Source organism: Lynx rufus, unplaced genomic scaffold, assembly GCF_022079265.1.
Source record: "Lynx rufus isolate CCGP_SWC_20201006 ecotype Redwood Valley unplaced genomic scaffold, mLynRuf1.p SCAF_14, whole genome shotgun sequence".
Classification (NCBI taxonomy): Eukaryota; Metazoa; Chordata; class Mammalia; order Carnivora; family Felidae; genus Lynx; species Lynx rufus.
The window spans coordinates 16,033,638-16,321,995 of NW_025814828.1; the positions used below are offsets into that span (position 1 = coordinate 16,033,638).

The following is a 288,358-nucleotide window of genomic DNA, read 5'->3' on the forward strand; positions in this document are numbered from 1 at the left end:
ATAGTAACCAAAGACTGCAAGTGAAAGAAATGACAAATAGAAAATATAAAGACGTGCATGTTCAATTTTATACGGTCCTGGATACCAAGTGAAAAGCAGCAGACACTGCTCTAGGTGCATTACACATATGGACACATAATCAACCCTTCCACCAATTCTGCCGGTACTCTTCTTATCATCCCAATCTTACATGTGAGGAGCCTGAAACTCCTACAAGTGAGAGAAGGTGCCCATGGTCACTTGCAGGTAAAGGGCAACGTGAAGGGTGGGGGAAAAGGCCTCCTGACCCCAAGGCCCAAGCTCTTCACTCTCCATCACACTGCCTAAATACCTGGCAGCTGGGGGGAAGAGAGGACCCAGTCCAATATTCTCCAAATTCTTGGTTCTCTCTGTACCTAAGAAGCTTGTGTCTTAATGCATCTGTAGTGAGACTTAAGATTTTGTCCTTTTCTGAGTAGGAAGAAATAAGCAAGGATAAAAAAAAAAAAAATGACAGTTTAAGGTAAATCAACAACACAACATGGTGTGTAAAAGTTCATGGGAGTCCAAACAGTATAAATGAAACTTCTTGCTAAGCAGGATAAAGATCTAAGCATTTCCTACCAACACAAATCTTTTTAATCATTATGACAGGTAAACATAAAGAACTCACTTTCATTCTGATACTTTAACTGTAAAGTTATAGTTAATATTGTATATTTTAAAATCTGTAAACAACAGAAATAAAGTATAAATCCACCTAGGTATTTTTATTTCAAACATGCTTTTACCTATTTGATTACTCAGTTGCTCTGAAGTCAATACTGACAGCAGTTTCTATCTACTAAAGATGTTATTCACCATCCTATAATTTAATATTTACACAAGATACATGAGATTAAGTTAAACTACAAGTCACAAGTTTTGTAACCAACTATATTCACAGCCATGATTATTCTGTAGATGTGGTGAGTAAACCAATGGCCAATCCTTAATAAAATACAAGAGTTTTCATCATGCATAGTTCACAGGCACCTTAAAAGGTGGCCTCTTAAGAGGCTGGATGTTCAAAAAAGATTCAACAGTCAAGCAATTAAATCCTGGCAAATCTTTTTTCACACAAATGCTTGGTTTGGTTATTGAGCCATTTTAGTAATACAACTTATTTGTGCTCTAACTGGAAGTAGAATAAACACTGCATGAAAAATGCAAGCCCATAAAATTCATTAGTAATACCTAATACCCTCTTAGCAGGAAGAATCATTATTCTTGGATTTCAAACATTTTATTTTCTTTTAGGGCATACCCTATAGCATTGTGTTATGGGAATCAAGGAGTATAACCAAAAAACACAAAACACAAACCAAAAACCAACCAAACAAAAAAACTCAACAACATACATACAGATGCTAAAAAACTAAGGACCACTCCCATTCCTCATTTGAAATAAATCAGTAAATCTATACAAATATCACATTAAAGACAAGTTAGTAAAACACTTCTGCCAAGCAGTGTTGCATATGACCTACAACTTTACCAACCACTTAATAATCATTAGGGTATGAGATTTTCCAGGATGCAATGGCACTAGATTGAGCTGTTATTACCTAGGCAAGGAAAAAAAAAAATCACTAAAAAAAAACACATGAATGGGGGCCATAGTTGTAATTCAAGAAACTTGAGACAAATCATATTTGCTAGAGGAGGTAAGCAGAAAAAATGTGAGTTGTACCATCCCTACCATGAACTACCACAGAGGCAGAGTTACTACATTCTTGGTAAAATAACACAGAAGGATCTATATATACCACAAATTTAGCAAAACACTTTTTTGTACAGAGGCCTAAATATCTTTGGAAGTTTAGGTTTTGATGAAGACAATCACTAAGTCAATTCTTCAAGGCTAGTTTCTTTAAGTATTAAAAACCAGCCCATGGTCTCAGATGCATTCCATCTGGGTAAGTGTTCAGAACTCCAAAGAATAAGAAACATGAATCGCAACTATCCACTCATTTGTATTCTTTGATTTAATGTTTTCTAGTACCTCAGATTTTGATTCCAGTGCTTGCACACTTAGGAATAAGCATGAGATTGGAGAAGATACGCTTATTTTTTTGAAGCCACATGAAGGTTTCTCTCCCTTGGTAGAACTTTTCATCATTGAAAACATCTCTGGAGACCAGGAGAATAAACGTTTCACAGCCTAAATGATGGATCTCTTCTTGTGAAGTTGCAGAAGATTTCAATGTAGCTAGCCAATAAATAGCCCAGCTCTTAATTTCATCTTAGTCAAGTTGAGAACAAAAAAACTAAATAAGAGAAAATCCAAATTCCCAATAATATACAAGCAAAACAAATCTTTACACACAATAAAATACATCCTAAACACAAAGTAAGGGTATAATATACTCTGCAGCATGACATTGTCTTTATTGTATTTCTCAGCTGTAGCTCTTCCATTCAGAAATGAGAAACCATCTTTTCAATAAATTGTTATTCGCTCCCTTTTTTTTTTTTTTTTTACCAGCTTAGGGATGGTTTGAAAAAAGCTTAATTATACAGTTGTTAGGAAATTAAATTTTCATTTATACATACTTTAAGTGTTTACAAAGCACTCAAAATTGCAGCTTATGTATATGACTTCTGAAATAAAATGACACTTTTAACAATAGTTTTGTTCTTTAAAAATTTTCTACATACATGCACATGATCAAAACAATCTTTTCTTGTTTGGGAAATTTCCTAAGCATAGTAAGAAAAAAAAATGGACAACTATAGCAATATTTCAATGTTAAGATGACTAGGTGCCACCTACTGTTTGATTCCTGTAACTACTAACCTTACAAATTAAAAACTGCTATTAAAACCCAGGTCCTAAAACCTGCATTTTGTAAATGCTTTTTTGTTGATATGTTTATAGTGGCAAAATAAGGTTATGAAAGAACATAAGTGATATCAAAATTAGTACAAAAATAGCCACATGCTACTTAAATATGAAAAACTGACCTAATCATTTTTTAATTCAAATGCAGATTTCTGCCTCTTTTAAATTGTATCAAAATCTCAAGGGAACATCTAAGTAACTGGAATATACAGAAAGTCAATGTACGGTCAACAGGCTAGTCAAAGTTAGGGCTTAATCATGATCGATAATGAATGTACGGTAAATGGTTTATTTGGAACATTCATTTACTAACTGGAAGTGGTCAAAGCAGGAAAGGCAGTAATGCATTTTTCTCCTCTTTTTAAAAAATAGTAGATGTGGTCTTTTACCTATAAGCTCCAATACATCAAAAGAACAAAGGGGGCTTAACATTTCATGTAAGAGAATTCGGCATTACCGGTTTTTCAAGAAATACCTTAGAAACAAATCAGTCTGCCTTAACAAATTGCACTCATGCTAATAAATTTTAATCTTCTTTAACAGGTCACAGCCAAAATCCAAATTGTTGGAACAATCCTCAGAGAAATTGGAATGTAAAATGTTGAATTCAATTTAGATCTGGAAGGGAAAAGAACATCAGATCAAATTAAAGAATTCTTATATTCCAGAAGTCTACCACATAAGGGAGCCCTGCACCCCCTAAGGATATCTTTGAAGAGGAAATTCTCTACACCAGGTTTTTCTCAATTATAGTTTGCTGCCAGTAAATCTTTACAACTTCCTTCAGAATGTTATGCTATACAAGATGTTTTTAAAAAAAATTTTTTTAAACGTGTATTTATTTTTGATAGAGACAGAGTGTGAGCAGGGTAGGGACAGAGAGAGAGACAGAATGTGAAGCAGGCTCCAGGCTCTGAGCTGTCAGCACCGAGCCCGACGTGGGGCTCGAACCCACAAACTGCGAGATCATGACCTGAGTTAAGTCGGATGCTTAACCAACTGAGCCACCCAGGCACCCCGTATACAAAATATTTTTAATAATATTCTTTTTTTTTTCTTTCAACGTTTTTTTTTTTTATTTTATTTTTGGGACAGAGAGAGACAGAGCATGAACGGGGGAGGGGCAGAGAGAGAGGGAGACACAGAATCGGAAACAGGCTCCAGGCTCTGAGCAGTTAGCACAGAGCCCGACGCGGGGCTCGAACTCCCGGACCGCGAGATCGTGACCTGGCTGAAGTCGGACGCTTAACCGACTGCGCCACCCAGGCGCCCCAATAATATTAATAAAGTTTACTGTCTCTCTTTTGTGCTGGTGATGAGAGATTTTTTTTTATTCTGGGGGGGAGCAGATATGCAGGAGTACTATTTCTTTCTTTTAATGTTTATTTATTTTTGAGAGACAGCATGAGCGGGGAAGGGGCAGAGAGAGAGAGAGAGAGAGGGAAACACAGAATCCGAAGCAGGCTCCAGGCTCTGGGCTGTCAGTGCAGAGCCTGATGCGGGGCTTGAACCTACAAACCATGGGATCATGACCTGAGATGAAGTCAGGAGTTTAACTGACTCAGCCACCCAGGCACCCCTAGGAATGTTATTTAAGGTACAAGTGTGACAGTTAGCAAATTCTCTCAATCTGGTTATAGGAAAGAAGGCTAGCATACCTATATACCATCTGGAGAAATGTCTTGGAAAAATAGGGTTCTCAGGTGATAAAAAAGGCAACCCTTGCCTTTGCAAATGGTTCAGGGAAACTCCAATTCCTTTAGTATCCACTGTCTTTAGCATCTCTTTCCCTGCCGGACTAGAGTCCAGTTCCAAGGAATCACTGGCATAGATTCAGAAATTTTTTTCTTAGAAAGTCTTCACCTTGTTTACTAGATCCTCATCCTAACACCTCTGTGTATGTGGTTTCATATTCAAATGTGTTCTCTGCTTAGGTTAATTTCCAAAAATGCCTTCTACCCCAGCTCTAAAAATGTTTATATCACCCCTTAATTTACAACACAATTCCATGTCAGGTTCTTGTATATAATCATTAAATAATATCAATAAATCAATAATAATCATTAAATAATAAATAACATAATAATTAAATCTACTATCAAAGTATCATTAACAATTTAGTCACTAGAATTCTCCGGCTCAGGATCTCCAAAGGGAAGAACATTGAAAAAAAGTATGATGTATTTATATAAAAATTCATAAACACATATACACATTGAAGATATGTACTCAAATTTTAATTCACCACGAGCATTCGTAATGGTCTGAAGACGCATCAAAATATAAGATAGATCAATGGACAAATAAAGATAAGAGATATGGGATAAATCAACTATAGGAAAATGTTAATTACAGAATCTTGCTAGTGGGTACCACTTGTGATGCCTAACTCAGACTTCCCCAAGACCAGCCTTTGTAGTTCTGAAAGGCTCCGGTAATTCTGTTGCAGTCTTAGTCAGCAACTAACTTTTACTGTTAGCAAAACAGTACATTCTCCTCAAATACACCAACTACAAACCAAGAGTTTGCCAACAGTGCATATCCAACGGATAAAATAGTGTACTGACAAATGGTCTCAATTTTAACAAGACTTTTAATATATGTTGTAATTCCAATGCTTCATATCAAGCTGTTCAAACAAGATTCTTCTTTTAACATACTAGTATTTCAATTGAGTAGGCATGTTTCTTTGAGAAGATCTTGTATTTCTTTCAACTGTCTCCTAAATTTCATAATAGCTATCTCTTTAAACACTCAAACAAGTTATGACTGCAATGCCTAGCATTCAGGTTGCCAAAGAAGATATTGATCTTTTCTGGAAGAAATGGTGAAAAAGATTATAAGAATCCTCAAAGTATAAACAGTTTGACTAACTGTCTGATAAATAATGAGCATTTTAATTCATGGACAAATCTTGAAATATATCCTAAGTATTCAACATTCTTAGATTAAACAAAGATAGGACAAAGAGCTGGTTTCTCTGTAGATAATTCAGAAACAAAAGTTGAAAAATGTAAGGTGCATCTACTTACATCATCAATGTCTTCATCATCGTCTCCAATGTCATCGAACTGAATTTCGTCATCATCTCCAGGACCAAATGTATCCGTTTCATTGATTTTAGCTAAAGAAACAATAACAAATGCATTCATATAACCAAGATGATATTAAAATGAGTAACTGTCCACTAAAAGAAGTGGTCTGTTGGGGTGCCTAGGTGGCTCAGTCAGTTGAGCGTCCAACTTCGGCTCAGGTCATGATCTCACAGCTTGTGGGTTCGAGTCCCACATCGGGCTCTGTGCTGACAGCTCAGAGCCTGGAGCGTGCTTTGGATTCTGTGTCTCCCTCTCTCTCTCTGCCCCTCCCCCGCTCATGCTCTGTCTCTCTCTCCCAAAAATAAATAAACACTAAAAAAAATTAAAAAAAAAAAAAAAAGGAAAAAGAAGTGGTCTGTTGAATTATGAAGAGAGACTCTTAGGAGTCAAACTTAAATTTTAAGTTTTGTTATAAGAAAGATCCTCCTAACTTCTACCTAACAGCCCTACTATATAGAATTTTATACAACAAAATCTCAAGGTCACTGCTAAGCCAAGATGGAAAGTATGAGTTCTAATTTTGTTTGCAGAGATTTTTTTTTTAAGTCAGCTTTATGCCCAGTGCGGAGCCCAATGCAGGGCTCGAACTCACGCCTGTGAGACCAAGACCTAAGCCAAGATTAAGAGTTGGACACTCAGCCAACTGAGCCACCTAGGCACCTCTAACAAAGGTATTTTTAATTCAGGGGGCACCTGTGTGGCGCAGTCAGTTAAGCATCCGGCTCTTGATTTCAGCTCAAGTCATACTGTCACAGTTTATGAGATCGAGCCCACAGAGGGCTCCATGCTGACAGTGCGGAGCCTGCTTGGGTTTCTCTCTTCCCCTCCCCTGCTTGCTCATCCACTCTCTCAAAAATAAGCAAACATTAAAAAAAAAATCCAATTCAGGGGCACTTGGGTGGCTCAGTCAGTAAGCGTCTGACTCAATTTCAGCTCAGCTCATGATCTCATGGTTTGTGAACTCAAGTCCCATGTCAGATTCTCTCTCTCCTCCTCTCTGCCCCTCCTCTGCTTTCTTTCTCAAAATAAATGTTAAAATTTCTTTTCTAATTTAATACTTGACAAATGTATTAGTTTCAAGTGCACAACACAGTTGATTTGACAATTATATACACTATGGTATGCTCACCACGACAAGTATAGTTATGTTCTGTCACCAAAGTTATTACATAATTGACTATATTCCCTATGCTACTTTTCATCTTACTTTAGAACTAGAAGTTTGTACTTCTTAATCCTCTTCACCTATTTCGCCTATTCCCCCAACCCCCCAGCAACCACTAGTTTGTTCTCTATATTTAGTAGTCTGTTTCCCTTGTTTGTTCATTTAATTTTCACATTCCAACGCTGCACAAAAGTTCCTTTTTCTCCCCATCTTCGCCAACACTTGTTATTTCGTCTTTTTGATACTAGCCACCCTGACTGGTATGAGGGGATATCTCACTGTGGTTTTGATTTGCATTTCCCTGATGATAAGGATGCTGAGCATCCTTTCATGTCTATTGGCCATTTGTACGTCTTCTGTGTAAAGTGTTTATTCAGAAAAAAAAAGTTATTGAAGAAATAAAGTGTTTATTCAGTTCCTCTGCCCATTTTTAATGGATTATTTGGGGGGTGTTTGGGGTGTTAAATGGTAGAAGTTCTTTATGTATTTTGGATATTAACCCTTTATCAGACGTATCATTTGCAAGTATCTTCTCCCATTCAATAGGTTGTCTCTTTGTTTTGTTGGTTTCCATTGCCATGCAAAGCTTTTTAGTTTGATGTAGTCCCGACTATTTATTTTACAAAGGTATTTTTAGTAAGGCAGGCTTCAGTCACACAAATTCTAAAGCCATTACAACTTACAACTATGCTTCAAAAAAAAGGTCAGAGCACAGGCTAACAATTTACCACTCACCAAACAGATTCACCAATCAGAAAATTTAGTCAAATCATGATTACCCCTAAGCAAGAAAATGAACCAGGACGTGCTAGTCCTATTCCCAGACATACTAGATTGAAAATGTCAAGTATAGAATTTCAGCAGAATTTTCATGCTTAAGTAAAATCATATTGTTTTTCTAATAATCTCCAACAGAGATAAAACAAACACAAAAAACAACACACAACGAAACAAAAACACCAAGTGAAAAATGTAGCCTTACAATATAGTATGTAAAGTACACTGCCCCTTTGGTGGGGTTATGAGGGACTTATTTTTGTTCAAGTTTCCCACATGAGAATGCGTAACTTTTTATTGGTGACAATGTTGGTTTTAAAAAATCCAAAGGAATCCTATGATACCTAGGATAAGAACTGAAAACTGACTTTGTAAAAAACAACAACAGTAGCTAATTACAATCACTGCTTCGTATTTAAAGTAGATGAATACTAACAATCTCTTGAGAAGGTTATTGTGAAATAAATACTGTAACAGTATTATTCTTTGGATTGGTATTATGCAAACGTTCAGAGTTTATAAAGTCTACACCAGGAGTGTAGTTATTAGGGATATAAGTTACTTTTTTTCTTAATGTATCCAGTATTATGAAGTATAAGCATGCATACTTAAATCATGCAAGCACTGAAGTAATATGCAAAATCCACAAAATTCTAACAAAATTTCTTCACCTAGTAACACCAAATATTAACACCATATGACAGGTTAATAAAACAACTCAGACATACCATGCTCTGGAAGCTCGCCATACGCCTTTAGACTTCTAGCTTCATCTGCATTGTATTTTAAGATTACATCAGCTTTATTATCCTGAAAGAGACAAGTAACTTTTAGAACTGATTATGCCAAAATATTATTTCATAAATTACTTTCAAACTGGATAAAAAATTAAATCTCACATCTTTATAAACTTTTTTCACATTTCAGTTTCCTCCTTCCCAGTGTACTTGTTGTGAAGAGCACAGGATCATGTATGGAATTGCTGAATGACTATATTATTAATTATACTGGAATTAAAATTTTAATTCAGTATTAAAACAAAAATATAAAATAATACTTTTCTCCTACTCTCTAAAAAACATGCAGAACTGTGCCAACCCAATCTTTTTACAGGATGCTTAAACAGGCTAATTAAAAAACTGAGACTGTTGTAATGACCTAAGGAAATTAATATACCTTTCCTTGAATCAATGGTTCTTAGAATATGAACTGATTAGAATCTCCAGTGGAGCTTTTACATCTCCAGAAAACAGATTAGTAGATGTGGAATGAAGCTCAAGAATTTGTATTTTCGGGGCGCCTGGGTGGCACAGTCGGTTAAGCGTCCGACTTCAGCCAGGTCACGATCTCGCGGTCCGTGAGTTCGAGCCCCGCGTCGGGCTCTGGGCTGATGGCTCAGAGCCTGGAGCCTGTTTCCGATTCTGTGTCTCCCTCTCTCTCTGCCCCTCCCCCGTTCATGCTCTGTCTGTCTCTGTCCCAAGGGTAAATAAACGTTGAAAAAAAAAAAAATTAAAAAAAAAAAAAAAAAAGAATTTGTATTTTCTAAAGCTCTTCAAGTGTTTCTGATGCAAATATATCAACACCTGCGGGGGACAAGCTTAGGAATCCCCCGGGCTTACACCAATGGGTTAATAAGGCATAAAGAAATACAAAGTCAATAAAATGCTCACACCCGAGTTTGGGTAAACCAGATTGGCACTCCAAGAATAGGGGGGGTGCAAAGGTCCACAAAACAGGGAGGGGGTGCTGAGCCCCCCAAAACAGAAAGAGGCAAAGGCCTGAAATAGAAACGGTGCAAAGGTGCCCAATACATAGGAATAACAAGATATTTAGGGTGAAAGCACCCCAAATTTAGTACTATAGCAGAAAACTGCTTTCATAGGAGAACAGGGCCAGGTTAGGTAAATTGGTGAATTGAACCGTGGACAGCTGCACCTCAGGCAAAGCAGCCCAGAGCTGACATGGTTAACAAAAAGAAAAGGTGTCTTGTTAACCCTGAGGTTATTCCCCTTCCTTCTCATCCCCTAGGCCAGCAAAGATAAACAGGTGCGGAGGCGGCTCCTGTCTGCTGTTAACAACCATCTACCCATCTGCCCCGTGCCTGGATTTTGTTTTGTATTGACCCCAAACCCCAAACATCGTATATCTTCAAAATCCCCTTTCCCCCTCACGTCAAGTTAATGTTCCTAGTTTCTTTGTCTCCTTGTACATGCCCATCACGTTTGCAAGCCTTATGATCTAAATAAATATGGGGCAAGGACCCTTATTTGGGGCTTTTGTCTTTTTCGCGGACATTAGCCATCTCTTTTAATCCTGCGTCTGCTCTTTTGCTAGTCTAAAAGAGAACTTTAGACCTAGAGTCTACGACAAACACCTACTGCCTTAGAATGTTCACACTTTCCCATTTGAAAAGAATCTTAGTTAAGGAAAAAGTGTTCAAGTTTATCATTTCAACTTCTAAAGGTTCTTTGAACCTAAAAGTAGGTCCAAATGGCTACAAAAATGATCAGTGATGCAAGGGCAGTGTGATTCAAACCAGCACTTCTTCAGCTGTGTATAGAAGCTCAGAGGGAATGGGGCGCCTGGGTGGCGCAGTCGGTTAAGCGTCCGACTTCAGCCAGGTCACGATCTCGCGGCCCGTGAGTTCGAGCCCCGCGTCGGGCTCTGGGCTGATGGCTCAGAGCCTGGAGCCTGTTTCCGATTCTGTGTCTCCCTCTCTCTCTGCCCCTCCCCTGTTCATGCTCTGTCTCTCTCTGTCCCCCCAAAAATAAATAAACGTTGAAAAAAAAAAATTTAAAAGAAGCTCAGAGGGAAATTGTTAAAAGGCATATTCTGATTTAGGAGGACTGGGGTGGGGTCCAAAACCCTGCATTTCTAACAAGTTCCCAAAAGCCACTGATGCTACTGGTTCCCCGACCACCCTTTTAAGTGGCAGGGGCAGACAGGTGGCTTGTGGGAGATTAAGAATCAGAAAAGTTGGTCTTGACTGTCATTTTATAGTCAGAATGTTACATCTTTCTGAACCTTGGTTTCCTCATCTGTCAAAGAGAGAATTATTCTTCCTACTTCTGGGGTTATTTTCAAATCAAAAGAAAATGGACATTAAAATGGTATTAACTGGGGTGCTTGGGTGGCTCAGTTGGATAAGTGTCTCTTGATTTCGGCTCAGGTTGAGATCTCACAGTTTGTGGGATCGAGCCCCGTATTAGGTTCTGTGCTAATAGCGCACAGCCTACTTGGGATTCTCTTTCTGCCCCTTCCCTGCTAGCATGCACATGTGCTCTCTCGCTCTCAAAACAAATAAACATTAAAAAAATTTTTTTAAATATGTAAAAAAAATAAAATGGTATTAATTAAAGCAGGATTTTCCAACCTCAGCACTATTGATATTTTAGGCTGGATAATTCTTTGTTGTAGGGGCTGTTCTGTGCAATGGAGGATGTTTAGCATCTACTATATGCCAAGAGTACGGTCTCCCTCCCCTTGGCCAGCAAGTTGTAACAAGAAATGTCTCCAGGCAGTGCCAAATGTTCCCCGGAGGAAACAAATTCACTCACGGTTGAGAACCACTGATTTATAATAAAGATTTTAATTCTTTATTCTGGAATATATATTTTAAAAAATTAAAGTACGATCAAGGTTATAAGAATAGAAACATCACTCACAACATGATTAAATACATGGTGATGAGTTCTAACAGGTGGAAACCAAATGGATTGCACAGACCCACAATGAGCAGTCTCCAGGTTGAGATCATGAAGGGCAACTATCATTTTCTCTCCTAAGTGCTCATCCAAATTTAGAGCACACACTTCTATCATGGTTTGTACTGTAATTACTTGTGTGCCTTATTCTCTTCACTACCAAGCCATAAGTATTTTTGGGGATGGGAGTTTGACTCATTCAGCTATATACACTACAGCAGCAGTTTCCATATTTTGATTTCAGTATGTACGCATTAAAAAAAAAAAAAAAAGAAAGAAAGAAAAGAAAAACTGGCATGTGAGGCCCACCCTAAGATTACATTTTTACTTTAACAAATAAGAACACGAACAACACCACAACTATATAACATCATTCATTCCAATAAAGGGAACTTTTTAAATATCAAAAAGGGAAAAAGGACCATTTATAGCTTGATGGAAAATTCACACTGCCTATTATTTTTTCCACAGTGAAAATGTGGACTCCAGAGACTGGCCATTTGGGAACCATGATGACTAGTGTACTAGGCACAATATTGAAAACATAACTAGCCCTTAAGAAATGTTTGTCAACACAACAGTCAAGAGCATGAAGAGGTGGAACTGGGCAAAAACAGTCATGACTTAAGTTCTAAGAATTAATGGCTCATAAATACAATCAAGTGAATGATGAAAAAAATTATTATTATTTTTTACCTGGTAGTCTCGGAGACCAACCAATATAATGTCTGAGGTATTTATCCAAACCTAAGAAAGAAAAGTCACTGTATGTTACATTTAAAAATATAGAATCAAAGCAACACTCGGTCAGTCTTTCCATAAAATACTATTCACCCAACTGTGGGTGAAGTACCTAGATTCAGAATTAGGAAAAAAAAAAAAAAAAAAATCCAAAAAACTTTATTAAGCAGGTGAGCATGTTTCAAATCTGTAATTTGGAATGTTAAAACACACACACACAGAATGATCTTATTTAACTAAATGAGTTCATTAATTCCAGAAGAATGATTAGAAATTTAGTAATTTGTAATAGTGAATTACTCCAGGTGGTTAATTATCTATCCATTATATGTGAGAATATAAAGTTAGAAATGTGTTTTCTCCTTCCCTCTCTTCCTTCCACCAGCCCACATACACAAAGCTGGCAAACCTCCCTAAAATAACCCATAGAATCAGAGTCAGAGGGACTTTTACCCAACTTGACTAATAAATTGGCCTTAACACCCACTATGATGGGAAATTAATTACTTTCCAAAGAAGCCCATCCAGCATCACAATTCCAGAAATTTAGTATCACCATAACTTAATGTAATTCATATTGAAATTTTCTTAACATGTTTTACAAGGATTTCCCCCACCCTCAAATCAGAATCCATACACGGGCCACCTACCCCATTTAACCATTAGGTCTCTTTAATCTCCATTCAACTGGAATAGTTCTTACCTTCAGCCCTCTTGCCGCTGCTGCCCATTTCCCCCAACTTTAAGGTCACTAACCTTGTAGTAAGGGTCTGGACATTTGTTTTACAGTCTCCCTTAATTTGGATTTGTTGGTTGATTCTTCATGACTAGGTTCAGGTTAAACATTTTGGGCCTAACAACACAGGTGACGTAAATGAGTCTTTAAATGGAATCCGTATAAAGTTATCATCATGGAGTTTGCTGTTTTGATTTATCATAGTGTCTCACTGTTCTACTGAAATCTTTGAGTAATTTACAAAAATGAGGTCCTTGACCCATAAAAACTATAGAGCCATTTCCCCCCATTAATCATAATTTTAAAGTAAAACAAATCTCCACACCTACCTTTTTCCTCAATTTCCCTCTGATGTGACATAACCTCTTTACACCATCAAAACACATGGCTTCTAATCGTCCATTTCCCAACATTTTGATTACTTGAGCATATTCTTGGGGGAGAGAAAAGAAAAGTGTATGGGATACTGTTCAACTTTTCATACAACAGCAACTTAAAAATCCACATAAAATGAACGAGAACACAGGGGCACCTGGGTGGCTCAGTCGGTTGAGCGTCCAACTTTGGCTTAGGTCATGATCTCACAGTCCGTGGGTTCAAGCCCCGTGTTGGACACTGTGCTAACAGAGCCTGGAGCCTGCTTTGGATTCTGGGTCTCCCTCCCTCTCTGCCCCTCCCCTGCTCCCGTTCTCTCTCTCAAAAATAAATAAAACATTAAAAAAATTAAAAAAAATTGGACTAGAACACATAGGTATATTGGTTAGGAATAAATGTGTAGTAAAATAAATACAAGGGAGTGATAAACCAACCCAATGGCAGAACCAGAATCTAGATTCCATAATGCCATTTCTATGGTAAACTGTCTTTACTATCAGAAATGCTTTAATTATCTACTGATTTTGAGTAAGTAGAATGACTCTGGTCTTCTAAACTGTATGCTTTACTTTTTAAAGTTTTATTTATTTAAGTAATCTCTACATCCCACATGGGCCTCAAACTCATGACCAAAATCAAGAGTCACAGGTTCTTTGGACTGAGCCAGTCAGGCACCCCTTAACTGTATGCTTTACTTTTGGAGATCAAGGTGGCGTGTCCCAAAATGTACATCACACCCCATCAATCTCTCACACTGGGATCCTCTCCCAATTTTGGATCTCCTTTCCCTCAAAACCTTCAGAAGCTAATCCCAACATAATTTTTGGTATATGTGACACATAAAAAGTAGCTTTAACGTTAGTAATGTCTTTGTGAAATTAGATTTCATTATTAGGGATTATTCTAAAGTTTTTGTGAAGCCAGAAAGATACTTAGGCAAAATGCCAAACTTTTAATCAAAACCTTCCCAAAAGGAAACCCAGGAAGTCACGCAGTTTTACTGCCACTTGGAACTGAGGGGATGATGAGCATTCATTAGCTTGCAAAGGGGCCTTGACTAGGGGGCAAGGGAGGGTATTGCTTCAGAACCTTGAGCTTACTCAAGATGTGCATTAAGACTGACTCCCACAGAGAATATCCACTGATTTGTAAATACACTGAGACTTAACTTTGAAAGGCTCAACTGTAGGGCTGACACGCTGAAGTGAGTTGCTCAGACTACAGTGAACCTAGAGCCTCAACATGGTAGGCCAACTCAAAGGCAGTCTGTCTTCCAAAGTGGGGAAAATGAAAAAGTGATGGTCACAGTAAAATCAACTATTAATGCAGGGAAGAATGAGAAAGGCTAAGAAACTGAAATGTCTTTTAGCCATAATATGTGTTTCATTTTTAATGGCTTATATATACACAGCCATGAACAAATTCATCAAAGTTCTATAAAAGGATAATCGAATAAAGTTCTTTGTTAAAATATGCTGGAAATTATTGCAGTAACTGGACAACTTCAAAAATACATTATATACTACATATATAATGTATTCATGCTAAATTATCTGAGCGTGATAATTCTATTGTAATTATGTAAGAGAATATACTTAAACACAATAAGGTAAAAGTATCATGAAGCCTGCAACTAACTTTAAAATGGTTCAGGAAGGGGCGCCTGGGTGGCGCAGTCGGTTAAGCGTCCGACTTCAGCCAGGTCACGATCTCACGGTCCGTGAGTTCGAGCCCCGCGTCAGGCTCTGGGCTGATGGCTCGGAGTCTGGAGCCTGTTTCCGATTCTGTCTCCCTCTCTCTCTGCCCCTCCCCCGTTCGTGCTCTGTCTCTCTCTGTCCCAAAAATAAATAAAAACGTTGAAAAAAAAAATTAAAAAAAAAAAATAAAATGGTTCAGGAAATACACACACATGAAGGGTTTAAGGGAGTTCATTGCATTAATACTGCAATTTTTCCGAAGCAGCTTTTGAAGTTGCTCAAGGGTTGTGGGGCACCTGGGTGGCTCAGTCAGTTAAGCATCTGACTCTTGATTTTGGCTCAGGTAATGATGTCATGGTTTGTGATACTGAGCCCTGCATGGGGCTCTGAACTGACAACACAGAGCCTACTTGGGATTCTCTCTTTTCCCTCTCTCTGCCCCTCCCCTGGCTCGTGCTTTCTCCTCTCAAAATAAATAAACATTAAAAAAAAAAAAAAGGAAGAAAGAAATTGCTCAAAAATATGGGAAACCAGTGTTATGTATCTTAGTTTGGAAAGGTCAATTGTTTGGTTTTATTGTATTCTGTTTTCTGAAATTATATGCTAATAGTACTGGAGAAATGAGGCCAAGGCCTCTAACTCATCCCTTAAAAATCCACTGTCCAATGAAAATACTATGTAGCACCATTTACTGGGTGGCTCAGTCAGTTAAATGTCTGACTCTTGATCTCAGGGTTGTGAATTTAAGCTCCGCGTTGGGACTCCATGCTGGGAATGGAGCCTACTTAAGAAAAAAAAAAATCTACGAAATCATGGAATTGTTAACTATAGCTTTTGAGGCTTAGATCTTTTTGAACTGTACAATTCTTTATTAGTTATGAATATTCATGCAAAACAATGAAACCTAGAGGTTTATAAAAATACTACCAATAGGGGTGCCTGGGTGGCTCAGTCTGTTGAGTGTCGGACTTCAGCTCAGGTCATGATCTCACAGCTTGTGAGTTCAAGTTCCGCGTCAGGCTCTGTGCTGACAGCTCAGAGCCTGGAGCCTCCTTTGGATTCTGTGTCTCCCTTTCTCTCTGCCCCTAACCCACTCGCATTCTGTCTCTGTCTCTCTCAAAAATAAATAAACATTAAAAAAAAATTTTTTTTTTTTTCAAAATGCCACCAATCAACACACACTGAGCATACCAAGAATTGATTACTAAAAGAAGGGCTCTAGAGAGGTGGGGGGGGGGTGAGAAATGGAGAACAAAGAGCAACACATGATTTTATTGCTCAGGATTACAAAGTTATATCTTTTATGTTTAGAAACTGAAAATTCCCTATTTTAAAAAAGAAAACTCTTACTAAAAAAACCCCTCACTTATAGAAACGCTTACCCTGTCCATCTTCTTTAAACACCAGCTCTCTCTTTTCAGATTCATTCTCATTCTTACCTCTGCGTCTATTTTTACCTCCTTTACCTAATGGTTTTAAAGAAAGAAAAAGACATTAATTATTTGCAAAATAGGAAAGAAACTAAATGACTCACAACACGCTTTTAAAAAATCACTTACATTTAAAAATTCACTTAATGTGGTCACACAATCATATTAAATTTACAATCTCCGATCATACTAAACACACACATAGCATTACTCCCCTACCCTTCTTGGAAATTCCTTTTGGGTTATTTCTTTCATAAACTACAAACTGCAAGCAGATATTATATAAAAGTACATAGATCCCTGAGGACATCTGCATTCAATGACCAAAATTCCTAGATCATAATGACCACTGGTTGAGCACACTGCTCAATGAACCCCTCCCACAGGTGCCCACAAAGGCCAGGGTGGGAGATATTATAATGAGTTACTGATAGATTTCTAAATAAATAAATAAATAAATAAATAAATAAATAAATAAATAGTCCCCCACCCCTTTTACCAGACTTCCCCACGAAAGGTCTGAGTTCAATTAGGATGACTGGAGGTGAGGGGGTCAAGTTACAGCTCCTGGAATGGGATATACTGATTTTGTTGTGGAGGGAGAACAACTCTGGCTACCTTCAGAATTTGAATTCTACCTTATAGCTGTAGCAAAGATTCAATGAGCCAAGTATTTGAAGTTAAAAAAGCAAGTTACTACTGCCTGAACTTGGAAGCAACCAAGATGTCCTTCAGTAGGCAAATGGATAAACTGTGGTACATCTACACAATGGAATGTTTTCAGGGCAGTGAAATTATTATTCTGTATGATAGTGTAATGGTGGATACATGTCACTATACATATGCCAAAACTCACGCAATATACAGCATAAGGAATGAACCTTAATGTTAATGTAATCTATGGACTTGGCTGGGCTGGTTGGGAGAAATCAAAGGCCAGATCCTACTAATACATATACTGGCTCATGTTAACAACATGCTGGGGGGGAATATGAGAATTCTACTTTCTGTTCATTTCTCTACAAATGTAAAACTGCTCTAAAAACAAAGTCCATTAAAAAACAGGGGCATATGGGTGGCTCAGTCAGTTGAGCATCAACTCTTGATTTTGGCTCAGGTCATGATACCAGTGATGAGGGAAACAAAGGCAAGAAAAATGTAGTTTAAATTAAATCCCCTTACAGCTTACAGCCCACTCTGATAGATACCAGAGACCTGCAGCATGTAACATTCCACAAGGAGTTTATGGCTGCCTTAATGTCGATAAATGTTTACATGATATGAAACACCCAAAGCAACTGGAGCGCCTGAATGGCTCAGTTGAGCGTCTGATTAGCATCCAACTTCGGCTCAGATCATGATCTCCAGGTTCATAGGTTAAAGCCCCACATAGGGCTCTGTGCAAACAGCTCAGAGACTGAGCCTGCTTCGAATTTTGTGTCTTCCTCTCTCTCTGCCCCTTCCCAAGTCACACTCTGTCTTTCTCTCTCAAAAATAAACAAACATTAAAAAAAAAAAAACAACCCAAAACTAAATGCAACCTTATCTTGACAATAGCTAAATCTTCAGGGTTCTATAAGATTCTGCTTTCAGCATACAGAAATTCCTTAGAAACTATCTCTATCCCCCCGCCCACTGCCTCCACAAACTTAAAAGTGTATCATCAGTCGCTCCTCACAATCCCAGTACAGCTCTTTCTGCCCACGGATCCTGTCCCCTGTGTTATAATAAAATCACCTTTTTGCACAAAGACATCTGAAGAATTCTTTCTTAGCCGTTTGCTCATGAACCCCACTTCAAATTTCATCACTAAGGTTGTGGGATCGTGCTGAGAATGAAGCCTGCTTAAGATTCTCTCTTCTCTGCCCCTCTCCCTTGCTTTCAAGCAAGCGCACTCTCTAAAACAGGGATGAAATCAGCAAAATCCAGACAGTGGGGGCAAAGGAAGACAATTTGTTTTCCTCACTAGATACCTTATGGGGGAGAGGGGGGAGAATCAGATAGATGGGGAACTTAAAGATTTTTTAACAGACTTAAAAGACATTATCTACCAATAGCAAGGTGTAGACCAAATCTGGATCCTGATTTGGTGTGGATGGTGCTGGTGCAAGTTTAGTTGTGAATTGTGTCTGGGGCCAGGAGGTAACTACCTAAATGTATATTATACTAGTATACTTTTGTACATATGTATATATTCAAAATTCTTCAAAATGTAAATTTAAAAATGAATACAAGGTGAAGAAGAGTAGAAGGCTACCACTGGTGTAAAAAAAGAAAAATGCATATTCATATTTGCTTGTATATACATAAAATACTTCTGGAAAGGCATATGCAAAAAACTTAACAATGACCGCCTGTGAGAAGAACTGTTTGGCAACAGGACATGTTCTAGAAAGAGACTGCACTTTTCACATTTTGAAATTTGAATTGTGAATGTATTTACTATTCAAAAATTTAAAAAAAAAAAATACTTCAACCAAAAGCAGAGGTATATGATCCTTTAGGTGGGAAAACTGGTAAAAGGTTACTGTCCTTATTACAGGTACCAAGAAGCAGGCCTAACCTAGCCATAAAGAAGAGACAAACAGGAACAATATTTCTGAGATGGAAACAAGAGAATTATGACCAGATGTAGAGGGAGGGAAAAGCAAAGGATGAATGGAGCTTTCACAAAAAACTTCTCAGGATCTCAGACTACGTAAAATGAGGGAGTTAGAACAGAAGATGTAAACACCTCCACCTTGCTTCTACCATTTAGAATTCTAGATTCTTCTGTCTCCTGATATCCTTAAAAAAAACCCGTAATTCTCCCTCTCCCTTTGTTTTTCATACTTTCAATGATGACAATACCGATCATTTCCCGACTCTCTTTTTTTCTTAGAGGGCCACTTGCACTATTTTTTTTTTAAAAGTTTACATATTTTGAGAGAGAGAGAAAGAGACAATCCCAAGCAGGCTCCATGGGGCTCACCTGGGGCTCAAACCCATGAACTGTGAGATCATGACCTGGGCCGAAATCAAGAGTCGGATGCTAAACCAACTGAGCCACCCAGGTGCGCCACCACTTGCACTATTCTGGATCTTTACCAGCCCCCACCCCACATAATGCCTATTCCTCTGGAGCTTCATTAATTCCAAAGTCCCACCATCTGCTAGCCCACTTTCTAAGGAAATTAAATTTTCTCTTACCTATCACTTCTATGCTAATTTTGTATCTCAGCCCTCTACTTCAACTAAGCATTGGTTTCATATTTACAATGGGTCCAGTGAATGGGCTACTGTCATCTCAAGCTCAAGATTTTATTCAAAACTCAGTTTTTCTTTACAAAGCTGGTCCTTAATCAACACTCCCGTTTCTGTTAGTGGTAACATGATCACCTTATGGAACATAAATCTCTCAACCTATAAACAAGCCAGCCTACCTCTCAATACTTCCCTTCCACTATCTTATACTTCAATCCAAGCAGATTTCTCACTGTCCCAGTAACTTACCCTTAAGTTACTATGTCCAAACTATGCCTATGAGACAGGTACTATTTTGTCTTTATTTCACAAGAGATGATAGTCTTCGAAAGGTTAAGTGACTTATCCAAGGCGATATCACATGAAGTGAGATCTGGGATTTGAAGTGAGCAGTATGTCCCCACTTAACTATACTCTTAACCACTATATGATAAAGTCACCCATTTACTTGTCATAATCACCCTATGAAGTAATAACATTTATCCCCAGTTTACCAGGGAGTTCACTGAAGATCAGACAATTAACTCATTTATTATTTCAGGGTGTGTGGGTGAAGAGACTCAAACCTGACCTTTTTGTTCCTGACCCTCATATTAGGGTCCCTCTCCACAGCATTTTGTTCCCATTCCAGAACCTACTAAACCACATTGATGGCCATTTTCAAAAGGTAGGAGAAAGGCTGTAAGTGGTAGTGATACTAAAGAACTCATGGAAAGAACCTGGAAGCAGCAAAAGGTTCATAGTCCAAACAAAATAATGAATGTGCACCTGGCCACTGCAAAGACAGACACATTAACTTCTAGAATCCAGTGCACTTAATGAGTCCTAGGGGCAGTCTCATAATGCTTTGTGCTACTGTCAGGTGGACCTCTATATCCTGACCCACCCAGAGTCCTTAGAGTTCAGTATGTGAGGCATTCTTCAGGGAAACCCAAACTGCTTTCCTAGGAGGAGTAAAGTTATCTCTGGCTTCAAGCCATTAATCATTCAAGCCAGATCTTCAAACTAGAGTGAAAGCTCCTTTAGGGCAAGGATCTTACTGGCTTTGTTTACTGAGTTATTATATACAGAGCTGGGCAATTCTTTGAATGAATCCGTCAAGGGTAGTCTATACATTCCTAAAGGAGGGGCAATTTTAAAATTAAAGGCAGTAACTTCCTCAAAGTGTGGGAGCACCTTACCCCAAATGGTCGTCATGAGTGGATCAAAGGATACTCTTTTTTTCTGAGGTAATAAGCTAAAAGAATCTAGAGGATTCTAGAGGAAATAAGCTGGTAACAATCAGTCCAAAGCAAAACTCATTCAACACACAGTTCATGGCAATTTATATCCTTGTGAAATCACCACCAAGATTATATTCAGAAGACTTCTGGCTCTTCCAATAAAGAAAAACAAACAAACAAAAAAACCCCATGAATTTATTTCTACATTAGTAAACCTCATCTTATAAAATCCAGGGGTCTTGGAAAGCACTGTTCCTCTAAGGTAACAGATTGGTTTTACATGTAATGGAATGATAAACACCAAATTCAGAAAGGCGGTTACCTCCAGAAACAGGAAGGAAGACAGGGGAAGAGACAAAGGGTTTTAACTGATCCTGTGTTTTAGTTTCTCAAGTTCAGAATAATGGATTCCCAGGTGTTCACTATATTGTTATATTTTTCGTACGCTTCAAATATTATTTATAAAGAATGATCTATTGCTTGCCAATTCATCAGAACTAACCATACCCTGATCACTCCCCTCTCTATTTTACTGCCATGTAATGGAATACAACTTTTTTTTTTTTAATTTTTTTTAACGTTTTATTTATTTTTGAGACAGGGAGAGACAGAGCATGAACAGGGGAGGGTCAGAGAGAGGGAGACACAGAATCCGAAACAGGCTCCAGGCTCTGAGCGGTCAGCACAGAGCCCGACGCGGGGCTCGAATTCACGGACTGTGAAATCATGACCTGAGCCGAAGTCGGCCGCTTAACCGACTGAGCCACCCATGCGCCCCAATGGAATACAACTTTAAAGGAGGCTAGTGAATTAGATGTGATTTAATGTATAAGTTTAGTGCAGAAGTCCTGTTCCCGTAGAACCTATTATTATTCATCCGAGAGTGAAGTCAACAAAAGGAAGGTGACTTAATCCAACAAGTATTTATTGAGCATCTACTAAGTGTCAAGTGCTAGCAATTCAATGTGATTAAGACAGATACCATTACTGTCTATTATAGCTTACAATCTAGTGAGGGAATTGGAAGCCTCCTCACTAGAAATAAAAGGTAGAATAAGATACTTACTGAGGTGATCCAATTACCATCTAAGAGGAAATAAGACATTAGACAGGTTACCCCAGAAAAATTAACAGTAAAATGCTACAAAAAGGGTCTGCAAGCTACATTTTGAGATAACCACACCAAATCTTGCACAGAACTGCAAGCAAGTACCCCAAGGGATAAAATGAGTAGCCACAGAGACAAAGAGGAAATCAGGTAGAATCCCTGGAGCCGTCTGTGAAGTAGAAAAGAGAACAGAAGTAGGCCTGGATCCAGGCAAGGGTCTGAAGGATTAATAACCAAAGGAAACTTCCCGTGGGTTGTGTAATACGCTCCTCTCCTGAGGGAAACACAATGATTTCCCTGTTTCTACTGGCACAATTTCCTTGGAGAAATTATAAAGATACTTAAAAAGACAGAAGTCTCCTGAAGTCTAAAAAAGGGGATAATTTCTTTAAGACTCTTCCGCTTTTAGGTAGATTAGGCCTTCCATTTTAGAAATTCCAAATAAACGTCTTCAAGACTGATAATTTGTGGACGTTTAGCCTCAGAATGGAGAAAACTTAAAGGTCTTTACTCCTAATACAATATATACAAGATCTGAAGCAAAAATAAGAAAACCTGGTTAAATATGAAAGTGTTCCAAAAAAAAAAAAAAAGGTAAACGCCGTAAAGGGATGGGGAAGAGTAAATCTCTAGACATGAACCCTAAATATGTAAATACGCATTAAGATTTCATTCACTGTGAAAAAGGGAGAAGGAGTAGTCTCAAAAACACTCAACTATTCATTAAGAAACCCATGCAGGAGTACCTGATCACTAAAGCAGGCATTACTCTTTCAAAGTTAAGAACTGCTTCCAGGGCTTAACTCTCGTTGCCCAGGAAGTCCAAAGGCTCCCATTTGTGAAACCCTGGCCGCCCGGGAGAGGTCTCCCCACGGGTCCATAAAGCGCCGCGGTCAGTCTGGCGCGAATCGGGAGCAAAAGCCCACATTCTCCCGCAGGAGGCCCTACAAAAATGGCGTCGGCTCCACCCCAATGTGACCAAACTGGTACACAAGAGTAACTTCTCAGCTCCTTTCCCAAGCCCCAAACCGCGTGTGGATCGTCCAGCCGCCTGCAGGAAGAGAGGAGTGTAAGGTCACTGCGGCCTGGGCAATACGGGGCGCCGCGGACAGGACCGGGCCGACCGGAGTCGTGGTCCCGGGGTCCAAGGCAGCATTACCTTTATTCTTGGGCATGGCGGTGACGGCGGCCTCCCGGCGTTTCCGACTCCTATCCGAGTGGTGGTGGTGGTGGCGGCGGCAGCAGCGACTCTTCCGAGGGGCCCCAAGGGCGACGCGTGGGACCGCGCGGTACCAAACAGGCAAGCGAGGCCGGGTCGCGTGCGCGGGAGAGTCTCGCAACCGACTTCTTCCGAGATCCGCCTGCGCCCACGCTCAGCCGCAGCAAATGGCGTCGCGACTGCTTGCGTCACTTTTCCCCGCCTCCCAACGCCGGCTGGCCCGCCCCCACCTCTCCGGCCCTATGGCGCAGGCGTGGCCGACTGACCCCCATTGTTAGGGCGGAGGGTGACGCGCTTTTGAAGCGTTCGCTGTAGTTCGCAGAAACACGCAGGGGGCGGGGCCATGAGCGGGGAGGAGAAGGAGTCACGGAGGGAGTGGGCGGGGCCCAGGCGTCAGAGTAAAGGACGGATTCAGTTAGCGCCCGCTGCTGGCTGACATCAGACCTCCCTGCTGCTTTGTGACAAACCCGTGTCTCTGGGTTTGAGCTGCTGACTCATTAACTAATCTCACAGCTAGTTTTAACTTGGCCCTTTCACCCGCCCGACCAGGTCTGGGGCCTGAGGGGAAGGGCAAGGCTTTCCTGTCATTCCCATTACCGAGGCATAATATCTGCATGACACTTGTTATTTATAAATATCTGTCTTCCCTACCTCACTGTAGGCAGAGACTACATCTGTTGCTTACTATTCCCACCAGTTAGCAGAATGTCTGCCACACACTGGGTGCTCAATATACACAAGAAGGGAGGGAGGGGAGAAGACAAACTCAGTGTTATGGGCTGAAATGTGCCCTCCCAAATTTCATATGTTGAATTCTTAGCCCCGAACACCTCAGAATGTGACTATTTGGAAGTAGGGTCTTTAAAGAGGTAATTAAGTTGAAATGAATTCATTAAGGTGGGCCCGAATGCAATATTGACTGGTGTCTGTATAAGAAAAGGAAATTAGGGGCACCTGGGTGGTCTGGCTGTTCATGGGTTCAAGCTCTGAGCTGACACTGGGGAGCCTGCTTGGGATTCTTTCTCTCTCTCTCTCTCTCTCTCTCTCTCAAAATAAATAAATAAACTTAAAAAAAAAGAAGAGGAGGAGGAGATTAGGACACAGGCACAGAGGGGAACACCATGTGAATGAGAAGGTCAACAAGCCAAGGAGAGGAGCCTCAGAAGAAACCAAAAGTGCAGACCTCTTCATCTCAGACATCTAGCCTCTAACACTGTGAGAAAATAAGTTTTTGCTGTTTAAGGCATATTCAGTTTGTGGTATTCTGTTATAGTAATCCCAGCCAACTAATACAGCTGACTATGCAGGACATATAGCTTCACTATAAAGTAAACTTATTTTAGGGGCACCTGGGTGGCTCAGTCAGTTAAGTATCTGACTCTTGATTCTGGCCCAGGTCATGAGCTTGAGCCCCACATCGGGCTCTGTGTGCTGACTGTGGAAAGCCTGCTTAGGATTCTCTCTCTCTCCTTCTCTCTGGCTGCCCACCCCCCCTCCTGCTTATGTGCGTGTGCTCTCTCAAAATAAATAACTTAAAAAAATAAAGTAAATTTATTTCAAATAAATCACCTTTATTTCAAAAAAATTTCTAACGTTTATTTATTTTTATGAGAGAGGGAGAGAGAGAGAGAGAGAGAGTGAGAAAGAGAACAAGCAGGGGAGGGGCAGAGAGAGAGGAGACACAGAATCTGAAGCAGGCTCCAGGCACCGAGCTGTCAGCACAGAGCCCGATGAAGGGCTCAAACTCACAACCCATGAGATCATGACCTGAGCCGAAGTCGGATGCCTAACCAACTGAACCACCCAGGCATCCCTAAATAAGTCACCTTTCTGCAAACGTTAGGGTTTCAGCATTATCTCTCTAGGGAAATGGACATACCTCAGTGACAGAGAAATGAAGTCTAATTGTTGAAAACGGTGGTTCTATACCGGGAACATTTGACAATGTCTGAAGTATTTCTAGTTGTCACAACTGGGGAATGCTGCTGCTGCTGGCACCTAGTGGACAGAGGCCAGGAATGCTAGTAAACGTCCTGCAGTGCACAGTACAGGCCCCCCACCCCCAAACACAGCATAGCCCAAAATACTAATAGAGCTGAGGATGAGAAACCAATGACATACATTTCTTACAGGGAAACTAAAAGACGATGGGCACTTAAAGTTCTGGGTTTCTCTTTCCATTTGCAATATTTTGCAATATTCACAATTGAGGATGAAGGGTATCTATGAAATTTATTTAAATTTTGCTTCAAGGCCAAATGATTATGGACTTGGGCTTTGAAGTCAGAGCTGGGTTCAAATGCAACTTTGCAGCAATTTATTACTCTATGACTATGGACAAATTACTTAACCAATTTATAAGTCTCAGTGTCTCAGCTGTAAATTGGGTATAGGAATAGTACTTACCATATTGGGTTGCTGTGGGAATTAAATTGATATAATGTATCAATTTAGCAGTTGTGCCTAGCACATGGTAAGGAATCAGACTCCAAAGTATCTGAAAGTTCAAATATTTAAAAACCAAAAGTCCCTGCCAATTACTCAGTATAAAACCCCAAAGGAGAGAAAAAAATCAGGCTTCATTTTTCCATTATAGGATGGTTCCCATATTTGACTAATCATCAGAATCACTTGAAAAGAGGTTAGACATAGGGACATCATAGGGGGAAACAGGTACTGAGCAGAGGACAAAGACCCTGAGTAGGAGCATGTTTGGCATATTCAAGAAGGCCAGTGTGGCTAGAACACAGTAAGCCAGGGGGAGTTGGGGCAGATGAAATCAGAGCGGGAAGGAGACCAGATCACTTGTTATAATCCTCAGTAGGTTTTGAACAGATCATTTCAGCTTCTTTACTAAGAATAGACTATAGGGGTGCCTGGGTGGATCAGTCAGTTAGACTTCAGCTCAGGTCATGATCTCATGGCTTGTGGGTTCAAGCCCCTTGTTGGGCTCTGTGCTGACAGCTCAGAGCCTGGAGCTTGCTTCGGATTGTATGTCTCCTGTCTCTCTGCCCCTCCCCTGCTCATGCTTTGTCTCTCTCTCTCAAAAATAAATAAAACATTAACAAAAAAGAAGAACAGACTGTAGAGGGGCAAGGGAAGAAATACACCATGCAGGATACTACTGCAATTGCCTTGGACTAGGGTATAAGGTTTCTTTGTGACATGATGAGAATGTTCCAAAATTACATTATGATAATGGTTACACAACTCTGTAAAAATATTAAAAAACAATAAATTATACTCTTTAAATGGGTGAACTTTATGGTATTTAATTATATCAATAAAGCTGTTTAAAAAACAAAAGAACTGGGGGTGCCTGGGTGGCTCAGTCAGTTAAGTGTCCGACTTCAGCTCAGGTCATGATCTCACAGTTTGTGAGATGGAGCCCCGTGTTGGGCTCTGTGCTGACAGCTCAGAGCCTGGAGCCTGCTTCAGATTCTGTGTCTCCTTCTCTCTCTGCCCCTCCCCCACCTGTGCTCTGTCTCTCTCTGTCTCTCAAAAATAAATAAATGTAAAAAAAAATTAAAAAACAAAAGAACTGGGAAAATGGATCTGACCAAGGAGAAATGAAAGAATTGACAAATGGTACTGAGAGCTTAGTTGAGATCAGAAAACATAAACTTGCAGTGGTAGCAATTTGCAAATTTTTTTTTTTCCCAACAATACCAGTTACTGCTCAAGTACAGTATAAAAACAAGGATGTAAGGAAGTTCAGGATGCTTCTGAGGTAGAAATTCACGTGACCAACTATAGGGCAATGAGGTTCAGCCTGGTAGTAGAGGAAAAAAAGAATTAGGATTCAGGGTAGGGTCGTGGGGAGAAGCCAAAGGTATAAAATTCAAATTCCTTAATATGACTTATTATTTCTTTTTTTAAAAATTTATTTCTATTTTTTAATGTTTATTTTTGAGAGAGAGAGAGAGAGAGAGAGAGAGAGAGAGAGACATATTTTGAGTGGGCGAGGGGCAGAGAGAGAGAGGAAGACAGAATCCGAAGCAGGATCCAGGCCCTGAGTTGTCAGCACAGAGCCTGATGTGGGGCTCGAACTCATGAACCGCAAGATCATAATCTGAGCCAAAATCAAGAGTCTTAACATTTAACCTACTAAGCCATCCAGGCACCCCTGTAACATACTATTTCTAATGATTTGGCTCCTATCTCTTGAACTTTATATCTTCCTTATGTTTTAAATTCCATTCATACAGAACTTTTTATTTTCTTGACTGTCTCTTACTCTCTCTGTACATTCCATTCTACCCCTTCCTTCCCCTTTTATGTTGCAGCATAATCATTGTTCTCTTAGAAGGTCTGCCCTGATCCTTAGGCAACTCTGCTATATACCCCTATAGCACCCTGCACTTCCTTCACCTAATTTTGCTAGTGTCAGTCAATTCTATTATTTTAGGGTGGAGTAACAAAATTTCCAGATCTACAAAGCTGCAGAAGAGTGACCATGGCAAAAACTGCTGCTCCATGCTGGCTTTTCTGAGGAGCCACATGTTTCTCTAGATAACCTTGGTAGGCTGGCTAATGGACCCCAAAGATCTCCATGTCCTGATCCCTGGAAACTGAATATGTTATCCTACAATGGTAAAAGGAATTAAGGTTGCAGATGCAATTAATGTTGCTAGTCAGTTGACCTTGAGATGGGGAGATTATTCTGGATTAACTGAGGGGGTCAATCACATGAGTCCTTAAAAGTGAAGAAAAGGCAGAAGAGAGGAGTCAGAGAGATTCATGTGAAGATGACTCCACCCACTGTTGCTAGTTTTGAAGATGGAGGAAGGGGGCTACAAGGCAAGGAAGGCAGGTGGCCTTAAAAAACTGGAAAAGGCAAGGAAACAATTCTCCCCTGGAGCCTCCAGAAAGGAATTTGGCCTGTCCAACACCTTGGTGTTAGCCCAGTGAGACCCATATTTGACTTCTGACCTACAGAACTGGAAGATAATAAATTTGCATTGTTTTAAGCCACTATGTTTGTGGTGATTTGTTACAGCAGCAGAAAACAAATACAGTAACATTCCCATGTTGCCTCTGTATAATGCCAAGTAGACCTTGAAGCTCTCCATCTTAACATAACTCCCTAAATTAATCCAAGTGGATAGTCCCTAAACTGTGTTTGGGGCTCTACTATGTCTTCCTCCAAATGCATATGTTGAAGCCCTTACCCCCTGTACCTTGGAGTTAAGCTCTTTAAAGAGGTAACTGAGTTAAAATGAGGCTGTTAGGGTGAGGCCTTGATGCAATATGACTGGTGTGCCTATAAGAGGAAGAGACACCAGGAGTGGGATGACCACGTGAAGAGGCAGAAGGGGATAGCCATCTGCAAGCCAAGAAGAGGCCTCAGGAGAACCCAACCCTGTTGGCACCCTGATCTTGGACTTCCAGACTCCAGAACTGTGAGAAAATAAATTTCTGTTGTTGAAGCCACCCAGTCTGTGGTATTTTGTTATGGGAACCTGAGCTACTAATAAATACACCATCATAATATTAAAAAAAAAATACTAAAAATGTCACCTGGGAAGGAAAGGGCTGACTGTAGGCCTATAACCTATTCCCTACCAGGATTCAATGGCCTCAATCAAATTTCCTTTTATACGTGCCAATGATATTTACTAGCAGAAAGAAAATGAAGAGTCCTTATCTCTAAAATGCCTTTAGTAAGATACATTTGGTCTATAGAGATGGCTCATTGTAAAACATTTATGGATTTATGAAGCATGGTTGGCTGGAGAATGGAGGCTCATCATTTGTGCAATTAGGAATTAAAAAAAAGATGTTGCAAAACCAAATGATTTAAGCAATGTCTCCACATACATTGCTCAGAAGGAAACTTGTCCTTTAACTCTGAATCCAAAATGCACCATAATGAGAAAGAAAAAGGGTATTTTGGAGCTCAGTCTGATAATCTTGGACTTCTCCAAGAAAAGCTTGTTTCATCTGTGCCTGGTGATCACTCTGTATGCTTTGAATCATTACTCAAGTTTGGCATTGGGTAAGATCTATGACTTAGGAGTCTGATGTGATACTCTTTGGGCTAACCAAGACTTTGCATACAAAAATTATTTTGCACTTATTAACTCAGAAACATTCCTGTTTTGAGTTCTGTCAGTCCAATATGGACTGATACTATACTTTGGATAGAATTTGGCAATATGAAGGATTATCATATAATTGAAATAACCTGATAAATGACATACATGCATTTATTTGAAACTTTATTATATAAATTTTCATTTCTTTTAAAGATTACAAAACCTGTTCTGTGACAGGAATACAAGCAATATTGTTCCAGGATTATTCATGGATACATCTGAAAGAGCTTAGATTACACATTAATAGTATGATTTGAAAACTTCCCAGATTAAACTCTTAAGTAAAACAATTTAAAGTATTCAGTGATATTTAATCCTTTACAAGCATTTCATAATTATGGCAGCAGGTGCCAAGCATCTGATGTGATTTGACCACCAATAAAAGGTACAACACATAGGAACTCATGATAAGGTACCTTGGGCTTCTGGCATGCCTCACTAGAGAGAAACTAGTATAAAGTAAGATCATGTATAATAGTAGAAAAATACTTGTGATTTTTTTTCTTTTTAAAAACTGTTTAAGTAGATGCCCACCCCATTCCCACCCAAGGCCAGAAATGCAAAATAATTACAACCCTTAGGCGTATACCTTCCCTTTTGCTCAGGGTAAGAGTTAAGATAAACCTAATACATGTACATAATTTTAAGAATTAAAACCTCATCACCCACAATTAATAAGGATGCTAAGGAATGGCAATTATATATATATATATATATATATATATATATATATATATATATATATGGCTTTAGATGGTAAACTACACTTAGAGAAACATAAACCAAAACCTTTATCCTTATGCCCTTGCTTTGTATTTAAAAGTTCTACTTTAAATACTTGTTTGAAAAACTCAGTATACAGTTCATTCAGTACTATAGTGATAATAGGAGTAAAGATTTTCACTTCCATTAGATAATGAACTAATCTACTTAGACTATTACAGAGACTTCTCCTCTCACATACGTTTACATATTTTGTATTCAAATGGTACATGCTCTCAAGAGGTTTTCTTGAGGTCTGCATCTCTGAATTTAGTCTCTAAATTTTCCTTTCCACTTATCTCTATTCAATGTCATATATTTTGCTAGTTGCTCTGAGAGAAGTCATGGACATTTAAACAGCTTATCATGCACTTCAAGGTTATATGGCAAAATAATGAGGAAAGTGCCTTAAGAGGTAGGAAGTAGACTCTCATCCCAACCCTTGGTATGCCCTGTTATGAACAGTTAAAAGACTAGAATCAAAGTGGTAAATGTGAGACTGATAGTAACACAAGGCTTAAGAAAATTAAGTCGACTTAATTACCAGAATTCTTTGAGAACACTCAGTCACATTGGAACCAGTTACAAGTCACCTGACCACAAAAAATACAGCAGTGTCAGAAGTACATAAAGCACACTGTAGATACAAATTTTTCTTGGCCATCCATATTTAGGTACTATAATTCTGTAGATTCTTCACTAGAAAAAGTGGTTAAACGTGGCTCTGCAGAATACCACAGTCGCAAGAAAGCAAATCTCATTCCTTCATTAATTGGTCTCCACCAATGGTCACTTGGGGAAACCAGCAAGATATAAGCAATCTGGAGGTGAAGAGAGGACTATTTTCACTAATTGAAATATAAATACTGAGTTAAGTCAACTTATCTGTGAATTAACTAAAACTCAAAGTATACATCTAGTTTGTGAGTCAAAGGAGTTGAAGCTTTTGGAGGGACAGAACTCTAGGACTAGAATTGGAACCTCTTGGTTTAAGCACCACGGGTCAACCATGGAACCCGTTGCATTTGTTAATCACTGAAAACAGACCTTTTCTAACCCTTCACATTCCTGAGATATCTGTCCTAATGCCTTCATAAATCTCACAAACACTTGATACTACCATGAGAATTTTCTCTATAAAATACGGTAAAGCGAGCTGAAAAATGTTCATTTATAAAGGCCAGCAAGTAGAGAATTTCAAAGCCATGTTGAGATATATATTGCTGACTTCCATAGTGATTAAGTACATCTGTACCAAGGCTCCCAAATCTTGAATGCTTTTCTGCTCTCATCCCAGGCTGGACCCCTCAGCCCCTTTCCAACCCAACCCATTCTGCCTACTCATGAAGCCGTTGCACCCCACTCCCCTTATAAGTCTTTCCTGTACTGAGGGTGCAGTGCACAGCAAACAGGCTAGCCCCACCTCCCATAATGTGTCCTGGCCCCAACAGCAACGACTTCTTAAAATTAGGTGAGAAACGGTTGATTCAAACCCATACTTTGCAGCCCCGGGCATGTGAAATGTGAATCTCTACTGCATACACATCACACCACTCACTAAATGGCTTTTCCCACACATTAACCTTGCAGCATCTTGATTCTGTGCATTGGCAAAATCACTACATTTTTGGATTTCTGGGGTTGCATGTGAATGAACAAATCCGCATCAAAACTGTTAAAGTTAAGGAAGGGTCTATGATTATACTTAGAAAAAGGCATCTCTATAAATTAGAAGGAGCTGAAATGAGTTACATAAAAAATTAAAAGGACAAAACTTACCTTAATTTAACATCATCACTTGAAAGAGAAGATATAAAACTCATGGTAGTGTAATCCATATTTTTCAGCGTGTGCTTGGCAAAGTTAAATGCAATCTTCAATTCTAGGTATTATTTTGGATTATAAGGTAAGAGGGGGGTTGTAAAAGTGGCCTGATAGTTTCGTTCCTTCTTTCACACTGAAATATCTTTAAGACTGAACTTAAACCTTTCTGGGAGAAGCCCTGGTAACCAGCAAAACTAACTGGTGAAGGGCCCAGAAGAAGTGGACTCAGAAATTAATGAAAAGGTAAACCCGGTGCAAGCACTACATTTAGAGCACAATTGTTGGCCAACTCGCCTGTTTTAAGTCAAAGGCAATAGGAAACCCAGGACCACAGATGAAATAAATTAAGGTTATGAACTGCATTTTAGGCAAAAGCCTTCACTTTTGTGAACATATGACTTGATTTTCTCCAATAAAACTGGCAGCTGGAGTAGGCAAAGAAAGCAATATCTTTGAGAGCAATCAATTTGGCATTCATATACCAGTAGAGTAAATGTCCTAAGAACTATATATATATGATTTGAACAAGTATGCTCCTGGTTGGGTGATAATATGAAGGGAAGGCAGCATGGTGTTACGAGGGTAAAAAACCAAACGAGAAGTCTTTGCTTTGGGTCTTAGGTTCTTTACATGCAACATGAGAAAGCTGGACTAGATAATTTATAAGGGTTTACACATTTACTTCTGGTTCTAAGATTATGATCGACAAAACACCTAAGCAATTATGGAATTGCAACAGTGTCCAAAATTTGCAAGTGTATCTTTTTTCTGTCCAGAGTTACATTAACATTTTAAAAGTGACAAGAATTTGGGATGGTCATAGTTTGAAATACTGAATAGAGAGAGAGAGGAAAAAAAAAGGTTTCTTTCCAGGCAATGGGAAGCAGCTTTTGATAGTTAGCATTTGTATACTCAAAAATTAAAAAAAAACAACACTTTCTCTTACTAGATCTTCTGATATCCTTCCTCCTATATGTTTTTTATTTAGAAGATAAACTTACATTTGATTTCGATGTGATAATCATTTTGTGTCACTTAAGCAAAATTAACATTACAGACTTTCCCTTTCTCTTTAGTTGCACAGAGGAGAAATTAAGAAATGATAAGTGGCTTCCAAGACATTTAACTAAAGTATGCTTTCTTGGCTTTGTACTTTCAAGAGAAGATTTAAAGCTTCAGGCAGGAAAAAAAAAACTTCTGATGTAAATGGCTTAGTACATGACTATGATCCGTTGGGTACATTTCTGATAAGGCTAAGCTAAATCACTTTCTCTTTGTTCATGTTTTTAATGTTATAAATTGATGTATGGTAGATAGCTTGACCAAAATACAGGTAATAATGGATACAAAAGTTTCCTTAATTAAATGAAACTGTGAAAACTACCCAGATTAGATGTAGATAATGAATACTGTAATCAAAGCAGACCCCGTGACCACTATGAAAGCTGATCAGTTCTGAAGTTAAAGGAAAAATTATAGGGCTATAAATCATCAGAAGGAATTCAGAAAACACTCAATGGTGAACATTCACTTAGCCTACCTTAGCTATGATTTCAGGTGAGAACAGATATTGTTTGATCAAGAATGTTTTATTCCCTCGAATAAGAAAGTTTAAATCCAATTTCATATAGAGGCTGGTGGCCTTTATTACATTCAAATTAGTGTTTAATATAGAGCATTGTAATGGGACAGAACTCATTATGATTTACCTTTTTTTCCAAAAAAAGCATACTTTTCTTGCAGGTATACAAGAACATGTATCCTGTTATTCATAAGCGAAATTCTGCAACTTGATCTATTTAAACATGAAAGATCCAATGGGACTTGAATGACCTGTTGCTAAATTTTCCTTTGCCAATCTCTTCACCATAACTCTTAAAGGCCTGATGTATACTGGCAAAATCCCAAATTATATGCCAAATACTAAATATGGATACTATTCAAGATTAAAAGTGCAAGAACTACTTCCTCAACTAAGGAAAAAAGAACCCTAAGGAGTTGCAACGTATATGGACTAACTTCATAGTTGTACTCTTGATGTCATGCCACACACATGTGATAACTTTCTCTACCATAACAGCTCTCTAGGTTAGTCTGACAAAGCACCTGACTTTAAGAAACAAACAAATGAACGAACCAGTGAAACAGACATGGGGAAAGATATGTACATTTTGGAAGTATTACATTCAACAGCTGTTCCACAATCTGGCCATTTTTAGGGCTGTCCAACAATACTGTTAATCCAGGTGAACTATTTAACCAGATTTAATAGTCAATTGATTAATAATAATAGATTCCAAGTTAAACAAAGCATGTATACATTAAAGAAAGCAGTACAGAAATGTACTGTATATGAACTGTTTACAAAAACATACAAAATGTTGGATGGCACAAGGGATACAGTGCTAATAGAAACGGATTGTTTAAGCTAAGTGCTTAACATAAACTGTCCATCCCTATAACTAACAAAGAATATTTCAGGGACATGAAATATTTCCTATAAAAATAATGCTATATGGTGTAGAGTACTTTATTCAGTGTATTTTTAGGTGGTATTCATATGTTCATTATTCTCGTTGATTCAGTGAATATGTCTTCATCATGTTTCCATTTTCATTTCATCCGAAGCTCCAGGAAAATCTAACTTGCTAACAATCATTTAAAGCGAGAAGAGACGGAAGCAGGAGCAGCAGCAGGAGCAGCAGCATTATGGGTACCAGCTGGGACAGTGTGTGCTTGCAGGTGTCTCTCAGATATGTGCTACCTGTCGCCAGAACTTGTGCTATCAGCTTACACCATGGTACCAAATATCTCACTGAGGTCACTTCACAGGGCTGTGGAGGTGATTTTTTTAATACCTCTCCGCTGAGCAAGAGTAGAACGGCCTACTGGTTCCAAAACCGGTGACTGATTACGGTTTAAAGCAGAATACGTAGCTGCCATGGCACCCTGAAAACAGGAAAGATAGGTCACAACACAAACGACAATGGGTAGTCACATGTACACAGAATATGAAATTGAGATTCCCCCCTCCCTATTTTCTTCATATGAAAATTTATACAGATTTAATAGGGCTCATAATGAAAACAACCACCCTGGTCAAACCCTCTGATTTACCTAAAGTTGAAGATGCAAATGTGGGTGCCTGAAATTATGGATGAGAAAGGACAGGGATGGTCTTATAACAAGCAGTCCTCACTTTTCTCAGGACTATTCAACTTGTTGTTTCTTTGCAATCCTTTAATGTGAGAGGTAGCAAAGCATGCTCTTTGGAACCTGTATTTTGCCACCACTGGTGACCTTAAAGTTTGTTTTGTGTTTTGCATAAGAAAGTAAAGTATAGAAAAAAATTAGGAAATGCTTAAGCTTATCTGAATGATAAATTCAGAAGTCATTCTCTTTTAAGATTTTTTTTAACATTTATTTTATTTTTGAGAGACAGAGACAGAGCACAAGCAGGAGAGGGGCAGAAGGAGAGGGAGACACAGAATCCGAAGCAGGCTCCAGGCTCTGAGCTGTCTGTCAGCACAGAGCCTAATGCGGGGCTTGAACTCATGAACCGTGAGATCATGACCTGAGCCGAAGTCAGACGCTTAACTGACTGAGCCACCCAGGCAACCCAGAAGTCATTCTTTTTTTTTTAAATTTTTTTTTTTCAACGTTTTTATTTATTTTTGGGACAGAGAGAGACAGAGCATGAACGGGGGAGGGGCAGAGAGAGAGGGAGACACAGAATCCGAAGCAGGCTCCAGGCTCTGAGCCATCAGCCCAGAGCCTGACGCGGGGCTCGAACTCACGGACCGCGAGATCGTGACCTGGCTGAAGTCGGATGCTTAACCGACTGCGCCACCCAGGCGCCCCCAGAAGTCATTCTTAAACTAGTTTTTTTTTTTTTAAATTTTTAAAAAATGTTTTTGTTTATTTTTGAGACAGAGAGAGACAGAGCACGAGCAGGGGAGGGGCAGAGAGAGAGGGGGACACAGAATCCAAAGCAGGCTCCAGGCTCTGAGCTGTCAGCACAGAGCCTGATGTGGGGCTCGAACTCACCGACTGTGCCACCCAGGCTCCCCTTAAACCAGTTTTATTGTGATATTTTGGTGTGTCTTGACTTTTCCTTTTCTTTTTTAACGTTTATTTATTATTGAGAGACAGAGAGACAGAGCATGAGCAGGGGAGGGGAAGAGAGAGGAGGAGACAGAATCCAAAACAGGCTCCAGGCTCTGAGCTGTCAGCACGGAGCCCGACGCGGGGCTCGAATTCACAAACCATGAGATTGTGACCTGAGCTGAAGTCGGACGCTCAACCGACTGAGCCACCCAGGCACCGCGACTTTTTCTTTTCTAAAGCACTCACTATAAGGGAACTCCATTCGAGAAATGGAAACAGGATGAGGGAAAGGGAAAGGTGGTGCGGGCATGGAGAGGGCGGCTCAAAGTCTTCTGCAGAACATGTGGAAAAGAGTGCCTGAATAGGGACACTCACCTTGACTAGATGGGGCGCGTCCTGTCTATTTAGTTGGTATTGCGGCAGTTGGTCCCAGTGGACAATCCAAGGATGCCTGAGCACGAGGGCAGCTGTCAGTCTCTGATGAGGGTCCACATGAAGCATCTTTGACACCAGGTCCTGGGATGGGAAGAATAATAATAAGACAAATTTAAATCTTTCTGTTTGTTTTTCTATAGCCCTTGACACTGGTCAGCATTCTTCCTTAGCTTCTATGACACTATTTTTTCCTGGTACCTAACCTTTGGGCTCAAAGCAATTTGGTCAACATGATAATTTCTTAAAAAAAGAAAACAAAGAAACAAACAAACAAAAGCAAAAACCTAAGTCTCTGTTTTCTCTTCCCTTAGTTAACAGTAATTTTGGTGCATTACAAAGAGTAAATTTACCACATTTATGTATCTTGAAGTACTTTGGCTCTTTTTTTCATCTAGATATTCTGATTTTTCTATACCTTTGTAAGTTTATTTCTAAGTAATTTTTAGCTACAGACTTTTTTTGTGCTGCTGGTAATAATGAAAAACAGAATGTAACTGCCCAATAATATAAATTTAATTAGAGGGCTCCAAATGCCCCCTACAAAAGATTAGAGTTTTTTTTTTTTTTTAAATAGGATCCATGTTCAATGCAGGGCTTGAACTCACGACCCTGAGATCAAGAACTGAGCCAACTGAGCCAACTACCAACTGAGCCAGCCAGGGGCCCCAGATTGGAGTTATTTTTATTTTTTCCCACTTCATAAGCAACTTATAGGCATTATAAAAAAAAAATTAAGAACTACAGAGAAGCAAAAGAACATGAAGAACTCCCAGAATCCCATTCTTCAACAAGAGACAAATGCTATCTATCCAAATGCTTTCCTATGCTGAGGTATAGATCCATATAATTGCTAGTTTTATACTTTCAAAAATACCACAGTTACGATTTATAAAAGCCATCTCCAACTTGATTTTTCATTCCGAATGTATCTACTAAGTATCCACTGAAGGCCAGGTATCCTGCTAGGCATTGGGTATTTAGCAATGAATAAGATAAAATGAACTCTAACCTCATGAAGCTTTCAGCCCTGTGAGGGAGAGACAAAGAATCAATTACAAAGCAAACAGTAAGTTCTTGGATGGGATGAATAAAGAGGTACAGTTGAACACAAAGAGATGCTTAACCTGAACAGGGTGCTGTGGCTTTGGAGTGACTTCCTTAGAGGAATGTGAGACCTGAAGGATGAGCAGGAGATGGATTAGAGAAGAGGGCGGTGGTGGGGGGGGGGGGGACAGAGCAATTCAAGTAGGCAGAGCCGAGTGTATTTAGAGGAGAGCCCTCAGGGATAGGAGAACATGCCACAGTTAAGGAACTGAAAGGAACCGCAATGTGGCTGTAACAAAATCTGCAAAGGAGACCGTGGCAGCAGATAAAGTGATAAAGGTGAGAAGGGACCAGACCCTGAAGGTCCTTGTAAGCTACATTAGCAAAGGTGCACTTTTTCCGGAGGTAAGAAATCATTTAAAGCAAAGGAGTAATACAGTCATGTTTGTACTTTAGAGAGATTATGCTCACTAAATGTGAACGAAAATGGATTGCAGGGTACAAGCCTGGAGACTCCAATGTGAGACCGGTGAGAGTTGATGGCTTCAGGGCAGTATAAGAAATGGAGAAATATGGATGGAACTGAGGTACTCAGAAAAAACAACAGAACCCGGTGGCTGACTGGATATTGGGAATCGAGATGTTATTCTAAGGATTCCTCTGCTATTAGATACTACCAGTTTCTTATTTTTAGTTTTCATTAACAGCTAAGAGCGGGAATAAGTTACTGAACAGAATTAGAAATAAAAGGTGAAACAACCAGTAACTCCCCTTCCAAATTCTTAAAGTGCGAAAATGTTCTTCAAGTACATAAAAGATTGCAAAACTGCTGAGGGACACAACAAAACTCTACTATAACTTTAATCAGACCTGTGCATTAAGCAGTGCACTTGGGCCAAGTCACTGAGAACCACTTCTCTTCCTCCTGTTCTGTTACCCTTCAATGGCTATTCCTCCTAAGCTTTCTCATTAAATGGTGGTGGCTCCCTTGAATTCCTTCCATAGCTCTCATCACTCTGCTCAGATAAGCTCCTTTGTGCTCATGGCTGTAGCTACTCCAGATGATGACAACTTCCAACTCCACAGTCCACCCAAGACCTCTACTTCTTCCTAAAATCTACATCCATATAGCCAGGTGCTTGATGGACACACATCTCTTAATTATAGATCACAGTCACATTTCAAATTCTTAATTTCCAAATCTGTAGTCATCACTCCTCTCAAAACTACTTTTGCATTCCACATCTTGGTGAAGCGACACCACTACCCTGCTCGTTTGCCTGACGTGGAAATAAGGACTACAATGCTTGCTATCTGCTTCTCCCTTGCTTCTTATGTCCAATTAACCACCGAATCTATTCTGCCTGCTAAATTTCTCTTCCATTTGGCTCAAATCCTGCTACTACTGCTCTAGTGTAGGTCTTCATCATTCATGACCTGAACTACTGCAAAACCTTACAAGTAAAGTCCCTAATATTAGGTCAGTGAGGAATGAATGAAATAATGTAGGCAAAAGTACTAGCATAGTTCTTGGCACATAAATGCCCAGTAAATGGTCCTGTTCTTCTCAAAGCCACATATGAAACATATGGCCCATATGACTGATGACATTCACATGTGCAATGTACTCTTGAGGTGACATATCAGATTGATAGAACCCTCCTTCTTCCCAATATTGTGGGTATTCAATTATCACATTATACTTGCAAATTCAAGTCTTTTAAAAAAATTTTTTTTATGTTTATTTATTTTTGATAGAGAGAGGGAGAGCGCAAGCGGGGGAGCGGCAGAGAGAGAGGGAGTCACGGAATCTGAAGCAGGCCCCAGGCTCTGAGCTGTCAGCACAGAGCCCAACATGGGGCTCAAACTCACCAATCATGAGATCATGACATGAGTGAAGTCGGACGCTTAAGTGACTGAGCCGCTTAGGCGCCCCAACAAACTCAAGTTTTAACTGGACAAATTAGCAAAAGTTGTTAGTAATAATGTAACATTTATAAGAAAGGCTGTGACTTAGATCCCATTTTTATCTCATCCTCACTTTTCTTTTTCTTTCACCCAAAACAGCATACTGGCATGCAAGTCAATGAGAACGAAATTATCAAAATTAGAGCAAGGTGAGGTTATCTCTAGAATTTATTTAAAAAGCAGGCAGTGGGTAAGCTCTGATACTTCATATGGTGACATTACTTGATATGCCTCACAATTGATCATGGCAATTTGTGGTAGACTCCATGGATAAGAATTACCCCACCAGAGAATAAACTTAAACAAGGAAAATTTTCAGGGCGCCTGGGTGGCTCAGTTGGTTGAGTCGGTTGAATCAAGACTCAGTCTTGATTTTGTCTCAGGTCATGATCTCATGGTTTGTGAGATCGAGCCCTGTGCTGGGCTCTGTTCTGACAGCACAGCCTGCTTGGGATTCTCTCTCTCCCTTTCCCCCTGCCCCTCCCCTGCTCGCTCTCTCTCAATAATAAACATTTTAAAAAAAGAAAATGTGATCATGAAAATGCTTAAGATTTTTCAACACTTCTCCAATACCTAGAATAGACCCCAAATCCTGAGCATAATCTACAAAGCCTTTCATAATCTGGGTTCATCAGCTACCTTCTCACGTGTACCCTGTACTAGTCCCATCAAACCGTGCACAGCAACCTGGAGGCGTTCTGCCATGCTCAGGCTGTCGTGACCACAAATAGCATGTGCTGCTCTCTCAGCCTGGGATGGAATACATCCTTCTGCTCCCTAAAGCTGCCAAGAAAGTCCCTTCACTGCTTCTGGAAAGCTTTCCTGGAAATCTTTCTGACTGAGCACCATCTGTGAACTTCTTCAACATAAAAAAAATGTACCACTGTAACAGCACACGTGACACTGTACTGTATACTTGGGGCCATCTCCCAACTAGACTGTGAGATTCCTGAGATCAGGAATTCTATCTCAGTCACATCTTTTATCCCTGGACTTTCACTTATTAAGTAGGTTGTAGGTGCTCAATACATGGAAGAAAAAGAAATCCCAGAAAAATGAATCATCTGGTTTAAGAAATGTTATGGCTAATAAAAGGGAAAGGATACCAGGTCATTTTAAATCAGTTATAAAGCCAAATGTTATCTATATAGACATTAAATTGGCTAACATAGGCTTCATCTCTAGGCCAAAAGTATCAATCGACATTTGTTACATGCCCTATTTACTTACACAATCATCTCACCTCAGGCTTCCACCTCTAAGAGAAACCAGCAAGCACTTTTACCAGTAATTATCTTCTTTATCTCCTCTATGTTTTTCTTCCTTGGAAGTGGAAAACTCTGCTCTTCTTTTTTTTAGGTTTTTTAAAATGTTTATTTATTTTTGAGAGAGAGAGACAGAGCACAGGTTGGGGAGGGGCAGAGAGAGGGAAGGAGACACAAAATCTGAGGCAGGCTCCAGGCTCTGAGCTGTCAGCACAGAGCCCGACGTAGGGCTCTAACTCACGGACCTTGAGATCATGACCTGAGCTGATGTTGGAAGCCTAACTGACTGAGCCACTCAGGCGCCCCTCTTTTTCTTTTTAGTTTTTAAATTTTTTGCTCTTCTTTTTAAAAGAGCATTTTCTACGACTAAAGTGGAAGTAGAGCAGAATTGGAAAGCAAGTCAGCCAGAGGATGGCAGATCTTTCAGGGACAAAGGCTTTTCAAGTGGATTTCAAACAGATACTATAAAACTATACTACTGTTTACTGTGAAGAAGAGGAGACCCCTTTCTACATAATATGGACCAAAAAGAGAACATGGTATAGTCTATTCTAGGGAACAAGGGCTTTGGAATCAACTGTTTAATTTGAAGCACCCACATGTAGCTGGTGGGTAACCAAAAACAAATTCACACCAAAATTCTGGGCCTTGGTTTCCTTCTGTGAAATGGAGATACTAACGCCTATTTTACAGGGTTTGTTAAGAAGATTAAATGGGATAATTTAGGAGAAGTGCAGTGTGAGGCACAGAATAGACACACAAATCATGAAGACAACCACCATTATTATTCATTATGTTTGTAAGTAAGAAGTAGTTTTAGATATATAGATAATAACAAAGCCAAACCAATACCTCTGGGAAACAAATTAATTGGTCCATTTGTGAGTTCAAGTTATTTGGTAACATCACTTCAAAATACTACTTCATAAACAAAAGTTTTTAACTGGCATTATTTTTTCTCACTAGGGATTATGAAAAATTATTTTCTCAAAAGTTTATTATAGGAAGCTATACTTGCCTTTGCTGTGTCTGAAACAGAATTCCAGTAACCACCACTGAGTGAGAATTTCCCGCTGCCTATCCGTGCCAATATTTCCTCTGGTGTATCATCAGGGCCATTTGCAAATGGAGTGTAACTATTTTATAATAAAATTAAAATGTTAATGAATAAAATTTCTTTTTGGTTGGTAATCTTCACATTTCTTTGCAGTATCCAAGAGTACTCTGAGTAATTTAATGTAATACTTCACTGAAATCTCCAAAAGTGAAAAACATCAACATCACGAAGCTTCATAAAGCGCCAGTTCAAGGTATAAGCTATGAACTATTAATTAGACTTAATATATTATAAAATAAATATTTTAAGATATGACATATAAGAATAAAATATTTAAAGTAGTGTATATTTATGACATAAGAATACAAAAAAGGCATGGAAAAAAGTCAAGGTAAGACCTTAAGACATTAGTAAATGGTACATTATAGAAAATCATCAATGATACAGTTATAAATATATATTTACAAATCCACACACACATACAGGATTGTATTATTAGGTAATAGGAGAAAACATGAAAAGAAGGATATTATAACGCAGAAATGAAAGAAATAAAACTAGATAATTTGAAGAAAATATTGATGAATAAATGCTTGCAAAATATGGTCCACTCACCCAGTAAGCATTGTATAGAGGAGGACACCAAGACTCCATATATCACAAGCAGCATCATAGCCTTGTCGTTTTAAAACCTAGAAAAAATAACAATTAGTATTAATACACCACTGTTTACTTTAGAGATGTGAATAGGCCATGAACTACACTGTATCTTCTAAATCAGTGTATTTAAGAAAAACCTCAACAGAACATGATTAGCAAACAAGGCAATAATATATTAACCCTATTCCAAAACATTCTATGACTAATATTTCATATATATGTAAAATTTCATTTTGGTATTTGAATTAGCATTTATTGAGTGCTGCTGTAGCATAGAGAGAACTATAAAATAAATTGAAGCTAAGTTTCTTTCCTTCCCATCCCCACTCCCCTCTAAGTTTCTTATTTAAATGAATATATATTTAGTTTGTATAAGGCTGCAAAACTGGTTACATAAAACCATACTTTTAAGAACACATATGAAAGTACAAATGATACAGTGCAAAATTATACTTCTACATATATAAAATGATTCACTTGAGCATTTAGTAGTCACCAACTATTCCTAGGAATGAACAGTGATAAACACAAAACACTCTGGTTTCCTTAAGAAAATCAGAATATGGCAGGGGAAATAAATAAATAAATAAATAAATAAATAAATAAATAAAGTTAATAATCCAATGTGGTAAGTATTTTTTTGGCTGATTTTTTTTAATGTTTATTTATTTTGAGAGAGAGAGAGCAAGCAGGGGAGGGGCAGAGAGAGACAGGAATAGAGAATCCCAAGAGGCTCCACGCTCAGCATTGGGCCCAATGCGGGGCTTGATCTCATGACTGAAAAATCACCACCTGAGCCAGAATCAAGAGTTGCACTTTGACAACGTGGTATTATAACAAAATTATATTTAAAGTGGTCTGAGTATAAAGATGAGGAAAAAATTCATTCTTGAAATGTGGAGAGAAGGAAGGCTAGAGGGCAGCCTGCTTGTACTGGGCCTATAAGTAAGAATTCAGGAGGCAAAGGGAGGAGGTTGGGGAGGACCGAGACACTCAAAGGGCAGAGGCAAGCGAGCAGAGCATGCTTAAGGAGAGGCAAGGATTCAGTGTGGCCAGATCTCTAGGTAGGGTACACTGGAGAGAATGAAAGGCTTTTACATGTATCTTGTTAAGGAATTAAAATATTTTTCCTGTAGGCAATCAGTTGTCACTGAAGCATTAAACAGGGAAATAAAATAAGTAGATGTGTACACCAAAAGGATAACTCAAGGTATAAAGGAAATGCTGATAAGAAGACAGAGTGGAAAAAAGGCCAAATGACAGGAAACAATTTGTATCAAACCAAGTGAAAGGCTGTGAGGAACCACACCAAGGCAGGACATGGATAGAAAGAGATGTAAAGATAAAAGAGGAACAACTTAGTTCAGATGAGATGTACAGGGTAAAGGATAAGAGGTCTAAAATATTTAGGAATCAGAATGGAAAGGGTTTGATGACCCACTGGATATAGAGAAATGATGGGGAAGGAGGATTTTAGGAGGGCTTCCAAGTTTTAACCTGGATGACTAAGTGGTGAGTAGGAGACAAAGAGTTAAAAGCTCAAGTCTAAAGAGAGTTTAATTATGGAAGATTTCCTGAAAAAGATGAATTCAGAGGCCTTGAAACAAAAAACATCCAATGTGCCAAGGCAAAACAGCTACATGGTGATTTCAAGAAGCAGATTGATTGTCTGAAGCAGAAAACACTGATGGGGAAAAATGAGATGGCTAGATGAAGTGACTATGCTTGGATATGTGTCAGATGCTGTGGGTATGTAGACAAACAAGCAGAGAGTCTGTCCCTCGTTAGCTCTAGTACCACCAGAACAGGTGCAAGGAGTCTTTTTAAAAGTATTGTTTTATAACTCAAAGTAAGAAAATTACAAAAAGTTTGGTAAATATAATGCAACCATTCTAACACTACCAACTATTATCATTTTTTGTGAAATATATAATGGTAAATGCACAGACTTTGCAGCCATATTGCTGGGGCTCAAATCTCGACCTGACCTCAAACAAATTCTGTAACCTTTCACTGTGCACCTGGTTTCCTATAAGAATTGAGTGAAAGTACTTACTTCACAAAGTTATAATTAGAAGGAATTATTACATGTAAACCCTATGTTGTGAGGATGAAATCAGTTAATACATGTGACTGGCACATAACCCCTATGTTAGGGTTGACTATCTTTTTTTAACTTTATTTATTTGTTTTGAGAGAGACAGAGAGAGCATGAGTGGGGGAGGGGCATAGAGAGCGGGAGAGAGAGAATCTCAAGCAGACTCCACGCTATCAGCATGGAGGCCAATGTGGGGCTCAAACCCAAGAACCGTGAGATCACGACCTGAGCTGAAACCAAGAGTCAGATGCTTAACCAAGTGAGCTACCCAGGTGCCTCGGTTAACTATTATTTTTTCTTATCTAGTTCATAGTTATGTGTTTTTACACAATGATAATAAAAAGACAAGAAATCTTGAGGGCAAAGCAGTGGATTTTAGATTTGCTACAACGGGGAACAGAAATTTCTTAGGAAAAGAAGCAACTTGATCAAAGTAGGGCTTGAAAAAGACTTCAGTAACACTGCAGCTCTTCTGTGGAATGATCAGAGATCGAGAAAGGGAGCAAGGTGAAATTAGGCCATGGCAGTCATTTGGGGTGTGGTGAAGGAAGCAGGGCCTAGGATGGCAGTTTTGTGAACAGAAGAACCTCAAACTGGTTTTTGAGGATAACAGAGATGATACCTAGTTATGTAGCTAAAGACAAGAAGAGACCATGATGTTTTAGCCTCAGAAATACAGGAAGATGGTGTCAAAACCAGTAAATTAAAAAGGATATTAGGAAAGGATGAGAATAAGCTACTTTCCATTTAATTCCATGCGCTGACAAGCACAAAAGTGTTAGTGACAGTAGACCACTACAGATGAGTGATTATGTAGAAAGAAGTTAGGGCAAGAAAAGGACTAAGTAGTAGGGGACTGAGGACAGGATGAACTACCATCAGAAGAAAAAGAGCTGACATTTTATTTTATTTTATTTATTTTTTTTTTTTTTAATTTTTTTTTTCAACGTTTATTTATTTTTGGGACAGAGAGAGACAGAGCATGAACGGGGGAGGGGCAGAGAGAGAGGGAGACACAGAATCGGAAACAGGCTCCAGGCTCCGAGCCATCAGCCCAGAGCCTGACGCGGGGCTCGAACTCACGGACCGCGAGATCGTGACCTGGCTGAAGTCGGACGCTTAACCGAGTGCGCCACCCAGGCGCCCCGCTGACATTTTATTTTAATTATTTGTTCAGTAAGTCTTCAATTAAACAACTATTAACTACTCCATATTAAACACAGCAAATGAGTTTTTATTTATTTATTTTTTTTTTAAATTTTTTTTTTCAACGTTTTTTTATTTATTTTTGGGACAGAGAGAGACAGAGCATGAACGGGGGAGGGGCAGACAGAGAGGGAGACACAGAATCGGAAGCAGGCTCCAGGCTCTGAGCCATCAGCCCAGAGCCTGACGCGGGGCTCGAACTCACGGACCGCGAGATCGTGACCTGGCTGAAGTCGGACGCCCAACCGACTGCGCCACCCAGGCGCCCCAGCAAATGAGTTTTTAAATATACTGAAATACTGGAAGCAAATAATTTCACAATTACCTCTGGTGCAACAAAATTTGCAGTATAACAAGGAGTCATGAGAAGACCGTTTTCTGCTCTTAGCTGTTTGGCAAAGCCAAAATCACAAATTCGAATAGATTCTGGATTGCCAGATTCATCCACGTAAAGAATGTTGCTAGGTTTCAAGTCTCTGTGAACCACCTAATTGAAATACAAATTAAAGAGGTACATTAACAATACAACAACACATTTCCATGATGGAAAATTCTTTATTCACAAACTGTCAAGCAATGTACTTAACAAGAGGATGTGAGTGCTGACCTTCAAATGATCTCAACATTATAAAAGGCTGATAATGTAAGCATAACTCTCTAATACAGAACCAGGGCAAGGAAAGAAGGAAGAAAAAATAGTATGTACTTTCCTCCTCTTTGTCCATTGAGTACGTAGGTTAGGTTAAGGTAAAATGCAAATAGCAGTAATATCTGCCCCTAGGTTATTCATTTATTCAACAAATATTTATTGAATGCCTATCATGTGCCAGGGTATTATATAAGAAGCTCCAGATACCATATTAAACAAGACCTGTAAGATCCTTGCCTTTCCATGCTAGGAGCTTGCACGGTAGTGAGGAAGGCAGAGAATAAACAGGTGAGAGATGTGTCTCTAGAGGAGGTAACATCTGGTCCAAACAAGCTGGAACAGTGGGGGACAGTCATTCTAAGGAGAGGGAACAGCATGTATAATGGATGTATACAACAAACAAGTGCTGACAGGCTCAATGGAACAGGCACTGGGTTTAGGGGTAAAAAGGAAAAAAAAATCCAGACTTTAAGTACTGCCTATTTAATATCCAAGTGACAACGTCACACATACTAAAAGATATTGTTCCTTTAGATTTTTGTAATATTTCTCCCCCTTTAGTTACCTACTTGAGTACTTCTTTCACATAAACCTTGACATTCCTTATTAGACTTCTATGTTTCTTCTACCACTAAATTCTGAGTCTAGATTCTAATCAATCACCTCAGTTTTAGTTTCTAACATTGAGAACATTACTTCTCCAGATCATCTGAGTAACTAATTACTGCTGAAGCAATGGAAAAGAATATAGAAGACTTAGATGACTGCAAAGTCATCAATTCTCCAGTGACTATGGAGTCCCACTAATTCTTAGCTAGTATACTAGGCAAATCTTGACCAGCTAGAAATCAAGAAGCTCTAGAATGAAAGTGACACTTCCCACTTGTTAGCTTCTAGGAGCAAAGACAAACAAAATGAGAATAACATATTGAAAATAAACTCCTTAAGTAGTCTCTTAATTTCCTTGTATTTATTTAAAAAAATTTTTTTTATGTTTACTCATTTTTGAAAGACAGAGAGGCAGAGCACAAGCAGGGGTGGGGCGGAGAGAGAGGGGACACAGAATCTGAAGCAGGCTCCAGGCTCTGGGCTGTCAGCACAGAGCCCGACGCGTGGCTCGAACTCACGAACTGTGAGATCATGACCGGAGCCGAAGTCGGATGCTCAACCGACTGAGCCACCCAGGCGCCCCACGTATTTATTTATTTTTTAATGTTTATTTATTTTTGAGAGAAAGTGCAAGCGGGGCAGGGGCAGAGAGAGACATGTGGAGAGAAGATCCGAAGTGGGCCCTGCACTGATAGCCGCGAGCCCAATGTGGGGCTCAAACTCACAAACCAGGACATCGTGACATGAGCCGAAGTCGGACGCTCAAACAACTAAGTCACCAAGGTGCCCCTCTTAATTTCTTTTTATAAGTGAATACAACCCATGATTCTATGGTTGTGCTTCTAAACTTGCAATGGATCTAATTCTCAAGAGCACAGAGTGGCCTAGCAAAAATGGTGATACGTCTTCCTGGTCAGAAGACCTCACTCACTTTTTGTTGGGAAGCATAAGAACTTAATATAAACAAGTCAGGATTTCAAAGTAGCACTTCAACCTTGGTGGGAGAAATTTTAGTAAATGAAGAACAGCAAATAATTAAGCTAATAGTACTTTCCATTAATGCATAAAGTAACTTCTACCTTTGTAATTTTAGTTCAAACATTCAGAAAGAATAGGTAAAAAAAAAAGAAAAGGTGAAAGTGTGTGTGTGTGTGTGTGTATGTATATATATGTATGTATGTGTGTGCATGTGTGTATTTGTATATATAAAATGTTAAAAAGACTTACCCCTTGTGCATGAAGATATTCAACAGTTTTGGTTATAGTAAAGAGGACAGCACTGGCCTCTCTTTCGGAGAAAAATTTCTGTCTAAGAATTTTATCCAGCAATTCACCCCCTTTCATAAGTTCTGTCACTACATACACGTATTTTCCATCATCATATACCTGTAAGATTTAACACCAAAATGTCAAAAATTATTTGAGGCTTTACATGTGCTCAGAACAAAGTCTATAGTCAAGGAAATTTTTATTTATCACAACTGATGGAATTTGCAAGCCATTTTATACATGCAAGAATATTAAAACAGGAATTGATTAGATTGAATGTCAGAAAACTAATCTGCAACTTCCTTCTGTGAAACCTAAGTCATGGCAATCAAAGTAACGATGGGCATCGTATATGAAGGGGTACTGAACTGTTGCTCTCAGGTTTGTTTCTCTTGATCTTTCTATCGATGACAGTGGGGACTATGATTTTCCTGGAACTTCTGCAACTGCAGAACTTCTATATTTACATAAACAGTACAATGAATCAATTCTGGTTTTGATTAAACTGAAATACAAGCTGTGGCACAAATTAAGTAGGAAGATCAAGTAGCAGAAAGATATTCCATCTAACCACACAGAAGCATACAAGTTTCCTCCCAATGCAGAAATAGAAAGCTCATTGTAATTTTGGATTTGTACTTCAGGCAATCCCAAACTGAGATAGCCTCTTTATTAAGCTTCAGTTTCTTTTATTCCCCGTCACCACCGGGTTACTGCACACCTTTATTTAGCTCCGTAAGAGGTAGTGGGTGCTGGGGCCCCAAATATGTAGAAAACAAGGTACCTGTCCTCAATGTTTTTATTCTAGTAGGGAGAAATAGACATAGAAATAAGTTTAAAAAAATGTTGGAGATGCTGTGATAAAAGCAGGGAAAATTTTAGAGACCTTGGAATTTGAAATCAAAGAAGGAGGAAAGATGTAAAAACCAGTAACAGCTTAGGGAGTTTCCAAGTCAAGGAAGAAAGAATTTTCTGTATTTCCTTTTTTATTTAGTTGGTCAGATTCTTGGAGGTTTTGGTAATTAAAGAGTCACTTAAGATATGTAGCTTCACATTTTAATGGGACTAAGTTAACATTCTTCTTCTAACAATGAGCAGTGATAAATTAATCTCAGGAAACTGGAGTTTTGGTTAGGAAAAAGGAAGAGTAAACTTTGGAATTCACAAAATCTCAGAGGTGAAAGGCAAAAGGTACCTTAGAAATTCTCTGGCTTAGTTGGCCATGTGACATATCAGGTCTATGACACCCAGATATGGCCTTTGAGCCTATGTGAGCACCATCAGCAAGAGAAGGTTTAATGCTGCCTGGGGAGTTCACACCCTTTGCCAACAGCTCTGGTATGATAAAACCACAGGCAGAAAGGAAAGGATACCTCACTTGTCTAGGGTGTGGCGATCCGAAGAACAGACCTCCTGGAGGAAGTAATGTTTTAGCAAAGTTTTAGAGGAACGGTGGTTAGCCAGGCAAAGAAGGGAAGTGGTACTGTTCATTGAGGAAATCATAAATTCAGACAGAGCAGCATGAGAAAAGGAGGAAAGCTGAAAGATGTGTACATACTAGAGCATGGTTAGAGCATGGGGTATGAGAGGAAGTGTGAAAACTACTGCAGACAGAGGAAGGCAAGGACTGGAGGTGAGTGGGGGTATGAGATGTAGGTAGGCAAGTAACATATCTGAGTGTTTGCTTTCTCAGGCAGTACTGTGGAAGAGAGTTTGGGGAATCCATAGAGTCTGAGACTAGTTAATCCCTAATACTAATTAATATCCATATGTTCCAGTAAATATAGGTATTAAAAGCAATGTCAGTAACATTTTTCTTCTTAAAGCAAAAATACAAAAATTAACTACATAAACATATTTTTCTTTATAGCTGAAATTATGCTACATATGTTGTACTCCAGTCAATTTTTTTAAAACTTACGATATCGAGTTCTTTGTCTACCACATGATATTTGAAAACATTCCCAGAGCGAGTTAGACAACTGATTCAAATGATCGGAGTTAAAGAATTTACTACTTACATCCTTTAGAGTAATGATGTTTGGATGCTGTCCATAACGAAGAAGTATTTCAATTTCTTCTGTTGGGTCTCTCTTGCTTTTATCAATAATCTAAGAGGCAGGTATTTATCATAAAATCTCATGAACTATACAGTCACAAACCTTAAGTATTAAAGCTACAGATCTTAAGTATTATCTTATATAAATACTAGACATATGAGCCATTTATCAACCAGTCTTATTTAAGTCCCTGGCCACACTGTCTAATCAAAATTTGAAAGCCAGTCTAAGTTTAGAACTTACTAAATACTCAAAGGCCTCAAGAAAAGGTACCAAGAACATCTCTTTCTTCCATCCTTGAATGTCTTAAGCCCTTGTAAATGTAGTCAACTTTTAACCCCTATCAATACAGAAAATTAAGGAAAAGATGTATATATAATACTACCACTAGCCATCTGTTTACTAAATTACCTTTACTTCCTTTAATAAAATGCTTCAGTGGAAGAACCCATTAGTTGTAAGCTACTTATAAAGAATTAATTAAGAGTTAAGTGGAACAAGCTCATTTTTGAAGCTAGGCAGAAAGCTAAGCAGAAAACCACACCTAGAATTTTACTTGGCTAAAGTTAAGTGTAATTATTATAATAAAGCCCTTTAAAATACTAATGTAGCTTTCCAATCCTTTTATGTCAGCTGTTTCTTAAAAATACATCTCTTAAAGTTTTAATCTGTTAAAGTAATATTATATATATATTTTTTAAATTTTTTTAACGTTTATTTATTTTTGAGACAGAGCATGAACGGGGGAGGGTCAGAGAGAGGGAGACACAGAATCTGAAACAGGCTCCAGGCTCTGAGCTGTCAGCACAGAGCCCGACGCGGGGCTCGAACTCACGGACCGTGAGATCGTGACCTGAGCCGAAGTCGGCCGCTCAACTGACTGAGCCACCCAGGTGCCCCAGTAATATTATATTTTTAAAAGGATAACACGCTTTGCTTTCATTTTGTCCAGAGGGTAGTCTGAAACAAATTTTGTGACCTACATATTTTCGATTTAGGCTTAGTAATTAATGTACACAATAAATAACTCCAACGCTCCAGCAATCTAGGAAAGAGTTTGCAACTCACAGTGTGAGCCAAATCTGCTATCAGAAGTAAATTTAGTTGTAAAACAGTTCCGTATGTGAAGAACAAGGAATACAAACATAGGTGTACACTGTAATCAAATGCAAATGACAGTGTGGAATTAGGCAAATGGATGATTAAGAAGAAGGTATATTGAATAGACATGCAAATTCAAGGGAGATGAGTCTTCTGAAGACGAGAACACACTGGAAGGTGTTATTCCTAGCAACAATCTCTTTTATCCGTTAATCTGAGCAGAGCTTACATTTCATTCATACTTTTGCTTGCAGATCTTTGATTTGTAGTAATTTCAGTAGAATGAATTTATGCTGGAATTTGTTTTATGAATCTAATTTAAGTCACAAGACTCCACAAATAGCTTGGAGATATTCTCAAGGTTTTGGTATACTGCTCCTGGTTTCTGTAATTCAAAGGGGGCCTCAGGGCATTTCTACTTTTTTCTGATGTGTTTATGGAGACAAGATACATCCTTAAACTGCCTACCATGTACATTACTCACCTTATCTCCTTTCATGTAAGCAATCAGAAAATTTCTATGTACTCTAGATTTCACTATGAGCAAAGAGTAGAAGAGCAAATTAAAATGCCTTTTTATGGTTCATCCTTACACTGTACAGAAGGCCAGACACTGATGACTTTTAAAGCAATTACATCCAAGTTTAGAATAGTAGTAACAATTTTTTTTGTGTATGTGTGTCTTCCCAGCTACTTGCTATGCATATATAAAAGACATTTATTTTATTTTTACACAATGAAATCATGGTAGATCTGTATGATAGATGGATGTACAGAAGTAATAACAATTAATGCTACTCCCCTACTAACTAAACATTAATAGATCACTAAACACTTATAGATCATTTCTAAGGTTCAAAATAAGCTGAAAGCTTTAGACATTAAATTGTTTGCAATGGGAGAGCAGAGACTACCATCCCAAGAAGTGAAAAGGCAGAAACCTGAATACAGTATTTTTTCACTTTCAACTAAAGGTTTGTAATTCAAACTTTATCATAGAGCCATGTGCTTTGGTTTTTGACTTAGAAAATTCTTACTGTCTTGACCCTTGATGAAATTAAAACAGCTAATGATAACAAATTTTATAATGGTGGTGCATATTCTTTTATTGGTGCACAGATCCTTTTAAATGTGAAGGACAGTATGAACACTTTTTGCCAGAAAAATGTAAACATAAAAAATTTGGCATACAATCTTGAGGAATTCCCTGACTCTTAGACCACAAAATTGGGGACTTTTTAGAGTAAAAGAGTGTTACTAAAAATCAGGTGTAAACGATACTGTCTTGAGCAAACTGTAGGTATGTGCTTACCTTTAGTTTACAGGTGAATCCATGGTTCCAGATTAAGGGCCCTGAAGGTTGCAGATATTTCAGTTTACCATACCCCCCCCCTTTTTTAAATAAGAAAAAGCACATTTACCAAAGAAGAGTGTAATTTTTAAGTGGTACGGACATGCATGAATAAGAACTGTTAGAGATGCATTTTAAACCTAAAAATATTTACCTTCACTGCAAACTCCATGTTTGTAGCTTTATGTATGCATCTCTTGCAAACAGAGTAGGAGCCAACGCCAATATCTTCTTTTACTTCATATCCATCAGTAAACTGAATACTGTTTCTGTGCAACTGCTACAAACACAATTATAGGTTGACAAAGAGTTTTATAGTGACTATGGTATAATTCATAATAGTGGAATATGTTACTCGGTATGCATTGTTGATATTAACAATAAATATAAATGAGTATCGGCAAAAATAAAAATGAATCTTTACAGCATTTATTCTTCCACAACTGTGTATTTTAGCAGTGTCTACCATAAAATGTACAGCAAAAAATAGGCTAAAAAACTTGTGTTAAAAAGAAAAAACTGAGTACGTACAACAGAAAACACAGAGTTATTGATAAGGAGCTGAAAGCCTTGCCTGTGATTGAGCCCTATTCCACTCCCCAGCCAACGCTAGGTCCCTGAAGTACTTTTGCAAATAGGGAGCAGTGTGAAGCCTCCGGTACGGAAGAAAAGATTTAGGAGGATTCAGAATGAGAACATCTGGATGCTTGTCTCAGATGCACCTCTTGCAGGCTATGTAACCCTGAACGTGTGTTTTTTCAGAGAGCAATGGTGAGGATTAAACAAAATATTTGAAGGTGATACCTGTTATTGTCATTGGGGACTATCAGTAGCCATGCCCTCTGTTCTCTACCCTCAAGTCGGAGCTTCAATAGACCTTCTGCTAGAGAAGCTGTTAATGGGTTAAGGACTAAATAACATGGGGTAGGATGGTGGCTAGCAAATGAGCGCTTTCATAAGTACGCTGAGGGAAGTTGTGCTGCTCTTGGCTATACTGAAGGGAGAGCATCCCCTGCCACATCTGGTGTCTACGTGCTTTGTATAGGTTAAAATTTGAATTCTGTAGAATATATGTTTGTGACTTCTATGTTAGGTAGAGAAGTTATAACTTATAAACTTCCTATACATCACATGCTTGTTACAGTACAAGGGACAGACTATTTCAACCATGAATTTTATTTAAAAACCAGTGCTTAAAATGGTTTTCTCGAAAGTGGAAAGCAAGATGACTAACCCAGGAAAGAAACGTTAGAGCAAAAGCAACTTCATCATGGAGCAAACTCAAGCACTAATTAGTACCCTAAAAAACAATCAATGATTCAAAAGACATATCTAGCTCCCTCTATGATTAGGAAGATGAATTACATTTATCTTTCCATGATACTAGGATGGGAAGGAATAAATCTAATGGTTTATACTATTTGTGTTCCTCGAATAACATTTAATTTACTAGTCCAGTCTCCTGTTACAAACACACAGACATCTAGAAACCTGCTTCTGTGGCTTTTACCTCCTTCTCCAACTCTGATACACAGATGGGATAATGAGGAAGGGCACACCCTAAGGTAGTACCTACAACCATTTCTTCCTAATAGCAATGGGGATTCCCAATGAACAAGGAAACAAAACACGGAAAACATAAGACTGAAGTTCACTCTTATTTCTTATACATTTCTATGGCAGAAGTTGGCAAACTATAGCCTCTGGGCCAAATCTGTTTCACTGCCAGTTTTTTTTCACTGCCAGTTTTTATAAATAAAGTTTTATTGGCACACAGCCATGCTCATTCACTTAGCTACTGGTCTATGGCTGCTTTTGTGTTACAATGGCAGATATGAGTGGTTGTGACAGAGATCATGTAGCCTACAAAGCCCCGAACATTTAACTGGCCCTTTAGAAAGCAAGTCTGCTGAACCCTGTTCTAAGCTATCAGGGAACCAGGAGACCTCAGTTCATCATAGCTGACCTGACAGAGTCAGAAGATGAAACAAACTAGGCCTGATAAACATTTTTTCTTGATAAACAGGAAAGGGTGGAGACAAGATGGTGATATATGTCTCAACTCTCTTAGAATTCCCCTTTTAAGTCAGACAGATATCCAGAATTTTAGTGCATGCCATCTTTTTAAAAGCAAATGAAAGGAATTTCTAAAAGCAATGTCAATGGTATAAAATTTATTTTAAGCTGCCCACTTAAAATCAGATCAAATACAATCATCCACACAGTGAACTCTATCTTACAACATTTCAAACTTTAAATTACTTATACATTCACTCACCTGCACAATTGAATGCACACCAACTGTCTGCATAGCTTGGCTTTCATCATCTGAGGTGATAGCAACAAAACTAAACCCCCGAAAAAGCTGATGTGCATTAGCACTGGGTGGAATGCCAGGTGAGTCTGAAAAGAATAATACATTACTGAGAAGGTAATACTTGAAAGGTAATTAAGGGAATAACTGTTGACAGTATGGCCTTTCTCACTAATTCTGGAATTTTACTTCTTAGACACCCAGTGCTTCCAGGATAACTCAGTAAAATCAGCCCTGTCCTGATGGCTTATGGGTATCAGAGCTCTAACATCCTAGTTCTTCTGAGCCCAGAAAATAGCTAATTCGTTGAAGAATATAATAAATCGATGAATTACTGGGCTAATGTTATTGTAAATTAGCAATGATCCATAGAATTTTCTGTAGTGATGTACATTTTCTTTATCTGTGCTGTCCAATATGGCAGCCCCCAGCCACATGCAGCTCCTGAGCATTTGAAATGTGGTTAGTGTGACTGAGAAACAAAATCTTAAATTCAGTGTTATGGCTCCTGGTCATGTGGAGATACATGTTCATCTACAGATAATTTAGGAGAAAGGAATTTAGGCCAGTAATCTTAATACACAATATCAGAATCTGGAAATCTAAACTACAAGTTAAAAATTACTGTATTTAGGGGCGCCTGGCTGGCTCAGTTGGTTGGGCGTCTGACTTCGGCCCAGGTCATGATCTCACAGTTCGTGGGTTCGAGCCCCGCGTCGGGCTCTGTGCTGACAGCTCAGAGCCTGGAGCCTGCTTTGAATTCTGTGTCCCCCTCTCTCTGTGCCCCTTCCCTACTCACGCTCTGTCTCTATCTCTCAAAAATAAACATTGAAAAAAATTACTATATTTATATATATATATATTTAAGGATCAAAAGTAATATTGAGGAAAATCATGGCATGTAGTCCTTAAACTGTACCTTATGACATGACATATATTGTTATTCAAATTATTTATGTGGAATCTACTGGCATTAACAAAAACAGAAAACTACTTTTAAAATATAGTTAATAGTTACTATAAAAATAAAATCATAACAAAGGTACTACTCATAAATGTAAAGACACAATTAAGCATACTAATATTTATAATCATATTATAAAGGCTAAGGGCAAAAACCAAATAGGCAAATCTACTTAAACATCAACTCTGCATAAAGTTCTTTTTTAACATCAGCTTCATAGTATCAGCAATAAATACTGTTTAGTGAATTTTAAATCAAGGTGACAGTATTCTACTGAAGACTTTTGCTAACTACCTGGGCAGAATACAATATAGAATTGTGCTATTCTGAGATCTTTCCTCTATCAGGACAAATTGTAATGAGAAAGCAAAGTAAAACATTACCATCTATCACCAATTCAATGCATATCACTGTTTATGTTTTTGATAAAATTGTGCTGATGTATTAATTCAAATTTCTAAGACTGTCTTATAAAAATAATAAACATCCATCAATGCTTAACACAAATTATGAGGATACTGACTGGAAAGTTTTTTTTTTTAATTTATTTAAATTTATTTTTTTAAATTAATTTTATTTTTTAAAATTTACATCCAAATTAGCATATAGTGCAACAATGATTTCAGGAGTAGATTCCTTAATGTCCCTTACTCATTTAGCCCATCCCCACTCCCACAACCCCTCCAGTAACCCTCTGTTCTCCATATTTACGAGTCTCTTATGTTTTGTCCCCCTCCCTGTTTTTATATTATTCTTGCTTCCCTTATGTTCATCTGTTTTATATCTTAAAGTCCTCATATGAGTGAAGTCATATGATATTTGTCTTTCTCTGACTAATTTCGCTTAGCATAATATCCTCCAGTTCCATCCACGTAGTTGCAAATGACAAGATTTCATTCCTTTTGATTGCTTAGTAATACTCCATCATATGTATATATACCACATCTTCTTTATCCATTCATCCATTGATGGATATTTGGGCTCTTTCCATACTTTGGCTATTGTTGATGGTGCTGCTATAAACACAGGGGTGAATGTGTCCCTTTGAAACAGCACACCTGAATCCCTTGGATAAATGCCTATAGTGCAATTGCTGGGTCGTAGGACAGTCCTATTTTTAATTTTTTGAGGAAACTCCATACTGTTTTCCAGAGTGGCTGCACCAGCTTGGATTCCCACTGACTGGAAAGTTTTATAGCAAGGTTTGAATGATGTGCTCTATGGAAAATACATACAAGCACACTTTTTATTTATTTGCTTGTCAGTGATAAACCTGGGGTCTGGTACACCTAAATGAGGGAGTATTAGAGTGCAAAACATACCCTTATGTGTATACACACACTAATAAATATAGATTACCATTTCAAAGATAATTTCTCTGTAATAGTCACTGTTGATGCAATTTTAGGATAAGGCATGACACAGGATATGAAGCATTTTTAAAAATGTTTATTTATTTTTGAGAGATAGAAAGAGAGCATGCACAAGCAGGGGATGGGAAGAGAGAGAGGGAGACACAGAATCCCAAGCAGGCTCCATGCTGTCAGCACACAGCCTGACGTAGGGCTGGAACTCACGAACCATGGGATCATGACCTGAGCTGAAATCAAGAGTCAGAAGCTCAACCAACTGAGCCACCAGGTGCTCCTGAATTACTTTGAAATGATGACACCTCATACAAAGTTTAAGCTATGTTTTGGATTTAAACTTTACAAGTACTTGCAGAATTGTACTTAATATTAGAGTTTTAAAGAGCACTATCTATACTGAATAGTGTTTTAAGTAGAAACAGCTACAGGTAAATAAACACACAACCAAATAATTTTTTCACATAAATAGTATCAAAGTTTAAGGCACAACATAATTTGCTAAAAGATTTTTTTAACTTTGAGAGAGAGAGGGAGGGAGAGAATCTTACACAGGCTCCATGCTCAGTACAGAACTTGATGTGAGGCTCGATCCCACAACCCTGGGATCATGACTTGAGCCTAAATCAAGAGTTGGATGCTCAACTGATTGAGTCACCCAGGTGCCCCCATAGTTTGTTATAAGGTTCAACATGGATCTTAACTGCTATAAAATGCTGTAAAGGATTTTCGAATTATCTAGTTACCTTAGCAGGCATATGGTAGGAAGGGGAGGTATGAGGATAGCATAAAGACTTATATATCTATATATAGTCTTACATTTGGGTTTTCACATTTTCTCCTTACCTTTGGGAGTTTTTGCAGTAAACTCAGGATCAAAATAGAAAGTATCTTCAGGTCTGCCAGTTGCAGGTTTAAAAGGTGGATGAATTTCTCTTCTGTACAGTTTCTAGAGGAAAAAGGAGAGACTTAGATATGCGTTAATTATAAAAAAATTCAAGCACATTTTCATTCTATACTTACATTCCAGTCTATTGTTGAGAAAAATGAGTGTCTTTTAATTTCCTCAACTCCATCTGGTCCTGCACCTATCAAAAATTAAATGGTTTAGAATTTTTGATTAAATATTTTTATTTCAAGGAGGAATATATAGTTTATTTAGACTTTGCTTTTAATATTTGCCCTAATATGTCATAATTACACATTAAAAACAAATATCCACCCCCCCCCCCGCCAAAAAATCCCAAATACCAACAAACACAAAAAAGAAACTAATTACAATTTTTACCTAATCTGTTTGCAGGATTTCGTTTGAAAAGCATTCGCAAAAGACTCTGGGCTTCAGGACTCAAAAACTGTGGCATCCCAAGTTTGGCTCTAAATAATAAATCCACATAACAACATTTTATTTTCTGGAAGTATCTGTATTTCATTTTTAAAACTTTTAAACTAGTCTTTTCATTTTAAGATAATTGTGGGTTTACACTAAGTTGTAAGAAATAATACAGATAGATCCTGTGTACCCTTTCCCCAATGGTAATGTCTTTCAAAACTAGAGTATACTATCACAACCAGAATACTGACACTAATGCAATCAACCTATCTCATTTAGATGTCTCCAGCTTTAACCGCTGGAGTTTGTTTGTGTGTGTACATGGAAATTCAGTTCTTTGCCATTATATTATAGGTATAGGTCCCTGTATCCACCACCACAGTAAAGATAATGAACAATTCATCACTACCAGGATACCTCACACTGTCCCCTTATAACCATACTGGCCTCCCTCCCTCTCCAATTCCTAACCTCTGGCAATCATGAATCTATTCTAAATTTCTATAATTTTGTCATTTTAAGAATGTTATGTAAGTGGAATCATAAAGCGTGTAATTTTTTCACTCAGCATAAATTTCCTGAGATTCATCCAAGTTGTTGCATGTATGAATAAATCATTCCTTTTAGTTGTTGAGTAGTATTCCATGGCATGGATGGACCACAGTGCGTTTATCCGTTTACCTGTTGAAGGGCTCTTGGACTGTATCTAGTTTTGGATTACTACAAATAAAGATGCTATGAACTTTCGTATATAGACTTTTGTGTGAACACTTAATAGAATTTTAGTCCATAATCTTCTAATAAACTTTTCCATTTTTTCTGATTTTTGCAAAAAGCACTACTGTGAGAGTAAAATGATCTGAGTCTTAGTTCCTGCCCTGTTACTAAGAACTTTGTGACCTTGTGAAAAGACAATCCCTTTGGGTCTGTTACCACTCCCTCATAAGCAAAGGGTTGACCGTTACATCAATGGCTCTCTACTGTAGCCTTGGAATCTTTTTTCAAAAGGAATTTAAGAAATCCACTATTTTTAAAATTTTTTATTTTTAATGTTCATTTATTTTTGAGAGAGAGAGAGACAGAGCGTCAGCAGGGGAAGGTCACAGAGAGGGAGACACAGAACCTGAAGCAGGCTCCAGGTTCTGAGCTGTCAGCACAGAGCCTGATGTGGGGCTTGAAACCACAAGACATGAGATCATGACCTGAGCCGAAGTTGGACACTTAACTGACTGAGCCACTCAGGCACCCCAAAAACCCACTATTCAAAACTGCTAAAAGAAATGTGCTTCATATGCCTATTTTTTCCTCCCATTCCCTTTAATAGCCCCACAAGGAAGAGCAGCTGGTGGGAAAGGGGTCTGTGGAACACCTAAGAGTCTGTGGCACATAGTCTGAAAACCACCAGCCTGAATGAGCTTGAGGGTCAGTTTCAGCTCTAATATATAATTTTATTCTTTTTCCTAACCTACAAATTAAGGCAACTACTGATCCCGTAAGTATGAAAATAATAACAGAGCTGGGGAAATGGCTAGCGGAGAAATTTCTACTTCAGAAATAGAGCCATTTATTATTGAGTTGTTATTGCACTACTATGTGCCAGATATTGCCCAGTGCTGAGGAAATAGAGATAAAGATAGGCCCCCAGAGTCAGCAAGGAAGACGGAGACAGATAACCCTAGTGCATTAAGAGAAAACTTCAGAAGGACATATGGAAAGACTGCTAAGGGAACAGCAGGGGATATCTAATTTAACATGAGAGACTATGAAAGGCCTTAAATGCAGTTTAAAAGTTGAGAATTTATTCATTTGGCCAGTGTCCCCCTAACATTTTACTAAATAACATTAATCTTTCTAGAGCTCAGCAACGACAATAAAAATATTTCATGATCTAATGAATTTGTGGAATACTATCTATTTTACTCCCTGTTGGAGACACAGAATAAAATACATTGTATATAAAAGGCTGAAAAATCGAAAGTAAGGAAATCATTATTTTTCTAAACATTTGTTTCCAGTATGTCTTTTTCAGAGAATACCTATTCACATCTTGTAGAATTAGGGCTCTACCAAACAAATCTGGAAAATACTGCCATATTAGGTAATAGGTATATAGCAGAGGTTTCTTTCTTTTAATTGAAAAAATTTTTTTAAAGTTTATTTATTTCTGAGAGAGAGAGCGAGCGAGCGAGCAAGTGAGCATGAGCTGGGGAGGGGCAGAGAGAGAGGGAGACACCAGAATCCGAAGCAGGATCCAGGCTCTGAGCTCTGAGCACATGGGGCTCGAACTCGTGAACTGTGAGATCATGACCTGAGCCAAAGTTGGACACCCAACCGAATGAGTCACCCAGGCGCCCCGTAGAGGTCTTTTTTTTTTTTTTTTAAAGTTTATTTATTTTGAGAGAGATAGAGGGAACGTGAGCCAGGGAGAGGAGCAGAGAGAAAGGGAGAGAGAGAATCCCAGGTAGGCTCTGCACTTGCAGCACAGAGCCTGATGCAGGGCTTGAACCCAAGAACCATGAGATCACGACCTGAGCTGAGACCAAGAGCAGGACACTTAACCAACTGAGCCACCCAGATGCCCTTAGCAGAGGTCTTTAAACAGTGGACTAACGTGACCAAATTTATTTCCAAGAAGGTAACTGCAAAGGTAGTAGTATAGAGTGATCTGGAGTAGAAAGCAGTGGTAGGTTGTAGGCATTCTATTTAGGAGCTTGACCCAAAGTGTAGGTAAGAGACCACCATGGTCTGAGAACCATAAGCAGTGCAATGCAAAGGAAAAGCTGGGACACTGAAATATTTCTAAGAGCAAATTTGATGAATACCTGCATGTACAAGAGAAGGGAAGAAATCAAGAATGATTCCAGGTTTCTGGCTCGGGAACTGAAAATACAACAAGAAGAAAAGAACAGCAAACAGATAAATTTAATCATGTGTTTTCATGTTTTGGGAGAGCCATGCAGGTGAGGACATGCAAATACAGGTCTGATGTCTGGTTAAGAAAGAATAATTTGAGAGTAATTAAAATGCTGAGAGTAGTTACAGAAAAGACTGAGGTCAGCCAGGAAAATGAGCACAGAAGGGAAGAAAAGTCTATCAAAGATGAAACCCTAGGAAACGAGAACATTTAAGCAGTGGTCAGAAAAAGAACAATTTGGGCATTAAAAATAATGAATGCAATTATTTGTAATTGCTGCATCATCCTGATTATTAAATCCCAGGGGTTCATTATAGTAAAGTAAGAAAAAGTCAAAGCTAACATAAAAGTCAACTCACTGGACACCATCCCCACTGGAGGTAACCAGGGCTCTGATAACTGGAAATAATTAAGAAAACAATCAAACACTTATTCTGCCTTTCTTGTTTGAGCCTTATTTCAAGGTATTTCAACAGCCCTACCTGATGAGAGAAAGTTCACGGTTTTGGAAAATATCAGCTAATAAATGAAGAAAGAATAAAAGTAATAGAAAAGCACAATTTTGGAATCCCTACTAAAATTGTTATTTCAAGTAATGATTACCAATGTTTGAAACCACTAGATGAAAGCCTGCCAGGGAATGTTGCATAGAGGGATCAGGTGTAATCATGGGAACTCATCACTTAAAGTTGGGCAACCAGGTGTTGTAACCCTTCTGATGTGATGCAACAGAATGCAGCATGAGCTATGAAATAATCTTGCCAAAAAAAAAGTTTAACCAGAAATGGAATAAAGGAACAAGTTCAACAATATTATAGGGAGAATAAAACAATTTCAATACTCCTAGGAAAAAACTAATTGTTGTGTAACCATGTTAACAAGAGAGCCACAAAAACTGGCTTTAAATTCATTCAATTGAGCAAAATCAACTTGCCCAGGTAAACAGTTTTTTTGTTTTTGTTTTTTGTTTTTTTTTTGTTTTTTTTTTTTTTGCAAATCAACCAATCAGTAACTGCTGTCCATCTGTGAAAATCAGACAAAAAAGAAGGGACTCCAACAACCACACCTGAGTGCAAACTGATCAACAGTCCCACCCAAGTAACCACTCTTACAGATGATGTCGACCCATTTATGGCCCTGAAAATCTGCCAGTTCTTGAGCTCCACCCTTCCCCAAAATCCTCTGTAACAACAGTGGTCTGTGCTGCTTAGGCATGCTATTAGATCAGCATCACTCTTCCTTACTAGAGTAAGCAACAGTATCAGCTTTATGCTTTTTATTTCATATACTGAGAGGTTGTCTTTTGACAAGATAAATACAGAAAGTGGAATTCTATAAAACTGTATTGGTTTCTTCTACAAGTAAACGGTAGGGGGAAAAAAACAAGGGTAGACTGTTCTAGAAGAATGGAAGCTTAAGAAATACAACCAAATGAAATGTTCAGATGTGATTTGGGGCTGTAAAGACAAAGTTCTGGAGAAAATCTGAAAAATCAGGTTATGAATTGGTATTAGTGGATATCTTACCAATGTTTTGTTAGGTGTGGTTATGAATGAAAGAAAACATCCTCACTTTTTAGCAATGCACACTTAAGTGGGTGACAAACGATATGTCTGGAATGCTTAAAATATTTCAGTGAAGAAGAAAAAGAAAAAAGCAATAAATGAAGCAAATGTGGCAAAATCTGATGACTGTTGAATGTAGGTGCCTGGTATTTGTGTGTTCACTGTATTATTTCTATTTTTGCAAATTACATTAGATAGTTTTCATAATTAAGCAGAGAAAAGCAGGCAGAGAGGAATGGTCAAGCAAGAGATCAAAAGAGGAACTGTTAAGGAAGTAGGAGAAGCAGGTGAGAAGAGGAAAACCTAAATGGGGAGGAAGGTGCCAACAGTGTCAAATTCTCCTCAGAGAGACTTTTTTTTAAAATATGAAATTTAGGGGCGCCTGGGTGGCGCAGTCGGTTAAGCGTCCGACTTCAGCCAGGTCACGATCTCGCGGTCCGTGAGTTCGAGCCCCGCGTCGGGCTCTGAGCTGATAGCTCAGAGCCTGGAGCCTGTTTCCGATTCTGTGTCTCCCTCTCTCTCTGCCCCTCGCCCGTTCATGCTCTGTCTCTCTCTGTCCCAAAAATAAATAAACGTTGAAAAAAAAAATTAAAATATGAAATTTATTGTCCAATTGGTTTCCATACAACACCCAGTGCTCATCCCAGCAGGTGCCCTCCTGAATGCTCATCACCCACTTTCCCCTCCCTCCAACCCCCCATCAATCCTCAGTTTATTCTGTTTTTAAGAGTCTCTTATGGTTTGGCTCCCTCCCTCTCTAACCTCTTTTTTTTTTCTTCCCCTCCCCCATGGTCTTCTGTTAAGTTTCTCAGGATCCACATTCAGAGAGACTTTTCTTAACTGCCTCACCTAAATTGGCTCCTGCCCCTGCCCCTTCCCTCACACTTAAGAAATATTCTGGTTTATTATCCCTATTGCTATTACTTTCTGAAATATATTAATATTAATTCCTTGTCTCCCCAACTAGAATGCAAACTCTGTGAGACCAGAGATCTTCTCAGTCTTGTTAACACTGCATCCTAAGTATATGTAGCAAGACCTCAATCATCTGTTGAATGAATTGTGTGAACAAATGGTACAGAGAGTTGCCTTTCTAACAATCTGCCACTGATTTAAGCAACCAGATCACTGGTGACCATAACAAGAGGAGTTGCAATAGAATGGTGGAAATGAACGACAAACAGGGTGTGGAATAAAAGCAGCCAAAAAATGGTAACAGAAAGCACAGACTACTCTTTACAGAGGCTCTGTGTTGAAAGGATGCAGGAAGATGGTGCAAAAACATGAAAGGAAGGCCAGGTCAAGAAAAGGGTTGATTTTTCCCAACACTAGAGTATGTTGGTCAGCTGAAAGGAAGGGGCCGAAATAGATGGAGTGATGAAGGTTTAGTGAACATTCATTTATATAGCAAACATTTTTTTTACCTTTTTTATTGTGAAAAATAACATAAAGTGTAAAACAAACAAACCAACCCTGCACAACCCCAACACCAAAGTATACAGTTCAATGATCTACCACAAAGTGAATAGTCAACTGGCCAAAAAATAGAACATTGCCAGAACTTCTCATCCAATGTAACCACTTTTCTTATTTTGCCTTCCCTGTTGCCATCTGAATACGGACCTTAAAAAACTGTAGTTTGTCTGCTTTTAAAACTTTATATACAGAATCATATAGTATTTATTTTTTGGTGTCTGAACTGTCCTTGCTCAAAATTCTTGCACAATTTACCCAAATTGTTGCATATAACTATGATTTGTTCATTTTTGGCACCCTGGGACCAAAGGCCTCAGCCTGTTTTGGTATGGCTTTTGAGCTAAGAATGGTTTTTACATTTTTAAAAAATGTATATTTATTTTTGAGAGAGACAGACACAGTGCGAGCAGGGGAGGGGCAGAGAGAGAGGGAGACACAGAATCCGAAGCAGGCTCCAGGCTCTGAACTATCAGCACAGAGCCTGATGTGGGGCTCGAACTCACGAACTGAGATCATGACCTGAGCCGAAATTGGATGCTTAATCAACTGAGCCACCCAGGTACCCCTTTACATTTTTAAAGTGTTGGAAACAAACAACAAACAGTGAGAATATATGACACTGTGTGTGGCCTGTAAAGCTAAAACATTTACAGAGTTTAACAACCCCTGCTGTATTCCATTGTATGAATATGTCATAATTTATCAATCCATTCTACTGCTAATGGCCAGTTCCCACTTTTCAGCTATTACAAATAATGCTGCTATGAACATCTTTGTACTACTTTCTTGATGTGCAAGTACCTTGATGCATGTAAAATGAGTGCACCCTGAGGATTGGGATTATTGGATGAGGGTGTATATATACATTTGGCTTTAGAAAATAATGCCAAAAACTGCTTTCCAAAGTGGTTATAGGAGTATTTATATTCCTTCCAACTATGGATCAAAGTTGCCACTACTCCACATCCTGTCAGCACTTTATATTGTCAGTCTTTTTACTGTTAGTCATTCGGGTGGGTGTGCAGGTGTAGCTCGTTGTGGTTGTGATCTGCATTTTCTGATTAATGATGGTGAGCAACTTTTTATAAGTTTATTGGCCAGTGAATATCCTCTCTTGAAGTCCTTATGTCTCCTACCCATGTTTCTACTGGGCTATCTTTTTCTTATTGATTAACTGGAGTTCTTCATATATTCTGGATACAAGCCCTCTGTTGGTTATGTGTCTCACATGTCTTCTACTCTCCAAATGGAATCAATGTGAAGTTATCAGTTTTAATGTAATAATAATTTATCAATTTTTTCTTTTATGGCTAGTGTTTTTTGGGTCCGAAGACTATTTTTCCAACCCAAAAATCATGAAGATACCCTCCTATACTCTCTTCTAGAATCCTTTTTGTCTTTTTACACATATATATAAAATATATGTATATTTGTGGCTCACTTTGGCAGCACATATACTAAAATAAATGTATATTTGTAATATTCTTGGAAAGGATTTTTGTGTGTGGTGTGAGGTAGGGATTTTGTTTTTATCTTTTTCTATATGAATAACAATTTTTCTCGCATAATTTATTTAAAAAGGCTGTTCTTGGAGCACCTGGGCGGCTCAGTCAGTTAAGCATCTGACTTCAGCTCAGGTCATGATCTCACAGTTCATGAGTTTGAGCCCCACATTGGGCTCTGTGCTGACAGCTCAGAGCCTGGAGCCTGCTTCAGATTCTGTGTCTCCCTCTCTCTCTCTCTGCCACCCTCCCCCCACCACTCATGCTCTGTCTCTCTCTCAAAAATAAATAAAAACATTAAAAAAAATAAAAAGGCTGTTCTTCTCCTATAATTTCCAATGGTCATAAATCGTGTCTATATATGTATAGGTCTGTCATCTGACTCTCATTTTATTGTGCAAGTCTATTTTTTATACTTCTTTAGTGACATATTGTCCTAATTACATTTATAGTAAGATTGGATATTTGGTAAAGCAATTCTTCTTATCTTGATCTCTTTAGGAGTGTTTCAGCTTTTCTTGGTCCTTTGTATTATGTGTTATCATATTAGAATCAGTTTATCAAATTTCACACAAAAACTTCTTAAAATTTAAATTTGATTTGCACTGAGGCTAGAGTTATGCTGTTCAATATGGTAGCCACTAGCAGCAACAAACAGCCACCAAGGACTTGAAATATGGTCAGCCCAAATTCTAAGTGTAAAATGCACACTGAAGAAAATAAAATGTACACTGAATTTCAAATAAGTATGAAAAAAAATAATGTATCGTATTGCATTAATCATGTTTTTGTAGTTTTTTTGTTTATTTATTTTTGAGAGAGAGAGAGAGAGAGAGAGACAGGGTGAGCAGGCGAGGGGCAGAGAGAAGGGAGACACAGAATCTGAAGCAGGTTCAAGGCTCCGAGCTGTCAGCATAGATCCCCACACAGGGTTCAAACCCACAAACCGCGGGATCATGACCTGAGCTGAATGCAGAAGCTCAACTGACTGAGTCACCCTGGTGCCCCCTATCATTTTTTTTAATGTTAATTACATGTTGAAATGATAATATCTCGGACATATTGGTTAAATAGAATATATTACAATTAATTTTACTTTTTTTTTACTCTTTCAATGTTGCCACTAAAAAATTTACAATTATGTATGTAGCTCACATTACATTTCTATTGGATGATGCTGATCTATACAAACCCACATCTTTACAACACTAGGTCTGTCATAATGTGAATACAGTACAACTTTCCAAGTTATTTTGGTCTTTAAAATTTTCTTTAAAATACAATCTTCCAGTTTTCTGCATGGAGTTCTTGCATAACTTTTGCTACATTTATCTAGGTATTTGAGATTTTTAAAATACTATTGTAAATACTATCTTTTTAAAAAAATTTATTTTCTGTTGCTAGTATACAGACTTGAAATAGATCTTATTTACTGACCTTTTATCCAACAACTTTGCTAAACTCTTATTAATTCCAAGAATGTATATGAAGATTTGGATTTTCTATGGACACAATCATGTTGCCTAAATAATGACAATTTTATCTCTTCTTTTTAAATCTTAAACCTTACTTCTTTTACTTGCCTTACTGTAGTTGCTAGTACCTCCAGGACAATGTGAACGGAAGTGGAATAATGGATGTCCTTGTCATATTCAAAATCTCAAAGGTAAAGCTTCCAATATTTTAGCGTTAACATGAGGATTATATGAGTACTCGTTTGGAGGGTGTAAACCAGAGACCTGGGCCCCTGGAGTTTTTGCTTGGGGCAGGGATCTTGTCTCTGGCTATATTTGGTGGGGGGCATGAATAAAGGCCACAGGCTCCAAACATGTATGTGGCAAAAAAATAAAAAGGTAAGTTGAGTACTCTAAATCTATGGGGCTTGTTCATATTTCAAACGTTGTATCGATGAATTTCTTAGGTATTTCTTATAGTATAGCCAACACTCTAAAATTTCATTTTTTAGTTTGAAGCATTTATTTTTAAATCTCACCAAAACATATCCACTAAAGAGTACTTACTTAAGAATCATAGTCATTGTTTCTTTTCGATCTTTTCCTTGGAAAGGTAGTGTACCAGTGAGCATTTCAAACTACAAAAGGCAATATCATTAAAGGTATTAGTCAATAAGTATAAAATCTCAAGGCCAGAAAGTAAAAAAGCATCATCGTAATTACAACCAAATCTTGTAAAATTGCTATGTAATAAAACAAATGATTTATAGTTCTACTATATTTATTACTGACCTCAAAAACACCCCAAACCTTACCATTAACACACCAAAAGACCACCAGTCTGCACTCTGAGTATGACCTCGACGATTAACTACTTCTGGAGCCATATATTCCACAGTTCCACAAAAAGAGTATGCCTTCTTTTCATGGTCAATAGACTCTTTACTTAGGCCAAAATCTGCCAAAATAAATATTGAATTCATAAATATCCTACAATAACTTCCCCACTTAAAGTTTAAACTCTGAGTGCCAATATTTACCTTAACTATTACAAAATTCTAATCCAACTTTTCAAACAACGTGCTACTCAATATTTGTACCATGATCAACTTAAAAGAAATTATATACAGTAGAGGAGAATATTTTAATAAAATTAGGATTTTTACCTGTTAACTTGATGTGACCTTCTTCATCAAGAAGTATGCTGAAACAAAGTCAGAAAATCTTTTCAAACCACTAGATAGAGATTTATGGAAGCTAGGATGGAAATTACTGTGTTAAGCACTAGATTACTACATTATTCTAAAATATTTAGACTGTGAATAAAGCAAAGATAAAACAGGAGACATAGTTTTTAGATGCACATATGTAACAAATCCCAAAGGCAAAGTCTTACATATGTGTATTAAGTACACCTAAAAGCTATTAGAAAAAGAATCAAAACCTATATATATTCTTTCCAATTTCTAGTTGCTTTCCTTTTTTTTTTAAATGTTTATTTTTGAGAGAGAGGGAGAGAGAGAGAGAGAGACTGAATGCAAGCAGGGGAGGGGCAGAGAGAGAGGGAGACACAGAATCTGAAGCAGACTCCAGGCTCTGAGCTGTTACCACAGAGCCTGACATGGGGCTCGAACTCACAACTGTGGGATCCAACCTGAGCAGAAGTTGGATACTTAACTGACTGAGCCACCCAGGTGCCCCTCTAGTTGCTCTTTCTAATGCCATTCTTCAGAAGTAGCCTAATGCTTGCACAATAGACAGATAATCCACATATTTGAGTCAACTGCATTAAAGGTGTAATTTTCTTGGTCATATTTTAGGCATCTGACTCAATCATTCTTTCCTAGCTTTTCCATCCAATCCTGTTCTTTTTTTAAATTAAATTTTATTTTTTAAAGTTTATTTATTTTGAGAGAGAGAAAAAAAGTACGAGTAGGGGGAGGGTCAGAGAGAGAATCCTAAGAAAACTCTGCAGCACAGAGCCCAATGTGTAGCTTGAAACCACAGACCGTGATATCATGACCTAAGCCGAAGTCAGACACTTAACGACTGAGCCACCCAGGTGTCCCCATCCAATCGTCTTAATACACCTTCCTTACACTCCTGGTTTTTCACTGACCTATCCCTTCACTGTATACACTCTCCAGTGTTTTCTCTCTTTCTCAGTAAACTGTGAGCTCCTAGAGGGTTTTACCTTATTCATCTTGTAGCGCAGTGCCTGGTAGAGCAGAGACAAATAAGAAATGTACGTTGAATGCATGGGGCCAGTCTACAATGGGTCAATAAGGCATGCCAAATAGTTTGGGCTTCTTCTCAAGTGCACTAACATAAAAGGTTTATATGCGTGGAGGGTAAGGATAATCAGATCTTCATTTTTATAAAACAATTTGGAGGGGAAAATAAAGGGTATCTGGTGATCTCTTAGATATGGACCATGATAAAGGACATATAGAGAAGACACTCAGGTTTCTGGCTTTAACAGATACTTCAGTGGAGAGTAACATCATTAATTAAGGAGCTATAAGAAGGGGTAAGTACTAAGCTGTAAGCCAATAATTCTATTTCTGGATAGGTATTTTAGCATACTGACTTGAAAGGCCAAGTAATAAACTGTTTCACTTATATTCAAAGCTATTCCATAACATAGGCATTTCCTTACTTTTAATTCTAACTAAAAATATGTGAAAGCCAAATTTTGCTGTAATATAATTTTACTGTGTCAAAAAAACTACTAACCCTATGTCATTAATTCAACTATGATTATAATAAACTTTACAACTGAGGATAATTCATTAGGGACATATTTTTCATGTCTCTTTCATAAGGGATTTAATATGAAAAAAATAAAAATCTTGATTATTCTTGATTACAAAGCAGACCAACCATTTAAGGAATATAAAGGGAATTATTAGGTATGGTGGAAACCTCCTTCCTTCTGTCCAATAAATACATAAAAGACAGTTCTAAAAACAAAACAAACTTCAAATCATTCTTAGTAATTTTGAGAAAAAAAGAAAACATGGCTAAAAGAACATTACTTATGCCTTCTATAGCAAATTCATTCTCTTAAGATAACCATGCCCACCCTTTATCTTTGAAAGAAAAATATAGTTATATTAATAGGGAAAGTTCCCTTTCAACTACTAATAATCATTTTTAGCCATATTTATTATAATAGAGTTCTGGTTTAAATAGAATCTGGAAAATCCTTTACAGTGCATAAAACAGTCTAAAAACTGAAATGTCTTCCAAGTTCTATATGATGGTATATATTTGGATTATTTAACAACTAAATGTTATTTCAATTAAAAGCGTCATCTAGACATTTATATGAAAGATCTCACTTCTTACATACATTTGCTCTTATTCAACCTTTAAGAAGGGCTGATGTTCTATACATAATTTTATTACCAATGCTACTCCAATGGTCTACAGTAAATACATTCAATTAAAGGACATAAAACAAGGGGCACCTGGGTGGCTCAGTTAGTTAAGCATCTGACTTCAGCTCAAGTCATGATCTCACAGTTTGTGGGTTCAAGCCCGGCGTCAGGCTCTGTACTGATAGCTCAGAGCCTGGAGCCTGCTTCGAATTCTGTGTCTCCCTCTCTCTCTCTCTGCCCCTCCCCTACTCTCACGCAGTCTCTGTCTCAAAAATAACTAAATATCAAAAAAAAATTGAAAAAGGATATAAAACACTAACACATATTTTTATTACAAATGTTTAATCATGTTTATAGTAATTTTTTTTCTTCTAAGGACTATATGCCTGAATATTTATTCTCACCAGAAATTATATTTTATGTCATGATAGTTAGAAATGCGTAAAATAATGTGAAAAGCTCAGTAATTATCTGGGGAGTAACAATGGAACCAATATGAAACTTATCCAAAACCAAAATATATGAAAAACAAAGGTAAAATGTGAAAGTGTAACAGTTTCTAAATGATCATGTAATAGGATTCCAAAGGAGCATTTCCTCTGTTTCCTGTTTAAATATATAATTTAAACATTGTATGTAATGTTTTAATGTAAGTAGTATCTAAATTCTTGATAAAGATGATGGTTGTACAATTCTGAATATACTAAAAACCACTGAACCATACATTTTAAATGGATGTTTTGTATGGTAAGTGAATTAAATGTCCTAAAAAATAAAGACTCTTATTTATATCTTTAAAAAGGAAAAAAAAAACTTTCTTGCTCAAAGCAGTAGATAGTAAACACCAGCTAATTAAAACACAGAAGCGTGTGAAATTTAATATCAGCTTCTTGATAGCTGCTACTACAAAAACAATGGGAAATTTGCTCAACTCACACTTAAAATTTGAAATTATGTGGAAAAGGAATAAATGGTATTTGGAGGAAAGCATTAGCTCTATGCCATCCTTCATACCAAAAAATTTCCAGATGTAGTTAAAAGTAAAAAAAGAAACCATAAAATTAGAAGAAAAGTATCAGATTATGGGATTGGAAAAAGCTTTATAAGAATAAAAGTCATGGAAGAGATCACAAAAGATTGATCTGAGGAAAAAAAATACTTGTGTAGGTAAAAATACAAAGTTAAAATTAAAAAACAAACTAGAAAAATCTATTTGCAATATATGTCAAATGGTTAAATTCTTAATTTGTAAAGCTCTCTTACAAATCAAAAGGAAAAAAACAATACTCCAAAAAATAAATGAACAAAGGCCATGAACAGAATAGTCACACAAAAATACAAACTGCCAGGGACACCTGGGTGGTTTAGGCGGTTAAGCATCCGACTCTTGGTTTTGGCTCAGGTCATGATCTCACAGTTTGTGAGTTCTGGCCCCATGTTGGGCTCTGTGCTGACAGCATGGAGCCTGCTTGGGACTTCTCTCTCCCTCTCTCTCTGCCTCTACCTGGCTTGCTGTCTCTTGCTCTCTCTCAATAAACAAACAAACAAACAAACATAAAAAAATACAAATTGCCAACAAACATATGAACATGGATTTCAACTTCATTAGAAATAAAAAATGCAAATGAAAGCAAGATAACAATAACAGAGATTATGATTGACAGATTTTTAAAAGTATGAGAATATATAGTGTTAGCAGAAATGTGAAGCACAGGCGTTCTAGCACAATTCTTGTGGTAGTTCTATGAAGTAATTTTATTTTTTATTACCTCCTAAATAATCACATTACATTGTATTTGACTTAGTAGCATAATTCCTTACTTTTCTGGTTTTAAGTCTCTATAGATTATTCCCAGGCTATGTAGATGGTCTAAAGCAAGTGCAAGTTCGGCCAAGTAGAATTTGACATCTTCTTCTGTGAACATCACCTAAAATAAAATAATAATTTTTCTGTCTTTATTTTCTTTCTGTGTCTGTAGTTTTTATTTAAAATTCCATCCTAGAGTTCAAATATTCAAAAATTATAAATATGCTAATCACATGTAGTTTTATCCACAATTTACTTATGAAAGGAATTTGCAAAAATTATTGAATCAGTTGACTAATCACTTTCTAAATGCTAAATGTGCACTGTGGGAGAAATAATTTTACATTTTGTTAAGTAACAACTATATTCAGATTGTGACACTACTGCCCCACCACAGTAACATCTTAGAAATGAAAAATGATCTTTAAAATGTATGCTGAATTTCCACTACTAATCGTTTAAGGATATCTTGATATATTATTGCTTCTGAAAAACTATAACTGAAAGAAGCAGGACAAAAGACAAAGAATTTATTAAAGTCCTACTTTCAGAACAACTTCAAAAAGGAGGAAAAGAACTCTTTTTGGCTCTAATTCCTTAATATAAGAATCTTGTGCCACTAGAGAAAATACAATAAACACAATATTGAAATATAACAAAGCTTTAGTTAAAACAGTATACATATAGATAGATTAAAAACAGAGATTAATTATATACCTCTTTGGATAAGCGTGTAAACAAATCTCCTCCCCTGAGAAAATCCAAAATAAGATACAACTTCCCTTCAGTTTGAAAAGCTGAATGAAGAAATGAAAATTTGTTTAATCTACCAGGTTTTTTTTTGGCTTATATTAGGTCAACTCATTCACAAATGAATATCATTTTTAAGCAAATTAATGATTATATCACAGATCTAAAGAGATTTTTATTTAGAAGATAACCAATGATTTTTAGTTTCCATGTGGAAATGTTAAATGTAGTGTTTCTTATTATGGAACCACTAGAACATTTGTTACATTTTCTTCAGGCAATAGTCTCTCAGGAATATAATAGTTTTAAAACATGTGATTAATAAGAAAAATTCCCAACATGGTCACTTTACCATGAAACAACAACAACAACAACAAAAACATGTCACTTAAGTGCAGAAAAAATGTGGGTTGGTTAGCTTTAATCACACATAATAAGAATCATCACAACTTTACCCACTGAGAAAAAGCACATATACCTTTGGGGAAAAGAAAGGTGATAAAAGCTTCAGGATGTGACATTAGGGATTTTTTTCTTCCTTTTAAGAGAAGTTGGGTTGGGCTAACACATATGGACTACAAAATGCTGATACACTGTTATTAATTATTATAATAAAAAACAATGATTATTATTACCTATTCCTATGGCTACCACTCAGAAACATAAGTATAAATGCAATAAAAGCCTCTAAAGTTTAAGAAGTAATAGCTTAATTTCCATGACTTTATTTATCTATTAAACACATATAAATCTACACAAGCAAATATATACATTAATACATCTGAATGCACTCAGGGAGTGAGGCATTAGGTGGAGGAATGAGGCTGCAGGTGGTTCACAACTTACCATAATGCAACTTGACAATAAAAGGATGATTAACTTCTACCAAGATATCACGCTCCATTTTTGTCCGAACACGGTCTCGAACTACAAAATATTGCACATATGGCTATACTACAATAGCTTTCAGAGACAATCCTTAAGACAAAATCTCTTTGGGGACTATTTTAAATAAAATTTTGCTAAAATGTGAATCTACATTTTTATATATGCCAATAAAGCTATTTATACATACAAATAAAACATGACTCTTGAAGTTTTAAAATTAATATATTGTTTACTAAATTACACAACCAGAAGAAATTGTTTGTATTTAAAAATCTGTGCTTTAACTTAAAAAAAAATACAGATAACATATCAGATGTTGAATCAGACGTTGGCTTTAAGATCAAATTTACAAACATTTTAATCTAAGTTATGAAAATGGCCAAAAAGGAGTAACTTTTGAAAAACAAGGCATCCCAATGAAATATTAAAACATACACACAAAAACGGAATAGGTTTCACTACCCCTACCAACCTTATCAACCAAACAAGCATTCATTAAGCATCTATAAAATGTGGCAGACATGGTGAAGGATGAATGAATATACCGAAAAAGGTCTATTTTGAGTTAAGGAAGAGAAGGAGAGGGAGAAGAAATAATGTAGTGCAGCTGAAAGGGCGAAGGCTTTCTGGAGTTACAAAAAATATCTCGATTTAGATCTGTGTAATACAGAGCAAGTTACCTACTTAAACTCTGAGTCTCAGTTATCTCTCATAGATAAAACAGGGATAACACCACTGTACCTTTGGGGGCTGTGTGACCATTTGAGATAAGGTTTGTACATCCCAGAGCCTGGTACATAGGAGATACTCAATTAAATGGTAGCTATCGCACCATGAATACGGTAAAGGGATAAAATGAGTTATTACCGGGAATAAGGAGTACAGGAATTCAGAGAAGGGAGAGATGAGTTTTACTTGCACGGGAAAGCTAGAGGGAAGAGGTGGATTTAGGAACTTTTAGAGTGGAACGTAGATGGGTGGGAAGGATCAGGCCTAAAGAAGAAAAGTCCAGGTATGGAGTACCAGTGCAAGTGAGAACATGGAGGCATGAGTGAAGAAAAGAAAGCAACCAAATCAGTATGGAAATTGGGGAGGTGAAATTGGGAAGACCCAGATTCTCGATAATTTGGAATGGCATGATAAATTTACGTTTGATCCTGTAGGCAAAGCTCTCTTTTACCAACCAAACATTTCCTGAGTAAATTTTGTGTGTCAGGCACTGGGAGATACAAATACAAACAAAATCATCTTCAAGAAGCTCATAATCTGGTGGGAATGACAGATGAGCAAAAAAAAAAAATTTGAATACATTCTGGTAAGTATTCTGTGTTGGCAGCTCAAGGGATTTGAGAGGTGAAAATAATCATTCATTAAAATTTTAATTTTTTTCTGTTGCATAATAAGGATAAATCATAAATAACTTTTATTTTTCAGGCCAGAATGACTGAATGGTTGTGTCAGATATTAAGCAGAAAGAATGGGAAAGAGAATCTTTTGTGGGGGGAAAGAAGGGACAGAAAGATGAGTTGACGGGTTTTTTTTTTTTTTTCAATTTAAAGTGACTGCAGATATTTAAAACACAGAAATAAGACCTCTGGAAAAAATAAACAAAGAAGCTAACACAAAATCCTATGTTTCCCATTCTACCAATTTTCCACTTCCAACTGGGAGATTTTGGTGCCAGTGACTGGAAATGGGCAAACCAAGTATAGAAACCAATTACTCTTGATACCTATAAAGCTTTGTCTTTTAAATGACTTGTCCAGCTGGTGTATCAAATTCAGTATCAATCTCTGATTTCATTATCTGTCCTATCACAACAACTCTGGTGTCTTCTAATATTTATGTGAATGAGGTTCATCACCTAGGACTGCTGATAATTCTGCTCCAGTCTAGCCCACATCTGTGTTTTTTCTATTGCTACCCATATGATCTTGGATTCAGTTCCTATTACCTTAAAAGGTAGATTCCAAATTCCTACCTCTTTCAATAATTATACAAACATTACAAATCTTATCATTTAAAACTCACCTCTCTGTTCAGTAAGCAGCAAAAACATCCACCAACATACTTACTGTATATCTCTCTTCTATTATTCTACCACAATGAAAAGAACAATCATTTGGGAGTCAAGAGCTACAGTTTTTAGTGGCTCTGCTAACAACTGAATTACCTTAGTCAAATCCTCACACTCCTTGGGGACTTCCTGCTTCCTTCTCTATAAAATGAGAGGCTAGAGGGACCCCTGGGTGGCTCAGTTGGGTAAGCATCCAACTCTTGGTTTCAGCTCAGGTCATGATCTCACAGTTCATGAGTTTGAGCCCTGTGTTGGGGTCTGCACTGTCAGTGTGGAGCCTGCTTGGGACTCTCTCTCTCCCCCCCCTCTCTGCTCCTCCCCTGTTCTCTCTTTCTCTCAAAATAAATAAACTTATAAAATAAAATGAAATGCTAGAACAAGATGATTTTCAATTATGATTATCTTGTGAGGTGGTTTCCTTACATGTAACACTGATGAGACCTTGTTTAGTTGAAAATGAGCAGTGAGATATTGTCACTAAAGGATTCCTTCATTTTGTCTGAGGTAGGACTGTTTAATAATTCTAATCTGGTTTCTTTTACTTATGTAAAGACCTATTGACAAATACAAATCATCCTACAATCAGGAGTTCTGATGAGGATATACTGCTTTAGAAAAAGGCATGTTTTATATTGGTAAACTCTAAACCCTGAAGTAGAATTTGTTAATAATGACTCATGCTGGCAAAGCAACTACGTTCCTCTGAAATAATTTTTCTCATATAGTAGTTATTAGGTTTTAAATCCTCCTTGACTTGAACATGAGAGTGAACAAGAAGAAATGGTGTTTATGTTTCCAGGATTATATATTAAGAAACTGTTGAAGCAATGGTTTACAAAACTTTTAGGCCCACAGACTACTGTAAGGACAAAAGTCCCCACAAACTCAACCTCACACTACTGACTTCTATTTGACCCCACTTATTGAATTAATAGGAACTCTGAAATGGAAACAAAGAGACTTCTGCTTAAATATAGATGTTTTATTTTCTACTTTCTTACAAACCCCCAGTGAAATTACGTTAATGGAACAATTATGCATAAACTCGTAAGGACAAAGAACAGGAGAGGAAGCAAGAGCAGAAGTAGGTAAGAGAAAGCTAAAAGCTAAGACTAAGGGAATGAAGCCAAGGAGAAAAAAGCAAATTCTTGCCAGAGAACCCTTTCCAATTGGTTATTTGGTACTTCACTCTTAAATGAGAAAAAGTTAGCAAAGGACCCGTAGGCATTTGAAGAAAGGCTCTAAAGATGAAAAACAGCTCTCAAAATAAATAGAAAGAAAAAGGAATATGGTGAAACAGAGACAATGTAAAGAACACAAGAAAACTTAAAAATCACCCTTGTCATTTATATCCACCAAGAGAGCAAAAATCATATGGCACCCATGAAAAAGAAGCTTTAAAAGGGATAGGGGGAAAGGAACCATTATCTTCAATAAACTACAAAGAAAAAAAGTGTAGAAGAACTCACAGATTAAAAGACTTAAAAGAGATTATCGACCAACTACAAAATATAGATCTTATATAGATCCCGATTCAAACATACTGCAAAAAGAAAAATGAATCATAACAATAGTCATAATTGGAAATGTGAATACCGACTGGATATCTGTATATTAGATTTTTAGGTATAATGTTAGAGTTGTATCATTTCTTTTAAGAGTTTTTATCTTTTAGAGATACATACTAAAATATTTATGGAAAAAATTGTACAATGTCTGGGATGTGCTCCAAAGTATCAAAAGAGGGGGAGGGGAAGAACACAGATGCAAAAAAAAAAAAAAAAATTGTGAACTGGGAAATGCTGAAGCAGCAAGGAGGGTATATGGGTGTTCTCTATATTCTTTGGTTTCTTTCTTCTTTTAAATTTTTTTAATGTTTATTTTTGAGAGAGAGAGAGTGAGAGACAGAAAGAGAGAGAGAATGAGCGGGAGAAAGGCAGAGAGAATGGGAGAGAGGATCTGAGGCAGGCTGTGTGCTGACAGACCAACACGGGGCTCGAACTCATGAACCGTGAGATCATGACCTGAGTTGAACTCGGATGCTTAACCAACGGAGCCACCCAAGGTGCCCAATTCTTTAGTTTCTTTCTCTAAATGTTTGACACTTTCTTTCTTTTTAAAAAAATTTTTAATGTTTATTTATTTTTGAGAGAGAGAGACAGAGACAGTGAGCGAGTGGGGGAGGAGCAGAGAGAGAGGGAGACACAGAATCTGAAGCAGGCTCCAGGCTCTGAGCTGTAAGCACAGAGGCCGACCTGGGGCTTGAAATCACAAACCGTGAGATCATGACCTGAGCCGAAGTCAGATGCTTAACCGACTGAGCCACCCAAGTGCCCTGATACTTTCTGTGAGAAAAAGTTTTAAAAAATGGAATAGAGAACACGGAAAATCTAGGAAATTAAAAACGGTGGTCGAGGGGCACTTGGGTTGCTCGGTTGGTTAAGCATCCAACTCTTTATTTCAGCTCAGGCCATGATCTCATGGTTCGTGGAATCGAGCCCCACATCAGGCTCTGCACTGACAGTGTGTAGCCTGCTTGGAATTCTCTCTCTCCCTCTCCCCCATTCCCTCTCTCTCTCTCTCAAAATAAACAAACAAACAAACAAACAAAAATGATGGTAGAAACAAAAAGGTCAATAGAAAGGTTGAAAGACAGTTGATAATATTTCCTAGGATATAGGGGGAAAAGGACAAAACTGGAAAACAGGAGGGAAAAACAAAATTAAGAAATGATCCAGGAGGTCCAACATATTTGAAGAGAAGCTGTTACAAAATGGGGAAGTAATGACAAAACACTCTGCCAAAACTGAAGAAATGAGTTTCTAGAATGGAAGAGGCCACCCCATACCTGGTATGATGAATTTTAAAAGTCCACACTAAAGAAATACCACTGTACAAGTTCCAGAACACCAGGGATAAAGTATAGAGTGATTCTAAAGACTTCCAAAGAGGAAAAGCTGCTTATGCACAAAGGACTGAAGTCAGAATTGCAATAAGCAATAAACTTCATAACTGCAACACAGGGAACTGGAAGACAATGGAAACAATGCCTTCAAATATCGGAGGGAAAATTACTTCTCACCTAGAATTTTACACTCAGCCAAATTATAAATTAAGCGAGGGGCAGAATAAAGACATTTTAAGACATTCAAGGTCACAGAAAAATTAGAATCCATTCACCCTTTCTGAGGTAGCTACTAGAAGATATGTTGCACCCAGACTGGAAAGTAAACTGAGAAAAAGGTAGAAACAGAATTTAGAAAATGAGATCTAATACAGCAAAGATGTGAAGGAAAAGTGACTCCACTATACTATTTGGCTCAGTGAGGAACAGTATGTACGTACATACATATGTATGTATGTATGTATGTATGTACGTATGTATGTATGTATTTATGTAAATTTAGTTGTTTATTTTTGAGGGGGGGTGGAGGGACAGAAAGAGAGGGAGAGGGAAGATCCCAAGCAGGCTCCACGCAGTCAATGCAAAGCCTGACGTGGTGTTCAAACTCACAAACCATGAGATCAAGACCAAAGCAGAAACCAAGAGTCATATACTTAATTGACTGAACCATGCAGGTACTCCAAGAAGTTTTTATAAACCTGCAATAATGAAAACATTACTGGGAAGACATGAAATGGGGAATTGTGTGTGGGTGATAGTATGAGAGAACTAAATCCTAATCTTCCATGTTACAAAGTCAATAAATTATAATATCACCAAATGAAAACAATCAAAGAATTGCAATAAAGAATACTGAATGTGGAGGTAAATGGCAGAAGAAGCAGTTGAGTAGATAGACGAAAGTCACTGTCTCTGAGGGTCAACAATTGGATGGGAGGGGTTGGTAAAGCTCTGCTATTTTATAAGATTCTATACATAAATTACTTTGATAAAAATAAAAATTGAGTTTAAGAATACATTAAAAATTATCTGACAGTTTACAATTCCAATATGTCAGATATTTTCACTTTTCTATGGTTTCTTCTATAGCTCATATGCATATAATTTTACATACTTGTGGTAGCCAAATTTGTTACAATTGTTTACTTTCATATTTTCATTAAGTTCATTTTGGGGATTATATTTGAAATATTTCCTTTAAATAATATTCTATTAAATTATATGCTATATTAAAATATTCCTCCATTTTTCAATGTTTGTGTGATTTCTAAATTATAAACATTATAAATTAATGTTGCTGTAAGAACTGTCAAGTACATGAATTCTTTCTTTGAGATTATTTCCTGAGGTTAATTTAGCAGCAATAATGGCTCTTTGTATTTACTGCAAAACCACTTTCCAATTTATGTTGCCATCATATGAAATAACTCATTAAAATTTTTTTTTTAACATTTATTCATTTTTGAGAGACAGAGAGAAACAGAGGGTGAATGGGAGAGGGGCAGAGAGAGAGGAAGGCACAGAATCCAAAGCAGGCTCCAGGCTCTGAGCTGTCAGCACTGAGACCGACTGGGGAGCCCAAACCTACACACCATGAGATCACGACCTGAAGACACTTAACCGACTGAGCCACCCGGGGACCCCAATATCCAATTTTTTACATGTATTTCTTTATTAGCAAAATGAACATTTTTCCAAAGATTATTTTATCCCCCTGCATAAAACTTATCCTGAAATCCTTTAGGTAGAGGTTGTAATGTTACCTTTTAGGAACTCCTATTAATTGTTCCTTTTACATTTATTAGTTGGGATTCTACTATAAGGAAGAGCCTTCCCTTTCTCCATATTACTTAATATATGGATCAATTCATGGATTTTATACTATCACTATCATGGATTTTTGCAATGTTCAAATTGTCCTAGATTTGGCTGTAGGGGTCCTTTATTGATTCTTCATATTATTATTTTGTAATATTTGAAGTGAATAATTTCATGATTTCCTATTTATACTACTTTTCATTTTATGAAAAGCTAAAATTTTTGAAGTGTCAATTTATTTGAGATTTGTAATTTGCTCAATATCTCTTCACAAGTTTCTTAGATGTGTTAATTTGTAAAATCCACTTAGATTGTTCAGTTAGATTGCTATATTTTTTATGACATAGAGTTTAAGAGAAGACTAATTTTTTTCCAGGTTGCTCAGGAATATTTCGAACAAAACTTATGAAATCATTATTTCTCAATGTTCTGTATACCTGGTTTGTCATACAGCACAGCAAGTACTCAATATTTTTATAAATACATTAAAATTTAATATGTAATACTTTTTTCATTCCAATTCACATTCAATCAGTGTTTACTGAGGGCGTAAAATATGCCACTTTCCTTTTTTAATTTTTTATTTTTTTCCCTTTTTTAAATATATAATACTTTTGTGATGTTTTATTCTGATTTGTATGCCTATATTATTCCCCCCAATAACATAGTGAATTATTACTGTTTTAAATAAGCTTTAAACCTGAGAGAGCTTATTCCTTTCCTATTCTTCTTTTTTCAAATATTTTTTGAGGTGTATGCTTTGTGTCAAATGAAATTAAAAAAATTTTTTTTAAATGTTTATTTATTTTTGAGAGAGAGAGAGACAAAGCATGAACGGGGGAGGGTCAGAGAGAGAGGGAGACACAGAATCCGAAGCAGGCTCCAGGCTCTGAGCTGTCAGCACAGAGCCCGATGCAGGGCTCGAACCCACGGACCGTGAGATCATGACCGTGAGATCATAAGCCAAAGTCAGACGCTTAACCAACTGAGCCACCCAGGCGCCCCTCAAATGAAATTTTAAATATTTAAAAGAAAATTCAATTGGAATCTTGAGGATATGGAGCTAACTGGATGGATGGCTAGATGAATACTGGGATTCTTAACAACAGTTGGCCTTCTGTAAAAGGAACTGGGCATTTATTTTCCTTCCTGATATCTTTTAGATTTTTCAGTTTCATAGTTTATGTATGTTATGCACAACACAGATCCTGTTAAACATATGAAACCTACTTTTGTTGTTTTTGTGAATGAACTCTCTTATGTAAGTTCCACCTATGGAGTTTTTTAAAAATTAATTTTGAGAAAGAGGGGGGAATGAATGAGTGGGAAAGGGGCAGAGAGAGAATCCCATGCTGACAGCGTGGAGCCCAACACAGGGCTTGATCTCACAAACTGTGAGATCATGACCTCAGTTGAAATCAAGAGCCGGACACTTAACCAACTGAGCCACCCAGGCGCCCCTCCACCTATGCAGTTTTATAACATGGAATTCCTAAGCATAAAGTTATAGAAGTACTGATATAAAGGAGGGCACTGAGGATAAAATTTAATTTCCTGGTCCTAGCAAGAATCAACTATGTAGTGTTCCAGGAGTAGAGACTGGATAGGAAAGAAAATACATTCAGGAAGGGAGCAAGAGAAAGGAAGCAAAGGATGTTTATAGAAAAATGTGGAATTTCTTAGAATAATGATATCCAGAGTGGGTGACTAGCTGGGAAGAATAACATCAGAAATAATAAATGATCATCACAGATATTCCTTTCAGAATATTCTAAAATCTTTAAAATTACATGTAAATTGAAGAAGAAAAAAATGATGTTGGGAATCAATACAAAAACAACTGGAGGTTATGTGGTAAAATAACCAATACTACTACATAAAAGGAAGATGTAAATATTTTAAGAACTATGTGTAATTTCCTCTAAATGACTATTTACCTGTAAGAGTCAAATCCTACATAAGATTGTTCAAAATCTGAGGCTTAGTATAAAAATTTACTTGGAGACCAAGATGATAAAGTCCTTAAAATAAACGGTATTTTGCATCCAGTAAATCAGTAAGTTTTCAAAACATTAAAATAATGACATTAATTTGAAGATGAATCAAACCCAGTTTGAATCTTCTCAACTTCTACTTGCATAAGCCCAAGGTGAATTTACGATACTTTTATAATATGGCAACTCCCATTCTCACTAGCCATATGATTCCTAGCCCAGTAGGAAAAATTCACTAAAAGAAAGTCTAAATTTAAAGACAGTAATAGGAACAGATTCAGAATGTAAGTAACTGGCCTAGGAGTCACTGGAGATCTACTGAGACCTTTCAGTCTGTTTACACTACACAAACGTTATAAATAGTCGCAGCACTTACCTTTCAAGGTGGCCTTCTTCAATACTTTCATGGCATAAAGCTGTCTAGCATCAGAGCCTGAGATTTTTTTGACTAAGAAAACCTGTATTTAAATGAGAGAAAGAAAGTTTGACAAAGTATCACAAATGACACCACTGTTAAAAATGAGACCCTTTCTATAATACAGTTTATTATTAGAAAGATTCTAATACACTGTAGAGGCCGATTTTCCTTATGTATCAATTATAAGTACAATGAGTTGTAACAGCTGGCTATAACTTGAGGTGTCAACATAAGTGAATACATTGTTTTCTTTCTTTTTGTTGTTTGCCAATTCTCGAAAAGCATGTCACATATAAGACACAAATAAACATTTTTAAGCTATGTCATAATTAGATAAAAGCCTAACTTGTTTGAAGTATAACACAGGTGGTCATTGCTCTGCTTTTAACAAAACAAAAATTCTTCTGATTCCATAAAAATTGTCACACAGTTGTTCCCCTTGACCACAATTTTCTGTTGATACAATTATTCATTGATGATTGGTCTTTTCTATGTATGAAAACTACACATAAATTTCTCATTGCTGGGCAGAACAACTTAAAACAGTTACATTGAAGAAGGCTATTCACAAATATTTTTTTAAATTTTGATTATTTATCTTTATTTATTTTTGAGAGAGAGAGAGAGAGAGAGAGAGACAGAGTGTGAGCAGGGGAGGAGCAGAGAGAGAGAGGGAGACACAGAATCTGAAGAGGCTCCAGGCTCTGAGCTGTCAGCACAGAGCCTGATGCCGTGCTCGAACTCATGAAATGTGAGATCATGACCTGAGCCAAAGTCGGCGCTTAACCGACTGAGCCACCAATGCGCCCCGTTGACTGTTATTTATTTAATATTCTAGTTTTAAATTCTTTTTTAAAAATATAATTTATTGTCAAATTGGCTTACATACAACACCCAGTGCTCATCCTAACAAGTGCCCTCCTCAATGCTTATCACCCATTTTCCCTCTTCCCACCCCACCGTCCACCCTCAGTTTGTTCTCTATATTTGTTTCTTGTATTCACAAATATTTAATGTGACTTAAGCCAGAACCCCACCTTTCAAAAATCAAATTATCACATATATCTAAATATGCAAAACATAGTTCCTAGGTATGTTACTGAGCTTCTTGGCTTTCCAAATATTTTTAGCTGCTTTCAAAATACAGTGTGAAATTTATGCAAAATGAATAAAGTCTGCTGTAGATAATTCATGGTTGTGCTATAACATGGCTAATACAAGACTACCTATAAATCTCTTCTATTCATTTTGATCATTAGGCTTGTGATCTTTTTTTAAAAAGTTTTTATTTAAATTCCATTTAAATAAAATGGGCACCTGGGTGGCTCAGTCACTTGAGTACCTGACACTGGCTCATGTAATGATTTCATGGTTCGTGGGTTCAAGCCCCATGTCAGGCTTTGAGCTGTTAGTGCAGAGCCTGCTTCAGATCCTCTGTCTCCCTCTCTCTTTGCCTCTCCCCCAGTCGCGAGCTCTCTCGTGCTCTCTCTCTCTCAAAAAAATTAAATAAACATTAAAAAATTCCAGTTAGTTAACATACAGGGTAATATTAATTTCAGGTGTACCACATAGTGATTGATGATCTTTTTCATGAAATCTTTACACATACTTGCTAAATGGACCTGAATTCCAACTCTTTTTTCTACCTAGCAGTGTTATTGAGCTGCCACAGATGGGAAGAGAAGCAATTATAATCAACAATTAACTTTAAGGTCAGCTCTCAATTATATGCACTAGCATGCCAGGTTATTAGCACAAAATTAAAAAAAATACTACATTCAACTGATTCTAGGGCAAGGCAGAGTTCCTCACTTTGAGAAATTGTGCTAAAGGTGATTGGCAATGACCTCAAGCCTAGTAAAGAGCACCACAACTTGCACAGAAACCCTGATGCATTGGAGGTTCCTCTCCCCAAACCAAACCCCCCATCCTATCCCCCTCTGTGATGCTCCACTCTTTAGCTCCTTGTAGCCAGTTAGCACGGAGCCAAACTAGGGAGAAAAAAAGCATTCTTAATCAGGTTCCTAAGATGGAATGACATTCAAATGTTAAAGGTAAGCAACGATTATTAGTATTTTTGAACAGAAATAAATTTTAATTAGGTGGAGATAATTAGGATTTTTCTAATATTTATTCTTAAGATTCTCTAACCAAGCTTCTTTGTGCCACCGTACAAGAAAAATTCTCCCTGTGGATTGCAAGCTTTCTTCACCCTTCTTTGAAAGTACTTTACCACATCGGCTGCCTGGGTGGCTCAGTTGGATAGCCATCTGACTTCAGCTCAGGTCATGATCTCATGGTTCATGAGTTTAAGAACCACATCACGTTCTCTGCTGTCAGATTATCTATGTCCCTCTCTCTCTGCCTCTCCCCTATGCTTTCTCTCAAAAATAAAATCATTTAAAAAAAAGATTACCTTAATACTTTCAGCATATGTTAGTTTGCAAAGGACCTTCACAAGCATTTGTAATACATCATCATGATAATTTTGGGAGGCAGGAGGACTGAGCAATGCCTATTTATAACTGCCCAAGCTAGGGCTTAGCGAGGTTAAATAATTTGACTAGTGTCACAGTGGATGTATTGGAACGAGAACCAGGCCAGCCACCCAGCTCTGTGCTCCTGCTTAGGGCACTATTAATGTTCCCTCTGGCAGGTTACCAGTCAATGTAGCAGGAGCAGCAGCGGTCCCAGATGCCATCAGATCTTCCCCCACCAGAGCATTTGTGACCTTTCGAACTCCCCCATGAAGCTATTCTAAGCTCTGACAGGTCATTCCTGTTTCCTTGGCTTACGCTGACTTTTTAGGATGAGTAAGAAAGGAGACGCTGTATTTTTAATGTTTGCTATTTATAGTAAGGTATTTAAATTACTTTTAAAGAAATAAAGGGAGATGCATGCTAACTTCTGGCAACTTAAATACTCTATTCCTTGAAAATCTAATGTATAGAAAGGAACCCATATATTTGGGTTTATCTGTAATGCATTGCAGGATAATACAACTCCACAGCAGATATTATGTGCATGGCCTTATATTATTTAATTCTCACGACTAACCTATGAGGTCAGGACTATTATTTACTCATTGCTTTTTTCCAGAATTATATGATAGGTACTGTGTTGCCAGCTCAATGCTGAGACATGTTACAAAGCATGTCCCCTGCACTCATGGAATGAATATATAAGAGACAGCCAATAAACAACTACACAAATGAAAAGCTGCAATTGTGGTGAGTGCTGTGAAGATGAGGTATAAGATGTTCTGACAGGGTAAAATAGAGGAATATGACCTAGTCAGAATGGCAGAGAAGACCTCTTTGAGATCATAAGCATGAGAGGAGTTAACAAGATGAGGAGGGGGTGGGAGTGGAGTGGAGTGTTGCGTGCAGAGGGAAGTGCATGTGCAAAGGCTTTCTAGTGGGATGGAGCCTGGTGCATAAGGACTGAAAAAGGTGGACAGTGTGGCCAGAACACAGGTAGTGAAAAATACATAAAGTGATGCTGCTGAGGTAGCTAGACACCACAAAAAGGGGCTCCTCAGATATCTTAAGAATATGTCTTTATCCTAAAGACAAAGGGAGGCTACTAAAGTATAAGATTAGCTCTTGTTGGCTGTTATGTAAATAGTGGCTTGAGAAAAGAATAAATTTGGGAAGCCCCAGTTAGGAGCCTCCTTCAATAAGCCAGGGAGAAATGGTGGTTCCATAGACTTGAGGAGTGGCAGTGGAGAAGGACAGGATAGACAAGATTTGAGAAATCATTACTAAATCAATAGGACTTACTGACAGATTAGATTGGTGGGTGGGTGGCAAGAGGAAAGGGTAGGCAGTAGAAGGATATGTCAAAAATGACTCCCTAGTTTTTGGCTTAACTGGATACCATTCATAGCTGCAGAGAAAAATGAAACAGGGCAGGTTTGGGGGGGGCAGGGGAAAATCATGAGTTTGGTCTTAGACATGTTGAGTTTAAAATGCCTTGGAGACACGTTAAGAGAAAAAAATATGCAGCTGTCCAGAGTTCAGAGCTTAGAGGCATGATCTAGATTGGAGATAGAAATCTGTTAAGACAGCTGTATATGTGTTATAATTAAGATAGTGGGTATAGAGAAAATAATTAGTAGGGAGTGTAGAGTGAGGAGAAGGAAGCCTAGAATGGAACCTTGAGGAATTTCAATACTTAATGACTGACTGGGAGGAAAATGAGGCTCTAAGAGGTTAAATAACTTGCTCAAGAACATGAAGCAAGTTAGGCAGAAGGAAAAAAAAATCGGATCCAAGTCTGACTGACCTATAGGGCCCAAACTTGCAACCATTATGTTATTCTGCCTACTTAACCTAGATGTGAATTAAAAGCATCACTTTGGGGGGGGGGGGTTGAAAGAGGTTAACAGCTGTAATAAATTACCTATATTAACCAAGAATTGCTAAAGACTCCCTCTAAAATACACAAGGAAGCTCAAGTGTTGTTTTGAAGTTTGCAAAGCACATTATCTTCAAATGTCTCCTCACAGGGAGGTGGTAAGGAAGCACTGCAATGTGCAAGTTGAATGCAATCTCAGAATTTTCCTATCACTGAGAAACGGATTAGCAGAAGAATGAAGATATTGCATTTTGCGGAACAATTTTAGTTGGTGGGTTTGGGAAACATTTTTTGATAGTAAAGACAAACCTGGACATCACTGAATACAATGCAACCTTTGTATTCATTTTAAATTTATTTTATTTTTATATTTAAAATTAAAAAAAAATATTCACAGGTCAGGGGGAAGATGGCGGCGTAGGAGGACGCTGGGCTCACCGCGCGTCCTGCTGATCACTTAGATTCCACCTACACCTGCCTAAATAACCCAGAAAACCGCCAGAGGATTAGCAGAACAGAGTCACCGGACCCAAGCGCAGACGAGAGGCCCACGGAAGAGGGTAGGAAGGGCGGCGAGGCGGTGCGCGCTCCACGGACTGGCGGGAGGGAGCCGGGGCGGAGGGGCGGCTCGCCGGCCAAGCAGAGCCCCCGAGTCCGGCTTGCAAAAGCGGAGGGGCCTGACGGACTGTGTTCCGACAGCAAGCGCGACTTAGCGTCTGGGAGGTCATAAGTTAACAGCTCTGCTCAGAAAGCGGGAAGGCTGGAGGACAAAGGGAGGGTGAGCTGCGGAGCCCCCGGACGACAGAGCTCAGTTTGGCGGGGAACAAAGGCGCTCGCCAGCGCCATCTCCCCCGCCCATCCCCCAGCCAAAATCCCAAAGGGAACCGGCTCCGGCCAGGGAAATTGCTCGCTCCGCGCAACACCCAACTCTGTGCTTCTGCGGAGCCAAACCTCCGGCAGCGATCTGACTCCCTCCGGCTGCCACAGGGCCCCTCCTGAAGTGGATCACCTAAGGAGAAGCGAGCTAAGCCTGCCCCCCCTGCCGCCGTGCACCTTGCCTTCCCACCCCAGCTAATACGCCAGATCCCCAGCATCACAAGCCTGGCAGTGTGCAAGTAGCCCAGACGGGCCACGCCACCCCACAGTGAATCCCGCCCCTAGGAGAGGGGAAGAGAAGGCACACACCAGTCTGACTGTGGCCCCAGCGGTGGGCTGGGGGCAGACATCAGGTCGGACTGCGGCCCCGCCCACCAACTCCAGTTATACACCACAGCACAGGGGAAGTGCCCTGCAGGCCCTCACCACACCAGGGACTATCCAAAATGACCAAGCGGAAGAATTCCCCTCAGAAGAATCTCCAGGAAATAACAACAGCTAATGAGCTGATCAAAAAGGATTTAAATAATATAACAGAAAGTGAATTTAGAATAATAGTCATAAAATTAATCGCTGGGCTGGAAAACAGCATACAGGACAGCAGAGAATCTCTTGCTACAGACATCAGGGGACTAAGGAACAGTCACGAGGAGCTGAAAAACGCTTTAAAGGAAATGGAAAACAAAATGCAAACCACCACGGCTCGGATGGAAGAGGCAGAGGAGAGAATAGGTGAACTAGAAGATAAAGTTATGGAAAAAGAGGAAGCTGAGAAAAAGAGAGATAAAAAAATCCAGGAGTATGAGGGGAAAATCAGAGAACTAAGTGATACACTAAAAAGAAATAATATACGCATAATTGGTATCCCAGAGGAGGAAGAGAGAGGGAAAGGTGCTGAAGGGGTACTTGAAGAAATAATAGCTGAGAACTTCCCTGAACTGGGGAAGGAAAAAGGCATTGAAATCCAAGAGGCACAGAGAACTCCCTTCAGACGTAACTTGAATCGATCTTCTGCACGACATATCATAGTGAAACTGGCAAAATACAAGGATAAAGAGAAAATTCTGAAAGCAGCAAGGGGTAAACGTGCCCTCACATATAAAGGGAGACCTATAAGACTCGTGACTGATCTCTCTTTTGAAACTTGGCAGGCCAGAAAGAATTGGCACGAGATTTTCAGGGTGCTAGACAGCAAAAATATGCAGCCAAGAATCCTTTATCCAGCAAGTCTGTCATTTAGAATAGAAGGAGAGATAAAGGTCTTCCCAAACAAACAAAAACTGAAGGAATTTGTCACCACTAAACCAGCCCTACAAGAGATCCTAAGGGGGACCCTGTGAGACAAAGTACCAGAGACATCACTACAAGCATAAATCATACAGACATCACAATGACTCTAAACCCGTATCTTTCTATAATAACACTGAATGTAGATGGATTAAATGCACCAACCAAAAGACATAGGGTATCAGAATGGATAAAAAAACAAGACCCATCTATTTGCTGTCTACAAGAGACTCATTTTAGACCTGAGGACACCTTTAGATTCAGAGTGAGGGGATGGAGAACTATTTATCATGCTACCGGAAGCCAGAAGAAAGCTGGAGTAGCCATACTTATATCAGACAAACTAGACTTTAAATTAAAGGCTGTAACAAGAGATGAAGAAGGACATTATATAATAGTTACAGGATCTATCCATCAGGAAGAGCTAACAATTATAAATGTCTATGCGCCGAATACCGGAGCCCCCAAATATATAAAACAATTACTCATAAACAGAAGCAACCTTATTGATAAGAATGTGGTAATTGCTGGGGACTTTAACACCCCACTTACAGAAATGGATAGATCATCTAGACACACGGTCAATAAAGAAACAAGGGCCCTGAATGAGACACTGGATCAGATGGACTTGACAGATCTATTTAGAACTCTGCATCCCAAAGCAACAGAATATACTTTCTTCTCGAGTGCACATGGAACATTCTCCAAGATAGATCATATACTGGGTCACAAAACAGCCCTTCATAAGTTTACAAGAATTGAAATTATACCATGCATACTTTCAGACCACAATGCTATGAAGCTTGAAATCAACCACAGGAAAAAGTCTGGAAAACCTCCAAAAGCATGGAGGTTAAAGAACACCCTACTAACGAATGAGTGGGTCAACCAGGCAATTAGAGAAGAAATCAAAAAATATATGGAAACAAACGAAAATGAAAATACAACAATCCAAACGCTTTGGGACGCAGCGAAGGCAGTCCTGAGAGGAAAATACATTGCAATCCAGGCCTATCTCAAGAAACAAGAAAAATCCCAAATACAAAATCTAACAGCACACCTAAAGGAAATAGAAGCAGAACAGCAAAGGCAGCCTAAACCCAGCAGAAGAAGAGAAATAATAAAGATCAGAGCAGAAATAAACAATATAGAATCTAAAAAAACTGTAGAGCAGATCAACGAAACCAAGAGTTGGTTTTCTGAAAAAATAAACAAAATTGACAAACCTCTAGCCAGGCTTCTCAAAAAGAAAAGGGAGATGACCCAAATAGATAAAATCATGAATGAAAATGGAATTATTACAACCAATCCCTCAGAGATACAAACAATTATCAGGGAATACTATGAAAAATTATATGCCAACAAATTGGACAACCTGGAAGAAATGGACAAATTCCTGAACACCCACACTCTTCCAAAACTCAATCAGGAGGAAATAGAAAGCTTGAACAGACCCACAACCAGCGAAGAAATTGAATCGGTTATCAAAAATCTCCCAACAAATAAGAGTCCAGGACCAGATGGCTTCCCAGGGAAGTTCTACCCGACGTTTAAAGCAGAGATAATACCTATCCTTCTCAAGCTATTCCAAGAAATAGAAAGGGAAGGAAAACTTCCAGACTCATTCTATGAAGCCAGTATTACTTTGATTCCTAAACCAGACAGAGACCCAGTAAAAAAAGAGAACTACAGGCCAATATCCCTGATGAATATGGATGCAAAAATTCTCAATAAGATACTAGCAAATCGAATTCAACAGCATATAAAAAGAATTATTCACCATGATCAAGTGGGATTCATTCCTGGGATGCAGGGCTGGTTCAACATTCGCAAATCAATCAACGTGATACATCACATTAACAAAAAAAAAGAGAAGAACCATATGATCCTGTCAATCGATGCAGAAAAGGCCTTTGACAAAATCCAGCACCCTTTCTTAATAAAAACCCTAGAGAAAGTCGGGATAGAAGGAACATACTTAAAGATCATAAAAGCCATTTATGAAAAGCCCACAGCTAACATCATCCTCAACGGGGAAAAACTGAGAGCTTTTTCCCTGAGATCAGGAACACGACAGGGATGCCCACTCTCACCGTTGTTGTTTAACATAGTGCTGGAAGTTCTAGCATCAGCAATCAGACAACAAAAGGAAATCAAAGGCATCAAAATTGGCAAAGATGAAGTCAAGCTTTCGCTTTTTGCAGATGACATGATATTATACATGGAAAATCCGATAGACTCCACCAAAAGTCTGCTAGAACTGATACATGAATTCAGCAAAGTGGCAGGATACAAAATCAATGTACAGAAATCAGTTGCATTCTTATACACTAACAATGAAGCAACAGAAAGACAAATAAAGAAAGTGATCCCATTCACAATTGCACCAAGAAGCATAAAATACCTAGGAATAAATCTAACCAAAGATGTAAAGGATCTGTATGCTGAAAACTATAGAAAGCTTATGAAGGTAATTGAAGAAGATTTAAAGAAATGGAAAGACATTCCCTGCTCATGGATTGGAAAAATAAATATTGTCAAAATGTCAATACTACCCAAAGCTATCTACACATTCAATGCAATCCCAATCAAAATTGCACCAGCATTCTTCTCGAAACTAGAACAAGCAATCCTAAAATTCATATGGAACCACAAAAGGCCCCGAATAGCCAAAGGAATTTTGAAGAAGAAGACCAAAGCAGGAGGCATCACAATCCCAGACTTCAGCCTCTACTACAAAGCTGTCATCATCAAGACAGCATGGTATTGGCACAAAAACAGACACACAGACCAATGGAATAGAATAGAAACCCCAGAACTAGACCCACAAACATATGGCCAACTCATCTTTGACAAAGCAGGAAAGAACATCCAATGGAAAAAAGACAGCCTCTTTAACAAATGGTGCTGGGAGAACTGGACAGCAACATGCAGAAGGTTGAAACTAGACCACTTTCTCACACCATTTACAAAAATAAACTCAAAATGGATAAAGGACCTAAATGTGAGACAGGAAACCATCAGAACCTTAGAGGAGAAAGCAGGAAAAGACCTCTCTGACCTCAGCCGTAGCAATCTCTTACTCGACACATCCCCAAAGGCAAGGGAATTAAAAGCAAAAGTGAATTACTGGGACCTTATGAAGATAAAAAGCTTCTGCACAGCCAAGGAAACAACCAACAAAACTAAAAGGCAACCAACGGAATGGGAAAAGATATTGGCAAATGACATATCGGACAAAGGGCTAGTATCTAAAATCTATAAAGAGCTCACACCCGAGAAACAAATAACCCAGTGAAGAAATGGGCAGAAAACATGAATAGACACTTCTCTAAAGAAGACATCCAGATGGCCAACAGGCACATGAAAAGATGTTCAGCGTCGCTCCTTATCAGGGAAATACAAATCAAAACCATACTCAGGTATCACCTCACGCCAGTCAGAGTGGCCAAAATGAACAAATCAGGAGACTATAGATGCTGGAGAGGATGTGGAGAAACGGGAACCCTCTTGCACTGTTGGTGGGAATGCAAATTGGTGCAGCCGCTCTGGAAAGCAGTGTGGAGGTTCCTCAGAAAATTAAAAATAGACCTACCCTATGACCCAGCAATAGCACTGCTAGGAATCTACCCAAGGGATACAGGAGTACTGATGCATAGGGGCACTTGTACCCCAATGTTCATAGCAGCACTCTCAACAATAGCCAAATTATGGAAAGAGCCTAAATGTCCATCAACTGATGAATGGATAAAGAAATTGTGGTTTATATACACAATGGAATACTACGTGGCAATGAGAAAAAATGAAATACGGCCTTTTGTAGCAACGTGGATGGAACTGGAGAGTGTGATGCTAAGTGAAATAAGCCATACAGAGAAAGACAGATACCATATGGTTTCACTCTTATGTGGATCCTGAGAAACTTAACAGGAACCCATGGGGGAGGGGAGGGAAAAAAAAAAAAAAAAAAAAAAGGACGTTAGAGTGGGAGAGAGCCAAAGCATAAGAGACTGTTAAAAACTGAGAACAAACTGAGGGTTGATGGGGGGTGGGAGGGAGGGGCGGGTGGGTGATGGGTATTGAGGAGGGCACCTTTTGGGATGAGCACTGGGTGTTGTATGGAAACCAATTTGTCAATAAACTTCATATAAAAAAAAAAAATAAAAAAAATATTCATTTATTTTTGAGAGAGAGAGAGAGAGAGTGAGTGAGCACATGCAGTAGGCTCAAACTCACGAACCGTGAGATCATGATCTGAGCCCAAGTCAGCGGCTTAACTGACTGAGCCACCCAGGTGCCCCAATATTCATTTTAAAGACAAGATGTAAGTCCCCAAAATTTCATGACTCATATTGGCAATCCCCACCCTAATTCCTTAGAAGTATTCATCTACTTTCTACGGGTATTAGGGATAGTCTGGAGGGAAAACTGAGACATATTGTGATAATTTATCTGCAAGAGCACCTTCCAATTCTACATGAGGACTCAAAAAGAGTATCATAAAGTGTACAAAGGGAATATTTTTCGATTTTTAATCATTTGCAAAGTGCAATTAAGAGAGGTCACATGTTCTTTTTAAAAAAATTTTTTTATGTTTATTTACATTTGAGAGAGAGAGAGAGAGAAAGAGAGAGAGTGACAGTGCACGAGAAGGGGAGGGGCAGAAAGAGAGGAGACAGAATCTGAAGCAGGCCCCAGGCTCTGAGCTGTGAGCACAGATGTGGGGCTCCAACTCATGAGCCAGGAGATCATGACCTGAACCAAAGTCAGCTGCGCAATCGACTGAGCCACCCAGGCGCCCCTTAGAGAGGTCACATGTTCTTGAAGATAAAATGAATATGAAGTGAATACTGCCAATTTACAAACATTTCCAGTGTACTTTTCAATGACTTTATTCACTTTCCAACACTTACTGATAGTGAGAAATGTAAGAACATAGAAACACTGCTTGTAGGGAGATCAGTATTTCATAAAATAGTTCCATTCCCCATCTGTACTAAATACACATGAATTCCCCCCAAAAAACTTTTTAAAAACACACACTCATGACTTACCTTTCCAAATGATCCCTGTCCCAATACTTTTAAAAGTTCAAATTGGGAAGGATCTGCCTTTTCATGTCCTTCCTTTACATGATGTGTGATTGCAATTTCTTTGATACTGCCTTCTTCCTGTTGATGCAAATATAAAGAAAGAAAAGAGAGTCAGAGATACTTTCTCCAGCTAAAAGTTAAGAAATATAAATTTAACATATCATATTAGAAATCGTCAAATTATTATTTTTTTAAGGAAGCTTTATGCCCAACATGGAGCTTGAACTCATGACCCTGAGATCAAGAATCACATGCTCTACCCACAACGTACTTTCAACTTAAATGTAAGAGAGAATAATAGCAGCCCACTGCATAGACCAATTTAACTTCTACTTGACATTAGCACTGAGTATTTCCAACTCTTCATTCTTCCTACTGGAGACAATTAGAACAAATAGTTTCATGGGGTGAGTGCAGAGGGTGTAAAGAAGTCTGAAAACAGATTGGAGTAATCTGCTGTGCTTTGACATGTGCTTGTATTTGGTAGAACCAATGTTACACACACACACACACACACACACACACACACACACACACACACACACTTTTTGGGAGATGAGTTGAAAAATATTCCAAGGCAAACATAGAGATTTCTATCCTCAGCAGGGCCATTTGAATCAGTATGCTGAAGTTTATTCTGTTGGAAATATGTTAAGATACGTTCTGTTTCTAGGACTACTTGAGATCTGACAGTGGAGAAAGGAATAGCTCTAAAACACAAAACCCAAAAAGATTTACCATTTGGACAGAGGATTAGACACAGGAAAAAAAAAGTACTATTTAGCATAATGAACAGTGGAAGGTCTTGGGATTAAGAAGATTTTTAATTTTTTTAATGTTTATTTATTTTTGAGAGAGACAGAGACAGAATGCAAGTGGGTTAGGGGCAGAGAGAGAGGGAGACACAGAATCTGAAGTGGGCTCCAGGCTCTGAGCTGTCAGCACAGAGCCTGACAAGGGGCCCGAACTCACGAGCTGTGAGATCATGACTTGAGCCGAAGTCAGATGCTCAGCCGAGCCACCCAGGTGCCCCGGGGTTAAGAAGATTTTTAAAGACAGTGGATGCTTCAGTGTATCTGAGCGAAAGTATCAGAAAGGAGAGAAAGGTTGAAAATACATCCAAGTATACACAGAATTTCAGTTACTTATTCACTCTGGGATTAGCAGATTAAGTATACCTTATTTAATCAAGACATGTACTATATGTTACAGCCAAAAACTACAGTAAGACAAAACTCAGACTGTCAAAGACTGTTTTTACTTCTTTTTTTTTGGCCTATGATGTTATTTTTCTGAGTGCCTAAGTATTATTAGTAGAATCTAAATGTGCTGTACACAAATAATTCATTATTTTTATTATTCTTGTTTTACATAAATGTTTGAACTCAATTAACACTGAGACAGAATGTTGGCTATATATGGAATTCAAAGATTTCTGAAAAAGAATATTAGGTATCCTAATGTGGCAGGTTTTGAAAATGAATAGTAAAAGGAAGAAAAGCTCCTATAATAGGTCAAAAAATACATCCAGGCCCAGCATTTTACTCTGTAAGACACAAGTTTGTAGGCTGTGCTACAGTGAGGCAGCTTAATCATGTTGGACTCTCTCAGAACTTTGGCAACAATAAAACAATCTCCTAATATGGTTTAGTCCTTTATTTTGTAATTTCACATGCACTACCCCCTGTACTTCTCACAAACATCTTGTGTAGTAGGTATTAGGGTAGGATCAAGCATTACCTGACTCTGAGACTCTGCCCCATTCCTGGGCACCCCTTCTCTGCAAATGACACTGGTGTACAAGGGCTCAAGAACGATAGCTATTTGTAGCTATATTAGCAAAGGCAGGAAGCAAATTACTAAATTCTTTTAAGAAAACTTTCAGGGGCGCCTGGGTGGCGCAGTCGGTTAAGCGTCCGACTTCAGCCAGGTCACGATCTCGCGGTCCGTGATTCGAGCCCCGCGTCGGGCTCTGGGCTGATGGCTCAGAGCCTGGAGCCTGTTTCCGATTCTGTGTCTCCCTCTCTCTCTGCCCCTCCCCTGTTCATGCTCTGTCTCTCTCTGTCCCAAAAATAAATAAACGTTGAAAAAAAAAATTTTAAGAAAACTTTCAAAGAACAGTGCATACATGGAATTAAGTAAGATTTGGATTAAAATCCAGCAAATATTTATTAAGCACTTACCATGTACCAACTCTGGGTTAGGTACTTTTTCACATTTTTATCTTATGCTTCATGACAAATCTCTAACTACATATCAATGTTAGAGTTGATAATAACAGGGTGGAGTATACCTCAGAGCAAGCAAAAACATCTCCGAATTCTCTACAGACTCCCCCATTCCCCACTAGAAATTTGACAGACCTTTTAAAGGTCAAATGGTTTGAATATAGTCTGAAGTTTAAAGAGATTAAGTAAAGAACATAAGCCAGTAACTGGTAGACTTATGGCTCAATTCCAGGTTCTGACTTCTAGTGACTTCTAAAACAAGGCTTTTAGCATTATTCCACACTGAGAATGTCATAGGCTTCTGGTGGTTCCCCATCCAAGATCAATGGCAGGAACATACAGACTTATTCCCTTGATCTTTGTAACTGGTCTGTATCTCTTGGGTCATTTAGCTAAAGTGATTAGAGAAATGTCTCAGAACCTTTGGTAGCATATCCTTACCAACAAAAAATAATTTTTTTAAATTAAATTAGCATATACCCAATATTTGTACACCTATCGGCTTATAAATTATATATACTTTTGTATTGCTAAATTATATACCTTATGCATGGATTGAAACTATAAACAAGTTCTCCTTTTCTGTAACCCAAAGTGCTGTCACATCACATTTTAAAGACTAGTGGATTACAGACTTAAGAGGCCAAGTTCATGGGTTGGATTCCAGTAATGTGCCAGTTAGCCTCCTATGGAAAAAATCATCCGTTCAAGAGCCCAATGGGAATCTAACAGCCATTTTTGCCCTTAAATCATGAGGCTGTGAAGAACTATACTCTACAAGGTTCTATATGTCTTACCAGTTTTCTTTCTTGGGTAAGTGGGATTTAATTTTAGGTTGCAATATTGTTTCATCTTTTATTTCATAACAAATACTATAGTTGTGTGTCACAATGATGCAACACAGGGAAGGCATCACTTAGTTAAAATGTTTTGCATTTTGTAGCAGGCATATAGAATCAAGCCTTACTTTCATAGTGAGAGCTACAATCAGGTCATGGATATCAAAATAAACAGCAGTAACTATTTTCTTTTATTTAAGAAAGATTTCATCTTTGATGACTACCCTTCCTTTCCTCTCTTGTCAAACAAGTTACCAAAAACCATGGAATCTCCCTTTGATCCTTTCATTCAACATACACTAAAATATCTACCATGTATCAAACATGGTAATGGAAATATCCTTTCTTTTCTTTTTCTTTCCTTTTTTTTCTTTCTTCCCTCTCCCTCTCCCTCCCTCTCTTTCTTTCTTTCTTTCTTTCGTTCGTTTGTTCGTTCGTTCTTCCATTTCCAACAGCACCACTCAGGTACAATCCTTCATTACCTTTCCTGTGGAAAATTGAAACTAGCTTGGTTACTCAGAATGCTCCTTTGTGCCACTGCCAGTCCAATTTATCCTCCTGACAAATTCGTTTTCTAAAAGGAGACAGCTTCAGTCATATGACCAGATGGCTCAAACACTCTTCTGAGTTTTCCCAAATTAAATGCACTGCTTCACCTTGGAATTTGAGGCCCTCTACAATACGGCTGCAACTTAGTTTTCTGGTATTTTCTCCCAACATTGCCTTACATGTAACCTTTCATCAACCTGGGTTATTTCCTGTTCCTTAAACGTGTTTTTAAAATTAAAGTAATATGTGCACACAAATGACAAATCAAATAGTGACAGAATACCTTATGATGAAAAGCAAGTCTCCTTTCACCCTCATACCTAGGCCTTTAAACAAAAGTTAGTTCTTTCTGCACTTACTTTCATAATTCCTTGGTTGATTAACTTTAAGACAATGCCTGCTGATTTTAAAAAAATTTAATGTTTACTTATTTTTGAGACAGAGAGAGACAGAGCGCGAGTGGGAGAGGGACAGAGAAAGAGGGAAACACAGAATCTGAAACAGGCTCCAGGCTCCAAGCTGTCAATACAGAGCCTGACATGGGGCTCAAACCACGAACCTGAGCCAAAGTCAGACACTTAACCGACTGAGCCACCCAGGTGCCCCAAGACAATGCCTGCTGATTTAAAAATTAGATGATTCACTTATATCCTTTTATCATCTTTCTCTCCACTGTTTGATAATTATATTACTTCTACATAAACTTTTCTTTTTTTAATGTTTATTTATTTATTTTGAGAGAGAGTGCCTGAGCAGGGGAGGGGCAGAGAGAGAGGGAGAGAAAGAATCCCATGCAGTCTCCAAGCTGTCAGTGCAGACCCGACACAGGGGCTCCATCTCACAAACCCTGAGATCATGACCTGAGCCAAAATCAAGAGTTGGACTGAGCCACCCAGGTGCCCCAAACTTATGTTTTCTCTTAGTTTTGGATAGAATCCTAACTCCTCACTTTGTAAAAGGAGGCTAATTAGTGCCTGTACATTTTTTTCTCTCAAGCTTCCCCAATCTGCTGCTGATCGTATTTTTACATTTTTATTAATATTAAGAAAATTAACATTCTCTGCTATAACCACAGCCAAGTCCTTCACGTTGTCTCCACAGCCTGATTTTAAAAGCAGAAGGCTTATAAGCCAGCATCCACATATATTTTCATGACAATATATTGTTTAAATGTAGGCTAGAAAGTACATTTAAATTTCCTTTTATATGGGCCTGTAACAGTGACTTCCAAAACAATCTGAGGGGACTTAAAAAACCACCATTTCATCAATTGCTTAAATTCATGATACATTTTACTTTGAGTTCTATTGGGACCATGAATTTTTTGCATTTTTTTTTCCCTGTTTGTAACAGCAGCAGCCCCCACCCCCACCCCATCATTCTGGGGGGAGGGAAAGGTTAATCTGACCATTAGTCTTAATTTCTCCTTAACCCTTTACCATACTTCCCATTCTTCTGAGAGCACTCTCTTACTCTCCCATCAGAAATGGTTGTTCTCTAGGCCTTGCTGCGCAGCTATTACCTCCGGATATCTCTTCAGTGCTTTTCTGGTCGAATCCACTATTCTCAGTTTCCCATGTCTTTCTCTTTCTTAGATTACTCCCTTGTAACTTCCTAAGAAAGGTGATGTAGAAAAAAAACTTTCTGAAGCTTGCACATCTGAAGATATCTTTATTTTGTCTTCACATTTGTATAATTTGGCTTTGTACCAAATTCTAGAATAAAAACAATCTGGCCTCAGAACATTGACAACAATGATCCAATGCCCTCTAACAGCCAGGACTGCTACTGAAATGGGTGATGTTAGCCGGATACACATTTTTGGGAAGGTGAACTGGTTTTCTTTCCAGAAGCTTTTTTTTTTTATTTCTTTTTTACATTTATTTATTTTTGAAAGACAGAGACAGACAGAGCACAAGCAGGGGAGGGGCAGAGAGAGAAGGAGACACAGAATCCAAAGCAGGTTCCAGGCTCTTAGCTGTCAGCACAGAGCCCGATGTGGGGCTCAAACTCACGAACAGCAAGATCATGACCTGAGCCAAAGTCAGACGCTTAACTGAGTGAGCCACCCAGGCGCCCCTCTTTCCAGAAGCTTTAAGAATTTTCGCTGTCCTTGTACTTCTGAAATTCCTCATTAGTGAGATAAATATGGGTCTTCTTTCCTTCCGAATGTTAGATGGTTAGTGAGACTTTATAATCTAAAGACCTGAATTTTTTGCCTCTGGGGGAAATCTAACATTTCTTTGATAATTTCCTTCCATCCATTTTTCAGGGTTTGTCTTTTTTCAACTCCTCTATTTAGTTGGGTATTGTATGTCTGGGATTGAATCCTGTATGCCACTTATCTTTTCTCTCCTATTTTCTGAGACACTTCCTTGATTTTATTTTCCCACCCTCATACTGAATTTCTTATTCTGGCAAATCTTATTTTATTTTGTTTTTAAAGAGAGAGGGAGCATGAGTGGGGGACAGGGAGAGAGGGAGAGAGAGAGAGAGAGAGAGAGAGAGAGAGAGAGAGAGAGAGAGAACCTTAAGTAGGGTCTGCACTCAGTGCAGAGCACCACATGGGGCTTGATCCCACAACCCTGGGTTCATGACGAGCCCAAACCAAGAGTCTGAGGCTCAACCAACTGAGCCACTCGGATGCCCCCAGCAAGTCTTGTTTTAAAATAAATTTGCAAGTGCTCCTTTTCTCAATGTTTCTTAAAAAAAAAATAGCAACTTTGGGCGACTACGTGGCTCAGTCCGTTAAGCATCCGACTTCAGCTCAGGTCATGATCTCGCGGTTTGTGAGTTGGAGCCCTGCGCGCATTCTGTGCTGCCAGCTCAGAGCCTGGAGCCTGCTTCCGATTCTGTTTCCCTCTCTCTCTGCCCCTCCCCCACTCGCTCTCTCTCTCAAAAATAAATAAAAAGTTAAAAAATTTTAAAAAAATAGCAACTTCCTCCACTCCCTACCCTCTTCCCCCAAAATGGATGTAATCATTCCAAACCTCTTTGAGGATATAAACTAGAATTTCAAAAGTCTTTTCTAAATTGGTGCTAGGGAAGTACAAAAAAGTGTTCTTGGGTGTGGAGACAAAAGATCAAGGCCTATGGCCCAAGTTCTGAAAATCTGTCACTGTTTTATCTTCAACACATGTTTTTGTTCCATGTTTAAATTTTTACTAGTTACATTAGCACGCTATTTTCTATCTACTTTTATGTATATGTAGTCATAGTAGTATAAGAGGTAAAACATCCTTGGTTGGTATCTCAATGTCTAGCCTGTGCTTAATGTCACCCGTGTTACCAAGTTATGGGACCATGAGTATTTTAGAAATGAATTTGAGGTTCACCTAGGACGTAATATTAATAATGTTTGGGCAATCTTGGACAACAGGTAAAAAAGCAAACATGTGCTCTTCTAGCTCATACCTAGAATCCAATGAGATGGATGCAGAGAGGAATATCAAATTTGTGAAGTCAGGACTGACATTTGCATGTGAAAAACATATCTTGTCAATAAATCACCTGTTACTGAAATAAATCTGTCACATGAAAACATAGAACTACAGTTTGACAGTTTATAAAATTGTGTTTTTGCCTGTAAGTACACAGAAAGCAACTATAATTTTATGAAATAAGAATGTTGCCAATGAAGTAGAGCACATATTTAACTTATATCCATTATTACTCTGTGAGGTTCACATATTTATACATTTTCTAGTACAAGTGTATTTTCTGCCCATTCATCATCACAAAAAAACTTACTTTGTGTATTTTCAAAAGTTATAGTAAATTCTGTATTTTTATTTTTACAAAGTCTATGTTTATTTTGTAAGTAAAGTTCTAGTTGTAGGCAAAACTGTGAGGCTGGCAGCTGTTCTATACCACAATCCTGTATCATTTGTCTATACTATCACTTTCGGATATTTGCCACCCCCAACCTAGGTGTTCAATACCTTCAAGCTATGTATGGGAACTCGTTTGTCCATTTAAACATTTCTTTCCTGAGTACCTAATACATGCCAAGCACTCTTCTAGGTCTCCAAGATATACAATAAATGAAACAGACCAAAATCTCTGGTGTTTTGGGGAGAAACCAAACAATAATAATAGGTATATTCATGTTAGAACATGATAAATATCATAGACAAAAGATATTAAGTTGGGTAAGAGGGATCAGAAGTGCAGAGATGAAAAGGACAGCTTCCAATTTTAAATAAAATCATCCGTGTAGGTTTTATTGAAAAGGTGCTATGTTAGTAAAGACCAAAAGGATGTGATGGAGTCAACCATTTGGGGAAAGAGCATTTCAGGCAACAGACAAGCCAGTGCAGAGGTCAGTGTGGGAGCACACATGGGAACCAGTGTTTGCATAAGAGAATGCAAAAGAGAAGAAGAAAATAGGTCGAAGAGGGAACTAAAATTCAGGAGGCTCTGTTGCTTCTGCTTCTTTCTGATTGGTTCAAATGGAAATGTTTCTGATCTATGACAGACTCTCTTAGAAGGCAACTCAGATCATGAGCCAGGTAGTGTGCTAGGTGTTACAGATACTAAGATGAAGAATAGTGGGGCGCCTGGGTGGCTCATTCGGTTAGGCATCTGACTTTGGCTCAGGTCACCTCGCAGTTCGTGAGTTTGAGCCCCGTGTCAGGCTCTGTGTTGACAGCTCAGAGCCTGGAGCCTGCTTCCGATTGTGTGTCTTCCTCTCTCTCTCTGCCCCTCCCCCACTCATGCTCTGTCTCCCTCTGTCTCAGAAATAAACATTAAAAAAAGTTTTAATATCATCACTGATGACCGAAACTATGATACATCAAGAAATTAACAAATTCACTGTTCTATTTATACTGTGATTAATACCCACATCCAATAGTGAAATAAACAGAAACAGTTTCTCAGGTGTGACAGACTTTGGTTAACAAAAATTCACTCTTTGTGTAGCAAAGAAAGACAGTAATTTGATCAAGAAAATGTGCCTATAGGGGTGCCTGGGTGGCTCAGTCAGTTGAGCGGCTGACTTCGGCTCAGGTCATAATCTCACAGTTCGTGGGTTCCAGCCCTGGGTCAGGCTCTGTGCTGACAGCTCAGAGCCTGGAGTCTGCTTCCGATTCTGTGTCTCCCTCTCTCTCTGCCCCTCCCCCACTCTCACTTTGTCTCACTCTCTCAAAAATAAATAAAATGTAATAAAAAAAATTTAACAAGAATAGTATCTTCCCTCTAGGAATTGACCTAGGGATTCCAAGATTTATTATTGGATAAATACTTGTTGAGATATGACCCCTGATAGAAAAAGCAAGGCCAGTTCAGCTAAAAAATATATAATTTTAGGAATTCTGCAAAGAATGTCATTTTAGACATCACAGAAAAATGGCAGAAGAAAATTTATGGACAGGTAGATCTTATGGTGTTTCTCCAATCACACAGAAAGCCACCCTGTTTGTTTCCCAGGACTACCAAGAGGTCCATAGGTTCCTTACTAAATGACCCTTAAAGTTCACCCTTTAATGGGGAAAAAAATTAACTTAGCGTTTCCTTTTTAAGTTGAGAGGGAAAAGATACAAGTTTGTTCTTAAAATGTAAAAGGATTAAAGAAAAGGAACAGAAAGTGATGTTATTTGAGTTATAGAAAACCTAATATTGTAACATACTGCCATTAAGTAAACAAACTGGGTGATATTAATTGATTTTAAAGAATGATTCAACATTTGGCATTATGCCCTGACTTGTATACATAATTTCCTTTTTCCTGCCCTCCCGTGAGTCAGGAAGTGTGTTCTTAAGGCATTTGTATTTTCTAAATTGTTTTGAATGTCAGAAAATATGGTTGAAACTTGAAGTAAACTATTTAAATGTTTCTTGGTAAAAACTAATGAATAAATCTTTTCTAACCATGAATAGTAACCAGTTTTTGGCCTAACATAAAGAAGACCTTACAAATGAAAAATGTATACTTCATTTGCCTCTTAAATGTAACTCAAAATCAAAGTATTAATCTCTATATAGATACAAGGTTCTATAATGTACTGTATTTTTTAATTTAAAAAATGTATGTTAATTTTTAGATGATCAAGATACATAAAAACTATTTGGCTGTGACATAATTAGGCTGGTTATTGAAGCCATGGTGAAAGCCATATTTTAATATATTCCAGATTACAATTTGACCAAATCCAATTCACCTTTTTTCTAATGGATTATAAATATGCTCAGCATTTTTCAGTTAACCACAGTTTCTAAGAGAGTATTCCAAGCCAGCTTCTTACATTTGTTTGAGAAAACAGCATTGCTGTTTTCCAGACTAACTCTCCTAATCACTGCCGCAGAGAGCACAATTTTCTCCTAATCGGGAATCCCAATCAACAAATTTAATTCTCTTTAAAGAGCAGCAGGATAGCACAATTCTCATGGCAAAATATCAAGTTAATTTGGCAGAATTTTAGATGACATAAAATGCAAATTATCATTTGTTAAGCACATTTCAACAAAGTAATGCTTTGAAAACTCTGCCTACTCTAAGTCAGATAAAATTACTCAAAGTCACTTAAATATAGTTGATAAAAAACTTCAAAATTTTAAAAGAACCAATTTCAACAAAAGTCTGAATTTAAGGTCTTGATTCTTTAAAATAAGACATTCTCCTACCCATTAAAATATTGCTTACATTATAGTAATCTCCTATTAGTAAGTTCACAATTTTTTTCATGTCTAGTTTAATACTGAAAGTTACCATCATCATAAAAAATTATACCATATAAAATTACCATCACTAGCAAAGTAAATATTACTCTACCAGTAAAAGCTAATGCAAAAATAAGTTTACAAAATATACAGAGTTGAAATGTATAATACACATGACTGGCTTACTTTTGGCAAACAGCCTACAAAAACTGGTTTTGAATTTTGAAGAGCTTCTTAAAAGAACATATAAAATGAAATTATTGTTTAATTAGTATAACTATACTTAGCTCCAACTAAAACATTTTAGTCTTTAAAGAAGTTGAACAAAGCTTACCTGTATAGAGCGAACACGAAAAGACAAAAATTTAAACATGGCTACGAAACCATGATGGTGATACAAGAATTTCTGACCGTAAAACTTAGGTTAGAAAGGGAAGGCCAAGCCCCTGCAAAGTTTTCTCCTACCAGCTGTTCCGGCAATTAGAAAATTTCCTGTCAGGCGGGTCCTGAAATGCTAGAAAAAGAGGCCTGACAATTTTCCTGTGGTAAAAGAAAGGAGAAACGTAATGGCGAGGGCACTAATGTAGCTGATAGGTAGGGAGGCCAGAACAGGAAACCAAAACAGATTTGCTGATAGCAAAATCCTGTTGAAATGTTCTTAACTCCTGGTTCCCAGCAATCTAGACAATTTTCACAATCAGTGAGATGAACATTATTTCATTTCAAAATCCTGAGAAATTCTAGTATTTCTTAACTACATGACTCTTCAAAAGCAAATGAAACTAGTCAGCACTATTAAAGTCATAAAAGTCATTGATGCACATGTGAAATTTTATCCTTTGTAATGTTTACACACACACTCCAAAGGGTAGTCTCAAGACTATTTTAAGGTTATATATAGACAAGTCATGGGTGTTCTCTGTCAGTGAGGAATTGTTTCATAACTATGGGAAGAAAATGACCACTTGTTGATTGCAAGCAACTTTTTGATTGTGATATAAGGACAAATTTTTTCAGTTTTAAATGAAAGTAAATTACATTTAAATTCACATTGGTTATAGACATCAATTATCAGCCAGGTTAAAGCCTTTTAGGTCCATGGCTAAAAATCCTAGTTGATAAAATCTAAATTAAAAAAAAAAAGTCTAATCCCTGGGTTATTAGTGAGCAAAAAGAACACTTACTGAATGAGCCAAACTGGAAAAGGAGAGGTCAAGTTACCAGACAATCCTTTACTCCATTTCATCCTCTAATAGTCTCCAGAAGTTTTTCTAAGGTATTTTTATTTTGGAAAATATTTTGTAAGTATGCCAAGAGTCAGAATATGATCACTGACATAGTGGCATTTAAACAAAACTCAAGGGCAGAAACATCGAGAGCTGTGGGAAAATGCTCTACCTGATGTACATTAACCGATGTGGAACCAACAAAAACATCACGACCTAGATGAACTGAATAAAATAGCTGCATTTTCAAAACCCAAAGAGTCTCTAGAAAACCCCAAAAATGATCAGCTAGTTTTCTGGATGAAGGAACCATGGTCAAGGCAGGCACATACTTGATGATATATCTATAATGGGAGCTCAGTTCAGTACTCCTTTACTGAGCAAACATTAGAGTGTCCATTGGGTGCTTACAGGTGCCATATGGCTCTTCCTGTCAGATCACAATTTTGCAGCTATGTTCTATAAATGTTGCTGCTAAATTTAATTTTTATGGCAATATTTTACAAATGACATAATCGAAGTTAAAGAATAAAAAAATTGCTCAATTTAAAAAATTATTCTATATAATACATTAGAATCAACTGGGAGGGGTGCCTGGGTGGCTCAGTCGGTTGAGTATCCGACTCCTGATTTCAGCTCAGGTCATGATCCCAGGGTTGTGGGATCAAGCCCCGTGTTGGGCTCCATGCTGAGCATGGAGCCTACTTGGGATTCTCTGTCTCCCTCTGCCTCTCTCTCTTGCTCGCATGTGCTCTCTAAACCACCTCCCCCCCAAAAAAAACAAACCAAAAAACAAAAAAACAAAACCAGAAAAATCTTTAGAATCAACTGGGACCCAGATAAACGTCCAAGATAAAATTCTGAATTCTGCTAGGAGATTGTGCTGTCCTCTTGATTAAAAATGCATGCCTGAATTTTTCACCAATCTTAAGGAAAGCACTTAAGATTGATTTTCCATCAGAACATGAACCTGCCCATCTCCAGAAGGAATTATTTAAGTCTCATTACAATGCTACAAAAGGGCAGCAAGGTTAGGACAACCACCTAACATAAAACTGCAGTCTAAACATGAGGTGTCTCTTAAGACTGCCAAGAAGGGGCGCCTGGGTGGCGCAGTCGGCTAAGCGTCGGACTTCAGCCAGGTCACGATCTTGCGGTCCGTGAGTTCGAGCCCCGCGTCAGGCTCTGGGCTGATGATGGCTTGGAGCCTGGAGCCTGTTTCCGATTCTGTGTCTCCCTCTCTCTCTGCCCCTCCCCCGTTCATGCTCTGTCTCTCTCTGTCCCAAAAATAAATAAACGTTGAAAAAAAAAATTAAAAAAAAAAAAAAAAAAAAAAAAGACTGCCAAGGAGCAGCAAACAAACAGCATGGTTAATGCACAACTGATTAAGACGTACAAAACAAAATAGGAGTGTCTCTATACAGCAGTCATCAACTTTATTCAAGTAATACTTAAGGAACAACCAAATAACCTTTTTGGAATTTAAAGGATTAGTGTGAATTGGCTTTAATGACTACTGATGCTCAGGTTAACAGTCACATTTTGCTGTGTGCTGTGCTTTTTAATATCAGCACTAAGAAAATGACGCAGTATTTCAAATACCGAAACCTAAAATAAGTTTTCCTGAGTTGAAATAATACCTTAATTAAAACAGTGTGGTACTGCTATGTAAAAGATAAACAGGGCGAGAAAAAGAGTAAAAGAATAAACTTGACACTTTACATCTGAGGGAGGGAGATATTAGGACAGTTGGTTATTTGGGAAATGGAGAAGCCATAGAGGAAAATATTGATACAGATTTGATTATAATATTCAAAAACTTATCTACATCACAAGGTACCACAAATAAAGTTACAAGACTAGTTCAGGTGATTAGAATCCCTTATAATTATATTACGACTCATCACAGAGCAACTGCTTTATATGGGTGTTAGCTATTTCCTAACCAAAAATGAAAGCTCTTAGGCCCTTTGGTACACTGCTTAGGGCACTGATTACTGTTTAAGTCCATGCCACTGCCCCTGCCAGATTGTTCTTCAGAACAGGCACCATACTTACTTTTGTATCTCCATAGCAAAGAGCATATAGTAGGAATTCAAATAAAGCCTGCCTGAGTAAGAAGCATATGCTGAAATCTGAAATGGACACTACTTGTGTGGTTGTGTGCATGAAACTAGATATTATTGTTTATGTTTATCCTGCCTCTTTTAACTTTACTTAAATTTGTTATTAAAATTTCGGCTAGTTTTTCTTTATTCTTTTATCTTACTGGTTTTAATGTTTTCCTTATTATTTAAAAAAGTAAATTTTATTATAAAAAGTATGCATGTCCATTACAGAAAACTTAAATAATGAACAAGAAGGAGAAAAACAAAAGAAAAAAACCACAATTTTATTTGGTGCTTTTCTTTCCAGTTTTTTTTCTGTATACACACACGCATACACTTGAATCCTACTATATGCATGTATCCCTTTTTTCTATAAAGGGCTGGACGGTAAATGCTTTTTAACTTTGTAGGCCATATGTTCTCTGTCAACTCTGCTACAGTATACTCTGTATACTGAGGCTTAGCATACAGCCAGAATACTCTTTTAAAATTTATTTATTTATTTATTTATTTAGTTAGTTAGTTAGTTAGTTATTGAGGGGGGTGGGTAGGGCAGAGAGATAGAGAATCCCAAGTAGGCTCCACACTGTCAGTGCAAAGCCTGATGTGGGGCTTGAACTCACGAACTGCGAGATCATGACCTGGGCTGAAATCAAGTGCCACCACTTAACTGACTGAGCCACTCAGGCGTCCCACAGCCAGAATAATCTTAAAACAGAAATCAGACTGGGTCATGCCCCTGCCTCAAATTCTTCAATGGCTTCCCATCACAGAACAAGACTCCAATTTCTCAGTCTATGGACTGTAAAGCAAGCACTAATAAACACTACTTCATCCTGACTTGGGAATATACTCCCTAAATCATTCAGATATGATGTCAATATTTGGTTTTAGACAGTGTTTTATTATGTTAAGGTCAGACTTTCTCTTTACTAAAACAGGCATGAATAGTCTATTTTATAAAATGTCTTCTTATCTATTAATATAATCACTTAGTGTATCTCCTTTGACCTAAAGATTTGATAATGCAGATCAACAAATGTCCTACGGTCTGTATTTCTGAGAAAAATCCATTATTTTAATATATGTATTTGATTTATAATTTATTTTATTTTATTTTTGATGTTTTATTTATTTTTGAGAGAGAGAGAGGAGCAGAGAGTGAGGGGGACAGAGGATCCAAAGCAGGCTGTGTGCTGATAGCAGCAAGCCTGATGTGGGGCTTGAACTCACAAACCATGAGATCATGACCCGAGCCAAAGTCAGACGCTTAACTGACTGAGCCATACAGGAGCCCGTGATTTGTAAATTTTTAAAAGGATTTTTGCATCTATACTCATAAGTTAAATTGGCACAATTTCCTTTTGTGTGTTAATTTTCATTTTTAGGGCCTTGTTAACTTTACAAAATAAACTAGAAGGCAATGCAAATTTTTCCTATGCTTTGGGACAATTTAAAAACCACAATTTAAATGATCTATTTCTTAAAATTTTCAAAGATTTCTCCAGGAAATCATAGGCACCGTAGTTGGGAGGCACAGAGTTTAATAGCTTAAATTTCTTCCTTGCTATTGGTATATTAAGCTTTCTATACCTTTGTAAATGATACCATCTAGATTTTCCTAGAAAAGCACATATTTCAGCAAGACTTTTGTATTAGTATATAGTTACACTTAGTATTCTGTTTTCAAAATTAAACTTATGGAAAATTTCAAGCATATCCAAAACTAGACAGAATAGCATAAGAAACGCTCATGTCCCCAGCACTCAGCTGTAACAATGACCAACTCACCGCCAATCTAGCTGCATACACTCACTTCACCCTACTCCCATAATTAATTATTTTGAAGCAAATCCCAGACATTATATCACTTCACCTATAAATATTTCTGTTGTTACGATGTTAGAAACTCTTTCCTATCTATGATTATATTGTGTTTTGCTTTCTGAATGTTGTATATCTGCCTTTTATCTCACCTCCTGTTTTCTCCTTCACTGATTTTGGAATCTGTATTTAGTTCCTTCCTCTGACTTTCTGTAAGTTCACTTTGTAGTTATTTTTCTAGCTTCTTTCACTGAATCCTTAGATCCTTTATTTGAATTCTCATTTATTAATAAATTTTTCTTTCAAATATATTCCTAACAATATCATTTAAGATACTGTATTCTAAGCACTGTGGTTACATGAAATTATTTGTTAATTCTTACCACACTGAGATAAGTACTATTATCCATACTAGAGATGAAATAACTGAGGCATAAAGAGAAGTTAAGGAAGCTGCTACCCAAGTTCACACTTTCTTGAAAGTGGGAAGGGCTGTGATGTTGGTGGGAGCATAACCAGGCAAGTCTATCTGGGGAAGGAGCACGTATTACGTACGGCCAGTGGCTGACTTAGGACACAAACCAGGAGGTACTAAAACTTGTGATAAGACCTAGAAGAAAGAGCTCAGTAGAGGGTCCATAGCAGAGTTTCTGAATGCTTTTCTACACCATACATTATATTCGTCTGGAAAAACACCAACCCTGGCCAAACCCAATCATCAACCATTTTCATAACTCCACGACAGCTGAACCATGCTGGGGAAAAATCAACCCCTACGACAGCAACTGAAAATGAACATATTTTCTAAAATGAGTTCTTTAAAAACAAAACAAAAAAGATAAAAATAAAAAATAAAAATAAAATGATTTATTTGGATACAATTTTTTGTATGGACAAATTTTTCAAACCCTGAAAGGTTTAATATCTAAGGTTTTCCACTTAAGTACAGAAGAGTTACTCTCTAGCACACATCCATCAGTAGATAATGTTACAAAGTGCTAAAGTTCTAAGGTTTTAAATCAGAGATAGGAAATATCACGAACCCGAACCAGATCGTAGTGACTTCCAGAGCACTGAGAGGGGTTCCTTCTAAGATCCTGTCTCAATGGAAAGCATGCTGTGTTCCACTTGCAACATCTCCCATGAGTATGGAGAGAGCGCAAGGGGGCAGCTGCACCAACGCCCGAGGTAAGAATACTGCAGTAAGCAGGGATACATCCTACGTGGTACTGCTCATCAACTAATCCACACGTGTTTTTGTGTTGTTTTCTTCATGTAGGTACAGAGGTTACGACTTTGAATATATGACAGTATTTCAGATTGACTTAATAAACCATTTATACTTAAGCAGAACTTAATCAAATCAGTTTTCTCTCTTTCCAATTGTGGATTAGATCACTCAAATTGAAAAAAAAAAATGTGTAGACTCCAGCAAAGGAGAAGCAATTTTGGATCAGAGGTCCCATATGAGGTAGGCAAACCATGAAAAAAAGGGGGGATATTTTATTTTTTTAAAAGCTCTTAGGGGTGGATGAAAGGGACACTAGGGAGTGAAAAAATAGCCCTGAAAGAAAGCCAAAAATGTAGCAAAGGGAAACCTTACATACTTGGAAATTTTGCCTATTGTACACATACTCCATTTAATGCCACCATGCAGGCTAATTATAATGCTATTTATCTCAGAAATATTTTCCTAACTGATATATACTTACATGTACTAGAGTGTATTTTTCCCATGCTCTGAGTGCTAAAATATACTCTCAGCCAATGAGTTAGAACAACACACAATACTCTACACAATTAGTAAGTGTCGTTAATATACCACTCCACAAATGTTCCCTGCCAATGAGCACTCTATTGTACTTGCCTGTGTTGAGTGGGTTTTTCACTGTCTATTGTCTACTCTGCTAGTTTCCCTTTCTATAGATTATTTTGTGTTTGACCCATGGTGACTGCAAGAGGTGTGCAAGTTATATGCTGGACTTGTGGCTATGAGTATCACTTTGGATGTTCAAATGCAAGTTTTAAGGCAGCATGAGGGAAACTTCAAGGAAATGGAGGAAATCAGCAGACAACTGGGAACTGGTAAAATTCCCTGGATACTATGAAGGCCATTATACACATTACTGCAGCCTCAGGGTTGCTATATGAACCAAAGCTAGAGCATCATGTGGAAATTGGAAGAAACTACTGCTAAAGGTCTATCATGACTTCAGGAGATGTTAAAAGAATAGGGAGAATTTCAGGGTGCTGCCTGTGTCCTTCATAGGGGTACTACTCCTTAACCTGGCATTTAAGGTCATCTATGAACTATCTTCCCTGTATCTTATTAAGGCATTTTTATCACTATTGCTTCTAACAAGCTTTCTCCAATTAAAAAAAAATTTTTTAATGTTTAGTTTTGAGAGAGAGAGAGAGAGAGAGACAGAGGGAGAAGAGAGGGCAAGCGAGCTTGAGTCAGGGAGGGGCAGAGAGAGAGGGAGACACAGAATTTGAAGCAGGCTCCAGGCTCTGAGCTGTCAGCACAGAGCCTGATGCAGGGCTCGAACTAGTGAACCATGAGATCATGACCTGAGCCAAAGTCGGATGCACGACTGACTGAGCCACCCAGGTACCCCCAAGCTTTCTCCAATTCTTGACAATCATGCAAGGGACTATGATACAAAAGCTACAAAGACTGAGTTGATAAATACAGTGTTTAAGACTATAGTCATATAATATTATGAAGCTGATGTCGTAAGTAATTAATGTATTCACAGTCACTGGAAATAAATAAGAGAAATGGAAGGGTCAAAGGACCAAGTTAAGAGAAAAGTAACCCATTTCATATTTTTTTTCTGAGGCCAGGCCTATTGTCAGCCACAAAATTACTGTTCCTAAGAGGCATACTTTATCTCTGGTGAAGTCTGAAAGAGTAGGATCACACTCTGGAAGGAAGAAGACAGAAAAATGAACACTTACTGGGTTCCTACTTTGTGCTAGGCACTTAATTATCTCCTTTAATTCTGAAGCCTCAGAAGAACATTTGCCTGGTACTGCAAGAACCATTAAGATAATTACTTCCCTACTAAGCAAGAAAATGTTTTAATGATGGTTCCAGGATGACTGTAGAGACTTAATCAAGACTCCCTATTTCTTCAGCATGGATCATGAAGAGCATGGACTCCTCTAGCCAGCTGAGAAAAGATGGAAAATTCTGGAGTCCAGGAAGATATCTTGGCTTGATATACTACATAGCACTCTACCTTCTGCTATGAAGGTAGTCTCTCCCCAGCTCCACCAGAATAAAGGCTAAAAATAATCAAGTGTCCAGCAGGGGGTGCGGAGAACAAAAGACACTGGCTAGAACAAGTTAACTGGTGAGAAATTCAACAAGTTATACGTAAATATGGATTAATATGCAAACATTCCTGTTATATTCCAGTATGAATCAATTTAATTGGATAAATTTTCTTACATTTTATGATACATGGAGGAAATAAAAGTTTTTACTTCAGGTGAGTAAAGACAGGAAAGGATTGAACCTTTTAAAAGTAAAAATAAAGGAAAAGAGTACTGAAATTCCAGAAGATGGAAGAGAAGTGGATCTACGATATGGGAAGAAGGCAGAGTGCAGGACAAAGAACAAAGGGAAGAGAGAAGAGATGAGGTGGGAAGAAGGGAAACAATCCAGCTAGAATGAAATGGCTCTACCACAAACAGAAACCAGTAGACATGTTCAAGAGACAACACAAGGGCAGCTCCATATATCAAGAGGGTCTGAGTGGAAGTATTTTGTTTAGGAGAAATTTGGCTTACTTTTATGATTATCATTTTAGTCAAACTGATGTAGCTACCTCTCACATTCCCCTCCCCACTTTTGGCTTTTGTTTACTCCATTTTCCCATGAGAATGCCTTCACTCAAATATTGACATTTACTTCTAAAAACCTATACCAAAATTTTATGTCTTCTGTGAATTACCTAATTACATCAGTTATACTAATTTTATTTTAAATTCTAGTCAACTTAAATTTTTATCAATGGTTAAATGGTCAAATAGTGCTGCAAGGCTTATATGACAAACAGCAGTACTTAGTGCTTCTGGTACCCTTCCAGCTCTTTTCACTGCTCCCTCTGGTATTTATCTCTAATCAACAACATAAGAAACAACAGGCGTTGGCGAGGAGAAAGGGTAACCCTCTGCACTACTGGTGGGAATGCAAACTGGTGCAACCACTCTAGGAAACAGTACAGGGGTTCCTCAAAAAGTTAAAAATGGAACTACCTTACTACCCAGCAATCACACTAGGTATTTACCCGAAGAATACAAAAGTACTGATTCAAAGGGTTTCATGCACCCTAATGTTTACAGCAGCATTATTTATAATAGTCAAATTATGGAAAGAGCCCAAGTGTCCATCAACTGATGAGTGGATAAAGAAGATGTGGTATGTGTACACACACACACACACACACACACACACACACAGGAATATTACTCAGCCATAAAAAGGAATGAAATCTTGCTGTTTACAACAACATAGATGGAGCTAGAGAGTATTATGTTAAGTGAAATAAGTCCATCAGAGAAAAACAAATATGATTTCACTCATAGTGGAATTTAAGAAAGAAAACAAATAAACAAAGGAGAAATAAATGAAAGGCAAACCAGGAAACAGACTCTTAACTATGGAGAACTGATGGTTACCAGAGGGGAGGTGGGCAGGTGGATGGGTGAGACAGGTGATGGGGATTAAGGAGTGTACTTGTTGTGATGAGCAACTGGTAATGTATGGAAGTGCTGAATCACTATATTGTACAGCTGAAACTAATATTATACTGTGTTAACTGGAATTTAAATAAAAACTTAAGAAAAAGAATAACCTTATATTACTTCCTTTTGACTCATCAATTTCAGATATTATCTTCAGACATTCTATTCTATGATGACTTAACATTCACATTGCAAGGTATGGTTAAGTCAATATTTAGCTTTTATAATTATTATGACTATGCAAACATTGTTCACTGCTAAGAAATATACTCCAGTTATATTTCTTGTGTACAACTTCTGTTTTCTTCTTAAGTTTGAAGTTGGTTTGTTTTAGAATTTGCTTTCTTGGTGCCTATCTCAAATTCTTCTCACTTTGCCTCTTAAGTGAATTTTCAATACTCCAACCTATTGGATAATTCATCACTTCTATTTTTTTTCCCTAGGAGACAGCCTTCCTGGAATCATCTGTCTGCTTCAATCTGGACTGAGTACTCTCTAAGCCTACAGAATGAACCAGTCTTCTGAAGCACCCTTTATTCATCACAATGGGAAGGAACTGTCTTCATTGTGCTTATAAATGTTGGATCCTTTGTTGCCTGAATCACATGTCTTTTTCTTAGTTAACAACCATCTAGTGTTGGCAAAGCCATTTTCCAGTAACTTCTTAAAAATAGGTATATGTCTGAAAATATCCTGGTTGAAAATCATTTTCACTAAGCATTTCAAAGGCATTATTCCTTGCCTTCTAACTCAATGTTGAAATGTTTCATATCATTCTTATATCCAGTCCTTTATATATATTTAAAAAATCTCTAAATGGGGCGCCTGGGTGGCTCAGTCGGTTGAGCTTCTGACTTCAGCTCAGGTCATGATCTCGCGGTCTGTGAGTTCGAGCCCCGCGTTGGGCTCTGTGCTGACAGCTTAGAGCCTGGAGCCTGCTTCGGATTCTGTGTCTCCCTCTCTCTCTGACCCTCCCCCATCCATGCTCTGACTCCCTCTGTCTCAAAAATAAAATAAACATTAAAAAAATGTAAAAAATATCTAAAAGCTTGTCTTAGTCCATTTGGGCTGCTGTAACAGAATACCATACACTGAGTCACTTATGCTAAACAACAGAGATTTATGTCAGAGTTTTGGAGGCTTGGAAGTCCATATCCAAACTGTCAGCAGAATCAGTGTCTGGTAAGAATCTGTTTCTTCATTCATAGACAGTCATTTTCTTGCTGTGTCTTCACATGGCAGAAGGGGCAGGCAAGTTCTCTGGTGTCTCTCTCTCGTTTTTTAATGTTTGTTTTTGAGAGAGAGAGAGAGAGAGAGAGAGAGAAAGGGAGGGGGGGGAGAGAGGGAGAGGGAGAGGGAGAGAGAGAGAGAGAGAGAGAGAGAGAGAGAGAGAGAGAGATAAAGAATCCAAAGCAGGCTCCAGGCTCCACACAGAGCCTGACACAGGGCCCAAACTCACAAACTGTGAGATCATGACCTGAGCTGAAGGCGGAAGCTTAAGTCAGAAGCTTAATGGACTGAGCCACCCAGGAGTGTCTGTGGGTCTCTTTTATAATGGCACTAATCCCATTCACGAGGCATTTGCCCTCATGACCTAACTACCTCCTACAGGCCCCACCTCCAAAAACCATTACGTTGGGGATTAAGCTCCAACATATAAATTTTGGGGGGACACATTCAGTCCATAGCAAAACTTCCAGGGTTGTTGATCACTGGTGTTTGAGAATTCACAATAATGATTCTTCTTGAGAGTAGGTATTCTTGTCTGTTTGTTTTTATTAATAGGCTTTCGGCATGCTGTTTAAATCCAGAGACTCACAGTCCTCATGTTGGGGGAATTTTTTTTTTAATCTAAGAGAATGATTATCACTGTATCATCATGGAAGAAAAAAATACTAATTTGAATGTGTCACACCACTGACTTTAACAAACATTTTGATTTTAGAGATATTAAAATGTGGGGGACAAGTATCTTTATCTAATTTCTTCCTTTCCATTTCCCTGTTGTCTCTTTCCGGAATTCTTATTAGGCAGATGTTAGATTGCTTCTTTTTCTTTTTGTCTCCTATTTTCTATCTCTTTCTCTTATTCTCTTTTTTGGGAGATTTCCTTAACATTAGCTTCTAAATATTATACTAAAATGTAAGATATCCCTATCCCATTTTTTTTTTAAAGAGAGAGAAAGAGTGGGGAGAGGGAGAGAGAGTATCTTAAGCAGAACACAGAGCCCGACATGGGGCTCAGTGTTATGACCCTGATATCGTGACCTGAGCCAAAATCAATAGTTGAGCCCTTAACCAAGTGAGCCACTCATGCACCCCCCCACCCCATTTTTAATTCTAAGAATTTATTCTTTTTCTGATTATATAAAAACAGCATCCTACTCTTATTTTAGGATTATCAATTTTGTCTCTTAACACTCAAAAGATAGTAATTTGACTTTTCTTTTTCCTTTTTTCTACATTGTTCCTTCAAGAGCTTATTCTTTCATTTAGAAGCCTTCCTCAAATGTCTAGTGATACTTGGCTTTTTAGTCATATTTAAAAGTGAGGCACTAGGGAGTAGACCAGATGTCCTGGAGCTTGTCAACTGTCAGGCATTTTTGTAGGTTAGTTGGCCAAGCACGCAGCCTTTACATTAAAGATCTAAATGTCACTATCTGAAGGACTTTTATGAAAGACCATTCAATTTCTTCAGGAAAGAAGACTTTACTTTTCTGCCTGAAGATATGGTCCTGGTTGGTGTAATGGGTAAGGGAAGGGGGGCATAACACCATTTAGTAGTAGGTTCTCACTTGATCTCCCTGTTTCTAGCCCAGTGCCTCACCCCACTTCCTACTATACTTTGGGTTCTGTTAAGTCTGGAGCCACTGTGATTCATTTTTCTCTATAAAATATCTTCTATCTCTTCCAGGGGTAGGAGAGGGAAGAGAATGGAGGCTGTTTATATTGACATTCAACCAATCTCTGCTTTCAGCCTCATGGCATTCTTCCACTTTCCATGGTACCTGACAACCTCATTCTTGAGCTCTTCTGGGGCTGTGAGGGCAATAAATAAGGCATACTTCCTGCCCCTATAGCCCTCTAAAAGCACTTAGGTCCTTTAACTTAGGTCCTCTTGTTCTGACTCTTTTTCTGCTTCTCATATTTATATGTTGTGGTTCAAATTACAGAAGTCTTCTAACTTCAAAGACCATGTTTCTGTTTCTTATTCTCCTTGCTATTTTGTGTGATTATTTACCAGAAGAGAAGAGGACAAAAACAACTTTATTTTTCCATTTAAAGACTTAAAAGTTTCCCTTAAATGCCTGTATGCCTCCAACAGCCTAGCAGAGTTCTTGGTACCCAGCAGAAACTCACTAAGTACTTGGCTAATGAACGATTAGAAGTAGTCAGAGTACAGACTAAACAGCTATAACAAAAAGACCCCAAAATACAATGGCTCAAACAAGGTAAGTGCCTATTTTTTTTCTCATGGAGCAGTCCACAGGTAAGAGGGTAAATTAGGGTGAAGAGGTGTCACAAGACCATTAGGTCAATAAAGGACCCAGGCTAATTCTCTCTTGTTACTCTCCATCTATCCTATGGTCTTATTGTGGTCAAAACTGGCTATTCATCATATTCTACATTCTACATTAAAAGGGGCCAATCAACCTACAAGAAAGCCCACCAGTTGAAAAGCTCCCATTGATATAATTATTAATCACAGTTTCTATGGGCCAAGAATCTGGGCTAATGAACATGTAAGCTTGGATGCAGAACCTTTTTCAGTCAAAGTTCAGATGAGAATCTAGCCCTGGCCAACTCCTTCACTGCAATCTGTGAGACTCTGAACCAAGGGTTCAGAGAACCAAGGACCCAGTTAAGCTGGGTCTCCCAGATTTATGACCCATAGAAACTGTGAGATAAGAAAAGTATGTTGTTTTAAGATACTAAATCCAGGGTAATTTGTTATGCATCAAACACATAACTAATGCAAGATCTCCATTTTTGCTATTTAAATTATCAGGAATTGACAAAATGAAAACTTTTAATTGTACATTAAAGGCGAATACAATTTAAAAGTATAAGGCTAATATATATATATTTTTTTTTTTTAATTTTTTTTTCAACGTTTATTTTTATTTTTGGGACAGAGAGAGACAGAGCATGAACGGGGGAGGGCCAGAGAGAGAGGGAGACACAGAATCGGAAACAGGCTCTAGGCTCTGAGCCATCAGCCCAGAGCCCGACGCGGGGCTCGAACTCACGGACCGCGAGATCGTGACCTGGCTGAAGTCGGACGCTTAACCGACTGCGCCACCCAGGCGCCCCAAGGCTAATATATATTTTGACAATCTTTTGGATTTAATACCATTAAAGAACTAGTAAATATTAGGCTTTTGTCTTATACTCAATACTAATTCCTATAATCTGGAATGATCTGCTAAACAACTTGATCCACACTGCTAGTAATATTTTAGTCCCGCATTTTTCCAACCCTATCTCTAAAATGCGATGTTCTTCCAGATGTAAATGTTACTAATGTTCTGAGGGAAAGTATAAGCCATACAATATCACAATGGAAAATGGTTTTAAACTAGAGAGAATAAAAAATTTGAAGGTTTTCCTTCCAAAGAAAGTGTTACATAAGGAAAAATAGGTAACTGGTGGCAGAAAAATCAATATTAACACTTACTATTTGCTTTTATGTTTGCTTAAATGCTAATAAATATATACTACAGATGAATGAAGTAGAATGCCTCAAATAGCTTGGGAGGTGTAGAAATCCAGACTAACTGTGAAGGTACCCTCAGGCACAGGTCCCAGGCACAGGCCTGGGACCCTGTGTTAGCTAACACTTAGTTTATGCATTCATTTAATTAACAAGCACTTATTGAACACCTACTGGGTACTGGATTTAAAACAAGGAATAAATCAGACACAGTCAATGCCTCATGCAGCTCACAGTTCACTAGGGAATAAGTAAATAAGTAATGGGATCTAATGTGGTATTGCCATTTAGGGTATACTCACAGGTTGCTATGGAAGCACAAAGGAAAAACACTTAGCTCAAGGCAGAAATGGAAATGGTAGTTCTGTCAGGAAGATACCTCAGTTGAAGGGATATCAAACTTGGACCTGAAGGATAACTGGGAATTAACTGGAGGGAGGTGCTAAGGGAAAAGAAATCTGGGAGAGGGACTATCACCCATGAAGGCCCAAAAGCAAAAGAGAACCTGATACACTGGAGTGAGTACACTTTCAGGAGAGGGCAGAGGAATGTGGCTGACACAGAGAAGTACACAAAGGCCTTATTATACAGGGCCTGATAGGTCACACTGTAGTGTTTGGACTTTATTTAAAGGAAGCACAAAACTACTGATGATTTTAAGAGGAGTACAATGATCTTACTCTTTCATAAGTGACAAAATGTTTATGACAATTTGCATGATTTCTGAAAACTTTCCCAAGATGTTAAAAAGCATAAAAAACATAAAACATTTTTATATACTAGCAATAACTGGATGGAAGACAGCAGAAAAGAAATCCCACTTATAATATAACAAAAACTATAAAATACCCACAAATTATCTTAATAGATTAATGTATAGGACTATAAGAAACCATAAAATTTTGATAAAGGATATAAAAGAATATCAGAGTAAATGTTCTTGGGAAGTGAAGACTCAACATTATTAAAATAATTTTCTTCATGTTAATCAGAAAATTTAATGGAATTTTGATAAAAATCCCAATAACCTTTTCAGGAGTACTTGATAAATTGATTGCAAAGTTCATCTGGAAGATGTATAAGACCACAATTCTGAAAAGTAAAAAGGTGGGAGGGCTTGCCTTGCCACATAAAAAAAACATAGTAAAAGTACAGTAATTGAAAATGTATGTGAGACATTCAGGGATGCTATGAAGTGAACTGTGTCCTCCAAAAAGGTATGTTCCATTTCTAATCCCAAGGACCTATGAATGTGATCTTATTTGAAAATAAGGTCTTTGTAGATTTAATAATGTTAAGATGAGGTCATAATGGAGTAAGATGGGCCCTAATCCAATGACTAGTACCCTTATGTGAAGAAGGCAATTTGGACATGGAGACTTATAGGGAAAACACCATGTGACAACAGAAGTAGAGATTGGAGTAAAGTGTCCAAGGAGCACCAAGGACTGCTGACAGGCACCAGAAACTGGAAAAGTCAAGGAAAGATCCTCTCCCAAAGCCTTCAGAGAGCATTACTCTGTCAACACCTTGGTTTTGGACTTCTAGTCTTCTTGACTGTATGAGAAGAGAATAAATTTCTGTTATTTCAAGCCACCCAGTTTGTGGTACTTTGTCAGGGCAGCCCTAGGAAACTAATACATGGAGTACATGGCAATTTTATATATGATAAAAGAGGAATCTTGAATGAGTGAGCTGTATAGATTTTATTTGTTCAGTAAGTAGAGGTTAGGACAAAAGGCTATTTGGAAAGAAAAGTGAGATTTCTACATCATAATGGGAACTAAAATTCCAAGTAGACCACAGACCTAAATGTAAAACACAAAACCACAGGTGGCAGATGAAAATGTAAGAGGATATTTTTATCACCTTGGGGCTGGGAAGGATCTTCTAACTGAAATATAAAACCCAGAAGTCAAATCTGACCATTTAAAAATGAAAACTTCTGTACACATACAATGAAAGACCACGTAATAAGTGTTAAATAGGGAGAAAACATTTGCAAGAGACATTATAGACATGGAGCTAATATCCAGAATGTATTTGATCACATAGACCATGAGGAGATAATAAGCAACACAAAAGAAAGTTGGTGAAACACAAAAATACAAAGGCCAGTAATACATGGATACTCAACTTCACTAATAATCAAATGAGATGCAAACTGAAATGAGAAAGTATTATTTATTTAAAATGGCTTGAATGAAAAATAATGTCTAATAATATCCAGGGTTGAATAGGATATGCTTGAACAGATACTCTCATACACTGACACTTTTACAACCTTTTTGGTTTGGACAGCAATTTGGCAATGTCTATTGAAATTTAGATGTTCATACCCATTGTTCTAGCACATCCTTCTCTAAAACTATATCCTACTGAAACACAAGTTCCCAAAAATAAATAGGAGGAAAATTATATTAAGTCTAGGACATGCATAAAATAGAATATCATGCAACAATTTAAAAAGAGGCAGATTGGGGCGCCTGGTTGGCTCAATCAGTTAAGCGTCCAACTCTTGGTTTTGGTTCAGGTCATAACCTCATGGTTTCCTGGGTTCAAGCCTTGTGTTGGGCTCTGCGCTGGCAGCATGGAGCCTGCTTGGAATTCTCTGTCTCCCTCTCTCTCTGCCCCTCCCCACTCGTACTATCGCTGTCTCAAAATAAACAAACTTAAAAAATAAAAAAGGCAGATCTACATGAATTGTCATAAAAAGATGTTCAAGACTTAGTAGGTGAAAAGAACAGTTGGAGAGTATATATATTTTGTAAGTATCAGTAATAATGATCTTATGTATGGAATAAAAAGATAATAACTGAACTTCTAACAATGAGTCTCTTACAGGCAGGGAATTTATTAATTCATTCATGTAATATTTAATGAGTGTCTATTATGTCCCAGTCACTGGTCTAGGTGCTGGGGACTTAGGAGTAAATAAAAAAACAAGATGAGGAAGGGGTGAACGTTTATCTTCTACATTAACTATTTCTTTCTTAAAAAATGTTTACTTATTTTGAGAGAGAGAGAGAGAGCGAGCGAGAGAGCAAGGGCCAGTGAGCGAGTGAGGGAGGGAGGGAGGTAAGGGCAGAGAGAGAGAATCCCAAACAGGCTCCACACTGTCAGCTCTAAGGCTCATACGGGGCTCAAACTCAACGAAACCTGAGCCGAAATCAAGAGTCAGATGCTTAACCAACTGAAGCACTCAGGTGCCCATACATTAAATATTTCTGTAAAGAATCACTTTATATTTTTGTCCTAATGTGTCTATGATGTGATTTTTTTAAAAAATAAGCTGTAAGGTACTAATGAAAAACTTTCAACAACATAAAGCAAATTATTTTGTCTTTTTCGTAAGATCAGTCTTATCAAACAGTTCTTTTTTAATGTTTTATTTATTTTTGAGAGAGTGCGAATGGGGGAGGGGCAGAGAGAAAGGGGGACAGAGGATCCAAAGCAGGCTCTGCACTGACAGCAGTGAGCCAGATGTGGGGCTCAAACTCACAAACCGTGAGATCATGACCTGAGCCAAAGTCAGACACTTAACCGACTGAGCCACCAGGCATTCCATTAAACGGGTTTTAAAAATGGCACTGGCAGGGGCCCTGGGTGGCTTAGTAGGTTAAGTGGTTGACTCTTGATTTTGACTCAGGTCATGATCTAATGGTTCATGAGTTTGAGCCCCACATTGGGCTCTGTGCTGACAGTGCAGAGCCTGCTTGGGATTCTCTCTCTCTCCCCCTTTCTCTTTGCCCCTCCCCTGATCGTGCTCTCTCTCTCTCTCAAACTAAATAAACTAAAAAAAAAAGGCACTGACATATTCAAGATTATATTTTGGTAAAATTAAGAAATCATAGGGGCGCCTGGGTGGCGCAGTCGGTTGGGCGTCCGACTTCAGCCAGGTCACGATCTCGCGGTCCGTGAGTTCGAGCCCCGCGTCGGGCTCTGGGCTGATGGCTCAGAGCCTGGAGCCTGTTTCCGATTCTGTGTCTCCCTCTCTCTCTGCCCCTCCCCCGTTCATGCTCTGTCTCTCTCTGTCCCAAAAATAAAAATAAACGTTGAAAAAAAAATTTTTTTAAAGAAATCATAAACAAGTTTCTAATACCGTAGAATCATTATTTTGTCCAGTTAAAAAATAAGAATACTTAAATTTTATGGTATCTGATTTATCTATATCCCTTATGATACAATATTGTACTTACAGTTTGTGGATTAATCTCCTCCTCTCCCATAGGTTCATCCATAATTTGCTGTCCATTCTGTGAAAAGCACAGCAAGCAGAAAGTTACCAACAGAGATTTCACATCAGCTAACATTAAATGAAGGCAGACAAAGCAAAATCATAATAGAATATTTTCACCCCTACAGGATTCTAATGAAGTACCAAACCACCAGATCAGTATGTAGTTGTCAATATGCAACCGGTTGTGCTTTAAAAGTTAACTATAAAAACATTTTTCCATGGAAATTATATAACAAATGATGATTAACTTTCCAGGTGAGTCCTTGAGTTTATTTTAATAGTTAAATGAATTACAAATAGTATTACTTAAATCTCACCAAACATCATTTATAATACTTTCTATGGCAAAACACATTCTAAAATCCAACTCCATTGACTGATTAATCAGGGCAATGATTAGTTATTTCAGGATTTGGAAAGTAAGCTAGATCTCCATATCAAAATCGATTCCAGATGGATTAAACATTTAAATGTCAAAAATAAAATTATATAAGTATTATAAGAAAATATAGGTAAATAATACTTATGGGGTAAGGAGGGTGGAAATAATAAAGGAAAAAAATGACATTTGAATTGATAAAAGTTTAAAATGTCATCTACCAGACACAAAAAAGATAAAAAGACAAATTGATTACAAAAAAAGCAACATATGACAAAGGGCTGGTATCCTCAATGACATAAAGACCTTTGTTTTACCAACCTGTAAGAGAAAAATGATGAACCCCAACAGAAATGAGCAATAAGGGAAAAAAGAGTTTAGCCTTAGTACTAATCAAAGATACACATTTAACAGAAAGATACCTTTGCCTCTCAAACTGGTTATGATTTACAGAAAAAATAAAACCCAGCACTAATATGAGTATGGGGAAAAGAGCACTCAGTATATACTGCTAGGGAAAGTATAAATCAGCACAACCTTTTAGGAAGATAATCTAAGTCTGTATTAAAACAAGTGTGCAAAGATGTACATACAAGAATGCTCACCATAACTTTTTCCAAAAAGAACTCCAAATTGGAAACCTAAATTCTTAACAATAGAGAACTAGTTAAATATATGATGATACATCCATATAATGGAATACTATACAGTCATTAAAAATGATAATAAAGATGTAAATTTATTGACATGGAAAGACAGTCACATGTAATAAGTGAAAAAGCAGTTTACAAAACAATATGGATTGTAATGATCCCATTTTAAATAAATATATACATGTTCCAATGTATATATTTCTATGGGAAAAACTCTGGAAGGGTATACACCAAAATGTTAACAGTGGCTATTTCTGGGTGGTAGAATTTTAGACAATTTAAAATGTTTGTTTTGCGTATTTGAATTTTCTGATGTGTCTACAATGAATATGTATTATTTGTGTAATTAATAACAAAACAAAACCAGAAGTCAGGAACACAACATCTTCTCTATTAGTTCAATGAAAAAAGGAGTAAATGCCCCTGACCACTTGTCAATTCAACAAATGTACAAGGATCTAAGCTAACCATCTTTGGAGCATTATCAACTAGGATATGAAAGGTAGCCCACCCATTACCCTACCCACATGAGGCAGATGCTTTGAATTTGAACTCTGTCTACTCTCTAAATCCCTGTTTATCCATCCATTCATCCACCCATTTCATTTCATTCACGCTAAGATTTAGGTGCCAAGCTGGAGATGAAGGGTTAAGAAAACATGACCCCCAACCTAGAGATCCATCCTAGAGGGTCTCACAGGTATACTGACCCATAAAAAGAGCACCTTTTATTTTCAAACACTCATAGAGTATGCATCTAGGTTAGGGAATACCTATACAATATTACAAAGCACAGAAACGGTGCTAAAATGCAGAAAAGGAGGAGGCAGGTATAAAATCTTTATTATCCTAAGACACTTTCAGAAGCTACAGTATTGCTCACTGCTATGGTAAGGACTCAAATAACTCCAGGATACATCTTTCTACCAAAAGCCACAACCATTTACTCAATTGAATACTGACCGTTTTTATCCTAACATCACAGATAAACCTTAAACTAGGTCATAAGAATGCTGGTTTTGGAGTCAGACATCTAGATTCAAATTTCTGCTCTTACACTTAGTATGAAGCCTTGGACAAATTATTTAAAATATGCTTTAGTTTCTTCATATGAAAAGTAGAGATTAAAAAGTCTCATCTTCAGAGAGGTATTGTAAAGGCTAAGTGAGATAAAGGATATAAAATCCTAAGCACAGGGTCTGGAACTTAATAAACAATCAATGGTAGCTATTTTAATTATATCCAAAATTCAGTCACCCCCTTCACAGCCCACCAATTTGCTACTTCTCCCATATTTGCTATCTTAGTGAATGGTACCATCACTCATCTAGTAGTGCAAACTAGGTTTTCTCATTAATTGTACACAGAGTTCTCTTTCTATAACACAGATCTGCTGAATGGATCCCCATTATTTGACTCTCAGAACCCTTGGTCTAACTGAGCTACAATTACACTTTCCATGGGAATATAATTTGAGAACCATCTGTTCCGTGTAATTTTCAGTGCATACAAAGCAAGAATCACAACTTATAACTTACTTTTTAAGGCAAACTGGTATAGTAGAAACAGCACTAAACTTGGAATGGAAGACCAGAGATAGAGCCCTAGGTCTGCCACTTACAAGTTTTATGATTTTTAGCAATTCAGACAGTCTCTAGCCTACTACCTTATCTGCTTAAAATGGGGATACGTGCCCTGTCTACTCAAAGGGTTAGTGTTAGACTCAAAACTGAGATAACTCAAAAGAAAGTACTTTATAAATCATAAAGAACTGTACCAATGCAAATTACTATTATTAAGGTGAGGTAGCTTCATTGAGGATAAAATAACACTTCCACAAAGTCCTTTTAATCTTTGAATCAAAAAAAGTTTAGGATTGGTAAGGGATCTTGAAAGTCTTCTGTTCCAAATAAACATCATATGCTTCAATTCTTTTTTTGCCATTCTCACCTAGATTTGAACACTATCAGAACAAGAATGTACTACTCATGTGGCAGCCTACTAAACTATCTCAGAAAAAGTACTGGCTGCTAGATAAGATTCTTCATCATATAGTAATTTTCCTCAGCTACAAATTCCCTTTAATAGGATTACTAACATACGATGACTAACTTGCCTATAGTCTATCTGCAAAATCACAGGAAGTAAATCTACACCTATGACTGTAAATCATCCTGAGTCTGTTCTTCACTAGATAACTCAAGTTCTTTCAAACATTCCTTTTAGACAGATGAGACTAATTTTCTGAGCATGCACTCAATTCATCTTAAAGGGTGATATACAGAACCGCATTCAATTAACACTCCAACCTTGATACAACCAATGCAGAATAAGGAACATTATCACCTCCCCTGTCCTAGATAACAAACTTCTATTAATTCAGTTCACATATGCATTGTTTTTGAAATGTCTGAAACACATTGCTGAGTCATACTAAGTTTTCTGTCAATTAAATTCTTGTCTTCCTTCTACTGCAACTAAGTCCCATACTTGTTACGCTTCATCTCATGAAGAAAACCTCAAATTTTTGATTCATCTTTTTCTAGTTGTGATCTTCTATAGTATTACTACAGCCTCTACAGAATGACTTCTGAATCTGCTAATCAGCCTCTTCACTATTTTCATCTTCATGTAATCCATAAATTTTACAATGTATTTTCTTTTCTAAGCTCCTCATTCAGCTAATTAACAGTAATATACTAACAAAGCAATCTGAAAAAAAAATTAAGTGAAACATGATCTAAACGCAGTTTATGCTCTACCTTTTGCAAAAATATCTACTTCCTTTGTGAGTTTAGCAAAGACTGAAAATTTTGAACAATTTAATTTTAAGGCAGGAAAATATAAAAGCCAATGTTGTCCTACATATTGGGGAAGCTTTACAAATATCTACTTTAAAAAGCACTTTTACTTCAACAAATCTTTTGTATCATTTCATCAAAATAAGGACTCAAATGTTATCTATTAGAAATGAGCATAATTACTCTTGCAGCTAAGAAGTTTCCTTTTTGAAAATGGCCTTTGGCTTCACTAAAGATTAGGCTACAATGGGCCATCAGTCTGACTTGATATTTCAACTTCTACAGTTTCAAAACACATGTGGTCGAACCTCGCTAACAGGTTTAAACCCCAGCTGTTACCTGATGTTGGGTAAGTTACTCAACATTCTGAGCTTCAGTGTCTTTATTTGTAAGATGCATATAATATCTATCTCAAAAAGATGTTGCACTTAAATGAATACATCAAAGGACAGTAGACGCTCAGTAAATGCTACTTCCTGTCCCTTCTCTTTTGCCTGAACTGTGTAATACATACACTTCTACAGTTAACTTCTAAAGATGTAGAGCAATGAGAAAGTACAGGAGAGTGTTGAGATACTTATTTTACCACCTAATATAGTCAATTTCCCACCAAGCAGGGTGAAAGAGATCATTCATACATGTGGTATATTTTTATACGATGTGGCCAAAGAATGAGTACAGACAAAAAGGATAGTTTAAAAGTGAGGCAAATGTATTTATCCTCTCTCATCCCACCATTATGCCATCCAGCCAAAAAACTACAGAGCTTGGCAGATTGTACATATGCAAATATTATGTGAAATACTGGAAAAGGTTAGGAAATGCTAATCATGCTTTACTCCGTTAGTCTGAAATGTGTAAAAGTCAAAAATTAGAATAACGTACAATATGGGTCTCATCAGAACAAATCAGACAAAGGAGACTGTTAGCTTGCATTTCAGCAGGAATTGTTTTCAAAATAACTTCTAACGTTGTGATATAAAATGATCACTTAAGATCATCTTTCTGGTTTCAAGAGGATGAACAATTCAAATCAGTAACTCTGAACCAAGGTTTCAGGACTTCTAGGGTATTCCCAAGTACTTTAAGAAAAAATCTGAAATGTTAAAAAATATGAATATTTTACTAAATAAAAGTTTCATTTTAAGCAACTTTATTAAACAGATTGTTTTACTGTAATGGCATGTTACAACAATGCACATTTCTGGGTTGCTGTTTGATACCTTTGAAGAAAATATAAAATACGTTAAAAATGCTTTGAGCCCAGTAGGAGATCATCATGTATGAGTATACTAGAACTAAAAAAAAAAAAAAAAAGAAAAGAAAAAAAAAAGATACGTGATTGGTAAAATGCTACCTTGAGATTACTAGAAAGTATCTACTGACATCCTCCTATGTAAAAATGAAATATATATATGAACACTGGGAAAAAAGAATTCCTCACAGAGAATAAGAACCTGAAATAATAGGAAGGGGGGAGGAAAAGAAAGGCTCCAGAGCTCTACTGTGCTAATCTGGAGACCCAGGTTGTAGGAATAAAAAGGACAATATATAAATATTTTTTTACCACCCTCAAGTTCCCACAAGTATATTTGCCTTCCAAGCTCCCTGATATTAGCAGTGGTCTTCTTGCCCAAAGCATATGGAATAGAAGTTGCATGAAGGTGCTGAGGATGAGGCATAAGAAACCTCTCTTGAATTTCAGTTCAGATACCATCAAATTATTCAGAATCCAAAGAATCTTCTATGCAATCACATTGAAACAATAAGAAACAAGCATTTTATATTCTTAATAAGGAATGTATATAATCCTTACCAATATGACAGGATTAAGAATCAGCTCCTCATTTATCCTAAGGAAATATCAGAGATGTGCATAAAGACTTATGTACAGTGATATTCATCATACTCATTATACTGAAAAATAGAAAACAATCTAGATGACCAACAGGGGACTGGTTAAATAAATCATAACACATCTATTCATATGTAGGAATACTATGCAATGCTTAAAATAAGGGCCTCAAAAAATTAATGATGCAAAAATATGCTTGTAATATATTAAATTAAAAAGGATACACAACTATATAGTATGACCCCAATTTTGCACCCCCCCCCAAAATGTGTGCATGTAACTGGCAAAACATATATAAAATCTTAGCAGTAGTTACCTGGGTCCTAGGATTTTCTTCTTGTACTGTATTTTCAAAATTATATGCATTTATTATCTATTCTTTTTATAATGAGAAAAAAACAACCAATATATTAGAAAAATCCATTATTTCTAGTTAAGGTGCCCTTATGCTTGCTTTGCTATTCCTTGAGTAACTAAACACCTGCTATTACTCAGGACTGTTCTACTTTCTAGACTAGGGTAGAAATGACCTCTGGTTATATCTATGTTTTTAAGTTTTAGAGGACCCTTTCAGAAGCTTTTTTTTCTGTCTGGTCCTGTGGTTATGGCCTCAGAAAATAGATCAGTTTTAGGCCTGAACCCCATCTTATGTTTCTTAGAGTGTACCCCTAAGGGAAATTCTGCTTATGAAACAGGAGTATGTTGAAGTAAGAATTAAGAAATGAAAACACAGTAGCCAAAATTAAATCTGCATTGTGAACAGCAAATATCAGAATTGACACTGCAGAAAACAGAATCCATGCCACAGAGGACAAACTTGAATAAATGAAAAAAAATGAAAGAAAATATTAAAAAACTATGGAGGACAGACATAGAAATAATCTATGAATAACAGATGTTCCTAAAGAAAAAAAAAACAGCATTTTAATCAATCAAAAGTATAAGAAAACTTTCCAGTTCTGAAAAAAAATACCTGAGACTGGAGACTGAGAAGGTTCAACAGAGATCATCAACACCAAGACATGTCCTGGCAAATGTTTTTAAATTTCAAGGATAAAGATATAATCCTACAAGCATACAAGCAGAAAAAAACAGGTTATTTTCAAAGGAACTAAAATCAGACTGACCTCAGATTTTTCCTCTGCAGCAATAAAATGCCAGAAGACAATGAAGTAATGACTTACAGAGAGCTGAAAGGGGAAAGTTATGAGCTAAGAATTGTATACCTTGTTCTAGTTTTTCATGTACAAAGGTCACAGGAAATTATTCTTAGATCTGCAAAGTCTTATAAAAGTTCACCATCCTGTTAGTACCTTTTTTCATAATTTGTTCAAAGGTATGTCCTAGACCATTGAAAGAGAATCAAAGTAAGAACTTAAGAATATTGAGGTCGGAAAGAACTGGTGAAGTATACTGACACCAACTTAATATTTACAAACAAATGAATAAAATAATTAACCCCACTAAAGGAGAAAGGGTCAGTAATGAAGAGTAAATAGCTGATATAAGTATATAAACAATATAAAACCTTAGAAAGCTAAAGGTAGGATTTGTATTCTCAGGCTAAATTAATGTGGACACAAAAGAGGTAGTGGAAGAATGGAGAAAAAGATTCTCAATTCTCTCTTTCCTAAAAGGATTATTTAAAAATCACTATTTTTAGTAATTACCTAATAAATATACATTTTTCAACGTTCTGAGAAACCATACGATAACCAAAAATTTTATTTATTTATTGCAGCCCAAATCACTAGAGAAGATAATAACTGACAAAGACTATAAAAAGTACTTTACGAAAGCATCACATTCAACCCTAAGAACATGAGGTAGGTATAATTCAGTCCTATTTTACAGATGAGGAAACCAAGGCTCAGCAAAGTCAATTAGTGAACAGCAAGAGTAAGACTCAAACCCAGGTCTTTCCAGCTCTATAATTCTTTCTTCAATATTTCAGAACCTCCTCAAACAAAAACAATCTGCATGTCAAAAGAAAAAAAAACAAACCACAAGAATAAAAAACTTACAACAGAAATTATTCCAAAAGTAATAATGTAAGAAATGTAAAGTTTAAAGTGTCTATTTAAAAGAAAAGTATCTTACTAGAATTTGATACTATTACAGAATTATTGGCATTTTTATGAGTTTTGATGGTATGGTGGTTATGTATTTTAAAAGTCTATCTTTTAAGAAATACAAATGAAATATTTACATATAAATTGATGTATCTAGGATTACCTTCAAAATAATCCACTGGAGGCAGGGAAAAGAAGAGAGAGTGTGTATGGGGGGTGAGGGGAGTATAGATGAAACATGAGTTGATAATCTTTGAGGGTGGCTTATGGGAATATGGTAGTTCATTATACTATTCTCTTGGGGTGCCTGGGTGGCTCAGTCAGTTAAGTGATTGACTCTTGATTTCAGCTCAGGTCATGATCTAATGGTTCATAGGATAGAGCCCTGCACTGGGTTCCATGCTGACAGTGTACAGCCTGCTTGGGATTCTCTCTCTTTCCCTCTCTCTCAAAAATAAATAATTAAACCTTCAAATATATATATATATATTTTTTTCTATTTCATTACTATATATATTACTATATATACACAGTAATAAAATTACTACTGCCTTAAAATTTTTTTTTACCCTTTATTTTTGAGAGACAGACACAGCACAAGTGGGAGGGGGCAGAGAGAGAGGAGGAAACACAGAATCTGAAGTAGGGTTAGGGTTAGCTGTCAGCACAGAGTCTGATGTGGGTCTCCAACCCATGAACTACAAGATCATGACCTGAGCCAAAGTCGGATGCTTAACCAACTGAGCCAGCCAGGTGCCCCTATTTACTGCCTTTTTAAAAAAAGTTTGTTTGTTTGTTTATTGAGAGAGAGAGAGAGACAGACAGACAGACAGACAGAGACAGGCAGAGAGCCAGGGAGGGGCAGAGAGAGGGAGAGAGAATCCCAGGCAGCCTCTGTGCTGTTAGTGTGGAGCCTGACATGGGGCTAGAACCCATGAACTATGAGATCATGACCTGACCTGAAATTAAGAGTTGGACGCCTATTGGACTGAACCCCCCAAGCCCCCCAAATACTTACTGCTTTAAAGAGAAATTCAAACAAAACCGGTAAAAATAGCACAATGGACAAATAAAAATAAAGTGTTTGTAATATTAAGGCCAAAAATAAAATGTAAGGCAAAAACCTTAATCCAATTAAAAAGGTCATCTGATTTGGACTAAAAATATAATTAGTGCTTAATACATATAGTGATAATAATTGCTATTGTTTACTGAGCAATTACCATACACCAGGCAAATGTTAAGTACCATAGATCACCTTTGATGCTTTTACCAACTCTGTGAGGCATTATCACTAATTTACAAATGAAGAAATTAATTCAAGATGAGTATGTCCATCTATTTAAGCACTATATCCTCAGGCCCTAGCAAAATGCCTGGCACACAGTAGGTGTTCAATAAATATCTGTCACAATAAATAAAGAAGTCTAATATCTTGCCTAAGGTTAATAAGCAGGGCCTAAATTCAATCCCAAATCTGAATCTAAAACCCCTACTCTTAATCACATTTAAATCTTTTAATAATATTTCACAGAAGAGTAAAATTGTTTATTTTCCTTCTGCATAGGTTTCACTATTTTTTAGATCTTCTATAATTAGCATGTTATTTGTTCAAACGACATTAAAAATAATAAATGTAAAGTAGTATTCAACACTAAGTCACAGAATAACAACAAAACACAAAAGATGTTTTGGGGACTATAACATGAAATGAACACAAAATAGAAGGGGAAACTTTAGCACACTAGTATAAGCTAGCATAATGAACAATATAAGGACAAAGTATTTGAAGTAATTTACATTAGAATAGGTATTGAATTTTATAATGTAAAAAGAATGTTCTTTTCAAGTATCTATGAAAAACTATAAAGATTGTATCTAGATCATAAAGTAAATACAAAATGTTTCAAATCAGGAATTGTATAGATATTTTCTGATTATGATAAAGAACCTGAATAAAGAAGTAAAATAAAGCACTCATTCAGAAATTAACATTCTTATAAATAACTACTGGTTCAAGAAAATACTAATGGCAATCATCACTTACACAGTGGTTTTTTTTGTTCGAAGTACAGTGTTAGCCATGTTACATATATTCTCTAATTTAATCCCAATTAACCATTAATAAACCATGAGGTATGTTATTATGTATAGCAGAGAAGAAAAACTTGAGTTACGAACTTGCTCAAGATCACAGAGCTATCAGGTTTGCAGATAAGATAACCAAACCCAAGTCTGAATTCAAAGCTCATCCTCCTACACAGAAATGCTATCATATTAGTCAGAATTCATGTACAGACATCTACCTATGCTCATTTTTCTCTATTTATAAAATAAAAATTTATACTAAAAAGTAGAGAAAGCTTGAGTTCCTCCACAATTTACACAACATGTTCTGAAAGTGTCCATTTGTTAAATACACTATTCTAAGAAGGCAATGGTTCATTTTCTAACATATCGTTCAGACACGGTATTTCAAATTGCATAATCTCCTAAAAGCGATCCCTTTGAATATATTTACACTCTCAGTAGGGCATTTAAAGAAGGAAGAAACCATAAAATTAGATAAAGTAGGGAATCTATGGTAAACAGGATTTGCCACTAAACTAACTTCTAAAAAGCAATATGATTGTGGCAAAGTCATTATTTTCTGGTACTTATCTGCAATCCATGAGTTTGATGGAACCTTGGTCAGCATGGATTTGAAAGTCTGCCACAGGACTGTGGGCAAGTCCTTAAGCCTCTCTGAGTTGTGGTTTCTTCATCCATAAAATATGTGGATATCTAAGAGCTCTTCCAGCTTGAGAATGTTATAATCTTGTGACTTTAAGGATTAAAGTTATTTAAAATTTGTAGAGCTTTTACACCTGAGGAAATTACAGATTCTGTATTTAAAGGTGTTTTTATGTTACTTTTTTTAGTTTTTTACATTTATTTATTTCTGACAGACAGAGAGAGACAGAGTGTGAGCAGGGGAGGGGCAGAGAGAGAGGGAGACATAGACTCTGAAGCAGGCTCCAGGCTCTGACCTGTCAGCACAGACCCTGACGCGGGGCTCAAACCCATGAACTGTGAGATCATGACCTGAGCCGAAGTCGGAGGCTTAACCGACTGAGCCACCCAGGCGCCCCTATTTTTTAAAATTTTGTAAATGTTTATTCATTTTTTGAGAGAAAAAGAGCGTGACAGGGGGAGGGGCAAAAAGAGAAAGACACAGAATCTGAAGCAGGCTCCAGGCTCTAAGCTGTCAACACAGAGATGGACGCGGGGCTTGAACCCATGAACTGTGAGATCATGACCTGAGCTGAAGTTGGACGCTTAACCGACTGAGCCACACAGGCGCCCCTGTTTTGATGCTATTTCTAAGTCTAACTCCTTCTTTCTCTTCTGCATCAAAACTACAGTTTTATCTATATCCTTCAGTGGTGCCTTTGTTCCCAAGTGTAAACAAGGAGAATATGAAAGAACAATCGTTTAAATGTTGTCATCTGAAAGAGAAATACTAAGAAAATAAAACACTGTTTTTCTGTGCAAAATAAGGAACCTAAACCAATTTTATGATTTCCAGAATCCAATTTTACTATTCTTTTTATTCTTTCTTTCTTTTTTTAAAAGATTTTATGTTTATTTTGAAGTAATCTCTACACCCAATACGGGGCTGGAACTTACAACCCGGAGATCAAGAGTTGCATGCTCCACTGACAGCCAGCAGGGTGCCCCCCAATTTTACTATTCTTATTTCATTTGTGTTGAAAACTAATTGTCAACTTGTTGTTTAAGGTCCTCTAAATTCCCAAACTTATTCCTGCTTTCCTAATACCTTCAAGTCCCACCTCTTAGTACTCTAATGGAGTTGGTAGTATTTTCCAAATCTGTCTGATGACCAGAATCACCTAAGACTCCTGGTAAGGATATATTACCTGGCCTTATCCCAAGCTGAGTCAGAAGTTCCAGAAGCCCCATGGCCTCATGGTATTTCATTTTTTAAACAGGTACTTTAGGTGACTCCTGTGATTAGACAAGTCTGGGAAATCACAGGGTAGAGAAAAGGTCACGGGCTTTGGAGTCTGACATATTAAGCTTCAAAACCTGACTTTGCCCTTTACTGTAGGTGTGACTTTGGGCAAGTTACCTAACATGAGCCTCAGTTTGCTAATCCGTAAGATCTGTATACTAGTTATGCTGCAGGTTTTGGTAAAGTTCAGGGTCTAGGGGGTTCAGTGTTAGCTTCTCTTTCCTCCTGCTCATCTTGCCAGAGAAAATGACAAGTACAAATATTTGAGGGGATTCTGATGAGTCTCATATCCTAATGCATCCACTTCCATGTAGAGGACTAAAAATCTGACTACTAGATAACTCTTTAATGCATTACTTGGGTTGGCTAATTTAAGAGTCTCAGGAGCAAGTCTAATGACTTCATCTGGTTTCCAGAGGCTTAATGAAGCCCTCCTATCTAAAACAGATACAGTGTGATGATGGGCTTCAAAGCCCAAACTTCTGGGGGGCACCTGGGTGGCTTGGTCGGTTAAGTGTCCGACTTCGGCCCGGGTCATGATCTCACGGTCCGTGAGTTCAAGCCCCGGGTCGGGCTCTGTGCTGACAGCTCAGAGCCTGGAGCCTGTTTCGGATTCTGTGTCTCCCTCTTTCTCTGCCCCTCCCCTGTTCATGCTCTGTCTCTCTCTGTCTCAAAAATAAATAAACGTTAAAAAAAATTAAAAAAAAAAAAGCCCAAACTTCTGTTATGTGACTGTGGCAAAAGGACCTGAACCTGTTTCCTCTGTCTCCACATTGGTAAAACAAGTGGTGCTTAAATGTTTGCTGAAGTGAACCCAACATACGTTACTGATAATATAATGGTTAACAATCACTTAAAATAAAGATATACAGTCTTATAAACATCCTTATGAACAAAAAGAAGGCAGCAATAATAGCTTGCAAGTAAGTAAAACAAGACAGAATGGGATTTGCTCAAATACACAATAAATTAGAGCTTAACATTCAAGCAAAATTCCTATTTGTGTAGAAGTTGGATCTTAACACAAAGTGTTTTAGACAAGTTGGGAGTTGAATTTACTTGGGAAAAAACAATCCAAACTACTCACTCATTAAAAAAAATATGGGTATACATATTTAAAAATTACCACAGGTATAAACACAACCTGGCAGGAAGGCTTATTTCTGAAAAAATAACGAAAGATATAGTTTCCACTTATAACTCCATGACTAATTCTAGCTGCATATTTAAACATAAACACTATTAATAACAGCATTTTACTAAAAATTGTTACTTTTAATTGCTAAGATAAGCTATAAAGTAACTAAACGCGTAAGAAATTTTTTAAAAACTAAAAATCTGGGTTCATTCAAGACAGAATAAAAAGTTACCCTCGATTCTTAAAAAATAATAAGAAAAAACAAACCTTAAATCCTACTGAAAATAATTTAAAGAACCACGGCTTTCCTATCAATTTATTCAAATTATTCTTTATTTTTTTTTTCAACGTTTATTTATTTTTGGGACAGAGAGAGACAGAGCATGAACGGGGGAGGGGCAGAGAGAGAGGGAGACACAGAATGGGAAACAGGCTCCAGGCTCTGAGCCATCAGCCCAGAGCCTGATGCGGGGCTCGAACTCATGGACGGCGAGATCGTGACCTGGCTGAAGTCGGACGCTTAACCGACTGCGCCACCCAGGCGCCCCTCAAATTATTCTTTAATGCAACTAATTTTTTCACTTAGTTCCTGCCCTTTGATTATTATGTTAATTTTCAAACATTTAATCTTTTTTACTATTTTGGATGACTTTTTTTCCATTACCATTTCTAACTAGGAAAGCTACTTATTGATTTCTTAATATATTTTGTATAATACCACCTTATTAGACCCTCACTGGTTTTAAAGAACTTTTTTAGTGATTTCCTTAGATTATCCAAGTAGATGATTATATCAACTATGAATAGTAATCCTTTATTATTCTTTTTAATACTCTGATTTTCTGGTCTAATTGCATTAGTAAACTCTCCCAGAATGTTAAATAGAGGTGAAAACAGCAGGCATAATCTTAATGAGATTGCCTTAAAATATGTCCCCATCAAGCATGATGCTGGCTATTGGTCTGAGACTGTTTTTTTTTGTTTGTTTGTTTTTTTAACGTTTATTTACTTTTGAGACAGAGAGAGACAGAGCATGAACGGGGGAGGGTCAGAGAGAGAAGGAGACACAGAATCCGAAACAGGCTCCAGGCTCTGAGCGGTCAGCACAGAGCCGGACACGGGGCTCGAACCCACGGACCGCGAGATCATGACCTGAGCGGAAGTCAGCTGCTTAACCGACTGAGCCACCCAGGGGCCCGTGAGACTCTTTTTTAATAACATTAAGGAAACACCCTTTTGTTCCTATTTTACTAAGTTTTTAATTGAGAATAGACATCGAATTTTATCTAGTGCTGACTTTTTTTAACTTTTAAATTAGAAATGATTATAGATTCACAGGAAGTTGGATAAATAAGAGAGGTCCCACATACCTTTAACCCAGGGGTTACATCTTACATTAACTTCCTGTCAAAACCAGGAAATGTATACTGTACAAAGCCCAGACCTTATTTAGATTTCACTGGTTTTACAGGTTGTGTGTGCATGTGTTCTACACAGTTTATCACACTATAGGTTCCTGTTATCTACCACCACTATAAACATACTGACAGTTCATCACCACCAGGATCTTGTGCTGCTCCTTTATAACCCACCTCCCTCCTGCCCTCTTTTTAACCCTGGCAACTACTAATGTAGTCTCCATGTCTACAATTTTGGCATTTCAAGAATGTTATATAAATGGAATTATGCAGTATGTAACTTTATTCATGAAGTATGAATTCCCTTGAGATCCATCCAAACTGCTGCATGTATCAATAATCCATTCCTTTCAGTTGCTGAGTAGCATTCCACAGCGTGGATGTACCACAGCTTGTTTAACCATTCACCTACTGAATGACATTTGGTTTCAATTTTTTGATATTACAAATAAGATGCTATGAAAATTTGTGTACAGACTTCTGTTTGGACATATATTTTCACTTCTCTGGGATAGATGCCCAGGACTTTCACTGCTGGGTTACAGAGTAAGTTTATGTTTAGTTTTTGAACAAACAGCCAAACTATTTTCCAGAAAGGCTGTATCCTTTTACATTCCCACTAGCAATGCATGAGGGATCCAGTCTGCCCACATCTTCACCAACATTTGGTATTGTCACTATTTTTTAATTTGGCTTTTCTAATAGGTGTGTAGTGATTATCTCATGATTTCAATTTTAATTTCCCTGATAGCTAACCATACTGACATCTTTTCATATGCTTATTTGCTATCCATATATCCTCTTTGGAGAAATATCTGTTCATTTCTTTGGTCAGAATTCTAAGTGGATTGGTTGGCTTAAGTTAGTTAAGTTTTGAGAGTTCTTTATATATTCCAGATACAAGCCCTGTCTCAGATACAAGTTTGCAAATATTTTCACCCAATCTATGCCTTGTCTTTTTATCCCCTTAACAGGGTCTTTTTCATAGAGCAAATGTTTGAATTTTGATAAAGTCTACTTTTTTTTTTCTCTTATGGATTGTGTTTTTGGTGTCTGGTCTAAAAACTCTTGGTTTAGCCCAAAGTCCTGAAGATTTTCTTCTAGGTTTCAATTCTAAAAGTTTTATATTTTACATTTAAATCCATGATACATATTTTTTTTTCTGTTTGAGTTGATTTGTGTGTCTGTGTGTGTGTGTCTTTTTAGCAGAAAGTTTATTTTCTATTTTTTATTTTAAATGCTGTATAGTTACCAGTGTTACATTAGTTTCAGGTGTACAACATAGAGACTCAACAATTCTATACATTATTCAGTGCTCATCAAGATAAGTATACTCTTAATTTCGCCATGATATATTTTGAATTAGTTTTCATATGAGTTTATTGTTTTACCCATGGATCTGTAATTGCTCCACACACCACTGTTGAAAAGGCCTATCCTTTTTCCAGTAAATTACTTTTGCATTGATAAAAATCAACTGGCTGTACTTGTATGCATCTATTTCTGGGTTCTATATTATATTCCATTCATCTATGTGTTTATCCCTTCACCAGTACCATAGAATTTTGATTGCTAAAGCTATATGGTAAGTCTTAAAATTGGGTGGAGTGGATCCTCCCACTTTATTTTTATCTTGTAGTAGATATTTTAGTTCCTTTACCTTTCCATATAACTTTTAAAATAAGCTTGTGTTAAACCTATACAAGAATTTGGGGAGAACTGATATCCTTAGTATGCTGAGTCTTCCAACCTATGAACACAGCATGCCTTTCTCTATATTTAGATCTTTGAATTTTTTTATTGGCACTTTTAGTTTTCAGTATTTAAGTCCCATAAAGTCCTATACATGTTTTGTTAGATTTATACTTATTTTTTTGAGCAATTACAAATGGTACTGCTTTTCATTTTTGTTTCCACACATTCATTGTCAGTATGCAGAAATATAATTTATTCTTGGATTCTCATCTTGTATCTTACAAATTTGCTGAACTTATTATTTTTAGTTTTATGTAGATTCCTTTGGATTTGCACTGGAGATAATCATTTCACTTGTAAATAGGGACAGTTTTATTTCTTCCTTTCCAATCTGTATGTATTTTATTATTTCCTTTTCTTGCCTATTGCACTGTTAAGAACTTCCAGAACTATGTTGAATAGCAGTCGTGAGAAAGGAGATCCTTGTGGCGCCTGGGTGGCTCAATTGGTGAAGTGTCCAACTTCAGCTCAGGTCATGATCTCATGGCTCATGGGTTCAATCCCCACGTCAGGCTCTTTGCTGACAGCTCAGAGCCTAGAGCCTGGAGCCTGATTTGGATTCTGTGTCTCCGTCTCTCTCTCTCTCTCTCTCTCTCTCTCTCTCTCTCTCTGCCATTCCCCTGCTTGTGCTCCATCTCTCTCTCAAAAATAAACAAACATTACAAAAAGGACATCCTTTTCTTGTTCCTTCCTGATATTAAGAGGAAAGCATTCTGTCTTTCACCATTGAGTATGATGTTATCTGTGGGTTGTTTTGTTTTTGGTATATGTTCTTTCTGAAACTGAGAAAGTTTCCTTTTATTCTTAGTTTGATCAGTTTTTGTTATGAATGTTTAATCCAGTTTAATGCATTTCTGCACAATTAACAATGTGATTTTCCTTCCTATTTAATATGGTGGACTATACCAAATGATTTTTGAATACTGAGCTAGTTTTACATCCTTGGAATAAAATCCATTTGATCACAGTGTACGTTTCTTTTCATATGTTACTTGATTTCTTTTGCTAATATTTGTTGAGGATGCTGTGTCTATGTACTTGAGGGATACTGGTCTATACTGCTTTCTCTTCCGTACTGTCTTTAGGTCTTGGTTTCAGGCAATAATGTCCTCATAACATGAGTTGTGAAGTGTTTTCTTTTTTTCTGGAAAAGACTGTATAATTCATGTTATTCTTTTATTCTTGATATTCCAGATCCTTCTTTTAAAATTTCTTTTCTGCTTGAAGAACTACCTGTAGTCATTCTTCCAGGGTCTGCTATAGACAAATTCTCTTAGCTTTCCTTTATCTGAGACTGTTTTGAACATACCTTCATTCCTGAAGGATATTTTCACTGGGCATAGAATTCTGGGTTGGCAATTCGTTTCTTTCAGCACTTGAAAAATGGTGCCATTTCCTTCTGGCTTCCATGGTTTCTAATGTGGGATCTGTCATCATTTGAATCATTGTTCCCTTATATGTAATATTTCATTATCTTTAGCTGCTTTCAAGATTGCCTTTTAGTTTGATTAAATTTTTTAAAAAAATTGTGGTAAAATACAACATAAAATGTGCCATCTTAAACACTTTTTAGTGTACAGTTCACTGGTGTGTTAAATATATTTACAGTGGCACCTGGGTGGCTCAGTCTGTTAAGTGTCCTACTCTTGGTTTCGGTTCAATCATGATCTCACGATCTATGAGGTCCAGCCCCACAGTGGGCTCCGGGCTAACAGCATGGAGCCTGCTTGAGATTCTCTCTGTCTCTGCCCTTCCCCTGCCCATGTTCTTGTTCCCTCTAAGTAAATAAACATATTCACATTGTTATATGACCGATCTCCAAACATTTTCATCTTGTAAAATTGAAACTCTATACCAATTAAACAAGTTCTCATTTCCAAAGGTTTGATTTTGATGTGTCTGGGCATAGATTATTTTGGGTTTCAGTTTCTTGAATCTGTAAGATTTTGTCTTTTGCCAAATTGGGCAAGTTTTAGCCATTATTTCCTCAGGTCCACCATAAATCTTTTGTTAATGTTCCCCAGAATCCTAATGCTCTCTTATTTTTTGTCAGTTCATTTTTTCCTCTGTTGTTCAAATCAGGCAATTTCTGTTGTTCTATCTTCAAATTTATTCTTTCCTGTTATCTCCATTTTTCTATTAAGCCCACGTAGCAAATTTCAGTTACTCTATGTTTCAGTTCTAAAGTTTCCATATTCTGCTTTGCATCTTTTCTGAGACTAATTTTTCATTTGTTTCAAATGTGTTTGTGATTGCTCACTGGAGCATTTTTATGATTGCTGCTTTAAAATCCTTGTTAGATAATTCCAACATCTGAAGCATCCTGGTGTTGGTATCAATTGACTTTTTTCTCATTCATGTTGTGATTTTCCTGGTTCTTAGTATAGTGTTCTTCAAATGAAGAATGGGCATTTGGAGATAAGACTCTGGATCCTACTTAATCTTTTTTAGCAGGCAGTCCACCAGTTGAGATGTAGTGTGAGGGCAAGGTGAATGTGTATGTTCAGCTTACCGCTGGGCCCCACAGAAACTACCCTGGCAAAATAGGAGCAATGACTCTTGCTTTTCTGAACAGGGGTAGGATGGAAGTTCAGCTAAATTCTTGGTCCCAGTGAAGGTTGGGCAACAACCTGCACCATCGCATTGCTTCTGAGTAGGGGTGCAAGCTCCCTGATGGATCACATTGACAAAAGGGAGACAGAAAGCAGAGGGATGACTCACACTGCTTTGTTGCTATAAGGTAGAGTGGAGAGCTCAGCTTCCAGAAGGGCCCATCTAACAGGATAAGTGGAAGGCCAACCAGCCCTGCCATCCACCATTTTGTTCTGCCTTATAGATGCCAGATGGGGGTGGAGGCTGAGCTGTCCACCAGGCCCCAATCACATCAGGAAGGAACGGAAGCAGAGTTGACTAGTCCACCTCCAATCATCTTGTTCTGCCTTGCTGATTTTGAGTGATGGGGTAGGCTCAGCTCCTCAGTAACAAAGGGGAGGGGGAGGCTTACTGGGGACTAGCCTTGCCTCACATCACTTTGTTAAGTCTCGTTTCCAGATTGGGGTTGAGGCTCAACTTGGCTCCTAGACCCCACTGACACTACTTTAGTGACAGCATCACGTCCTTCTGCAAGTGGTGGGATGGAGGGGGGGGAGCAGTGAGGGAAGATCAGACTCCTACTCCACTTGTCAAAACCACTCAGCTGGGGGAATCAAAGTGTTGTCTGCTTTTGCTAGTCAGGGAATGAAATATGAGGTCCTTGATCTGCATAGCTAACATCACCAGGTGGAGGAAATCAAGCAGTGCCACTTGCTTCTTTGGAGTAAGATAGGGCTTTTCTGGAGTGTTTGGCTATAGTAGGGAGTATCCTACCAAAAAATTAACTGTTGTTCGGCTACCCTTTCCCCAGTCACTTGGCTAAAGAGAACAGACTTTTCCTGACGCCCTTTTTGTCTGTGCCTGTTTGTGGTTCAGGTTGGAGGCTTTTACAGGACCCTGTCCAAGATACATGGGAGGCAATAAAAAAAAAACAAAAACCCAAGGAACTCACTATTAGCATCATCCTTGAGTACCAAAGTCTGTAGGAAGTCTGCCTTATTTCCACATTTCAGTGTTCCTGTGCTTGTTTGATGTGTTATGTCTAAGGTGTTTTAGCTGTAAAAGAGAACCTAGGAGGAATAGGGCTCCTCCAGCTGGGCAGAACCAGAAGTCTACCCCCAAGTAATTAATTTTATGTTGAAAATAACATTTATCTTCTTTGTGTGTGTATGTGTATTTTAAAAGGAACTTTATTGGGTGTCAAGGGTAATAATATTTACTTTCTAGTCTTCTACATTATGGTTAAAAATGCACTATGGAAAATTGCTATAGCATTATGGATCATAATTTTCTCTTAAAGTTCCAATTATATCCGTTTATAACATTCCTGGCTAATTTAGCTTGCTTCATGTTATTTAACTACCTGTCCACTTCAGTACTTTTTAACTATAATATTCTAAAGGAAAAAATTCTGTTTCATTCATCATCACCTAGTAATATACTTTACACACTCAGAACAGCCAGGGTGAAAAGTTCACTTTAAAATTCATTTATGAGCTCTTTTCGATAATCCAAAGGTAATCTTATTTTTAATTTGTCTGTTACATTTCTCTCTTTAAGAAACACCAACTCTGCTACCAAAATCCATTGTGATAGTTATTCCTCTTGAATTATACCAATAGCCAGCAGAACTTGAAGGAAAGGAGGCAAACGGTTTTGTTTTGCATTTTCCTAATTCTTTAAATGAAACACCTGTATATCTCACCTAACCTAAGAAATGGATTCTTGAATTCATTTATCTACTGACTTATATTTAATTTCGGAGAGTCTAGACATTTGGTTTTGACTGACCTTCCATTACTTCCTGTATTCTTGCTTTAAATAAGAAACTATAGAACAGTATAATAAGACTGAAGAGACTGTAAGGAAAAAACCATTGCTTTGCTCTTTGCTTTCTTGCTATTATTTCCTATAATTAACATTCTTCATTGTGTTCCTCTAGAAACTCTGCTCTGGCTGGGAAAAGGGGTAGTCCAGGTGATGAGGTAACATAAGGCATCTCCATAGAATATAGGGCTCTACTGACCCAGTTGGAAAACCAGAATTCTAGGAAAAGCTTTGAATTTATCATATATAAAAATGAAAACAAATCTATTGAAAGCACAGATTGAAACTAAGTTTTCTGAAGAAATATGTACAAACAGTCCCTGACTTATGATGGTTTGACTTCTGATTTTTCGACTTTACAATGGTGCAAAAATGAGTATTTAATTTCATTCAGGAGAAACCACACTTTGAATTTTTATCTTTTCCTGGGCTAGCAATATGTGGTACAATACTCTCTCATGATGCTGGGAGTGGCAAGGAATGGCTCCCAGGTGGCTATGTGATCATGAGAATAAACAACCAGTAAACTTAAAATAATTGTTTTTCACTTTCAGTTCAGTAATCAATAAATTACATGAGATGTTCAACACTGTTATAAAATAGGCTTTGTGTTAGATGATTTTGACCAACTCTAGGTGAATGTAAGTGTTCTGAGCATGTTAAAGGTAAGCTAGGCTAAGCTATGACGTTTGGTATGTTACGTGTATTAAGTGCATTTCCAACTTATGATATTTTCAACTTACGATGCAACATAACCCAATTTAAATTGAGGAAAATCTGTATACAACAAAGCATAGATAAGGATCTTCTATTAACAGCATTAGAGCAAACACTCCATTTAAGTCTCCAAATCAGTAAAAAATAAGCACAATTATGTATACAAGTAGACGAAAAGCACGTGAAAAGATCCTTAACATTCTTAGTTATTAGCAAAATGCAAATCAAAACCACAATTAGATCCCACTTATTGCATACTACGATGATTATAATGAAAAAGAAAGTAACAGGTGTTGGTGAGAATGTGGAGAAACTGGAACTTTCACACACTGCTGTTGGCAATGTAAAATGGTTCAAGCAAGTTGGAAAACAATTTGTCAGTTATTTAAAACATTACATATAGACTTAACATATGACCAAGCAATTCCACTCCTAGATATATATCCAAGAAAATCGAAAAATGTATGTACAAAATGTTCACAGCAGCATTATTCACCATAGCCAACAAGTGGAAACAACCCCAGTGTCCATGAACTGAGAAGTGGATAAACAAAATGTGGTATATCCACAGAGCAGAGCATTACTCAGCCCCCAAAAATGAAGCATTGATACATGCTATAACATGGATGCATTTTGAAAATATTGCTAAATGATGTGAGACACAAAGGTACATATTATATGATTCCATTAATACGAAATGTCCAGAAGAAGCAAATCTATAGAGAAAGTAGAGTACTGGTTGCTAGGAATGGGGACAAGAAGGAATAGGGACTGACATCTAATGAGCATGGACTTATTTCTGGGGTGACGAAAATGTTCTGGAATTACTGGTTGCAGAACCTTGTGAATACACTAAAATCCACTGAATTGTATACTTTACAAGAATGAATTTTGTGGTATGCAAATAATATCACAATTTTTAAAAAATTTAATTAGGGCTATTTAACCTAACAGGTAAAAAAAAAAAAAAAAAAAAAAAAAACCCACACAAAGGAAAAAACCCGCCAATGATTACGCAAAATTTCTTTAATTTCCTTTTCTTATACTGTAGCAAGATAGATGGTAACTTTTTCAGACTGAATCATATCCTATTTTCTGATACTTTGAGGGAGTGTCAAATACACTTTTCTGAAAAGATGCAAGTATAAGGAGATAATGATTTAATATGTGGCAATTCAAAAACAGAGCACAGTTCCCTGAGCACACACCTAGGGACTTCTATGTGAAGAGCTGATAATTAACATCTGGGCAGCCCCTCCTTTTCCAAATACTGTAGTTTTTATTTCAAATGTTCATTTGTAAGACAGCTGTTTAGAAATACCAAAACATTTTCCTGTACAATGTCACACTGTTTCTAGGCCAGCTCACAAAAGCCTATTTAACCCATAGTATGTTTGGAGAGTAATACCAATTTCACTTTTCTAACTCTACCTATACTTTCCCATAGAAATATCTTCTCATGTAAACCACCTAGAACCTTTCTCCCTATAGGAGATTTCATCTTGAACAAGTCACTCACCTACATGCTGTTCTCAACTCAAGCAGGGTAGTCTAGTGGAAAGTCAATGGAATTTGCAACCTGTGATAATTGGGTTTGAATCCTGCCTTCTCTACTTACTAGTTGTGCAACCAAGAGCAGCTTAGTTAACCTTTCTAGGCTTCCTTTCTTCATCTGTAGGTTGAGAAGAATTAGATCTACCTCATTCAAGTTGATATAGACAGTGTCCATTCAGAGAGGGCATTCAGTAAACATTAATCTATGGGATGTATCAATCCACTTTTCTAGTATTAATTAGCACAGTATAGTGAACAAAATACAACATTTTTTGATAGCTTAATTTCCCCAGTGCTTGGTGTTATCACTTCAAAGATAAAGGTCACTGTAAAACTAGCAAAACTGTAGAAAGTGCAGAATGGTGATTTGAAGGGCATATACCATGTAGTAGAGTTTATAAAAAATCTTCAGGGTAGTCGAGGAACAAGACAAAGCTGATTAAACATAATTTGAAAACGCATAGTAAATATGTTTTCATTTAGAAAAAGCTTTAGCCTATTAATTTCAAAATAACAAATAATAGAATGCAGGGCTGAAAAACACTGGTGTAGAAAAAAAGTTGGATTTGTACTAATCCCATAATCTGGAACTGTGCTGTTCAATGTGGTAGCCGATAGCCACATGCGACTATTTAAATTCAAATTAAATTTAAATTCAGTTCCTCAGCCACACTAACTACATTTCAAGTGCTCAATACCCACATGTGGCTAGTGACTACCGAACAATGCTGATCTAGAAGTTTTGTTTTGTTTTTAAGTGAATCTTTCAATTATTTTATATTGTTTTCAAGCTCCTAAAAGTGAAAAATTGAAATAACGTTTTGGGTAACAGAGGTGTTTAGCATAGGTCCTATGACATTTCTGGAGACAAGTTTTCTCCTAAAACACTGTATGTGAGATACACTGCAATCTATTATCTCAAAGTGATCTTTGGCTTCAGACTATCACTTGACATCTACTTCTAACACATATCAAATGACAGAACCAAGTTTCCTGTAACAAGCTTTGTGGACCACAGGATTAGAGGCAAGCTCACAGAGATCTAGATGACCAGGTCAGGTTTGACGATGAGATCATCATTATCAAGATTATAAAAGTCAATTTACATGGTAGATTAAAAATTAACTAGTTTTTAAGGTATGTAAGATACCATGGATATACTAGTTAAGATAGGGAAATCTGATTTAAGTTATGCTACTGCTGTAATTCTATTCATACTAACAGAAGAATGACAGGAAGTGTAACAACATTTTTGGTTTACACATAAATGTAGGGTAGCTAATAGTCAGGAAACTAGCACTATTTCATGAAAAAAAAAAATCCCAACAAAAATCTCCAAAAGACAACATGGACACCTAACTCCAGGAGGGGCAGCAGGACTAGCTTTCCGTCTTATAGCTGCCTGCTCTTTAGCTTATTCACAGTCCTTTCTAGCTGACACCTTCCAGAGAGGAAGGTAAATATGCAGAGCAGGCAATGCCAGGAAGTGAGCCATTCAGTCACTGTACGCTGAAGCATAAAACACTGTTTATCAGTAGGTAATGTGTCCAAAATGCCCTCGATCCCAGAGGTATGTGTATACGACACACAGAGATCATGAAAAGGGTAAGGATGTTATTTTACATTATTTGGTAAACTGCAAGTGTAACAAGGTTCCCAAGTTAAAAATGACTGCATCAAATTATCATTAACCTTAGCTGTTTTCTAGTAACTGCAAATTACAAGCAATTAATTTAAAAAGGAGAGTGGGGGAGGTAGGCAGGTTGATGGCAGCATAAAGTTGCCAAATGATAAAAAGAGTTTTTAAGAATTAAGAATTTGAGACATAAGTTACAGAGCAAGTCAATATAGAAACCACTTAATGAGGGCAATTAGCTTGATATTATGGTAGAATATGACCATTAATTTTCAGAACATGGAATAAAAAAGTTTAAGTTATCTTAAGCTTTTATTTAAATTAGATTTAAATGTTTAGCCCACTATTAAGATGGAAAATTGTTCTACAATCTAATTTACAAGATTTCAATCCAAAATCAAACAAAAACTCTTGACAGTTAAAGAAAAAAGCTTTGATAGAGTCAATTAAACATAACAGCTCATTTTCAGGCAATACTGGATCATGTTACTATAGTTATCAGACTGTCCAAAACTGTCCTTCAAAGCACTTGTGTCCTCTGAGACTTCAATATGGTTCATGAAAAAGGGGTTCTGACATCAAGTCTCAAATGCTGTCGGCTATATCCTTTTTGCAGATTCATCATAGATAACATCATCTTCAAGGTTCTATGAAGTTATGCAGTAAAGACATTGGTCAAACCCTGTTTAACTCTATAATTCCCAAATTCATTTGATTAGGTCTCACTCCTTTGGTTTGTATGTTTTTGGTTTTGGATGGCAGAGATGGTTGCTGGGGCACAGATACACCATTAACATTTCCAGAGACTTCCCAGCTAAAAATGCTGTATACCCTACATAAAGTTCTTTAAGTACAAATACCACATAACAGACCAAATCCAAAGTATTATATTTCTAGACAGAAAAAACCAGTTCCTCATGGCATATTCAAATAACCAAAACAAATGTATTTAGAGTAATGAGGAGGGAGGTGTGCCATATTAATTTCTGTCCCCAAAAGTGAAATTAACAAAATCAATCCTAAAGTATAAAAAGTGTGTACATTTTGTTTTGATATGTTTTAAAAAGTAAGTTAAAATTCTACTTCTTGAGACCATATATTGACTTCATACATTTCTTCAGGGACATACTTCCTTCAAGAAGTTGACAACCAGGATACACCAGGTTTCATCGATTATAAGACACTATCATGTGTAAGATACACTGTTATCTTCTATATCACTACAAAAAAAAAAAAACCACTGCTAATTGAACAATGGTATGCCATGGACTATGAGATGCCTTCCAATTTGACCAATGTTGAAATGTGAACTTTTCTTTCTTCCTTCTTCCACACATATTCTTCAAATGTTCTTTATCTGTTTTCCCCTTTTAAAGAAGATATCAAAGAGGGGAACAATACAAAAAGGGACAAGATTCAGGAGATTTGCATTTACCGTACCCTTACGGTTATATTCAGATATTATAATGGCTCTGTTTAAACAGATCAAACATATCATTTTTAATTGCTCTACTTGATTCTGAAAAAATCACCCCAGAGGAAAAACAGAGAACTTCCTCAGACAATTCGGTTAGAGACAGGATTCATTATGTTACTTATTAAACACTTAAACCATGCACTGAACCACCTACCTTATGTATATTATCATTTCATTTAATTCTTACCACAACTCTATGAGGTAGGTATTATTTCATCCCTCTTTTTACACATTAGAATGTTGCAGCACAGAGACCTTAAACAACTTGCATAAGATTACTAAATTATTAAGTGGCAGAGCCAGGACTCAAAACCAGGTCTGTATGGCTCCAAAGCCTAAGTTCTTTAACACTTTGCCATACATTCAAATTATCTCATAAAGTGCCTTCTCAATTTCAAGGAGATAAGTAAAATTGAAATATTTAATTGCTAGCAACTGATATATAAAATGTATGAAAAACTTATGTCTTATATGGATACATTTTATCCTAAATCTGCTTCATAAAATGCATACATTTGTGTTTTTTAACTCTACATTTCATAATTAAAATTTATAGTTATTTTATCTTTGCTTTTATGTTATTTGGTATTAAACTGACAAACTGGAATATATGAGATCTGCTAACTGTTCCAGATTAATGATACGGAAAACTGTATCAATTCTGAAGTGCAGGAGAGGAAGACATCTAATGCCAAGAATTAAAATACAGTTGTTTGTATTTTCTATTATGTGAATTGGGGAATCAGATATATAATATATATGTCTGCACAATTGTATCCCAAGGCTTTGAAAGTTGTTACCCACCAAAACACATAAACAACTGAGCTCTATCACACTCATGCATTACCAAGAGACCACCAAGATGTCACTGATGTACACTGTAATCTGAATCACTGGGTCTAAAGCATCTGGTCTGCACTTGGCAAACCGGGGCCTTTCACGTCACCCAACATTCACAGCCTGGTATATCACATGTCCCTGGAACATGGAACTCTAGAGCAAATCTTGTTAATGATCACAATGGTATAAACTTCTTAGTACGTGACAAATTTTTTAAAAATCTTTGCAACAATTCTGCCATTCAGACTTCTGATAAATGATCTGCTACATTTTTGATCAATCTGTAATTCACTGATTATCATGTCCTAGGTCAAGAGTGAATATCCCAATTATGCCACTCTCCTTATATAAAAATAGGATATACTCATTGTGATTTCCTAAACATATTTTAAAAAAGGCAAAGTCGGGGCGCCTGGGTGGCTCAGTCGGTTAAGCGGCCGACTTCGGCTCAGGTCATGATCTCGCGGTCTGTGAGTTCGAGCCCCGCGTCGGGCTCTGTGCCTGGAGCCAGAGCCTGGAGCCTGTTTCAGATTCTGTGTCTCCCTCTCTCTGACCCTCCCCCATTCATGCTCTGTCTCTCTCTGTCTCAAAAATAAATAAACGTTAAAAAAATTTTTTTAAAAAAAGGCAAAGTCTGCCTATACTTGTTTCTTTAAGTTTATCTCTTTATGTTAAAACTTAAATGTACCAAATAAATTTCACATTTTGGGTCAACCTAATTAGTATAGGAGGAGCTGTCAAAATAAAACAAACTTTCCTAAGTTTAACAAAAACTGACATCCTATATCATAATCAGTGAAAACAATGAAGTGTTCAGTAATGTGTCACAGTTATTCTAACAGTTGGCATGTAACAATACCTGTCCTGTCCTCAGATCTTCACTTGGGGGAAAGAAAAAAACCCTGAAAGGTGGTACAAATGAAACAGGAAAAGGAAAAGAAACTTAATGAAACATTTTTTTTTCAAAATCAATGATCATACTTTAATAGAATGTTTTTCCCTACACATAAAATATAAGAAACCTAATATCAACGTAGTAGAAATACTATAGAATCCAGTATGATCTTTGAAGATAAAAATGGATGCACATCCACTGAAGATACTTTCTAACACAAGGGTCTCAATTTTTTATAAAGAAAATATTTATGTAGTTAATATTTTAATTCATTATGGGTACTTGCTATTTAAAAGAATTCAAGGCAGCTATTTTTATACAGCACATTTTTTTTTTATAAAAATTTTTTTTTTTTTCCAACGTTTATTTATTTTTGGGACAGAGAGAGACAGAGCATGAACGGGGGAGGGGCAGAGAGAGAGGCAGACACAGAATCGGAAACAGGCTCCAGGCTCCGAGCCATCAGCCCAGAGCCCGATGCGGGGCTCGAACTCACGGACCGCGAGATCGTGACCTGGCTGAAGTCGGACGCTTAACCGACTGCGCCACCCAGGCGCCCCTATACAGCACATTTCTATAAAGCAAACATAACCTTAATTTTATTATTTTGGAAAACTGTTCTTATTTAAATTTACTATCATTTATCCTTTATTGAAAACTGAGAAAAAGTGTCACTTGAGGTCAGGCTTATGATCCAGTAAATGTTATCTCTGAGAGCGGTGGCAAGGAATTTACAGAAGAGCCACAGTCCTTGATACCCATCTCCTAAACAGTCAGATACTCAAAAACATACTAGCATCTTTCAATAACTCGTTAAAGAGCTGTGAATTCACCTGGACTACTTAGGAAGCTATTTTGTTTTTAATCTTGTACCAACCTTGACTGCTTATATAGTACTTCCTTTATTATCCTAAATTTGCTTCTTTAAACATTTGGCCTAGTTCTAGCCTATCACGTTCTGACCCATGTTTGAGTTAACCACAGGGTTTTTTTGTTTTGTTTGGTTTTGTTTTGTTTTGTTTTGTTTTGAGCATCATGAAACCCATGTGAGGTTTGAAAGCAGGAAGGCCATGTAAAGGAATGAAGAAACTGCCTGTACTGTCGGTGAGGTAGTCAGGTCTTTTAAGATTGTTCATATTTCAATGTAAGATTAAAATGATAAGAACAGAAAGAAGATTGATAATCACCCTATTCCTCACCATCATAATTCATTCAGTGGTCATCTACTGGGTCCATAATACATATGTGCCAGGCACTGTGTTAAGTGCTGAGGATACAGAGGAAAAAGTGTCTGCTTACAAGATTTCACAATCTACTAGGAAATTCGAGGCCACAAATTTAAATTCCTATAGAGACCAATCCTGAAACCTTTCAGCCTGGAGAGAAAAAACTTGATGTATTTACTCAAATAAATGACTTTCAAAAAACCGATTTTATTCTGGTAAAATATAATTACTCTCTGGTAAGTACTCCTTACTGAGGAGGAGATGGCATAATAATAAATCCAATATTAGACTTCTCAATGAAAATTCTCAACCCTTTTCCTTACTGGCTCCAATTTCCAAAGTTGTAGCAGAAGTAATTTACTTGAAACAGCTGAACAACTAAAGGCAAAATATCTACAGTCAATTTTTAAAAATCTTTTTAAAATTAATCTAGGCAACACTAGCTCTGTGTGACATACCTTATGCCAAAATATCAAGAAGATTCTTTGAACATGGCAAATTATGGAATCCTATCTGCCAGGTTCTGGAGACCATGACAGTAACTGAAATAACTAGGCTTTAACAAGTGAGACTGCTTATAATATCATAACTGTTTCTGAAAAATACATGACCTCTAACTACTGGCTTATTTATACCCTAAATTTTTCCACAAAGGATTGGAAGCAGCTAATATAAAGCGAAGCACATGAATTACATGCACCTGGCTTTGAATTATGGCTCTGCCGTTTACTATTTATAATCTTTGGGCCCTTAACTTCTGAGATTCAGTTTCTTAATCTGTAATAATGAGGACCACAATCGTACTATGTTGGGTCACAGGAAGGATAAGATGAAATAGCATGTAGTATCTGGCATATACTAAGTGTCAGTTTTGTGCCTTCCTTATCCAAAAGTATGCTATGTAGAAAAAGGATAAGGTGGAATTTTAAATGATTTTTTTAACACATTGATACGTGCCAAGCAGAAATGTGGACTGATTATGAGTTGCAAATGTTACCGTTTGCATGTAACAATCAGGCTCAAAGCAAATTCAATTTCTTTTCACAAGGTCAGCACTTTGAGAACATGTTATTAACCTTTTAGCTACACTGTTTAACGCAAAAAAAAAAATGTGAAGGAAAAAAATGAATGAAAAGACCCTATTGGCATACTGATTTTCACACTATCCATTCAAAGAATGATTAAACGTTCTAAATTCAATTTTCTTATAAAACATCTATAGAATTAAACGGGCTAACATAACTTTAAATGTAATTCTGCTAGTCTTATAAACGTGATTTCCTTTAAAAAATATTCAGTAACTTATCTCAAGATCTTTTCTATTGAAAAGCAGCGTTTAGTTTAGATTTTAAAAATATGGTCCAAGTCACAAAATACTAAGTACCAGTCGTAAGCACTATTTCAACTCTGCTCACGTTAGGGACAGCAAGTGAACATTTTAAACAGCAGTGGAGGTGACTAGGAAAAAAACTGAAAAGCGATTTGAACTGATCCCCCTCCCCCTCCATTATACCCGAGAATGCAAGTGTCCGGCATCTCACTCAGATCAAACTGAGCCTCGGTCTTACTGACGTAACCGGTAACCCTATCCACCTCTCACACTGCGGAGGCCGGCAGGGCAGCGGCTGCCGCCAAGTACACCACTCATCCGAGCCTGCCCCATTCCACCCCCGCGTTTCAGTCATGCTTTCCAGAAATGGGGTCACTCACTAACTATTACACACACGCAGCCTATCATCCTGTAATCCCCCAAAGTCCGCTGCGGGGATAGAAGACAGCAAAAAGTCAAGAAGGAAGAATCACAGACAAGCCACCATCAGGAATTGATTTTCCACTTCGGAGAGGAGCGCTGATGCCCAGGAGTGGGTCTCGTCTGGATTATTTTCGCAGACCCCGAGTTGGTTCTGGGACAGGGGCGGCTGCAAAAGCTCGATGCTGTGCTGTGTCCAGGGAAATTCTGTTCTGCCGTGTTTGGGTACACTGTTTGGGTTTTGGGCACTCGGTTGGTTGTCTCAGGGACGGTCACCCCGGGCGAAGAAAACCTGAAAGCCCTTTACGGCGGCTGCTGAACGCCTTGAATATCACCCTCTCACCTCCACGGACAGGAAACTCGAGTTAAAGCTCCTAGGGACGGGGTCCTTGAGCTCAGTGACCTCAGATATGGGGGAGGAGGAAGGACCTCAGGCTTCCACTTTCCCCTTTGCACCAGCAGAAACCGCTGCGGCAGACAGACTGGGGGAAGGCAAAAACCTTGGCTGTCTTGCACCCCTTAACCAAAACCCCCACAGGTCGCCAGCCCTGCCTTGGGCCCTTCCAGTCCCCGCGCGCCCGACTCAAAGCACCAACTCTCTCCCCTGGCCGGACTCGAGAGTCCCTGCTCCCCAATGAACCCAATCCATACCCCTCCCTTACACCCCAGAGTCACCAGGATCCAGGGGGGGCCCCAACCAGGCAGGGCCAAACTTCCCAACTCCTCTCCGGCCCCCGCTCCGCTTCCCGCTCCCCCCACGCAAAGTTGATTAAAATCGGCTTCTTGCAAAGCCCCAGCGCCCACTCCAAACCCCACGCGCCACCACACCACAGCCCCCCGAGCGAGGGAGGGGAGGTGCGGGTGGAACAGAAGGGCAAACAGACCAACCCCAACTACCCAAACCGGAATCACGGACCAAGGGGAGACGCGAGCGGCAGAGGAAGGGGCCAAGTGGCCAGCTCCAGGGAGAGGAGCTGGCCGGCGGGGGCGAGGGGAGGGGCTCACCAGCCCCCGACCGCCGGGCTGCACTCACCTCAGCGCTGTCGGACGGGCTCTCCACAGCCATCTTCTGCCACGGGTCCGCCAGCTGCGCCAGCGGCATCTTCCCCCCCGGCCCGCCGCCTTCACCGCCTCCTCCCTCCCCGCCCGCCCCGCGGTCGGCCCCGCTCTGTCGCCACCCGAGCCCCACGACAGCAGCGGCGGCAGCAGCAGCAGCACCAGCGCCGGCTGCCCGGGAGAGGGCTCGGCGCCGACACCGAGCCTCGAACGCCGCGCGCCTGGCTGACGACGTCCGCGCGCCAAGCGAGAGCCTCGCGCCGCTGCCGGGCACCGGGTCTCGCCCCTTTCTTCCTCTCCTCCTTCCGCCGCCGGGACTACAGCTCCGCCCCCCCCGCCGGTTCCCGCGCCCGCTCCCAGCAGAACAGCGGCGGCCGCGCGCTCCCCCACTTCCGCTCACAACATGGCGCCTAAGCGATACCTGTCTCTCAAAGCGAGGCTCTGCCGCCGCCGCCACCGCCGCGCGCACCCGGGGGCGGGGCTTGAGAAGACACGCCCCCTGCCGCCGCGCTTTGCCCCTCCCTCCTTCCTCGCCCTAGCCGGAGATTCTGGGCCTCGCCTACTTTCAGGAAGGGCGAGCCGGAGAGATCTGGAGGCGTCGGCGGGTGGTGGGGGAAAGAAGAGGGGAAGGGCAAGAGGAGCGAAAGGCTAGAAGCTTTTAACTGCCAAGGGTCCGAGCAGGTCGGAGGATACTTAGCAATGTAGAAAACAGTGGCCCCGCCTAGCTGGGGAGAGAGATGGGCGAGGTGCAGTGAGCGCAGTCCGGTGCCAAGGACCCGGGGAGGGAGCGTGGGGTGTCTTTTCGGTCTGACTCCTCGGTGGGTATTTGTGGGCACGTCATGTCTATGGGCACATCCTTTAATGGGCCAGGACCCGCCCTATCCAGGCTCACACGCTGAGCATTCACCTGCCCCCCCTCCTTAATGCACCCCACGACGGGGACACGTAAGGCTTTGTGCCCTGGAGCCCCCTGGAGGTTTGGCTCTCGGTTTAAGGCTCTCCAAATCGAGGCTCTGGTTATATTTTTAATGTTTGGAATGTATTTATCTTGCTTGAGTTGCCCCCCACCCAAAGTCTGCAGAGCCCTCAGGCATCATTAGCCTCGGCTCTCGAAGTCCCCCACTCCCTGATACCTAAATCTGCACGAAGAAAACAAGGATGTTTCTTGAGGCCGCCCCTCTCGGCAGAGGTTGGGGAATTATTTTAAAATATACTGTTGGCAGGAGCCTGGGGTTCCTGCTCCTCTTGTTGACTTTAAATAAAAGATTAGATTAAAAAACCAGGCTGGCCAAGGGTGGAGGAGGGAGAGTGAGGGAGGGGCTCTAACTCCTCCTCCGGCCTAAGATAGGGAAGCCCTGGGTTAAGGAAACCCAATCCCCAGACGGCAACGGAATCCAAGAGGACGGAGTGTTTGTGGGGAGAGGCCTGGGCTCCTGGACTGAGTCCCGCCGGGGGTTGGGGTGGGGGGTTCTACCCCGTGTTCTCCGCGCCGGTTGCCTTGCGAGCTCCGTACGCGTGGGCAAAATTGCGTAAAAGTCCCCGGGCTGAGTGGAAAGGTACTGCAGCCACCGGTCATTGCCCGACCCCCCCACCCCCACAAGGAAAAGGAAAAAAAGTAAAGGGAAATCTCCAGGCCGGCCAGTGCCTTCACCCCCTCCGGTCTCAGCTCAGGCGCCCCAGTCCTCCCACGCCCGGCGGCCACAACGCGTCCCCCAGTGAGCTTCCGGTGCACGCCTCTTAACAGCTCCCTTTCATCATCCCGGGACCCAGACACCTGGCGAGCACTCGTCCTCCTCCCTAACGCAGGTGTGAGGTTGAGATTAGAGCCCCACACCTAGCTGGCCTGGTCTGCGCGGGCGGTGCAAGGTTTCTCGCTGGGCCCGAGGGAGGCAGGTGCTGGGATCTTTCTGCTGCCTTCGCCTGCGCGCCCTCTGGCACAAGCTCGAGGCCCGGGAGCCTCGTGGCCACCTGAAGAGGCTCCATCTGTTTAGGGAACCTGAGGCCGGAAGTCCTTGCTGCGCGCCCTGTCTTGCAGCCTTGGACTCAGGGGGACAACTCAGGGTTGAGCAACATCTGGGTAGGCTCAACGTGGTCTGGGGGGTGGGGAGGATTTAGCTCGTGATTTTGTCACCTCCCCCAACATGCTTGATTCAAGTGCTGCAAATCCAGTCTGAATCCAAACTTAACTAATTTTGGTAGCACCGACTCCGTAATTCCAGACGGTAAAAACAATTCACAGAAGTTTCAGGATAAGAAGTTGTGTATTGTTTTGCATTTACGTAGGAAGTGCCTAATTTGTCTTTCATTTACATTGCAAAGCCACATTACCATTACTTATAGCGAAAAGAAGTTGGTCAGTTCAGTTGTTTTAAGGTAAATTAGCTCGCTAAACAGTGATCAATTATTCCAACTAACATTCTTGCTTTGATAAAATCATACCTATTTAAGGAGACAATTATGTGTCCTAACACAGCCCCGTGTGAATAATTCACTGTAAGGGTGAACCAGCCTTTTTAAAATCAAATTGTTTACTGAAAAGTTGATTTCAGTATCAACTTTTATTCTTTTTACCTCGAGAACTAGAAGAATAACTTCTAAAACAAAGTTAATGTGAACAGTAGTCACATTGCAGGAATGAAGCATGAAATGGACTGTTAATAATGGTCTGTGTACCTGATAAGTATTTGTGAATTGATTTAGAAAAAGCACCATTCTCCTTCCTTTGGCCCAAAGAGAAAAGCGATATTTTTTCTTCAGTTAACAAACCGTTTTCGTTTATTTATTTTATAAATACAAGAGAAGTGCAAGAATTGGGGAATTGGGGTGGGAGAATTTGGGAAAATCAAATGAGGCTGGGGGGATATTTCTTGTAGGTGGCTGCAAAAAGAGTTATTTGAACAGAGAAGCTGACATTACCCTGAGCAGGAGTAATTTTTTTTCTTTCCTGTTTAAGAGAGGAAAACCCTTAAGTGTAGTTATTCAAAGAATAGATGCCTCTCGAGATCACCCTGTGCAGGCTAATATGGTGGCTACTAGCCACACAGGGCTCTTGAAATACTTAAAATAAGATTGGCTGGTCGCAAATGAGATGTGCTGTAAGTGTAAAGTTCACACCAGATTTCAAAGACTTAGTACAAAGAATGTAAAGTAGCTCAGTAATAATTTTTATATTGACTACATGTTGAAACAATATTTTGAAAATATGGAGTTAAAATATTTCATTAAAATTCATTTCACCTGTTTCTTTTACTTTTTCACATGACTACTATAAAACGTACACTTATACACTTATATATGGGGCTTACTTGTCAAGAATGGAATTATAGTTCTAGAGGACAACACTCTTTAGAACTTTCACATTCAGCCTTTTATGTCCTAATATAATGTTAAGTGATATCCTCACATCCTACTGTCTTTTTGCTGCTTGGTGTACAACCAGCACAAAGGGCTGATTCTATGCACCCCCTCCCCCCGCATAAGTCTCTCAGTCAGAACCGAAATATTGGAAAGTTATTACTTGAAGCTACAGCAAAAGGAAACAGCAAACCTCAGTCGAAAATCTGGACTAGATTTCCAAGAAATCATTCCTGATGTATGACAAGACAACCAAATTTAACTTCCTCTGTCCCCAACAATTTCCTGCTATAATTACAACCTTTGTATACAAGTTTAAATGGGCATTTACTTAACAAAATAACATTTGTTCAAAAAATGGAGTTCCATCAGTCTGGAAAAGTTACAAGATGACTAACTCTGGCTCATGGCACAATCTCTACCTTATATACATCCAGAATTCACAGCTCTATTACATATAGTTTTGTTACTACTATAGAAAACCCATGAGGTGTAATCACTGTCAACTCTCTGAAAAGTCCTTTCCCTTTACATTATCTGAAGCATGTTTATTATTCACAAAAAAAGAAAAAGTAATTGCTAGAGACTATTTAACAATTTCTTTACAGAAGGAAAGAAAACTTAGGTTCAAATTATCTCATGTAAGATAATAATCAAACAAAATACATGGTGACATATCTTGCATGTGTACAAATTTTGTGTTTTTTAAGTTCCCAAATAAATATCAAGAATATTTTCTTAATTGACACACATCTTAAGTGACAACAGGAATTTCTACATCTGTTTGAACATTTTAGTTGAGAGAATTCAAATTTTGGGAAATGTAAGGATTTTCTCTAGGTTCCCCTCAAGATACAAAGTTCAATGATTCTAGAGTTGCCTATGATGAAAGACGCTGATATACTCTAATAAAGAGCTAAGGGTATTCTATGATACAAATACTTGAAATGCATCTTTAACATTCTTCCCAGTAAGGCAATATGGGATCATGATAAAAGCTGAGACAGGCCTTGGCCCAAACTGCAGTTTCCTTTATGTCTTTAAACTTCAACTTGTTGGCCTAGAAAAGGGTCTGGCACATAGTAGTTGCTCAGTAAATATTTGCAGACTAAGCTTTGTTTTCCTCATTTGAAAATAAGGATGATAATAATACACACCTGGTAGGACTGATAGGAAGATTAAATGGAAACAACGTCTGTAAAGCATTCAGCACAAAGCCTGCCACATAGGAACCACTCAATAAGTGGAGGCATTGTTATCAGCTTCAGAAAGGGAGTATTCCTGCCTATATAATGTAATTCAAATACTTCACTCAAACGTTATGGTTGTGTGAGCATTTTATTATGGTATAATCTATTTCTTTAGTGCATTCTTGTATCACAAAAAATGATATGGTGAGTAACTTCCTGTGGAATTCAAATAAAAGAGCATGTAGGGTAACTTACTGCTCTGTTTTTCAAGCCACATATGTTGAAATGCAAATGATTACAGGTCAGTTACCTCATAGGCTATGATCAAAACTTTGTTTATGTAATGCTCAAAAGAAACTACCCAATGTCTGATTCAAAGTTAACATTACCTGACTCATGGAGGGAGGATAGGAGGAACAGGGAAGTATGGAGGAGAAGTCTGTGTCAGACATGCTTCAATGTTTTCTTTTATTGGTTTCCAAAATGCTTAATCCTTAGAGGTGTCACGTTGTTTCAGAGTTGTTTGAAGGGAAAGAATTATGGGACTTTGAGACATGACAAGGAACTGAGAAGCCATTCTTGGAGCTTTAATAAGCTACTGTTTTCCTTCAGTTTACATTTTACTAGAATAGAAAAGGCCCACTAAATGTTCTTGTTTATGAACACTAATTCATAAGAGGGAGATAATACATTAAAATTTCATTTTCAAACTGATATTAAAAACGGCTGCTTTCACATTAACCAAAAATTGCAGTACAAAGTACTCCTTCAGAGGATAAACATTGCCGTTTTCTAGCTATCAATTTAGTTTGTTTGGTCAGAGCAGTGGTTCTCAAATTTTTTCACTCCACAAACCATTTTAAAGCAAAAACCAAAGGACCACCAGTTTCTACTGATCACTGTGAAAAAAAAAAAAAACCCAAAACTTTATGGGACTGTTGTTTTAGACCATGGCTGTTATTGTGGTTACATTTTTTAAAAAGTTTATATTTGTGTTTTTGAATGCAGATTTGAGTCTGCAACTAGAAAAGATACTTTATGAAAAGCCTGACTTTTTTTTACTGAGTTGGATTTAAGACTAGCCCCACAACAGGACCTCCACTGAGGAAGTGACTTGGAGGAAAGCTATGGAATTAAATGGAACTCTATTCCTTGACCACCAACTGAACTCCAAGTCTATATGCTTGGAAATCTGCAGCTTTAATCACGATAATTATATGAATGAAGGAGTGTTGAATCAAATCTGTCGCAGGAAAAACTGGCTGTAGATTATTAATGCCTTACTTGTGGGTGAAATATATTTTTTATCAAAACAACACACTGATTATGATTTCAGTAGCTTATTTTAAAGGCACGCTCCTGTAGACTAGTAAATAAAATGTATACTTTGGGGCACATAAATATTAAAGAATTCCTTTATTAAATAAGAAATTGGTACAACTTCAAGAAAAGAAAAAGAAATTTAATTTAAATAACTTACAATTGCCTACTAAATAAGGGATGAATTCTATTGACCAAATGAAATTCAAAGAAACCTTACCTAATGAAACTACATGAATATGTTGAGTTCAAGTGGTGTTCATAGTTTCGAACACTTTACCATCTTATGTAATGATGGTGATGTTGACAGTAAAGCTAGACATTTACTGAGTACATACTATGTTTCTGGCACTATTGTTAAGTGTTTCACAGGTATTAACCTATTTAATATTTATTGCAATTCTTTTTCTTAAAGAAGTTTATTTACATTGAGAGAGAGAGAGAGAGAGAGAGAGAGAGAGCATGTGTGCATGAGAACAGGGGTAGGGGCAGAGAAAGAGGGACAGAGAGAATCCCAAGCAGGATCCACGCTGTCAGCACAGAGCCCAACACGGGGCTGGATCCCACCAGCCATGAGATCATGACCTGAGCCAAGACAAAGAGTCAGACGCTTAACTGACTGAGCCACCCAGGCACCCCAATAATCATTGCAAGTCTAAGACTACTAAATATATATTATTGGCAGCTAACACCTATTGAGTACTTGCAAACTGTTAAATGTTTACATACATTATTTTGTTTCATTCTAACAATAGATACTGTTAGCAAAAATTAGCGTTTCATTCTGACAAAGAATAAATGTTTTTCACTATAATTTTTTCAAAAAATGTTCATGAGAATGCTTGGGGAAAATGTGCCATAAAATACAATTACAGAAGTGTGTAAAAGGATCTTTGTTAAATATGTTTGCATGTCATATCACTTTCTTATTCTTTCTTCTTTTTCACCTTGGTAGGGACAGCAAGATTCTGTGAATGTCATTTTGCAAAAAAAAAAAAAAAAAAAAAAAGATGTTTTAGTTTCTCCAAACAGTAATCAATATAAAGCTTTTGAAATAATGCTAAAGGAGATAATTTTCAAATGGAAACTTTTCTTTCTGTAATTCATCAAGGGTCTTTAGACTACTCTAGTGGATTGAATTGTGTCCCCCCACAATGATATATATATATTGAAGTCCTAACACCAGTGCCTCACTATGTGACCTTATTTGGAAACAGGGTTGTTGTAGATATAATTAGTTAAGATGAGGTCACACTTGAGTACAGTGGGCTGCTAATCCAATATGACTGGTGACTTTATAAGAAGATGGCCATGTGAAGACAGAGACACAGAGACAATGTCATGTAAAGACAGAAGATTGGAATGATACATCTACAAGCCAAGGGACACCAAAGATTTCTGGCAAACCACCAGAAGCTAGGAAGAGGCAAGAAGTTAGGAAGAGCCAAAGAAAAATTCCCTTACAGCGGTCAGAGGGAGCATGGCCCTGCTGCCACCTTGATTTTGGACATTTAGCCCCTAGAACTGTGGTCAATAAAGTTCTGTTGTTTTTAAGCCCCCCAGTTTGTGGTACTTCATTACAGCAGTCCTAGAAAACTAACACAACCACTGAGAAGATTTTTGCTTATACACTTGTGTAGCGTTTTTCACTTCTGAAAACATTATACCTACTATTAAGGATTTCCTAAAATAGCGGGTACATCTCTGTAAGCAACAAAAAAAAAAACAATGATAGGTGGGAATTTGGAACGTGTTTAAAAATGGATTAGGAATAGAGCCTAAACTTTAATTTCTTCAGGTTAAACACTTAATGCTGACAAAAGAATCCCTGAGTTTTATTTATAGATCTCCAGAATCCAGATGGTTCTATATCAGCATTCCACCCCCCCCCCAGCATAGTATAATATGCACTCACTATTATTTGTTAGATTCAAGTGAAAAAAATTATGCTGCAGCTTCATAAATAGTTCCTGCTGTCTGGGAGGTCTGTGTTTGGGCTGATTAACTTTTTCATTTGGAAAGTAACTTCTTTCTACTTCTACTTCTCTTCCTGTATTTCTCAAGGTGGTTTGTGACATTACCGGCTACTTAGTTCACCAAATTAGAAATCTAGAGTTCATCCTGTCATCCTATTCTACTCCCTCTTGCCTTGCCCACCACGTTATTTGACAACTAGATTTTGTTGATTCTATTTTCTAATCTGGATTCTTTTTTTTAAAATTTTTTTTTTTCTTCAACTTTTTTTTTTTTTATTTATTTTTGGGACAGAGACAGACAGAGCATGAATGGGGGAGGGGCAGAGAGAGAGGGAGACACAGAATCGGAAACAGGCTCCTGGCTCTGAGCCATCAGCCCAGAGCCCGACGCGGGGCTCGAACTCACGGACCGCGAGATCGTGACCTGGCTGAAGTCGGACGCTTAACCGACTGCGCCACCCAGGCGCCCCTCTAATCTGGATTCTGTCAAACTCTCCTACTCGACCACCCCCACTAGAGCTCAGACCCTCACCATCTCTGGCCTGTATTATGATGGCTCCCTCTAGAATCTTCCTGACTTTAACCCATTTTCCGCACGGTGGCCAAAGGGTGCTTCCTAAAATGAAAAATTTCATTTTGTTCATCCTCTTCTTTAAAAAAATTTTTTTTAATGTTTATTTACTTTTGAGAGAGAGAGAGTGAGACAGACTGTGAGTGGGGGAGGGCCAGAGAGAGGGAGACACAGAATCGGAAGCAGGCTCCAGACTCTGTGGGGCTCAAACTCATGGACCGGGAGATCACGACCTGAGCTAAAGTCGGATGCCCAACCGACTGAGCCACCCAGGCTCCCCTTTGTTCATCCTCTTCTTAAAACCCACAATGGCTTGGGGCGCCTGGGTGGCTCAGTCAGTTGAACTTCTGACTCTTGACTTTGGCTCGGGTCACGATCTCTGGATCGTGGGATCTAGCTCTGTATTAGGCTCTGTTGTGAGCATGGGGCCTGCTTAAGATTCTCTCTCTCTCAGGGCGCCTGGGTGGCGCAGTCGGTTAAGCGTCCGACTTCAGCCAGGTCACGATCTCGCGGTCCGTGAGTTCGAGCCCCGCGTCAGGCTCTGGGCTGATGGCTCAGAGCCTGGAGCCTGTTTCCCATTCTGTGTCTCCCTCTCTCTCTGGCCCTCCCCCGTTCATGCTCTGTCTCTCTCTCTGTCCCAAAAATAAATAAACGTTGAAAAAAAAAATTTAAAAAAAAAAGATTCTCTCTCTCTCCCTTTGCCCCTCTCCTCCACTTCCACCTTCTCTAAAAAACAAACAAACAAAAACACCTCATAATGGCTTTCCATAGCTCAGGATAAAATCCCAGACGCTTTGCATAGATGCAAGACACCTGCCTTTTTCTCCAGCCATTAATGGCAATTAAGAGAAATAAGGATTTATCATGCCTTTTCTTGTATAAACTGTATTTCAGACCAACCATACAAATTAGTTGATGAAAGTTCTTTGTAGAAGAATTTTGGCTTATAAATGTAGAAGAAATGATAGACCTAGAAAAGCACCATTTTGAAACCTGTAATGGAAGAACTGATTTAGGCAAAAACTGTAAATTAATGAAGTCATTAGATGAAAAGTGGATGGGGAACTTGAAATGGAAGGATCAGGCTATTTCCGCTTGAACTCACTGATCATTCTTAGCACTAGAAAAGGTGGGTCAACTAAACACTATAAGCCTCTTATGTCATGCAAAGGGAATCATATAGTACTACCTATGAAGTCTTCTTTCTAAGATCCTGAAGGGATTCAATTAAGCCTCTAGAGCTGTGCTGTCCATTATGGTAGCCACTTGTCACATATGACTGTTTAAACTTAAAATAAAATAAAACAAAAATCTAAAATTCATGTCCTCAGTCCAACTAATCACATTTCAAATGTCAATTTTCATCTATGGCTAGTGGCTATGGTATCCGTGTACATTGTAAAACATTTCCACTCTGGCAGAGAGTTCTATTGGACAGTGCTGCTTTAGAGCTAAGTTCTGTTTTCAGGAAAAAGGAGGCTAGAGGAAGAAATTGAATGACACCAGAAGCAAGAAAGTAGACAAATAGATAAAGCAATATTGAAAGAGAAGAACAAAGCTGGAGGTATCACAGTCCCAAATTTCAAGATATACTATAAAGCAGTAATAATCAAAACGCTATGGTACTGGCACAAAACTACACACATAGATCAAGAGAACAGAATAGAGAGCCCAGAAATACACCCACACTTATATGGTTAATTAATCTATGATAAATGAGGCAAGAATATACAATGGGGAAAAGGCAGTCACTTAAATGGTGCTGGGAAAAGTGGACAGCCATATACATGCAAAAGAATGAAACTGGACCACTTACACCAGACACAAAAATAAACTCAGAATGGATTAACAGCCTAACTGTAAGACCTAAAATCATAAAGCTCCTGGAAGAAAACTAGGTAGAAACTTCTTTGACATTGGCCTCAGCAACATTTTCCTAGAAATGTCTTCTGAGGCAAGAGAAAATAAAGCAAAAATAAACTATTGGGACTACACCAAACTAAAAAGAAGCTTTTTCAGAATGAAAGAAACCATCAGCAAATGAAAAGGCAACCTACTGAATGGGAGAGGATAATTGCAAATGATATAACCAATAAAGGGTTGATATCCAAAATATATAAAGAACTTAGACAACTCAACACCAAATATCCCTACAGATAACGTGCCTGATTAAAAAATGGACAGAGGATCTGAATAGCATTTTTCCAAAGAAGACTACAGATGGCCAACAGACACATGAAAAAAATGCTCAACATCACTATCAGGGAAATACAAATCAAAACCACAGTGAGATATCACCTTACACCTGTCAGAATGGCTAGTAGCAAAAGCACAGAAATAACAAGTGTTGGTGAGGAGGTAGAAGAAAGAGAACCCTCATGCAGTGTTGGTGGGAATGTATATTGGTGCAACCACTGTGGAAAGCAGTTATGGATATTTCTCAAAAAGTTGAAAATAGATATACCATATGATCCAGTAATTCCACGACTGTGCATCTACCCGAAGAAACAAAAGCATTGGTTCGAAAAGACACATGCACTCCTATATTTATTGTAGCATTATTTACAATAGTCAAGTATGGAAGCAGCCTAAGTGTCCACGGATAGGTGAATAGATCAAGAAGATGTGGTATATATATAAAATGTAATATTACTCAGCCATAATAAAGAATGAGATCTTGCTATTGGTGATAACATGGGTGAACCTAAAGGATATTATGCTAAGTGAAATAAGTCAGACAGATAAAGACAAATACCAAATGATTTCACTTATATGTGGAAACTAAAAAACAGAATCAAATAAACAAAAAAGCAGAAACACCCACAAATACAGAGGACTGGTGGTTGCCAGAGGGGAGGGAGGCAGGGGGATGGGCAAAATAGGTGAAGGAGAGTAGAAGGCACAGGCTTCCAGTTCTGGAATGAGTAAGTCCCAGGGATAAAAGGTACAGCATAGGGAATATAATCAATGGTATTGTAACAGCACTGCCTGGTGACAGTAGCTGCACTTGTGGTGAGCACAGCGTAATGTATAGAGCTGTTGAATCACTATGTTGTACACCTGAAACTAATGAAACATCGTGTGTCAACTATATTTCAATTAAAAGATAAAATATCACTATTAAATCATGAATTCTAACAACACGAAAGAGAAAATAGGCAAATATAAAGAATGTGGGGGAGCCTGTGTGGCTCAGTTGGTTAAGCAGCCGACTTCGGCTCAGGTCATGATATCATGGTTTGTGGGCTCCAGCCCCGCGTCGGGCTCTGTGCTGACAGCTCAGAGCCTGGAGCCTGTTTCAGATTCTGTGTCTCCTTCTCTCTCTGCCCCTCCCCCACTCACGCTCTGTGTGTCTTTAAAAGATAAATAAACATTACCCCCCCCAAAAAAGAATGTGATTATTTTCTTCAGGTTTAGTTGGTCCAATGTCTGCAACAAGTCAATGAAATGAATAAAAAGGGAGGGGAGGAGGAGGTAATTCATGCTCTATATTAAAAGAAACAACCAAATGTAATGCGTGGACCTTGTTAGGATCTTGATTTAAGCACACGAATTGTAAATATGTTTTTGAGACAATCATGGAATTTTGATTATGGATAGAATTTTAGTGGTTTTAACATTTTTACTCAACTGTGGATCCCATTTAGCTGTTAGGGCACCCATTTCCCTAACTTTAACATCTGTGGCAGCTTCAAGTGAGGAAGAGGACTCCAAGTCTGTCCACAGGACATCCTGAATGTAGTGAGTGAGCAAGCAGGGAACAAGGCAAAAGCAAGCAAATATGGACATTGGGGAGAGAAGAGTTGTCCCTTCTGTTTGGCAAAAGGACCGCCCACGGCAAACAGTCCCCGAGTGCGGCAGAACTTTAGAACTAGTCTAAGGTGTGTATCACTCTCCCAGGTATGTCTGCTCTTTGGGAGCAAGATGGGGCTGTAGTTCTGAGAAGGATTGGAAGCCAACTGTATTGTTAATAGAGAATAATCAGTTTGATGTGAAGCCAAGAGACCAGAATTGAGGTCTAGGACCGGGAGATGGGGCTGGCAGGAATGAGAAAAGAAGGTGGATCTGGGGTTGGAATTTCCACCATGGTATTATAAGCCTGGATGATTGGAGAAATCAGGTGAACTCTAGAACCCTGGAGAGAAGACAGCCAGATGAGCAGATTGCTCTCCCCTTTCCTTTACGGAGGAAAGGCTCAACTCCAGAACCCTGTATCTTACAGTGGTCCTTAAAGACAGAAGGACCATTTTCAAATCCCATTTGCTAGATTGGATTCCACTAGTTTCAGACTGCACAGAATTTGCTTCCTTTGGTTCTCCTTTTCCTCTTCCCCTCCCCCCCAAATATGGGTCATATCCAAAGTTCTACCTTTTAAAAGGTATTTGATTTTTAACTATGATAACAAACACATAATGTAAAATTTGCCATCTTATCCACTTAAGGGTATAGGTCAGTCAGTAGTGTTAAGTATATTTACACTATTGTGCAACTGATCTCCAGAACTTTTTCATCTTGCAAAACTGAAACTCTGTACTCATTAAACAACAACTTCCATTTCTCCCCTCTCTGGCCACCACCATTATACTTTCTGCTTTTATGAATTTCACTATTTTAAATGTGTCATATAAGTGGAATCATACAGTTTTTGTCTTCTTGTGACTGGCTTATTTCACTTAGCATGACATCTTCAAGGTCCATCCATGTGTAGCATGTGTACATTTCTTTCCTTTTTAAGGCTGAATAATATTCCACTGTGTGTATATACCACGTTTTATTTATCCATTGTTCTGTCGAACACTTAGAGTTGCTTCCACCTCTTGGCTATTGTGAGTAATGCTACTATGAACATGGGTGTGCAAAGTCAAAGTCCTTTGACTACTTTGGTAGATTGCAAAATGGCCATAAATTGTTCCCCTTTCTGTATCCATGCCCCTTTGTGATATGACTTTGCAGTTCTCCCATCAAAGCGTGGAGTTTACTTCCTTACTACTTGAATCTGAGACAGCCTGATGACTAGCTTTGGCCAGCAGAATGAAATGGAAGCAGTGTGTTTCTGGTTCCAAGTCTGAGCCTTAAAAGGTTTTGCACACTTATGCTTGCTCTCTTGGAATTCATGTGTACAAGCCAAGGTTAGACTAACAAGACAATGAGAGAGCATATGGAGCAGAGATGAACCATCTCTGATGAGGTCTGAAAGATGTGCATTCTACATAATAGATAGGTAGCAATTATGGAGTCATACTCAGAAAGTTTGAGTGGTGAGTTTTATCAATATCCACTTCAACATAATTCCAACAACTATCAGCAAAGCTGATACATGAGTGAGCCTGCAAGAGACCAATATAAAAGTCCAGCTGAACTCAACCCAAATTGCTAACCCACAGAATTATGAGATAAATAATTGGGTGTTGTTTTAAGTATTTTTGATTTGCTATGCAGCAATAGATAAATGCTACATATTATTTATCTTTTAACTGTATGACTTCCTTGGAAATTTCATCCAATTTCTCAGAGACTTCAATGATCACTTCTATATTAAATGACTCCAAATCACCCTTCCTAGCCTTGACTCTGATCTTTTGCACAGCCTTATCTTGAATTTGGAAGTTTATGTTGCATACTCCCTCTGGATATCTTGTTAACACTTCAAACTCAATGTTTTGAAATCTGAATTTATTATATAATATCCAACCTTTATATCCTCTACTGATGTTTCTATTTCTGTTGGTGGTACTATCATTCTTTTAGCCAACCATACTTGAAACTTCAGTGTCGTCTTTGATACCTCTCACTTCTTCCCATAGATGATATTTTTCAAAGTAATTTTTTTTTGCCATCTTTCCTATCTTTATGTCTATAGAACTACTCACTCATCAAAGCTTTCTTACTGTTCTCCCATCTCTGGCCTCTGCATCCTCCAATTAATCTCATACACTGATTTCAGTTTCACTTTTCTGAGATTCAGAGTGATGAGTTCACTCCTCAGCTTTTCTCATTACAAGCATATTTTCCTTATGTCTGCCTATTTCAACATCTGGGTCATCTCCATTGATTTTCTCCGTTGTTATTTTTTCTCTTGAGTGTGGGTCATGTTTTTCTCTTTCTTCATATGTCTAATAATTTTGGATTGTATCCTGGATATTGTAAATGACATGTTTTTGAGATTCTGGATTCTGTTCTCTTCCTCCAAAGGAGCTTTTTGTTTGTTTTTGCAGGCAGTTAACTTGGCTGAGCTCACATTCCAAACTGTTTCCCCTATGGTGGGCAGCAGCTAAAAATCTCAGTTGTTGTTGTTGTTGTTGTTGTTGTTGTTGTTGTTTCTAACCTTACCTGGACTTTTTGGAGTCTGCTCTCTATATGTGTACTTCTAGGATCAGCCAGAGATTTAGGCGAAGTTTAAACATAGAACTTAAAGTATTCCCTTTCTGCCTCTCTGTTCAGATTTCTATCCCCTCCCCCGCCTCAGTCTAAACTCTGCCCTTGGGTTTGTCAAACCAAGAAAACTGAGGGTTTAGCTGCCCTGCCAGGTGAAGACTGGAACTTGCCTTCAGGCAAGAAGCTATAAAATAAATATGGGAAGAGCTGATGCTGTCCTTCAAGTGTTGACGCTGCCCCCCCCCCCCCGCCCTGCCTCCTGCCACCCCAGCATCTGCCTGCTTTTGTTTTGCTCTCCAGCGACTTCAGGTAGGATTTAAAAAACAATCTTGTCAAGAGTTTATACTTCTCATCTAGAGAAGAGTGGTCACAAAGGAGCTACTCCTACTTTATCAGGAGCAGAGTCACTCCACTGATTCCTACTCAACTTTGACCAAATCTAGGACTTGGTATCTATTACAGACTCTCCCTAAATGGATTACCCATGTTTCCCCACTTCTGCTCAGCGCCTTGCTGTCCCTGAGCTTTTGTTCACTTTGTGAACAAAATGCCTTTCTGATCTCTGCCTATCAAAATGCTATCCACCTCTCGAGTGCCCCAGGGCTTGGTCCTAGGTCTCTGTCCTACTCTATCAACACTTTCTCCCTACTGATCTTATCCAGGTCCATGGCTTTAAAGACCATCTATATGGTAATGATTTATAAATCTATGTCCTCAGCCCATTTGTCACCACTGATCTCCAGATTTGTATATGTAACTGTCTACTTGATATCTCCACTTGGATGTCTAAAGGTTATGTCAAACTTAACATGGTCAAATTAGAATTCTTGTTTATCTCTTCCCTCAGGCTTACTCCTGATGCAGGTCCTCTCAATTGCAGTAAATGTCACCACCGTATATAAGCCAAAATCCTGGGAGTCATCTTTAATTCTTCTACTTCCTTTACACTCCACATGCTATCTATCAGGAAGTCTTTGGGCTCTAACTTCACCATGGATCTTGAATCTAGCCACTTCTCTCTCACCCCCGCTCACCATTGGAATTTAAGTCACCATGATCTCTCACCTGTACTTTTTCAATTGCTGACTCCGAGGTATTCCTGCTGCTGTGCTTACTTCCCAACAACACCTCCATCCTGCAACCACAGGGATCTTTTAAATTTTTTTTTTCAAAGTTTATTTATTTTTGGGACAGAGAGAGACAGAGCATGAACGGGGGAGGGGCAGAGAGAGAGGGAGACACAGAATGGGAAACAGGCTCCAGGCTCTGAGCCATCAGCCCAGAGCCCGACGCGGGGCTCGAACTCACGGACCGCGAGATCGTGACCTGGCTGAAGTCGGACGCTTAACCGACTGCGCCACCCAGGCGCCCCCACAGGGATCTTTTAAAAATGCAAACCAGATCATGTTACCTTCCTGCTCAACCCCTCAGTGCCTTCCCAAAGCACTTAGAGTAAAATCCAGACTCCCTCCTATGGCCTACATGGTCTTACATGATTTGAACCCCACCTACCGCTTTGACTTCATCTTCTGTTGCTCTCCCCTTTCCTCATTAAGCTCTGCCCACATTGGCCCTATTTCTATTTCTTGATTTCACCAAACTCTTTCCCTTTCCCTGGAACACTCCACTCTCAAATCTTTATCTTCTTGTCATCTACATTCCCCATTGGATTGCACCTTCTGTGAGGGCTGGGACCTTTCCAGTAAATTTTTCTTGAAAGAAGGAATGAATTCAGCATCAATGTACTTTCTCCACAAAGCCTTTCCTGTACCTCTCTGATGGCAATATTCTCTCACTGTCCTTGAATTTTATATCCACATCTCATTTAACATTTACTGCTTCCTATCTCTTGTTGCAGTCATTTGTGTATGTGTTTTATCTTGTCAAATTAACTCTGATATCAGAATGGGCAGAATCCCTGTCTGATTCATCTAAATATTTCCCACCTGGCCTACTACAGGGCTTTGCACGGAGTGATGCTTAGAAATGTTGAGTGAGTGAATAAATAGCTGAGACACTCTTTATTTCTCTTGAAGGGAAGTATTATTAACATTAAAAACAGCACCAACAACTGTCTTAGGCTATTGCTAAATTCCTTTGAAATTAATGAAACATAATTCACTAAAGCCTATTTTATGAAATGTTTTAAGTGGTTTGCAATGTTCTAGTGCTTAACTAGAAATGGCAGAAGGTACTGAAGTATTCTGATTGAGGTACATTTGAACAACACTGCCTGAAATGTTCATGCAACCAATATATCTAAATGTCCTAAAAACATACCAATGAGTCATGACTAATTCAGCCAACAGAATTCTGTGGGTACATTCTATATAATGGATAGGTAGCAATTTATGGAGTCGTACTCATAAAGTTTGAATGATGAGTGTTATCAAAACTCATTTCAACATAATTCCAGTCCCTGAAATAGAAAAATTTTCACTATGATTATACAAATCTTAGAGCTGAACCTTAAATAGACTGCTTTTTATGATCTCATCTTCTTCCTTAGCTCCATTTTACTTATTCTCTCTAGTTTTCCAGCTCTTGCTTCTGAACTATGGTTTTCCCTCATACTATTTCAAGCCCCTACTCAGAATCTAAACTCATTCACCAAGCCCGTTAATATCATATCACCTTCATCTCAGAGAGAAATACTTTTAAATATATTTTTTCATCTCATAGAACTATTCACAAGTTTTATTGTCATAGTTTGCTGGTCATCTTCAGCTCTTTTTACTTGCTTTATTAACTTTTTATATAGAAAAATCAATGCTTTAGACTGTGGATTATTTATTTGGGGGTGACTGTTTACTTTTCCATTTTCTCTATTTTTCTGTTTTGCATGTATTCTGCTATATTTTTCTTAGGTTCAACACAGAGGAGTTTTAATAAATTGAAAAGAGAAATTAAAGCAGAGCCAACATGGAAAAATGACTGAAAACTATGTGACTAAGGTAAATGAAATGCAAAGTTAAGATGCTTCTAATCTTGAACTGCAAAAGACATTGCTCATAAATGACACTGTGGAACAAAGTATTAAATAATTCAAGACCATTGATGTCATTGTTATCTGCACAAAAACATTTAACTGAAGATAAATAATCTTTTCTCTCTTCAAGTTATTTTGTATAAGAGATTTCCCCTTCTTGTACAAATTTAAATTCTACTCATCTTTTTATCCCAGTGGCTAAGCTTCTAGAGTAATGCACAAAAGTCTAGTTAACATGAAATGAAGCTAAAATATTGCCCTTTTGTATTTATACCAGAAGTGGCTTATCAGTTAGGTTGTTTTTGACTGCAAAGAGATGAAGACCCAACTCAAAGAAGCTTAAGGAGAAAGGAAATTGTTATCTTATTTACCAAGAAAACTAAGGATAGAGTGATTGCAAGGTTAATTAATTTAGAGGCTTGATAATGTTATTGAAAGCCCAGGCTCTTTTCATAGAATTCTCTGCCATTCTCGGAGAATTGGTTTGGTCCTCAGGCATGTCCCATCATATCTGCAAGATGTTTACAACAATTCCTGCTGTCATATGTAGACAACAGAAATTTATTCTCTTGTAGTTCTGTTGGCTAGAAAGAAGTCCAAAATCAGTTGTCAGCAGGATTGTTTCCTTCTGGAGGCCCTGAGAGAGAATCCATTTCATGCTTCTCCCCTAGTTTTTGCTACTTACTAGCAATCCTTGGCATTCCTTGGCTTGTAGATACATCCCTCCAACATATGTCTTTGTCCTAACATAGTGCTTTCCCCCATGGGTCTTTGTGTCCTCACATGGCTTTCTTATAAGAACACCAGTTATTGGTTTAGGGGCCTTCCTAATCCAGTATGAGCTCATCTTAACTAATTACATCTGCAAAGACCCTATTTCCAAGTAAGGCCACATTCAGAGGGTATGGGTGGACATAAATTTTGGGGGATACTATTCAACCCAGGACAGTGGTTAATTGCTTTCCAGATCCTTGTATAACTTAATGGGAAAGAAAGAATTTTTCCAAAGGCAAGTCAGTAGCCTGTCTGATGGTAAGTGAAATGAAGAACACTGTAATGAACTTCTTTCACTATTAAAAAATTGTACTTCCATGCATAAGCGTTTAACACATTCCAATAGAATGTGTTAAAATGTGTACATACAACTCTGTAAAAACTGCTATTTTATTTTTGAAGGGCTCCTTCTATATTCTCTGAATACATTATAGGTATTGAGCAACTCTCTCTATAATGTTCATGCATAGATCTGTATACATGTGTGAGACTACATGAATACTGTAGGTACCAGACAGCTTGCTTTGTAGTGGATGATTAATGGCAAATATACATTTGATGACATTTTAGGAAAATTATATTAAAATACAGCAAAATCAGAAACAATAATCCTGACTGGATAGTATTTAACAAAGAAGGATTCTCAATTTAATTTCCCCAAGTATGTCCAATAAGTTGTAAAGTTCTTGATGCAATCTTTCCCAAGGCTTCTTCCTTCCATAAATAGAAGCTCATTTTTAAATACCTCTGGCACTATTATTGCTTTACTCTTAGATATCAGGATGAACATAGATTTTAACATGCTGGCTTCTCAGGGTAAAAACTGGCCAGCAATTTATCAGAATACCATGGAAAATTATTGAACTCAGACCACTTAAGCATTGCTAGAAAGATCAGGAAAGAAGACAGGAACTGGTTAGTGTCTTAGAAAACTCCTTTTTGGCTTTTGTGATAAATATGGGTAATAGATATCATGTTCTTCCCTTGTCCAGAGAGTCTAGAGGCATTGGTGGATAAATTGTCACAAATATAAGAGCATCTTGTTATTTCTCTTATGTAACAATTATCACACTTATAATTACTTATTTGTGATCTTCTCTATTCTAATATAAGTCCCATGAGAAGAAGGACTAAGCCTGTTTTATTTTTGTGTCCCTAAGGCTTGGCACAGTGACTAGCAAAGGTGAGTCGAAATAGAAATGGGCTTAACTTCTTATGGATATGGATAACTCCACTGGTAAATATTGAATGAGATTCCATGGTACCCTATTAGAATTAATACTTTTTTAGTGTCACGTTGGCTGACACTGCAAGGTACTCCCCAGTAACCATTCTCTTCATCTTTAGTTGGGAACATGGCTACCTAAAACAAAGACTACATTTCCCAGTTTCCCTTGCAACTCAGTGTGGCCAATGGATATTAGCAAAAATGATGTGTGGTAGTTTCCAAGAATCCTCCTTAAAAGATGGCCAATGTGTGTTCTTTGTCTCTAATCTTATTTTCCCTTTCTTCATCTTGCTGCCCAAAGCACAGGTATGATGACTGGAACTCTTAGCTACTATTTTAGGCCACAAGGATGAGGGCCACACCCTAGGGTTGTAAGGAACTTGGGTTCTTGAGGATTTGTGAAGCAGGGCTCTTATATCAGCCCTGGATTGCTTACTTTTTTAGAGTTCCCCCTCCCCTCTGCAAGGTTTTTATGTGAGAGAGAAATAAATTTTTACCTATTTAAGCCACAGTTATTTTGGGTCTTTGCTATTTGCTACCAAATCTAATCTAAGTGATAGATAGAAATAAGATTTTAGGATGCTACAGCTGGAAGATGGCTTGATTGGAGCTCACCACTCTCATTTGACAATTGATGACCAAAAATGTTAAATCATTGACCCAGGTCATGAAAATGGAATGGAGGTAAAGTCAGGTCTAAAATCCAGTTCACTTCAGATCTCTTTTTCCTACTCCATTTTGCCTATTTAATGAAACAGATATATCAAAAATAGTTGGTATCTTCATTCTTATTTTTCCATTGACTTTAGTTACAATATTACAGGTATTACTAGTCACAGGTTAATAGTCCTTTAGTTAATTGACTTGAAAATTTGGTGGAAAAGGTGGTATTTCTTCCATATCTACTGATCCTCAGCTATATGCTTGAAAATGTCAGAGTTTTGTATTTGTTTATGAAGATATTAAATTAGGCTAATACAACTGGATTATAAGATAACGCCTCACCACTGGTGTATGTAACCACATCAACATGATCTACCGTAACTTGAATATTCTTTGGACATAATTTTAGCTTGATACAAAAATGACTACTTACTTTACCAAGTCTTTGTGCCAAGTTTATCAATGAGACATACTTCTTGTGGACTATATAATAAAATCTGAAATAGCAGGTCATGAAAGTTAATGCTGTTTCCAGAAGTTATTACCTTACAAAGAAGCTTGGGTATTGGGAGAAATCTTAACTATAAAATATATTGAGTAACCAAGGACAGAGCCAGAGACTTCTCTAGCTGAGTTCTGGTTCTCAATCCTAAATATTTCATGCTCCATTTCTTTCTAGTATAAATCTTGAAACTATAATTGCCAGATATTAATCAAAGATCACATATATAATGATGATTTTTATCTCTCCAAAGATGTGACTGGTGCCCTCATTACAGTAAACTGAATAATAATGTATAACTTGAAAATCAAACATTGCCAAGAGATTGACTATGGAATCATTCTGGCATGATAAAGTTGTTGGTTTGATTCCAATAATTTAGAATTTGTGGGAATTTTATTGTATTTATTTTGTAAAATCCTTAAAAAGTTCAAGTAATAGCATAATACAGAAATATTTAGGGGAGTATATGTTTATCTGCACTAGTGTGGGAGAATGTTAAAGGACATAAGTTGTACTAAGGCAGTAGTTCATAAATATTTTGAGGTCATAATCCCTTGAGAATTTGATGTAATTTATGGATCTACCCCAAGAAAATACCTATACCCAAGGTAGCAGACTTAATAGGGATTATCTCCCTAGTACCTTTCTTCTGGAAACTGCTTTTCCATCTACTTGGTTATCACAGGAGCCCCAATGCTGGTGCAACAAGAGCTCACCCCTGGCTGCAACTTATTGGTCAGTAGATAAACCAAGTCAAGCCAATCAGAGTCAGCCCAAGACTTGCCAACAAAAAAGGAGAAAGATAGCCAATCTGTCACCAGATACTTTAAAAAGTGAGATTTAGGGGGGTCCTGAGTGGCTCAGTAAGCTAAGCGTCTGACTCTTGATGTCAACTCAGGTCATGATCTCAGGGTTCATGAGTTCAAGCCCCATGTTGGGCTCTGCACTCATGGCACAGACCCTGCTTGGGATTCTGTCTCTCCCTTTCTCTCTGTCCCTCCCCTGTTCATGCATGCTCTCTTTCCCTCCCTTTTTGAAAATAAATAAACTTAAAAAAAGTAACGTCTTAGAGTTTGTATGCTATATAATATTATTTTAAAAAGTGAGATTTAAAGGTCTTATGTATTGGTTAGTCATGTTTTCCATCACCTGGACAAAGTCAGTTTGCAGCAAGGAGAAGAATAAAGCCAATGAGCAGAGAGAAATGTGATAGAATTCATCAAGTGTGTGTATTATTCTAGTAGTTTCTAAGGCTCAGCCAATCATATTTCTGACTTTGGATTTTGTGAGAAATCGTAATCCTAACTTCCTCTTTCTTCTGGAACAACTTTAGCTTGAGTATTTTTCACTTGCAAAAGATAGAGTACTACCTACAGCACACAGATACGCATGAAACTGTCTCTGCAACATTAGGGGATTTGCCAAGGGCTAAGAACTCCATGTATTAGTGTGATTACTCACGATCAAATGGATTTTGCTAATTAAACATGAATCATCTGAATAAATGAAGTAATTTCAACGTGTCTCATATTTACAAAAGTCTGTAAACAGTTTAGATTATTGTATATATGTATGAAACAACTTTTGTTTCATTAGCAGTGTCCTACAATTTATACTTTCCCTATTTCAGACTTCTCCATCCATACTCTCAAGATTTTAAAAAAGTTTTAAGTACTTTTAACATTATTGCATTGATTTTCCTTTTGAATATAAAATGAGAGAAAAGAAACAACAGCATGCCACTTTATTTTCTCCTGCTCTAGGAAGCAACTGGGTCCTAGTAAACCATAAAATAAAATTTATAGTAGTTCAGTTTGTGAACCAGAATGAAAATTTTATTAATTTATAAAAGGGTGTAGACTTTACTAGTGATTTGAACCACAGAGTCTTTTCTCCAAGGTACTCCCTTCATGATACACAGAGAAACCATCTTATTTATCGGAAGGTCATGCTGATGAAGATGGAATTGCAGAGAGAAGAAATTGGATGATAAGAGATATAGTATCCAGGCTTTGCTAGATCCTAATGAACTACTCTTCTCAAAAACAGAATTGTAGTCAATTGGAAAATTATAGATAGCCTTCTCATTGCACTGACAATTATTTTTTGGCATCTGTTCTGCTGGATGGATTCTGGATATCTTCTTGAATTTTTAAAATTTTCATCAGAGACATTACCTTCTCTCTGTCTTTTGACTGGTTCGCTTATCATGTAGACCCTGGCTTTCGCCTTTACTTCCTGGACCAGGAGCTCTTTATTACTTGCCAGGTCCAGCAGGTTTGACCAGAAGGTCCACAGAAAGCTGACTATTGGAGGCAATTCCACTTCCAATCATGAGAATAAACTTAACAAAACTAAAAGAAAAACATGGAACAGCAACTTGTGCAAATTAAAGGGTCACAGCCTGAGAATAAACTTGTAACATAATTGTGAAAGGAGAGGCTAATCTTTTGGAGGATGGAATGATTCTCTTCAGCTAAGTCTGCTCCCATTTCATTTACATGAAGCCTTCCCTTTTATAAATAGGTAGATGTAATAGAGTCTCCATGATAAGAGATATTGCTTTTTATTATATCTGTGATAGAGCTACACACAGTATTTCATCAAAGAGAGTGTCAAAATCTAGAGGCTCTCTGTATTTCCTGCTTTAAAATATTCATGCTTCCTTTCTTATATCCTTTTGATCTTATAAATACTATTGTATTTCCAAAAAAGAGAAGTTATAGGCTTTAGAAATATACATGGGTTGTGACATTTGAAGCCAGTCTCTGACATTTAGATGGACTCATATTCAAAACACATCTTTCAAAATTAGCATACGACACAGGGAAATACAGTCAGAGAAAAGTGACTATGCACACACTTCAAGGTTTTACTTCAGGTATTAAGTAGGAATCGATTTGACTGAAATAAAAAATGTCTGCAGCAGGGTTCTTGTGAGTAAACCATCTTAGAAGTGGATCCTCCAGCCCCAGTCAAGCCTTCAGATGACTGTAGCCATGGTAGACAGCTTGACTGCAACCTCAAGAGAGACTAGGACCCTGGACCTCCCAGCTAAATGACTGACAAATTCCTGACCCACAGATATTGTAAGATAATAAATGTTTATTGTTTTAAGTTGCTAATTTTGAGGTCATTTGTTATGAAGCAATGGTAACTGATAAAGCCTATAAGGTACTATGTAATCTTTCACAAGGCTACTGTTTTGTATCTTCTACCACTATTCCTATTGTCCACTGCCTCCTGTGATTGTTTTACTATTCATTGACTCATTAAGCATTTCCCGGCCTCAGAGTTTGTGTTCTTCCTGTTCCTCCTATTTGGAGTGCTATTTCTACTTCTCTGTATATAATTCACTCCTTCAAATCACTCATGTGGAAATAATAAAAAATATATTTTAAAAATCAATAGTTTTTCTCTTTTCTAGCAATAAGTGTCTAGAAAGGGAAATTGAAAACATCTATTGCATTTATAATATTGAAAAAAAAACATGAGATTCTTAACAGAAAGCTAATAAGAAAGGTTCAGAAATGCCATAAAAAGGCTTATAAACTCAAACTGAAGGTTATAAAATAAAATCTTACCAGATGGAAAAACATTTCAAATCTTGGAGGAGGAGACAATATAAAAGACTTGACTCTCTCCAAATTAATATATTAATTCAATTAATTCTAGTTAGAATGCCAATAGGTGAATTTTTTTATTTAGAAAAAAAAATTATTTCTTTTAACCAGGTGAAAAAATAAAGGTCTGAGTAGAGTCAGGCATTTTTTTCTTTTGAAATACCAGAATTGGGGTGCCTGGGTGGCTCAGTGGGTTAAGTATACGACTCTTGATTTTGGCTCAGGTCATGATCTCATGGTTTGTGAGATCGAGCCCCATGTTGGACCCTGCATTCGTTGTGGAGCCTGCTTAAGATTCTCTCTCTCCCTCTCCCTCTGTCCCTCTTCCACTTGCTTTCTCTCTCTCTCTAAGAAAGAAAGAAAGAGAAAGAAAGAAAGAACAAAAGAAAGAAAGAAAGAAAAAATGGGGCACCTGTGTGGCTCAGCCAGTTAAGCATCTGAGTCTTGATTTCGGCTCAGGTCATGATCTCACAGTTTGTGGGATTGAGCCCCATGTCAGGTTTTGTGTTGACAGTGCAGAGCCTGCTTGGGATTCTCTCTCTCCCTCTCTCTTTGCCCCTCCCTGGCTCATGCTCTCTTTCTCAAAATAAATAAACATGAAATATCAGAATATCAGGAGCAATATTTTCCAAATGAGAGAACATATTATAAGGTCTGATCAATATGAACAAATAGTTCAGTGGAGAAACACGGAGTCGAGAAAAAGATTCCAACATGTATAAGAATTTAGTACTGACAAACAACTGTGGGAGAGAGTGGAGAATTGTGTGAGAGAGCTGAGAAATGCAAGAGAAACAAAAATTACATGAGAAAGAATTTTTAGGACAGGGAATCATGCAAGAGACAGGGATTTGTGGGAGAGGACATAGAATTGTAGGAGAGACAAGGAATTGTGGGAGAATTGTGAATGCAACAAAAAACTGGGAGATGGAATTTTGGAAGAGACAAAGAATTGTGGGAGAAACTAGAGAATCATGAGAGCAAATGGAGAAATGTGGGAAAGATAGGGATTTGGGGGAGTGAATGGAGAATTGTAAGAGAGAATGGGGAATTGTAGGAATAAATAGGGAAGTGTGGAATAATTTTGGGAAAGACAGAATTGTGGGGGAAAATGGAGAAATGTGGGAGCAACAGGGAACTGTGTGAGAGAAGGGGGAATTGTGGGAGAGAATGGAGAACTGTGGGAGAAATAAGGAATTGTGAGAGAATTGTGGAGAGAAGAATAATTGTGGGCCACACGGAGTTGTGCGAGAGACAAAGAATTGTGGGAGAGACCAGAGATTCATGTGAGAAAATGGAGAATTGTGGGAGAGACAGGGAATTGTCAGAAAGAATAGGGAATTGTGGGAGAGACAAAGAATTTTGGGAGACCTAAGGAATCGGAGCAACAAAGAACTGTGGGAGAAATCAGAAATTCATGAAGAAAACTGAGATATCTGGGAGAGAATTGGGAACTAATGGCAAGATAAAGAATTGTGTGAGAGACAAAGAGTTGTGGGAAATATAATGAACTATGGGAAAATTATGGAGAAATAGGAATTGTGGGAGAACTCTGTGGAGAGAATTGTGGGAAACAGAAGGAACTGTGGAAGGGACAGGGATTGTGGGAGAAAATGGAAAATTTTGGGAGAAACCAGATAATTGTGGGAGAGAATAGGAATTGTGAGAGAAACCAGAGAATTGTGGTAGCAACCAGAGAATTTTGGGAGAGACAGGGAAATGTGGGAGAGAAGGGAGAATTGTAAGAGAAGGGAAAAGTGTGGAATAAAGATGGACTTTTTAATACATAGGGCAGGCATAACTGACCTGTGCATCTGGAAGAAAACAAAATTGGACCTTACACATACAAATAAATTTGAGATGGATTAAACACTTAAATGTTAAAAAGAAAATAATAAGTATCCTGTTAGAAAAATCTAGGAAACTACATGTAGCAGGAGGGATAGGTTAGACTTAACCAACACTGAGCCCAGGTATATATGATTTTAGAAAATTATGAAAATATTCATAACTTTAATGGACAAACAATATATTTAGAAAAACTTTAGCAACAGTAGGCAGACATAATGATATATTTAATAAAAACGAACTTTTTTTAAATGTTTATTTCTGAGACAGAGAGAGACAGAGCATGAGTGGGGGAGGGGCAGAGAGAGAGGGAGACACAGAATCTGAAGCAGGCGCCAGGCTCCGAGTTGTCAGCACAGAGCCCGACGTGGGGCTCGAACTCACCGACCGTGAGATCATGACCTGAGCTGAAGCCAGACGCTCAACTGACTGAGCCACTCAGGTGCCCCTATAAAAAAGAACTTTTTAATTCAATGTAAAAATGGGCAAAAGATTTAAAAAGGTAATTATTTAAAAACTCACTCTTGAAAATATTTATTAACCTACGTTGTTGAATGAGAACACATTTTATTGAATGATTGAAAACATTTAAAAATATAGATCAGTTTACATTTATTTATTTATTTATTATTATTTTAAAAAATAGTAGTGATATAATTTCTTTTTTAAATTTTTAATGTTTATTTATTTTTGAGAGACAGAGAGAGACAGAGTGTGAGTGGGCAAGGGGCAGAGGGAGAGGGAGACACAGAATCCAAGGCAGGCTCCAGACTCCAATCTGTCAGCACAGAGCCTGATGCAGGATTTGAACTCACACACTGTGAGATCACGACCTGAGCCGAAGTCGGTGGCTTAACTGATTGAACCACCCAGGTGCCCCTATCAGTTTACAATTTAAATGTTTCAACAATGTTCTCTGTAAGATAGACAATTTGAAGATAAGTATCCAAAAAAATTGTAGTTATATCTCCTAAGCTTTCTACATTTCTATTTTATACATCTAATTTCTCTGCCAATAGAAGAAAAAAAAACAGGCCAAAATGCAAATCCAGATGGTCAACAACACATGAAAAGATGCTCTTAGCAAAGGGAAATGCAAATTAAGGTAACCATAAGACATTGCCTAAGAAACAGGTACAAAATTTAAAAGGATCTGTAACTTATTACTGGTTGGATTCAGGGCAAAGGGTACTCTCATTCATTGCTGGACATATCTGACCTACTACAGTTTTTTGCAAGACAGTCTGGCAGCATCTATTAAAACTAAAAATCTCCAGGCCATTTGAACTAGTCATCCCTTTTCAGGGTATCCAAGTCTTAGAAATGAGGACCAACAGGGGCACCTGGGTGGCTCAGCTGGTTAGGCGTCCGACTTCGGCTCAGGTCTTGATCTCAAGGTTCATGGGTTCGAGCCCCACTTTGGGTTCTGTGCTAACAGCCTGGAGCCTGGACCCTGCTTCAGATTCTGTGTCTCCCTCTCTCTCTGCCCCTTCCCTGTTTGCACTCTGTCTCTCTGTCTCTCTCTCTCTCAAAATAAATAACCATTTTTTTAAAAATATAAAGGAAAATAAATGAAGAACAACAATTATGAATGAACACGCACACACATACACACACTGCTTGTAGTGGCAGAAGATGATTATCAAAGTAAATGCCCATCAACAAGGAATAGTTAATTAGATTATAGTATATCCACCGATTGGGATATTGTGCAATCAGCTAAAAAAGTGATGGAGAGGTATACCAGTTTACTTGGAAATTTCTAAATGCTATTTTTTATTGAGAAAAACAAGGTGGAAAAAAGCATGTATAGTATAATCTTATCTTTCTAAAACAATGACCAAAATGATACCTTAAATGTATATGTGCAGAGGTATATATATATGTGTGTGTGTGTGTGTGTGTGTACAAAATATGGGCTTGGAGAAAACATGTATGAATAGATACGAAATTGATGTCATGGATTGTTTGGAAGGGGGATAGATGCCAGAGAGGGAGGAAAGAGAGGAGGAGAGGGAAGCCAAACTGAACAGGAAAAGAATTAAAAAAGACTGCACCAAAAATCCAAATATGTATGATATTATCACATTTATGCATTTTTGTTAAATTATACTTAGTAGAAATATAAAAAGGAAAAAATTTTGAATGTGAATACCAGATTTTTTTTTTTTTTGTAAGAAAAGTAAGTGCTCTGAGCTTAGGGCATAATTTGAAAACCTTTTTGTAAGGTGAATTCTTGCCATGAAATTCTTTTCATTTTTCTCCTTTCCTTTTTCTTTTTCACTATGAGCCAAAGACCAGAAAAAAGTGGTAATGTCAAAGTTCTAATTGAGTTCTGGTTACCATAAATTTTCCCTAAGGAAAGAGAATTACATTCGCTACTGTGCCACAAATTTCCCACAGAGATCCCCTTTAGTAGAAAACAGTAAATTTATATTTTGCATTTTCTCTTTAATATATCCGTGCTTGTGCTAATATAAAAAGATTTAAATACCTTAGTCAAAGTATTTAACATCTTGTTTGGCTATCAGGTATGGTCTTTCCTGGGAACAGAGGGCACATTTAAATTGGGTAACTGAAGAGGGTTTAATAGAGGGACTGTTTACAAAAGCACTTGCAGGGGTTAGGGGAACCAGGGAGGGAGAGTGCATTACCCTGGAAGTAGTAATATTGAAAAGTTGTTATCATCTCTGAGCCTGGAGAAGCAAGGGGAACGAGTGGCTACTGAGACCCAGTTGTGTTGAGCGAGCTGACAGTAGTCATGGCCTTCAACAGAGGGATGCAGCCAGCTTATAGACCCTGTGGAAACAGATCTGAGGGAATAATACCCCAACCTGCTCTTCTCCCCACCGTCTGACCTACTGATGCTCCCCATTCTTCAAACTCAACTGGAAGCCAGAAGACAAGGGAGCCCTGATGCAGTCCAAATAGGTTAGCCTCCAGGAGCACAGAACTGGTCAGAGGGTTTATACTAACGGGAATCCATATTTGAAAAGCTTAGCATGAAGCCATATGGCACTAGTTATCATGTGACCTAATTAAAGTAGTTAGATGCCACCCAAAACACAGGAGAGAAGCTCCTGGGTTTAAGACCCATAACAAGTAAACTCTGATAGGAGTTGGGAAGGAGAATAGAGAATAAAAAATTTAAGTTTTCTCAAGGAGGAAGGAAAAGTCTCAGGACATGGGGGATGAGGTTCAGAAAATAAATTTCACTAATGTAACACTTTTATCTAAAGTTGGTTATGTTCAGATGTACATACTCTACATGTAGACCAAAGATCATTTGTTCATGAGTTACAATATCTGGGTTTGGATCCGTGCTACTACTTAGCTCTGTCACTTTGGGTAAGTCATTTCTCCCCTTTGGGTAAGTCATTTCTCCTCTCTGAGTTTGTTTTGTTCTCCACATAAGAAGAGCGTAGGACTAAAGATCTAAGCTTTCATTCAGTTCTACACTGTATGATGCTACTATTTCACCCAAAAAGAAACTTTTAAAAAGGTTTTATTTTTAAGTAATCTCTACATCCAATGTGGGGCTCGAGCTCACAACCCCGAGATTAAGAGTCGAACACTCCACCAACTGAGCTAGCCAGACGCCCCTCAAAAAGAAATCTTAAAAATAACTTGACTAAAAGCTTAAAGTTGAGTTAGAAAAATAGTTCAGAGCATTTAGAACAAGAGTGTAATTAAAATTATGATTTCAAGCAACTTCTAATTTTCCCCTTAGGATACCTCACCATAGAATTCAGCAGGCCACTAAGAGACAATAAAACTCCCTGTTTGATGGACACCAAGTTCAAATCATTATATCCATAGGGAACACTATCATTGGGTAATGACAATAGAGTACTTTAGGAAGAGGCAGTAAAAAGCAGGAGATAATCTGGTTTCAGTGGATTGTATTATAGCTGAAAACCACTGAATAATCTACATCCTTCTCCTTGTAGAAAATCTCAGAAATCTCAGAAGAACAACACTGGTAAGAATGTAAAAGGAATGGAAAAATACAAAGATGGAACCATGGTACCCTATGGCCTATTGTACCCCTTTCTATTTAGCAAAGGGAGTACCTATCTCTAGGCTACCCCTGAATTATATGAATGGGTATGAAAACATTGCTGTGGTAAAACTAACATTGCTGTGATATGCCAAGAAAGTGGCAATGAAAGTTGCTGTTTGACTCTTTTTTTCTTTCTTTACTCCTTATTTTCATATGTATCAAATGTCCTTGGAGCATTTTTTATAAATTGATTCTCTCTCACTGCCATGACTTTGGAGGACCAAAGCACCGATATCAATAATGATTTTTTTGATGATGGTACTTGTTACCAGAGTCTCTCTTAATTTCGTTTTCTTTTCTTTTATTAAATTTTTTTTAATGTTTATTTTATTTTCGAGAGAGAGAGAGAGAGCAGGAGAGAAGCAGAGAGAGAGGGAGACACAGAATCTGAAGCAGGCTCCAGGCTCTGAGCCTTCAGCACAGAGCCTGATGTGGGGCTCAAACCCATGAACTGTGAGATCATGACCTGAGCCAAAGTCAGGCGCTCAACGAACTGAGCCACCCAGGGGCCCCACAGAGTCTCTCCTAATTTTAGAGCAACATTGGTTTAGGTCTACTTGATTAACTCATATCCAACAATAAAAAAGGAGAGGGTCCCTCAACCAGGGAAGAGGTGAAAGCAACTTATAATTTGTCAATAGCTTAGTATGAAAAATTTTATTTTTAGAGATATAAAGCCCTGGTAGTAGGCAATAATATCTAGAAGACTAGAAAGGCAATGTTCTATGATAATTAGTCAATGTTGAATAGAGGAAGATGTTCTATGATAGAATATGGCATAACTTGTTAGTCAATGTCAAGTGGGGAAAGATCAAGAAAGGTTAAGGCCTGGGATTTGGCCCATCTGCCAGGGTCAGGGTAGTGGGTATTGGGAAAAGAGGGATTGACTTTAGCAGATGAAGTACAGCATCCACAGGGCGTGGTAAAAAGCTGTTGTAATTTCAGGCAAACAACTCGCGCTAGGAACCGAAGAGGTTCCGGGAGTTCTAATGAGCAGGTCGAATGCATTTAGAAGGAACTGGGGGAGAGAGAAATGGATGAATCCAGGTAGACGGGCAGGGAAAGCAGGTAGCACGCCAGCCTGATGGAGTTTAGAAGCCGCGGTAACAAAGCACCATAAACTGGGTGGCTTAAACAGCGAAGACTTCTTGATTCATGATTCTGGAGGCTAGAAGTCTAAGATCAAGGTGTCAGCAGGGTTCATTCTGAGGGCTGTGAGGGAAAAATTTGTTCCGGGCTTCTCTGAGGCTTGTAAATGGTTGTCATCTCCCTGTGTCTTCATATAATCTTCCCTTTATGGATGTCTCTGGGTCCAAATTCCCCCTTTTCATAAGGACACCACCAGTCAGATTGGATTAGGGCCCACTCTAATGACCTTATTAATCTTGGTTATCTGTAAAGATCTATGTCCCAAATAAAGGCACATTCTGAGGTACTGAGGGACTTTAACACAAAAATTTTTTAGGGGGTAGGGAGTACACAATTCAACCCATGACAAGGATTGATGACCACAAGATGAAGCCCTAGCACTAGAGGAGATTGGAGGATAAGACCCATTACCAAGACAGGAATTTAGACACAGGGACCAAGAAAGAACTGGACTATTCAAGCTGGGGTATATGGTGGGGAAAGCCTTGGAAATGAGACAATTGCCAGAACTGGAGTCTGGAGCCAAGGCTTATGGATGCCCAGGTATCTGAATTGAGGTACAAGAACTATTGAAAGATGGGCTAGAATTAGCTGTCTAAGCCTGTGTGCACAGTCAAGAGGAGGTCTCAACTTCTGGGAGACGGAGGCCAGCAAAGACAGAGACTCCATGGGACTTCATGATGCATTGGAAAATTCCACAGGAAATGGAAAATTGAAGTGGGAGGCATTGAATTGGTATACTCCTGAGTGAAGCCTGCATAGAGAAGTTTTGCCAAGATTGCCTGCTCCCGATCCTTGCCCAAACGGGTATAGTCAGAAACTGATTATCTTTGCTCCCGATTCCCTCAAAACGGGAGTGTGACAACCCTAGGTTCTTAAAGGCATGCGAGAGACAGGTACTTAAAGCAACCAGATCAATATAGTCCATATTCCTAGAGCAGCACTTTCATCATATGGAGATTATAATGAAAATAGATGCAAAGTTTGTGAATTTTATGGTAAACAGAGACTTGAGAGAAGTCAAGCTTGCACTCTCAAGCTTGTAGAGTGCAGCCGACTCTTTGGGACCCACCCATGTCCCCTTGACACTCATCATTCATGTATAAGCCAATTGATGTCTTAACTGCAACCACGTGCAGCTATCTGCTTGAGCCCTTTCTATTGGTCTGAGTAGTAGACAGTTCATCATCCAGGGATCTGTCCTTAGTCAATGATGAATGGGAGCTGGGATTTAAATACTCCAGCTTTCTTGACCTTGGGTAGGGGTGGGGGAGTGGGGAGGAAGCTTTGACTTACCTCTGTACTGTTTCCCAAAAGCCCCCAGTGGGATTGAGCCCCATGGCCACAGAGATAACCTGTTCATTAAAGCACCATGTATTTACTTCCTTACCTTTTTGGCTCACTTCCTAACTCTCCCATCGGTGCTTCTTGGGATTGCCTCCCAAATAAACCACTCACATTCTAGTCTCCAGGTCTGCTTTTGGGGGCAACTTGCCCAAGCCACTGAATCTGGTTTGAACCAAGCCCTCAGACCAGACTCTAGGGTAGGTGGGAAGATGGTGGAACTTTAAGAGTTTATATCCCTCTGCCTTTAAAGTAGCTTTGCAGGTAAATTAAGAAACACTGGTTTAAGTGACTTAATCATCTTTCATTTGGAACCGTTAAACCAGTAGCCTTCAACCTTTATTCGTCCCCTCACTTATCTGTGAGGTACCACCTATTATCTTCAATGATTCAGGAAAACTCTGACAAAAGCACTTTATGACCCTCAAAATACAGAAACCTAAAAAGTAGCACCATAGAGTGTGGAGGAATCACCATGATTCCCCCAGAACTAGCTTCCTTCCCTCGAGTTCGATTTACCTTTTATTCAAAAGGTACGTATACTTGAAAAGTGCTAGTGGATTTCTCTATTGTTAGAAATAAGTCTTTTTCTTTGGCTCTTATTTAAAAATGAGAATTACAAGAGAATCTCCCAGGACTCTTTATTGTTGCTTAATAAAACGTGTTTAATAGCAGCGATGTCCCTTGACTTGAGCTCAAACAACACAGAGCGGTAAGTGTGAATTATTCCATCAGCCTTCACCCTGCTCATGCTTTATTACTTAATAATGCTGCTTTGCATGGAGTGTCAGCAGGCCTCCTAAGAAATGATTACAGCATCATGCTAAAGAGGTGGTACAATCAGTTGCTGCTGCTTCTACAAATATTGCTCCGTGATCTATGCACTTAATTTTTATTTCAATCTTTTTTCATTATTTTTGTAAACAAATTTTGGTAGCCAATAAAGGAATACAATAAATAAATGAAACAATAAACAACTTGCTCTTGGGGTAAATTGAATGCCACTAAAGGCATGTTATCATTGATAATTTAACTAAAATGTTTATAGTTTACCATCATTCTTTATTAAAAAGCACACGGGTTATTAAACTGTACCAATTTAGTCTTCTTGCCCCTTGAAGGATTCCTTGAGATAAACAAGCAGGTATGTCTGAAAAAATTTTTTAAATAACAGGAACAGAATTGCTAAGAAAGATTGAATTTCAAAGTGAATCTACTGGGATGCTGGAATGTTCTCTATTTAAGTTTGTTTTCACTCACATTTATATGCAAGAGTGTGGAATAATAATTAAGGTATTTCTAAGGAAATGAACACAATTATTGAATTACAATGTTATTTATGGAGAAGGCACTAGCAAGACACGTTTATGTCTATGGTTTACTTTTGTCCTGATTAGAAGATAACCTCATGAAATTTATGCTATTATAAATGGATTATTCACCTCACTTTGTTTACTGAAACACTGAGTTTTTTGTGGATCTGGACCTGAAGGGAACGGTAGGGCCCTCTCTTCATTTTCCTCCAAGTTTAGAGGCTTATTCCAGTTTTACAGATATTTTATTTTCCTGCAAGAATTGAGTCTCTTGGGCCTGGGCTTCCATTTTTGTCATTGAAAAAGCAATATATATACATTATGAGGTAATTTTTGTAATACATGTATTATTTATAATCTTTAAAATATTGTTGTCTTTTCATGAGGGTTTATAGTGATTTTCTCTTGCAACTTGATCCAGGCTCTGGGATCATGCAAAATATCTCAAATTCTCTGTATTTTGGGATTACAAAAGTGGCTGGTAAGACATTTGTAGTAAGTAGGATGCATGTGACATTAAAACTACAGGATTATAAGTGTCCTACTATGACCACTTTGATTTTTTTAGAACATTTATTAATGGTCACAGAGATGGCCACTTTTAGGTGTCAACGGAACCAATGATGATTTGAAATTTAAAAGAAATTTGATTATTGCAATGATATGCTATCCTTTCTACAGTTAAATTGCCTTTCTCTCCTTCCTCCCTATCCTGTACTCACTTAAAAAAATTTTTTTTAATGTTTATTACTTTTGAGAGAGAGAGAGAGAGAGAGAGAGACCAAGCAGGAAAGGGGCAGAGAGAGAGGGAGGCACAGAATCGGAAGCAGACTCCAGGCTCTGAGCTGTCAGCACAGAGCCCAATGCGGGGCTTGAACTCACAGACCACGAGATCATGACCTGAGCCGCAGTCGGCTGCCCAACCGACTGAGCCACCCAGGCGCCCCCGTCCTCACTTTTGATTGTAAAAACAATATTATGACATCTAAGAGTATGAAGAGAAAAGAAACAAAATTCCTGGTACAACTGCCATTTTTATTTGTTGCCTTCTATTCTTTGCCCATACACATTTATATTTTTAAACATAGTAGCAGTCATATACATGCACGATATTGTATTCTGCTTTTTTATTGTCAATTCTCTTTTGAAGAGAGATCTGGAATTTTATGAGGAGATTGCAAAACAGGACTAAAGAAGCTATGTCACTCTAGCTGAAAAAAAAAAAGAAGAGGGGAACGTGTTGATTGTATGAGTTTCAAGCTTTTTAAAAGTGGTGTAACATTTACCTTAGATTTTCTTAACCAGAGATTTGAACCCAACCATCTTGGGTTGGAAAAGGGTATGGAATGTAATCAAACTAAAATTTGTGAATGAAAGTAGAGCAGCATTTGCTTTCTGCCAGATTGCTAATTAAATGCCATGGAAGACTTTGCGTATTTAATTTTAGTCATGTAAAGAATGTGCAATAGTTGGTAGGCAAGAGTTTTGGCCGGGAAAGAAATGACTATATTTTTAGATCATTTTGCTACCTCTGTAAATTTATTATCCTTTAAAGTAGCTGAAGTGTAGAAATGGAAAAGTTCCTTCATTTGATCCAGAATTAGGGTTTTGTTGGGTTAAAGGGCAAGGTCCTTGAGGGAATAGGCAAAAGAACGGTTGAAAATGATGTGCCATGAATTCTAGACAGAAGAGGCAAGGAGACAGATGAAGATATGGAGAGCTGAAGGGGCTGGAGATCTCTGTAATAAGAACAGACATAATGGTAAAAATAGAGCAAGAGAGCTGGAAGAACGGAGGGTTGTGTTCAGCAGGTTTATTAAAACTAAAATAAAACTGAAATAAAATTTGAAATGCAAGTGAGTTGGCCTATTTAAAAAGCTCTTTTTTGTTTTGGTTTGGTTTTTATGTTGTAAAACATTAAGCCCAGAATAGAGAACAATGCATGGGAATTGAAATCCATTCATTATCGGATTCACACATTAATTCGACAAATACCTTGCTAAGCCCCTCCTATGTGTCAGGCACTATCTGAGGGGCTGGGAATACAGTAGTGAATGAGGCAGAAACATTTCTGATGGTTTGGAGTTTCGACTCTAATGGAGGAGTCAGACAAATAAATAAAATATCTAATTGTAAGATATAAATGATAGCAAGGGCATAGAGGCATGAGGGGTGGGGAGCTAGTTTAAACATGATAGTCAGAGAAGTGAAGAGGGGAGATGGGAGGGGAAACAGCAAGTGTGAAGGTAGGCCTGTCCCTAACATTTGTGAAACCCAGGAAAAAATATGAATGGGGTTCATGAACTTTATGTTTGTTTGTTTGTTTATTTATTTATTTATTTATTTATTTATTATTTTTAGTTTTTAATCACTTTATTTTAGAGAGAGTGAGCATGCAAGTGGGGGAGAGGGACAGAGGGAGAGAGAGAGAATCTTAAGCAGGCTCTATGCTCAGTGTGGAGCCCGATGTGGGGCTTGATCCCACGACCCTGGGATCGTGACCTGAGATGAAATCAAGAGTCAGACCCTCAACCAAATGAGCCACCTAGGGGCTCTGGACTTTATGTTTAAATGTTAAAAATTGTAAAACCTACTCTGCCATTCAAACTTGAGTATTGGCCTCGCAGGTCAGGTTTAGATTTAGTACTTTTGGATTTCTCAGGGTTTTGCAGCCGAACTTGGTGGTACAGGGTAAGCCAGCTTCTGGCTTCTAGTTCCAGCCAGAGGTCAATCCCTCTTTCTCTTCCCACGCCATGATCTTCCCATTACCATGAGGGATCTTGCACAATGCGAGTGGTCACCCCTGCCTGCATGTCTGAGTTCTGTCCACACTGCCCCCAAACAGCTACCTTCTGATGGCTCTGTGAATTAAGGATGTGCACACTTTTGATACAGTCAGCTCTTGGGAAGATGAACCAGGGAAGGGGCCCATGCTGGCCCTGGAAACCAGCTCTTGGCCCTTTGGGCAGTGTATTCTGGGGTTGTGTACCCAGAACGTGGACTAGATGGGGCAGGGGCTCTGGATGGGCACAACGTTTTGACATCACTGGCTGTGCTCTGTGGGGAAGGGTGTGTCTGGGGGAAGGTCAGAGCAAGACCCTGGAAATCAGGGGGCCCATGGCAGTGGTCTCTTTTGCCAGCACCTAAGGATGGTACCTCGGCTTGTCACGCTTACAGAAGAACAAGGAGACTATTCCCTATAGCCTCAGGATTTTGTGCTGTGATGATGGAGGAGATATAAAATTTCTCTTCTGTGGCCAATTATAAAAAGTAAAGGAAGGAAGAAAAGGAATCCTTGGAGGGAACAGTAATGAAGTTCCTGGCAGTTACACTGGTGCGAACTGTAGAGCTAGCACAACCCTCCCATCTTACAGATAAGGAAAGTGAGTTGCACACCAGTTGTGACTTCGTAGGTTTTCACAGCTAAAGAATGTCAGATCAGTACCAAAACCAGGTTTTCTGAAATCCATTCTAGAATTCTCTTGACCACACCATGTAGTTTCCATGCCACTGAAGGTGATCAAAGATGAAGGAAGAAAGAAGAAAATGTGATGTGGAGGCAGGAGGAAGGAAACATTTCATAAACACAAGACAAAAATGTGGTATTTTAAGGAAGAGGTTTGCCCTTCATATGAATGATTCTTGGATTTTGGTGTATATTTTTGGTAGCAGTATGCGGTGAGTCACTAACAAAGAGCTTAAGACAGATGAGTTAACATAAATGGACCAAAATAAGCTGTGGTCTCTAGGCTGAGCAGCTGTTGGACAAACCTGCCAATATTTTATTTCCCAGAGACACTTGCAGCAGATGAAAGTGAGCAGGCGGTGAGTGCCACATTAGAAAATTCCACACCAGTTTCCTGTGCCTGACATGTGACTATCCAGGGGAAGGGGAACCCCCCCCCTCCCCCGGCTCTTTAGTGAAGCTCCACTTTGTGGAAGAGGATAGGCAGGGTTGCACGTCACAGCAGGGTGTGGTAGTGAAGGGACAATACAGAGGCATGGGAATCCGGACACCCTGGGTTTTCGGCCCTGATTGTGCCACTAGCTGTGTAACCAAGGGGGACTCCTTCAGCCTCTCTGTGGCTCTGTTTTCAAATTCTGAAAGAGGGGCCTGGATTGAATGACATCCTAAGTACATTCCAGCTTAAAAATGTATAGTCCACATTCATTGAGCACTTATCTTTTGGTAGTTACCTCCAGGTGTGCTTTACATATGGATTTTCCCCTCCATTAAATCTTCAAGGTTGTTTCAACAGTGGACTCATTTTGCAGATTAAGAAACTGAGGCTGAAAGGATAAGAGACACGCCTTAAGTCATAGAGCGAGCAATTGCAGAGTCTGGACTCAAACCTGAGACTGTCTCAGAAACCTGGCTTCTTAACCACCATTCTGCGCTGTCTCTTCTCCCTAAGCAGGAAATTAGGAACACGTTGCCCTCATATCCTTTCCCTCTCCACAGCTATATATCTGTTTCAAATTGTTATGCTTCAATTGCACTGTACTGGATTTTCAGGCCCTAATTGGAGCCCTTCATGGCATCTACCCACTGCCTTGTGAGTGAATGGCATTAAAGATAGTAAATCAAATTCAGAACACACACCTCACACGGAACAGAAATAGTGTTGAGCAGGGCACAGCAGGGCCATTTGATTCACAGGATCATCAGCGTCTTGAATATTTTGTATGTTCTCTCCAGTGAACACTGTGTACTTCATGTTCCTGCTGATGTCACTGGCAGAGATGTCTCTGGGGAGACACCCTGTTTGAAAAGCCAATTCAGTAACCTCTTCTATCCTGATTTAATATAATATGGCCATGGTAATGGTGGTAATAGTGGCGGTTTCTTTGTTCCTTCTCATAAATTACACACACTTTAAACACCTTCTTGTACTGCCTGTCTTTCGATGAAGATGGCAGACAGCAGAGGAACATCCCTCTCTCCAATACAAAATAGAGAAACTCTAAGATTGTGGGTGATTTGATCTAACTTTGGCTCCAGATTGATCTTTAGTTGGGGACTGACAATCCTGTTTTCAAAATCTGTAGGGATATTTTATGACTGAAATCACACTTTGCATAGTTCTTTCTTTGATGGTTACATATATAGAAATAGAGAACTGAGGCAATATCTAATAATTCAAATCAGTAAAGCACTGCTGCTTGTATTTATTTGGATGTTTTAAGCCATAGAAGCTTTGAGCTGAAAAGGGAAAGAAACATACACTCAACCTTCTAAGTCAGACAACAAGTAGTAAAATATGGTGGAATAACTTAATGACCTTGATTCTCTACCTCTTCCTTTGGCCACATCTTTTACCACATGACCTTGGGATTTCGTTCACTAAAGAGGCAGAGTTTATCTTCTCTCCCTTGAATTTGAGTTGGCCTTGTAACTTTCAGCCAGCAGAATGTGGTGGAAGTGATGGTGGGTCAGTTCCAAGTCTAGGCTTCAAGGAACCTTGTGTGTTTTCATTTTCTTGCTCTTCTTCTGTGTTTGCCATGAGAACATGCCGTGGTTATCCTGCTGGAAAATGTGACATGAGGAACAGAGCTGAATTTCCCCAGTCATTGCTGCTGACTTACCTATCTGAGCTGCAGCTGACTGAAAGACCAGTTAGTGAGTCCAAGGGAGATTAGAAACACTATTGAGTCTAAACTGCCAACCCACAGTTTTATGAACTAAATAAATGCTTATTGTTTAAGGACATTGAGTCTTGGGGTGTTTTGTTACACAGCATTATCTGGCAACTGACAGCTGACACAGAAAGTGAGACTTTAGTTGTAAGGAAAACACAAGAATCAAACTGAGGTATAACACAAATCTGAAGTCTTTCCAAATCAGCATGGTTATGGATTATCCCTCAATAGTTATTCTGTACACATATACTGGGTCTATTATTGGTGAGGTCCTATGCTAATTGGAATGCCCAGTGAATGGGAGCCTAAGAGAAGCAAAAGAAAATAATTAACATGATCCAGAGAAGCTGGCCACGGGAATGAAGTCAATCAAATGGCTGATGATATTTAGGGTGGTAGAAAAGGGTGAATTCAAGGAGTTGGCTGTGGGGCCAAGAGTCAAAGAGAAAAACATTGACAGTAGGATGAAGTTAAAAGCTAAGATCAAGAGGAAGGTATTGAATGTGTTATGAAGGAAATACCTATATTAGAGGTGTCTATGTGTGATTGAGTATTTAAATAGAAAATAGGTCGAATTAACACAAGAAAGCATAGCAATGCCATCAGTATACCCCTGCCCTGCAACTATCCAGTTTATTGGGCTCTAGACAATTTCCAGCTGCCACTATCTACTTTCCTGTACCTGAAGGCTTTTTCCAGAGTTGTGGAAGGTCAATTTAAAGGCAAGATGTATTGGGAAACTAACATCTATGCTCCCCCTTCCCCAATATGTCAGCAATCCTCAGCCAATGACCATGGCGGTCAATACATAAATACCCCAGCGCTCTTGGCTCTCTTGGCTTGTGGGATAGTTTTGAAGCATGTATTTTATGCTTTTTAAATGATTTGCCCACAGAACTGAGCTCCAGTCACTTATTGTGGCAGCTGGCTTAACAATATGCCCTTTATTTGCTGCGTTCCCATCCCTTCCCTATCTCACTTCCCCCACTCACTCCAAGGCCACTAGCCTCTCTCCTGCTCCTCTTCCCGCCCCAAAGCCCTTGCAGCCGCTGCATTCCCTGCCTGAATTTCTCCTCTCCTGACATGTTTGCGACTGATTTCTTCTTGTTGTGCAGGCCTCAGGCTAAATCTCACCTTGTTAAGGAAGACTTGCCTGGCCATCAGACCCAATTGAGCTTCATCATCTGATGTTAATTCTCAATGTCACTTCTTCTATCGGATGTTTTTCTTATTTCTTTCTTTGTTTTCATATGTTTTTGGCAAGGGTATAAGCGGGCAAAGGCATTTTAGGAAGGTCATTCAGCAGTGTGTACTAAAGCCACCTATGACTCAGCAGTTCCATTCGTAGACATACATCTCAGGAGAATGCATGCTTATGTCCAACAAAAGCCGTACGCAAGGATGTTTATCACAGCTTTATTCATGATAGACCCAGACTGAAACCAAAGCGAATATCCCTCAATAGGAGAATGGATACATTAATTGTGGAATAGTCAACGGAATATTCTGCAGTGGAACAGTACATAGCAATAAGAAGAATGAGGTGCTGCTATGCATGCCTCACAGATGAATTTCTTAGAAATTTACAGTGAACAAAAGAAAACATATTATTTGATTCCATTTCTATGACATTCATGAACAAGGAAAAGTAATCTGTGGTGGTAGGAGCTGGAATAGTGGTTATCTCTGGGTGGGAGGATATTGACAGGGTGCTGGAAATATTCTATATCTTGATGTAGGTGATAGCTACATGGATACATACATACGTGAAAGGCCAGTGAGGTACATACTTAAGATGTGTATACATTCTATATATGTCATACATGAATAAAGTGAAAAATAAAAAAGTAGTTTCCATGAGAGCAAGGACATTTTTTTTGACTTACACACTACTGCCTGACACAGTGTGCCATCAATAAGTACTTCTGGACTGAGCAAATGAATAAATGTGGATTTGCATTTTTTAAAAAACTTTAAACCAAAAATTAAGTAAGCTCTTACTGAATATCTATTCCACATGCTGTATATAGTAGGGGCATCAAAGATGAGTCAGCCAAACGAGAAATATACAACTGATTGTATAAAATGGCAGCATATCATAAATGCTATAGAAACAGATGCCAAACAAAGCGTTAGCAGTGCTAGAAAGAGAGAAGCATTTCAATTGCAGCTTTGGGTAAACAAGATTTGATCTGGCCCTGGAAATATTTGGGCAGGTAGGGCTGAGTGGGAGAGGAAACAAAGAAGGGGGTGGGTGTGAATGGCAGGGAACAAAGACTCAAAGACAGGAAGCCCAGGGAAATGTTGAAACCTGAGGTGGCTGCAGTCAGGGCTGGGGAGTCATGGGGGAGGGAAAGATGAACATCTGTCAAAGCAGCTTGGGGCCCGCTCACAAAGGGCCTGGACTACTTCGCAAGGAGTTTGGCCTCCATACATTCATAGGGATAAAGTTTCAAAGGTTCTAAATCAAAAGAGTGATTTTGAAGGGAGACTTGTTATCCTTCCTAAATTAATATTAAAAAATATGTTCACTTACAGAAGAATCTGAAAAGCCAGTTCAATGCAAAGGACACACTGATAGAATCACTGCTTTCACTCTCGCATACCGACTCTGGGACACCTAAACCAAGTGACATGGAATTCACATACCATAAGATTTACTATTTTGAAGTATACAGTTCAGTGGGTTTTTAGTATGTTCACAAGCTTGTGTAACTATCACCACTAATTCCAGAACATTTTCATCACCCTGAAAAGAAACTCCCAAACTCATTGTACTCATGCTCTCTATTTCCCCCTTTCCCCAACCCTGGCAACCACTAATCTACTTTCTGTCTCTGTAGATTTTCCCAGACGTATTTTTCTTTTTATAGTGTTTACTCTGAGCTGTCAGCACAGAGCCTGACAGGGGGTTCAAACTCACAAACCATGAGATCATGACCTGAGCCGAAGTCTGACACTTAACCGACTGAGCCACCCAGGTGCCCCGCAGAGGTATTCTTCTATGTGTACATGGACAAATTTGCTTCTCCCCCCATTCACACAAATGAGTTTGTACATACTGTAAAGTAAGACTCTTGAACATACATCTTGACTCTTACTCTTGAACATATCAGATTAGTTTGTAAAAAATTCTGGGTGGCAGGGTAAGGATGGATAGGGAAAAAAGGTCGGGGGGCACTGAGACCATTTAGCAATGCCTACAGTACAGAGGAGCAAGAAGTCCTACAGGCAAGAAGCAGGATGCCAGCAATCTAGTTGATGCTGGGGTGTGCTACCAAGATCCACACTTCAGGACTGGCATGTGCTTCCAGGATCCCCACTCATTAGCCCAGCTAGAGGAAATGCTGGTGGCCAATGGACCTCAGCTGAGTCTCCTTCTGGGCCTTGCCTTCACCTAAAGAGAGCTTGCTAGCCCAAGATCACACTCTTTCTCTAGGGAAGCTTACATCCAAAGATTGGTCGATGCTGGGGTGGGGGTAATACACGGCTAGACACCTTCCCCAACTTGAAAAATCTCTGAAGGGCCATCCCAGCTCCAGAGCTCCCTAAAAGCTGAACCTTTTATTGTGACTGTATTGCAGCCCATTTCTTCCCTCTGCCCAAACCTGCTTGCTTCAATTCTCCACAGGCATTGTCCCTAACAAACATCCTGCACTTATATCTCTGTCTTAGAATAGTGGCAAATAGTGGCAAATAGTGGCAAATAGTGGCAAATAGTGAGGATGGAAATGGAGCTCATGTGTGTCGAAGTCTTTGTAGAGTAACTGAATGGACAGAGCTTAGTGATCACTTGGACGTGTGGTGTGGGAAGGGTGGGAGAGTTAAAGAGAAGGAGCAAAACAAACATATATAAATATATATATAATTTATACATTAGGTTTATATATACATGCACATATATTACTTACATGTATGTAAATACATAATCCATCCTCAGGCACTTACTCAGTGTCTACTTGTGTCTACTTTGTACCAAAAACAGTTCTAGAACAGAGAGGTTCAAGGTGAAGTAGATCTGGTTCTTCTGCTTAGTGAATCAACAGCGTTTTGGGTCAGACGGGGAGTCAACAATGAATTCGAATACAATTTGTTGCACACCATGGTAAATGATAAGGAAAAGTGATGAGGAGATATTAAGGGAGTGAAGATACTGCCAAGATTTGAAGCTGAGGTGTTTTGAAAGATGGTAAAGTCATCATGTGACATGGAGAATGGAGATGAAAGAGTCTGCAGGTAGAAAATAAATGTCAAGGTCATGTCCTTTAAAGAGTTAGAAATATGGGGCAACTGGGTGGCTCAGTTGGTTAAGCGTCTCACTCTTGGTTTCAGCTCAGGTCATAATCTTGCAATTTGTCAGGTTCTGCGCTGAGTATGGAGTCTGTTTGGATTCTCTCTCTCTCTCTCTCTCTGTCTCTCTCTATCTCTCTCCTTCTCTGTCCTTCCCTTGCTTGTGCTCTCTCAAAATAAATAGATAAACAGTAAAAAAAAGAGTTAGAAATACGGGTTTGGAACTCCTGAGAGAGGTCATGGATAGAAATATAGATTTAAGCGGCATCTATATAGAAATGATTGTTAATGCTTTGGGAGTAAATGAGATTGTCAAGGGAGATCGTGTAAGATGGAAACTTGAGAAAGTTCTGCACCAGAGCTGACTAATTTCTGAACTTAGTCAGCTACTCCCTATGCCAACACCCATGGCAGACATAGCTAACTGAACATACAGCCTCAGAATTCTTCTTAACTCATGGTTTCTGGCAGCCATTACCAATAAATCCCCTTACCATTCCTGGTTTCTTCTCCAAGTCTAGGTGTGGTGACCAGGAACAATTGTGGGCCTCCAGGGAAGAATGAGCTGCTCTGATTATAAGGTGCAGAGAGAGTACCCAAACAGGCAGGAGAAATAGTAGGGGAGTGGCGGTGGTGCAGTCCCAGGAAGAAGAATAGTGTTTCAGAAAGGAAGTAAAAACATTGGTCAAACGATAGAGTAAGTTGAGAACTTGAGGAGACAGTGAGATTTGAGTGGGTGGCCAATGGTGACTTTACAGAGAGTGCTTTCACTAGTGGTTTGCAAGAGAAGTAAGATGAAGGAGGTTTGAGTACAGAACGGGAGGCATTTCCAAATGCTTGTCTATAAATGGCCTGCCTTGGACCCCTCTGGGGAGCTTGTTGAAAATGCATTTCTAGAGAGCCATGACTCCTGCTGTACTCTGGCCTCCCGGGAGCACTTCTATCGGGGTTATCTGTATAGCAGAGAGAGGCTAGAAGCTATGGGCAGTTGCTCACTGTGGCAGATGCTATTGATGTTCCTTTCACATGAATTAGCCCTCACCACTCAATACACACTGTTGGTGTCATACACAAGCACATGTGACTCTCTGCCTGAGGACTTTCTTTGGCCACTGGAGCATGCTTGCCTGCTTTCCAGAAATGCCAAAAAGTTAATTTTTCAGGGAGCAGCCCTCAACCAATGAAGGAGAGAAGTTGTTTGATAAATATTTCAGCTTCCTCTCCTCTCAGGGGGAATAACTGGGGGCTTGTTTTATGCAGTCTCTCACTAGTCCCCTGTAGGATCGAGTCTGAGGTGTCTAGAACATGCTCATTAACATACCCTGCATTGACTTCCTTCCCTCTGTCTCACTTCCCTACTTTTCTATTGGTCCCAGATCACCTTTCACCTAAACTATTAGTACCCATTTCTTTGTCTCCTGGGGAACCCCAAAACTCACCATCTCATTTCCTCTTCGTGGGCACACATAACAACCACATATTCCAGGGGCCCTTCCAGGCTGGTTGAGCCCATGTGACTAGGCTCTGACACATGGGCAGAAGTGGTATACATCACCTCCAGGCCTAGCCACAAAACTCCTGGTCTGATCATCCCTCTCAGTCTTTCCTTTCATGGTGACTTGAGAGGCCATGTGTTTAAGATGGCAGCATCACAAACTAGAATTGACGTGGATTCCTAAGTCATCATTTGGAAGGAATCTACTAGCAAGAGCTGTCTCACTTATATAAGACTGTGGCATGATTGAATGAGACAAAGAAATTTACTATGTTAAGTCACTGAGATTTTTTTTTTTGTTATAGCAGCTTGCATTAACGACCCTGAATCATGTACCTGCCCTCTCAGTCTTCCCTCATTCAGTTCTCCAAAATGACTGTCCTCCATCTTCCTTCAAAAATTTCCATTGCTTCGTGTGGCTGACAACACAGCTGAAAACAGCCATGTGTTAAAGTCAAGGCATACAATTATCTGATTAAAGTACACTCAATTATGAACACTAAGAACCAAATTAGCTACTGAAAGATAGTTCTGTTTTCAAATGGATTCCTGCTTGGTAGAGTCTATGAGGGAAATTTTCCTACATATGCTTCTTGGGGTCTTTGCATAATGATTGGCCCAGCCCACTTCCAACCCTACCTGTTTTGTATAGAAAAAAGAGGGGTCAGCCACTTCTAAGGTATTGCTGACCTCTAGCTCCAGGGATAAAGTCCAAACTTGTTAGCCTGACATTTTCCAGTGTCCCAGGTGGCCCCAACCTACATTCCTACTCTGATCTTTGCCCTCCTTCCCATGAGACCTCTCAAATCGTACTACTCATGACAGGTTATGCTTTCCCACCTCCACACCTTGGCTCCACTGTACCCTCAACTTGGAGCATCCTTTCCTCTCCTCTGCTCCTTACCAGACCCAACCCCCACTCATGGGCCTGACTCAAATTTTGTCTCCTCTGAAATCCCATTTTGACTTCCCTTGCCACTATTCATTTGGTCTTCAGCATTTGCTCTTATTACTATTTTTTATCTTTTCATGTGTTTATGTCCTCTCTTCTGAACTACAAATGAACTATTTAAAGGAAAAATTATGCCTATTTCTCTTTTTAATCTCTATAGCTTTTAACATAGTTCCAGGGACATGATTACTAAAAATAGACAGATAGACAGCAAATTGAACTTTGTAAATATCAGAAATGCAAAGTCTTGTTCACATATAATTTTTAAAAACTTATTCAGGAGTGCCTGGCTGGCTCAGTCAGTAGAGCATGAAACTATTGATCTTGGGGTTGTAAGTTCAAACCCCACATTGGGTGTACAGATTACTTAAAAATAAAATCTTAAAAAAAAACCCAAAAACTTATTCAGAAATAATTTTGAACTTGCAGAAAAGCTGCAGGAATAAAAATAGTATAAATCACATCTGTAAATGCTTTGCCTAGATTTACTTGTTTACCTATTATAATTTACCTCATTTCCTTTATATTTCCCTCTCTATCATCTATTATTTTCTCTTTCTCCATACACACACACACACACACACTCACTCTTTATGATTTTCTGAGCCCTTCGAAGTTTACTTACATACATCATGAGCATTTACCCTTAAATACTTCAGTGTGCCTTTCCTAAGAATAGAAATAGTCTGTTACCTAATTACAGAGAAGTGATCAACTTCTGCCAACTTAATACTGATACAACACATTTGTGTCAATAATTTGTTCTAATTCCAATTTTGTCAATTGACCCAATAATGTCCTTTATGGCATCTTTCCCCTCCAATACAGGATCCAATATAGAGTTACATATTGCATTTAGTTGTCATGTCACCCTAGACTCCTTTAATCTGGAGAACATTTTTGTAGCCTTTCTTTGTCTTTTAGGACAAAGTTACTTTTCAAGTTAACCCTTCTCCCCCTTTCTAAAGAATGTCAGAATTTGAAAACATCTTCTAGGTTTGGCTGGCTGTACTATATGTGCGCACATGGATGGGTGTGGGCGTTCTGAGAAGTGCCAGAATCACTCCCAGCAAGACTGCACACTTGAGCCTTCTCATTTTGAAATTATAATCAATGGCAATATTTTTTACGCTTCTATACAGGAACCTTTGACTTATTTTATTTACAGTATCTTTCTCCTTCCTTAAGAGGAGTTGGAGTGGAAGAGGAAATCGCAAATCTCTCCTCCAGCTTCTGCTGGCCTGAAGGCTGCAGGGGAGGAAAAGTCAATAGAGGAAGTGAGAGAGTAAACTGAGAAGTTGAAATCAAAGCGGTGGGCTGCTGAGTCTTGCCTGTGGTGTATGTCTTCTCTGAAGTCAAAGCATTTTTACAGACAACATTCAACCATAGCTAAATAAAATCCCTATGCCATTGAAAGGGAAGGCATTAGTAATTTCCGTTGTCTCTGAGTGGAAACAGAGACACTGACAGGCGCAATGGCTTTTCTACTTTGAGTCTGAGAGGCGGTGAGGAATCATGGAAAGAGTTGATAAAGGATGAATCTGTTCAGGAGATATGAATCTATTTATTACCATTGCTGCCAAGTAGTTATGTAGCTCAGCAAGTCACATCCTCTCTGAGCTTTGATATCATTATCAAATGAGGGTTTGGAGTGGAGTAGACTGGTTCTAAGTTTCCTTCCATGCCTCTAACATTCCATGATGAGGAGTTCCAGCATACTTTACTACACATCTATGGCGTGTCTACTACATGTAGGGCATTGGCTAGGATGAATAGGGCCTTGTCTTTGTTCTCAAGCATCTCCCAGCATGGTGGTAGTGCTAGAGGGAAGAAGTGTAAGCAAAGAATTGTGAGAAGGGCCATGACAGGGGCAAGTTCAAGGTAGAAGTGTGTTACAAAGGACAGAGTAAGCAAATTTCCCTGGGGAGAGGAATGTTTCACCAAAGAGGTGCCAGTGGTTGTTGAACAGAGTCTTGATAGTGGGGACAAGGCATTAGAGGCAGAAGGTGCATGGCTGTTGACTGGATATCCTTTGAATTTGCTGGAACACAATGTGCCCAAGGTAAAGTGAGGGTAGTGAAGTTGGAGTGGGGGCAATACAGGGTCCGATTTCAGAAGGCCACTTTGTCAGGCAGAGAGGAGTTTGAGGGGTGAGGTGAGACTCAAGGCCAGATCATTGGGGAATCTATTGCAGAAGATAAAGGATAAAGGACTCAGAGATTCAGGGGACACAAAGCGGCACAGTGGTTGGAGGCATGCTTAGAAAGATTGAGGAAGTTCACCAGCTGAATGTGGGGCCAAGGGAGAGAGAAGGCTGTCACAGGACTCTGGGGTTTCTGATCTGGGCAATGGACTGAACTGTGGTGCTAAGTGCAGTTGGAAGTCTCTAAGGAGGAGCAGGTTTGGAGATGTACAATGAGATCTGTTTAGGATATGTTGGATATGTACATGGATATGAAGCTCAGGAAAAGTCTGAGCTGGAGGCAGATTTGATGGTTAACATGTTAGAGGTGTTAAGGATGTCACCCAGGGAGACAGTAACTTTAGGGAAAGACCATGATTGACGGGGAAGAATAGGAGTTCTGTTGTCTCAGTAGGTGTACATTCTTTATCTGCTGAGATCCTCTTAGCTATATGATAGTGGGCAAGTAACTTTGAACCTGTTTCTTCGTTTTTAAGAATGGCCTCAATTTGTAGACATATGAGAGTTTGATATAAAAAAATCCAATCTATGAAACTTATAAGCGGAGCAGGAAGGACACCCTGGGAAACACTATTACGCTGCTTCCTACAGGCATCAGGAGGAGCCATTTGGTAAGTTCCCCTCACCCGTACTGCCTTTCTTGCCACAGTTATCTCAGAGAGTTCTTATGAAAATTAAGCGAGATTAGGTTTGTGTGAACACTTCAATATAAATGTTAGCTATTATTGGGGCACCTGGGTAGCTCAGTTGGTTAGGCGTCTGACTTCGGCTCAGGTCATGATCTCACGGTTCGTGAGTTCGAGCCCTGCATCAGGCTTGCTGCTGTCAGCGCCGAGCCCACTTCGGATCCTCTCTGTCCCTCTTTCTCTCTGCCCCTCCCTGCTCTCTCTGTCTCTCTCTCTCTCTCTCTCTCAAAAATAAAATTTTTAAAAAAGTTTGGTTATTATCAAAATGAATGAAACAGAGACATGACCAATTTGTCAGCATTTTCTGTGGTGTTACCACCGCGGAGTGTCTGTCAGTATCAACACTGAGGAATGTTCCAACTAGCCAGTGGCAAAACTGCACTAAAACTGAGAGTCTCTGACTCTTGTCCATAGTTAAGCTAATCACTGTGTAAGGCTATTTTACAGACCTGGGATTTACCTGGTGTTGTGGGGCAGAAAGGAGTAGAACTGTAGATTGGAGCATTTGTGAGACCAACAAGGGCTTGAGGTCTCTTGTGATCACTACTTGTCTACTCTGCTGTGCCCCCAGTGAGGAAGTGGAAAGATGAACTCTGCCCTTAACCATGTGATCACAACTCCTCCCAGAACTTTCAATTCTCGTCTCCAGGCAGGATGGATAACCCCGCTACACAAGCAGAGGCATTACTCCAACAACACGTAAAGCATGCCAGTGCCCAGAGGGTTCTTGATGGATGAGTTCGCTGGACAGGCCAGATATTCAGCACAGAAGACAGCAGTATTTACTGGGTGAGGCAGGCCCCGGTCCAAATTAGCCCATGATTACAGAGGACCCGGGCCATATTCTGGTGTGGGTGGCAGGGATGGGCAAGACCGATAACCTGAGCTCATGGCAAGGTTGCTTTAACTGTTTTTTTTTTTTTTTTCCCACAAAGCAGCTAATAAGCCAAGCAGATGATATATATGACATAATAGTGCAGGGATGTAGATGGAGCTCCCTGTCACTTGTTTTGCTTTTCTTAGTGAGCTTGGCAGCCTGAAAACAGTGAGATGGCCCTTAGGTCAGAAGAGCCCAGAGTTGTAAGCCCATTGCCGTTTAAACTTCAGCCATGGAAGCATCCAGAAACTTGTACAGCCATATAAGGCAGCAGTCTGGTACTCAGCACCCCCCTCACTCAAGACAAAGCCTAGGATTGGTCCCTGAAATTCTGGCTGGACCACCACAGGAGCAACTGCCTCTTATGCATGCCTGCGCTGTAAGCCCTAGGAGCTTTTCATCAATGGTTACTTCCAGGGTTTCTTCAGCAGGCATGCAGTGGCCTACAGTACTACGGTAATACCGAGTTAAACCCTATATCCTCTCTTTCCTTTCCATTCCCTCTCTCTCTCCCACCCTCCATTCCTTCTTTCCTGTTCTCTCTTTCTTTTTAATAGACTTTATTTTTTAAGACACTTTTATATTGCAGAAAAAGTGATCAGATAGTACAGATACACAGATAGTTCCCACATACCTCACCTCCTCCACTACCTTGCATAATTTCCCCTCTTATTAACATCTCACCTTAGCAAGATACATTTGTTATGATTCATGAACCAAAATTGATACATTATTATTAACTAAAGCCCATATTTTCTTAAGATTTCTTTAGTTTTCCCCTAATGTCCCTTTTTCCAGGATCACACCCAGGATACTTGACATTTAGCATGTCATGTGACATCTAACATCTCTTTAGGCTCCTCTTGGGTGTGACATTTTCTCAGATTTTCCTTGTTTTTTGATGACCCTGACAAGCTTGAGAACTGATCAGGTATTTTGTAGGATGCCCCTCTATTGGGATTTGTCTGATGTTTTCCTCACAATTGAACTGGGGTTATAAGTTTGGGGAGAAAGACCACAGAAGTAAAGTGCCATTTTCATCACATTATATCAAGGGTATGTGCTATCAACATGACTTTTGACTTCTGATGGTAATCTCTTTCATCTGGCTAAAGCAGTGTTTGTTAGGTCTCTCCACTGCAAGGTTACTCTCCTCCTTTCCCACACCATTCTCCTTGGATGGAAGTCATTCTACACAGCTCATATTTAGAGAACGGGAAGCTATGGTCTATTTCCTTTAGGGTGGAGTATCTACAAAATTTATTTCCAATTCTTCTGCATGGAAGATTTCTTTCTTCTCCCCATTTATTAATTTATTCAATCATTCATTTGTGTCAGCATGGGATCGTGGATATATTTTGAGTTATAAAGCAAAACTATTTTATTTATTGTGTTGTCCAAATTGTTCCAGCTTTGGCCATTAGGAGCTCTTTCAAGTTCCTACCTACCTTCCTTCCTTCCTTCCCCCACCCCCCCCCCTCTCTCTCTCAGCATTTCCTTCCTTTCTGGCATTACAAGTCTCTCTTGAAAAATAATCTTGTTCAGTTATTCACCCAACCAAAATGCAGTGTGAGCTTACTGTATATCAGGCAGAGAGAATTCAAGGATGAGCAGATCTTAGCCCTGCCTTCAGGGAAGTGTCAACGTGGGGTGGGGAGGTGGGCAGAAGGAAGGAGAGACAGGCAAGAAAAAAGAGCCTGGTGAGTGCTTTGGCAGAGAGTGGAAGTCAGGATGCTTGCCTCAGTTATGTGTACTCACTTCTCTGCCTCTCCTGAGCATTTCTGACTGATTCTCTTAGAAGAACCTTCAGCTCTACACCCTGGGCTAGTTTTTCTTTCTTCTCTTCGTCTCTGCTCAATCTCTTCACTTTTCTAGGCAGGGGAATATTTTAGAAAGAGCATAGCAGCCACCACAGATAAGTGTTAAAGATTATCTACATTGATATTTATCATGCATAAAATGGCTCCTGACTATAGGAAAGAAGGGCTATGACAGTCCTCTATTAGCACTTTGCAACTCCCGTGGACATGGGGTGGCTTGTAATTATGGATAAAAGGGAAAGTAAGTGAGAACTTCAGTAGCAGGAATTTGATTTTCTTACCTCCCAACCTGCAGCCTTATCGAAGATCAGTGTCCCAGGAACCTGCTGTCTCAGTCCCAGCTTCACATTTCCAAAGTCCGGCTAATGGCCAACTGTTGGTTAATCGACATCTGAGCAGTAATTATTTTTAGATTGCCCACTATATGTTCTGCCACTCAGTGTTATGTGAGCATGTAATGAAATCCATGCCCTAGTGCATTAACTAACCTTTTGAAAAAACCTTTCAATAGCATCTCCCCCTGCTTCCCCTTTCACAAAGAGCTGGCAAAAAGCCCCTGGACTTGAGTGCTAAATGTTGAACCATTAAAAACTCTGGTGAAAGCTATGAAGTCATCAAGTATTGACCTGAGAGAACATTTAGCACCATCTGATTTCTCCATCCTGACATCAACATGAAACGGACCTTACATGCCAATGAATCACTTTCTCTATTTAAGTTCAGAGGGTTTGTCTAAAATAGCTCCCTTGGTACAAAATGGAAACTCAGCCCAGGGATTATAATGGTGAGTGGTATACTCAAGTTTTGTGCTTTCATCATAAGAAAAGGAAGGCTTACTAAAATTAGATTTTTTTTTTTTTGGCCGGGGGAGGGATGATAGGGTAGAAATGTCTTCTTATTCACTGAAGCCATTAGGAAATAAGAAATCCAGTCCCACTTATACATTTTCTTAATATTCTATGTTTTCCAAATGTACTGTGAGGATCTTATTCAAAATGTAGATTCTAGCACCCCACACAGACATGCTGATTTAGTTGGTGTAGTAGATGACGTCGGGTCCCTGTTCATATTTCTTCAACCCTCACCATTTCAGTGCACCCCAACCTGTACCCCAACTCCTGGCACCTTCATCTTTTTGCCAGAGGCCTCCTATTTTGCAGGCCAAAAGTGTCAGGGAATTAATGCCACCCAAGTGCAGCTTCAATGACTGAGAGAAGGTGGTATCCAAACACAACTCCCTCTCTTCCTCTGTGGCCTAATTGTGAGATGCATGTACTATATTGTTTCCAAAGTTCCCCAGTGGGATTAAGCCCCAGTTGCTTACAGTGGTAATTGGCAAGAGAGTACATCTTTTATTGGCTGCCTTCCTTCCCTGTCTTACTTCCTCACTCTTCCCTACTTGCGTTTCCCGGAACCACCTCCCAAATCAACCTTCTGCAGTTGAATCCTTATCTCAGGGTCTGCCTCTGATGGAACTCAAACTAAGACAGTTGGTCTGGAGTTGAGCCTAGTAACCTGCATTTTTAACAAGCACCCTAAGATGATTTAGTGCATATGGCCTAATACAACATTTGGAAAAGTTCTGTTCTGAGACTTTTATGATAATTAAATGTAAGGTTATTAGCATTCTTTTTTTTTTTATTGTTCTGCCATTTTCTAGAGCCTTTGCATTTCCCTCAAGTCTTATGACTCTTGCTTAGGGAGAGAGATAGAGGGAAGTTTTGTCTGACCTCTTTACTCCAGGGTCCAGGCAGAGGTGGGGGGTGAGAAGCCAGATGGTGCTCAGTTGGGTCTCTTTTGGAAGTCAGGGGGTATGAAGGGGACTTAGAGAGGAGTTTAAGGGATGATTCCTGAAAGAGCTGTCTCAAGAGAGCACCACAAGTGGAAAAATAAGAGTCAAGGAATGAAATAGCATCAGTGAGTGTTGGAGCAGTAGAGTTGTTGGGTCACGAACTGGAAGTGTGGAACCAAAATAAAGTCAGAGAGGTGAAGGTATTGGCTGAGGGCATAATGGGAGGAGGTAATGAGATTGAAGGCCAGTTTAAGGTTAATCACATGAAAGCCAGTGGTTCATTCTGCAGTTTCTACCATATGTCTTTGACATTCTCTGTAGAGCTAGGGACAGACCAGTATAGACGACCCCTGAGACAGAATGAACATGAAATTATGGCACACGTGCACATGCACACACACACACACACACACACCCGTTTGTAGGAATTGGACATTGAGACAACTTTGAAAAAGAAGTCATGGGTAAAGCAGAACTTTGTTGGACTTCCTTATACTTACTTTTCACTTTACTATTGTTTTAGTAAAGTGTCTTTTCAGAGTGTAGAGTCTGTAATGGTTTTAAACTGGACCTGGAACACACCCTTCAAAAAGCTCAGCAGGTAGCAGCCACATGCCCATTGAACTGCCTTTTGTTCTGAATCTAATCCAGGGTGTCCATTCTAGCCTATGAGCTAGTTGTTATTCCTAATACTAAAATTGCCAGGTGAACACCAGCTCATGTGACTAAGACCCTACGCCTGCCAAGCCCACACCAGGTCCCCTTCCTTGAAGGAGTTGTACTCTGTCTCTTGTGCCTCCAGTTCCTGGCTGAGATTGGGTTCCTTCTAGATCACACTGAAATCAAGATGCTGCCACTCTTAGTTATCTTGCCCAGAGCCTTCTGCTCTTGCGTCCATGCCCACTACATTATCAGATAACCTTGACTATCAGAGCCAACTGTACAAGCCCTGGGTTGCTGGACATACTCCTTGAGATCAGCCTTACGGGCCACTTAGAATATTTAGCCAAACTCTACTGAACCCTGCTGTGTTGCTCCTAGATCCCAGCATGCTTTGCAGGTGAACCTGCATGGTTAATTAAAAAAAGCTTTAAAAAGGGGCGCCTGGGTGGCGCAGTCGGTTAAGCGTCCGACTTCAGCCAGGTCACGATCTCGCGGTCCGTGAGTTCGAGCCCCGCGTCGGGCTCTGGGCTGATGGCTCAGAGCCTGGAGCCTGTTTCCGATTCTGTGTCTCCCTCTCTCTCTGCCCCTCCCCTGTTCATGCTCTGTCTCTCTCTGTCCCAAAAATAAATAAACGTTGAAAAAAAAATTAAAAAAAAAAGCTTTAAAAAGTAACAATTACAAATATGATCTCCACTAACAATATTCATCTGTGTTTTCATTGGTGTTTCTCAAGCCCTTTGAACAGCACCTGGCATAGTAGGCATTCAATTAAACCTCGGTGAATAGACGAATGATATGATGTTGACAGGGAAGAAAAGGAATATGGCATGTCACATAGAGAGCTTTCCAATTAGCTCAAATATGTATGTGTTATAAGTGGAAAGGGGACTAGACATAACTGTTTCACGAAGAGTTTTAACTCGGTACGGGTAGAAACATGTAAGTGTTTTATTTAGCTGTAATCTGTGCTTCCAACTGTGCTCAGTCTTATTGCCCTGCCTGTTTTCTTAATAACATCTTGGGCAAATTCCATAACTTTCTGATCACTTCTGATTATTAGAAGTCCAGTCCAGTTTAAAATTTCAATCTCAACTTTGATCTCAATCTCATTTCCTCTCCATGACCAAGCCTAAAGTAGAGCTGTGTTGGAGCGGCCTGGTCTAGCTCTAAAATACATCCTCCCCTCTTTCCAAGTCCTACCTCACCAAATATGTTGGCTGGAGGGTGGTGGGAGAGGAAAAGAAACAAGGGTATCTTTACTAAATGGGCTGTTATTGTTGCTGTCTCTTGGTTTCTCTGCCTTCTTTGGTGGCACACTGTTAGGTCTCCATACACTGTGGTGGCAGCCTTCCAAATGCTGACTTTTGATGGGGCACATGGTGAGTTCTTTAGGGTAGTGGTTCTCAGAGACCCTTTCTTTGGTCTGTAAGATCAAAACTGTTTGCATACTAATACTGAGACATTACTTGTCTTTTTCACTGTGTTGGTATTTGCAATGATAGTGCAAAAGCAGTGGTAGGTACAACTGCCTGTGCCTTAGCATGGACCAAAGCAGTGGCACCAAACTGTACTAGTAGGCACAGTATTCTTCACTCTTGTCACTTCCGGTAACAAAACAAAACAGAATCCAATTTCATTGAAGACTGTCCTTGATGGAGGAGTAAACATTACTAATTATGTTAAATATTGACTTTTGAGTATATGTCTTTTCAATATTCTGTGTGATAAAAATGTAAGCATGCACTTTTGCCACACACTGAAGTATGATGGGTGTTTTAAGAAACATTATGTGTATGAGTTGTGAGCTAAACCAGCCATGGAAAATTTTCATGGAAAATCATTTTCACTTGGAATAATGCCTGACAGACACACTATGGTTATTTAGAAGTAGGTATTTAGCACCATTTTTCTTGTGACTGATTGAAGTAAGCCTCCTGCTATCACTGCTACAAAAACAAAACAAAACAGAAAACAACTGATGGCAGTTATCAGTGATAGAATTTGAGGTTGAAGCGAAAATTGAAATTTTGTAAAGCTTGTACTCACCATTGTGAGCACCAAAGCTTCTGAGTTCTTAAAACCTTTTCTGGTGAGCTGACTGGTGAGATCAGCGGTGATATTAACAGATGTGACTTGTTGAAATTATACAACAAAATGTATGGATGTTTGAAACATCTGCATGACTCAGTGAATCAGTACCTTCAGATTTCCAATGCATGATTTGATAAAATTATGTAGGGGTAAAAGATCCATTAAAAGTGTGAGATAGACCAATGGATTTTAACGTAACAGGATATGAAAATTTCATTGTTATGATTCTGGATTTCATGGTGCAACTAACCTTTAAGAAAATATCTATCGAGTTTTAGTGTAGTATCAGAGTATTTATAATTACCTGAAAAGCTCATTTTAAAAAGTCATCTCTTTTCTAACTACATACCTGTATGAGGCAACAGTGTGAATGCAGAGGCAGATATGAGGATCCAGCTATCTTCTGTTAAGTCAGATTTGCAAAAACGTAAACCAATGCCACCCGCTATTTTTTGAAAGTTATAGCTATTTTTCATAAAAAATGTATTATTTATGCTAACATGTAATGGGCTTTAAGTTATTTTTAAATGAATCAATAAATATAAAAAATTATCAGTTTCAGATTTGAGCACAGTAAATACTAATAGTTGTAACTCATATAAACAGAAGCTCTTTGGGATCTCAACAATTTTTAAGAGTGCCAAAGGATCCTGAGACCAAAGAATTTGAGAGCCAATGATTTAGATCTTTGCCGCTCCAAGTTGGTCCACGACCCACATAATCTGGAGCACCAGGGATCTTGTTAGAAATGTAGAGACCCATCCTAGACTCGCTGAATCAGAACCTGTATTCTAACAACATGCCTGGATGATCCGTGGGGGCACAGTAGGGGTTGAGAAGTATTGTTTAGAGGGTCCTGGAGGCCTCCCTACTATATAGGTCCCCAATGGAAGAGATCTGTCTCAGCTTCTTTTTCCTCCCACTTCTTCTGCCACTACTTGGGCTTATGCCCCAGGCCTCCTGCTACTGGGGGTCCCTATGTCTAGGGGGCAGCCCTCTTGAGGGGGATGCTGGCATGGTTGCTTAAGCCTAGATACCTTCTTCCTCAATGTCTCCTCGGGCTGTAGGAAACACTTGCCTTGCCAAACTGTGGCATGCAGGAATGTCCACCACAGCCCTCGTCACTGTCCTTTTAGCTGCACTGTTCATCATCCACCTTGCCCTACGCTTTCTATACTGCCAGGCTAGGCGTCCCTGGGTGGCTTAGTCGGTTAAGGGTCTGACTTCAGCTCAGGTCATGATCTCACTGTCTGTGAGTTCAAGCCCCCTGTTGGGCTCTGTGCCTGGAGCCTGCTTCTGATTCTGTGTCTCCCTCTCTATCTGCCCCTCCCCTGCTCCTGCTCTGTGTCTCTCTCACAAAAAAAAAGTAAAAAAAAAAAGTAAAAAAAAACTACACTGCCAGGCTAGAAGCAGGCACCAATTTCCATGTTCACACAAGCCTCCAAAGTCCCAAATGTCCCTCACTGTGCTCTGATGTGTGCTCTAGGATGGGCCTGCCGATTCTGCCTTTCAGCAAGTAACCAGCTGGAAAAAGGGGATGGCGATCCATGCCTCCTCTTCCTCCTTTTCATCTTCTTTTTTGGTAACAGCTTTATTGAGATACCAGACAGTTCACTCACAGAATTTACTGGCTTTTAAAACGTTCACAGAGTTGTGCGACTGTCTACACACACAATTTAAGGACATTTTCATCACCCTAAAAAGAAACCCTATACTGCTTAGCCATCATCCCTGCCATCCTCCCAACACCCCCTCCCCCTAGCCAGTGGCAACAGCTATTCTGTTTTTTGTCTTTATGGAGTAGTCTTTTCTGGTCATTTCATACAATTGTAATCACACAATATGTGATCCTTTGTGCCTGGCTTCTTCCTTTTTTAAAAAAAATTTTAAATGTTTATTCATTTTTGTGAGAGAGATTGAATGGGGGAGGGACAGAGAGACGAAGAGAGGATCGGAAGTGGGTTCTGTGCTGAGAGCAGAGAGCCTGATGCAGGGCTCGAACCCACAAACTATAAGATCACCATCTGAGCTGAAGTCAGACGCTTAACCCACTGAGCCACCCAGGTGCCCCACGTGCCTGACTTCTTTCACTTGGCATCATGTTTTCAAGGTTTATCCATGCTGTAGCATATTTTAGTACTTCATTCCTTTTTATGGCTGAATAATATTCTGTTGCATGGGTGTACCACATATTATTTATCCATTCATCCATTGATGGACATTCAGTTTGTTTCTACTTTTTGGCTGCTGTGAACATTCATATACAAGTTTTGTGTGAGCATATGTTTTCATTTCTCTTGGGTGTATACCCAGGAGTGGAATTGCTGAGTCACGTGGTAATTCTGTGTTTAACCCTTGAGGAGCTGCCAGACTGTTTTTCAAAGGGGCTGCACCATTTCACATTCCCACCAGCAGTGTATGAGGGCTCCAATTGCCTCACTTCCTTGTCAACACTTGTCATTGTCTGTCTTTTTGATTATAGCCATCCCATGCGATGTGGCCAAGGTCTTGCAGTCTGTGCTTCTTGCGGGGACTCCATCTTTCCCAGGTGGAAGTGATGGAGTACCCATGTACCACTCTGTGTTCCCACACAGACTGATTACTCTGTGACTTCTGTGACTCATTCCCAGTACTCAACTTATAGAGGCTCGAGGGAATTGTGCTACTCCCTACTGTAGGGCGTGATGTTTGACAGGACTGAGGGCCATCTGTCGGGTGACTGGTCCCAGTAGTTCGTGGCTATCTTCAGAATGTGCAGCTACTTACTACTTCTCTGTCCTCAGCTTTAGGCCCAAACTTCTGTCCAACATTCTCTAGTTTAGAAAAGAACAAATACAAACCTGTAAAATTATTATCAGAACTATTTCAACACCAGATGAATTGAGGTTTGGCCAAGAAAAGCTAACTCTTGTGGAGGTTGGTCTTTCAATTTATCCCTGGCTTACAAAGAATGCAAATGGGATTAGACTGGCTGCTTGGGTCTGATGGGGTCATGTCGGCGGGGCAGCGGGAGATAGAAAGAATGCAGAAAGGTCAGAACACATTTGGTTAAGAGGAATTGAAGGCAAAGATAAGTGAGGAGATCATCAGAGAGCCAGAAGCTGCTATAAATGTATTTGTGTCTTCTGACACAGAAAAATGACCACCAGAGAGGATTTAGACAAATGCATATGAAATTGCTGAGCAACCGCTGGTATTTCTGAGGAATTGTGGGAAGAGGAGAGCTCAAAGACTGGAAAAGGGAAAATGTCAGAATTTTCCAAAAACTCTAACCTCAAGCTGGAAATTGAATTCATTCAAACATTCTAGAGTGACTTATTAAATTGAGTGGTTTCTGGGTACTTGGACACAGAAGAGGGGTTGGCTAGCAAACAGTGTGGTCACTAAGTCAAGCCCTGTGAGTGCCCTGGAAGATTAGGGATGTGTTCCAGCATGGACACTCTACGATTGGGTTTTCATCCTGTTTGTCATAGCACTTTACCTAAATCCATTTCTTGATAAGACGGAGAATTATGGACTAGATGAAAACCAGTTGGAGATGGTGTGCATACGGAACTGGTTGAACAGCTCTCCCCAGGGAGTGCTAATTAATGTTAAATCAAAAGCAGATCTCTAGTAATAATACTAGCAATTATAATAATGATGATAGAAATAGTAGCTGTTACTGAGTTCTTACTGTATGCCAGGCACTGCTAGAAATGCTTTACTTGTATTAACCTATTAACCTTACAATCACTCCACAAGATAGGAGCTGTTACTAGGGCTGGGTTTACAGATGTGGAAAATGAGGCTTTGAGCAATTAAATTATTTGTCTAACGCCACGCAATAAGTGATGGAGCTGGCACTTGAACCCAGAGTCTTCCCTCTCAGCAAACATGTTCAGTCCTGCTGAGGATGAGGGTATATGTTAGAAGACAGACTCAGGATTCTGCTATAGGAATCCTGTCCCAAGGAAGTAGTATTTTATTTTTTCCATACTAGGTCATTGTTTTAGGGTACATGATTCAAAAGGGATTGGGGTGTGGGTTAGTAGGTAGATGATATACCCACCTCAGGCCCAATGCCTGGTACCTAATGCTCAGGCACTTCAGTTCACCCCTATTTTTCCAGCATGGGTCCTTCTTGCCCCGTGGGAAGATAAGCTTAGGGAATGGAAACACCTGACCTATGGAATCAGAACAAGCAGGTTTGTGTGTGAATTTAGCTAGTGCCTTCCTTTTCCTAGGAGCTGTCTTTTCTTAAAACTTATCTCTGATTGTGGAGGGAAATGTTATGACTCGCATTTAAGGTATCTATCTCCAAATGGCTGTATTTTGGGGGTCACTCTCTGAGCCCCGTGTATTCCCTCCAGAAAGGCCCCATCACTGGAAACCATTTTTCTTCAGCGTTTTATAGCATTGCTTCTCAGACTTTAATGTGCATGGGAATTCCCTGGGGATCTTCTTAAAATTCAGATTCTGATCCAGTAGGTCTGGGGAGGGGCCCAAGACTCTGCATTTCTAAGGAGCACCCGGTGGATGCTGATGCCTCTGGTCAGTGGACCTGCTTCAAGTAGCAGCACTCCACATCACTCTTCAGAGCTCTGAGCTTATTAGCTCAAAAATGCTTAGTAACTCATAAATTGATCTGCACATGTCTCTAATTTAAGAACACTAGTCCTGGGGTCCTGGGGTGCTTCAGTTAGCTGAGTATCCGACTCTTGATTTTGGCTCAGGTCATGATCCTAGGGTCGTGGAATCGAGCCCTGAATCAGGTTCTATGCTCAGCATGGAGCTTGCTTAAGATTCTCTCTCTCTCACTCTCTCTCTCTCTCAGGAACAAGACAGGGATGTCCACTCTCGCCACTGTTATTCAACATAGTATTGGAAGTCTTAGCCTCTGCAATCAGCCAACACTAAGAAGTAAAAGGCATCCAAATCAGCCAGGAGGAGGTCAAACTTTCACTCTTCGCAGATGACATGATACTCTCTATGGAAAACACAAAAGATTCCACCAAAAAACTGCTAGAACTGGTTCATGAATTCAGCAAAGTTGCAGGATATAAAATCAATGCACAGAAATCGGCTGCATGCCTATACACCAACAATGAAGTGACAGAAAGAGAAATCAAGGAATCGATCCCATTTACAGTTGCACCAAAACCCATAAAATACCTAGGAATAAATCTAACCAAAGAGGTGAAAAATCTATACACTGAAAACTATAGAAAGCTGATGAAAGAAATTGAAGAAGACACAAAAAAAATGGAAAAAGATTCCATGCTCCTGGATAGGAAGAACAAATATTGTTAAAATGTTGATACTACCCAAAGCAATCTACATACTCAATGCAATCCCTATCAAAGTAACACCAGCATTCTTCACAGAGCTAGAACAAATAATCCTACAATTTGTATGGAACTAGAAAAGACCCCGCATAGCCAGAGCAATCTTGAAAAAGAAAACCAAAGCAGGAGGCATCACAATCCCAGACTTGAAGCTATACTACAAAGCTGTAATCATCAAGACAGTATGGTACTGGCACAAGAACAGACACTCAGATCAATGGAACGGAATAGAGAACCCAGAAGTGGACCCACAAACGTATGGTCAACTAATCTTTGACAAAGAAGGAAAGAACATCCAATGGAATAAAGAGGGTCTCTTCAGCAAGTGGTGCTGGGAAAACTGGACAGCGACATGCAGAAGAATGAACCTGGACCACTTTCTTACACCATACACAAAAATAAACTCGAAATGGATGAAAGACCTCAATGTAAGACAGGAAGCCATCAAAATCCTCGAGGAGAAAGCAGGCAAATACTTCTTTGATCTTGCCCGCAGCAATTTCTTACTCAACATGTCTCTGGAGGCAAGGGAAACGAAAGCAAAAATGAACTACTGGGACCTCATCAAAATAAAAAGCTTCTGTACAGCGAAGGAAACCATCAGCAAAACTAAAAGGCAACCGACAGAATGGGAGAAGATATTTGCAAATGACATATCAGATAAAGGGTTAGTATCCAAAGTCTACAAAGAACTTCTCAAACTCAACACCCAAAAAACAAATAATCCAGTGAAGAAATGGGCAAAAGACTTGAATAGACACTTCTCCAAAGAAGACATCCAGACAGCCAACCGACACAGGATAAAATGCTCAACATCACTCATCATCAATGAAATATAAATCAAAACCACAATGAGATACCACCTTACACCTGTCAGACTGGCTAACATGAACAACTAAGGCAACAACAGATGTTGGTGAGGATGCGGAGAAAGAGGATCTCTTTTGCATTGTTGGTGGGAATGCAAGCTGGTGCAGCCACTCTGGAAAACAGTGTGGAGGTTCCTCAAAAAACTAAAAATAGAACTAGCCTATGACCCAGCAATTACACTACCAGGCATCTATCCATGGGATACAGGTGTGCTGTTTTGAAGGGACACATGCACCCCCATGTTTACAGCAGCACTATCCACAATAGCCAAAGTATGGAAAGAGCCCAGATGTCCATCGATGGATAAATGGATAAAGAAGGTGTGGTATATATATACAACGGAGTATTACTCAGCAATCAAAAAGAACGGAATCTTGCCATTTGCAACTACGTGGATGGAACTGGAGGGTATTATGCTAAGGGAAATGAGTCAGTCAGAGAAAGACAAATATCATATGACTTCACTCATACGAGGACTTTAAGAGACAAAACAGATGAACCTAAGGGAAGGGAAACAAAAATAATATAAAAATGGGGAGGGGGACAAAACAGAAGAGACTCATAAATATGGAGAACAAACTGAGGGTTACTGGAGGGGTTGTGGGAGGGGGGATGGGCTAAATGGGTAAGGGGTATTAAGAAATCTACTCCTGAAATCATTGCTTCACTGTATGCTAACTAATTTGGATGTAAATTTAAAAAAATAAAAAAATAAAGTTAATAAAAAAAAGATTCCCTCTCTCTCTCTCTCTGCCCCTCTCCCCTGTTCATGTGCAGTCTCTGTAAAAAAAAATACATGAAGTGTTTTTAAAAATTAGTCTTCAGTTACCAGGTTATGGAAGGCACCGTGAAATATAAGGTGGACTTTGGAGGGAGGTTGGGGTAAAAGAATACTTTATTCGCAATTCAGAGAAAGATTTAACTGACCTCCTGACTTTAGTCATTTCAGGGTTCAAAGATGACTGGGCTCACTTGAAGAATCAAAACATTATTACATAGATGGCCAACACAGGGCTTGATTCTCATGACAAAGATGGCAAGACAAGCATGGCAGAAATTTAGTACTCACATGATGAGTCAGTGGTGAGGGAAACCTACAGGGATGATGTCATCAACTCTTCTCAATTTATATTTACTACAGAATCTATAGTTTTTTTTCTCCCCAATACTATCTTTAAAAAAATGAGCCTTTTTTTTAAACTCTCCTTCTCTCTTTGTCACTCTGGAGGTTATAAAAAATATTTTTGCTTTTTAGCTAAAAATCTTCGTGAGATCTAAATTTGATTTTTCAGATTTTTTCCTTAGCAAAGTTATAAATATTCTCATTTTCTACATTTTGTACAACATTCTTATCCCTTCTAAAATTAATCAGGCTACCTCTTTACCCACCTTAGAGTAAGAAAAATGGAATGAGCCATGTCAACATTTGAAAGTCTGGGGAAACATGCTGGAAATGAAGGTCTGTGGAGATTGATGGAGGAGATAAATGCACAGAGAGACAACACCCAGTGCAAATCCATTATCCATTTCTAGTTTTTTTTTCCCCTAAAGCAAACCCACTTTAGGGTGAGGGTAGGAGAGGGAATTAAGAATGGATAGTCAAACATTAACTTTGAAGATCTCTCTTGTTGATTTTTTATTTTTATGTTTGGACACTATGTATAGTGTGCCAAGAGGGTTATTGATATATGTCCAGGTTTTCATTGACTTCACTGATTCGTGTTTCTTATCAGTGGCCTTATATCTGAACATTAATTATAACTTTAGAAAAGCAGCAACATCCATAAGCAGCAAAATGCTAGACCTGGATGCAATAGTACATCCCCCAAAAGCTCTGTTATTTAATATCCCTTTGCCTTATGAGATCAATTTCTGCTCTGGCATAGAGATTTCTGGAAAAGGTCAGTTCTGATATTAGAAGGGAACATTTAATCAAAAATAGTATGTAAAAAGATAATGCAGAGATTATATCAAATAATAACCTTTATTCTCTCTGACATAAACCAACCATTACCAAGAATATTGAAACTCAAAGCTGTTGTGTGTTGAGTCATATGTAGAGAATTAATATTAGCTATAAAGTAGCTATTATACAGAATATTATAATGAAAACCACTGTTATATTTATAGAATTAGTATCATCCATGGAAAAATAACTTTTTATATTATTAAAGTTAGCAAATGCTCTTGTTTCACTCAAGGCAAGGCATCATTTAGTTATTCATACTGTTGGTAAAACTGTCACTGAATTTTAAAATATATCTCATTTAGGTTCAGTTGAATTATGTTTTATTTTAGAAGAAAAAAAGAAAAACAAGTATAGTAAACATTTTGTTTTAAATGATAAAATCCTCAAATATTGTTAATGTAAAACCATGAAAAAATTAGTTATATATGTCCGCTTTTCACCAACTTGTTAGGGAATAGAAAATTGATGATATAGAATGTACAGCAAAATTAAAGGACTAATAATGATTTTAGTAAGAACTAATAGGCACTGGTGTTGTGTGTTTTCTTAGGAATTTTGATATTTTGCAGTATGACAGTTGGGTAATTCATACTTGACTTTGTTGTCATCACGCACAAGATAGTCTATGGAAATTCATTCCCATCCCCACCCCATGCTTTCTCCCTGCAGTGAACTGCCCCAAGACCCCTCCTGCTTTAGCTCTTCCAATCAGCCCTCTTTGTACACTCCCATCTGGTTCTCTCCCATCCAGGTGCAGAGGCCTCCTTGACTCTCACATTAGCCATAGTGGTTACCAGCATGAGTTTTGGTGGTAGACTACTCTGGGTTCAAATCCCAGCTCTGCCATTTTCCAGATGTGTGCTCTATACCTGGGCTAACAGCACCTCATTGTCAGAGTGGTTGTGTGATTCAAATGAGATAAGGAATGGAGACTGTGGGTGTGTAGTATGACCACATTCAGCCATACCACTTCCTGTTTCTCTTCTCATCTCTTCTTACTTGCCATGGTCATGTATATTTTCCCCATCTGGTACTGGCCCCATCTTCTGCCCACTCTTGGCTTCACACCAATTTTCATCAGAGGGTGCACTGTAATCAGAGCCTTGAAATGGTGTCTAACGAAATCCTGCAATTAGGCCTGTGGTGGGACCACTGGGTGGTTCAAAGGGCTGCAAGCTCTAGAAGCTTCAGAGTGAGTTCTACCAGGGAAGAAGCCATGTATTCTTTATTGCCAGCAAATCCCTATACCTGGAAAGTAGAAGGCACTGAATAAATGTTGATGGAATAAATCCAATGCTGCCTCCTACCATTGGGGGTTCCAAACTGGGCTGGAAGAGGGACTAGAGGAGAGCATTCAATTGTGTAAATAGGGACTTCTAGAGTAATTTACCTCAGGACTCAAAACATTTCGCTTGTTAATCATCTCCACAGTTTACTTTGTGCTTTCACATTCATTGTTTGATTTAAGATAAGATTTTACTCCATTTTCCTCTCCACAGAGCCTTCATTCTTAATATGAACCTAGACTTGTCATTTTCCTGCTTGATATTTTTTAGGGCTGACTGGCTGACTTCAGGATAGAATTTCAACTTCTTCACAGGAAGGCTCAGTCCTTCTACAGATAATTTCTGCTCCTCCTGTTGTCATCACTTGCCCACTCTTGTCCTTAGACATACAGAACTCTCTAGACATACAGACCGGCCCTCCCCCCCCGCCCCCAGCTAGTCCCACTTCCACACAAGGATCTCTGACTTCTGTTTGTGTTGTTCCCTTTGTCTAGAATACACTTTCATTTATCTAGGCTACAACATCCATCTATCAGTCAAACTCAGAATAATTTACAGGGCTATGGTATTGGTGATGGAGGTTTGAGGCACAATTGGCTGAGACTACAGGGACAGGAAATGTGTTTAGAGCATCTGTATCCAGGATAAGAGTAAGCCATGAAAAGGGTTGGAGGTAGGGTCAATCAGGAACTTGGTAGTCAAGGTGGAAGCAGTTTGTTTGAGGCCAAGGGAATGTTTTTGAATAGAACAGTTTCTTCATACCCAAGGTTGGCAATCTCAACCAGGGAGTCAAGTTGGGGTGAAGGGAGAACCCATACACGTTGTCTTAATTTGGGTTCCCTCAGAAGTAGACTTCGAGACAAGGATTTGAGTGTAAGTAGTTTGTGTGGGAGTCAATCCCAGGAAGCACTGGGTAGGGAAGTCCTAAGTGAAGTACTAAGGAAGTACTAAATGAAGCAGTGAAGGAAAAGAATCCTGTGGAGAAGATGTTATTGAGCAGTATATTGCTGTGGGCAACTGGGGCTCAATCCACCTGGGAAACAATATGAGATAATGTAGAATATGCTTCATATTCTACCAAAGTGTAAGGGAGCTGGGGAATGCATCCACCAGCTCCCATATGCCACTGGTTGAGGGCTGTTTCTGGGTATGCCAGGGGGAGGGGGAGAATTAGCCCTATCCATACAGGCTGAGAGGACTCCAGCAGTGTTTGTAGCTGGGAATCACTGGGTCAGCACATAGAGGAATGGTAAGCTCCAAGGAGATATATGCAAGACTTGTGCATGGTGGTCAGAGATGAGACAGGTAGAACCAAGGGGACAGCAATCTCAAAGGCAGAAGGCCCAAGAAAGTTCAGGCAAACAATGAGGAGCTACTAGGGTGGTTCCTTATGGAAGATCATGGCTGAATAAGCAGGGGAATAATTGTCAGAGCACCGAGTTAGGTAACGAGGAGTTTTGAGTCTGACTCCCTTCTCTAGTGCCTTCTATCTGTGAGCTCCTGGCCAGATTATTAGACCCTTTTATATCTCAGTTTCCTCACAAGTAAAATCTGCCTTACCTGCTTACAGATTGTAGAGAGGAACAAGTGGAATAATTCATAGGAAGCTCTTAGAAACCTGTGCAGCATCATAGAAGTGTCAAAAGGAACAAGATGGTGAGGAACACATTGGGAAGAAGTTTAATTCTAAAACAATTTTTGTGTCTCCAGCTAAGGGGCTTCATGCCACTTCCATGAAGGCAAAAGCCAATGTCAGGTGACCAACCAAGCTTAACACTGAGTTATAAACATCTGGCTGTGGTAGAAGGCCTATAGAAAGGACAGAGAAGTTGCTTCTGGCAGCAAGGAATTGGCTTTTAGTACTGCCATTGAAACCAGCAAAGGCCATGGCGAACAACACTGACAGGTGACACCAGTCCCTTGGAGAAGTGTGCTGGGATAAGTGGGAGATGAAGATTTCATATTTTTTTAGAAAAGGACTTGCATCTTGAAAGGAGTGAGTATAATCCAAACACTAGCACTTTTCACTTATGTTCCACAAATCAATCATCCCGATTACCCTCTTAGAAATTTTATTTATATTTACTTTTTTAATTTAAAAAAAGTTTATTTTGAGAGAGAGAGAGAGAGAGCACGAGCAAACAGGGGAGGGGCAGAGATAGAGGGAGAGAGAGAGAGAATCCCAAGTAGGCTCTGCACTGCCAATGCGGAGCCTGACGTGGGGCTCGAACCCACAAACCCCTGAGATCATGACTTGAGCTGAAATCAAAAGTCGGACGCTTAACCAACTGAGCCACCCAGGCACTGCCCAATTACACTTCTTAAACAAGGCATCAACTATATATGAACTTTCCCCTGAAGTATAGATCAGCCTTTCTGTTGCCAGAGGAGATATGTGGGTAGAACTAATCAGTCACGCTTATACATAAAATACAAGTCTGCTGAGATAATCCTGGCAGTGGCTCTTGTTAAGTATAATTTCTCCTGGTGTAAGCTTGAGCTGTCATGAAGGGAAAACAAGAGGGTTGTTTCAGCAGCTCGAGAATGGCTGCCATTTTCACCAGGATGTCTAATATCATTGTCCTCAAGGGATCTTGATAATGGTGTAATTTTTGGTGAACACTGTTTAATGGAAGGCATTTTGTGAGAGTCTTGCAAAATATAAAGGCTTTACTTGATGGTTCAGCTCTCATACACTGGGATTTTCCAAATGTGGTGCAATAGAACCATTAAAAAAAAAAACAGTGAATGAACATGAGGGAGGATGTTGCCTGTGATAACAGAGAAAATGTAATAACACGGTTTTACTGGAATCAAGTAAGATAAAAATATTATAGTGGGTCTATCTGGGAAGCCCCTAATTCTGGGAAGAGGAAGGACACAGCTAGTATTTTACAATCTCTTGAAATAGAATTTCGCCCACTTCAGCAGATTTCTCCCCCACCTTATGCAAAAGTCTGTTACACTTCACTTTCTATTTGCTTGTTATTGTTTCATCATTTACTAGTTTTTCCCATTCCATTCCTAACTGGTAAATTACCACTGATGTGAATTATTTTCAGAAACAAGGAGAAGGTACTGGAGTTTGCCAAACAATGACACAATCACTCATGGCAATCCAAAGTTGGAACTCTAGGTAACTATGCTGGACTTAGAAGGAAGAGCTTCCAGACAACATGATTTTATTTGGCAAAAACTAGCCTTTTCTGTTCTTTAGCATTGCCTGTACATTGCCCAGAGTGCAAGGAAGTAAGTGTGTGTTGGTTTGCACAGATTTCCTAAGTTCCCGTCATGGAATTCTAGCTTATTTTGAGCACTTTCCTCCTCTAATTTCACAGTTTGGGTATCTATAGGAATGCCTGGGTTTAGCAAATCCACTTGGAGCCTCTCCTCCCTATCTTTGCCTAAAAATGTGGAAGGGCTCCTATGGCATCCTTTTATATCATTAGCTTAGGCACGCCCTCACAAGACCATAGAAGTTTCCTTGGAGGTTTCTTTTCTTCACATTGGGTAATGTAACCTCACTCCAAATATCTTAGTCACATACTCATTATTTGTTTCTGAGGCTTATCTCTGAAATGACATCAACTTCTCCAAGACCTTCTTATAGATTTATTTGGCCAAGAATCATAATCAGTAGTTTAGGAGGAATAGTCACTAGGGATACAATAGATGTATCACGTGCCTCTCCTGCTGCACTTGCTGGAGGTTGGCATTGTTGGAATTTGCAGTTACTAAAGGAAACTCTACCAGGCTTTGTCCCTTCATCTGACCTTTGTCTCTCTCCTCAATCTCATCTGTTGCTCCTGTTACCTTTGCTCTCTGTTCTCCAGCTTACTGAATTATCTTCAGTGTCCTGAAGTTGCCATGGCCTGTTTCAGTTATGTTGCCAACAAGAGAACTCAATTGTATCACTAAGGTAATGCTAGCTGCTGTCACAGATAAACTCCAACATCTCAGTGGATGAAAATAATAGAAACCTATATATCTCTTCCATGAATCCTGAAATGAGTGCTCTTGAGTGATTGGTGGTCTTCTAGGTTGTTATTCAGCACCCTGGTTCTTTTCCCCAGGTGAAAAAAGCTGCAGGATGATGCCTGGGAGATTTTTACGGGTGGGACCTGAAAGTGATACAGCACCTCTATTCATGTCCATTGCCAGAACTCAGATATTTGGCATATCCAACTGCAAAGGATGCTGGGAAATGTAGTATTCATTCTGCTAGAAGAAGCGGTTTGGTGAGTAACTAGCTAGCTTCTGCTTTGCCACTCGAGCTAGTTTAGGCCCATGGTAATTTGTTATAGAGCATCTGGTGGCTCAGAGAACATTGGGAGGATCAGCTTAGAGGTTATATGTCTAAGGACAACACCCAGGTTACACCGCTGAATTGCTCCAGTAGAGATCTTGCTATGTTACTGCTGCCATCACAGGGGGGTACAGTCACCCTAGGCTCATATCATGGCTATGCTGTATGGGACTCTATGGCCTCCACTGCTCAAGGCTTTTCCATCATCCTCTGCCATCACTGCCTGAACAATGATTTTGTGTAATGCCTGCTTTCTCACCCTGCTCTCTTCTGAATCAAAGTTTCATGTAGGTGCATCTGATTAGCAGAGCTCAAACACTCATGCCCAAGCTGCAAGGGAGGCTGGGAAAGCGATGTGGGGCATAGGAACCTAACATGAAAATTCCTCAAATACAAGGAAGTTATTCAAAAGATGCCAGGAAGAACGTATGTCCCCCACTGTTTTAGTTTGGGTTCCCTTAAAAGCAGACCCTGAAAAATGGACTTGCGAACAGGCAACTTATTTAGGAGATGGTCCTAGGAAGCAGGAAAAACCACTTACATGTGCCTTATTGAGCTGGTGGTTATCCCTGTGGGCAACTGGGGCTCAATGACTCTGAAGACCCTTTGAAGAACTGTGTAGAATGTATCTTGGAAATGTCTTCCCAGTGTCGGGGGATGCTGGAACATTTATCCACTCTCATTTCTCATTGGTTGAGGGTTTTCTTGAGAACAGTAATTGCATCCTCCCCACCTCAAATGTGCTTCTAGACTGCCCTTGGAGTCCTGGAAGAAGCTTTGGAAAAAGTCCTGAGACAAAAAAAAAAAAAAAAAAAAAAAAAAAACAGAGAGACATGGAAGGTCATGAGATGGCATGCTTGTAGCATGCATGGTAATAACCAACCACTTCACACAGCTGAAGTGAAAATTGGAGGTGCGCTGAGGAGACATGGTGCAGACCACAAAAAGTGTCTGCCATAGTCACCTTTTCTTGGACTCTTGGTATTTGCATATTGCTGCCTGCTGTATATCAGACTCTGTGACAGGCCCTAGATACTTAATGAGGAACAAATGTGTGTAGTCCTGCTTCTCATGAATCTTAGAGCCAGTGAAGGAGAGAGATGCTAAACAAATCCATAACACATTTAGTTACAAATTACGTCATTGCCACAAGGAAACTGAACGATGTTCTGGAGAGGGAGGGCAAGACAATAAGGATGGGCCAATCGTGCAGGGCTTTGTGGAGAAAATTAAAAATTTTGCTTTCTGTGGGGGCGCCTGGGTGGCTCAGTCGGTTCAGCATCTGACTCTTGATTTCGGCTCAGATCATGATCTCACGGTTCCTAAGTTTGAGTCCCACATTGGGCTCTGTGCTGACAGTGTGGAGCCTGCTTGGGATTCTCTCTCTCTCCCTCACTATCTGACCCTCCTTTGCTCACAGTCATTCCTTCTCTCTCTCTCAAAATAAATAAATAAACATTAAAACATTTTTAAGTTATTTTTTTCCCCCTAAGCAGTGTTGGCAACCACTGGAAGAGTTTTAACCAGGGCAATGACATGCAGTCAATCCCCATTTTTCATAGGTGCCATGTTTTCTAATTCCAACAGGGTCCAAAATGGATTTGTAACCCCCAAATCAATACTTTCAGCACTTGGTCCTTTGTGCATATGTGCAGACTGGCAGAGAATTTGAGTTGCCTGCCATGTTCCCTGCTGAGGTCAAATAAGGCAATACTCTGCCTTCTTGTTCTAGCTCTCATACTGCAAACAAGTGACCTTTTTGCAGTATATCTAGTGCTGTGTTTTTCACATTTTTGTGATTTTTTTTGGTCAGTGATTTTGTTTAAATAGCTCCCAAGCCAGTGCTGAGGTATTTTCCAGTGTCCCTAAGTGCAAAAAGGCTGTAATATGCTTTATGGTGAAAATATGTGTGTCAAATAAGCTACGTGCAGGCATGAGTTATAGTGCTGTTGGTTATGAGTTTAATGTTAATGAATCAACAATATATATAAGATGTCTTTCAACATAAATACACCTAAGACAATGTTATATATTGATTGGTTAATGAAAATCTGAGCAGAGGCTCACAGGAACCTAAGTCTGTATTTCCCCTAGGAACAATGCTTCACTATTTGCTAATGCTGTGTCCACAGTAATTTTTAGAACATAACCACTTGAAGAAGAAGACTTGAATGTATCTGGTTATGCTTTAAAGGAGGTTCCTCTGGTTGGTCTGTGGAGAACTGATGGGAAATAAACAAGAGTATAAAAGTAGAGTTAAGTTATAAGTTTGTTGTAATCATCCAGATGAAGGTGATGTTCATGTGGGTCAAAATGGTGGCAGCGAAAATGGAGAAGAGTGAATTCTACCTTCAAGATGGTAGATGAGGCATGAATTGGAGATGGATTGGGTTGAGAGGGGGACAAGAAGTGGGTGGGGGTAAGGAGAGAGAGGTGTCAGTTATGAACGACTTCCAGGTTTTCAGCTTGAGCCAGGAACTCTTTGCTAAAATGGGAAAGTTTGGAGGGAAGATTTGGGTGTCCTTTTTGGCTATGACATGAACTTCTAGGTCCTCAGAATGCAAAGAAAAACTAAAGTTTATGGAGGAGACTATCAGATGAATTGATACTTTTAAGAGAATGTGTTACCAGCTCATGTAGAGAAATGCACTGGAACATCTGACAGCAGAGAAAACAGGCACTTGGCCCAGGCAGTGTTGAGAGATGGCTTCCTGGGTGATGTTGCATCTGAGCTGAGACTTGGAGGATGAATTCTAGTTGTTCAGTTGAGTGTGGAAGGATGTTCCAGAGGTAGCATGTTTATGTGCACTGCTGCGAAGGCTTCCCAACTGGTCTTTTGGGATTTCTCCTCTTAGTGAATTCTACACCTCATTAGCTGATAAATGCATGGCTGTAGTCATACTACCTCTCTGCTGGGAAACTTTTGAAATCCATTCCTGACATTCACAGTCCTCTCAGGCCTGTTGTTACAGGCCTTTCTAGCCTTCTCTCCTGTGATCAGTATATAAAGGTGCAGTGTGGCGTTCCTAAAATTGGGTGATAATTGTAAAGCAAACCAGAAAGGTAGGGGTGTTGCTGAAATCTGATCAGAAGGCTGATGTCACGGAGGGGTACCTGCCATGGATGTATCAGGCTAGCACACCTTGATGAGGCCGCCTATAAAATCATCTCCCAGATTTCCTTTCTCGGGAAGAATAAACTAAAAACTCTGGATCATGTATGTGGGAAAAGGTTTAATAAAAAGATTTGGAGCAGCCACAAACTGTCTCCAGGCTGGCTGGACCCTAGCTCAGTGAACACTGGATGCCACAGCTTGCACCACCATATCAGTGGCAGTGGACAGTGGCTGCTGCCTCCTCTGCCATGGAATCTGGACGCGGCTGCTGTTGTTGCCACTGCTACCAAAATGGATTCTCCATTGTCCCTGCTTCTTTGTTTTGCTATCTCTCAACTTCAAGTCTGGGAAGAGTGTGTGCAATTGTTAAAGTAGTCTCAGACTGGCAAGTAATCTGAAATAATAAGTGTAATAAGACATCATCCACCTTGAGGCATCTTTTGCCCATTGCAACTTCTTTCTTTCAAAAAATAAATTGCACAGCTTGGTCTACATAATATCACATGATCTTTAAGGTCCTTTTTGCCTCTGAGAGGCTATGATTTGCTCATGTTCTATAGCTAACTACTTTTTCAGTGGGGGATTTATTCTCCAGGGCAAGGCTATTACAAAAAATATGGACATCTTTCTTGGTTCATTTACTTCTCAATTTTATGCTACCAATTTTTGTTTCAAACTAGAATGGAAGCGCAGAATCCACATTTCTTCAGAGCAGCAGACTGCATTAACTTAATGTCTCTGTATTACAAGACAGCCAAAGGGCTGTGTCAAAGATATTTAGTTGTTTTTACTCTCATAATTACACTGGTTTTAGCAAGATGGGTGTGATTTCTCAGGCACTCTATTACAGTTGGGAATATGAAACTGCTTTTCAAAATTGCTAAAAGCACCTCAGTGTATCTGCAATATGATAATACTAATCCTAGCCTGACATAAATGCTAGTTTTATGGCTGCACACTCTGTAGAAAGTGTATTTTAGCCTGAAGAAAATGCCAGTGTTCAGATAGTTTTGGCTTTATTTTGTCTCCCTTGGTCTGTAATAATCATGTTTAATTTTGACACCTTTAGTTAGACATCATGAAACCCTAAATGCTCTGTTACAGTAAAAGAACTTGGAGCTGAACTAAAATTTCAGTAATTTGTTTAAGAATTGTGTAATCTATGGGGGAAAATGCAGTCCTATGCACACTGTCACTTAATTATATCAAAATGTAAAAATCACTGTCATATTTGTATTAGGCCTTCAGTGGAGGAGAAAGTAATGGAAATTACAAAATCTCTGATTTGGTAAGGATTTTTCATGTTCATTTTTTGCGGTGTTGCAGTGAATTATTAGATTTTCTGTGAAAAAAGGGTGGTTCTGAGGTCAAAGAAGTATGGGAAATTCTACATTCTGTGTTTCTTCTGTGCGGGTTTAGAGTGCACGTTAATACTTTACAGGCACTAAGAAGTTGTGAGGTAAAGAAAGATGTTTAACTTTGTAGCACACTTCTTAAATTTGATCATAAAATTTGTTTCTGTTTTTGTTTTTTGTTTTTTTTTTTTTTACAAAAACATGTTGACATAATGAGATAATCAAAGGTTCCATACAGTTTGCAGTTCCATACAAAGGTTCTCATAGTCTCCTACCCCATTTGTAACATTCTTGCCAGACATATGGTCATCCAGGATTTGTCTGATGGTTACCTTGGCAAATTCAAAGAAAGCATTAAAGAAATAGACCTTGGTACTGAGGTGAGCAGCGCAGTGACTCGTTATTACATTGGCATCCTCAAAGAGAGAACTCCCCTGAACAGTTAAGTTACAGAAGGAATAATTTGATGAACTAAAGCATAAAGTTAGCAGTTTATCAATATAGCTTTCATCAAACTATCCTACAGCTAAACATTATTATTAGTAAAGAATGTCTTGACAAATTCTCAAGTACTGAGTACTGCCCCCCAACGTGTCATCTCATATTATTTAGTTTTAACTTTATTTTCTTTTGGTATTACTACTGTATTGCACTTAATTATAGTTGATGCACATCAGTAATGTGCTACAATATTGTGGTTCTCCTGCCAAAGTAGAAACTTTTGATATTAGCCAAGAGGCATTTTCACAGATTTGTTGCCAAAGAGTGATGGTTTCCATCATTTGTCATATCTGGAAATGGAAGGTGTGGTGCTCCTGTATGGTTTTTGTTTTGTGGACAACTCCTCTCCCCAGTTCTGGGAAATGACTCGGGCCTGGCTAGGCAATGCAATCCTTCCCTCTTACCAAAGTGGTTGATTCAGCAATGAGCATGTGACTTAAGGCAAACCAATCAAAGTCAACTCTGGGGGCACCTGGGTGGCTCAGTCGGTTAAGTGTCTGACTTCAGCTCAGGTCATGATCTCACTGTGAGTTCAAGCCTCGCATGGGGCTCTGTGCTAACAGCTCAGAGCCTGGAGCCTGCTTCGGATTCTGTGTCTCCCTCTCTCTCTGCACCTCCCCCACTTGCTCTCTCTCTCTCTCTCTCTCAAAAGTAATAAATAAAACATTAAAAAAAGAAAGAAACTCAATTCCAGAATTGTGTCGGGAGACAATTCTCCATTGGTCTTTCACTTTTCTGCACATTTTATAAGGGAGGCACTGAGTGCCCTTGTTCTTATCTTTTCAAGGAGGTTTTTTTTTTTTTAGTTTTTATTTAAATTCCAGTTAGCTAACATACAGTGTTACTTTAGTTTCTGGTGTACAATGTAGTGATTCAGCACTTCCATCCATCACCCAGTGCTGATCACAAGGGTACTCCTTAATCCCCATCACCTACTTCACCCATTCCCCCACCCCCTCCCCTCTGGTAACCATCAGTTTGCTCTCCATAGTTAAGAGTCTGAAAAAAAGAGGTTAGAGTGGGAGAGAGCCAAAGCATAAGAGACTCTTAAAAACTGAGAACAAACTGAGGGTTGATGGGGGGTGGGAGGGAAGGGAGGGTGGGTGATGGGTATTGAGGAGGGTACCTTTTGGGATAAGCACTGGGTGTTGTATGGAAACCAATTTGACAATAAATTTCATACACTGGAAAAAAAAAGAGTCTGTTTCCTGGTTTGCCTCTCTCTCACTCTTTTTTCCCCCCCTTTACTCATGTGTTTTATTTCTTAAATTCCACATATGAGTGAAATCATATGGTATTTGTCTTTCTCACATGGACTTATTTCACTTAGTGTAATACTCTCTAGCTCCATTCATGTCTTTACGAATGGCAGGATTTCATTCTTTTTTATGGCTTAATAATACTCCACAGTGTATACATAGATACATACACCATATCTTTATCCATTCATCTGTCTATGGACACTTGGTCTGTTTCCATAATTTGGCTATTGTACCTAATGCTGCTATAAACATCAGAGTGCATGTATCCCTCTGAATTAGTATTTCTGTATTCTTCAGTAAATGCCTAGTAGTGTGATTGCTGGATAAGATAGTTCTATTTTTATTTTTTTGAGGAAACTTCATTCTGTTTTCCACAGTGGTTACACCAGTTTGCATTCCCATCAACAGTGCAAGAGGGTTCAAGGAGATTTATGTAGCCAACAATCTTGGAAGACTGAGATAGTGTCTCTCTCCAGGGCAAAAGACAGGCATGCTTACCGTCCAGTATAGTAAATATAATAGTTCTCTCCAGACCATTATAAAAGATTCAGTTTCAAAAAGTTCAAGTTTCCTCTCCTATAATGAAATCCTCTGTGCAAACCTGGCCTTCTTTGTATTGCCCTGTGGGGATTTGGTCTGGGGAACTGGTATAAAAACCTGATACTCTAGCTACTGCTATTGCTCTGAGTAATAAACTATCTTTCATCTCTGTGCTAGAAGTCTTGTGTCTTCTCCCAGCATCCATGAAACTGTGGCAGGCTAAATTGTTAGTGTGTAAGTAGGGTAAAATCTCAGACCCTTCACAATTCTTGACACTGTACTTTGGTTGTAACTCTTAGTTGTCTTCCTGCTGAAGTTGCTGAGAAGATGGGGTGTACACTTGACCTGCTGGCAGCCATCTTGCCACCACAAGAAGTGAGCTTGTCTGCCTCAGAATGGAACCAGCACAGAGGAAAGTAAAACATAAAACGGGGGAGGAGTGGGGAGAAGCATTGTTATAGCTGCCACTTATTAATTACCTACCATGTGCCAGGCAGTGTTAGGCATTGTTTGTACTTTTGCCATAAAATCCTTTAGCAACCTTAAGAAGTTGGTATTTTATCCCCACTTTACAGAATAGACAATTGAGTATTGGCAGTTAGGCTCCTCTTAAATGTGGTTAGTAAAGAGAAATACAAATATTATTCTCTCTCCTTTTTGTTTAGGCCTTTTAAATTAAAACATTAAATAGTATAAACATTAAATGATTTTCCAGTAATAACTTAAAAAATTTTTTTTAATGTCTTTATTTTATTCTGAGAGAGACAGAGTGCGAGCTGGGGGAGAGGCAGAGAGAGAGGGAGACACAGAATCTGAAGCAGGCTCCAGGCTCTGAGCTGTCAACACAGAGCCCGACGCGGGGCTCGAACTCACGGACAGCGAGATCATGACCTGAGCCGAAGTTGGACACTAAACCGACTGAGCCACCCAGACGCCCCAGTAATTATATTTTATATGTACTAAAGAGTAATCTTTGAGGAGGAACAAATCTTAGGTTCAAACAGCACATTTTTCTTACAGTAAACTGTAACCATTACCTGCTTCACCAAACCCTACACTTCCCTTCCCCCCCCCCCCTTAGAACTCTCAGGCTCAGAGTGCAAGGACCTTGGACAATCCATTTACCTCTGTGTGCTTTCATTGTCTCATCTATACATGGAGGATTGGTAAGAGTGCCCATCTCACAGGCTTGTGGTGACTGAATGAGTTGCCACATGGGAAGTGTGTAGGGGGTGGCAAGGAGTGAAGGGAGGAAGGAAGGGGAAGAAGAGGCAGAGCTAAGGACTTCACAGAACCTTGTTCACTGGGAGAATATCCTTCCCACCTCCCAGCTTCCTTTGTTCTTTTTCTTACTCCCACTCAATAAAGAAAACAAGCAAAAAATTACTTTATCCAGAACCTTTTTGATAATTTTCCTCAGATCAGCATCCTAGGACCCAGGCTCTAGGTTTCTCTTCTCTATGTCATTAGTATTCACAACTTTGTTATGCTCTTCAGTTGAGTTATCTGCTTGGATACCAACTTTTTTTTTTTTAATATATGAAATTTATTGTCAAATTGGTTTCCATACAACACCCAGTGCTCATCCCAAAAGGTGCCCTCCTCAATACCCATCACCCACCCTCCCCTCCCTCCCACCTCCCATCAACCCTCAGTTTGTTCTCAGTTTTTAAGAGTCTCTTATGCTTTGGCTCTCTCCCACTCTAACCTCTTTTTTTTTTTTTTCCTTCCCCTCCTCCATGGGTTCCTGTTAAGTTTCTCAGGATCCACATAAGAGTGACACCATATGATACCAACTTTTTTAAAGTTTATATACTTTGAGAGAGACAGAGACAGCATGAGTGGGGGAGGGGCAGATAGAGAGGGAGACAGAGAATCCCAAGCAGGCTCCGCACTGTCAGCACGGAGCCAGATGTGGGGCTTGAACTCATGAAACCATGAGATCATGACCTGAGACGAAACCAAGAGTTGGATGCTTAACTGACTGAACCACTCAGGCTTACCCTGCAACTATTCGTTTTTAAAGACGCTTTACCTCTCCTCCATTTCTGACCTCCAAGACTCACAAGAACAGAGCAGTGTAAAATATATTTACACATGGCTTCTTTCTGTGTAATTCTGAATCTTTAGTTAACAAAAAAAAGGAAAAGAGGAAAAAAATCATACAAAGCTTAAACAACATGAAACAGATACCTCCTTAGAAGTTTTTTTTTTAAAGAATTAATCCCTAAAATATCCCACTCCTTAATTTATTTCTTAATAGTTTATTTTAATACCAATCTTACTAGCAGCCACTGATTTGAATGCAAATCTTGCTCAAGTCAGCGTTCTTTTGGCATCATACCCTTTGGGTTTGGGTTTTTTTTTTTTTTTTTTTGGTTTCAGCTTGGACTATTCTCTAAAATGGTAGGGGCAGGTTGAGGGAGAAAAGGGCTAAGAGATGGGAGGGACATTTCTGCGGCTCATTCTCATTGCTTGCTGCTCTGCTTCCTGGAAAGATGCTCATTTTACTCATCTACCAGTGAGACAACAGAGCCCTTGTTATCCTGTCCACTCCAGTTTCATTCTACAAGGGATTTGAGATGATTGTCTCCTTAGTGCTGCTGCACATAAGCTGGGAACAATAGGAAAATCTGGGCTGGAACCAGTCTTTCTTATCCAGTGATGGGTATATGTCAAAAACATGAATGAAAACGAAGGTGAGCAATGCTATCATTAACACTTAACATAGCTTGGCACTGCTCAAACTTTTTCATCTCAGGACCCCTTCACACTTAAAAAAAATTGAGGACCCCAAAGAGCTATTATATAAGATATTAAAGTTTTTAAAAGATATAAGATATTAAAACATATATTTAAAACTCATTAGTTAATTCCTTTAAAGATAATATTAATAAACCATTACATGTTATCATAAATGACATTTTTTTGAGAGAACCAGCATGAGTGGGGTAGGAGCAAAGGGAGAGGGAGAGAAAGAATCTTCAGCAGGCTCCATGACCAGTATGGAGCCTGACACGGGGCTTGATCTCACAACCATGAGATCACGACCTGAGCCATAATCAAGAGTCGGATGCTCAACCGACTGAGCCACCCAGGCACACCCATAAATAACATTTTCAAAAATAAAAATAACTATTTTCCAAAACAAAAACATTTCATGAGAAAGTAGCATTGTTTTTACAATTTTGCAAATCTCTTTAATGTCTGGAATAAAAGAAGATGCATGGATTATCAAATCGCACATCATGTAGCTTCTTGAAAACTCCACTGCACATTTGGAGGAAATGAAAATGGAAAAGATAACGTCTTATTATTATTCTGAACATAGTTTTGACCTCACAGGCTCCCTGAAAGGGTCTTGGGGACCCTTGGGGAATCTCTGGGCTCTGCTTTGAGAATGGCTGACATAGATGAACTTATTTCTAAAGTGAACTCAGGCAGTTAAAAGTCATAAAGGAACAAAAGGATGGCACTAAAGGCAAAACTAGATTGTGTATAATTAAGGAAAAAGAGATTTTTTTCTAGGTGATTCTGAGAAATGAGATTTTGAGTATATCAACTATAAGGAAAGGTAGCACTGTCCAAGAGAACTTCCTGCAATGATGGCAGTGTTTACATCCGTGCTGTCCAATACTGTAGCCACAGCCACAAGGGGCCAGTGAACCCCTGAAATGAGGTTAGTGAGATAGAGGAATGGACTTTTAAACTTTGTTTGATTTGATTTAAATTTAATCTGAAATAGCCACATGTGGCTAGTGGCTACTATGCTGGATGGCACAGTTCCAGACAAAAGAAAAGAACTGGCTGGAGGAAGCCACTTCATCAAAGGAACAAGAAATCTTCTATCAGAAAGGGACATCATTTCTTTTCAGAAGAAAGAAGCCTCCACTCCCAAGTGACCTTAAGGCTAGGGTTGGAGAGATGAAAATGAGGCTATAGATGGCTTTTCCGGGTGGCCGTCACCACTCTGCTTTTCACAAGGGAGTTTGTGATTGCTAGAACACAGGGTAATCTGTCATTGACTATTACTGCATGACACCATCACTTCTGAAGGTGCACTCTTCTGCCACAATCGCGTGCATGATGTCACTTGAGATGATTTGATTCTGTTAGGGACACCAGGACCAGGCCATCCCCAGAGGGTGTTTGTTCCCACCCTGAAGGTGGTGGTTCTTATTAGGGTTAGGCACTCTTCTTGCTTCACCCTAGTCCTGACGTTGGTCCTGGTGAGATGTGTAAGGGAGATCAGGAGATAGAATATATAATAGGCCTGGTGCATTGTCTTGAACACACTAGGGTCTCAATAAGTGTTATCTTTATTGTTTCTTGGGGACAAGGAGCCTGGAAAGCAGGAGGTGGAGCTGGAGTTGGCACACTGGCTGCTGTTGAAGTTGTTGGGCTGTGAAAGGCCCCAACCTGGGGCCCTTGTTCTCAGTCCCTGGACAGGATGTCCAGCGCTCTAAGGCATATGCCCGTGAGTGGGGCCTCAGTTACCTCATCTACAAAACGAAAGGGTTGGAGATCAGTGACCCATCCTTACCCAGGTGTGAGAGCTGTTCCTCTGTACCACAGGGCTACCATCCATAAAAAGTGCTGAACTAGAGGAGCTCTATAAGTCCTTCTAGAAAAGAAATGAGTTCTTGTGGGTGATTAAAATGAGTTGGATAATTACCCTGTGGTTTTAACCAGTGTAGACATAGCCAATAAAGGTAATTCACAAAATGACCTGTCCATTTTGTCTAGGTAATAATTACCCTTAATCTAGGCCTTGATGGAATAAGGAGCTGCCCTGGAATGTCAGCAATGGGTAACAGGGAACAGAGAGGAAGTCCGTCAAAGAGGATTCCAAGGAAGATAAGAGGGTACTGAGACTGGCTACAGAGGAAATGGAGAGGCAAGAGACAAAGATGAAGTAGGGCTGTGGTTCTCAAAGTGTGATTCCTGGGCCAGCAACAAAACATCACCTGGGAACTTGTTAGAAAGTATTGAGCCCTGCTCCACTTACTGAATCAGAAACTCTAGGACGGGAGTCCCGTGATCTGTTTTAAAAAGCTTCCAGTGTGATTCTGATATACAGCAAAGGTTGGGACTCTCTGGTGACATGGATGTGGTTGGCGCCCCACCCATACCCCCCTTCCCAGGCTGTGCACCCACGGGCCAGCTGCCAAGAATATTGGGCACTAACTAGTCCCAGCCAGTCCCTTCTCTGCAGACTTGCCCTTGGCCGAACAGGAATTACATGGCCTGAGAGGTTACAACCCTTTGCTGCTGATCCCAGGGCTCAGAGTCTGATATTGGGGTCAAAAAGCTGGCTCTTCAGTCCTGAGAAGAGACAATTTGCAGTGTCATTTATGCTCTGAACTTTACCCAAAACCCCATCTTGGCTTGACTCTTTCCCTGTCCCATTCTGCTTCCCTCACTCTGTAACAGGCTTTTGTGAGGAACAGTTTTTCACTCAATCACAAGCATCTGAATCCCTGTCTCAGGCTCTGCTTCTAAGTTAAGGAGACAGCTCTAATGTTGGGAAACTGAGAAAAGGCTCCCATGATGGAAATGAATATGTAGAGAATACCTAACTTATAATCACACAATCTGATGTTGAATTTTAAAAAATTGTTTTTTCAAATAGTAATACATTTACATGTTTCAAAAATCAAAAGGTATAAAATGATATGTGGTAAAAAGTCTCTCTCCTATTCCCTGTCTGCCCATGCACAGGCCACCAAAGTAGTTAAGGGCTTCAGTATGATGCCAGGGATGTAAAAATGCCTATACAAGCAAATACAGATTTATATTCTTTCATCTCTTTTACACAAAGGACAGATTTCTATATACAGTGCTCTGCATCTTGCTTCTCCCTCCTTTACACTATGCTTTGAAGGACTTCGCATACATGTACAGAGAGAGCATCCTCATTCAGTTTTTACAGGATTCCATTGTGGGGATATACCATGATTTCTGTAATCAGCACCCCTGTTCAGAGCCATTTAGATTATTTTCAATCTTTGGCTTCAATCTGACGTTTGAAAACTATTGGACCACATAAAGTTGTCTGTATAAGTGTGATTCTCCGCAATGTGGGTGTCCTACATTTTTAGTAGTCAGGTGTTCAGGAGGGACAATACGCCTTTCCTAGGGGGTCATGTTAAAGGTGTGAGGATTGTATTATGGAGGAATTTCCCCTTTACAGAAACCTGAAGTATGAAATGATATGAAAAAAAGCACATAACTTAAGAAGTGATGATTTTCTTTTAAAAATGCTATGCTTCATTTAAGGGGCACCTGGGGGGCTCGGTTGGTTGAGCGTCCAATTTCTGCTCAGGTCATGATCTCACAGTGTGGGTTCAAGCCCCGCATCGGGCTTGCTGCTGTCAGCGAGCCTGCTTCTATCCTCTGTCTCCCTCTCTCTCTGCCCTCCCCCCGCTCATGCTGTCTCTCAAAAAATAAGTAAACAACAAAAAAAATGCTTCATTTAAAAAGAGGTTTACCCAAGTGTTGCTTTAGATGGAGAGTTGCTAAGTCTTACAAATATGTTTCGATCTTACAAAAATTGAAATTACCTTCATCTTTGCAGGAATATATCTAGTGTATTAAATAAAGGGAGCTGCTCCTATATTGTATCATATTTATCACATACTGTATATGGATTCATAAGGACCATTTAAGCATTAATATTATTGTGCTGCAATTTTGTTACAGTGAACGGGTATTGGTTAGGGTTTGGCAATCTCACTGTTGAGTAAACATTTTTGTCAAAATGATACTTATTTTTATGAAATTCAATCTGAAACGATCCTTGGGGATCTTGAAAGATGTAGCTCACTTCTTAGAGCCTAGCTTTGGAAAATATTTTGGCTTGGCATTGTAGATATTTTATTTTTAATCTGAAAAATCTTTTTAACTCTCTTTACCAGTTTTCTCTTTCGTTTGTTAGAATAATTAACATTTTCTCCAAGAAAAAAGGAGACATTCCGAATATATAAAACAACTGGTTTGCTAGAAAGCAAACTTTTATTTTTCTAATTGCTGAGGAAAGCCTAATTAGAGCGACTCTTGTCGTGACCAGCAGTTTTCTAAACGTTTTCTCTTTTTTGATACATCAGAACTATATGGCATAAGTTACCATTTCATGTCCAAATTTTGTTGTTTTCCTTCACTTAAAGTATCACTTTGCTGTTAATTTCCACCAATGTTACACCTAAACAGATTGCAAATACAGAGAAGTGTTACCAATACTGTTTCCCCAGAGCAGGGAAGTTGTAAAATGTTAATTGAATGGAAGAATTTGGTCTTTATACGTTAGTGGGGTTTCATTTATCTCAAAAATTGGGATTTAAAAACCTTGAAAATGCAATATTATCCCCTGAAAATGCAAAGTAAAAATAGCAGTTGTTGCCACTTTGGTATATATATACAGGTAAGCAAGGCAAGAGGAGGGAGAGGGGAGAGGAGGGAAGAGGGAGAGGGAGAGAAAGAGAAAGACAGAGAGAGAGAGAGAGAGAGAGAGAGAGCGCTCTCATTACGCCAGGGGAGAATTTGAACTGAAAGGGCACTTTCTAAATTTCCGGATGAGCCCACAGAAATGACAGACAGTGAAGAGTCAAAGACAGTTTTGAGCAGGATTTTGTGGCAAAACACGGAAAACAGGGAAAGCATTTCATGTTTTATCCATGTGCTCAGTTGTGCCAATAGTGGCTGAATGTTGCATAACAACATAGTAGCTGTGCTTACCGCAGCTGTCGTTTAAGGAATGTGGCAGATTTGCCTGACTTAAAAAATCTTCCGGCAAAAATTCCATTTTTACTTTAGGAATTTTACTTAGGAACTGAGGAGAAGGCTCAGAAAAATGCAGAGTGGAATGCTCACTGTTCTTTACTTGTCCTATCCCTCCCCCTGATATTTGGGCTAGGGGAGGGCACAGCTGAGAGGGGATCCCCAGGGGCTGGACAGGGGTGCTGGGGGGACTATTGTTCCACAGGCTGTTGCAGTGTGTGAGGCCAATGGGCAAATAGAATCAACTCTGTTGGAGTTGGGGAGGGAGGTGCTCACCCCAAGACAAGACCAAGTACAGAAAATCGAGGCCATCTGCCTAATAAGGACATAGGAAGCCAGTGGCTGCAAAGTCAGCCTACAGAATCTGGGGGCCCAGGTATACTTTTTATGTAGTTTCCTAGCAGGCTCTCTCCTTTCTCTCCCTTCCTTCACAGCCCCCTTTCACCAATTGACCTGGTGTGGAACTCTGAAAATCTAAGAGCTCACCCATCTGGAATGTTAAGAGGCAGCATCTAGATAAGAGGGCTTGGATTACACGGCTGCATTTTCCTCATCTTTCTTTTTTTTTTTAACCTTCTATCAATTTCGGTTTTAAAAATAAATTGTTGTAAATAAAACATACGTAATATAAATCTACCATTTTAACCATGTTTAAGTATATGCTTCTGTGGTTTTAAGTACATTCGCATTGCTGGGTAACCATCACCACCATGCATTTCCAGAACGTTTTCATCTTCCCAAACTGAAACTCTGTCCCCATTAAACACTAGCCCCCCATTCCCTTTGCCCCCAGGCCCTGGCAACCACCCTTCTGCTTTCTGTCCCTAGGCGCTTCATGTAAGTGGCCTCATTTTTGACAGCATCAAAGTCCTTCACAGTCCTGTTTGCTATGTACTTGCTGGCCGAGGCCTTGCATTTGAATGTAGACGCTATTGATGGGGAGAGACATGAGGTGTCTGTCCAGTTAGGCAAACGCTGAATGAGGACTCACAGCACATCAACGACATGTACACGTGCCCATGCAGACCGCCAGGGGTGGGGAAGAGGAAGCTGCCATTTTAGATTGGACTTTGGGTGGAGAGTCTCTGTATTTCAGTTACTCACTGGTAGACAGAGGAAGTTGAATTTTAAAAGCTGTTTAATGAGGGAATGGTGAGGGCTGGGCAAACATGATTAGTCACAGAGCTCCGGGCCTAGGTTATTTATTCTCTGGAGAGGCCCAGCGCCTGTGAGTGGAATGGATTGCCGACTGGGACGCTGAGTAAATTTGACCAAGAGGCCTAAACCGAGGGGGAAACTGGTCTCTTTATGAGCTCTATTGACACTGAATAGAAACGTGGGCTTAATTCCAATTTGTTTCCTAGCAAAATAAATACACAAATATCAAGGGAACTTCCTTGTTTTCAGAAAGAGGAAAGAGTCGAAGTTATTATAAGTATGAAAGGCAAATGAAAAGGGGATGAGTGGTTTTGAGGATAGGATAAAAATATCTTGGTAGGCAGTTCCATGTAAGTGTAAAAGGATACTCTGAAATCTTTCCTGGCTGCAAGGGCAAGCAGGAGTGGATTGCATCCCCCAGAAAGGTTGTGGATGTGATTATATTCAGGGACATGCTGGGCTTGGACACCAGACCAAATCACAACATAAACATTAGAAATAACGCCTTTGTTTTTGTAAAAATCACGACAAACTCATTTCTCTTCAAATGCCAACGTTATGTTAAAATCTAGATCCACATATGCATGTAATTATTTATGGAGTGAATGAGTGAACAATATAGATACTTGAGAACTATAAAGAGGTCCCAGTTTAAAGAAACCCTATGCATTTTAATAATCAGCGACAAATCTCCCATTCGTACACTATTTAGCAACTGGCCCTCACCGCTGCAAATAGCACCGCTATTTGCTTTAAATAGGGGATTATGATGTGGACCTCTTCTTGTTAGAAGCTAAACTGTTACATCCAATGTTTTGTGCTTTCCAGCAGAGAAGAGCCTGTGCATGGGCGGTGTCTATCAGTTACTCCATATAATAAATACATCAAACATTTAAAAGTGAACTGAGAACTGAAGGTGAATCCTTTCAAACTTCCGGTGTTTTATAGCAGTTTTGATCATTTATTATTCATTTAACATTTTCATGCCCTGATTCTAAAAAATAACACATGTAAATTGTAGAAAATTTAGGAGATACAGATAGGTATCACAAAAACAAATTAAAATGGTAATCCACTATTCAGAGATAAATACTGTTCTACTCTAATGTGTTTTCTCTACTCCAGTTTGTTATATATATCAAAAATGGAGGTGGACAGTTTTATATCTTCCTTTTTCATTTAACATTCTATCATAAGCATTTTTCTCAGCCATTAAAGATTTTTCAAGCATGGTTATGCTAATGGCTGCATCATTTTATTAAACATGGTTATTTTATCATGTGGCCATACCATACTTTATTTTACTATTCACCTGGTGTCCGAAGTTTAGGTTCTTGCAAGCTTTTGTTATCAGAAATGGTTCTGTGATGAGCTTTTGTTTTCCAATGATCTTTGACCTTTTCCTCAGGTCAGGATCCCAAGGACAGGGAATGAAAACTTTTTAAGCTTCTTAAAACATTGTACTACATTCCTTTTCTGCAGTTACTCTCTCCCAAGTAGAGTAAGAGAGTGGCTGTTAGTATTGTCTTTAAAATAGAATAAGCACAAGAATGTAAAAACAAACATTTCCACTATGGCAGGTGTAAAATGATGACCTTAGGGTTGTTTGAATTTGCACTTCTTTGATTGCTAGTTAGCCTGAAACACTTCAATATGGTAATAGGTTATTTGTGGTTCTCTGGAAAATTGTTCATGTTCTTGGTCCACTTTTTTGTCTATTTGTTTGTCTGCCTTTTTTATCCTTGATAAGATTTTTTGTTTTTGTTTTTGACGCTAAAAACACAGTCCTTTGTCACCAGTAGTAACCAATAGAAAACTCAATAGGAAAACAGACGTTCATACTAGCAGTGCAAATCAGAAAGCTCCTGGGAGGATTTTATAAAGAAAAGTTTTAAATTTTACTGAGGGATCTGAATACATGGAAAGCTTGATACATTTATGTTTAGGAGGCCTCAATACTCTATAGATGCAAATTCTCCCTACGTTAAGCTATACATTCAGTATAATTAAAAACAAAAACCTCCACAGGATTACTCTGGGAAACTCAACAATTGATACTTAAATTAATATGAAACAATGACAGTGCACAAAAATCTTAAATAATTTTGAAAATAACAAAAGATGGTGGGGGGTGGGAGAGAGAGACTCGTTCTACCAGATATCAAGATGTATTTCAAAATTACAACAATCTGAAACAAATGGTATTTTGACACAGGAAGGGACAAACTAATATATGAAACAGAGGAGAAATACTGCCTCCCCCAAAAGGAGTCATTGATATATACAATGGCCTGTTTCACAAATCAATTGGGAAAAGACCAACTATATTCAATACACAAAGTTGGGACAATTGGCTCCCTATACGGAAACATGTTCAAACTAGATCCCTACATCATATCCTCAAATAAATTTTGCTACATGGAAGTCCTAGAAGTTAAAACAACAGCAACAACAACAAAACAAACATGCTCTCAAAGAGAACAAAATGTCAAGAAGATCTTGATGATCTTAGGGCGTGCAGTTCCTATCTCTGGCCAGGACAGTGCAATCCCTTCCAACTTATCTGCCTGGTTTCACTTAGGCCTCCCTCCACCTGTTCTCTGCTTTGCAGAACACAGTGACCCTTCTAAATTGCAGGTAACATAAGGTATCTTTCCTGCCTCTCTCCAGTGGCCCACAGGTGGCCCCTCCCCTGCCTATCTCTCTCACTTCGTTTCCTACCTCTTGCCCCCTGCTCACTGAATTCCAGCCCCACTGACCTCTTGCTGATTGTGTCACAAACATTTCAAACACCTTTACCATCCCAGGGCTTCTTTTCTGGCTTTTCCATCCATCTGGAATGCTTTTGCCCCTGATATGTACATAGCTTATTCCCTTATTCCTCCCAGGTCCCTGCCCAGAGTGGCATCCCCTGACCACCCTAGGTAATGCTCCCTTCTCCGTCTCTATCCACTTACACTTGTTTACTTTTCTTCATAACACCTCTCCTCCCTGGCAATAAATTCCATGTTTATGTAAGCTCTACAAGGGCAGAGGCCTAGTCTGTCTAGTTTATTACTGTAAGTAATAATAGAACAAAGAACAAAGCAGGCATTCAATAAACATTTGTTCAATGAATGAATGAATGAATGACCTTAGGTTAGATTCCTTCCTTCCTTCCTTCCTTCCTTCCTTCCTTCCTTCCTTCCTTCCCTCCTCCACTTTGTCTCCCTTCCTCCTTTCATCTCTCTCTCTCTCTCTTTTTCAACAAGACACAAAAAGCACAAGTCATAAAGGAAGAGATTGATAAATTTGTGTATCAAAATGTAATGTATCCGTTGGGCACGTGATACCACAAAAATGTTAAAAGCCATATGATAACAATAGTAGGCATTCAAAACAGGGCGGAAAGTCCAGAAATAAACCCATGATTATCTGGTCAATTAATCTTTGACAAAGGAGGCAAGAATATGCAATGGGAAAAAGATACCCTCTTCAACAAATGGTGTTGGGAAAACTGGACAGCTATATGCAAAAGAATGAAACTGGACCACTCTCTTACACCATACACAAAAATTAACTCAAAATGGATTAATGGCAGTAATTTTTCTGACATCAGCCATAGCAATACCTTTTCAGATATATCTTCTGAAGCAAGAGAAACAAAAGCAAAAAGAAACTATTGGGACTACATCAAAATAAAAACTTGTACACAGAGAAGGAAACAATCAACAAAACTAAGTGACAACGTCCTGAATGGGAGAAGATATTTGCAAATGATATATTTGATAAAGGGTTAGTATCCAACATATATAAAGAATTTATACAACTCAACACCAAAACCCCCAAATAATCCAATTAAAAATGGGCAGAAGACATGGACATTTCTTCAAAGGAGACATACAGATGGGCAACAGACACCTGAAAAGGTGCTCGACATCACTCATCATCAGGGAAATGCAAATCATCACAATGAGATATCACTTCACACCTGTCAGAATGGCTAAACTAAAAAACACAAGAAATAACAAGTGTTGGCAAAGATGTGGAGAAAAAGGAACCCTTATGCACTGTTGGTGGGAATGCACACTGGTGCAGCCACTGGGGAAAACAGTATGGAGTTTCCACAAAAAAATTAAAAATAGAACTACCATGGGATCCATTAACTATACCACTGGATATTTACCCAAAGAATATGAAAGCACTAATTTGAAGGGATATATGCACTCCTATGTTTATTTCAGCATTCTTTGCAATAGCCAAACTATCTAAGCAGCCTAGTGTCCATTGACAGATGAATGGGTAAGGAAGAAGTGGTATAAATATACAAGAGAATATTATTCAGCCATAAAAAAGAATGAAATGCTGCCATTTGCAACAAAATGGGTGGATATAGAAAGTATAATGCTAAGTGGAATAAGCCAGTCAGAGAAAGGCAGATACCTTATTATTTGACTCATATGTGGAATTTAAGAAACAAAGCAAGCGAACAAATGAAAAAAAAAAGGAGATAAGCCAAAAAACAGACTCTTAACCATAAAGAACAAACAGATGTTTACCAGAGGGGAGTTGTGTGAGGAAATGGGTGAAATAGGTGAAGAGGATTAAGAGTACACTTATCTTGATGACCACTGAGTAATGTATGGAAGTGTTGAATCACTAGTTGTACACCTGAAACTAATATAACACTGTATGTTGACTACACTGGAATTAAATTTTAAAAAGCAAAACTACAAGGATTAGTACCCAGAATATACAAGAGCTCTTTCAAATCAAACAGAAAAAGACACGTAAGGCAATAATATTGAATAAAAAATATGGCCAGTCAATTTACAAAGGAGGAAACACTGAGGACTACAACCCCTAGGGATGAAAGCACAAAAGGAAAAGGTTGGAGTTTTTTTTTAACTTAGAGGTTTCAAGGAGAGACCCTACGGGGCTTGGACTTACACTTCCGAGGAGGCAGGAGCTTACTGGTTGATAGTAGTGTTTTTGAGCTCAAAGGGAGCATGATAAGCTTGCTCTGGGAGTGTCAGAAAAATTGCAAGCTGGAATCTCCTCCTCCTCCTCCTCCTACTGGCATGATTCACCACTGTTGGGGTGAAGAAGCATTACTAGATGAATGCTGACAGCCACAGGATGTAAATGGGAAGAAACCTTGACTTTTCTTTCTTCCCCAGACTTTTGGTTTTCTTTGAGTCCTCTACTGGTGGGGCCAATACAGGGAGCAGCTGGCAAAAGAGAAACTTGGTTTACACAGTCTCAGCTTCATATAATAAAGTGGGATACAGGAGACAGGGCTTGAAGTTGAGAAGAAAATAGCTTAATAACTGACACTCCCCAATTTTGTGAGTCTTCTTAGAAGACAGGGTCTTGCCTCTGCAAGGGGGTCAGATATACTCTGTTCTCAACCCTGGCAGTTGGAGTGTGACCTAGGCCATTTAAATGGACTACGATTCTTGAGTGAGTGACATCAAGATTGAGGAAGAGTTGAAAAATTACTCAGGGTTGAAATTGCCATATTGGGAGTCCAGAGGTGGGGTGTTTAATGTGCAAAAGTGGTAGGACCAGCAGTGGCACTGAGTAAGACTCTACTTGTGCCATTGCTTGGCTGTGTTCCCTACTGTCTGCTTGCCCTTGTTCTTGCCTGTCTAAGAGACGGTCTCCAGACGTTTCTTCTGCAGTTTAATGACCCAATAACCAGGATATCCTTTTTCTGCTTACTTGCATTCAAGTACTCAAACTGATAAAAATATCATGCATGTGAATTTTTAACAAATGACTGGAAGCAAACATTAGAAAATATCAAGAGTTGTTAATTCTGGGTGACGGGGCCATAGGAGTTTCTTATATTTTTATTTGTATTTTTGTAACTTTTAAGTTTCTCAAAAATAGAAAAATTAAAATTTAAAAATCATGTGAAGATTACTTTAAAAATGCATAAAAGGCAGAAGTCAGCTAGTCACCCATATATTTTCCTATATTTAAAAAAGATGCATTTAACTCTAAAATGTATCTGAAAATTAGCTGGTAGGTATGGGAAGTGAAGCCTCTATCTGGAAATGTTTTTCCCAAACTTTCAGTTTTCCCAGTGTCTAATTTCCTAGGCCCATTGGCCAAGTAATACTAATGTGAGTTAGTTTTTTTAAAGTCTTAATACATTTTAGGGCTATTTTTCCGGTGTTCTATAAATCTTTTAGTGATAGATTTGGACAAGCTGTATTAATACCAGCCAGAGCTAATTACCATTTTAAACCCTGAATTTCAACCACTCATTTTTTCCATAGTTTCCTACTGTAGGTTGGGTCATTCGGGAAGCAGTCTTGGAGACAGAGTTTAGTGGGCAGGATGTTTATTAAGAGTGTCCTTGAAGTCAACACCTGTAGAAGGGAAGGGAAGGAAGCAGGAGTGGACAGAGGGAGAAGCCGACCTGTGAAGCCGTCCCAGGGACAGCTTAGGGCAATCTCACAGGGAGCTGTGTGACGAAAATGGCCCATCAAAGTCATCCTGCGTTGGGTCCAAGTGGTCAGGCCTTTATACCCCTGCCTTTCCAGGGTGCGGGCCTCTGTAGCTGAGGTGGTCCCTGAAGGGGCTGACAGCACTCCCTACAGTGGGGGCAACTAGGCCCTTCACTGATGGGGGCTCCGCGCAGCATGACTCCATGTCCGCCACGTGCTCTAACATTGGAGAAGCACTTTCTATGTGTTGGGCCTGTGCTAGGACATGTTCGCATTGGTTATATCACATAGTTCTCACGGCACTCTGAGGGACTGGTTGCATTTTACATTTTACACATGAGGAAACTTGGCTTGTGTTTGTTTTTCCTGATGAAAACCCAGCACGGAGCAATGTTTCATAGGTGGCCAACCACTCGGAGCAGCCTGCCTGCTTACGTAGAGGAAGAAAGCCAGCTCTTTACTGGAGAGTGTCAAAAATTTGGACTTGAGGTTCTTCTTTTAACTTCCTTTTATACCCTCAGGTAATCACTCTTCCCTCCTTGCTGTCATTCCCTCTTTCATTTCAGTTTATAATTTTTTAAAGAGGTGTAAGTCAAAAGAAGACCAGTGAGAGCTAGCTGCAGTTCTCATTTCTTTTTTCCCCTTTAGGGTGTTTGCAATGGGGAGGGGGTTGTCTTGACATGCTAAGTACAAGCAGGGTTGTATGAAAGAATTGATGTCTGCTCCTCTGACTTGTTGCCCCAGGATTGCTTCCCTGCCCTTCATTGAATTTCTCATTAGTCAGCAACTGGATGTCCCAGCCACACGGAACACAGAGGTGACTCAATTTGTTATCTGATGATCTGGAAAGTTAACACCAGCAGGGCGGTGCTTTAGTATCATTAAGAGAAGCAAATCGGTACCTATTAGAACTTGGGAAGACATTTCTGCTAGGGAAATGGTGAGCATAGCTTTCTTTTTTTTAAAAAAAATTTTTTAATGTTTATTTATTTTTGACAGAGAGAGAGAGAGAGAGAGAAAGAGAGAGAGAGAGAGACATAGACAGAGCATGAGCAGGGGAGGGGCAGAGAGAGAGAGAGGGAGACACGGAATCCGAAGCAGGCTCCGGGCTCTGAGCTGTCAGCACAGAACCCAACATGGGGCTTGAACTCACAGACCGCAAGATCATGACCTGAGCCGAAGTTGGATGCTCAACCGACTGAGCCATCCAGGCGTCCCTGAACATAGCTTTCTATGTGAGGATGTTGACAGGGAGACTGAAGAACGCCAGATATCAGGAGAAAATCAGTGGGGATGAGGCAAAGCAAAGACAGCATGGAGCAGGGGAGAGTACTGGAGTCAATTTCAGGACTGGCTCTCACATCAACTTGTGAGGCCGAAGACAGCTCTTTGGGCTTTGGCGTCTTTGTGAAGTTTCCTCAAAGCTCTGCGTTTCTACAGAGAGTCACTTGGAAAGACAAGCATGGTAATGATGAAGACACAAAATTTAAAAAACTGTCATGGGAATACAGGGCTCAGCCTAAGGAATATAGTCAATGATAATAGCACTGCCCGGGGACAGATGGTAACTACACTTGAGGTGAGCACAGCATAACATCCAAATTTGTCAAATCGCTGAAACCAATGTGCACCTGAAACCAACGTAACATTGTGTGTCGCTATACTCAAACAAAATTTAAAAAAAATTAAAAATTATATAAAAGCATAAGAGATGAAGCAAAGGGATGGTGTTAGATGTTCCTCTCACTTGGATTCTTTTAATCATATGAAACTGTTAAAACAGTCAACTTCTTTCATATTAAGATTTGATGATCATGTGGACTGATGGGGGAAGGGAAGATTGCTCAGTATTTCGGGAAAGGAAGACTCAGTCAATTTTCTTTTGGTGAGTTATTAAGTTCAGTCTTGGGATGACCATCTTTATACTTGGAAAGGGTAAAAGTGATGCTTTCACAATGAAAGGAAGATTCTGAAGAACTTGGCACATCACAGAGAAAATTATAAATTCTTGGATCTAGCAGATTGTGGCTCATGTTTACTAAAAATACTTTGTGGGCCCAAATCAAATGACGAGAGAATAATAATTCAGATGAACAAAGGCACCAGAGGTGGAATTAATTTTGAAAAGTATACAGAGATGCAGACTTAGTAGAGACTCTCTGCTACGACAATGTAAGGGAAATGCAGGCGTCTACCTTTTATTGAGTAAAAGTAATGGCATTGAGCTCCAGGACTTTAGTGCAGCACCCTCGCTTCAGATTCCAGCTTCCAATTTACAAGCTTTGTGTCTTTAGGAAAACTCCTGGGGTGTCTCTGAGCCTTACTTTGTTCATCTGTAAAATGGGGATAATATTAGTACCCGTCCTTATTGAGGATTAAAAGTACTTGCATAGTACTTGACACAAAATAGAAGCTCAAAAATATTAGAAGAGTAGGAGCGCTTGGGTGGCTCACTCAGTTAAGCAGCTGACTTTTGATTTCAGCTCAGGTCATGATCTCACAGTGTTTGAATTTGAGCCCTGTGTGGGACTCTTGGCTCGCAGCAAAGAGCCTCCTTCAGATCCTCTGTCTCCCCTTTCTTCCCCTGCCCTCCTCACGCTTTCTCTCTCTCAAAAATAAATAAACATTAAAAAATTTAAAAACATATTAGAAGAGTATAAACATGAAATGAATGTCTTCATTTTTACAAAGCTATTCTGAAAATAGCAGCAATTACAGAACAGATAGAGATGCAAACTGAGGACGTCTGTCTAATGTAACTAAAGTCATCTACAAACTGAATTGTGGAGATTTTAGCACAGGGAAGAGAAGCCAAGAGTTGAAATTTTATATTCTAGTCATTATGCTGTTTTTACGCCAGAACTCCAAAGCTTCATTACTATTTCCTGTCGCTTTAAATATTGCACTAATTACTGTGTCCTCTGAGAATGAATTAACAAAATTACGTCTAGACTCATGAGTGTAGAAATCATCTTACTTTGTATAGAGATTTTAAATGGTTACATTGTGAGTAGATACATATGCAGCAGGATAGGATATTCATGTAATTCATTCTCTTATCTTAGAAAAAAAGGTTAATCAAATGCCCTGTTTGAGAAAGAGATAGAAAACAGCCCGGCTTGTGCTTCTTCAACATGCTTTCCTGGCATTATCAGTTGGTTGCCTCAAAATGTGACCTTATACTGTAAGCATTGAGCCAATTCCTTTCTATCTAATTTGAGAACTATTTACATATATGTAATATATATATATAGTGTGTTGTATATAGATTAAACATTCATACACGTATATATAAAATATATATAATTTTTCCCTTGGGGACATTTTAGCTATTTAACTCTAGTAGTCTGTGCTTTACCTGTTGTGAATTTTCCAGAGTGGAATGTTTCTTTTGGCTCCTTCCTTTCTCCTTGTTGCTTAAGTTGTTTGTTGTGTGTAAATATGTATGTATAAGTATGCATATGAACAAAATACTATGATAACACTTCGCCTCAAATGAACGCAGTGATTGGGCAAACTGACCTTTCAGGAACTTAGTCAAGAACGAATAAATAAGTAAAACAGGTCTCTGAGTGCCTAAACTAGATATCAGTCAGTGCATGTGCAAAAGCTCATGCATTTTATTATAGTAAAGCATCCCAGATCCTTACTCAGCGCTTTTTTATTTGTACTTAACACACAGTTCTTTTTTTTTTAATTTTTAATGTTTATTTATTTATTTTATTTTTTTAATGTTTATTTTTTTTTTGAGAGAGAGAGAGAGAGACAGAGTGTGAGCAGGGGAGGGGCAGACACAGAATCTGAAGCAGGCTCCAGGCTCTGAGCTGTCAGCACAGAGCCGGACGCGGGGCTCGAACTCACAGACCTCGAGATCATGACCTGAGCCAAAGTCGGACGCTCAACCGACTGAGCCACCCAGGTGTCCCATAATGTTTATTTATTTTTGAGTGAGAGAGAGAGAGGGGGAGAGAGAGAGAGAGACAGAGGGAAGAGAGAGAGAGGGAAGGTCAGAGAGACAGGAAGACACAGAATCTGAAGCAGGCTCCAGGCTCTGAGCTGTCATTAGAGAGCCCGACGCAGGGCCCAAACCCACAAACCAGGGGATCATGACCTGAGCCAAAGTCAGATGTTTAACTGAGCCACCCAGGCGCCCCGCACACAATTCTTACCCACATGATTATCTGCCCTCACTCCTCCCCCCCACAGTTCACAACAGATTAGAAGCAGCAAATGAGAAGTGTTATTTTGGGAAAGTACATTCATGGGGGTGGGATGGGAAGGCATGTCACTGCTAACTTATAGGAAGAGGGGGGAAGAAAAATTATAAAGCAATAACAGGATTAAAAAGGCCCCAGAGTCTGGTAACATTTAGAGTTGGGCTAACAGAATCTGAGGGCATCGATTATATATAAAAGAGAACAATTGTTAGATTTCACAATTCTTTTCAAATCCCAAATCAATAAAGAAAGGTCAGTTTATGTTTAGAGGTAGAACACACAAGACAGTAGGCAATAAGATGTCAAAGTATTTTAACCTGAACTGATGAAGAAAGATTAGGCAGGTTTACAGAGGTGTAATTTACATATGGTTAAACTTCTTTTTTTTAGGTGTATAGTTGTATGAATTTTGAGGCGTGTACACAGTTGTGTAACTACAGTATACAGCCCTTCAAGTTTGGCTCCTTTTGCTTGTCATAATGCTTGAGATGCATCTGGGTGAACTGATTAAAATTTAAAAAATGATTTGTGCTTAAAACTGGAAGAACTCACTTATCACCTAAGGTTTTCTGATAACTGAGATCTGCTCTACAGATAATATAAAAATAGTGGGTTCTCTTAAAGAAAATCCGTGCTGTGGGAGTACAGGCAACAGCATTCACCGTTGGGTGAGAAAAATAAATTGGTACAAACTTTCCTATTCTTTCCTAAGTTTTTCCTTCTCCTCTCTTCTTGTCAGACGAACACACCAGAGAACCTGTGGTCAGTGCCCAGCATGTTGTCTGGCACAGAATAGATATTCAACAATTAGTCATCTCCTTCCCCTTACCTTTCCCATTCTCTGTTTATATCCCACTTTCCCTTTTTTTCCCACACCCTTCAATACTCTCTCTTCAAGCAGCTTTACAGGTCAGCCAAGGTGAGTAATTATGTTACGAGTTGCTCATTATTGCCCCAATTTCCATGACTTCTAAGAGCCTCTGAGACTTAGTCACCTGTGGAAAAGTCATCCAAAGAAAATAGGGCTTATGGTTTTGGCCTTTCATTCCGTATTTATATACATGTGTGTGTCAGGCCCATTTTAGGATGCCAACTGAGCTCACCCTTCTTTGAAATTGCCCTTGTGAAAGGGGTGGGCCCAGACAGCCATGTTAGTACTGCATAACTTTTGGCCTCAGCTGACTAGGCTGGGAGTAGACAACTGATCAGGGACAACAAATCATAAGCTGGGCTGGCTTAATCAGACCATCTCTCTTGAGAGCTGAAACAGAAGAATCCAGAGAGAGACTCTGGTGGACTCTTGAATTGAAAAGTTATGTAGAGCTGGCTCTCAGCCGTGGTGCTGAGAGAAACTGGAGCATTACTCAGACAGGCTTACAGAACTTTGGGGCCCATGAGAGGCCTCAGAATTAGTCTCTGTCACCAACATGCCAGTCTGCCTCCTCATGGCCTGACAAGATTATACTTCCTCTTTTTTGTTTTCCTTTTAAAATATCTTTTTTTCTGTTTATTTACATGTGGCTGAATAAAACATGGAATAATATAAACCTATGGATCAATTTAAATAATATAGCTGCAAATCACTTAGTAAGCATATATATTCACAAAGAGAGCTCTGCCAGGGAAAATGCTTACTGAGTTGATAGGAACACTGCCTTCTACATGCTTTTCCAGGAAAGCCTCATAATTGCTTGGAAAAAATGTATAATTTGTTTACAGATAAACATGAAATATATGTGGATTTTCAGAATTGTTCATTTAGAGAAGAAAAAGGAAAAAATATGGATAGTTTAGAAACAGTCACAATGAGAATGCTCCCGTGTATGGGCACTTATTGGTGCTGGAACACATGACATTTGACTATGCTCATTACCCAAATGTGTGATATATTCTGAAAAAACTAAATATGATGCTAAACAAAATTACATTCTTGAATATGGAGCTCTTTTTAGTTTGAAAAACTTCTGATGCCTGGGGATATATTAATTTTGGATAAAATGTTTGATGAAGGGAATAACATATGCAAATAATTGCATGTTTAGAACATCTCACTTTACCTCATGTGAGAACTATCTTTATGAAAGCTGATTAAAAAAAGTAAAACTTGATGACTACGAATGCCAAATATGGATTTTAGAGTTCACTCTTGGAAGGTGGCTGAAAATGAACTATTAAGTTATCAAAATCATGAGATGCTAATTAAGCAGATAACAATACAGGCTTATAGTCCTTGTTGAAATGTGGAAAAGCTGAGGATTGCAGTATATAGTATCTAATGAATTACATAAGCCTCTGCCATTTTTTGTTTCTCTCCTATATTAAAAATAAAAAAGTAATGCTGGTGTTATTGCTAGTGTTATAAATGGGAAAAATTTGGTTATTGTAGGAAATCAAGGTAGATAAATGAATAAGGTCACTAGAAACTTGATCATAAAAACAGATGTATTAAACAATAGAAATTCATAAAATGTGGAATTTATTTTCCTGAGGACACTGGTGTTCTATATCTAAGCCAGAACTGTTGAATCATGTAAGTTCAAAACAGTATTAATGATCTTGTACATACTTCCTCCTTGAATGTCTGCTTGCTTGTCTTACCTTAATAGTCACCACTTCTCCTACTCACACGAATGTGAATGACTTCCAGTTCACAACCAAACAATGTCTAGTAGAACACTCGCCTTGCACTTAGGATTTGTTTTCGGGTCTCCTGATAGAAATGTGCTTATATATAATAGAAGCTTCAAGGAATATTTCAAAATTGCAGGGTAATGAGTATAATAGTTTCTTGTTGCTGTTGTAACAAATTACAACAAATTTAGTAGCTTAAGGCAACATAAATTAAGTTCTTACAACTCTGGAGGTCAGAAGCCCATCAGTTTCATTGGGCTAAAGTCAAGGTGTGGATAGGGTTGCATTCCGTCTGGAGACTTCAGGAAAGACTCGCTGTCCTTTCCTTTTTCACCATCTAGAGGTCATGACCTACATTTCTTGGCTGTGGCCTCCTTCCTCACATCCCTCTAACCTCTTGCTTCTGTCATCCTATCTTCTCCCATCTCTTTTAACCTTCTTGCCTGCCTCTTATAAGAAACCCTGTATTTATATTCAGGACCCACTCAATAATCCAGGATAATCTCACTACCTCAAAATCCTTAGTTTAATCATATCTGCAAAGTTCCTTGCCATGTAAGGTAATATTCATAGGTCCCAGGGATTAGGAGTTGGATATCTTTGGGGACCATTATTCACCCTACACAGTGAGGATTTTTTTTTTAGTGTCACGTGGACAGAGGATATCAGGAGGAAGGATGTATTACTGGAGGGTGGGAAGCTGAGTGAAGAATGGAGGAGGAATTAAGGGACAAGCAGATATAAAGTCTTACAGATTCTGAGTCCCAAAGGCCAGGTGGGAGGATTGGAAGTTTATTGTTGTAAGGTTCTTATACCATACCTGAAGTAGCATGTTACTTGAAGGCAGACTGTGATAAGTTAAAGATATGTATTAAAAACCCTAAAGAAAGCACTAAAATAACACAGCAAAGAGTTTTGCCAATGAGCAACAAAAAAGATAGAATGGAATCATCAGAAAACTGAATCCAGGGGCGCCCGGGTAGCACAGTCAGTTGAACATCTGACTCCTGATTCTCCTCCGGTCAGGATCTCATGGTCTTGAGATTGAGCCCCGCGTTGGACTCCGTGCTGGGCATGGAGCCTGCTTAAGATTCTCTCTTCCTCTCCTTCTGTCCCTCCCCTGCTCATGTGCACTCTCTCGAAAGAGAGAAAGAAAGAAAGAAAGAAAGAAGAAATAAAGAAAGAAAACTCAATCCAAAAGGAAGGAGAAAAGAGGAAAAAAGGAACAAAGAACAGATGGGGCAAATAGAAAACAAATAGCAAGATGGTAGATTTAAAAATAACTGTATCTTGACAAAGAAGGAAAGAATATCCAATGGAATAAAGACAGTCTCTTCAGCAAGTGGTGGTGGGAAAACTGGACAACGACATGCAGAAGAATGAACTTGGACAACTTTCTTACACCATACACAAAAATAAACTCAAAGTGGATGAAAGACCTCAATGTAAGACAGGACGCCATCAAAATCCTTGAGGAGAAAGCAGGCAAAAACCTCTTTGATCTTGCCCACAGCAATTTCTTACTCAACATGTCTCTGGAGGCAAGGAAAACAAAAGCAAAAATGAACTACTGGGACCTCATCAAAATAAAAAGCTTCTGCACAGCGAAGGAAACCATCAGCAAAACTAAAAGGCAACTGACAGAATGGGAGAAGATATTTGCAAATGACATATCAGATAAAGGGTTAGTATCCAAAGTCTACAAAGAACTTCTCAAACTCAACACCCAAAAAACAAACAATCAGGTGAAGAAATGGGCAAAAGACATGAATAGACACTTCTCCAAAGAAAACATCCAGATGGCCAACTGACATAGGAAAAAATGCTCAACATCACTCATTATCAGGGAAATACAAATCAAAACCACAATGAGATACCACCTTACACCTGTCAGAATGGCTAACACGAACAATTCAGGCAACAACAGATGTTGGTGAGGATGCGGAGAAAGAGGATCTCTTTTGCATTGCTGGTGGGAATGCAAGCTGGTGCAGCCACCCTGGAAAACAGTGTGGAGGTTCCTCAAAAAACTAAAAATAGAACTACCCTATGACCCAGCAATTACACTACTAGGCATTTATCCACAGGATACAGGTGTGCTGTTTCGAAGGGACACATGCACCCCCCATGTTTATAGCAGCACTCTCCACAATAGCCAAAGTATGGAAAGAGCCCAGATGTCCATCGATGGATGAATGGATAAAGAAGGTGTGGTATATATACACAATGGAGTATTACTCGGCAATCAAAAAGAATGAAATCTTGCCATTTGCAACTACGTGGATGGAACTGGAGGGTATTATGCTAAGTGAAATGAGTCAGTCAGAGAAAGACAAATATCATATGACTTCACTCATACGAGGACTTTAAGAGACAAAACAGATGAACCTAAGGGAAGGGAAACAATAATAATATAAAAACAGGGAGGGGGACAAAACAGAAGAGACTCATAAATATGGAGAACAAACTGAGGGTTGCTGGAGTGGTTGTGGGAGGGGGGATGGGCTAAATGGGTAAGGGGCATTAAGGAATCTACTCCTGAAATCATTGCTTCACTATATGCTAACTAATTTGGATGTAAATTTTAAAAAATAAAAAATAAAGTTAAATTACAAAGTTAAAAAAAAACAACTCTGTCAATAATAAGACTAAATATAAATGGTCTAAATACCCCAATTGAAAGGGAGAAATGATCAGATTAGGTTTAAAAAAAAAACAAAGCAAGACTCAATCATATCAGAAATATGGAGAAGGCATGTTAGTTATATTTGATTATTTGATTATTTGTGTGGTTATTTTCTTTCAAATATGGTTATGCGTAGTAGATATAACTTGAAATGAACACCTCACGTGTGTTTTGTACTGAGATTTTACTCTTCTGTGAAGTTTAGAAATCTATTTCTTATTATAAGACTAAGATTTGTTAGTTTTAATTAAATGATTAAGAACTCTAAGATAGCTGAAAAAGGAATAGGTGTACAGATAATAGGAGTATTAAGAGTGTCTTAGCTTAATAACTCTAGGAACTTTACTATATCCTTTCTGAGTCAACAAGTATTTGCAAATATGTAAGTAATAATATAAGGAGAAACTTCAAAATCACATATAACAACTTTCATGAGATATCATCCTCAATCCCTACATAATGAAGAATATAGAGAGCATGAAAATAAGAGGAAATTACATTAGAAAAAAAGGAGTTAACTGAAAATATCTTGCTCTTCCACCAGCCTCAGCTGAAAGAGAGCATTTACTGAATACCCCAAATTATTATTCCTATGCCATAATGGCAACTTTAAATTTTGGACTACTAAAATTTTATAATAAAATTGTAATATAATTAGGGGTGCCTGGGTGGCTCAGTCCGTTAAGTGTCCAACTTCAGCTCAGGTCATGATCTCACAGTCCGTGAGTTTGAGCCCCGTGTCAGGCTCTGTGGTGACAGCTCAAAGCCTGGAGCCTGCTTTGGATTCTGGGTCTCCCTCTCTCTCTGCTCCAACCCTGCTCATGCTCTCTCTCTATCTCAAAAATAAATATAAACATTTAAAATTTTTTTTAATTGTAATATAATTAAATTTTGGATTAAAGTTCTGATTTATTCTTGTATCTCGGAAGTTCATTCTGTGATGGTGAGATTCACTTTCAGCTAAATATCTATTTTAATACCCAGTCTTTTGACATTCAGCCAAGACATGATGAGTGACATGTGACATTCAGTGTGGTTCTTCCATGTGCATGTGTCCATATCCTGGTTTTTAAACTAAACATTGTAATAGGAAAGTGAAATGCCCTCCATCTCCAATACTCTTTTATTTAAAAATTTTTAATGTTTATTTATTTATTTTGAGACACAGAGAGAGAGCGAGAGAGCAGGGCAGGGGCAGAGAGAGAGGGAGAGAATCCCAAGCAGGCTCTGTGCTGTCAGCGGAGGGGGCTCAATCTCACAAATGGTGAGATCATGGCCTGAGCTGAAATCAAGAGTTGGACACTTAACCAACCGAGCCACCCAGGCTCCCCATCCAATGTTTTTTTATAAAATGATTTAAAATAACTGTATAGGGGAGCTTGGGTGGCTCAGTCTGTTAGGCTTCTGACTTCAGCTCAGATCATGATTTCATGGTTTGTGGGTTCTAGCCCTGTATGGGGCTCTGTGCAGACAGCTTAGAGCCTGGAGCCTGCTTCGAATTCCGTGTCTCCCTCCCTCCCCTGCTCATGCTCTGTCTCTCTCTCTCTCTCTCAAAACTAAACAAACGTTAAAAAGATAATTGTATAAAATGAAATCACTAGACTATATCATAATTTAATTATTCCCTTATTGTTGGCTATTCAGTTTTTTCCCCAAATTTATGAGTGATTAAAAATGTTCTGAATGTCTGGCACAATGTATCTTTAAATTCATCTTTGAACTTTTTTCAGAAACTCTATGCTAATTTCCACTCCTACATCTAATGTATAAGAGTGCCATTTTCCTAAAGCCTTGCCAACGCTGCCTATTACTCATTTTATAATTTCTGACAATTTGATAGGCAAAATTGGCATCTCATTATTAATTTAGCTTTCAGTCTCTCTGATTACTTGGTCAAGTTTCTTCTTTTGCAACATTCTTATTTATGTCTTTTCCCTATTTTCAATTATTGTTAATATTTTTCATGTTTATTTACAAGAGTTCTCTGTTTATAGTAAGGATATTGACATTTGCTTGTTAAAAATGAAAAATGTTGACTTGGGAATGCCTTCTATATTCTCATGTGTTAGCTACTTTGATAGGTTCAGATGGAGTGGGTGGAGAGGGAAGGTAAGGGTGTTTACTGGGTTTACTGGGTTTATTGGTGGAGAGCATGTGAGCATGAGTGGAAATTCAGTTCATCCTCTATATGCCTCCAGATTGATTCTTACACTAATACTGTCAATGTGCCTTCTTTGGCTCAAAATATCCCCAGTTATCTTTATCAGCCATCTAGCAAAACATAATTTCATCAGTCAGCCATTAACATTTCTCCATATTTTGGCTCTAAATATTTATTTTCAAATTGTGTCCAATCCAACCCAGCTCCATCTAGACTAGTGTAGTGTGTAAGTGCTGAAGAGACAGTGATGACAAGGTGTCTATCTTCAAGATGCTCACAGATGAGGTGGAAGGGATAAATAAACAGAAGGATTGCAAGTGGTAATGTAGACCTTATGTCAGAAACATTCAAAATGCATTATGGGAGAATAGGGGATGGATAGTCTGACTGGAAGAGAGAGGTCAGGGAATCTTACCAAAACAGAGGATGGCTAAAATGCGTCTTTATATATGGATAACTGTCAGTCAGCCAAAGGTCATGGAGGAGGGAAGGATATTCTAAGAAGAGGGGAAATCAGGCGAGACTCAATTCAGGTCCAGTAGAGGGATGCAGACGGAAGTGGTCAAAGCTGAAGGGGGCAGACTCGAGATAGTCTGTTTTGTCAAGGATTTTAGCCTTAGGGTAGTGGAGAGTAATGGAAGAGCTGTCAACAGAGGTCTGACTTCATTAGGGTTATGCTTTAGAAAGACCACCCTGGCTGCATCCTGTAGAATCAATCAGAGGGGAATATTTAGAATCACTCTAAGTGCCAGTTGGCTTGAGACAGCCTTGATTTACACCTGTTGTCCAGGCATTCTGCCTGGTTTAGCATTAGTCCTAGGTTTTTTATTTTTAAATTAACTATTACAGTTACAAAGCATTAAAATAAGTCTGGACGAGTTTGGTAGCCCTCCCTCTTGTACTTCCAGCTCTGTCATGGTCTTGTCTGGTAGTGAGATGCATATTCACTGAGCATAGGTCTCAATTTATTGTGCAGTTAAATCTGGAATAAGACCAGTGACAGCCTATCTCTCATTCCCCACCCCTTTCCAGATGTAAGCTAACTAACACCTGTCTTTCACTGAAAGGGAGCAGGCAGGCTGCTCCCTGACAAAACCAAGTGGGTTCAGACATTAGCAGCTGGGGGGATCGAAGTCCTTCTGGTCTCAGGTAGTGGTGGGGGAAATATTTGAAGCTACTGTCCCTGCCAACCTCTTTGTGTGCCAGCCAGTTGCTGTGACTCATGCTGAGTAGCCACTTCTTGGCAGTGTCGGTGGGAAATGCAGGCATCATAGGTTAGATGTATGTGAAGTATGTACAGGAAATAGGAAGCTGAGCAGTGCTGCTGTGGAGAACAGAAAGAGTGGTCTCAATGCTTTTGCCAGGAGTTTTGTTGTTGATGTAGAGCACAAACCTGCGGCTATTTCCTTGCTTACTATTTTTTTTTTGCAATAAACCCTTTGGACATCAATGAGCTTAAGGGAATGTTAAATGAAATATACAGTACTGGATTTTCATCCCTCAAGCATATTGGTGTTGAGTGTGTAACCTGCAGAGTGTTTGTGTACATTTATCACCTGCCATGGAGGCCAGATGTCATTGACCACGTGGAAAATAGAAGACTCAAAGCTGCTGAAGAAGCATTATCATCTGCTTCAAAAGATAATTGTCACTGTGTGGAGACTGCCTGGAGATAGTGATTTACCACATGCAGCTGCAGACGGTGTGTTCTGGCTGCTCCTGACATGTGTGGGCCTTGGGCAAGAGGACAAATGAAAGCCCACATTCCATTAGGTTTAAATATTTACAAGTTATAAATCAAGCTAGCAAAGTGTTAAATAAAATATGTTCTATGCCCCTACTTAGAAAAAATACCTTCATTATGAGAAAAAATATGTAAAGCTATGGTTTTTATATGGAGTTGGCAACAACTCAAAGGTGATTGAACTTAAATAAAGAGCATGACTGAGTGTTGTCTTGATGGGCTAGCCAAATCTGGATGAGTAAGAAAAGTCAAGTAATATGTAACTCAGGAATTATTATTTATTCCACAATTTTTCCTTCATTTCAGCAAAATCACTAATTATGTTTTTATATATGAGATCTTCACATAATTTGTTTTCTATTGACAGTCATGATCTAAAGGATTAGAAAACAAAATCTGGGATGCCTGGGTGGCCCAGCTGGTTAGGAGTCCGACTTCGGCCTATGTCACAATCTCACCATTCCCGAGCTCGAGCCCCATGTAGGCGTCTCTGCCGACAGCTCAGAGACTGGAGCCTGTTTCAGATTCTGTCTGCCCCTCCCCCACTCACGCTCTTTCTCTCTCAGAAATAAATAAATATTAAAAAAATAAAAATCTTTTAAAAATAAAATCTTACAGCATTAAAAATGTATAATACTTGAATATAGGTTCATCCAAATATTTAAATTAAAGTGCATTTAAAATATAAAAAATGAAGTTACTTTTCATGTTTCTTATAAAAATGGTATCTCTCTTCTGAAATATTTAAAGTTACCAATTAAGATCAAAAGAAAAATACAAGTTATAATTAACAAATATCATCAACTTTCACAATCAAAATTAAATGAAGGTGAACATTTCAATTTAAGTCTGAAATTGAAACTGAAATCCAACTGTATTAAGGAATTTTATAAAAACAGAACTATTCACAATCCTAGGGTTTATTGTCCATCTAGTTGCCAATTTAAAGACTGCAGCAAGCTTCACTCATGTTATAGCTAGGTTTGTATTTACTTACACACAAATACAGAAAACTAAAATAGATAAACGTATGTGTGTGGGTACATGAATTTAAGAATAATATGAATTGTTTAGTATTAAAAAATATTACAGATATATACTAAATCATTAGGACCTTTGGAACCAAGAAGTGGAACAAAAATAAAAAGCGAGGCAATGGATGCTCACATTAATTGGAACTAATTATGCATAATCTGCATTCTTGTTATCTGCAGGGAGATATTTGACAAGTTAATTGATTTGCCTTTTCTCTTATGTAAGTCTCTCTACCACCCAGCTCCTCCTTCCACATTATAACTGCTTCTGTCTCTGTTTCTGGAACGTTGGGAAAGATTGTGGAAAAGAGATCCCTGAGCTGTGGAAGGTGTTAGTCTCAAGTGTGGATATGTAGAGTTTTGTTCCATAGACTACCAACCCTGGGTTTTGGATCTTGAGTTACAAAGCTGTCCATGATCTTTTGAATGTACTTACTTTTTTTGTGTTTGTGATGTTCAGGGCCCCTAAAATTCAGGGCCCAGGCCCGGGGGCCTTCTTGTCTACATCTAAGGGTGTTTACATCTCACTTTGTGCTGAGCTTAATTCAGCTTAACTTATTTCCAAGTTTTCTCATGCACATACAAAAAGTGAAGCCATATCTTTCAATGTGTTGGCTCTAGCAGAAGATGAAGAAATTCAGAGTTAAATGATACATTTTTATATTGCTGTTATTAGATGCCTCAAGTAAAAAATTAGTTCATTCCAATTATACTTTGATATTTGCATTCAGTTCATGGGATTAAATAAAGCTTTTCAAGGTTTATTCAAAAGTGAAAAGTGAAACATCTGCCATTATTATTAGTAAAGTCATAGTAAATTCATTTAAAAAGTTCAGCATTTGCAGATAAAATTACTTGTTTTGAGGGTCATCGATAAAACACAAATCTGAGGATAGCACATCATGGTGAAAACAATGTTCTTGCTAAAATTAAGAAATTTATGGAAATAAAACATACTTGCAATTAGTCAAGGCACACGCATAATTTATAATTAATTATGTATAAACAAGCTGCAATGTTCTACCAATGAAAATAGAGGATGTGGTTGTCAAAATTTACAAATGTTTCTATTATATAATGTTATAGCAACTGAAATGTGAAATTTTCTATGACAAAATTGATGTTGAATTAAAAATGCTTAGCATGATAGTATTGTGTTTTCTGTTTTTCCTGGTGGTCAACAAGTAGATTCTTGAAATGTTTGAGGCTCTGAAGAACTACTTTGTAAATCAATCTAAGTGTCCTACATTGTCATTGAACATTTTGTCAGTGAGTCCTCTAAATTTTATTTCATTGTTTTCTCAAAACCATTTGGAAATCTCTAATCAAAGCATTCAAAGAATGTTCACATTTGAAGATTTTAGAAAAATAAAGTCATTGCAAACAAAGCTTGCAAAGAGAAAAACAGTGAGATTAAGCTATTCAAAACTAGAGAGGAACTAAACAAACGTGGAATTTAAGATGCCTGCTTACAACTGTTCAATGATTTCCCAACGGGTTTACCATTATCCTTAGAATTAAGACTAAAATCCTTCAAATCCCAAACAACTGACTTACAAACAGACTTGGAAGAAACCCACTCTGGAGTTAGGGCAAAGAATTGCATATAAGGCAGTATTTACTTTGTAGGAGATGTTGATACAAGGCTGAGATGTGGTCACCAAGGAGACAGAAGATAGGAATGTGGGTGCTGGAATTGGCTAGGAATGCAGGGCCAGCAGCAAGAGCTCATTCAAGGTTGGCAAGCAAGTGACCTGGTATCATACTGGGATGGTTTGGAGAGCAACCCTGGGAGGGAAGTGGGATGGGGAATCAGGCAGAGCAGGGGCTCCTGTCTACACTTGCACTTTTTCCGAATGCTGAAAACCAGGGCTAGGGTCAGGCAAGAGTGCTGCAAAGGGCACAAAATTCAAGGTGGCATTCACTCTCAGATGTGTAGAAGAACACCCGAGACTCCAGCAGTGACAGTTTCCTTAAATGTTGCACTGTAGATGCTTCTCTGTGCTCACTCTAGTCCAGGCTCTGTAGAAAACTCTTTCAACACCCCAACAAGGGCTTTCAAATCTAGCTAAATATCATAGTCCCCTAGGGAGTTATTCTTGAGTAATTTTTTCATGTAGATTGTAAAATGCAGACTCCTATATCTTCACTTCAAATGTACTGAATCAGAATGTCTGAGGGTGGAATTCAAGGACCTATATTTTAAAAAATTGCTTAGGTGATTCTGATGCATGAGGTGTATAGTAGTCACTGGCCTTTAGCAATTAGATGTTTTTCTTCATGCCTGACCTCACAGCTTGATCCTGGTAGGTACTGGGTAGAAGATCTTAATTAAACACATGTCTTTGTCATATGCATTCTAAATTAACTGAGAAACAGATGCAGGATCCATGTGTGAATTAAAGAATATTATCACCAGTCCAAGAAGAAACTACAAAGCAAATTAGAAAATACTTGGAATTGACTGTATCAAAAATTGTGGGATGAACATAATACAGTGCCTAGACGAAAATGTATAGCATTAAATGCTTATATTTGAAAGGGATTCTTAAATCAATGGGCCATGCTTCTACCTTCTGAAACTACTAAAAGAAGAACAAATTAAACCCAAAGCAAGTAGAAAGAAGGAAATAATAAAAGAGCAGAAATCAATGAGAGAAAAAATGAGAGAAAATCAAACCAGAAGTTGGTTTTTTGAAAAGATCAATACAATTCATAAACCACATTGATCAGGAAAGAAAGATAAAATGCAAATTGCCAATACCAAGAATAAAAAAGGAGACATCATTAAAGATCATACAGACATTAAGAAGACAATAAGGGAATAATGTGGACAGCTTTGTGCCAGTAAGTTTGATAAATTAGAGGAAACATTTTGAAAGATGCAAATTACCAAGAGCTCATTGAAGAAGATACAGTAATCAAGATAACTTTACAGCAATGAAATAAACTTCTTTTATGATGAACCCTCTTTCTCCAAAAAACTACAGATGAATTCTACTAAGCACTCAAGGAAATTATAATACCATTGCCATACAAACTTCTCAAATAAAAGAGGGGCAAAATTTTCGCAACTCCTTTTATGAATCCAGCATTATCCTGATACTAAAAACCACACAAAGATAAAACAAGAAAAGAAAACCATAGACTAATATCTCTCATAAACATAGATGCAAAAATCTTTAACAAAAACTTGCATATCAAATCCAGTAACGTCTGAAAATGATATTATACAATGAAGAAGTGGGGTTTACCCCAGAAATGCAAGGCTGTTTCAACATCTGAAAAGCAATCAATGTAATTTACCATATTAACAGATTAAAAAAAGAATAATGCTCATTCCAATGGTTGCAAATAATTTTTGACAAAACTCAATATTGATTTTTAATAAAAATGTCAGAAAACTAGGAATAGACAGGAGTTTCCTTTACAACTAAACTTAATGGTGAAAGACTTTCCCCCTAATACCAAGAACAATGTAAGTATATTTTCTCTGATTCCTTCTATTCAACATTGTACTGGAGGTCCCAGCTATAGCAGGAAGACAAGAAAAATTAATAAAAGGCATGCAGATTGGATAGGAAGAAACAAAACTTTCTTTATGAAGAGATGGAATGTTCATCTATGTAGAAAAGCCAAAGAATCTACCAAAAAGCTACTAAAACTAGGTGAGTTTAACAAGGTTGCATGCTTAAAAAATGCAAAACATTAGCAACACCTAACTGGAAATTGAGGTAATCAATATTATTTACAATATCATAAAATATGAAATACTTAGGTATAAATTTAATGAAATATGTGCAAGATTTTAATGTTGAAAATTATAAAACATTGCTGAGAAAAATTAAATAAGACCAACTAAATGGAGAGATATATCATATTTATGGATTGGAAAACTCAATATTTAGATGCCAATTCTCTCTGGCTTGATCTATAGGTGCAATGTATTCCCAATCAAAATCCCTGCAGGATTTTTTGATAGAAGTTTGCAAATTGATTCTAAATTGATTCTTGTATTTATGTGCAAAATATAACATCAAGTTTTATTGCTAGATAAAATGCTGGCAACATTTATTGAATGTTTACCATGTCCCAGGTATTGTTTCACCTACTTTGAATGCATTAGGAAATCTAATTGTCACAAAAACTCTCTAAGGGAGGTAGAATAGTGTTATCTCCATTTTATGGATATGCAGACATAAAGCAGGCAAATAACTTGTCTGGGTTTATCAGCTTTTAGGTTGGAGAGTTTGCCATTGAATCCAGGCAATTGAAATCCAGAGTCTGGCTGTTTAATTACTTAGAATCACCAGTTTCTGTACCAATTAGCTATTGCTATAAACAACCACAAAATCTCAGTGGTGAGTAATAATAAGCATTGAATTTCCACATGTCTGCAGGTTGGCTGGTATGGCTTTGCTGGTTTTGGCTGGGCTCAGATGGGCTGCTCCAAATATAGGTAGAGTTCATGTCTGCTTCACGTGTTTCTCATCCTCCCTGAATTATTGGCCTAGCCTTGGCCTGTTCTTCACATGGCAACAATAGAACGCAAGAAAGAGGGCCTCCCATTAGAACCAAGGCCCACAAGTCTTCTACTATTTCCACCTTTTAATTGCCCAAGCACAGGGGGAGCAAGTGGAAAACTGTAGGTCTCTCCTGCAGAGCAAGGGAGCCCACCCTAGTATACTTAGGGGGAAGAGAAAGCAAGTTCTAGAGATTCCTCCCATAGGCAAGAGGTCTCCAGAAAGTCAAATACAAGAGGAGGGGCCATTTGTGTCAGGGACATTTATACTACCTGACAGAAGATTAACAGATGTCAGCTTTTTGTCTATATTCGTGTCTCACGAGGAGAGGAATGAAGGGTGAAATTTCTGTCCACCACTTCTGTAAGGGCATAGAAATCTTAGGGGGACTTTCTATTTAAGGGACAATCAGGAACGGCAGGAAGAGAAGGTGAGGACTGGGTTCTAGAGTTCCCAGCATTCCTCTTCCCTTACCAAACGCAGAACTAGTAACAAAGAAGGGGCTCAAGAAATGTTTGCAGTTGAACAATAAGAGAAACTGTTGCATTTTCACTCTTGAAGAAACTCCAAAACTTCCCTCTTTCAAACCTCACTCCTGGGGGTTCTTCTTGGCTTTGCAACACAAACAGTTGTTTGCATTCTGAGGAGCATTTTAGCCATTTGTTTCAGTTGCCCTGAGTTCCTCCAATATGGCACAAAAGAAGCTTGTCCTGCTGGCGTTTAGAATTGATTGCAAAACTAAACCCTGGCTAGTGAAACTGGTAAATTTCATTTAGTGTGTGTGCATTTTTGTTGTATTTGTGTTTGTGATGTGCGTATGTGTGTGTGTGTGTGTGTGTGTGCATGCGCACTCTCTGTATGGAGTGTCTATAGGAAGAAGAAAGGCAAGATGTTGCCCAGCTGCATTGTTCTGGCAAGACTTTTTCACATAATTCTCCATGGAAGTTTCTGCAATGCTCCTCTCTCTTCCTGGCTTCCTGTTTCTATAGATGGCAAAGATTTGCTGAGTCTTTCCAGCTGTAGCCTAAAGCCATCACTGAAACAACTTCGGACTGCCCATTCTGAGGTAGAGGGTATAGGATGGGAAGTAAGGAGCCCTGTGCTCTTATTATATACACCAATCATTAGCAGAAGGAATTTGGGGTAGGCAACTAGTAGTGTCTGCTCCAGATGTTTTATTTCCAGCAATACCTTCCAGCCCGTTTTCTAAGAAATCATGACAGAAATGCTAATGTTTTAGGGATAGAAATGTAGCTCCCATGCCCCTCTGGGTTTCATTCAATAGCCTACAGAAGCTCATTGTGCCTCAGACCCAATTTATTCTCCTCTTTGGACTCTCTGAACCTCACTTGTCTCCTGGACCCTCTGCCACTTGTGTAGGTCTGGCACTTGTCTCTGTGAGGGCCCAAGTCATCCCCTTTCTGGATGCTGAGGCCTAGACCCTTTGACTCCTCTCACCGTTCCCCAATTCAAATATAACCACTGTGGGTGGGATCTAGTTTTCCCAGAGACTGTCAGAGAACTCAGGTAGTGCAACAGGGACGTGCAGGTGAGTTCATTCACATGGAGTGAACTTCGACCTATGGGAAACAAGAGACAGAGGTGAGTCAGCAGGTAAATTCCTTCTCTGTTCCACTCTTCCATGGATGGTTCTGAGATACCACTTTTTTTGTGCATAGCTTGTCTGAAGTCATATGCATGCTAAGTGACTGGCTGTGTTTCTTTGAGAAGCAGTGTCAGTACAGGAATGCATCATTTTACATTTGCAGTTAATCTTTCCCTGCCTCACTTCCTTTCCCCCATGCCCTCCTAGGATTGCACTTCCTAATAAAGGATTAGCACTTAAGCCTGGACTTAGGTTTTCTTTTGTAGGAAATATAGTTATTTGGCAATATAGGAAATATTGTCAAAGTTTCTGCAATCTCCTAAAAGCAAGGTTTCTGATAAATTGTGTGACTAATGTGGCCTAGACCTGAGGCTTCTGACCTCCTACCTCCAATGCATATACTTGGGGTCTACATTCAGGCATGCTCATGGGGATATGACTGAGCTTGCAGAACAGACTCAGCAATCAACCAGTTATGAAGAATGGAGGCCTGTCTCCTACCTAGTCATAGGGTGGACAGAGAGTAATATACAACACAGGTATACCACTATGGGAATACCTGGCTTGGTGTTCCTTCTGCATTGAAACAGGGAGTGAAAAAGTAGGCAAGAGCAAGAGATGCTCATACCCCTGAGTCCCAAAAGTAAGATGGAAAGAATAATGGGAAAGCCCTGCTGGGCGGGCTTACATGATAGGAACTGGCAGGAGAAACAAACCCCGGTTTCCATATGCAATCCATGAGGCCATAAAAGAGGAAGGGTGGAGCTATGTTCTCACATTAGAGGCAGGGAGGTCCTGCCCAATGGTAAATATGCCAGATTAGACTACCATAACTCAGATTAGTCCCTTCTCTTCTCTTGAAGAGGAACAAGAGATTAAAAATGAAAGGGGAGTAGGAAGCCCATTCTCAAGGGAAAGCTAAGGAGAGAAGGATAAGTAGTGCCTCTGTAAGAGGAAATAACCTCATTTCTTTCTTTGAAGTGGTAACTATAATTTTAAAAACTCAGACATAGATGTTAGAAATAGGAAATCTGGATTTCAACAAGACCTTGAAATCCAGACAAAGTCAGGATAACCTTGAACTAGGTTTGTTATCCTTGGCACTACTGACACTTGGGGCAGGATAATTCTTTGTTGTGGGGACTGTCTTGTACACTGTAGCATATTTAGCAGTATCCATAGCCTCAACTCACTAGTTAGTAGTGGTACCCCCTCCACCGTTATGACAACCAAAAATGTCTCCAGACATTGTCACATAGCATCACCAGGCTACCAAGTCACCCAAGTGAGGAGAGGAGTCATCTTTGAGCACTTCCCTCTGTTTCACTACCACACTGCATTAGTTACCACACTTTCAGTCTTGCCTCCTTCATAGCTCTTTAAACATCCATTGTTCTCCAGCCCCAAGACTACTGCCTTAGATAAAGCCCCTATAATCTTTGGTCTGGATCCCTGTCCCTGACTCCAGTCTTACCTCCTTCAATCAGTTCTCTATATAATGGCAAGAATTATCTTTCAAAAACCTGAATCCTTTTCATAGGCTCCTTCAAAGCTTCCCCATAGCCATTAGGATGTAATCTAAGCTCCATGCTTTGAAAACAAGGCTCCTTGTGTAGGGCTGGAAGTAGGGTGAAGCAAGCAAGACACCATGGGTGCAAAATTTAAGGAGACACTTATTCTCAAGGTTCGTTCAAATGCAGGGTTGGCACTTGAGAGTGAATGCCACCTTAATTTCTACTCCTCTGGTGGCTCCCTTGCCTCAGCTTTGTTGCTTTGCCTTTGCACTGGCCCACTTACTCTCTCTGGTCTGGTCTGTCATCCAACGCCTACTCAAATCCTCATTTCTAACCCAGGAGACTGCTTGTGGTCCCCTGAATTCACCTTATTCTTACCATTGTTACCTTAACACCTGTCTGAGCAATGGATTCTTCCTGAGGCTTCAGATAATGATAGAGGGACAGGAACCGAGAAAATACTGGTCTCATGATGAATCCCAAACAGCAAAAGGGCAGCAAATGAGATTTTTTTCAAAATTTTATTGTGATAAAATAACATGTAAGATAGAACTTATGATTACTTGTACCATTGAATGCATTCGTATTATTGTATAATCATCACCACCGTCCATTTCCAGAACTCCTTTCACCTTGCAAAACTAAGACTCTACACCTATTAAACAATAATACCTCGTATTCCCCCCTCTCCTAGCCCCTGGCAACCATAGTTCTACTTTGTGTCCTTATGATTTTGACTACTCTAGGTATGTAGAATCATATAATATTTATCTTTTGTGATTGACTTATTAAACCTAGCATAATGTCCTCAAGATTCAACCATGTTATATATTAGAATTTTCTTCTTCTTTTAAGACTGGATAATATTCCATTGTATGTATATATCACACTTTTAAACCCATTAATCTGTCTACGGACATTTGGGGTGCTTCCACCTTGTAGCGTTGTAAATAATACTGCTATGAACAAATATCTCTTTGAGACCTTTCTTTCAATTCTTTTGAGTATACCCTGAAGGAGAACTGCTGGATCATATGGCAATTCTACCAAATATGTTTTAAGCCTAGCTCAAAGGCATTCATTTTGAAAAGCTTTTACATGTAAAACAAACAAAATATTGAAATCCATCTTTTATTATAGTCATTGCCATAACAACATCATATCTCATAGCATATGGTCACTGTGGTGTAATTTACTTTAAAATACTTCAGCAAAGATAGTATGATATATATTTGTGCACGTTAGTTTTAATCTCTACCCTAGAGCAGTTGTTAAAATTCAGTTTTCTAATTGAGGACATTCATTCCAGGGATTATTCTCCCTTGAAAGACTCTAATCAGAAATCAACACTTCCTGGGGCGCCTGGGTGGCTCAGTCGGTTGGGTGGCCGACTTCAGCTCAGGTCATGATCTCACAGACTGTGAGTTCGAGCTCTGCGTCAGGCTCTGTGCTGACAGCTCAGAGCCTGGAGCCTGTTTCAGATTCTGTGTCTCCCTCTTTCTGACCCTCCCTCGTTCATGCTCTGTCTCTCTCTGTCTCAAAAATAAATAAACGTTAAAAAAATTAAAAAGAAAAAGAATTCAACACTTCCAAAGCAACTACTGTAAGCCTGCAAATATCTTTATCTCAGATCAATATCACAGGCTTTGTTAATTAGCCTCATGGATGTTAGACATAATTTCTCACTGGTGAAATGCATGGTATTCAAGCAGTGTGCATTGGCTAGAAATATTGTTTAGGAAGTCCTGCCCCTTACATGACAGGAGTCTAAGACTCTGGTAAAGCCAGTAGCCCACAGCCCTTGAGAATGGCACTCCAGGCTTAGGATTCCAGACTGGTCCCTTGTTTAGCCACTTATGGGGGGATTTGGTTGTCTGAATATGACTAGAGATTTTAGTAAATTCAATGGTTCCAGTACTGCACATGTATCTCATGTGAACCTTTCATGCAGGATGCAGTAGGAGCAGCTAAAGGGTCACCAGATTGGGACTTCGCTGAACTTCCAGGACAGATTGTATGGACATCTAGGTATCTTCTTGCTATGAATGTTTATATGAATGTTAGAATTTGGTCTGACACTTGCTCTTAAGGAGACCACTGCCCCTAATTCCTTATAAATATTGAAGACTACTCCTATCCATCCAAAAAAAAAAAATCCTAAAATCTGTGACTCACCAATTTACTCAGGTCATTTTGTGATTTATTGGAAGCAAATGGGAGGGTAGACCTGCCTAAGCAAACCTCATCCCAATTTGGATATGCTTGCCTGCTTGTCACCCAGTAATCCTATCATCCTTTGACCCTTAACATCTTGTAAATACAGCCCTGCCCAAGAGAACTGGGAAGAAATTGTTCCCATGGAACTAGATACTCCAACACTGTGATAACTTGTTCCCATATAATTGCCTCCCCAATGTCCAGCAATAAAGCTCACATAAATTTAAAAATTACACATAGATGAAAGGTGAAGGTAGAATGTTCTTCTACATTTTCCTTTTATGGCCTTGGCCCTAGGAAATACAAGATTTTAGATATACTAAGCACAAATGAAGAGAAACACTGCATATTAAAAGTGCGTCTGTTCGGCTCGGGTCATGATCTCATGGTTTGTGGGTTCAAGCTCTGCATTGGGCTCTGTGCTAACAATTTGGAGCCTGGAGCCTGCTTCGGATTCTGTGTCTCCCCCTGTCTCTGCTCCTCCCATGCTCATGCTCTGTCTCTCAATAATAAATAAACGTTAAAAAAAAAATAAAAGTGTGTCTGAAAGAAAGAAGAAACACTTTATGGTGCCACAGTCAAGGATCATTGAATTATTTAAATACAAATTCATAGAATTTTTATAAACAATTAAATGGAGAAAAAGCAATATATGATTTGAGTAATAGTTAACATTTTCTTTAATTGTTTTAAGCTGGAACCATATTTTATGAACAGCAAATTACAAAGACGGAAAATTCATGATATAATTATAGAGTGTGAAGATTGATTTTCATATATTGCTTACAGAGTGAGTTGCATGGATTACTGTCATAATCAAATATAACTTGAGCCATATCAACAGGACACATTTTAATGATATGCACATAATTGCTATTGTGCTGTGTGGTGATTTAGCTGAAACGGTAAATAGATCACTTAAAGGATATAATTAGTATTATATTTACAGAGTTGAATTAATTTTTGTGCTTTTCTCTTCTTACTCTGATGCATATTGTACATCTTGGAGAATTAAGGCTGACAGCTCTCATCTTGAAATTATCTCATGCATACAGAGAAAATGGCACCCCACCTAAAGCTGAGGCTGGGCTCAAACATAGCAACACGTGGGATTCTATTGTCTCTCATTCATGAACCCTCTGCGCCTCAAGGTAGAAACTCCTATGCTGCCTCTCCCCACCTTGGGGTCTTTGTATCAGCTGTCTGAATGAGTTGTAACATCAACCCAGTGACTGTGGTGGCATCATGAGAAGGGTGCACTCCTGGGGTCCAGGGGAGATTGCTAAGAGAAGGGGAAACTTGAAATTTGAGGAACAGTGTGCCCAAGAGTGATTCAAGTAGGCCTCTCTTGTCCCACTCATTCTTTTAAAAAAATTTTTAACTTTATTTATTTATTTTGAGAGAGATAGAGGCAGCATGAATAGGGGAAGGGCTGATAGGGAAGGAGGGAGGGAAGGAGGAGAGAGAGAGAGAGAGAGAGAGAGAGAGAGAGAGAGAGAGAGAATCCCAAGCAGGCTCCACACTGCTAGTACAGAGTCCAATGCGGGGCTCAAACTCACAAACTGCGAAATCATGACCTGAGCTGAAACCGAGAGTCAGATGCTTAACTGAACCACCCAGGCACCCCTAGCCCCACTCATTCTTTGTTCAGTCTCTCCCCAAATCATCTTGGATCCCAGTGCAAAGAGAACATGAACAGCATCCAGCAGAGCCCAGCCCTCAACCAACCTTCCAGCTGAATGCAGGCACATAAGTGATGGCTAGTAAGACCAGCAGCAGAATTGCCTAGATGATTCCAGTTCAGATTGTGGAATTGTAAATAACAAAAATACTTGTTGCTTTGAGACATGAAGCTTTGAGATAATTTGTTATGTCAGAATAGATAACTGAAACAGGGATCACGAATGTTATACAGATTTTTTAAACTATAGTTAACCCATATCATTCATGAGGTGTGTGCCCTAGGCTCTTCTTGAATACATTATGGCATTTAAATTCACTCATAATATGAATTCAGGTAGACTAAAATATTTGAGCAGCCCTTTCAGACTTAAGATGATTTTTTAATATAGTGTATTTGTAGTCTATTTATAAAAGATCTTGTCACTTCACATCAGCACCAACATCAATAGCTGCCATCATCTAAGGGAAGCTTTCACTAAGGAACAAAGTTGCCTCTTATTAAAGTTTTCTGTGTAGATGCAGGAGAGAAGAAACTACAAATAACTTATCAAACTCAACACCCAAAAACAAATAATCCAGTGAAGAAATGGGCAAAAGACATGAAGAGACACTTCTCCAAAGAAGACATCCAGATAGCCAACCGACACATGAAAAAATGCTCAACATCACTCATCATCAGGGAAATACAAGTCAAAACCACAATGAGATACCACCTTACACCTGTCAGAATGGCTAACATGAACAACTCAGGCAACAACAGACGCAGAGGATGCGGAGAAAGAGGATCTCTTTTGCATTGTTGGTGGGAATGCAAGCTGGTGCAGCCACTCTGGAAAACAGTATGGAGGTTTCTCAAAAAACTAAAAATAGAACTACCCTATGACCCAGAAATTGCACTACTAGGCATTTATCCACGGAATACAGGTGTGCTGTTTCGAAGGGACACATGCACCCCCCATGTTTATAGCAGCACTCTCCACAATAGCCAAAGTATGGAAAGAGCCCAAATGTCCATCGATGGATGAATGGATAAAGAAGGTGTGGTATATATATACAATGGAGTATTACTCGGCAATCAAAAAGAATGAAATCTTGCCATTTGCAACTACGTGGATGGAACTGGAGGGTATTATGCTAAGTGAAATTAGTCAGTTAGAGAAAGACAAAAATCATATGACTTCACTCATATGAGGACTTTAAGAGAAAAAACAGATGAACCTAAGGGAAGGGAAACAATAATAATATAAAAACAGGGAGGGGGACAAAACAGAAGAGACTCATAAATATGGAGAACAAACTGAGGGTTGCTGTAGGGGTTGTGGGAGGGGAGATGGGCTAAATGGGTAAGGGGCATTAAGGAATCTACTCCTGAAATCATTGCTTCACTATATACTAATTTGGATATAAATTTTCAAAAATAAAAAATAAAAAAAAAAGTTAAATTATAAAAAATAATCACTTGGAGATGTGGTTGATAGGTGGTCAGTCAGGCTTATTTACTAGCTAAGCATCTTTTCAATGCTCTCTGGCCTTGTAGCATGGGTAATGCAATCTTGTACCTTAGCTAAATTACAAATTATGAATGTCATGGACATTCAGGGTGATTCAGGAATAGCTGGAACCATGAGTGTTAAATCCACAAATGGAAAGTGTGATAAACCGGGGTGGGTGCAGTTATTGTCTACCTAATATTCTGTCCTTCCCTCCCCAACTTTCTTCTTGTAGCAGAATTTATTTTGCTTATGGAAAATCCATTCTGGATGGACAGGGTTGAGATGACCCTTTCCCCCTTGCCACAGGGTTGGGCATGTGATCTGATCTGGCCATTCAGCAAATGTTGGGTTCCCTTGGAAAATGTGGGGAGCCTCTGGTGGTTAGTCATTGGTGGAAGTCACGTATCCTTTTCCTATAACCCAACTCCCAGATAGTATCTTACAGTGAAAAGCAATTCTTCGACTAAGTCTTAGAAACAGTATAAGTATTTAGTAGCAAGTAGCTCAAAATACACTACTCAGCCTGTTCCGTAGTTTAGGGAAGTTGTGTTCTTACCTACACACTTAAAATAGCATCTAGCATGAGAGTCCTTTGTGGATGCCTCTATATTCTGAAAACTCTTTTCTTAATGTTTATTTATTTTTGAGACAGAGCATGAAAGGGGGAGGGTCAGAGAGAGGGAGACACAAAATCTGAAGCAGGCTCTAGGCTCCGAGCTGTCAGCACAGAGCCCGACGCGGGGCTCGAGTTCACGGTCTGTGAGATCATGACCTGAGCTGAAGTCGGATGCTTAACCGACTGAACCACCCAGGCGCCCCTGGATGCCTCTATATTCTAACAGTAGGATAGGTCAGCCCTATAAGTGGGCCTGAAGACAGAGTTCTTGAAGTGGAGTGATATATGGCAGTGGGGTTCCATCCCTTAAGTGCTGCCTGTGACATTAGACTGCCCATCTTGCCAGAATTCCCTGCAAGGGTGGTGGGAGTTCTACATTATTCCTAACCATTTACTACTTTGCACATTATTTATTTTTACCTGTATCCTTTTTTTCTAACAGTCTTTATGTTAATTAGGAAACATTCCATGTGTAGATTTGGATAATATAAGTACTATATCACCACATCTGTTGCTGAATATTTTCTGTTCACCTATCCAAATTGCACTCTCCACACTTTCTGTCCCTGCTTTCTGCCCTGGGAAACTGACCTGCATGGACTATATCAATGGGCTTCCTTATCCTCTGGCTTATAGCTGGGTTTGACTAATGGTGAGCCCAGCAGGTGATTGGGAATAGGGAGGAGAATGAGGTTAGGATATTTATTCCCCCAATTCCATCCCTGCAGGGCTGGCCCAGGCTGGCTGTGACCCATCTTGAAGGTCACAGCTCCTGTCAAAGTAGCAGTTTACATGACTTTCTCCTTCCAGGTTCTGGTAACTGATTTTTTCTCGCATCTCTTTGGATCTAGGGATGGTAAGAGACCTATTGTTATCAACTCCTAAATACCATACTATTCTTTCAGATTTTCCTATATCCTGTTCACACCTTTGTAAATCATACTTTTATTAAATCCTCCTTGAATTATGCTAATTTTAATGAGCATTTTCCCTGCTGGGAACTTGGGAAGGTGCTGATTTATGATTAGGGTACTTCTATGCTAGTTAGTCATTCCTGGGGTGTTGATTCCTGATTAGAAGATTTTAAATGCTAACTACCCCTAATGTGGAGATCAGACTTGACTTATACACATATTTCACTTTGTTCATACTGGAACTTTTAAAAAATAAATTTTCACATAGTTTATCATAAAACTTCTTGGCAACAGTGATTGATTCAAAAATGGACCTATAACCCTAGATGGACCAACTGGAGCTTTCCCAGGAATTTTTGCCAGGACAAATAGTAAAGAGGCAACTTTTTGCTGTTCTTGCTGCTGTGATTGCTAGATGTAATGACAAGTAAGTCTTGAACTTCTAATGGCTATGTCTTCCACCCAGAGAAGAAAGCTTACCAAAGCTTTTGTCTTCAACAAAAGACAGAACTGAGAGATGGGTAGAAAGGAACAAATTCCTGGTTATATCATTGTACTCCTGGATCCAGCTATGCCTGTATCTGAAGCCTTCTCTTTGAACATCCCAGTTATGAGAGGAAATAAATTTCTTTTTGGCTTGTGCACCTAAGCTAATTTGAGTTGGAGTTTATTTCACTTGCAATTGAATAAGTCTTGACAAATATACCAAAGGTCTATCTTCATAATGTTCTTCTATCTTTAGGAGAAAAGGCTGCACCTATACTGGTACTGGAAACAAGTTCAACCAGTGCAGGCAACTGTTATATCCTGACAGAGGAGATGGAGATGTTATCAAGGAAAGATGGCCACCTGCCCAGGCTGGGGGTCAGTAGGCTGGTGACATCCTCATAAATTTTCACACTGAGACTTTAACATTGCAGGTCTAGAAAATTGGTTCCATTGGTGTGATGGAGGCTAATCAAGTTTTGGGGGAGGGGTGGCTTCCACTAGCCAGTCTCACAGAGACTGAGACATAAATCTAAAGTAAATTCACAATAGAAAATCTAATGCTGCAGCACACCAAAAAGTTTGTCTCTGGTTGGTGTAGTCTCTCTCTTTTGGCAAATCTATTAAAAATGCTAAAGTATTATCCAGAAGGCTAAATGGAAAGCAAGGAATTAGAAGCAGACAGCAGGGAGTGAAGGCTGAGGGGTAAGTAAAGAGAGGGTCCTTTGCATGAGTGGAACGGTGAGTGTCTCCAAGTTGCAGCTGCCTGAGGCACTCATCCTCAGATGGGGGTTGTATTAGCTCCCTGTGGCCACCGTAACAAATCACTACAAACTGGGTGGCTTAAAAGAAGAGAAAACTCTCTCACAGTTATGGAAGCCAGAAGTCCGAAGTCAGTTTCACTGGGCCAAAATCAAGATGTTGGAAGGGCCACAGTCCCTCTGGAGGCTCTAGGGGAGAGTCTGTTCCTTGCCTTTCCCAGATTCTAGCAGCTCCCCCATTCCTTGATTGGTGGCCATGTTACTCTAATCTCTGCCTCTACCTTCACACTACCTTCTTCTCTATGTCAAATGTCCCTCTGCTTCCCTCTTATTAAGATACATTTGATGGAATTTAGGGCCCACCTGAATAATCCAAGATAACCTCCCCATTTCAAGAGCCTTAATCACATCCACAAAGTCAACTTTGTCATATAAGGTAACATTCACAGGTTCCAGTGATTAAGATGTGGATATCTTTGCAGGGGCAGGAGGATAGGGGCATTTTAAGCCTACCACAGGGGTACATCTGTTGAGTAGGGTGGAATGCCTATTTTGGTTACTGAGGGTCATAGAGATACTGGAAAGTCATAGAAACACTGACTGATTCCTCCTTTCTGATTGTTCTTTTTCTGTTTTTTTTTTTTTTAATTTTTTTTCAACGTTTATTTATTTTTGGGACAGAGAGAGACAGAGCATGAACGGGGGAGGGGCAGAGAGAGAGGGAGACACAGAATCGGAAACAGGCTCCAGGCTCTGAGCCATCAGCCCAGAGCCCGACGCGGGGCTCGAACTCCCGGAGCGCGAGATCGTGACCTGGCTGAAGTCGGACGCTTAACCGACTGCGCCACCCAGGCGCCCCCTGATTGTTCTTTTTCTAACCCCCAATATGAGCATCCTTCTTCTACCATTAAAATCTTAAAAAAAAAAAAAAAGAGTCTAATCCAACCCGCTTTTTCCAATCAGCTTTTTAAAGTTCCAGTCACCAAACTCCACACCCGAAAAACAAATGACTGGAACTTTAAAAAGCTGATTGGAAAAAGCGGGTTGGATTAGACTCTTTTTTTTTTTTTTAAGATTTTAATGGTAGAAGAAGGATGCTCATATTGGGGGTTAGAAAAAGAACAATCAGGGGGCGCCTGGGTGGCGCAGTCGGTTAAGCGTCCGACTTCAGCCAGGTCACGATCTCGCGCTCCGGGAGTTCGAGCCCCGCGTCGGGCTCTGGGCTGATGGCTCAGAGCCTGGAGCCTGTTTCCGATTCTGTGTCTCCCTCTCTCTCTGCCCCTCCCCCGTTCATGCTCTGTCTCTCTCTGTCCCAAAAATAAATAAACGTTGAAAAAAAATTAAAAAAAAAAAAAACAGAAAAAGAACAATCAGAAAGGAGGAATCAGTCAGTGTTTCTATGACTTTCCAGTATCTCTATGACCCTCAGTAACCAAAATAGGCATTCCACCCTACTCAACAGATGTACCAAACTCCACACCCAAAAAACAAATAACCCAGTGAAGAAATGGGCAGAAAACATGAATAGACACTTCTCTAAAGAAGACATCCGGATGGCCAACAGGCACATGAAAAGATGCTCAACGTAGTTCCTCATCAGGGAAATACAAATCAAAACCACACTCAGATATCACCTCACGCCAGTCAGAGTGGCCAAAATGAACAAATCAGGAGACTATAGATGCTGGAGAGGATGTGGAGAAACGGGAACCCTCTTGCACTGTTGGTGGGAATGCAAATTGGTGCAGCCGCTCTGGAAAGCAGTGTGGAGGTTCCTCAGAAAATTAAAAATAGACCTACCCTATGACCCAGCAATAGCACTGCTAGGAATTTACCCAAGGGATACAGGAGTACTGATGCATAGGGGCACTTGTACCCCAATGTTCATAGCAGCACTCTCAACAATAGCCAAATTATGGAAAGAGCCTAAATGTCCATCAACTGATGAATGGATAAAGAAATTGTGGTTTATATACACAATGGAATACTACGTGGCAATGAGAAAAAATGAAATATGGCCTTTTGTAGCAACGTGGATGGAACTGGAGAGTGTGATGCTAAGTGAAATAAGCCATACAGAGAAAGACAGATACCATATGGTTTCACTCTTATGTGGATCCTGAGAAACTTAACAGGAACCCATGGGGGAGGGGAAGGAAAAAAAAAAAAAAAAAAAGGACGTTAGAGTGGGAGAGAGCCAAAGCATAAGAGACTGTTAAAAACTGAGAACAAACTGAGGGTTGATGGGGGGTGGGAGGGAGGGGAGGGTGGGTGATGGGTACTGAGGAGGGCACCTTTTGGGATGAGCACTGGGTGTTGTATGGAAACCAATTTGTCAATAAATTTCATATATAAAAAAAAATAAAAAAAAATAAAGTTCCGGTCATATTCCGGTCATATTCCTTGAGACCATTCTCAAAAATTTTTTTATGGTATGTGAAGGTCCTCAAATATCTTCAGTCACAAGTTTACAGGGAATATATAGTTTATTTTGTTGAATGCTAATCATACCTGTTACTTAATCTCACCCTTTTCTGGATGTGCCTAAATGTCACCCCTCCATATATTGACTGCAACAGACATTTTGGAATATCCAATACCAAAACCTCTTCCCATCCATTCTGCTCTCCTTTGCCTCCCTATCCCAGTGTGCATGTGTATGTGCATACACAGAGCTTCTTACATTTCTGGAGCCTTCTGGATACTTCTCCCACTTATGTAACTCTTTTGGCTTGTTTAGATTTAGGCAGAAATGAATCTTTGCTTTTTATCAAATATCAGTACAAATAAGATTTAGCTTAACAGTCCCAGCCAGCTTTGAATTAGGTAGGACTACAAGTATGTACAATGGCACCCTTGTTATATTCTGATTTTTTTCTTAGCACAGAACATTTAAAACACCTATGATTCTGGGAAGCTTTCAGACAATTATAAGCCATTCCTTCAACTGTGGCAGGCACGATAGCCATGAGTAAACTGTTAACATCTGTTTGAAAATTTAAAGGGTAGAAAATAGAACCAATACATTTGACAAGTTCTTTATGTTCCATGTATAAAGGGTTATGATAAATGAATCTTGATTAAATGCTTATTTTTAGTGTTATTGGCTTTTGGAGGAAGAAAATATTTAATTCCACTATGATTGTAGATTACGCTTCTTGGGACTCATGCCTCTCTTTATCAACAAAGGGTAGATTTGATTCAATATTTAATGTGTAAACACATGGCTCAGTCTCATGGGTGACCACTTCTGGTCACCAGGCCTTAGTTGAGTGCAGCATCTCCATTCAACAGAGGTGTTTGTATTAGTTTACAAAGGCTGAGGGACTTGTGCAACTTTTTTTCTCTTTTTTGCTATACACTATTTTCTCTATTAAGTAGATGACTTGAATCATTCAGGTTAACTTGTAATATGTAGTATAATAGTGTTTTACCTGTTGAAAAAAAAAACAACTTGCAGAGAAAGCTGAACTGATGCTACCTTCTTGCTTAAAATATTCATCTGTGATGTCTTATGACTTACAGAATAAAGACTGAACTCATTTTCATATATTTCTGTCTCCCAACTGCCCCCAGGAAACCTTTCCCATCTCATCATCACTAATCATTTGCTATTAGGAAATGATCCCTGAACATTAATTTCTACCTCGTTCTTTCCCTCCCTTCCTCCCTCTTTCTTTCCTCTCCTTCAAACCCTCTTTCTTCTTTCTTTCCCCCACTTCTCCCCCCTCCCTCTTTCTCCCCGTTGTATCTTTCCAGAGCATACTCATAGGGCACCTCTATAGTATGATAGACTCTGCTTCGTGTGGTAGCAGAGATGCCATCATCAGTGCAGCTCCTAGCACTGTGGGAAAGATGGACAGAAGCAGCACTACTTATAGTATTTACACTGGTGGATGAATCACCCAACTTTGCTTGAGGAGATCAGTGAAATATTCAGGAAAATGGTGACTTTTATCCTGAGTTTGAAGGGCTCACCAGGTAGACAAAGCCAAGGCATTTATTGTTGGCAGAAGCAACAGCACAAATGGAAGAGCAGGGGTCAGAAACATCTTCCCTCCCTCCTTGCACACATATTTACTGAGTAGGCCCCAGAAATACAGCACTAAACAAGAGAGGTGATATCCCTGCTCCAGGGTAACACACCTACTAGTGGTGGAATGGCATGTTATTTGCTGAGACCAGCATGTCTCAAATGTGTCCAGGGGCACCCTTGTCCCACAAGACACTTCACACAATGTTCGGGAAATGTTGCAATCTTAGTATTCCCTCCTGCTGGAGATTCACAATGTACAATTTCACAGTCAAGGCCCTGGGAAGCCCTACATCAAGAAACCTGTTATCTTCATTTACTCAGCATTTCCCAAATGCATTTAAGCAGGGGAGCCCTGTTTTAAGTAGTAGTTATTAATATCACACAAAGCTAGTTTTCTAAATGAGGCTCTGCAGGAAATAGTCAAGTGTTCCATTCTTCCAACCTCTTTACCTATTATATCAGTTACCTATTTTCATAATAATGCTGCATAAAAACAGTCACAAAACCAGAGTGGCATATAATAATAAGTGCTTCGTGCTTGCATATCTGGGGTGGTTGGCTAGGTGGCTCTGGTGATCCAAGCTGACCTGGCTCAGATGTCTGGGGTCTGGCTGGCTCTTGTCTGGGACAACTGGGAAGAACTGGCTTTGTCCTGCTTGTCTTTCAATCTCCAGCTGACAAGCCTGGCCATATTTTCTTGGTGGTGAATGAAGTGTAAAAGGCAAGTGGAACTATGTAGGCAAATTTTTCAGAATGCTGCTTTGCCAAGTCTTCTAACATCTCAATGTCCAAAGCAAGACTCATAGCCAAGTCCAGAATTGAAACGGCCAGGGAAGGGGGGCCCTACAAAGTTATATGCCAAAGGGTGAGGATACAAGAAGGTGGATGAATTTGGGTCACTTGAGTAATAGACCACACCTTCTTAGGGCCCCATGTCAGGTATCACCTCTTCCATGAATCGTTTTCTGACTTCCTCAGACCCATACCCATTTTTACCTTCTGAGATTCTCTACTGCACATCCAGTCCTTACTTCAAAGTTGAGTGTTCTCTGGAACTCTCATGAATTCTCAGCTTGCTTCACATTGGCTCCCACAGTTCAATGACAAATCCTTTGAGGGTAGACACCATATTTTATGCTTCATTTGTACTTATCAGACCACCTAGCCCAGTGCTAGGCATGCAGAGGACATTTACTAAAGACTAACTGAGGTCAGAGTCTCATTAGATGCATGGGAGCCAGAGCTCCACGTCAGGCTGTAGCCTGGGGGCCACCCAGGTGCTACCACCTAGGTTTGGGCCCAACTATGGGGCCTGGACCAGCTCCAGGATGGTTGGATCTTGCATCAGGCAAATGTCCGAAAAGCCCTGCTGCAGAGCCAGAAATTGCTCCTGTGCACAAACTTCTTTGCTCTTGTTGTGCTCTCAATACTTGCAAGGACTCTAACCACTTCCTTGAACTTCAGGCCATACATGAACCTCACCTGTCTTGTGGTAGTGTTGCTCCTAAATTCAGGCCACTCAGCTCATTCCTTCCTGTCTCATTGTGGTCTTCCTGTCTCTTCTGACTGTGGGGTCCCAAAATTCTGGTGTCAGTTTCCCTCCCTGGCTATGCTATATTTCTGACCCCACATTTGCATGGCTAGAGAGAAGAGTGGTGGTGTGAGCAAAGTAATCTGGATTTGTGTACCTCAAAGTGACCATGGATCTGCAGCTGGGGGCTGCCCAGCGACAGCCTGACCCGGGGCCCTGGTTTCCCTGAGAGCTGGTTAAGAATGCAGACTCTCCTGAACCAGACTCTGCATTTTAACCAGACCCCTGGAGGCACAGCCAAGTCTGAGAGGCAAGTTGGAGGAGAACCAGCACCTGGTCACAGCTCCCTACCCCCAGCTCTGTGACCGGGGTGAGTGACTTCACTTCTTTGTTTTCTCATCTGCAAAGTGGGGGAACTGGATAAACTGATCTCTCTGATGTTCAATTCGATGTATTTATGCTTGCAATAATTCAGACTACTTTGTTTGTCAGATAAGTACAAAGGTGTGGAGAGTGTCAGAAAATTATATTCTGCACAAAGTCAAGAACTTTTAGAGCTAGAAGGAACTTTATTGAACATCTCCTCTAGCTCCCTCTTGTTCTACAGAACAGGAAACCAGTTTGCACAGCCACTTCTTGCCAAGCCTTGCTAAGGAGAACGTCTATCTGCTGTCTGAACCCTCACTGCATGAAGTGTGGTCCCCAGGCCAGCAGCATCACTGTCATCTGGGCATGTGTGAGAAATGAAGATTCTTGGGCTCCAGCCCGGAACTTCTGAGGCAAAATCTGAATTGACCAAGCCCCCCCACGCCCCCACCCTCCCCACTGCCGCCAGGTGATCTGTATGCACAGCCAAGTTTGGGGAGCACTGGGCTCACTGACATGGCCACTGGGAATGCTTGAAGACAAATGAACCCCAGAACAGAAATGTCATTTCACAGGCAGTAAGAGTGCTGGCCCTAGAAGCAAAGAGACCTGGATTTGAGTATCAACACAACACTTCCAACTTTGTGGTTTTCAGGAAGTTACTTAATCCTCTCTGAGGTTCAGTATCCTCTTTTGTAAAATGTGTAAAGCACTTAGTGTGCTGTCTAGCACTTGGGAAGTGCTTAGTTAATGTTAGCACAACAGGGCTTAGTGATTAAAGGCACAGATTCTGCACCCAGAGTGCCTGGGTTCATAATTCTTACTAGCTGTGTGATCTTCAGTAAGTCACTTAACCTCTCTGTGCCTCAGATTCCTCATCTGCAAAGTGGGGATAACAAAAGGATTGTGATGACAATTTTATGGGTTAATATCTGTAAAGCACTTAGACATTGTCTGGCCTATAGCAAGAGCTAAGTGTCTGTTAAAAAGTTATAATATTGTTATAGATTTGGTAAAAGGAGGACATCCCAGCATGTATACATTTTTTAAGCTTTAATAAGAGAGGGGTCCACTTGTCTCTCACATAAGGAAACCCAGGAAGTACGCAGCACTGTGTCGGCTTTCTGATATTATTAGGACCCAGACGCCTAACTTTTCGCTTTGCCATCCTCATCACGTAGATTCTGCCCTCGTGGGTGAGGATGGACCCTGCGGCTCTAGCTTACATACCCCTGCACCAGGGTGGCAGAATGAAAAGGGGGCTCTGTATTAGTTATCTATTGCTATATAACTAGTTGCTCTAAGACATGGGAGCTAGAAATAACAAACATTTCTTATCTCAGAATCTGTGGGCCATAATAGGGAGAAGCTTAGCTGTGTGGCTGTGGCTCAGGGTCTCATAGGCTGCCACTAACGCATCAGCTGGGGTGACAGTCATCTGTAGGCTCAACTCAGGAGGCTTTCCTTCTGAGCCCACTCACATGGTTGTTGGCAGGGTTTAGAAGGTCCCCTTCCAAGCTCACTTAGTGGGTTTCTTCATAGGGCAGCTTCATGATTTGGAAGCTGGCTTCTCCCATTAGAAGTCCAGCCCACACTTAAGCAGGGGGAACTGCACAAGGGCCTAAATAGCAGGAAGTAGTCCATCACTGGGCCATCTAAGACTCTGCCTATCACAGGCTCTTCCCAGGGACGCAGCTTTCTTCAAGCTGCCTTCCTGGAGCTCCCACACACAACTTTTCCTTTTAGCTCACAAGCTAAGACTTGGTCATGTAGCCGCATCAAGTTGCAAGAGAGGCTAAACAATACAGTCTTTCAGCTAGATGCGTTTCCAGCCTGAGTTAAAATCAGAGTTTCATCACCAAAAAAGAAAGGGGGAAATGGTTAGTTCACTTTCTACAGCCTTTCTATATAGGGGTGGGTTTCAAGGTCTGGTCTCCTGACCATCAGCATCAGCATCACCCGGGAAACTGGTTACAAATGCAAATGTTCAAGTCCCACCTAGACCTGCTGGCTGAGAGACTCTGGGGGTAGAGCTTGGTGATGCGCTTGAGCAAGCTCTCCAGGGGATTTTAATGCAGGCTCAAGTATGAGAAACACTTCCAAAGAAGACAAGTTACCTGACATTCATATGAATGTTTTAATAAAACCTATTTTGTTTACAAGCACCAACAACTTGTCTTTAGCATCAATCATGAACTAGGAGGCTTTTAAAAATGAGGTGGGCACTACTAACAATTTCATTACAATTCATTTTGTTGGTTTCATCTTGAGACTGCATAGAATTTTATCAGGTGATAAGCTCCACTGTACAGATAAAGCAAAGGAGGTATGAATAAAGTTTCCTTTATGGTTAGAAATGAACCATAGTTTCTCGGTGATTAGAATTTCATACCCAAATGCTAGACCCATAGCAGAGATACGTGATGGATCACTTAAATAACTGAATCCAACAAAGCTGAATGTTTTAATCAAAATTCAAGAAACAATAAATGAGAGCAGGCAATGAAAATTAGGTGCTATGGTGGGAGGTGCCTGGGTGGCTCAGTTGGTCAAGCATCTGACTTTGGCTCAGGTCATGATCTCACGGTTCGTGAGTTCGACCCTGCATTGGGTTCTGTGCTGACAGCTCAGAGCCTGGAGCCTGCCTTGGATTCTCTATCTCTCTTTCTCTCTGCCCCTTCCCTGCTCACACTCTGTCTCTCTCTCTCTCTCAAAAAATAAATAACACGTTAAGAAAAAAAAACTAGGTGCCATGATCTGAATGTTTGTGCCCCCCTCCACCAAATTCATATGCTGAAAACTAACCCCCAAGGTGGTGGTACCTTTGGGAGGTGATGAGGTCATGAAGGCAGAGCTCTCATAAATGGGATTAATGCCCTTCTAGAATAAGCCCGAGAGAGCCTCCTTGCTCTTTACATCAAGTGAGGTTATAGCTCAAAGATGCCATGTATGAATCAGGAAGCTGGTTCTCACCAGACACCAAATCTACTGGCGCCTTGATCTTTGACTTCCCAGCCTCCAGAATTGCAAAAAATAAATCTGTGTCAGTTACAAGCTCCCTGGCCTCTGGTGTTTGGCTGTAGCAGCCCAGACTGAGACAAGAGGAGATTTCAATAGCCCACAAGAGGTTTGCTGGGAGGGACGCACATGGTGTGGAAGACA

The 288,358-nt window shown here is 39.0% G+C and overlaps 2 protein-coding genes and 1 long non-coding RNA gene across 6 annotated transcripts; all 3 read right to left on the minus strand.

Moving 5' to 3' along the window:
• Nucleotides 1–1,248: 1,248 nt before the first annotated feature.
• On the minus strand, nucleotides 1,249–23,558 carry EIF1AX (eukaryotic translation initiation factor 1A X-linked). Its single transcript, XM_047075986.1, has 7 exons — nucleotides 23,317–23,558; nucleotides 16,536–16,619; nucleotides 13,411–13,514; nucleotides 12,301–12,351; nucleotides 8,629–8,710; nucleotides 5,896–5,987; nucleotides 1,249–3,481 (listed from the first exon to the last, which is right to left on the minus strand). The coding sequence occupies exons 1-7, from the start codon at nucleotides 23,330–23,332 to the stop codon at nucleotides 3,476–3,478; spliced, it is 435 nt and encodes a 144-aa protein (XP_046931942.1). The 5' UTR covers nucleotides 23,333–23,558; the 3' UTR covers nucleotides 1,249–3,475.
• Nucleotides 23,559–29,580: 6,022 nt separating this feature from the next.
• RPS6KA3 (ribosomal protein S6 kinase A3) lies at nucleotides 29,581–156,352 on the minus strand. Of its 4 annotated transcripts, XM_047075989.1 has the most exons (23): nucleotides 131,287–131,308; nucleotides 130,275–130,311; nucleotides 124,585–124,641; nucleotides 95,445–95,561; nucleotides 83,827–83,908; nucleotides 74,615–74,695; nucleotides 73,736–73,815; nucleotides 73,033–73,139; nucleotides 68,995–69,032; nucleotides 68,644–68,786; nucleotides 68,396–68,466; nucleotides 58,873–58,961; nucleotides 58,608–58,672; nucleotides 58,431–58,533; nucleotides 55,218–55,342; nucleotides 53,094–53,219; nucleotides 50,449–50,538; nucleotides 48,386–48,544; nucleotides 46,226–46,387; nucleotides 42,552–42,628; nucleotides 41,898–42,015; nucleotides 36,543–36,683; nucleotides 29,581–35,009 (listed from the first exon to the last, which is right to left on the minus strand). In XM_047075989.1, the coding sequence occupies exons 3-23, from the start codon at nucleotides 124,624–124,626 to the stop codon at nucleotides 34,887–34,889; spliced, it is 2,139 nt and encodes a 712-aa protein (XP_046931945.1). In that variant the 5' UTR covers nucleotides 124,627–124,641; nucleotides 130,275–130,311; nucleotides 131,287–131,308; the 3' UTR covers nucleotides 29,581–34,886. The 4 variants fall into 4 exon arrangements, with proteins under 4 accessions (XP_046931945.1, XP_046931943.1, XP_046931944.1 ...); XM_047075987.1 differs by lacking the exons at nucleotides 130,275–130,311; nucleotides 131,287–131,308 and adding an exon at nucleotides 156,259–156,352; XM_047075988.1 differs by lacking the exons at nucleotides 74,615–74,695; nucleotides 130,275–130,311; nucleotides 131,287–131,308 and adding an exon at nucleotides 156,259–156,352.
• A 38,008-nt stretch (nucleotides 156,353–194,360) lies between these two features.
• Nucleotides 194,361–208,867, minus strand: LOC124509656 (uncharacterized). Its single transcript, XR_006961480.1, has 3 exons — nucleotides 208,811–208,867; nucleotides 195,849–196,093; nucleotides 194,361–194,856 (listed from the first exon to the last, which is right to left on the minus strand). It is a non-coding gene; the product is annotated as an uncharacterized LOC124509656 (long non-coding RNA).
• Nucleotides 208,868–288,358: the final 79,491 nt, after the last annotated feature.

Coding starts and splice junctions, on each gene's coding strand:
- RPS6KA3 (XM_047075987.1), bottom strand. CDS start 156,327: ATGCCGCTGGCGCAGCTGGCGGACCCGTGGCAGAAGATGGCTGTGGAG. Junction 58,962..68,395: donor ACAATGACTATGATTCTTAA/GTAAGTACTCTT, acceptor TTTATTATTTAG/AGCCAAACTTGGGATGCCAC. Junction 42,629..46,225: donor CAAATTTTGTTGCACCAGAG/GTAATTGTGAAA, acceptor TATTTTTTCTAG/GTTTTAAAACGACAAGGCTA.
- EIF1AX (XM_047075986.1), bottom strand. Junction 12,352..13,410: donor GAGGGAAATTGAGGAAAAAG/GTAGGTGTGGAG, acceptor TTTCTTTCTTAG/GTTTGGATAAATACCTCAGA. Junction 5,988..8,628: donor TGGCGAGCTTCCAGAGCATG/GTATGTCTGAGT, acceptor TTGTTTCTTTAG/CTAAAATCAATGAAACGGAT.